General features: G+C 41.6%; 8 protein-coding genes across 16 annotated transcripts in view; 3 read left to right on the top strand and 5 right to left on the bottom strand.

Moving 5' to 3' along the window:
* The first annotated feature begins 27173 nt into the window (after nt 1–27173).
* Nucleotides 27174–47562, top strand: SPI1 (Spi-1 proto-oncogene). Its single transcript, XM_084286937.1, has 5 exons — nt 27174–27477; nt 33844–33937; nt 40997–41184; nt 45313–45469; nt 46145–47562. The coding sequence occupies exons 1-5, from the start codon at nt 27433–27435 to the stop codon at nt 46459–46461; spliced, it is 801 nt and encodes a 266-aa protein (XP_084143063.1). The 5' UTR covers nt 27174–27432; the 3' UTR covers nt 46462–47562.
* A 10352-nt stretch (nt 47563–57914) lies between these two features.
* On the top strand, nt 57915–119059 carry MYBPC3 (myosin binding protein C3; the record flags this gene model as incomplete). The annotated part of the gene is made up of 33 exons (XM_084287261.1): nt 57915–57939; nt 66498–66764; nt 68637–68674; nt 68777–68816; nt 68994–69080; nt 69225–69373; nt 70324–70441; nt 71214–71262; nt 72482–72526; nt 74862–74918; nt 79198–79221; nt 79976–80142; nt 80832–80964; nt 81663–81787; nt 82391–82496; nt 86337–86503; nt 86890–87055; nt 87999–88105; nt 88433–88462; nt 88621–88757; nt 90332–90409; nt 91664–91823; nt 93230–93334; nt 94994–95182; nt 97188–97322; nt 98546–98713; nt 100179–100267; nt 105256–105451; nt 109783–109922; nt 110440–110599; nt 111166–111302; nt 113627–113813; nt 118674–119059. 33 exons carry the CDS (start codon nt 57915–57917, stop codon nt 119057–119059), a joined length of 4167 nt encoding a protein of 1388 aa, XP_084143387.1.
* Nucleotides 119060–125635: 6576 nt separating this feature from the next.
* Nucleotides 125636–190841, bottom strand: MADD (MAP kinase activating death domain). Of its 5 annotated transcripts, XM_084287458.1 has the most exons (37): nt 190737–190841; nt 178841–179030; nt 174878–175492; nt 171904–172207; nt 171425–171556; nt 170108–170221; nt 169305–169385; nt 167476–167532; nt 166545–166723; nt 165828–166063; nt 165111–165267; nt 164004–164107; nt 162949–163142; nt 161999–162279; nt 161232–161371; nt 159904–160005; nt 158055–158114; nt 157492–157594; nt 156274–156460; nt 155945–156095; nt 155362–155568; nt 151015–151068; nt 147909–148006; nt 147473–147556; nt 145705–145863; nt 144871–144979; nt 144215–144277; nt 143725–143845; nt 142851–142956; nt 141632–141742; nt 140597–140704; nt 140348–140512; nt 138940–139012; nt 138451–138557; nt 133668–133737; nt 128796–128842; nt 125636–127135 (listed from the first exon to the last, which is right to left on the bottom strand). In XM_084287458.1, exons 2-37 carry the CDS (start codon nt 178900–178902, stop codon nt 127028–127030), a joined length of 5049 nt encoding a protein of 1682 aa, XP_084143584.1. In that variant the 5' UTR covers nt 178903–179030; nt 190737–190841; the 3' UTR covers nt 125636–127027. The 5 variants fall into 5 exon arrangements, with proteins under 5 accessions (XP_084143584.1, XP_084143580.1, XP_084143582.1 ...); XM_084287454.1 differs by lacking the exon at nt 151015–151068; XM_084287456.1 differs by lacking the exons at nt 144215–144277; nt 151015–151068.
* A 1613-nt stretch (nt 190842–192454) lies between these two features.
* NR1H3 (nuclear receptor subfamily 1 group H member 3) lies at nt 192455–222763 on the bottom strand. Of its 5 annotated transcripts, none has more exons than XM_084287846.1 (9): nt 222647–222763; nt 205587–205834; nt 202668–202934; nt 199570–199778; nt 199147–199326; nt 198655–198754; nt 196138–196251; nt 194779–194873; nt 192455–194383 (listed from the first exon to the last, which is right to left on the bottom strand). In XM_084287846.1, the coding sequence occupies exons 2-9, from the start codon at nt 205702–205704 to the stop codon at nt 194237–194239; spliced, it is 1230 nt and encodes a 409-aa protein (XP_084143972.1). In that variant the 5' UTR covers nt 205705–205834; nt 222647–222763; the 3' UTR covers nt 192455–194236. The 5 variants fall into 5 exon arrangements, with proteins under 5 accessions (XP_084143972.1, XP_084143976.1, XP_084143973.1 ...); XM_084287850.1 differs by having other exon boundaries at nt 205587–205812; nt 222647–222723; XM_084287847.1 differs by lacking the exon at nt 222647–222763 and adding an exon at nt 221533–221637.
* ACP2 (acid phosphatase 2, lysosomal) lies at nt 222677–232356 on the top strand. Its single transcript, XM_084287845.1, has 11 exons — nt 222677–222947; nt 223030–223125; nt 223198–223284; nt 224843–224995; nt 225333–225431; nt 225576–225665; nt 227706–227838; nt 227914–228002; nt 228626–228732; nt 228954–229129; nt 229208–232356. Exons 1-11 carry the CDS (start codon nt 222819–222821, stop codon nt 229342–229344), a joined length of 1296 nt encoding a protein of 431 aa, XP_084143971.1. The 5' UTR covers nt 222677–222818; the 3' UTR covers nt 229345–232356.
* A 1181-nt stretch (nt 232357–233537) lies between these two features.
* VPS51 (VPS51 subunit of GARP complex) lies at nt 233538–240442 on the bottom strand. Its single transcript, XM_084287207.1, has 10 exons — nt 240209–240442; nt 239405–239534; nt 239161–239307; nt 238448–238670; nt 237389–238130; nt 236616–236834; nt 235748–235969; nt 235170–235291; nt 234593–234680; nt 233538–234178 (listed from the first exon to the last, which is right to left on the bottom strand). The coding sequence occupies exons 1-10, from the start codon at nt 240422–240424 to the stop codon at nt 233918–233920; spliced, it is 2370 nt and encodes a 789-aa protein (XP_084143333.1). The 5' UTR covers nt 240425–240442; the 3' UTR covers nt 233538–233917.
* Nucleotides 240443–244603: 4161 nt separating this feature from the next.
* LOC311209748 (ciliary microtubule associated protein 1A-like) lies at nt 244604–248392 on the bottom strand (the record flags this gene model as incomplete). The annotated part of the gene is given in 7 exon segments (XM_084287260.1): nt 244604–244669; nt 244671–244687; nt 244861–245001; nt 245398–245523; nt 245702–245809; nt 247661–247814; nt 248309–248392. Coding segments are annotated over 7 exon segments (696 nt in total).
* Nucleotides 248393–252475: 4083 nt separating this feature from the next.
* LOC311209747 (inner centromere protein-like) overlaps nt 252476–263753 on the bottom strand; it is a gene marked incomplete at both ends in the record, with an annotated part of 19724 nt that continues 8446 nt past the window's right edge. Inside the window, 8 exons of the mRNA XM_084287259.1 lie at nt 252476–252690; nt 253453–253612; nt 254836–254949; nt 257719–257809; nt 258088–258260; nt 258675–258797; nt 259526–259646; nt 260481–260590. Of these exons, the coding sequence (XP_084143385.1) occupies nt 252476–252690; nt 253453–253612; nt 254836–254949; nt 257719–257809; nt 258088–258260; nt 258675–258797; nt 259526–259646; nt 260481–260590 (1107 nt within the window). The remainder of the gene's footprint in view (nt 252691–253452; nt 253613–254835; nt 254950–257718; nt 257810–258087; nt 258261–258674; nt 258798–259525; nt 259647–260480; nt 260591–263753) is intronic.

Genomic DNA, 263753 nt, shown 5'->3' with positions numbered 1-263753 from the left:
GATGGGGCATGGCCAAGCAGAGAGACAGGGAGAGACTGGGAATCTGGATAGGGCAGGAAGATTTTTTAAAGGTCTTCACATTAAGAGTGGTCAGGCACTGGAAGAGGTGGCCAGGGTTGCTGTGGTCTCTCTCGAGGATTTTCAAAGTTCAGCTGGACATGACCTTGAGCAACCTGATGTAAACGTGAAGCTAGCCCTGCTTTGTGTGGGACACTGGACCTACAGAGATCCTTTCCCAACCTCATGTTTTCAACAGTCCTCTGATTCAGAAAAAAAAAAAAAAAAAAAAAAACAAACAAACAGAATCAAGGGGTAACAAGTGGGAGAGCCCTTTGAGTGTGTGGAAGGACCTGTGAGGCCCTGAGGTCCCAGCAGCAGGCATTTTTGCCTGCTATTTGGTGGGAGCCGAATGCAATAATGCTACTGCCTGGAAGTCCTGCTCTGACTCATCCCAGGACACATTTCTGCAAGGCACAGCAGAAAAGGAGAAGTGACTGCTGAGCCCTGAATGGGGGGGAGGGGACCTGGCCCCATGGAAGCTCAGAACAGGGAATTTTAGTCTTACTCATCATATTATTTTTATGTTTGGTTTTTCAGACGTAAACCTCAGTGTTTCTGCCAGCATATTAACTCTGTGTGCACCACAAGTTTGTCCACTAGCCCGAGTGACTCCTGTAAGCCTGCTTCCACATACAGATGCACAACTTCCAGCTGGGAGCTCCATCTGACCCACTGCAGTTTACTATTGCTAGTAAGGAACAGAGGGAGTGACAGGTGAGGGCGACTTAACCTGGGCAGACTTCAGTGTTGTGTTGGAGAAAAAAAGGAAAAAGATGGGCCTGGTCTGGGTAAGATACAGCCAGAGCCAGATGAGTGAAACGTGGCAGATGTAGCAAAGAAGATTTATGGAAGTTCACTGAGATCCATCCTGAAACAGTACTCTAGGTAGTATTAACAAATGTAGGCGAGAAAAGGAAGGGATACCTTGTATACAGCAAATAGTGCTGGAATAGCAGAAGCTGGACTTCTAGCAGAAGAGCAGTATGGGTTGTGCCTTACTAAGGTTTCAGACTTAAATAATAAGGCTGCAATATCACCCTGCCAAGCAGGGTATCAGCATGTGTGTGTTACACGGTCTTTATCTTATATCTAGAAGTAGTTAATGCTGGGTTCTGACCAAGAGGAGGGGGTTCTTACCTTCTTCAATGTTCAGTAATGAAAATCGCTGCACCCTGATTTCTGCAATGTAACACACATTCTTCATGAATACAGGGTACAGCCCCAACCATGGCTCCTGCCCTTCAGTTGACAGAGGGGAGGCTGGAGCCCTGTGTAGGTGTTTCAGTATCAGTGTTTCAGATATACAAATGCGACATAACCAAGATTCACACTTTCATTCTCTGCATAGAGTGAGATGGACATCCCTCCCCAATGTGGTCTGTATTTTGAATTCCAGTGCCAAGATTCGCACTCTCAGCTATTGCAAGTAGTGAGACCTATGCTGTTACTCACCCTGAGTGCTGCCAGCTCCAGAGTGGACAGTGTCACATCCCCTTGAAATGGTGTAGCAATTGTTTGTCAGGGTTGTAAGATTTGTGCTTACATTCTATGATGTGGCATGCAGAACAGGTTAAATATCAGGGGTCTATAATGAAAAGATGCATGGAGTGCAAAAGGAAGCCCAAAGCAGAAATGGTGTGATTCTGGATAATACCCACCTCAAGCCAGCAGGGCCAGAATTAAATTATCCAACTTTTTAAAAGCAGGAGGATCCATCACTTGTATTCACCACTCAAATTCTAAGTCCAAGTATTCTTGTCCACTCCAGTTTTCTTCCTACGAGGAGCCCACAACTATACAATTGTTTATAGTCAGTGGTTTACAGTTTTCTTGCAGACTCTTGGTGAATTTACACAGTCTCCCTTTGGGTAAAATACAAAACTTCACAGTCGGCTGCTGCAAACAGTTCTCCAAGAAGATCAAGGAGAGCATCTCTTGCCGTGTTTGAATTTGACATGCTGCATTATGGAATACATTCTCAAAGGCGGAAGAAAACTTTAAGATCAGGGTTTTTCCATTTCTGTTTGTCTATAGTGACAGAGGCTGTATAAAGCTGGCAGTAAACTAGGTGCCACTGATAGCAAAGTTCATCTGGGGTACCTGAAAGTAGGTGGGGGAAGCCCTTTTTTTTTTTCTTCTCCAGCTGGCAAAGAAGCCCAGAACTGGTGCAATAGTGGGAGTGCCACAGGCAAGACTGAAATAGTAGCAGGCATTATTATGGAGGAGGATTCAGAACAAGAACAGCAAAGAGAATGGCCAGTGAAGCTCAGCTGGCGTTCATTGTCACACAGTCATCGGAGAAGCTTGAAGTAGTGTTTAAATAGAGCAACTTACATGCAACATCCAACGTAAGCAATCCAATACAAAGCAATGTTTTCCTGGTGCTATGGGTCAGTGATGAAATGTTGCACGGAAAAGTAAATTTAGATCTCAAGCGGAATGATTAGAATAAGGAACCAAGTAGCCTGGGGCAAGAAGGGCTATATAGGGATGGATTCAAAGTAAGTCTTAGCAGGAGACAATGAGGAGTCAACCATGGCATCTCAAAGATGAGGTCTAGGAAGCTGATCTTAAGGTAGTTTGCTGTGGACAGTATCAGATGCAATAGCAATAGAGAAAAGATAGCTGAGAAAAGTGATACAGTACTGCCAATTTTCTTATTTTTATTTTTTTTCCCTTCACACACTACATGTTTTGAATTTTATCTTTTGTTTTGTGTTCTCAGAAGCCATAACTCTTGGCACATTGAGAGTCCCTGTGGAACCTCAGTTTCTCTTTCTTTCATAAGCTTTCTGTCTTCATCTTAGGGCAGCTTGAAATATTTGAAAACATGGAACTGACAAAACCAAAAAATCTGAATAAAGAAAGAGATCTCCATATTAATACTGGAAGGATCTAAAGATGTTTCAATGAACCACAATTTTTATTTTCATCCTGTATGTTTGAGCTTCACAGATCTTGCACCATCAGAAGTGGGGTATGCTCTGGACAGTAAACAGCACAGCTTTTCCAGGACAAGCAGTCACATACACTGAGCAAATTTGTCTGCTGGCTGGCAGAGCCAGTGGCCCCACAAAGATCACAGATCCTGAGCGTGAAAGCTTTGAAAGCTTATCAACCTCCCTCATTTCTTGCTATTGCCATTCTTCTCGGCAGTCTGGGGCTTTGCTCCCCTAATGCTGGGCTTGTCCTACACAGCTGCCCACCCCTGATAACACAGCTGAGGAGCCCAGAGGAAGTTGTACAAGATGCTTTTGTCAACACTCCTTCCCACACAGACCATCTCCTGTCTCCTTTGTTACTGTAAATTGACATCAGAGCTGCTGAATCATGATATGGGAGTCACAAAAATGTTATTTATGCTGAAGAACCAAGGCCCACTCCCTCTCATTGTTTCCTGCTTGTGTCAAAATGGAGCCACTGATTTTTGTTCTAGCTACTCCTGTGCTGGTGCTCTGGGTGAAGCAAGATTTGATGCTGTCCTGTACTGGCCTGCTAAAAGACAGCCTTGCTGAGCAGACACTGTCTGGACAGTTCACTGTGAAAAGCCACTTGGAACCAGTGTCTAAGACATTTGCCTACAAGGTCAGAGCCCCAAGGGAATTTTTCAGATGATACACTGCACATTTGAAAAGCTGGCCTCCCACACAGAGGACTTACTTGCACTGCAAAAATGTTTTGTTAGGGTGCTTAGTTACAACAGGCTTTATTCCTAAGCTTATAGATGGAGATGAAGTGTGGTTTGCCTTTACAGTGCTGTAACTGGACTCCTAATGAACTGCTTTGAGAGGTTATGTAGAAAGGGAAGCATGGGCTAGGATTTGGAAAGCATTCGACAACACAGAAAGAAGAACATAGGCGAGAGCAGAGAGAGGCAGGGGGAGCCACGGCTATAGTCAGGGAGTCATTGATGGTCGGAGAGAAGTTACAGAGAAATATTCAGAATACGCAAAGAACAAGGCTAAGTTATGTCGAAGAGGAAGTCTGAGAGGCCTGGCAAAAGACAAGGAAAGAGATTATTATCAAGCTATCCAAAAACTTCAGCATTTTCTGCATATAAAGTCATAAACATATAACATTTTTATATGCAGATAAATGCTTTTTGGACTCATATTTCCATACCCCAGTGGGGTATAACTTCCCTACTTTAATACATAGACTCCCTATAGGATTGCTAAAGTATGTAGGGAAAACTTCCAGACTTTTACTGCCTAAGTAAATTTATCAAGAAAAGACACCTATGGATCTTTTGCATAAATTCAATTTAAAACTGTGACATCACTTTAAAAAATCTGGGAAAAATCACAGATGAAAAGAGCTAAAGTTGTAATCTCTTTCACTGGAATACTGCTCCTCTGCTATTCTTTTCCAAATTCTTATTTTACAACTAGCCAACAAAAAAGACAAAGCTGTAGTCAAAAAGAAAATGTGGAAAAGCAATAAAGATTTCAGTTCTTCATTAACTGACAGTCTTCCCTACTATGACTCACCCTAGGGTTATCAAAATATGTAATAAATTCAAAATAACAAACCACTCCAAAATTATGAAATGATGTTTTTGACACAACATTGATTCTCAACACATTACCAAATTGTTATTGCTGCTATTGTTGTTTTAGCAATGGTGAGAATAGCTTCAAGATGAAATGATACCTGTGCCAGAAAAATCTTGTAACCTAACTTGAAATCAAATGTCACAGGCAAATGACAGAAACTCTAGAAGAAATGACTGGAGACAAAAAGAAGATAAATTTTAAAAATACAGCTAGTCACTTATATTATCTGTGTGACCTAAGTCATGTGAAAAATGTCTTTGTTAACAACAAATTAAATAATCTCTTTTGTTCAGGCTGACTGTCATTGTTTGGCTCATAGCACACTAAAATACAGCACAGAATTAAAATACTTATTTATTACTAAATGGTTAGTTAAAACCAGACCTTAAACTCTTCATAAAATTTCTTATCCTGTGCTTTATTTGTCTTGCAGTTTCAAGCATATCCATCCCAGTTCTGTTGAGTAAATATTCTTTTGTGCCACTACAATACGAAGGTTATGGAACTGGGCTATAATGTCATAGTCTGTTGAACCTCCTTTGGGAGTCTTCAGCACATGCTTAGTAAAGACAACACTGCTTTTGGCACCGTATTTCCATTAAATGGAGGGGAGATTCAAGAAGGAGTGGGTGATTCATGTCCCCTAACTGATAAGAGATGAGTGACAGCATTGACAACCAAAGGAAATCTTTCCTTTTTTTTTTTTTTTTTTTCCCACAGACATGTATGGATTTTAAGCTCTGCAGTACAGTTTCAGCTGACTCCTTGCTTTGTGATAGTAGCATTTTGGGCTTATATTGCATTTTTTATCATCAGACCGCAAAACATTCACTTCTTCTTTAGAAACAGTATTTTATTTCAAAAAATGGCACTGAACACGTATTCCCACCACCACCATAACTGACAGGGAAAATAAAGGCACAGAGAATGCAAGTGTCCTGTTCATAAGCCGAGGAGCCAGTAAATTAATCCAGTATCCTAGATTACAAACAAGACCCCAAGGCAAAGGTAAAGGCAAAGCAAAACTTGGGGGTTTTGGATGCTGATTTTGGAAGCAGCAGATTAGTCACCTTTCATGTTTGGGAGGAGTTATTTATAGCTCTTTGTTTTCCACTTGGTTTGCTGTGGGACTCTGACAGAAAACACATGGTTTTCTGTGTTTGGCAGGATGAGGAAGATGACAGACTAGGTTTAAGAGCCAGACAAAACTACAGATCTCTTATTTTGCCAATGCAAAATAATAGTTTTCCAGCTAAGGGTCTTCAAAAAAAGGGGGGACAAGGGACAACCCACAATCCATCAAGTATCCTTAATAGTTTGCAATAGGATAAAAGTTTTAATTTTGGATAGAATATTTTCGGACACTGAATGGCCATTAGATTTATCCAGCTATATACGGAATATTTATTTTGGGTCTTATCATTGGAAATAATTTGAAATTGGTCAGTTTATCAGCAGGAAATCAGGATGACCCAAGTGCAGGCTTGCCACACAATCTCTACAATTTGAGCTTGTGTTTCATCAACCATGTAATACTCTCAATTCTTAAGGGACTATGAGGATAAGCAGATGGTCTACAAAGCAAAACTATAATATTTGAGGCTTGATGGGAGATCCGCACTTTGGCCAAGAGGCGTGTACAGTCTTGCCTGCTATTTATTTTCTCTAACATTTAAGACACACATCCACCATTCAACAAATTGGCTGCAAAACAGCTGTTCCTAGTCATCACCTGCCCACCCTAGGAACAACAAAAGAACAATCAGTATTTGGATAATACAGAACAAAGTAGTAGTTTGACAAGTTTCTCAAATACAGAGCATAGTTCTGTTCCTGTTGCATGATGGACACAAGAAAAGGTGAGGCAGGGACTGAGCTCTGAAAAGGCTTTTTCCCTGAGAGGCTGTTAAAGAAGCACAAAATCTGAAAATCACTCATATCTGACACGAAGGAGCTGAGCTGCTTTTTGCAAAGTCTTCTAAAGGGGGCTGGCCCTGCTAAGAGGAGAGGAGATGGTCTCAATGCACTAATGGTTCTTTCCATCCAAATTTCCTGTGTGTGTCACAGCTGCCGGTCTGTGCAGCTGTCTCAGTGCGTTGATTTTTTTTTTCTTTTTTCTTTTTGTCTACCCCATCTCATGCTTTTAAATGGCTTTTAATTTTATTTTGCAGATTAGGGAGATAAAGAGTAAGAAATACTACTTCAATTTCTGTAACACATTGAGCATGAAACCCTCAACAAGCAAATATCTGTTGTGTTGGTTAGTGATTAGGGAGATAAAGAGTAAGAAATACTACTTCAATTTCTGTAACACACTGAGCATGAAACTCTCAACAAGCAAATATCTGTTGTGTTGGTTAGTAATTCAACAGTAATTCAACAGTAAACACTAATGCATTCTTACTCAGGTAGACTTTTATCCTTGGGCTTTAAGTTTTCCTTTGTTTCCTGCTTGTTTTTCAGGCACATACGACCAGGGACTTATCTCCTGCCAAAGGCTTTAGAAGGCCTCGCTCTTCATGAACTGCAGTAAGCACCACTCTTCCTGCTGTAGAGATGACTTGCAGGAAGTGCACAAAAGAGTACAATCAGTTTTCCTACTTATCTGTAGGGTTCAACAAATTTCAGATCAAGAGGAGGATGATGTGACCTTTTAGTGATGGAGCCTTATGGGAGCTAGCACTACCCTCCAGTTACCATGACTATATCCCCCTGGGGCACCGGGTAGCACTGGTGTTAGTCATGGGTGCCTTCCAGCAGACCAAAGCAGGTGTTATTACCCCAATTCCTTCAGATTTCTCTCATTTCATTCAGTAGTTGTTAGTCATATTCACTGCTCATCACCTACAGGTGAAGGTAGCAGCTCAAGACAAAAAGAAAGGGCAGATGAAGAGCCCAGGCACAGCATGCCAAAGCTCACAGACAGCAGCATGCAGTGGTTTGGCACTGGTTTGTAGGAGCATTGCTCCATAATTGTCAGTCCTTGTGCTGTCCACCCATCTGGTGTTCATGTCATCTGCTTTTTCCCCTTCCATTCTATGGGCAAATAGACCTCAGCTGCTGAGTGTTGCTTCAATGTAAAATAACACGTGGTGCTTGTGGTGTGGGAAGGAAGCTGGCTGTGAGAGATAAAAGTTGAGGTTAGGAGCAGACCGACTGTTACGCTCCTGGGGCTTTGCTGCTCTTTGTATAACCTTGGTGTGGCTTAGTGATACAAATCAGCACTACCTATTCTGATAAAATCCATCCACCAGAGGCAAGAAGCAGCCCTACCTCCATTTCATTTTGGAGTTATTGCTGCCCTGGTATTCCAAAGGGTCTGGATGGGTCAAAGGTTAGTTTTCCATTGTATTACTTACAGAGAGTGACCAAGTTTGCGTAGGGCTTAGAGACTTAGGAAAGAAACTGGAGAAGAAATATATCAGAGGAGCTACAAGAAACAAAAGCCTTCTGGGAAATTCCAAGATTGCCACAGAATAGAAGTGTCACTGAGCATGTTTTTGCAAAACTACCATCTTCTCCTTCCTTCCCTCAAGGACTAGCGCAACTCACTTCGAAAGAGAAAGAATCAGACAGCAATGAGCAGTTCACCCAGCTGTCCTGCTCTGCAAAGCTCCACTGCTCTACTTCACCCAAACCAGTAGGCAGGCAGAAATGCAAAATCATGCCATTTGCGACATACAGAAACAAAGCTCCATGTTTGCATGGGTGGGGGAGAGATACAGTCAAGCTTATCACCAGCTACGACAAATGCAGGGTAGAAATGGTCTGGTTACTTTAACTTTTTCTTTTCCCCTCCAAGCAAGCCTTCTATGATTCTAATTGATTTTCTTCCTAGGAAATGTAAATCCTAAATGAAGCCCAGCTTCTTTGTGCATAGTCAAAAAGACTGAGACTGATATTTTTGAAGGCTAAAGACTGAAACTAATGGTTCTGGAAGATGCTGCAACAAAATCAATCTCTAACTCTTCAGTGGTAAATAATAAGAAAAATACAAAAGACTGGAAGGAGTGGAAAAAAAAAAAAAGAAGAAGAAAGAAAAAAACAACAGAGAATATCTGAGTTAATCTCCTCAAGGTGGTCTTTAACCAATTGTAAAAAAGATTTTCTACCTGATCTTCTGAAGCTTTATGCAGTACAGAAAGTTGGTATGTTCCTGAAGGTATAGAATAAGCAAGTGTGGGTTTATCAAGCACCTCTATGGCAGCTTCAGCCATTTCCTTAGCAATGCCCAGAACAGAACAAACATTGTCCTTGGGCAACCTTGTCCGATCATTCTGTCATCTGATTCAGACTCAAGCTGTCTGCTCGAAGGGAAAAATTACTGTAAACATCTGTATAATTGAAATCTGGGAACAAGAATAATTTTAAATAGGGCTAAAAGTGCTAAAATGTTCACAAAGAAGGGAAACAAATATCTGTTCTTCCTTTGAATTCAGCTCTATGCTGACCATAGCTCTAGCTCTGTCGCATAATTCCTGGCATAAGGAAATCACTCCCTCTCAGTAAATTTGGAGGAAACAGAATGGAATTGGTATGTAGAAACCCTCTGTCATTCAAAAGACATAATTTGCAGATTTTAGATACAGATTTTGTTAAGGTAAAGCCAAAGCATTTGCTTTAAGCAATAAAAAGGTAAAGAAAGAAATCAAAACAAATTGTTCTGAATTAAGAAATTTATGTCATAGAGTGGCTAGTGGAGAAATGATACTTTCTGTTGCTATGCATTTCTGATCCTTACCTGAGGATCATCTTCTATTGTCTCGGCAGCAACAGCTGAAAGAAAAGCTAGAGGAGCAAGCTCAGTGACTACCCAGGCAGAGTCATAGGCAGGAGAGATTATAGCAGCACGGCAGTCTGAAAAAGTTCTTTCTGAGGAAATATTAAGAAAGAACTGAAAGAAAGAGACTCAAATGTAACTAGCTTAGCCTCTTTCAGGGCAGATTTGGGTCTTAAAGAACACTGATTATGTCCACGTTTGAAAGACTGCTTTCCATTTTCAAAGCTTTACCCACATGACAAAGTTTAACACAAGTTACATGTATGCCTTCGTTCACTGAGGGAGATTTTTCTATCCTTAAAGGCAATTTTGTACCTGCTTAACTTGCAAAGTGTTGTGTTAAATCCAACCAATCAATGCTGTCTCTACTGAGAGGCCCCAAAAAAGTCTGACTACAGCAACCTCATAGCTTCCTAAACACTTAGAAGTCGCTAGTCCTGAACACTTTTCGAATACATTTGCATAAAATGTACCCATTACCTTCTATTTCTTGCCTCACACATTCGATTATTTTCATACTGCATATTAAACCACTAATAAGGTACACTAATAAGGTACAAATTTCAGACAGCATGATCTAGTCTAACAAGTCTTAAACAAACTTTGAGAGGACTAAAATCCACGGTGTCCCTCTTCATCTACATTGCATGTTAGTGTAATGAAAAATGAATGATAATTTGTGATTTTTTCCTCTCAGAACTTAAATTTTTATCTGCTGAAGTTAATAATACTCACTTTGGACAGGTCAAAAAGAGAAAAACAGTCTCCATAAATGTTAAGCTAGACTAGAAACAGGTTGAGATAAATACATGTATCAGGCCTCTGAAAAACATCTGGAAGAAAGCTGGGAGTTGTGGTCAAAGTTTAATTAAGTAACCGGCAAAGAACTGCTGGAATAGTTTATTTTTGAATGGTTCCTTTCCAGAATGGATATTCACATCAGCAGGCACAATAAGGATCTCCTCCATCCTCAGCACAGGCTATTTTTTTTTTACATTTACATGGAGCCCCAGAAGTCATGACATGGAGTCCCAGAAGTCCAATTTCAAGTGTATGCACAATATCCCCAAAGGGACAGAATTTGATGTAGACCCCAGATTTTAAGTGCGCTAGTTACTTTTCTGTGAGGATGCAGAGTAATAAGATACATCTTGGAGCTAAAGGATGTGCTAGTTTGCCCACATAAAAATAATTAATTAACACCTCCATGGATAATTTGTGACAAGTGTGTGTGAACTGGAAGATTTTACCAGACACAAAAAAAGTGGCCAGTAATACTTGCTAGGATAAGACATAATTTTTGTCTAGTTTGCCACCAAGAGAAAAAGATAACTATCCTAGTTATCAGGAGAAAAGAGCACAGCAGTATTATGTCCAGTAAATGTCATGATTTATGAATATTTGTAGAACTCTCAAAATAGCCAACAGACAGAATAACCATCAGGAAGAGAGATGTTAGATCAAAATGAAGAGAATATGGACGTATTAATATTGGAACTAAGCATGTTGCTAATCTCTGTGCACACTTGAAATGAAAATGCATTTCATGGCAGGAAAAAAAGAACAGTTATGAGCTTTAGAAAAATTCCGAAGCGTGTGCTGTTAAGAGAGTTAACGTAATGAGGGGAGTTACAAGACAAACTGAAGTTGCCCGCTGAATGACTGTGCAAAACGGAAACAATCTGTATACAATGAGTTACTTCAAAATGAACTATTATGATGTTTTCTCCTCAGATTAAGTATTTTCAAAAGTAAGCTGTGCTAAAAGTAAAAAAAAAAAAATCCATTCTAAAGCAATCTGGAGAGCAGAAATCTAGAAAGAAGAGTCCCCATAGAAACAGAAACAGATAAAATATTTAATTTATTTTTGCTAGAGCTGCATTTCCATTCACCATAGAATAAGATCAAATAAACTGTGGCAGACAAGAAAGACATTTGGGAGCTAACGCTAACAAAGAGATATAAGCATTTATCCACTCTGCTAAATAGGATATTTGTCTCTAACAAGAAAGTAAGCCTGCTTAAAGATCTGTGTGTAAGTTTGCTGCTTGAGTAAAACCAAGCCAACTTCCTAGGGATATTTCTCTAATGTTCTGATGACACTGCCTTCAAATCTACATTCACTTTCTGTGTAGGACTTTCAGCACTTCTGCAATATAGCTCTTAATATTTTTTGTCTTTCAGTATTGCTGAACACCAGGTTTTAGGAATCTGAACTTTCTTCTCTGTTTGGTTAGAATTGTGGGATTAACGGACTTTCTCTGGCTAAATTAAAAAAAAAAAAAAAAAAAAAAAAAAAGAGGGGAGGAAAGAAAGACAGAATAAAGAAAATAACAGGAAGGCTGGCAAATTCATTTTCACCCTAAATCATTTAAAAAATTTTCTTACTAAAATGGAAATCCTCCAATACTTAATTATGAATTGAATGAAACATTTCTTTCAAGTCAAAATTAAATATTTTTTCACTTCAAATTTTGTTAAATTTTGAAAGAACAACAAATTTCAGCTTTCAACAGCTTTAATCGTTTGACCTAAAGAATTCACAGGATTTAACAAGAATTTACAAATATTTTAGTTTCCAGGATCAGATCCCCAATTTCCCACTTACTGGACAAATTAAACATCTGGAAGAAAAGTAATGCCTAGATCTAGTTTCAATAGCTAGAATCATCTTCCATTCCTGACCCTCTTCTGCCACCCATTATTGCACTTATTTTGCACTTATTAATTCTTTAATTCAAAAATTCTGCTTTTTGATTCTAAAAGTCCCCACTAAAATTTGATTTTCCCATCAACCAGCACAAAAGCTTGCATTTTCAAGATCATTTTTAGAACACAAGCACAATAAAAAACCTTCTCAAATTTCAAAATCCTTTTGCGTATTGTATCTCATCTCTTCTGCCTGTTGTGGAATACCCTGTTCTTCTCTTTCAGCCTGTTCTAGTTCTGTATTCCATGTAGCACACCCAAGGAATGGTGTTTCCTACTCAGAGCAAGTCATCGTGCTCCTCCTTTATATATAGAAGGCCCGTCTATTCTCTGCAATGTTATGGTTCACTCCTTTCTTTGCAACCAAGAGAGTGAGAAACACTTTTTCATATTTAGTATGAAAAACATCTGAATCACAAGACGTACATACACATCTCCACCCTAAAACACCCTTTCTTCCAAGTTACCAAGGAAATGAGTACATAGTTAATCATGATGAACAAAACACGGTCCTCTCCATCTTCTCTATTTCTATCTTTGTCTGTCAGCCCTCCAGACCAGAAGCCTCTTACAGTGCTTCTGTACAAATGTTGGGGATGAAACAAAACAGTTCAGAAGAAATCTTCCCATTCTGGTAAGAGCATCCTACTGTACTACAGGGGATTTAAGTTGCGATGACTGACAAACACTGGACATGTTGATGACTGAGTTAAGCGATAGGCCTGAGAAACTGAAGCCGGGAACTGCAGAGGCACCCAGAGGTCAGCAGATTTCTCCTCTCTTTCTCTGTGTACCCTGCAGTGTTCTGTTAACATTTTGCAATAGGTTCAGCAGCTAAGTTTTTTGGGGTGGGTGTAAGAGCGCACCACTTCCTGTGGTGGCCGTTGTGCTTCCTGTTTTCTCAAGGCTGATGGAGACGAGCTGGCGGGGCTGCTGATTTTGAAACAGGGGCAGCTGCATGATTGTCTTGTGAGAGCTCAGAATGAATCACCATCCCATCCTTACAGAAAAATCCCGAATCTTTCCAGAGTTGGAACTCTACATCTGGTGGTGTTGGGCTACCTGCTCGAGCACTACAAAGAGGCTGGGGAATGCCCAGAGCGCCAAACAGTCAGAAGTCAAGAGCCAGACCACAGCTGGTCATGAGACTCATAGAAAAATCGTAAAAGTCTTGGAAAAGATTTTTTTTCTGTTCACTTTATCTTCCATTCTTAGAGAAACAGCCCATTCTCTATAATAAGAGCAAGATATATATATATATTTAATATGAAAAACATGAAGCATCATGGGGCTTTTAGAAAAACCACAAGTCAGTAACAGTGGATGGACAGGAAGGTTGCTACTGAAACACACAACTATCTTTACACAGACTTTTGACCAATAAACATTCAAACCATTGGAGGGTTCAAGGATACTAGATTCAGAAAAAAATAATCCTCTGATGTAGTATTTAGGATGCAGAATAAATCTGTCCTGTTATACCTTTCCTCAAGTGTTGTTATTAAAATTTTCATATCGATATGAGACATTCTGTACTCTAATTTAGAGAAGAGAAGAGAAGAGAAGAGAAGAGAAGAGAAGAGAAGAGAAGAGAAGAGAAGAGAAGAGAAGAGAAGAGAAGAGAAGAGAAGAGAAGAGAAGAGAAGAGAAGAGAAGTTAAACTCATACTGCACTGTGAGCTCCAGACTCACATTGGCCCCTAGATTGTCTAGAAATTTGAGGCTAACACCTGTTAGCTAACACATGCTAATAAATATGCTTGAGAAATCTTGCATAGACAAGGCGGTGTGCATTTTACCATGCACTAAACTCACTGAATTGAATATTAGGTTTTCCTCTATGCTTTAACTTATCCATCACAACACTAGACTTTTTTGTCAAACTAACACGACTTTAGTCCATTTCAATTGAGATCCAAGCTCCCCCTGCTCCAGACAGTTTCACAATTAACACCTCAAGTCACTGCTGTTGTCCTCACCACCATGCCCCAAAGCAGCCCAGGTCTACATTATGGAAATAATAACTATACAAAATGAAAAGGAGACAGTGAGAAAATCGGAGCCTAAAAGGCCTTTCTTAAGGCTGAAAGAAGCGGTGTCAGAAGGCAGGATGTGTGGGACCCTGCCAGGGAGCTATGTGTGGTCCTGACATTTGGGGCCAGACCAGAGAGGAACAGAGACTACTATTGAAAACAAATCGCCCTGTTACTCCTTGAGCTTACTGTAAATCTCTTGCCTCAAAGTGATATGTTCAATCCAGATGACTGCCAAATATTTAGGTTGTGCTGGATGCATTTAATACACATAATAGAGAATGCCCTTTGTATTCTACTGCCTACATGCTAACACCTCTGCTTTTAACTAGAGGTCTAGCTGGACCATACGCTACATCATCTAAAATATTCCCAAATCCTTGCACAACGTTTTCTACTTCCTGGATTTCTGTACCCTCCTGCTCTCACCTGGTCCTCTGTAATCTTAGACTGTATTTTACACAAATATTTAATGCAGATGAATGTCCCCTTGCTTTCTGAATTCTTGCCATGGGCCTGCTCTGAGTCTTTTCACAGAGAAGTGAATACGAAAGAGCTTGGGTTCCTCTCCCTGCACTGCATTTGTTTCACTTTCTCCTCTTTTCACTCACTGATTTAATCTGAAGGTCTCTGAGCTAAAGCGTGGGGTTTCTGAGATCCCAGTTCATAGGATAAAGACATTGGCTCTGCTGGAGAATGCAAGGAATTAGGACAAACTCTTAGATATCTTCCTTTTCTGGCTCAGTGGCTCTACCTTCATGTGCCTATTTCTTTATCCCCATTCTTTTCTGAAAATCTCATCAAGCTTGTTTAGCAGTATCTATACAGAGTTTTGCATCTGAAACACTAGGATAAGAAAGGGCACATCCCAATTTTCCTACACAGCACTGAGAAAAAGTCTTCAGAGAATCAGTCTATGATGCATTAAAAAATAACTTACTTTTCCTTCCTGGCTTTAAAACTAGAATTACTGCAGACCTCAATCACATAGATCTTTGAGTGTCTGGCATACTGCTGGTTTTGTAGAGCTATGGAGCTATGATTGCTCCTGCAGGGCAATTCCTTTTAACCTCAGCTGAGGTGTTCACAAACTGAAGAAGCAGTGTGGAGAGACAGGTCTCGGAACATGGGAGGAAATGCAATACTAAAAGATGTGGAGGGTGGTAAAATTGAAGACACACTAGTTTTGGACAACATGGTGAACGACACTAATTTTCGCAAAATGTACAACAGTGTTTACTGGAACTGAAACAGTTTTCTGCAACTCAACACAAGGGATGAAATCACATCACTTTGCAGTTACTAATGTCCAGCAGTGGCTCCAAAACGCCTTCATGAGGAAGCAGACCTTCACAGACCTGTGTGATAAGCCTGCCTTGTCCTTTGGAACCACATCCCATGAGCGACAGAGCCCATACTGACCATAGAGGCTGCTGTCTGGCTACCCAAGACTGCTGCGAGTCCGTGGCTAACCATCAAGTCAACTGCCAGACTGCTGGGTGGAGGCAGGGAGGGGGGTTGCAATGCTGTTATGAAAGTTGTTTATCCACTGATTATCAGCAGCACGAACGTACGTGAAATAACAGCAGGCTTTTACAGAAAGAGCCTCTGAATTGCATTATGGTTACAAATGATGCACTGTGTCCATGGTCTGACCTCTGGCAGAGGACAATGAATAAGTTAGCTAAAAGCAATCCTGATCCTCTCTTCTTCAAGGCTTGATAAATACAGACCGATGAACATCAACATGGACTGTACTAGCAAAGTGTGGGACGTGGGACTTCTAAGGAAATCATGCATATACAGTCTTGGGCAATCTGGCACCTTGTTCTTTCCCATGGAGATAGGCATCATCAGTGTCTGCTCTGGATCTGCAGTCTTGTCCTTTGACATAATACTAGTGTTTTCACTTCAGATGGTCAAGTGGTATGGGCATGAGTACAAGCTTGAGCCTGTAGCTATCAGTTAGATATATCTAAAGTCTGTTAAAGAGGAAAAGTTGCGGTGACAGAATTTCCCAGAATTTAACAAATTCATATCACTGTATAAAATAACATATTTGTGAGAAGTTGCAGGGCTGGATGACAACACAGAAGGAGGTAGTTAGGAATTCAGGGTCCAATTCTCATTTTGCAGATAACCTCTTTGCTCAGGACCAAGACCGTGTGTGAATATTAAATGTGTAAATTTAAAAATTTGGATAGAAAGGTAGGGAATATGGAAGAGGAAGACTTCGTGCTAATGCAGGAGACCTGTACAAGACCCTACTTGTGGTGCGTGTGTATGTGTGAGAGGCCTTACATTTTTTAATAGCTGGTGTTGAGCACAATGTGTGCCCTTTATCCTCATACAGCTGGAAGGAAAATAAAGAAAAATAGAACCTAATCCTAACAGCCACTTTGTTCCACAACAAAGCCAACATCTCACTGGTAAAAGGCATATAACACGTGAAGGAAGAAAGTAGCTTGGAGATCCATGCACACAAAAATTGAAGAATCAGAGACAGAAGAATTACATAGTCACTTTAAAACCACTTCAGATGTTTTCTTGATATTGATTCCAAGTAGATTCCACAACAACAAATTAGCAATTTCTGACTGCTAGGGAAATGACCAGTGGAGTCCTCACTACAGGCTCTAGAAAATGTCTCCCAAATCTGGCATTCAATCTGCATGTCAGGTCACAGAGTAATGTAATGCAAATGTAGTACTTCTAAGACAGGCTGAGAAAACAGTTTTAGCCTCATTGGAGTATGCTAAAATGCTTAAAAAAAAACAGAGGGAGGCCCTACTGGCTGACAGGATTTGTGAGAAGAATGCCCTAGGATCAAGACAAAATCTCTGGACAAGGTGTTTCTTTCTGCAGCATAATAGTGGATTCCTAATTTATGTTTTTTACTCCAGTTAAGCATCTTTTACCAGAGATGTTCCCAACAGTGGGTTTCCAGATACAGTGCTTTGGAGTCAAGATGAAAACTTTGTTCTTGTGTCTTTGAAAGCAGATCTTTTGCCTTTGATGGGACCCTTTAATGACCATAAAGGTGCTGAGGATCTGTTCACTAGTCTTGTCTCAGGAATCATGGTTTTATGACTAGCTACAATAGCCCCATCCAGTTTGATCTATGAATTGATCAGATCATGAGAATAAACAGAAAAATACTTAGGAAACTTTCTTTCCGTGATAGCAGAAACTAACTGGGAGTGTTCCCTCACTTATGCATGCTGCAAAAGAACTAAGTGTATTTGTTGGATCGAAAAGGAGTTACACAGTGTCTCTCCACACTTACACATGGTGGCCACGAGGAAAATGCTCGTCTTTTCTGACCTCATGCAAGATTGGGATGGGAAGAAATGGGGAATGTTCTCTGACAGAGATTCTAATGAAGAATACATATTGATTTGGCTATTCTTTCATTGTCACGAGATAACTTGTGAAGAGAAATAATTTTAGCCTTGTCTCTCTTGAAGATTTGATGTTCACATATTTCAGAGAGAGGAAAAAAAAGCACTGCAGAGCCCACTCATTGCTATTTGCTACATGTAAATGGCTCTTACAACAGAACTGAAAATACCTTGGTATATACAACTATCTCGGGCACTACAAACAAACGTACTAATAGGTTTGGTGCCAAAAAGTCAATGATAAAAGGTAATAAATGATTATTACAAATTTTGGGTACTTAGACAACCCTTTACAAATGTGATCAGCATTCTAGCTGCCAGGGAAGTCACAGGATTCATGTGTTCTGCAGCCGCCCTTTGCCGCCCACATGCAGGGGAGACTTGGCCAGTGTTGTGACCCATACTGCAACCATGTGAGTTTAATGGTACAACCAGGGCAGATTAAACACCACCTCAGTTTATCCTCAAGGATCATGCCCAATTCTTCTAGGGTATGCCCCTGGCAGCCTTGTTCAGAGGATTAGCAGAGCTATTGAAACACTTTGTGGCACCTTTGTTTGGTTTTCATTGTCATTCTCTATGTTCAGAGCAATGAACCTGCAAGAGGGTCTCTACCAGGTCCTTCTTGCAGGGAGCCAACTATAAAATGCAACACAAAATTAACCTGTGGAATCCCAAAGGTCTTTTCCTCTGCAATGTTTTCTTCTTCCTATATTCTTCTGACTAGATCTACAAAAAGTTAATGCATCTCAACTAAAACACAGTGAATCAAAGCCGCAACACAAAGTGAAGGAATCTCTAATCCAGCTAATTTTAATCATCAGCTTCTCTCACGTTATTTTCCTCTCTGCTTCCTGGGTTCAGCTATCCAGTTACACCCTCCCTCTGGTGCGGCATATCTTCTATTGCCTGGCTTAGCACTTGTAATAAGACCCAAGATATAACCTAACAGGAGGCTTGCCTTCTGGATAGAGAACCTCTGACCAGCTAGACCTCCTTCCCAATGTGAAAGCAGTCACCCTGTGCCCCCGTCCCCAGCTGAACTCTTCAAGAGCACATTCCCATAGTCCTAACACCCAATACAAGATGATTCAGTCAATAGTGCCTCAGATGATTTCCTGCTACTGGTAGTTTGAGGATGAGAAGCAATATTTCACTTTTCCTAGGTCAAGAGGAATAAAGTGAAATCCACAGCCTGAAGTGGATGGCAACAAGAGGAAACAAGCTTGAGAAGCTAACTCATCATACTGTGCAAAGGAGGAGTGAAATGGCAAAAGCTGTTCCAGTAAACTCCCATTTACTGGCATGTTATTGAGCAATAGCCTTGGTAACATGGTGCGTAATATTCATACTTAGATTTATACACAAATTCTCACATGTATGCGTAAAAATACACAGAAGTCCCTTAGAGCTGGGAGCCAATTTGCAGGTGGTGTTCAGAAAGGGATAAACATTGTTGGGCTCTCAGTTTGTGAGGTTATCGCTGTTCTTCACAGCACTATCACCAGCCACTTAGAGCCAAATCTATTTAAAAACAGTAAAGTCGGAGAAGTGAAGTTGCCTTTGGTTGTGCTTTTTTTTCTCTTTCCCGTTGTAGCTTCCTCTTTCTCTTCACCAGCTCAGCACTGCTGGCAGCTTTTTATAAACCACGATTCCTACTGCAGTCAGCTTGTTTGGAAACTACATGGTGAGCTCAGTCCAGCAGCTACTGCTGTGGGTTTCTGTTTAATTGCACACCAGATTTGCTTTAAATTCTGTACCCACCGCCATCATTTCCATTCCAAAGCACTCAAAGGGCTCTGCATATTCACAAATATTCAGTACAAAGCAGAATTTTGCTCTCAACATATACAGTTAAGTAGCATAAACTACAATGCATTCCCATAAACCAGTAGTAAAGAAATCCTCTGCAACCTCTGGAAGGTTAAACCATAGCAGGGCAGTCAGCAATGCAGTTATTCTAAATTGACAGTAATCTGCACTGTGCATATAAAGTGATATCACAAGCAGAACATTTGCTGTGAAGCAAAAGCAATACTGAGATCTTCATTTGTAGAGGAATTTTCTACGAGAACTCAGACATCTTTAACACCAGAGACAGGGTGGATGGGTGAGTAGAGTGCTGTCCAGAAACTTTATGGTTGCATTAAAAAAGAGTGAAAAAATCTTCTAGCCATAGGATCAAGGAGGAATTACTACGAAAGAAGTCAAAAGCAATCATGTGAAGGAATAGAAGAATGGGGAAACACTGAAGTTGGGAAAGTGAGTTGAATAACACCAGCACTCCTGAGGTCTTCATCCTCTACCTGCTGCACCAAAAGCAAATTTTGCCGTTGGTTTGGTGGAGAAAAATGTGGGTACTAACTTGGGACAGGTGCTTTTTACTTCTTCTCAAAACAGCGGAAATCTTACAGCCAGATAGGGACTGGGGAATGATGACAACAGCTTGGCTGGGGGCAAATGGTACTTATAAGAAAAGCTATACAAAGAAAATCAGTAGGTTCCTCTAGGTCACGGAGTTCATAAACTCTTTTACTTGCAGATCTCTAAAATGTTTCCATGTAGATGCAAACATACATTTTCAATTTAAGCCCACTGATAACTTTTTGTTATTTCTCTCTGGTCCTTCAAAAATATTTCATGGTCTTGCTGAGGCCTACAGACTATAAGCTGAAAAGTTACTAAATCATGACCGGAAAATATAGATCTAAATATGTTAGTTAAACTAAATTGTAGTATTACTGAATTGAACAAAACCAACATCGGTAATAATACGCCACAAGTATCAACTACATAAAATGTAGTCCCTCTCTTAAATAAACAATCCAGTATTTCAGTGGGAACAAGGTGACTGCAGAAGAGATGAAGCTCCATTTATCAGCAGAGCACTTCTGTCATCCGTTTTACCTGTATGTGTCCATGCTGTAAGTACCTGCACATAGGATTCCTAACAGAACTGTAACTATCTAAATCCATTGTGTTAGAAGTCAGCCATTAGTAAAAAAAACAAACTTTTTCAACAGATAAAGCCATTGGAAAGTCTGTCCTCTTCTCAGCTGGCAGGAATCCTGCAATGCGGGGACAGAGTCAGCTGAATTATAAATACTCAGCCATGACTCTGTTTTGGTGTCTACTCCTCTGTCTCCTACCATCTCCTACTCAGAAAAGAACCATTTCCCTTTTCTTAATGACCACTGAAATCATTTAGGGAATTTCCAGCACACGGTGTGCAGATTCTGATTCACTTTAACCCCAGAAAATGTTTAACTCCTTCTGGGAATTATTGTGAATTGATCCAGTTGTATACACTAAGATACCCCAAGTTCCTCTTTCCCTTTTTTTCCTTTCAGCCATACACAAGCATTTAACATCCAGAGCATTCTGCTGCTTTGCACTCCCACAATGCACATCTTGTTCTGGAACGAAATCTTCCTAGTCACGAGACTTTAGAGTCTCCACACGGTTACTTTGGACTGATCTGTGGAGGTCTCTTCCCCTGAAATGGGAAGATAGTTTCATTTTCTGACATGCAGCTACACTTCTTGGCATATTCTTCTGCAATATTCTTTAAAACGTTTCACTGCTTCCACTAGTATAACATGGCAAAACAAAACCTCTCATTTTTCCTTCCCTTCTACCTCCTCCTTTGAGCAAAGCTGTTCTTCCTACTCTCACTCTAATGCGGGTGTTGTCTCTGACACAATGCCAATCTACACAAGCAGGCTTTATCAAGGATGTGCAGCTTCCTCTTGCAGGACACCTGTAAGATCAAACTTTTTCACTTTCCTTTCATTGCTTAAACTCTCACCCACCAGTGGCCCGAATGATGGCAGTCTCTTTTCCCTGGGCTTTCTGTCTTCAGACTCATTTTTTCCTTTTCTCTCCTTCCTCTAGCATAAGAGGGAATACTGTTCAAATTCTCTCTTTCATATTTCTACACTAAAATCCTCTGAATTACCACATCAAAAACAAGTTTTGAAGTTCTTTTAAGACCCTTCACAAATCTGGTCCTCCCTAGTCTTTGTTCAATTACTGTACTGTTATGTAAAACTTCTGGCACAACAAGAAGCAGACTTAAATACAGTTCAGTACAGTTAAATACTGAACTGGAGTTACAGAAAACTATTTGCATTTAAAAAAAAAAAAAAAAAGCCAAGTTAGAAGACCAGTAGTTGCAGCTATGAGAACAATGGCAGGGAGGAAATACACTGTCAATCTAGATATTGTTAGCAGAACAACTTTATAAAAAATACAGTTGCAAAATACAGAGCAAAACATCTGCAACCAAACAACAAAAAAAAAGGTCAGCTCCTGCAGGCCTGCAGTCTTTACATGGCTGATGTAACCTTTGTCAAAGCAGTAAGCAAACTGTTGTTCCACCAAACTGAACAGCTTAAGATGGAGCTACTTACCTCTAAGCTGTTAACTTTTTCTACCTGAAGATTAGTGAAAAATGTCAGATTTTTACCTTACCCTGAAGATTTCAAGGCTGAAAAGTTCCACAGGAAAGAAAGCAAAACTGAAGACTAAATAATCTAACTGCATGTGTCTTAATTTCTTATAGTAAAAGTGGCTTAGCATTACAAAAATAAATTAATAAATAAATAAATACTTCAATCACAATTTTTCTCATCAGTAACTACTTTTGTAAGAAACATGTCTCTAGATAATATGCTACAGATTTTGTCATATACAAGTCATACATGCCTGTCCCAGTCATACAAGTGTCACATAAAGCTGTAGCATGGGGCTTGTATGCACAGTTCAGCTCTTACACAGCCAAATGCTTCCTGTGAGGATGTACCTAGAGCACTGGCTTCTTGTGCTTCAGTTCTTCTGTATATGCAAAATTTCGGACACAAAGTCCTTGTGAAAGTGATGGCAGAGAACAGGAAGTGCAGTTGTAATCCATCTACCTAAAGAATTGGGGATCTGTGAATTGTGCTCTTCTCTTTTGAATTCTGGAGATTACTCCCAGAGATACAAACCTAATGAGATGCAAGTGTGGAAAGCCATCTTCCTAGATCTTCCTAGATACAGCTGCATTCTCAAAACAGAACCATTAACTAAATATCCAAATCACATCTCACATAGCAGAGATATTTCTGATGCAGCTTGTGGAGGTCCCTTATGGCCCCCAGTGACAGAATCCTAATGGTGGGTCTAGATCAGCAATTTAGTCAAGACCATAAGTGCACTTCCAAAATGAATCTCCTGATCCTTTCCACTTAGTACATTTTTTTTTTAAATTTGCACCAGAGAGCACTTTGAGAGCTCACAAACTGGATTCATTCGTATGACAGTGAACTGGAAGATGCAGCTCAGGATTGCAACTACAAATGGGGGAGTTCAGTCCACGTAATCAGGCTGGAGCCAGTCTGAAGAGACGTCACCCCAAAGCAGATACAGGATGGTTGTTAAGTTTTCAGCAACTACAGATATGCCCTTATTGAGCCACATCACAGATGCACCTCATATTTATAGTTTAATTTTGACTAGTAAAGTATCTGATTCAGCAGGGGACTCAGGGAAACTGAGAGATTCATTTAAATGGAACCAAGAGATTAGACAGGAGGTTCAAGGCATAACTCTGCGAGGGGATATTAAACATTACAGCTTGCATCTTACTGATGCAACAGACTCTGGAATGTAGAGTAGATGGCATTAGGACACTGCTACATTTTAATTGTTTGAGATGACACAAATGTGTTGAGAGATTGGATGGCTATAAATGAGCTTGAACATGTGAATTGAAAATCTGCTGCCTTCAGAATGCAGAAGTGCAGAAGACCATTAAAAACTAACATCACATGTTTTACCTGTCTGAACATGCCTGAAAGCCAAAGCAAGTTTTCCTATGTAAAGAAAATGACCAAATGTGGCAGGGATGCCAACATCTTGAAGCTGTATGAATTGCCAATGGGATATTTTCTACTTTGCTGAATTCTGCTTTTTGAACATCTTAAAAGTTTCTAATAAAATGATAAATTAAGTGCTTTTCATTAGTGCAAGTGACTGTGTATCATAATATATTTCCTAAAAAATAAATAAATCAACCAACCAACCAAACACACAAGAAGAACTATGAAACTTTATGGATTAATACACACGCAATTATTCCTCTTTCTCTCAAAGAAAATGATTATCTTCACTCTGATTTGGATTTAGTCCAGTATACACTTGAAAGTCTTTGCCAACAGTGAAGTCAGTTAAGACTGTGATATTTTAATGACATTTTTATGACATTTCCCACTTGCAAAAGTGGACAGATGCAGTTACATACAGGAATTCATGAAAGCTCAACTGTCAAAAGCACTTTTTTGCCACTACAAACTGCATCAGTTATAGGGGAGGATGCCCATACAGCCAAGAAAAGTCTTTGTTCAACTGTATCCATCCTAATAAACCCACGGGTCTCAACAAAGGAACATCACAGAGAGATTGATCACATTGGAACAGGGAGCACATATTTCAGTGGAGTCTACATTCAGACTGTCAATGATCCAAAGGTGAAGCTCCACATGAGAAAAAGTGGTAACAAATTTTTCTCATCCAGCAATTTGTAGCAGACATTTTCTTGCTGCTACTCTTTCATAATGGAAAAATGCATCAAAGACTTCAGCTCAGTGTCTTCGTCTCAGTAATGGCATGTGTAATGAAGAGTTAAATGGAGAGGATTGTACTCCACAGCTCTAAATCCCAACACCTTCTACAGTCAGAGAGACTCAAAAGCTCTTTTAAGAGAAGGTGGCAAACCTTTCATGTTATCTGAATGGATATTCAGTCTTATAAGACTCACAAAGTACATCAACTCTAGATAAAACAAGTTCAATGGAGAACATAGCTCCGGGAAGAATATGGAAGATAGAAGGGAATCTCTTGTTTAGAGGTCTTGTCCTTACTGTTACAAGCAAACTCGGTAGCAGAATCTATGTAAACACCTGCTTCTGATTAAAAGGCTTCAGGATGAGTGATGTTGTATGTGGTTTTAGCAGGGAGAAAAATTACCTTCTGAGCACCAAGCAAGGTTTGAGGTAAAGGGACCTCTCTGTGATGTGGCTGCAAGTTGAAAACCTTTTGCTTTGGCAGCTTGCGGTTAGAAATAGCTTGAAGAATAAATAGGTAGAGATAGGAGAGGAACTGCTTCAAGAAGCTGCACACAGTGAGGTGATGCTGACAGGGAAAATATCTCAGATTAATATAAATATTAAGTGTTTTCAGAAACTTAATCTTTCAGCTCAGCAGTTTCATCTTTAGTCCTCCAAATTCCCATCATGGAGAAGGATCCCTACCCTAATTCAAAAGCCTTTTGAAGCAGTTGGCATCATATATCCCTAGAAATCAATTTTCTACCACACAATTGCTTGATAACTTCATCTGTTCTTCTGCATCTAAATCACCTAATAAATTGTTGCAAGGATCTGGGCCAAAAGCACTTCCTCTAGTAGGCCTTCCTTTAGGAGTGAGAAGATTCTGTGATGACAAACATAGGATAAAATACCAGTTATATCTGACAGTGAGAAAATCATCTATGTTGAATTTTAGCAAGATTGGTACTGGTGATGTTTCTAAATATCTATGATAGCGTAAATGAGCATTTTGTTTAACTTTTATCATTTCCATTTATGGAGATTCTTTCCTTCCTAGGAAGCTAATTCAACTTCTGGACTTCCTGCTCTTCCCCAAGCTTTATGGCCAATTGTTTTATTCTCATTCATTATACAGAGAATAAATTTGAAGATTTATATTGATAAGCTTCATATGTTTATGATCACTCATATGTTAGACATAGTTGTTAATGCTGATAATGTTGGTAATCTAGCTTTCCCTGAGTGCAGTAAGGCTGGTACAAAATATCTATCCTTATTAGGCAATTTCCTGTGCTAAGGGACAGTGCTGAAATATCCTCCAGTGTATTAAGCACAGTTACATTCCCCTTTAATAGAAGACCCTCTCTGTAAAACATTTTTAAACCTTCCAGTAACTGCTTAAGGTAACTTCCAGCATACTGAGAATCAGATTGCATATCATCTTTGTTCAGAACAGTCTTTTTAATACACATACAATTTCCACAGTTACTTTTATCACCTATTATCCAATGATCCACTTTAAGATTGTGTATGCCATTGTTCACTCTCTTCTGTTCTGTTTTCACCGAATTTTACCATCAGGATTGTACTTTGTCTTTTCTCCTGTTCCCCCACATGGATCTGATCACTCCCAGGCTTTTATCCAAAAGGAGACTGAAGAATCATCATTCAAGACAGAATTAGACTGTTCAGCAGCGTGCTTATTTCTAGCTTAATGTCAAGATTTACCAGTAAAATAAGAATGGAATGCCCATGGATCAACTGATGCTAGTGAAATTCAGTCTGGGGCTTCAAGAGTTAATCTTCCATCATGATTTTGATCTTATCCAATTGTTAATATGGTTTGCTTGTTGGGTTCCTTAGGGTGGGGAACGAGAGGAACTTGTGAGTGGCCTCTGGTTTTACCAGTGTATGAGGGAGGAAGTTTGTAGTGGCTGAAATTCCCCCTCACACATAGACCCAGGTGAGTGGTGAACAGGCTACTTTCAAAAGCAGAACCTGTGGCACATGGGCATAGATTGAAGGGGAACAACCCAGACAAAGGAACTTCACTTTTCCAAGATACTAGTAACTAAATGCAAAGCGAGAAGACATTTTGCAGAATGAGAGAGTTCTCCCCTTGCAGCAAGGGCCCACCCTCTGCATCCTGAACGGTGACCCACTCGCCTCTGACACTGCTCCTGCCCAAACCTTGGTAAAAAGGACACACGTTCAGTGCAGCCAAAGCAGTAGCAAGTATAAGTGGGATAAAGAGAGGGGAAAAAACATGGAAAGAACTGAAGCAAAATCTCTACATGAAGTTTCAGCATCTGACTGTTCAGATACAAGTTTACAAATCTCATTCTCTACTCACTGTTAAAGGTACTTTTCTGTGAGAAGTAAAGCCATTATTTGGGGCATGTAACACTTTCTCTTTCTCCTACTTGCTCTCTCCTTGCAGTACCTAGAAAAAAAGAGAAATCACAAGAAACAAATAAGAGGACTCAGTATCTTTCACTGAATAATTTTGTTCTCTACCCAAATTTATGAAAAAAGTCTCATGGGCTCGGTTTCTATAAAACGCTGGTTTTGTAGAATATAAAAAAAAAAAAAAGCAGTGTTTTGTAGAAACTTAAGACTGTACCTGCTACTGCCTACTTTTTTTTTTTTTCTTTCATTCTAAGTTTTGTCACATAATTCCAACACAGAAATGTTATTAAAGCAAGGCTATGCCACTGCACTGTCCTCACAGAAGTTGCCAGGCTTTATGATCGTTAAACGGGAGAGCAGCATTATGGTTCCTCCACAGTGGGAAACACATAGGCTTCCCCAGCTCACTCTGTACCCGTATGCTTGTTTATTGGTAGCAGGCACAGGCTCTGGGTTGCTGATTATACAGTAAGCACCTGCCCATGGCAGATCTGGCTCGGGGCAGACTTCCTGTTACAGTGCCGCAGCTCCCTGAAATGAGATTTATGCAAACTGGCTAAAAGCTGTGATGTCACAGCGCACTGATAGACCCAAGGGCTATCTCCCTTTTACAGACATTTGATAAAATCAGGAACTTCAAATACAACTCGGGAAGAAGTTCACCTCAGAACCTATTAGGGCAAACTATGAAAACTTGTTAGGGTCTTTCTCGTATCTTGAGATCCACCACTGCAAAGGGACTTCACGGAGTCCAAGGATCTCACTTCTGTTCTTTTTTTTCTTTTTTTTTCTTTGTTGTTGTTTTTTATTTTGTTTGTTTCATGTGATTTTTCAAGTCAGTTATTCTGGATGTTTGAAAACTGAATTAAGAAAAATTCACTCAGAAGTTGGCTGAATGTTGCAAGCTTGCAAAATGGAAGGATTTCCCCTCATTCCCCCTGTGAGTATATGGGCTTTATTCCTAATATGGATCACTGGGCTCAGTAGCAAAAGACAGAGTAAACCAGATTTTATTATTTGAGAATATCCTCCTTTGGTCTGTATTTGTTATGCCAGGAAGTTGGGCTCTGGTCAATATATAAAGCTAGGGACGACGTTACAATGAATGGGAAATTAACATTTCCTCCCTATACTTGTATCTGATCTTGATCTCCATTTGTTTTCACAGATTAAATGTGTGGTAGTTTTGTATGGTATGTGTATAGCAAGTCAGTAATTTTTTTTCTTCAGCGCCAGCTTTGTGGTAAAAGGCCGAGTCTTCCTTCAGATTGTAATTTTTAATAATCTGAAGACTGACATAGTTTACATATTTAACTTTCTACCAATCTGTGAGAGAAATGTTGCTGAATACTGGTTTTACATATCGCAAATTTTTGGACTGTGTGCTCTTTGTAATTATGGCATTTTAGTCTCTAGCTTCAGCTTCTTTTGAACTAAGTCTCTTGAATTACCACTTGCTCGAAAAAGCCATTGGTAAATGAGGGAAAAATCACACCGCTCTTAATTGGGTCTTTCAATATTTTCTGTTAGACACAAGTTCTTCTGTATGATTATGAGGCTGATTGCATCCTTTCTGTAACTCTGAGGTATTGTTACGCTACTCTTATGTATCCCATCATGAGTTCGGAGATAGTCTTTATGAAGAATGCAATGGCACTAACCTGTTGTTGAGAAGAAAAAAAAAAAAAAAAAAAAAAAAAGAAATTTCTAAGCAAAATGGGTAAAAGAGGCCCTAACAAGATTTTATAAAGTCTGTAGAAGCTGAAGAGATGTCAGATAAGGTGTTTTATGTGGCTGATGACTTATAGTACTTGGTATATGTGTCCAGAAAAGACAAAAAAAGACACTGCAGACCCAATAGTCCTTCTAACAAAATTCGTATCATGTTTTCTTTGTCCCATTCATGTCATGTTTTCATTGTCCCATCTACTGAAGGCTAAAGCCATGTTTCTTTATCTTCCCCTAAGAAAGATGGCCCTTTGAATTCTACTCCTGACTGGTATCCATACTGATTGAAAAAATACTTTTTCTTATTTTGGGGAGGTCCTTTATTCTAGCAGTTTATCAGTGGTGTCCCTGAAATCCACTATCTACCCAAAGCGAAGACCCTAAAATAACTTTTATTTATTTATTTATTTATTTGAACAAATCAAGTTGCCAGTGCATCTATTGTAAGTATGTCAGGATAGGAATCCAAAAAGAAATTGAGAAAATGAAAAAATAACACATCGATTTCTCAATATGTCACTTAGTGAGCTTAAAAAAATCCCCCCAAAACCACCCAAACCTTGTCCTCAACTACCCCAGAAACCAGCATCTCATTTTTGTTATTATTATTGTAGATTTACTGTCCACACATTCACTCATAGCTAACTTTTCTTTTATTTCAGTATTGAATTCTCATGCAGAAAATGAATAAATGGAGTTAAACTCTAACAGTCTCGCACACATGCTAATTTGTGTTGCAGTTAATATTCAGGCTGAGCTGTGTTCAGGTGAATGATACAAGAGGCAGTGAAAATGTGATTACATCTTACAGGAACACTTGGCAGGGCAATTTGGATTTGATTGCTGTGATTAATACGTTCAAAAATCAATACTTTTGTGTTTCGTGCTTTCAGAATTGTTTTAAGCGCACTTTGAACACTGCCAGTTTGAACCCCACATGGCATCACTACAAATGTCTGTGCCTCTTGGGACTTTTTCTGAGGGGAGGCATTCAACAGGGCTTCCTGTGAAGCAACACTTCCCTCCTCTGCCCCTCCCCTTTCAGTTGAGGGTGGGTCAGTAACTGCCTTCCTCTCGACTTTGGTAGGAAATTCTTACCCCTCACTTGGAAAATGCTGCTTAAAGGGTTTAGGAGTACTGCATCTTTCTCCAAAGACTCTGAATCTTAGCATGGAAGAGTTCTGTAACGTGGGCCCCAGCCTTCCAATGCATGAGAGAATGTAATTGTGCTACTGGGCAGAAAATTGATAAACCAAAAACATCTTTACATAAAGAGGGCCCCAGTTGTATATGAATCCCTAAGTAGCCACCTGTAGAAATCACATCTCTGAAGGGAGGTTTGAGACCAAAAAAGTCCCTCAGAAGTGCTCTGTTCCATATAACTGCTTTAGCACAGCGATCCAGTGAGGCTGGCCCAATGAGTGTGTGTTAGGATTTTTACTCATCTTTTCTAAAATAGTTATGCTGTAAATTTTTCCCAAGGAAATATGGTTAATCCTGGCCTTAAAACTGGTCTCAGAAGCACATCATTGGAAACTGTGGAGTATTTCTGAATCACATGCCGGTGAATAGTTATGTCAGGATAACAAAAAAAGATCAGCATTCAGTGAATTTATGATCACCTAGAATCATCTGACAAGGTCCTGGTAAACAACAAGAATGTTCAGGTAGTTATTCAGTTGAGTCCCTTGTATCACTCGTAACTGATGCCAACCAAGCTTTCTCCAAGTAGTTTTGTGGCTTTTCCCTTGGTTTTCAGAGCAAAGAAGGAAGATGGAAGCAACTCTCCATTTACCAAAGTCTGTGACAGACAGAATACTGTTTGTTGACATCTTTCTTGATGCTGGACTATGGTCTTAGGTAACTCACTGCACTTCAGGGCATACAGGAAAGAAGATCAACTTCAGATCAACTAACAAAGCTTTCTCTCAGTATTTACAGGAAAACACTTGATAGAACAAATGCCCATTGAGATCAGTTAAAAATGAAATCATAAAATAAGCCATTCTTTGCCTTTTGTCTGGGCAAACAAAACAGTTCAGTGCCATGGCAGTACTGTTCATAAGTAAGATGGTGAAATGTGTGGGTGGGTGGGTGGGGAGGTTCCAGAGAAGGACAGAATTAAGTGGTAATGATTGGTGCAAGAGGCACCAGCAGCACATGGCGAAACCTCTTCTTTCTAAATAGAGCAAAATGAGCTTTTAATAAATCTTAAAGAAAAAGAAAAAAAAGTTAGAGAGAGATTAAAACAGGTTCTTGGAAATAGTTTCTCGAATGAATAAAGGAAAGTATCGCACCTTCCCGTAAGATAAGGGTAATCAAGAAAAATATGATACACAACCTCAAATAACATTTAATATAAATCTTCCCATATTAGCTTCTGTACCCTCAAAGATCAGACACCAAGATGAAAAATGGTGCCACTCCAAGTCCTTTGTGGTGACGGATTGGTCCAGGTTGCATGAGTTAATACGGACAGACATATAAATAGTTATCCAATGGACCACTAAAAAATATATATATGTTAAAAAAATCCAGGAAGAAAATTCCTACAATCCATAAGAAAGAATTTTTAAGTTCCAGACTTTCAACACAGAGTATATAAAACTGATCAGTGTAAAAGCAGACTGTTTTTAATATGCTGAGTATCTGCAACTCTCTCTGCAGTCAGCAAGATCTGTAAATATTAAGGACATCACCTTTTTAAGAGTCTAACTATTTAACACACCTTCCTTTGGCTCTGGTCATTGAATGCATCTGAACCTTTACATCTGGACTTGAAAAACTAGCTACTGATAGTTGAAATACTTCATTCTTAGCTCTCAGACTGTGAAAGACTATTGATTGTTACTGGGTATGTTGGACTGAAATGTAGGAGTTTGAGAAATCTTAGGGAAGAAGATTAGGGAAATCTTAGGGAAGAAGATAGCTAAGGAAAAATGCAACTAGGCAAGTCAAGTGTTCTTTGCCATGCCTAAAATTCATACTATTTACCTATTTTTGGACTGTTGCTTGGCCTTCCTGCTAAGCTATGTCTTTGTAAACGTGTGACTGATAAAGCTTTTGTTATCAGCAGTGAAAATTTTATACCTAGCAATTTATGCTTAAACAGACTGCACACTGATTTCTTTGGAAGTTTTTTTTTTTTTAATTTTGGCTAAATATCTATGAGTTACAACTTTTGATGAATCTAGATATTGGAAAATTTGCATACTTTCAGTTGGTTTCTCATATTTGAGTTGAAAGGAAACAAAGATTTTTCTTTCAAATGATATATATTTATATGACTTTTTTAACCTAGATTTCTCCCACAGTACGTTGTGTATTTTCTATTTGGATGTTGAGGTCTCTCTGTTCACACAATATGATTGCTTTCCTCTGAGTTATGGCAAATTAACATTTCTGAATATGAAGGCTGATATAAAGGCAGAAACTTAATGCTGATATTCTTTAGACTGACACAATTTTAACAGAAAGTGTATATTTATGGAAATGGAGGCATAGGGTGAATTAATTTACAAAGATAATGAAAACTAGAAATTCCTTTCAGAACTTCATCCCCCTGTTTTGTCTATGAAGAAAGCAAAACACAGTCTCATTAGTTCTATTGGAATCATATTGATTTGGAGTGGGAGACTGGACCTATTACCTAGAGACCAGAAATAAAAGGAGTCTCTTCAATGTTATCCCCGCTGTGGATACAATTAAATCATGATTTACTCCCTTTACTTCAATTTTTCCTTACATTGTCTTTATTGTGGGCTATCATTTTCTCAAGATGTCCCCAAAACATCTATCTACCACTATAAATTATAGATTATATTGGAAGCTGACAAGTAAGCAATGGATTTGCTCACAAGGCTTTGAGCATTCAATGGATCTGATGACCACACAGGTTGTATTTTGGAAGTCATAATGTTTTAGGCAATCTTACCAGCACATTCTAATATGATACACTGATAAAGTACACAGCTGTCATTAGGAATCTAACAAGGTCCAAAGTACTGTCTAAAAGTATTTTCTATCCTTTTCTGTTCTAACATCTTAACCCTCCTGGAGCAACTCCCTATTTTTCTTGATCTGTTTTCCTCATAGAAATCATAGAAATCACATCCCTAGAAAATGGACAATTTTTTAATACAAAATTCCAGGAAAATGAAACAATGGAGTTAACTAGAAGAATTAAAGACCAAAAAAAAAAAAAAAAAGAGCTAATGAGAAATGGCAACTCTGATCTAGTTTTCACCAGAAAGAAATCTTTTCCTTTTACCAGCTGCTTATCTCTGTTTGGATTTTAATGGCAGCTGCTGCCACAGGTTTCATTTTATGAGCAATCTAAAGGAGCAAGAAAAAGAGAAGCTTGCCTGTGTTTTTGGCATGCTGTCACCATTGCCTAAGCTTACAAATGCTGGTGAATATATGAAGGAATAAACATATGCACATATATGTCTATCATGTGAGTTACCATATTGTTTTTAATTTGTCCTTTTCTTTAAAGTTAGTTATGCTAAAGACATTAACAGGAGAAAAAATGTTCTATTAGTACCTTGCAGAAATAGTCTCCTTTCAGAGCAAATAGCAAGAAGTTTTTTTTGAGTTCTACATTGCTGATGACATCACAGAACATTTTTCAAAGTGGATGAAATGATTGTAGTGAACTTAACTTGCTCTAATTCTTCATTCTGGAAAAAAAAAAAAAAAGAAAGAAAAAAAGTACATGTTAGATGAAGCAAAAGAATTGTGCACAAATAACAGACCACCTTTACTGAAACAACAGAAGAAGTGAAATAGTGTTCACATTGGACTACTCAGAGTGGTGAGGAAGACAAGCAGGGAAGTTGCCCTACATCACCTGTTAGAGAACTTGAATTCTGCACTGAAGTGTCTAATAGGTCACAACTCCATGTATACCCCACATTTAGACTTTCTAAGTCTTCTCTGTGCATAACAAACAGCCCTAAACAAATGATTTGAACCAGCAAATGTTTAGACCCAATCTTGGACAAAAACTGAGAAAGAAAACATTTTCATTTTCCTCTGTTGACATTGTTACCGTCCTACAAATTGTCACCATTTAGTGTCACCTCCTAGAAACGCTCCGAGTAAGATGCTTAGGCAAGTCAAGTTTCTGCTTTCTCTGTTGTGTACAAGACGAAAAAGAGTAAATGTCTGTCACTACCAAATTAAAGTTTTCTCTTCTGTGCTGTGCTTGTGTAGTGGTATTTTGGCTCAGGCCTCATGTCCCAGATAGCTGGACAGAAGGTTGGAAGGTGGGATATCAAGAACTTATAAAATGCCACAGGACAAATTCTGTTACACAGACAGCAGAAAGCTCTTACTGGCTGTAAAGAGATGGATTTCCCTCCCTTTTTATTATTATTATTTTATTTTTTTTTTGCAAAACAGTGTTTGGTGTTGAACGTTTTATTTCTGCTGGTTCAATAAGAACTTGAAGCCTCCCCTTCTTTCTCTAGGCAATATAAAACGTGTTGGCATCTCCTCTTCACTAACTGATATGAATAATTTTGAATGGATTTGTCTAAGCTAACAGTTCTAAACATTTCTCTTCTCATTACAGCCCTCTGAAGATATGGTACCCTATGAGTCAGACCTCTACCGACAGCCCCATGACTATTACCAGTATCTCAACAGTGATGGAGAGAGTCATGGTGGTAAGTTAAAAAATATCTCCTTGGAGCATAAAGTCTCATGGTAGACCACAGGAAAAAGATTTTAGGACATTCAGGAAAAGAACAAATATGCTGCTGTGATCTACAGTGTACAGGCACATACTTTCAGATCAGAAACCAACAACAATCTATTCTGCTTAATGGCACTGTTCCAATCCAGCAGCTGCAACACAGATTTCTCTGAAAGAGAATTTTAGAAAACACTGAATGATGTAAGGAGCTTCCAGGACACTCAGTGTATTACCAGGAACGTGGGACCTCATGATCTCTATCCTTCTTTATCTTCACTGTGTTTTAACTTTCCTCTACAGATCAAAACCACTCTGCTTGTTTCAGAAATCTCCAAGGACATGAAGTTGCAATACTGTACTTATCTTCTTGCATTCCTGTCTCCAATTCCTGTTTGACTTAGGTCCTAAATACTCTGTTAGTGCCTTCATTTTAATTCTGTTTTTCTGGCATTTGGCTTTGTTCAACTCCATGTATTTCTCTCTTTCTTTTGATCTCTTTTGCATGCTGCCACACATAGCTGAAACTTTCACTCTTCCTCCAGTACACACAAGTACTTCCTCTCTCTAAATCTACGTAAAACTTCCTTGTAGCTGTTTGTACATAAATCTAGCTTAAAGTAAAATAAATTATTGTTAACATTATACATGTGATTTAAAGGTTTGGTGTCTTCTATATTTTTACATCTTGTGGGGACTGGGCTCTAAATCAGTGTAGAAGGGATAGTCCAGCCCTGTGAATTTTGTCTCCTGTGCAAAACAATGGTCCAGCAACACCACCCTGGAAATATCAGGGTCAATATTGACTCAAGAAGGAAAAGCACCGTTCTACTGTATCACTTGTGGCAGTCCCTTCAGATCCTGGAGTTTCCCTAAAAGACTCCTATTGATATAGCAACTAGACCCATCACTACTCAATTTAAGACATCTAACAGCTTCACAGCATAGCACTGTTTTATCTGTGGCAACAGAAACTACCTGAAGGGACAGCAAGTTACAGAATAGGATTGTTCTGGGCATTTACCTGGAAAAGATTCCTACCTAAATTTGTTCAGTACAAAACACCAATGATATTCTTAAGGCCTGGAAACAAAGAACCGATTCATTTTTTATAAGTTATCTCATGGCCTTTGTCAAGTCACATTAATCAAACCCAGCAAATTCCACATGGAAATTCAGGGTTTTTACAATACAAACTGTACCTGTTTACACACCCATAAAATGAGGATAAAATTTATTATCTCAAAAGGCAATTGTGACCATTAAACAATAAATACAAAAGATGTCATGTAGGAAAAAGCACTGGGAAAGAACTTTTCTGTCATTAAATCTAGGTTACCTCAAGCAACAACACCCCTTTATCTTTCATAAACTTATCATCTCACCTGTTTTACTGCCCATTTTTCTGTTGGAAGGCTGTGTCTAAGCTACAGTGTTCAGCTCATTAGAATGCTTTTACTCATCATAATGAACACTACTATAACTCCAAGTCATCTATATGCATTATGGCCTATGTAGTACCAGTACTTGTCCAAAAGACTCCAAAAAAAAATGTTTAATGTTTTATCTGCTACAGTAAGTGGTTATGCAAGAGGCAACTTAATCCCAGCCTAAATATTTCAATCAATTTTTAATTTATGAAAGTGCCTGCAATGTAGTTGCTTATGTCCAAATATCTAATGTGCTCTATCCTCTCCTGAATTGCTCACAATCTAAGACAACAATGAGCAACCACAGCATACAGAGGGGAGTGAAACACACAAATTATCTCATTTTTCTTCTTTTCTGTAAACATTGACAAACCCAACTATAGCTTTTTTTTTTTTTTTTCTTTTAACATGACAAAAGTAGTAGGTCTTGAGAAAAGCCATACAGAAGTGCTGAAGTGCTGGAAAGGGATATTACAAATTACTAAATGTTCAGAATAGTGAGGATAAAAGTGTAATGATTAACAAACGATGGGGAAAATTAATAAATAAGGTGCTGCAGTGATAGTGTTGAAGTGAAAGAGGTGAGAACGTGATTAGGTAAGAAAAAGGAAGAAATAAATAAGACAGAATTGAGGAAAGAGTGTTCAGGTTGGGATACAGTGAGATTATTGGGAATATTTAAAATATAATTTTGCAGGTCTACTCAGTAACACTGTGAACCTCCAATAAAAACTACCAGATAAAACAAATAGATACTACAAGACGGAGTAATTCTTCTGACTGTGCAGATATGTGACTGCTAAAGAAACAAAGTCTTGCTCAAGACTCAGACTACCTTTCTCTCACTGTTAGCAAATAAATTTTGTGAAAGAGGTAGGGCAATAGGTTAATCTGTAGATCTATGCTACACACATTACTGTCACTTTTCTAGAAGATAATGCTGAAGACAACCCTTACGCCTTGTTTACTTGAGTTGGCAGCAAAGCGCACACAACACCAGTTTAGTATGTAGGAGATCATAGCCAGTAAGTCAACACTAAATCAGACACACAACAATACACCATAGAAAATCCCTATGTTCAATCACATCATGCATTGTTTACATTTATTTTACATAATGCAGTTTAATTATTTTGTAAATGCTGTAATAAACACAGGGACAGTCATACAAGGCAGAAACTACTTTGAGTGATTACGATTAGTCCATCACCCTACCCTGAGCTTGTAGGCTAGTAAGTCTGTGAATGTAATATAGTGTATTTTGTAACACTACTGCAATCTTAGTAATTACAAAATTCAAAATTTCAACTGCAGTTTTGTCTCTAAGTTCACTAAACGTCATTGGTTAAATAAAAATATTTTTTTGTATGAAACTGAATGTAGACCACTGCTCATTTCGCTGCTAGCCTCATGGAACTTACCAGATTTTGTAGGCTGGGATTTTATTTTCTTCCCACCTCCTGAAGTAATATGCTAATTTAAGAAACTCTGCTTTGAGATTTTTTTAGGATTTTAGCCCATGTAGCAGTGGAGGAAAGTCCAAACATGTGAACCTTAGTCGGAAATAATATAAGGCAAATAGAAAGAATTCCAGACTTCATTAAAAAAATCCCCTCACTTTGAAGCCATTCTCGTGACGTGCTGGGGCCTGACTCATGGATTTTCAAACATTTAGCATTATTAAAACCATGAAGTTTGTTAATTTGTAAAGTGAGAGCTAATGTGATTCTGTTGTCATTAGAGATTATCCTGCTGCATTGCCACGGCATTTCACTCAACAGAGGGCGGTTCTGCAGGGAGTCAAGACACGCGTTTTTCAGTGTCCTTCAATGTTTTTCTCATTTCCTCTGCTGCTTTTTTTTTTTTTTTTTTCTTGGCTTGTTTTTTTCAGACGAGTGAAACACAGTGGGAACATTTAAACTGTACATTGTGGTGATGTGTAAGAAACACTCTCCTAGCTCAAAATGAGTTGGAGTATCTGTGCGGCATAGAGCAGAACTGGCTGCTCAGAGACACTGATACTGCTCAGAGCTCGCAAGCAGAGCCATGTCAACAGAGTCGTCATCTTAGATCGGGCACAGGGCTGTGCTGACAGAGCTCTCGTGCTTCCGGTTCGAGAGCTGGCTCATGAATTTCTGCGAGGTTTTGCACTGCATGATGCAGATTTAGCCTGTTACTCCACTTTATAATAAATACTTTTCCCAAGCCCACTTCACCTTCTAGCTCCTGGTCCTGATGTTATTCATCTATTCAAATAGGAGCAATGCGATTTACATTGGGCACAGGATAACCCAGAAAGTTCAGTTCTGTTTCTTACTCATACAGCGCGAATCTACCTCCACAGCGAATATCAGCACAATGCCTTTAGGTCCAGTATTGCTTCCCAACATGGGAGGGAGTTTAGAACTCATGACTGTCCTTCCTCTAACCTTTCATTACATACAACACCAAAACAAACATGATCTCCATGTCTCTATAAGTGAGAATTTTTTTCACATCCTCTTTCACTTCACATGAAATTTCTCATAATGACTCCATTGTATACCTATAGCTTGGTTTTTAATGACATTTTCCTTGACCCAAAGAATAGACACTTTCCATTTCTAGAATCTTTCTCTCCTTTCTTTTTTCTTTGCTCCACCTTTATGTTTTTGTGAAAAGATCAGAATTACTGTGCATTGCTAACGTAACAGTAACAAGAACACAGAAGGAAATAGCTGCAGTGCAGCTGATATCTCTAATACCTGCAGATACTGATATCTAGAATTATTTAATCTTTTAATGTGCAATAACTTAGCCAAGAAGGGTAACTGCAAAGGACTCTGTGGACACAGAATTTGGAATTTCATTTTCAGTGCAACTAAAACAATTTTTTTTTTCCTAAGTATCACTGTGAAACTATCGATAACTAAAACAGAAATAAGGACTTTTGTCCAGTCACAATTTTGGGCACAAATTTGTGTTGAAGTAGTTTCTGACTTGGTAACTTATTAGTATTATGTGCTCACTGTAAGTCCTCAAATGTGTTATTCATAGTAGTGCTTTTATAGCAGGACATAATTCAATAAAAAATTATTTCAATAACGAGTAGGCTTAATGTTACATAGTGTTTAACACAAGTATGCATAAACACTGTTATACAGGTTAATTTATTTGCCATGAAAGTATAAGATAACAGTTCTGGAGGCAGCAGAAACCTTATTATAGGCTCCAATAGACTAAAAGTTATTTTGAAGTACAAAAACATCACTGCTGATAAAAGCATTTAAGAAGAATCAGAAAGGTACCACTTGGAGTTTGCACAGATACTCAGGGCTATGCATGTTGGAAATGTACTGTCTTGACTCCTGACCACCACAGCTACTCCTAGTAAGCCACTCCACACCTGAAGACCTACTGTTGACAGCCTCAGAGAGTTTTGCCTGGGCTTTGCCATCCTCATGATTACACACTGATCTCATTTGCTGTATTAGATCATCAAAGACAAGAGGTCTTCGACAGATATGTTCACATCTGACAGAGGACCTTCTGCACAAGGAGTAAAGCAAGGTTATTCTAAGGAACAGGAGTGTAGATTACTCCTGTAGTGTATTCTCAATAATTTATTATGTGGGTTACCAGAGATATATCGGGCCTCCATGGTTGGCTCTAAGTAGAGAATCTTCAGTAATTTAGCCCAGTAAAAATGTGAGTTAGGCTGTATCTGTCTTCCAACTAAACAAGTTTCAGACTTACTTGTCTGTAAAAAGTGCCCAAAGCCTCATACCAGGAGGATAACCTGTGATAACTTGTGCAGTCAGTGAGTGAAACACAGTGGGAACATTTAAACTGTACATTGTGGTGATGTATTTGATATATTTCTATATATTTCTACATATACGTTTCTACAGGCCTGAGCCATAAAGGTCTACAAGGGCTTACAGCTTCCCAAGTACAAGTATGTTGTAATGATATATGTACAAGTACAAGTATGTTGTAATGTTGTAAATGCAGATATGTAATAAACATATCACCAGGTTCCCTCCGAAAGAAGTCACATTCAAAGTCACTATCCTGGTTTTCAAATCCTCAGTGACACTACACCTAATTGCTTGAAACATAAGTGAGGGAGGATGAGGAGATAGAAGCTGAGAGAAAGAACAAAACCGGTACTGAGGAAATAATATTCTCAGGACATTAGATAATGTCATACACAATAGCATCATATTGCAGAAAGAGACAATTGCTCCTCTATTCCTTCAGTACAACTACCCTTGGAACAATATGTTCAGCTCTGTCCCTCATATTATCAGAACAACAGCTGGGAGGGAGCTTAGAGGAGTGCACAAGCATGATTAGGGGGCTGAATATACTGATTTATGTTGAAAGATTGAGAGCTAAATACATGCAGCTGGGCTAAGTGATAATTAGGAATAGATTGTAAGTGTACATGGTAACAACCTGAAAATAATGAAGGGTAGGAAAGAAATTATTTATAATAACACAAAGAAAGATAACTTGGAATAGTGAGATATAAATTAGAAATGTTACACTGAATCATCAAGACATTTTTGCTGAGAAATTAAAGTACAGAGGGCTAGTTCCAAGCTCAGTCAGAGCAGAGGACGTGATGTTGACTTTGATTTTAAAAAAAGAGCACAAACAAATACGTGCAAAATTGTAAATACGTGCAGCTACAGTATTTGAGGCAGAAATAGAGTTTGCAATGCTTCAAATTCCCTCTAGCAGATTTTAAATTCTGAGCAGCAAATTTGAACATTTTGAAAATTTTGGAGAGGCTTATATTGAGCTACAATCTCAAACTGAGAACTGTATAGAATTTAATCTAATCATAACAGTTAATAAATCAAGTAGCAGTATATTCATTATCTGAGTACTTTTTAAATTTTTGAAAAAGAAATTGTCACAGAAATTTCTAGCTTAATAGAGAGATTAAAAACCTAGAGAAAGGGGCTACGTTAGAATGTGCTTCATCAATTAGAATTCAATTAGAATTGCACAATACAGTACACAAAACTGTTTATTCTTTTATTCTCTGGTATTGCTACTGAAAAATATGGTGCATACCAACACATGATTACAGGAGATAAGTCCCATGCTTTTTCTGTAGCATTCCTGAAATTTTGCTAGCAGATGAAAATAAAGATTGAAGATTAGTGTAGAATGATATTCAGATCATCTTTATCAGCTCATTTCCATACCATGAAGAAAACTGTAATGACAATCCAACAATGTGTAAATCAGTATAATTTGTTGCCTCGAGAATGAAAATTTAAGATTGTTAGAGCCCCTTCTTGAGAAAGGTGCCAGCATTAATGTCTTTTTCATGTTCTGCTATATTATCATTGAAATCCATCACTCCACCTAGGAGCATTGTCCTAATTAAAGTGGCCTGAGCATTACTTTCCAACCACAGGCACCTAGGAGATTAGGAAGAGAAACATCACAGGAATCTATAGAGATTGTCACCAGAGACAGACAGGTCTACAGGGATGGCATGGAGTGGGCAGAAGGGACAGCGGTGGGAGTAGGGACAAGTGAAAGACAGGTAAATGCTATGTTTCTTACTTTTGTAATGACAGACAAGCTGCTGTTTTCTTTAGATCATTACTGGGAATATCATCCACACCACATGCACAGTGAGTTTGAGACCTTTGGAGACAACCACTTCACAGAACTGCAGAGTGTACAGCCTCCCCAGCTGCAGCAGCTCTACAGGCACATGGAGATTGAACAAATGCATGTCTTGGATTCTGCAATCCCAACTACACATATTGGACTCAACCATCAGGTACGGTTACCAACCCTTACACAGAATTTAGATGATAGTTAAGGGCAAGGAACAGAATGTGTCAGGGAATGCATACAAGAGATTGCTGAAACAAATTATGTGAATTTTTGCTGTCCAATACTTGATATAAAACTCCTCATTCTCAGGACAAATGTGGTTTAAGCTTTCTTTCAATCTGGATGATGAGAAGCCATGTTCCTCAAACAGTGCATAAAAAGATAGTTTCAAAATTGTGTTTAATTTGGAATGAAAATCAACTGCTTTGAAATCCTGCAGAGGAACTGGGCCTCAGAAGCTGTGCACTGCCATAGCAAAGGTGTCCATGCCTCCTGGGAAACATTCTGAGCCCCACTGTGGTAGGAATATTTTAAAAATTTCGAAGCATCCCTGGCAATTTTACCTGACCTGTGCAAAAAATAATAACAAAGAAAAGTCATTGGTGACATTACCACGGTGAAACACAATAAGGCCAACCTACCTCGTGTTTTTATCTGAAGGAAGCTAAATCATGACCTGAAGTACAGTATCTCGTCTCTTCTCAGATTTTACAAAAAGACAGTCATCTGCCCATGAAAAAAAATCATTCAAATGTGCAGCAGTCACCAAAGTGCCAGTGAACAATCACTAAAGCTGAAATTATAAGGAGTTCCAGGGTCCTGCCAAGACACTAGAACAAAGTGAGCATTGAGATCCTACAGACTATGCTCCATGTCATTACTGGGAGCAATCAGAAAGCTGGGATATTTTGTGTCAAGGAGTTTCCCAGGGCAGGCAAGATACAGATAACATGCTGAATACAAGACAGAGCGGGAATGAGATCAGAGACAGAATTGTTTGCTGATTACCCTGCTGTGTATAATGGTGCCATTGCTAAGATTTTGTGAGAAAAACGGCACGTATGTAATAGTTATGTTAGGTTTCTTGTTCAAAGCAAACTGAAATAGTACACAAATACTGTATTAATTAAAAAACAAGGGAAAAAAAAGAGTGATTAAGTTAACACTATCAACAGGAAACTGACTTACTGCAAGCCATCAAACTTCTTACCTACAACTCAAAAAAAAAAAAAATCAGGAATAGAATATAAGATGTAGTTACAAACAAAGAATTAGGAACAGAAAGTTACAAATATAAAAAAAACGCTTTATGGAACAGAAGCCTGTGGGAAGCTTCAAGTCGTTTCAGTTGCTCAGTGCAACTGCTAACACATAACAACCAACTGTGACACCCAACCAAAGGCAAAAAAGAAAAGTTAGGTCTGTTTTGAGTGTCTTTGGAAGCACCACCAAAAATCATTTTCATCTTTCATTTCCATCTTTCATTTCAGGAGTACAGGCACAGAATTAATTGTGTTGCAACTTTCAATAGAGTGTTGTGTTCTGTTTCCCCCACCCCATGCTAAGCTGCAGGAGATAGTCACCATTACCCTCCTCTTCCTTACCAGCTGGGGATCTTTTTTTTTTTTTTTTTTTTTAATTTAACCTACTGTAGCTCATGCAAGTGGTATTCAGCATGCCCTGAGGTTCAGACTCTGGTGTGTCTCAGCTGCAGTCCTAGGCAGCACATACTATTATTCAAGGCATTTCCACGGAAAGAGAAGCAGGAAGCAAAGTTTATTCCTCAGCTGAATTTGCCAGTTACTAACTGCACCCATGGCTGTCGTGCAATGTCATAGTTACAGTTTGCAAATAAAGGAGGAACACGAAGATACTTCTCCGATTTTCTGTTGATACCACATTATTTTGTGAAATCAAATTCAAAGCTCAAACTACTCTCGGACAACGGGACCTACAAACAGGTGGTCTCCTCAAGTACTAAATGAAGAAAAGGAAAGGCTGGAAAATTGTGAAGAGTTTTAGAAAGAGGAGAACCACAAGTGGATGCCACAGGCCTTGAGACAACACCAGAATATGGAAAGCAGCTAGCGGTTTAAGTTTTCTCTCTCTGAGTTGTATTAATGAGCTGTTTTCTTCAAATGCACTAGTGGGACCTCTTTAACTCTATATATTGACCTACATTGAGTTTCAGGTGTGTGTGTAAGCAAAAATACAGTGAATAGGGAAAGGAGGGGTGGTGCAGGGGAAGCTTAGGATAGTTCTCAGGTTAGTCTGAGCAACCTCCTTTGCTTTAGACCCTGTTCCTCCTGCACAGCATGTTCCCACCTTCCCCCTCCAGCCCCTGAGGAACTCACTCCCACTGCTCAACACACTCTAGCTTTCCGAAGCTTTTGCCTTTCCAGGTGCACCAAGTGTTTTTCCTCCCCTATAAGACACAGTTCCACCTTGTCATTCCCCTTCCCCCATGATGCTCTCTCCCTCCCCTCCCACCCCAGAGGCCACAGCTTTCTTAACTGTAAAAAAGCTAAAGGTGACTCTGTGGTGAGGGCTGAAGTTTCGCTCTTGGGGATGTGACAGGAAGCTTACACACACTCTTACCCAATCCTGGCCTTCCTGCCACGCTTGGCTCCAGCCAATCTGCCAACTCACTAACCGCCAGCTGCTGCACCCCAAAACCAGCGCTCGGCACGCTCCTTATTGGGACATTTTAAACTGGTGCAAAACTCATCTGAAAAGCACCACTCGGCCAAGCCTGACACGGGGTGGGTGGTGTGAGTCACGCACTGAACGCCCACTCCCTGCTTCAGCGCCCGAGCTGGTACAAAGGGAATCACGCTCAAAATGCCCGGTTTGGTGGAAGGAATGAAAAGCAACTCAAAAGGAGCTCACCTTTTGTAATCTGGCTCATTTCATGAGAAACACATTTTATTTTCTGCTGAATCTGGGGAATTTTTAAAACTTTTTTTTTAAATTTAGAAATTGAGTTCTTAATCCACACTCATCAGACTGATTTATTTCTCCTTCAGTAAGGAGCTGCAATAATTCTTGGCAACTGGTTTCGAACCCTAGCAAACTAGACAGCAACTGAGAATTTGCAGAGCTGAGGTATATTCCATACTGCTTGTGGCAAGACCTTTATATAAGGGCAAGGGAATTCAGCACAGAAAACAGCTTGCCAGCTTTGCAGATGAGAAATCCCCATCAATGAGGAATTTTCAGATAACCACGTAGGAAAAGAGAACATGATCCGATATGATATATCCCTAGCAGTAAGGCTATTCCTCTCTTTAAGGGGGAAATTCAGGACGAGAAGCTGACAAACCTGTGTAACCCTGGCCCCAGAGATGGATGCAGTCCTGCAGCGATGCAGTGTTGTCAGAAGGTACCATGTCTGAGAAAGGAAGAGAACAACAGAGCCAAAGGCAGTCAACGTGGCTATGCCAAGACAAAACTGATCAGATCTGCGAAATCTAAAAGCATGGTTCCAGAAAGGCCACGTTAGAAAAAAAGTTCCTTTCAAAAGCAGTTTTATACTAGGGATAAGCAGCACAGATCAGGAACTCATTAGGAAGAATGTTATCTTGGTTTATAACCACTACATAGAAGGAACACTGCGATGTTTCGAAAGCAGTTGAAGTATTTTCAAAGCAATTAGTACCAACAAAGCATTTTCTATACAGAAGGCTTGAGTATAAAACCTGGTTTTTGAAAAATGTTCACATAATTATCAATGTATTAGGCAGTGGCATCTGTTATATGAATATATCTTCAACCAAAAAACAAAACAACAACAAAAAACACACAACACAGTAGGTTCTTAGCCTGTTAGGAAACCTGGTAGTGTGTGTGTCTTCTTCCACCTTCTTAAGTAGGGTTCTCCCACTTAAGCAACACAGCTTTCTCTACCCCCAGCAAGAAGAAATGTGTCTAAATTAGAAAGAGAAGGTTACTGAACTGGGGAGATATGGGAGAAGGGGGACAGGATCACTTACATAGGATATAACCTATGGGAAAGTTCTGACTTTCACAATTTTGTTCCTCCTTCCCTCTTGTAAATACTTATTTGAGATGCATCTTTGCACATGTATAAGTGTTAACTGTTATGTGTTTTTTTTAGCTGCATAGTATTTATTTTAAATGTCAACGACTAAGCCACTCACTCTAAACAATCTTATATATCTTGTGCTTTCCCACCCTTCCTCTGCACCTCTCTCCATGATACCTCCTTTTTTCTCTTGATCTCCCACTCTCTATCACTACTTCCTCCCTCTGCTATTATTTTCTCCCGAAGGTTTCCTATTTGCCCCGCATGTGCCTACAGTACTCCTCTCCACCGCAGCCCAGTTCTGATGAGGAGGACATAGAGAGGCAGAGCCCCCCACTGGAGGTGTCAGATGGGGAGACCGATGGTGTGGACCCTGGGCCTGGAATTATGCATGGTGAAACAGGTCAGTGAAAACAGAGGGACTTTCCTGTGCTGTGTGCTGAGCAGCTGTTACATTACCATGACAATAAGGAATCAACTAGTAGAACTGCCGTGCTAGTATTTTATCCCACTGCCAAAGCTTCACTTTCCCTGACTCCTTGCACTCTCCTGTCTTCTGAAACTTTGGTGACCATAACCGTGTCTGTATCTCAAATACCATTTCTTCTTGTACTCCTACTTTCTACTGCCCTGCTTATTCAGGCTTCTTCACAGCTTTTGACATTTCTATTCTCACTTCCATTAGCAGATGGGAAAAACAAGGCAAGAAGCTCAAGGAACTGATTTTAAAAAATGCTGAGCTGTGTTTGCTCAGTACCTAAAAGTTTGGTTGTGTAACCTGCCCAAATTAGCTTCAGATTGGTTTCAAATTAACAATGTTTTTAATTATCTTCAAGTTAGAAAATTAATTTCAAAATTAATTTGAAATTCCTTATTCTCATTTTTTAATTCTTGGAACAGCAATCCATGTTACGTCCTCACGGGATAACTCTTTTTCTTGCCATAAAGGCTGCAAATTGAAGAAGCTATGTGACTGACAAGCTAGCTGAAATGGTTATATGAACTATATAATTTCTGTTTCATCAAGGACTACACAATAATACTAATGCTCCACTGCTTTTCTTCATTTTTCACACAGGCAGCAAGAAAAAGATACGTCTGTATCAGTTCCTTCTGGACCTTCTTCGCAGCGGAGACATGAAGGACAGCATCTGGTGGGTGGACAAGGAAAAAGGTACTTTCCAGTTCTCCTCCAAACACAAAGAAGCATTGGCGCACCGCTGGGGCATCCAGAAAGGCAATCGCAAGAAAATGACTTACCAGAAGATGGCACGGGCTTTGAGAAACTACGGCAAGACAGGGGAGGTCAAGAAGGTCAAGAAGAAGCTGACCTACCAGTTTAGTGGAGAGGTGATGGGAAGGGGGGTCACTGATAGGAAGCATTATCCTCATTGAGGCCATGGGACCCTAAGCAAGAAAAATATTAAGACCTCCAGGCTGGATACCAGCAGAGTAGATGGACGCATCTTTCTCTTTGCTTCCTGTGCCCCCTTCTCTGCCTTTAAAGGGCCTTTGCCGTCAGATGTTTCTGGTACGAATTCCCTTCTTCAGCATCTGAGAATCCTAAACGTGACAGAATTCTTTGCTTCCATCCTCCAAGTTGGACAGAGTTGGGAAATTTAAACAATGTACAAATACGTTATTGTCAGGAAAGATTTTTTGATTGTATTGTAACTAAAGAATACAGCTGATGAAGTTTTGCCTTCAAAGGTGGTGCTGTGTCATTCACAGTGACACTGCATTAGCTTACAGCTTTGAAACTAGCATTAATACAGGCTCTGCCGCAGCTCTCAAGGCTAGAGAGAAGTTTGCAGATCTTGGAATGATACTCATTCTTTTAAATAGTAATAACATGTACATATTTAATAAAATTTGATATAATGAAGTCCTAGTGTTTGCATAATAAATGATTACTTCACAAACAAATCTCACGTGCATTCAATTATGCAGATATAGCTCGCCTGTGGTATTTGAACAAAAGGCACGCTGGGCTACAGGGCTTTATCCATCTGTCCCTACTTTTACTTAGAAACATATCAATGTTGTCAAACTAAGTAACTGAGATACTCGGTGAAATACATTACTGTGAAGAGGCTATAGTAATAAAGTCAATTTTAAAATATATTTATATATCATCATTATTTTTTCCTGTGCCAAAGAAGCCCTGCCAATTGAATAACTTCTATTGCTTATCCCAAGAGTGCCACTTATAGCTCTATCCGGTGCAGAACATAACAATTAACCATGTTCTTCTGTGGTTTCACTCATTTTCCTGCTCCTGTTCTTTCCTGTTGCTTGCTTACCCCACAGTGGTATCTTGATTTTAGCTTATGAACCTTCCTGGGAAATAAGTTGCCTTTAATCGTGTTTTTGCAGAATTCTATTTCAACAGGTTTTTAAGCTTTTAATTGTGGAATTTAGTCCCTACTGTAAAACAATAGTAACTAATAACAACTGCATTGTAAAAATTACACTCAAAATGCAAAATAAAAGAGAATTCAACACCTGAGATACAATGGTAAAGTTACCCCATGCAATGGTAAAATTACCCCCATACCACAGGGTAAAGTTACCCCATGAAAACACTTAAGAAAACCTACATCAACCAACACTGAGAAAATCAGCATTTTAGCATTTATCATTAGTTAACATATCTTGACTGTGGTTAAGCACTCAGAAATCAGGAGATGTCATAAAGACTGAAATGAATGAAGCATTCTTTTGCCATTTCTACAACTATATTATAATAGTTTAGTTACACAGTTACAGTACTTCAAACAAAGCTACAAAATATTCACCCCAACTCCAGTACATACCTGAAGTATTGGAAAAATAATTCATGAGTTATTTATACTCAGAATCGCTGCATATATTTATAGCCTGTGACCATCACCAATAGAAAAAATGTATTTTGGGATGATATAACAAAAAACAGTAAACTAGGTGGGAGAAGTTAAATTCCGAAATAGATGAAGTGAAAAGCGAAAGGTCTAAAATAAAGAGGAGGGTTTTGTTTAACAATGTTAAGCAGCTGCAGAACTTGCAAAACACAACAATTTGGAAGACTCAACTGAAATTGGAGCTTTTCAGAACTTGCTCCTCGTTGAAACCAGAAATAGTTGAAAGTGATGAACTTCTTACAGACCTGGGTTGGGTAAGTTATACCTAAGCGTGGTCACTTTTATCTACACTAACAGTCTCAGTGTGGAAATGAAAAGGCTGGTGACATCACTGGGCTACAGTGAATCTTTGCAGCCAAAGAGAAAGACGCTCTTGCTTTAAAAAGTTCGTGGTGCAGCACTTCCCAAATCTTGTTCCCAGTTCATGAACACAACAAATATATCAGTCAGTGCCAGAGATCAACTGGGGGTGAAAAGCAAGTAAGGGCTTCAAGGACTATCACTATCAAAGGCAATAATAATAGAAAATTTATTTCCATTTTACAAAAAATCTTGAAGCCTAACTTTTCGTTACTGTTCTTTAGAGTCATGTATGTTCTCCTAGTCAAGTATTTTATATTAAATTAGGGTTAGGATATGTCAAAAGCTATGAAACAATTTAAGAAGAGATTTTGTTTCCAAAATTATATTGTAACAATTCACTTCCTACAGGACATAATGTAAAACTCATTAAATAAGACTTATACAAACTCAATCTGCATCCATATTGTAATTGTAGGATGGAAGCTCAAGACACTGTAGCTCTCAGAGGACTAGAGCAGCACTCGACACTGACATAATCAGGGTTTCTTCAGTCCTGAGCTAGAAACTCAGGACTTTTCTGCTTCATAGTTACGATGACTGTACACCATTGACTAGAAAGAGATAAAAGACATTTGCCCTTATCAGACTTGCAGATTTGATATTCAAGAAAACAGGAGGATTAATTCCTCTCTTCATAAAAATATCTAAATCAAAAACACAGCTGAAAAGCAGAACCGATCATTTTCTGACACTGTAGTTTGGAGGAGAAGGACCATTTCCTCTTGCAGGAAAACTCTGATAACTGAAAACTAGTAAGCTAATTGTGAAGATGTTTAGGAGAGCACTAAACATATTTCAAGCTTGTAAAAAGTCTTCTTAGATCTCAGAGACCAGGTTTTCTGTTTTTCTAGCATGTTTCACATAGAAAACAATTACATGTTGGAAAAAAAATGCAAAATTAAAATAATTGGAAAAGACAAGAAGCTTTAAATGAGTGATTTGAGGTCTGAGCATTAGTTTAAAATATTATTGTAGAACAGCTGGTTGTGCTTTAATTGAAAATTTTGCATTTTACACTGGTTCTGTCCACAAGTGACATGGAAATGGAGACTGAAGAATCCGAGGAAAAATATTTCTGGGGACATTATTATTTATAATTAAAATCTTTTTTAAAATAGTATTGAATATAGTTTAACAAGCAGGACTACAATTTTGTTTCTTTCCAAAGTTGAAATCTTTTTCTCTTCCTCTTGTTAATACTTTGAAATACTGTTTCTAAAAATATTCAATCCCCATCTGTTTCTGGTTATTTTTTTCATCTGTGGCATAAAGAGTCTGAATAATCATGTGTTGCAGCTGTGAAGGAGACCAAATGATGATGTTTCTTCACCACAGTACCGTTTGTATCTCATCCAATCAAACTGCTCTGGATAGCAGGCTAATCAAGCTGAATTAGCACCATTCGGTTGCATATGCAAACAAGGAGCTCTTTGGCTGTTTTAGAGGAAAATAAAAATAAATGTAACAAAATCACTGGTTCGGAAAATTTACATAGAAGCAAGCATACTTTTCTCTGAAAGTGCCCAACTGACAGACAGACAGAGGTGCTGGAAAAATGTAGATTGGGTCATTATCTGTACAGATGACCTACGATTAGCACAAATTTACTGGAATATTTTGCAGCCCACTGCTGTTAGAGATCAACAACCTTCTTTCATAGCAAGCATTCAAACTACAGCGAGATTTTCAATTTACATATGATCTTTGCAGCTTACTTTAAAGAAATCTAGCAGTTTTATTAGCTGCTGACTAATTAATTCTGGTGGAACAATATTATTCAGAAAGTTACTACTGAGCTAAATCCAAAATTCAGAACCTCCTACAATATTTTAGACTCCCTCCAACCATGTACCAGAGTTGTACAAGGTAAAAAATTTGCAATGTTTGTACTGAGGGATAATCTGCTTATGACAATAAACAGAGATACCATATCTTTTTTAGCTCTGTCCAGCCCAAGAGAGTTTTAGACATTTCTAGTTCTCAGCTGCTACTCAGCTACAGCAGGGAGAACTGCAGTTAAAGGTGCTATCATTTATTTTCCACCTGACAGTTCACATTTATCACATCCCACAGATTTCCTGAAAAATACATATATTCATATCCTAACACATTTACTGTTTTATTGTCTCCTCCTTTATTACCTTTTATCTTCATAGCCTCACTTCCAGACTCATATACTGCTAGAGACTTATAATCTGTGTTTGTCTTCATTTTCTATTTAAACAGGGTTTGTACTCTGTGCTTGCCAATTTTTTTCCTCTATAAACCTGCTGCTTCAGTTCAGTTTTATTACTTGCATTTCTTTTTCTTGCTCCCATCTTTCTACGATTTTCTTCCCTCGTTCAAATCTCACAACAAAAGCCAATTCACAATCAAGCTTAATTCATACTACAGTGCCAACCTCATAACAAATTTATATATCACATTACAACTCAGTTCAGTTTAGTACTCTGTTCCCCTAATTCACTCTCATTGCATATTATAAATTAACAGCAGAGACTTTACCACAGATAACAATACAATTAATCAGCATTTTTCTTTGACAAAGCCCAGAGCAGCATCTTCTCCATGGGAATCCCACTCAAGTATTCAAACTAGATGGCTTACTGGTATTAAGACTGGGATATCACATACACTGCAGCAATCTGGGCACAAATTTCCAAGAATTTGCATTTCTTTCTTATTTGTGTGTTCACTTGCTATCTTACCATCTTTCCTTGTTCTAAGCAATACTCAGATTCACATAATTTCACATATCCATATACCTAAACCACTAAAAATGTAAAGCTTTTAATAACCAAAGATACCGTAATGAACCCACCAATTTCATCCTACAATCAGGTAGACAAAGAGCTTTGCTCTTCGAGGTGATTTTAACATAGCTACAACTTCACTAAGTTTCACCTTTCCTCTCCAGCAAATGTTGCAATACAGTTATTCAGTTCAGCCTGGGTATTAGGGAGGTCTGTATACAACTAAAGTCATCAGAGTCCTATTCCAAGAGCTGGGGACTGCGAGCTTCCTCCAAAGAAGATGAAAACAGCAGTAGGCTGCAGATATCCTTTTTCACATTCTCCTTCCTAACTCATCCGTGTCTGCTTTAGCCCCATTTATTTCCCTCACAACATCTCACATCACCGCATGCAAGCACAGAGAAACTCAGGCTGGAAGGGACCTCTGGAGCCGACCTCATCCATGCCCCTACTCAGTTCAATAGGTTTCTCCGGACAACTTGCTTTTCATTCTGTTTCTTTCCATTCTCTCGGCTCCTACAGCCACATCCCCCTTCTTTATGCCTTCTGCCCCCCTCGGTGTTACTTTTTACTATTGGGGACCCAAAGCAGTACGTGAGAATGAGCAGAGCAGTCTATGGACAGAAGGAGAATGAGGATGTGGTAGAGCAGATAAGGTGTAGCAGGAGGTGGTGGAGGAGAAGGAAGGGTGGGAGGAGGTGCTGGGGAGACCAAGGTTATGCAAAGGATTGGGGAAGCGGCTTTGTGGTAGGAAGGAATGCAGTTTCTGTGCTTTAAGGGCTCCCTCCGAGCTTTTGTTTTAACTCCCCAGCAGCAGAGCAGCAGCGTTCTTCCTATGAGAAGCCCTTTGACCACTGGTGCCTTAGTGCAGAATGCTCTGATGCCTTTGTTTTATGCAAAGCAAAGAAAGTTTGGGTGCTGAGCTGGCCATTTGCTTATACAAATTAGTTTGGGTTTTTAAAGGTTTAACTAACTAATTTTCTGGGTTTTGAGTGTTTGCTTTAGAAATATAATTCTAGAATTCTTCTTCAGATGTGCCCTCTCCCACTTTCTCCTACCCACCAACACCGTACCCTGTTCCTTTCTCAGCCAGTCCCAGTTACTCTTCTTTCAGGTTTTCTCCTTCTCCAGCCCCAGTCACCAGATGCCTCCACATTTATTGGAGCCCAGTGGCTTTATTCTTAATGTCCAGCTAGTCTGGCCTCTTCCTCTGACCAACTTTTCTCACATGCGCCAGGGTCATCTTCTCATTATGCGAATGGTTCTCAGTTCCAATATATTTGTTCAGCCATTTATAGCTTTGCCATCCCACATCCTCTTACAGTTTCAGTCTGATCACCTATGGACTCCCAGTTCTCTTCCCTCCCCGTTTGTACACCAGCTTCCCATTCAATATTCCTGTCCTTTCAGGATCTACTTCAAATCCCTCCCACAACCTCCAGCCTCAATTTTCTTCTCCCCACCCATCCCCTTCATCACATGTTTTTATTTCCTTGTCCCACTCTATTTGGTCTTTCCCCTTCTCTCTCTGAAGGTCCAATCCTTTGCCCCCCATGTTTAGATCAGGCAGCTTTCCCCTCTGTTTTGCATGGGCTGTAGAAAGATGTTATCTGGAACAAAAGAAGTACCTTCTGGTTGCTCTTAGTTCAAGTATGTGGATTCAGCCCAAGACCCATAACACACCAGAGACAAATGCACAGAAAAATCTTCTGAACCCTACCTGGACCACAACTAATACAGTCAAAACTCTTTCAGAGGATAAAATCTAAGTCGTTCTCATTGAGCACGTGTAAACTGCATTTCTTTTCTATAATCTGAAAGTGGAGCAACTCCAGTTAATTAGCATGCAACCAGTCAGAAGTGCACCTCTGCAATGAAAGCCACTTAGCTGTCAAACCTCCAGAAAGATCCAAAACACGGGACATAAAGGGCAGGGATACAAAATGGTTGTGCAGAGGCAAGCTCAGATGAGCAGGGTCAGCGCTACCCACATCTAGCAAACCTCAGTAGACTCAAATTCTATCAGGGAGGTGAAGTGCCCTCGCCCAGCACGCCTCAAAGATCTGCGTGTCAAAGGCACAAAGGAAACACCCTGACTGGTTTCATGGGTCGCAGCACTTCAGTGAGTGGATTCTGCTGGAGCTGTGCTCTGCACGCAGCCAGCTCAGCTGCGCCTGCAAATCCACAACCCCTGGAGCTGCAAGTTAATTATACCTACCTTGTCCTCAGAAACTGCTGAGGTTGTATTTTCACAAAACAAAACTAAGATGGAGAGACAAATAAACAGAGACGGAGCAAGAAATCAAATGAAATGACAGAAGCTAAATGCAGAAAAAGACCCCAGAAGACAGGCAGTATATGTATTTTCTGCCTCAAGAGCTAGATTTGGGCAAAGTTGTAACAATCTAAAAAATAGTCTTTTAATGGGAAGTTGGTTAGTCTGAATAGCAGGAGGTGCTGCTAAATCTGTCTACAAATAACAAATCCTTGAGTGTTTTATATAAGCCATGCTGCCACTATCCAAAATCAGGAAGATGCATCACATGGTCTGTCAGTGCAGGCCATCTCTTACTGTCCTTTTTAAACTTGACTTTGAAATACATGAGTACAGCCACTGTCGGCAGCAGAGAACACCAATTTCAGACTTGCAAGCTAATTCCCCTGACAAGCAAGGACACCCTTTTCCCCCTTATTCACTTCTAATAGCAAAGCCCAAAAGACATCTATTATGCGTTGCTTCACTATGCCTCTACATCAGTTTCATTTGAATATAGGATGAAACTTCACGCACTTTCTAAAAAGTCGTCTAGTGTTGTGGTGTGCTGATAAGCAGCTATCATAATCCGCTACACAAATGCATCTATTTTGGGCCAGTGTCGCAACCGCTACCAAATATTTCATTTGCATAGCAGTTTTGTTATTAACAGCAGCTATATAAATAAATAAATAAATATAATGTAGAAAATGCTAGAAAAAATAAAGAATTATCGCTACAATGCTGCCACCTGGTAACCAGAAGTGTAATAGCAGGGAAGACATTTCTTTTGCCCTGCCTTGGACAACCTGACACTATTTTAAATAATATATTTAAAATCACAAAAATTGCAGATTTTTAACTGTGGAAGAGGATCATTTCCCTGTATCAGCTGAAATAATTCCCATGGCTCTGTTTCACTGTGGGGAAGAAGTAAGTCATACACTCCCAACATTAAACTCGATGTTGAACCCTGGAAAGTATCTATGGAGAATGACCAGCTAAGGGACTGACTCACTGCAGTACTCATTATACATTCCAGTTTTAAGGAAAGAAATATTCAGGATTAAGTCCATGTTTAAAAGTGTCTATGTCTTTCAGTACCATGCTGAATTAAAACTATACCACTAAATGTTTACAAAAAGAAACATACCTACAGTAAGAAAGATACGGAATAGATAACATGAAATCCTGATCACAGAGATCAAAATAAAATAATATGTCAGGTATTTTCAGAGGTAGAAAATCCATTAATGAAAAGGAAAATGTTGCAATCACACTAAATATGGAATATTTATTTAAACAGAGAAAAAAATATATTATGTTTGGGAAACATGAAAAGCATCAGGAAACAGTTCCCAGGCACTTATGAGAATCCATAGTACCTCACATCTAAAAAATTTCTAACTGGCTGTGGTAAGTAAGAGGTGTGACAAGAAAACAGTATGAGCCTATTTACACGATCCTACCAAGCAGCACTGGGATGAACTCCTGCATGTTCCGCTCCCAGCATTAGCAAACACAGTCCATTGCCTAGCATTCCTTTGTAATGCGCAGTGGGAATGCTACATCAGCTGGTTATATATTTGGTAGTGACCTAATATCCAATCATATTTTATTTTTCAGATCAGATTTTTTTTTTTTTCCAATTCCCTAGGAAACAACAGCTCATAGACAGCTTCTGGGATACTATCCACAAATAACATACCCTTACAAATTTTCGAGAATTATCTACCCTTAGAGATAAATTTCCAGAGAAACACACAAACGCAATTCTTCTGCCAGCCATACGATGGCAGGATTAACTCCCCATCTCCCTGGAGGAAGCAGGACCTTTCCATCACTGTCACAGTGGTGGATGTGAACACTTCCATACACACCGTCGTCAGACACACGCCTGAGAATTTTACAGACGAATATATAATGAAAAGAAAGCAGCAAATAAATAGCAATGTTTCCATACCTGGTGTCAGGTTTAAAAGTGTTTTAATATAGAATTACACAGCTGTATTTTTTGTTCTAAGAAAAGTGGAGGTGCTCTGATGAAAGTGTAGAAAACATTTGATACTCAGACATTGAAGGACAATTTCTATTCTCCCAGAACAATAGGATATTCTAATCAGAAGCTGAAAAATCCAAATTCAAAATGGAATTTCTATTTTTACAATGTTTACTTCAACAGTGAAATCACCATTATTGGAAAACGTTGAGTCCAAGGACTTAATAATGTCATTTCAGAAAGAAATGAGTATTTAGGTGACACAACACTATTAAGAGTTCCAAGAACTTAAAAGAAATATTGAAGATGTATTTAAGCCAATATCTGTTAGCATTCAGGAAGACATCTGTGTTAGATATGAATTATCCCACATTTAACTCCTCCAAGGCTCTCAGGTCTTGCTTTGAAGCACCTCTTACTGGACACTCGCAGAGAACAAATACAGCCCTAGAGGATATGATAAATACTACAGGACTGCATTTAAAGAGGTTCTAAATCAGTACACATTTCCTTTAAACCTATGCAAATTGGTTTATTTCCACTTACACTATTTTAGTTCATGTTAATAAAGGCCTATGACGCTAGCCGTAAAAAATGATGATGACTTGAACAGACTTCTGAATCCAGATCTAAGAAAACACTTCAGCATGCTGTGGTTTGTACCCTATCAACTACTTCAGAACATACCGTAGAGACTTTCAATAAAAATAACTCTTTGCTAATAGGTGAGGGAGAAAGGATGAAGTAGTGAAACTAACTTCTCGAAGCAAAGTGATTCCTGAGGAAGTGAAGCAGATTCTGATGGTGATTACAAGAGTTTCATGTTTTAAGTATTGCAGAAGTGACTTCTAGTCAGCTGATTTCCCCTGTAAACATTATTTCAGGGACACATGCCAGAGAGGCAAATAGGTTGAGAAGAAATGTGCATAATGTGGATAATCTGCATTTTTTTTTTCTTTCTCCATCTGTCAATCTATGTTAGTTCTGCCTCCTGTAGCCTCCCTTGTCTAAGGCTGCAAGGAGATAACCCTCTTTCCAGAAGGGATTTTGATGTTGTTCCAATGTGTGTTGGGATCAGCCCTGGAGAGAATAACAGATTAATGGCAGTTCTTTAATAGAGAGAAATATTTAAGTAAAGAATAATGATCTTCACTAGTCGAGTGGCTGATTTTTCATACTGTGGGACTTCAAAAGACTTCAAGCCAAAGCTGACAGTTTAGACGTCCTGATTCCCAGTGAAATGCCACGGGATAGTATATCAAAAATGTATCATGCTAATTTCTGCTCCATTAGAAACAGAGGCAATGGGAGATGTATATAGGTCACATCGTGATCAAAACCATGAGAGGAATAGCAGCATTCTTGGTTTTTTTTATTTGTCAGCCTACCCAGAGAGTCAGATGTGAGGGACAGATAGGAAATAGAGTGAATGATGTGCTGCATGCACATCTGTCTTTTCTGAAATCCCTACCAAAAGCTGAGATCCTTTAGACTGAGATTTTTACAAGTTAGTACAAGTGGAAAACTAAAAACCAAGTATTTTTTAAATTCTTTTTTTTTTTTTTCAATACTAGTGGCTGCTAAAATATGCTAAATATTTGGCCTACAGACTTTCTCTGACAAAGCTTGAAATTAAAAATGAGACAGGCAAAAGTTACAGAAAATGGATGCACCACCAAGTTGATAATGCAATGACTGGAGAATGAAATGGCAATGTGAGAGCTATTTCCTGGTGAGATTTCCCCCAGATCTGTTTTCCTGTTGTTTTGCTTTTGCCAACAAAATTAAAACTTTTAGAGGTATCTAAAAGAACCCTGGAACCATATTTAAAATGGTGCTTTAAAAAAAAAAAAAAAAAAAGGTTGCTAGTTTTCAAGTAATGTATGCTGCAGATCAAGTGGGTGGATGGGGAGGCAGGACTGAAACTATTTAAGTAGTGTCACGCTTTATAGTTGTGACTGCAAAGGTCAGTAAAGTGTCTGAAAAAGAAAGTTATTTCAAGAAGTTTTGCATTTAATTCTACAAGCAGTTTTCAGCAGAGGAGAAAACTGAAAAAGAAAAAAAGCTCTGTGAGGGTCTGTCTGTTTCTGACAGGATTATAACAATAGCAAAGTAGCAAGAATGCAAGCAGATACATACTTGTAGTAAACCCGGAACAAACATACAGGATATGTAATTATCAGATCCAGTTCACAGAATGTGCTATAAGCATGGCAGTGTAGGAATCCTTAATGCAATACATATGTGAGGCTGGAAAATGTACTGTATGCATATGCAACATCCAATTGTGCTCCGGTTTGCACCAACAGCTCAGCAGTAGCCACTATTGGATGGTTTGAGCTCTCCGGCTCCTGGAACTTGGCTATATTTATCCTGGCTGATGTAGCCTGTCAAGTGCGTCCTGCTGTTGATAAGGTGCCGTAGTTGACAACAGAGGGGGCTCAAGGGGGAGGAGCAGGATGGGGGCTTCCACCAAGAGTTTCTTTAGGGGGTCTCAAAAGCCCTGGAGACTCATTCCTGTTTAGCTCGGACCCTGCTTCCTAGATACAGCTGGGAGCTTCATCAGAAACAAAGTGAAGATGCCAGAGCCTGTAAAGAAAACAGGTAAGGATCATAACTGCCAAACAAAGGCTGAGAATGGCTTGACAGATAAAAATGTGAGTAGCTTTCATATGCCAGAAAAAAAATAGATGCCTCAGGGAAAAAAAAGGAGAGGAAAAAGAGATGGTGTTTTATAAATGTGATCTTGCAGAGAAATCAGTGACAGGAATATCTCAAGAGACTTTGGATGAGGAAAGAATAGAGGTTTAATTCTTAGATTCCTTTCTTATCTCATTTCTTCTCACAGTCACATTCAGGGCTGTGAAAAAAAAGCTTGGAATCTCTCTCTTGGGCAGTTGGGCAGTGTAAAGTCTCCCAAGTTGTTTTGGTGGTGGGTTTTTTTTGTTTGTTTGTTTGGGTTTTTTTGTTTGGTTGGTTGTTTTTTGATCCTAATACTTTTCAGGAAGTGTAAGTGGCAAACTTTGATGTTATTTGCTGGTAGTAAAATCTCTGTGAGAATGAAAGTAAACGGCACATGGTTCAGAGCTTACTCTTTCTAGTTCTCTCATCCAGTGACAGTAGAGCTCTAGGAAAAAAAAGGAGACACCATACTATAAAGAATATATGCATATTTCCTTTCATTCACCCTCCTCCATCCTCTCCTGTAGAGCCACAAGATCCTATAATAACACGCAGTTCTCAGAGTTAGTCAATAACAACTGCTGATACTTATTAAAGTAGGCCTTTGTACTTTAAACAGGCATCAGTCGCTGGTTAGCCTGGTCAATGGGAAAATCTGCTGTGCTCAACACTACCAAAGAGCCTACAGCTGTTAAGGAGAACTTTCATTTTGGCCAAAATATTTGGAATCAGACACTGCAAGAGACAGAAAACAAATCCAACCTCTATCTCACATTAAGAACTGCAAAGCACTTAAGGATGATTAGCTTCAAGAACCTTCTTTATACAGTAACTCTGAAGTGACAGGGTTGGCACCAATACCTCGATTTTATCACTTGATGTTCTTCAAGCTGCAATTCTGAAATCTGATGGAAGTAGAATCTTATATAAAAATAAGTATAAACCAGACCTTGTAATTGTAGAGAAAACCCTGAAAATGTAAGTTGTAAAGGTTCAGCAATCACCAAAAAAGATGTTCATAATCGTATTCTATTTTTAAAGTCACTTGATTTTTGAGATTCATTGAAATGTCTAATGCTTGTGATTGGCAATGCTAGCAAAAATAAGTATGACAGAGTAGGGAAAATTTGCCAGTGTGATCTCCTAGGCATTGTGACTTGATTTGTTATGGTTTAACTTCCTTTAAATTAACATTTTCAACCTCTGGGCGTAAGAGGCAACTTCTCTGACTGTGAAGACATCCAGCTCTGCTAGCTAATGGTGAAGATAAATTCTGTTCCAGTTTATTTCTCCAGAGGAAAGAAATCTAACAGGTGTCTAACAACACTAGTCCTACGCAATTCCTATGAACAAACCAGCCCAAACACTGTGATTATCGCAGCAGGGGGAGGAAAAGCTCTTATTACCCACTCCAACTGAGACAGAACCAGTCACATGCCCCATAACTTGGGAGGGATCTTCTCTTTCTCCTAAGAGCCATTAATCCCTCTGGTTTTCTATTTCACTTTGTTTATACAATTCAAGTCACTTCACGACAGGATAATATTCAGCATAATCCCAGGAGGACTGAATAAGCACCTTATAGTCCATACCTGGACAAGTCATGATTTCTGCCTTTCACATGCCATATAGTTAGAATACTGAAGAATGCTGAGAGATCTTCAGTCATTATTACTGAAATTAGGGCACCCTGTGTATAGGTAAGCAAAAATGCTTCATGCCAGAGAATGATCAGAGATATTCTGCTGTTGTAACAAACCTTTCAACATGTATAAAAAACTAAATAAACTAAAGCTGTGAAATAGACTTCCCAACACTCATCCTTTTACTTTAAATTGTCCAGCTGAAACCCTTCAGGATGAGGCTCTGTCCCATTTCTCTACACAACACCAAAAGTACTGGCATGGCTTTCCAGAAAGTTGATACATTCCTGAAGACCAACAGCGTTTAGAAAATCTGCAGCAATTCATTTTTAGAGCAAACTATCAAACATTGAAAAACATTATCTTTTGCAGACTTCCACAGCAGAAGCATTATATTCTTTTCTTTGTGTCTTACACATTTCACAGTTGACCTCTCCTCAAAGATTGGCTTTTAAAAAAGCTTTAATCTATTTTTGTTGTTTTTGTGAAAACTCAAGAAGGTTAAAAACACCAACCATTTCCTTAACATTATTTTGTGACATTAAAAGGAAACAGCTGACCTTTTAACACCAAATTTAGTAGATAAATGGGACTTAATGGGAAATGTATGCATTACTAAATCTGGAAAAGGAGAAGTCTGCCATTACTCACCTTCTCTGAAAATCAGTACATTTTTTTTCATGTATTTTATACATTCAGGAGTCTGGATTTTGCAGTTCAGATTTGGTATTTTTATCAAGGGTTTATATATAGTTTGGCTATAAGTACAGAGAAATTTTTGACATTTCATAATAATAAGCAATTTTGCATATTGAAGGATAGCCTCTAGAATTTTAGCTGGAATATAAGCGCCTCGTTTTACGTTTGTAAGCACCTAGCACAGTAAAGTACTGCTCAGTGTTAAAATACTGGTCCATGATAATGAACTTCTGTGCACTACAGGAATATAAAAATCCATAATAACAAATTTATAGATATATTTTCCTTTTTTCTTTTCTTTTTTTTTTTTTTTTGGGGTAATTGAAGATTCAAAGTAAGCTGAATATTATCCCCATTTTACAGCAAGTATGATGGGTGCATAGAGAGAGAGGTGACTGGTTAGTGAAACTATTCCTTGCCTGTTGCTCATGTTACAGGAATTTACAATCTCAGCTGCTGAAGTAGGCAAGGAATGATAAGATTGAGTAGCTCAACAGCTTTTGGATCAAGGAATGATTAAGCTTGTAATTGCAAGAAGCCACTTAGGTCCTGAATGAGGAATGCACAGAATCTTTATATAGTTCCTCACCAAGGAATTTACAAGCTCCATTACTGAAGTCTATTTATCCATAGTTTGGCTTTTCACTCGATGGAAGAGCAAATGGTAGAAGAAAAGAACTTAATGCCAAGTATAAGTACTAAAACAAAGACAAATTTTCAACATGAAGCCTTAACAAATTAAGGAACTACAAAAGCTAATGCTACTTTTTTAATTTTTAATTCAATATGGCGCCCACGTACATATTTGAATACCAAATACACAGAACGTGAAGTAAGCTGACTTGGCTCTGTGGAAGAAAACTGCTGACTATTTTTTCTAAGTTATACTCATCACAAGTTTCTGGTGGAGCTTGTAGGATGCACATTCAAGAAGATTGATTAGATTCTCCTAAAACACTTATACCTTTTACAGTTTTTACTTCAGAAAAGTACAAATAACATTTGAAATGCTTATTCTAACACACATTGTCCTTAAGTGCTTATCTCTCTCTCCTTTAAGGACTTATCACAAATAATGCGTGATGAAGAGCTAAAGTCAGAGCCACTGCTCTGAAAAGCGAGATGAAATTTAAAAACAAAAACCACAACGGGATGGCTCTCCTCTATCACTCTATCTAGTTAAAACCACCATTGTGGAATCAACACCTCTTTGATTTCAGGTACTTCACATATACTTTGAATTCAGTGATTTTAGGGGAACTTTTCCGTATAATGCTTATGATTCTTAACAAGCCAAATCACTTACAGGATGTGGCTAGGAAGTGAAATGATTCCAGTTAATTAAACATTATTTTAATACATATCTTCTTTTTTTTTTCTGATAATCACCAAATAAGCATTTCTCCTCTAACATTTAACACTAGCTTTTATTCTTATTCGAGATACAACAGTACTTAGTTGCTATTTATTAGCTATTCGATGCTGCACAAAGAAACAGTAAAATAGTCCCTGCCTCTAAAGAGTTACAAAAGAAAAGTCCAGTAAATGGACAGACAACTCAACAAGAGAGCAAAGAAAGCAATGGTTAGTCCAATAGGTAAGAGCTTAGACATTTTGTTGTGTTTTTGTTTTGTTTGTTTGTTTTGTTTTGTTTTTTGCATAGGATAATATGAAAAAGCTTTGTAGCAGAACAGTAAACTAGGTTGGTGTAGGCATTAGAAGATTAATTCAAAGTAGGTCAGAAAGTAAGGGGAAAGCATAAAGGCGCTCAGATGAAGATTTAACAAATGGCAGCTGTTGGAAAGCAGAATACTAATTTCATAATTTTACTTAGGAGAAAAGCAAAGGTAGTTGGTTTTGGGACTTAAATGATATAATTCTAGTTTAATTTGACCAAAAGCATATATATTTTGTATTTCTTCAACCTGATGATTGAAAGACTTATTAATAAATTATTATCAAAATGCAATCTGATTGTGGAGCTCCAAATAGAGAGTTTTTTATTACTATTTAATGAAGTTGTAACTCATGTAACATATATAACTGTCTAGCTGATGTTTCCTGAGACATCTTCAGTTGTTACAAGAGTCTTAGAGGAGTGCTATCAGATCCAAGTTTAAGTAGGGACAAAATTAGGCACAGAAAGTTTTCTGCAAGCCTACTTCAGACCACATGGAGCCCGCTTCCCGTTTTGTCACAGGTAGAAATTTGCTCTTTTACATTACTCAGAAGTTATGTGAGGTTCTTATGGGTGCTGGAAGTGGTAGGAAAGTCTAGGACATGAGAAGTGGGTGCTGAAAAATGGGTTAGGATAAAGTGGCTCTAGACTCAATTCCTTTTATTAGCTCCACATCCCTCTTCTCACCCCATGTTAACTCCCCAAAGCAATTCCAGCTCCTTTCCCCCAACAAACACACACAGCACACTTATCATTCAGCTTCCCTTCAACAACAATTCCTGTCATCACCAGCACTGATAATTCATATATATGTGCCTCTTCCCCTTCCCCCAAATTGTACACGTTGTTAGCATTACTGACTGCTTTCTCTTCCTTTTTGCTGGGTGGGTTAGACTTTAATGGCAAGCAGAGAGTTAAAAAAATGGGAGGCAGAGGACATGGGCTAGTTCGTCATCAGGTACTCCAGCCCAGTGGCTCCTCTGCTCACATTTGACTGGAATCTGGATAAACATGTGAAAGTGCCTGAGGTCTGTCAGTGCCTGACAGGCACAAGAGGTGTAGCCATTCCACAACATCACATGAGAGGTGTCACAGTTGCTGGGTTTTCCACAGCCTGATGGTGGTGGTAGCATCAAAGAGCATTTTGAGTAAGGGAGGGATACATGAAACTCAGAGGGACATAGCTGGGTAGAAGCCAAATCAAGCGTTGAAGTGAGAGAGATCTCTAAGTGGGGAATGTGTTTCTGACAAAAGCAGGCAAAATCGAGGCTCTCAGAATGGACAATAAGTTTTGAATGGTGATATTTTGGGACATTCCTGTTGAGGAAATAGTTGGATTAGATTGGCATAACGATATGAAAAAAAATAAATCTGGTGAACTTGGATACATTTGTTACCTAAAGTAGGAGCCACAATGAAGGAGAAGAGACTGTGAGCAGCTGACCTCTAACTTCTCTTTCTTTTGTTAAGCTGCCCACTTTTCCCCCACAAGGGAAAATGACAGGATTCTCATCGAATGCTTGTTCAGCAATCACTCTTCTGCAACAAAGAAATTTCTTATAAAAACTCCAGCTGTACATCCCCACTTCTCCTTTGCATGCAAATATGAACAGTGGAAGATAAAAGGGAATATAAATGGATATACAAAGAGACATCACTTTGAACACTGTCATCCATTGACTCTGAAACTCTGGTGCAAGACAATGACTCTCAGAATCTCCTTGCCTGTGAAAAAGTGGGTTCTCAGGAATGGTTCTTGCAGGTCTTTTATTCTCATGGAAATTTTGGCCTGTTCCAATCACACGTTTTAATGGAAATATTCACAAACATTTTAAGTAGAAATTGAAATAAATGACTCTTTTGGCAGGAAAGGGAGAGAGGAAAAAAGAAAAGACAGGGAGACTTACTTGTAAACTTCTACATATGTATTTAGTTTTTCCACAAGTCAGAAATATGATGTGGTGGTGGAGATTTCTCACTGTGAATGTAGTTCTGTCCAACAATCTGTTTTTGTTGAGTCATCTAAAGTAAATGTAAGAAACCTTACCACTTAACAGGGTGTACAGCAGATCACAGCGTTATTTCTGAATACACGTCTTGAAACACTGACATTCAGAGGACGGAACCTTTGCAGGTGACATTACTGTTAAGTAATTAGTGTATTTATAGACTATTTTGTGCTTAAATAGAAGAGTGATGATGGTAGTACTCAGAGAAAAAGCATGCTCACTTTCCACCACATCTCTACAGTCACAGGGAGAGGAGCCAGCTGGTAGGTATTTCAGGAGTGGATTCAAGAAGCGACGTGGCCCCACACTCTGTGGTAGCCTGGCCAACTCTAATTATCTTTTGAATTCTTTACATTAAAGTTGCTGTCTACAGTAACTCTCATGCAACTAGTCACAACGATACACTACATCAAGGATACCCTGGTGTGTTACATACTGAAGTGCAATACTGTACCAAAAGATGTGCAGCTGATAACAAGCATTTGACTACTACACTAAAGTACAGAGCATTATATTCTATAAAAATACCATATTCTGTGTAAGAACAATTATATCACTTACAGCCCTAAGGTTAGAAAAAAAAAAAAAAAAAAAGAAAGAAACCATAAAAACATCCAAGCACATTCCAGTACCAGAGGAAATTTCATACACATGTAGAAGACGACAAAAGGAGCTCATTGAAGGCTGCTTAGTGCAAAACAAATTTGTTTTCTCACCAAATTATAAAATGTGAGGGGAAAAAAAATAAAATAGGAATTTATATAAAAAAGAGAGGCAAAATGCAATACATCCTAAATTACAGAATTATTTGTAAGTCACTTTATTTGATGCTTGAGCAAATTGAATTTGATGCTTTGTAAAACAGTACAAGAAGAGAGTCCTGTTTCATTTTACAGTCCAAAGGCCATCAGACAAGATCTTTGCAGGTGTAACTCCACTGTGGTCTAGTTATGCAGTCTGAGCACATGGCACAGGAATGGAGATTTAGTGCAGATGGCATTATTAGTACTATAGCATTTATGGTAGCTCAAGCACCTGTTTGAACAGGAGTATGAGCTATTTCTTTTAGTGTTTCCTTCCATACCACGTTCCCTTCATTTTTATAAAGAAGAAACAAAAGCTTATGCTAATTATAACCATTGTTCTGGTGTTTAGGAAAGTTGCTGTTGTTGTCCAAGTAGACAAGCCACGGATACTTTGCAGCAAAGGTGACTGATGTAATCAAATGTGACAGAATTACGAGTATTATATAAAAGTATGGTTATAAAAGGGCAAGTCAATAATAAGACGACATAATGACACACAAAAAACATTTAATGTATGAATCAGAATGTAAATTACTGGTATTTTTATACACGAGCATGGCTCAGGGCAATTAGCAGAAAGGTAACAGATTCAATTAAGACCAAAACACGAAGATGAAAAACTTGTTTCAAAATAAAGTTAAAAGATAAAAATAAATAATTCAGAGCAAAGGAAATGGTAAAGCAAGCAGTCTCATTAAAATCTAATCTTGAGAAAGTTTAAGATACCCATAGGCTGAAAGCACAATACATGGCTTGCTTTCCAAATTCACATCTGTTGTGCTACTTTGATTACACATGAGCCAAAACAGGTCATTTGGTTTATACTTGTTCATCCCATATATTGAGAATTTAATTATTTCTCATCATTAGGATCATAAGTGCTCTTTAACATATAGAGGAAATATTTTGATCCATCTTGTAATTCATTAGAAAACTAGCTGTCGTAGGTAAGCACTTATTAATACTATTATTAATTATTAATACTAAACTTGCTATGTTCAGAATAATGATTTGAATGCAAACAACACTTGATAGTATTTTAGGTGGGATATAATTACAAAGGCCATCATAGGAACATGCATCCCTTTCCACTATAGCCTTGACTGGTCAAAACAGAAGGACTGAAGATGAACCATTAATTTATTATGGTATATTAGGACACAGGCTGCTGAAGTAACTGTAGTTTTGTTGGAGGAACAGATCCTGCTCCTTTTTAATACCAGCATTAAGCAACTGTTAGGATAGAATTAAGAAGGAATTCCTATTTCTAAACAAAACTGCATAGCAAATTAAGGCAGAAAGCTTTATATGTGAGAATATAAATCATACCAATTTGTCATAGATCAAAACACTCACGAAAAATCAGAGCTCAGTACAGGAGAAAGGAAGAGGAAGATGGACAGTGAGACAAGTTTGCTATCCCGTACATTTTATCTCATGACAATATGGAGAAGACATCTCAGTCAGAAACAGAACTTGGTAAAAACAAAGACAATTCCACAACTTCTCTGTGGAAAGTGTAATTTATATCTTGCATGGGCAGATGGGAGAGAAAGGAGACAGCTGTTGCAGCCACAACAGCTGACTACACCAGATATCCCACAACTGCAAAACAGATTTTACTGAGTCCTCTCTCTTTTTTTAGTTTCTGCATTTACCAAGAAGCCGAAGACAACAGAGGTGACAGCCGGAAGTACAGCTGTGTTTGAAGCAGAGACAGAAAAAGCTGGCGTCAAGGTGAAGTGGCAGCGAGCCGGCACAGAAATTACTGACAGTGAGAAATATGTCATCAAGGCAGAAGGAAACAAGCATTCACTGACAATCAATAATGTAGTAAAAGAAGATGATGTGACATATGCTGTAATAGCTGGAAGTTCCAAGGTCAAATTTGAACTCAAGGTCAAAGAGCCAGGTACAGTGTTTCCTAAGTAATTCTAATTTCAACAGTATTTTCAATCCTGTGTTCAAAATTCATGAATGAGACCCACGGAAATTAGCCTAATTTGAAACTGTAAAATTTCTTTACTGGTAATATATCTGTTTTGCCATATGATTTGAAACTGCAGTAAGATTTATAAAAAATGCTCTTTAATATTAACCTGAGGGACACATTTCCCGTGGGTAAGATCCCTATTTCCAGACGACAGAAGTCCACACAGCGGCGAACACAGAGGAAATCTCAATGTACTTCTTTAGAATTCACAGTCAAGCTTTTCTCTATAACCATTAGTGAAGTTGAAAAGGAAAGGAAAGCAAAGCTAGTCTAACCTGGACTCACCTTGCATCTTAGGCCTGGTATTTAAAAAAATAATACATTTTTGTATTTAAATGGAAATTTAACAATTGACAAAAATTTCCAAGTTATGCTGTTATGTTTTTTAGGAGTTCATATGTTCCTACAAAACGTCTCAAAATCACCTGCTAACAAAAGCTCATCTTTCTTGAGGAACTTGAATACAAACAATAACCTTCGTATTATTTGTGTATCACCTATCATTACTATCTGTGCGGGCATTAAAGCAACAGCTAGATGGGAAATGGATGGAGACACCTTCCCCAGGCTTTCTTGGGAAAAACATTTTGACCTTCCTGATCCCTTTTTTTTTTTTTCCTCCAAAAGCTTTGGTCCCCATTCAGCACTTTTTGTATTTTAATATTTGATATTTTCCCTTTTTAGAGTTGAAATTTATTTGGACTAGATCCAATGGGATACTTTCTAACAATAAATGTTAAAATCATACTGTTTTCTCTTAAGACATAAATACATTTTAGGGTAAACGGCATAAATTTTTTGAGAGTGGGGTTGATTCATGATATGTTCACAGGTACTGTCTCGTTTTTCAGATCTTACAAAGGCTACACTGGCAAAGTATAACTGGATTACCCATAATTATTATCACAAACAAGAATCTTTTCAGCTTTTTATTATCAAAACAATAGAAACTGTCTCCTTGCCTACCCAGACACAGCCACTTCCCTTTGTTACAGAGAAGCCACACAAATTACTCACCTCATGGCACAACACGTCCAGAAATCTCTAGTGGAAAAGACACTGCAATAGCTGGGAAACAGCATGTGGGACTTGACTGTGAAGTAGGCAAGGCCCTTTGGAAGTATCTCTGCTACCTAAGGAGAAAAAAAAAAAAAAAAATGTCAGCAGCTGATCTGCTTCAAGAAATTTTACCTCCCTCCTTCTGGTTCAGTTGCTCACTCCTATTCCCTTTTCATACGTTTCTATCTTCTCTATTGTGCCAAATTAATTTGTCTGAATTTGTCTGTGAAGCCATGGTTTAATTGAGAGGGCATAAACTTCCACAAGCCAGGGGAGCAAATGATAGTGAAATTTAAAAAATACTTTCTCCATACTGATTGCTAGTAATGTCTAGCATTTCTCCCAAACCACACACAGCTGCAGTGTTTAGAACATTACATTCCAACCACAAAGTTAAACAAAATCTCATGAAAAAGCAAATTGTTTTAAAAAATCATAACTGCATCATTTTCACTACTTTTCCTACTTTTTTTTTTATCTAACTGAGGTTAACAGCTAATAACAGTGCTTTCATCAACCAAGATTTTACACATCAAAAACACAGAATTTGAAATTTCAGGCATCAGCTCCTTCCTAGCCCAGAAAAGAGCCCTGTCATCCAGTAGTCCCTTTCTCCTTACAGCACGTCTTCTAAATACTAGAAAACCACAGCTGATTTTTTTTGCATTTCCTAAATATATCAAAGCTGTAGAAACACAGCTTTCTCTAATCTTGGTTTACATGCATTTCCAGAAAAGAGTGAGACGGTCACTCCTGCGGAAGCTGCTCCTGCCCCAGCTGCCTCAGAGCTGCCTGCTCCGCCAGCAGAAAGCAGCCAAAACACAGAAGGTAATAAAGAACTGCTGCTCTTAGTAAGTCTGGTACATTAACAGAAGGGAAAAACTGGAACAGTGAACCTTTACAGTAAACAAGGTAGAGACAGTAGCTGAAAGGTGACTGCTGGTGATAAATGACAGAGAATAAAGAATAGTCTTGGAGACAGGAGAAACATACTGCGATATTTTGAAATGACTTAACAAATTTATTGCATAGGCTGTAAGAGAAGCTGATGCAGAAAGTCCTAACTAGAAGTTCTTGTGTTTGATTCAGTTCCCTCTGCTGGAACTCAACCAGAAGAGCCTGCAGACCCTATCGGGCTCTTTGTGACACGACCTCAGGATGGAGAAGTTACTGTTGGTGGGTACAAAATCTGAGTCAAGCGGTGTTCGTAGACTGCACCTGCTGCCTGACTGTGCTCTCCACATACAGGAGGGCAGCAGTCATCTAACAGATATATTAAACGCTACTCATAATCCTATTTTAACCTACTTGCCTTACAAGGTGGAAATATCACGTTCACTGCCAAAGTTGCAGGTGAGAGCCTGCTGAAGAAACCATCGGTGAAATGGTTCAAAGGAAAGTGGATGGACCTAGCAAGCAAAGTGGGGCAGCACCTCCAGCTGCATGACAGTTATGATCGAAACAACAAGGTACAACTGGCAGAGTAAGATTCCCAGTCTTTTAGATTCTAATCTTTAATCTGGGGAAAATATAAGCGAATATAGAAATGTTTTGAGGTACCAAAGCTATATACTATGTAATACTTATGCAGACACACTTATGTTTTGACCATGCAGACGAGACGAGCACTACATACAGAATCTTGTACATCTTGTTTATGATGAAATGAGAAAATATCTGGTGGACTGGGGAAGCAGTTTTACACCACCTACTGCAGAATGTTCTACCTTCCTCCCAAGTAATAGATACTGGTTATATTTAAGAGAAAACAAAGTCAGGCAGATAGTAACATATCATCTATTTTCTTTTTATATAGATCAAGTGTTCAGCTATTAGTGTTGGAATTTACTGTTCTCTTGCATTGACTAGACTAGACTACTCTAAATATCTCAATAAGATCCATTTCTAGCACAAAAGTGTCCAAGGATACACAAACAGGAACACAAGAGATTCTGTACCATGACTTCTCATCCCATGTGGGATATGAAGCACTAACACCCTCTTCTGGATGGAACAGAACTGACTTGCTCATGAGTGAATCAGCCACTCCCATTGCTTAATCCTAGGTAGAGGCTATGTTTGTTTAATGGAAGATCTACATGTATTCCTGTTTCCAATGAACATTCAGTTACTATATGTGATGACTATATACACCCATACATCAGTACAGTTTCCTAATATAACACTGAATGCTTTGGTAGACCTGTACTGATCATACCCTTTAGCTGTTCCCACTGAATTGGGGATATGCAATTTTGATGACAGTAATGAGTTATATGTTCAGAAGATTCTTAATTCTAAAAGGAAACAGAACTGTCATCTCTCGTCTTTTTCTTTATGCCTTAATACGCTGCATTCTAAATCTCTCTCAGCATTTAATTTTCTAACTTACAAAGTGTATCACTGGTCTCTGTTCTAGGTGTACACCTTTGAACTGGAAATCATAGAAGCAAATATGACCTTTGCAGGCGGGTACAGATGTGAGGTGTCTACTAAGGACAAGTTTGATAGTTCTAATTTCAACCTGACAGTCAATGGTAAAATGAACTACTGCCACCTTGCTTCTTCCTGTTTTGTTTTGTTTTGTTTTCTTCCTATACATATGCCCGCCGATTCTTTCTGGTACACAGCAGCTACTAGACAAGGATAGATCTGAAGTATACACCTGCAGAGCTACAGGTGCACTTAGAGAAGCCTGCAGATGAAGATTGGGAAGAGTTGGCAGAGATAGAGAACATTAGAAGAAAACAGTTGGATGTCATTCAAGTCAGAATTGTGATGCTCTTTAAGACAGCACACAGAAAGATACAGAGCAGCCCAACTGTTCTCTGGCTTTATTCTCACTTCAGAAGTTTAGAACAGAGTAATCAGGTTCTGTCTACGCAACATCCTAGGTGGAGTTCCTGTACATTACTATGTATTTCCGAGAATTTACCTTTGTCAAAGGACTGATTGCAATTCAGAATGAATAACATTAGACAGTTGTTACCCAGTGGTTTTCTCATTATGGTTTCAATATACCCTGTGAAGCCAGTATCGAAACTAAAATTTACCAGCAGAGGAATTAAAAAGAAGAGATAAGACAATTTGTCATGATGAAGCTTGAGACTAAACTAAGTTATACATCAAACACTGGATGTTGAAAGCCAGTTAGTGAGGGTTACCTATTTAAAGATACTGCTTCAATCCTCCAATATGTGATTGATTACAATTTACAACATAAGAACATAAGCTTTATAAATAGCACTGTAGTTTTGCATTATTTTGATGTGCCACCTCATTCTTGTTTGTCGCTCTTTGTCACATCAGAAGCGCCACTAAGTGGAGACTTGGATATTCGTGCTGCCTTCCGACGCACGTGAGTAAGCACAGTAGAAACTTATGTAGATCAAATTATACTTCCACGCAGAATTCATTACTTTCCTAGTAAAAGCAAAGGCATGGTACCAACAAGTACAGAGACAGGGATGTCTACTAAGAAAATATTTCTACCATTAAAATACTAAATAACATCTAGGAATCATCTAAGAGAATTTTGACTTTGTACTAGCATAACAATCATGCTTGTCTTCAATTATGCAATTTATAATGTATATCTTTTTATGAAGAACTTCAGCATTTTTTTTCCAATGCTGTAGAGCACTCCAGATGTAAACCAACAGAGAGGGAAAAGATTCTGTGTAGTGCTTAGCCTTGATTTAGTGTGGCTTGAGGAGCTACATGCATCTTAAGACAAACATTTGCTAAACAAATTCCAAAACTGGAATTTGATGTGAGCCCTGTAAGTAGCATAACACCAATAACATTAATGCATTTTGACTGTATTTGTTTTCATGTTTTATATTAATTGAAAGAAGACAATGGTACTGTAAATGTCTGTGTAAAAACCCTAATATATGCAGGTCCTAGAAGACTGCAAGGTGTTGCATTGGTGCTGAATAGACTATTCTCACCAGCTCCGTAATATCATTTGAATTTATACATGACATCATTGAATAAGATTTTCCTTCTGTTAGTAAAATTTGCAAATTTGTAACATCTTTTTTATTTCAACATTAATATCTGTTTTTTATTGTTAAATATCTTTTTTCACTTTAAGTAAATCAGTTTCTGTTTTAATTTCTATATATTTTTGTAGTTATTAGATCAAGAACATTCCAACAGGCATCAATTTCTCTAACATAAGAGAAAATTTTGCTCTGTAAACTGCTTGAATTTTTCCATACAAGTGCTATTTCTGTATGAGATTTGGATTTTGCATTCTATCATAAAGAAGTCTTGAAGAACTTATTTACAGTCAAATCCATCTGTAACTAGCTGACCAGCCTGCTCTGGTGCCTAAAAAAGGACATTCGGTGCCTAGTTGCATTGTGTTATTTCACTGCAGTGGAATTAGGCTCCAAGGGGTTCTCTTCTTGCTAGCGGAATTAAAAGAATTATTTTACAATCAATTGAGAGTAAGAGCAATGTTAGCAGCTTCAGGCTGTTCAGATTTTCAGCTCTTTCTATAAGAAAGAAGCCAGATTTTGAAATGAACTGTTTAAATCTGAAGCTCTGTGTCTGATACCCTCACTCAGGAGCCTGGCAGGAGGGGGGAGACGGATGACTTCAGCCTTTCTCAGGTAGTCTCTGCCTGTGTCAGCAGACAAATTCAAGTCTAACAATGAACTGTCTCTCTCTGATCAGGAAAACAAAATAAAATAAAAAACAGACAGAATTAGCTCCACTTTCTATTATAAACATTTGAATTCCTAATAAATCATGGTTTATAGTAGTGCTTATACAAGATTAGAATGTATACCAGTAAGTAGTAATATGTCTAAGATATTGAAAAGAGTAGTTTGATAGTTCAGTGAGAGGCAGATTCATCTACACAAAAGGCTTGTGTTTGGAGAGAACTATCTTCACACAAACTTCAAATTATATGCATGTCTGCCCCTCTGTTTTATACTCTTTCTTCTATACTGAGCACATCTTGACTAAAACTGTCACTTCTCTCACAGAAGTTTTTCAACACACATGCGTATGAAAATCTGTAATTTCCTGCCACACTCTTAATCCTATTATCATTAACTTTCCCGTCACATCCCTTTTGCTCCCAATGTCTTCTACCATAATTAAAATAGGAAGTCTGAGATTAGATTTAACTCTATGCATGTTAAAGCAATTATTAAGGTCTTACTCTGCAGAAAAGCCAAACGCTGATTGGTGGGCTTTCCTAAAAATCTGTTTGTAATTACCACCTGGGAAGCAGTAATGTGACTAATTCCCCTTCCAGCTGTAGATTCTGGTTTTCTGAATATTTGACCACAAGAAGCCCTTTTCAAAGTTAGTATTATAATAGTAATCTCTATATATGACGCCTGTAGCCATTGAAAATCTTCTTAAAGCAAGGATAAAGAGGCCAAAAATACACTTTCTTGCTTGAGCATCATACCAAGAAAATAATCCATTCCAGTACTGTACTACCTTGAAAGTAATCACAAAAGTAAATATGGTTCTTTCTTAATAAGCAGATCTCTTCTCAAAACTTATTCAAAATAGTACTGAGTCAAAATAAAAATGGTTTTGAATTGTTATTTTTTTCTCACCAACCTTGCAAGTACCAAAAGTCTGGACTTGTTTCCCTTCCATTTTTATGACCAGTACTGGCAAAATGCCCATCCTTTATCTGTTAAAGCTGTTTTCTTACGTATTTTTATATTTGTTCCTGCCGTATCAAATTATCCTTACATTCTGGTTATACTCCTACAGACAGACTGACTGAAGGAACTAGCACTCTGTGTTGTCAGAGACAGCATTTTGGGCTACTGCTACCCCTGGTACATGTGAAAATAGTAATTTCTGTGTATGAAACAGTGATGGAGGATAAGGTGTTGCTGCTGGAGGAATCTAAATGCTGTTTGTTGGTATTACCTGATTCTTACTCTCAATACCACAGAGGTGTAAAGGAGCCTCTGAACATCGATGATGGGAGACCAACTGAGGTGAAGAAAATTCATTTTGACTTTCTAAACCCTGCCTGAATGCACAAAAAGACATTAAGACTTTTTTTTTTTTTTTTTTTTTTTTAATTGAATGATAACTAATCAGGAAATAGATTTAATTCCCAGTCAGTTCAGTACTTCCAAAACACATCTCCAGAATGATTTTTTTTTTTTAAGGAACTAAGCCCAAATAAGTGGTTTTAGAGACTTTGTGTTCAGTTTTCATAGTAGATCTGTACTTCAAACATTCAGAATCACAGCTAAAACACGTTTGACTCAGAACACCAAAAATAACATGGTGTACTCCATCTGAGTTTAGCATATGACAAACATCATTACATATCAAAAAATTCCTGCTGGTTGCTTCTCGTTCTCATCAATCAATTCATCAGGTTCTGTGTCAAATCACAGGATTCCTCCTTTTGCTCACCCAAGCACCAGCAATGTGATACTCGTTTCATGATAATGAGCTCTGGAATTGCAAAGAGCCTTAAAAAAATTGCAGCTGGGTATACTAGATAAAATACCAGGAAAGAAAACAAAAACAAAAACAAAGAAGTGATTTTGGACTTCAGGAAGTCCAAAAAAGGTTGGTTTAGTACTGCCCCCACTACAACCTATATCCATACTCCTGAAACTACAGCTTCCTAAAAGCACTAAAGATTCTAAATGAGAGCTTCTGCAACATCTACATGATAACCACTATATTCCAAATCAATATGACCACCAAGTTAATAACCTCTACAGCTTTCTTCTTAATCAGTACAGAAAAAATACAAGTTCATTAAACAAATTCCTTAATCTAGATCAATAATGAAAAAGAGCCTAATTAGATCACGTCCCATGTCAGAGCACACTGTCATTCTAAACCCATCCACTACTCCACTGCAGAAATCTATCACCTATGTCATGATATAGTTTCATTTCCATTTCCTTCTAAAGCTAATTACATTTTTCTGTTACTACACAGTACTGAGGGACATGACGAAGCTGGAGAGTTGAATTTTAGTGCCCTACTGAAAAAGAGGTGAGTAAAAATCCACTAATCTTAGAGGAATAAAATTACCTTCTGTAGAATAAGTCTGGAAACACTAGAACTAGAGCAAGTAGGAGGTTAGTAAGTTCAGAATCCTTGCAATTTTTCTAAAGCAGCTCTGAATGGAAAAAGGATAACAAGTACTTATAGCGACTTCCCCAAATAGTCAAGACTTCCTGCATTCTTGCTGGGTTTATAGTGGAGCAAGTAAATACATATTTTATTTATTTATTTTTATTTTCCCAAGAAAGAAAAGACCGGGACCAGTGCAATTAGTTGCTTACTTTTCACTAAAGAAAATAAATAAATTACAATACTTGTCTATAATGCTGTTTACTAAGAAATTTTATCCTAAGTTTTCACAACACACGGCATGAGAGAACTGGGAAGAGAAGCATTTTTATTAGATATCCAAACATTACTATTATTATTGTTACAGTATACAACTATATGTACTATAGATTTTTTTTTTACAATAATAGAGATTCTGTGTTGTATAAATATTATATAACATATTTTAATGCTTTTACTCTAAGTCTTATTTCTTGCTTTTACTTGCACTTTTTTTTTTTTTTTTGGTGGAATTTCTTCTTCCCATTGTCTGTCCTTGACACATCTGTTTCATAATCTCTCTACATATGTTTTTTTTCTTTTTACTACCATTGTAATCTGGATATTTTGGATTCCACTGTTGACAACAGAGAGTAAGGTTTCTACTTCATTTGATTACAAATGCATGGGTCAGACTGAATATCAGAACCATTTGGTTTGAAATAATGCATGCATTTTTATCTTACATGTAGAGCATGACAAAAAATTATATAGTATGAAAGAAAATTATCAACTGCCAATTTCTGAGATGGAAATGTTTTTAAACAGTTAGAAATTAAGGACAAACTATCCAATACAAATCAATGTGTTTTTTTTTTCTGCATGTCCTTTGTTTTTCACCATTGCTTTCTTTTATTAGTGGCTTTAAATAGTGCTTGAATCATCAAATTTTCTCAATAATCTGTTGGTTTAAATTCCTATTGTTGAAGGAAGTAGAAATGGGAACCTCTTCTTTGATCACAGATCATTTGCATTATTTGTATGCTGGTGCCTATCAAGTATGCTTTCAAGGTTTGTTCCATACACCCTTAATCATGTTTAGCAAACATATTACCAACATCACCTATTCCGTAAATGTACAGACTTCCCTGTTGCAAAATATTTAATTTCGGGTGAGGTTTCCGTTGATCGTTATCATCCCATCACTCTGAGCATGCTTCTGATTACTGCCCATGGTCACTCATTTTTTGTCTCCTGAAGTTACTATAAACAATCATCACTAGACTCACATTCTAATCTCTGTAAGCAAAAAAATAATTAAAAAATTTAAAGTTTTTTTTTCTTTTAAAATTTTTCATAAATGGAGGCCAAGGAAGGTAAAAACACTTGCTTAATTTTGTGCACTGCTAGAAGCCTTTTCTTAGAGGCATGGAAGTGAGATTTTTTCTTCTGTTTCAGAACTCAGTTCAACCTGAACTCAGAATTCAGAATTCAGTTCAAACTTTAACTTTCAATACCATTTTGTTATGTACATGTGACTTACAAGCTTTTTCCTGTGACTTCAGCATGGATTGAAGACCACGCCTATACTAATGAGAACTGGAAGGCATAAAAACTTACTGTGGAATTAAAGCATTTCTCATTAGAATAGGACAGAAAAAAAGGACCTCATGCTGAGGAACTCTCAAGAGCTATGTAGATTCAAACAGAATGGGAGATTATTCTTTCACCACTTTTGCTTTGTCCCACCTAATTTACAAGTGCCCTCAATCCAGAGATAATGAACATTCCCGCTGTAATAGAAACACCTTCATTTAATACTGTATCTCCTATTGCTGTAATTTAATTAACTGGTGTTGACATACAGATGTCATGGGCCAAGGAGAGGTCATTGGGAAGAGGAAGGGAACAGCTGTCACAGAACTATTACATGGGAAAGTTAGCGGAGACCTTGAAGGAGGTGACAGCTGACAGGGCCCAATCAGTTGACAGTAATGGGATAGGAAGGAACCATCTCTGGGATGTACAAAACTATTTTTAACCCCTCCACACATGTTTAAAACATATCAGATGCATATTCCATTTACAGCAGATTCACTAAGCTGCATCTTAATGCCCCCAAGTGCATATTTAACCTATGAGGTGATCACGCTGGATAAGGATCCCCAGCGTCACGGAGAGTAGTGTAAGGGTGGGAGAAACTCCATGAGTCCAAGCTCTCATACGTTGCTTAGTTCCTGTTGGCAGTGGAAGAGTACAGTCTCACTGTGGCTTTATGTAATCAAAACGAATGTTTTAGCAAATATAACATGGTGAAAAGGACTAATGCGATGGGGAAACTTTTTCTTAGAGGCATAGTAAGCTTTTCTTCTGTTTCAGAACTGAATTCAACACTGTAAGAACGATAACCTTTAACTTTTAGTACCATTTTGTTATGTACACATGACTTAAAGCTTTTTCCCGTAACTAGAAAATACCAGTACGTAGGAGGAAGAAACTACATTTTGAGCATAAGGGCTCAAATTTATTTTATTTCTGCTTGCATGGAAACAGCATTGAAACAGCACTGAAATGGTATTGCCAGATCTAAAAATGGGATGACACTGACTAATGGAAAAGCTAAAACAAAAATTCAGGAAGTCTTCTCAATTGTGAGATATAATAGGCTGTGGAATTGCTTCCAAATTGGAAGATTTAACTCATGATGTATTTAAAAATAGCTCACACAAAACACTTTAGAAAATATCATGAATAATGATACCCACAAATTTTCAGGTAAAGGGGTATATATAGATGAGCACATAAGTAGGCAGATAGACGGAGAGACCACCAATATTTATATAAGGACTGAGGGAAAATGAGAATATCTGAACCTGTTACGCCTTTCTTATCTCCTATGATTTTATATTTTCTTTTGAGATACAATTTGCCCTGCAGAACGTTAATTGTGCTACTACAGATTTTACTGGAAATATTATATATTCTTACTTTTATGTACATATATATCTATTCCAATTCATATGTATTTGGAAATATTCTAATGTTCATTGGTATGATCAGAGCAACTTGCCCAAAAACTGGTTATATTAAAAGATCTTGGTCTATCTGACAACTCAGTTGACAAATCAGTTCATTTGTCCTGCCTTCTGCCTTGCAGAATGACAGACTATGTGTATTCCTGAACTAAATGTTAGATAGAGAAGAGCAATTTGGACTAAATTTGTGGGTAATGTTGATGCACTGCTATGACAAAGCAAATACTCAGTAGACTGCACTTACTGCAAAGAGTCCAAACTTCAGATACACCTATCAATCCAGTGAGTGCTAGTGAATGAGGGCTTAGTGCTTAGTGAGTGCTATGCCACTCCAAAGATAGGAGATATTGCATGCCGTATTTCAACTTGCATTCACTGGGGTTTTCCTCCTCTTCAAGAGCTACGATGCTGGAAATCCAGAGTACTTTAATAAATATAACTCTCGTTATAAACAAGGCCTTTAGGGGAAATCACAGGAGTGCTACAAATATTTGGTTACACCTGCTGTCTAGACTGACTACTGTCATGCTTTTTTAAGTAACAGTATTTCTCACAGACTAATGGGACTGTTCTTTTCCTGAAAAAAAAAATGAAAACACACACTATAACCCTCCACTCTTCTTCGCACTGCCTGCTGCATAAGTGATCTCTGTATTGGGGTTTCCCACTGTACACGACTTCATTATATGAGAGTGTTCTGCTGCACTGGAAGTTTGCTTGGTCTTGGTAATAACAGAAACAGTAACCACAGGAAGTTTAGGTAAACTACAGAAAGTTTTAAGAAAATGTTACTTCTTTTATCCTTACTGTTTATCAAAATGCAAGCAGTGACAGGCAACAACTCCAAGAAGACGGGGCTAAGTAAAGCTACTTATTTCCCTGTAAATCCATCTGTCATAATTAGGAACAAGTAGAAGTCATTGCACTTATCATTTAGATTGCCGAATGGAACTGTACAAACTGTGTGAGATTGATTTTACTAGGGAACAGCATTTTTCTTAAGCCTATTTCAGAGCTTTTGCACGAGTTCCTTCATTTCCCTGCTACTGAAGCTCAGGCTTATTCTGCTAAAGGTGAAGATGACATTCATGGCTCTCTTGTATTAACACATGATGCCCTCTTTCTTGCCTATTGGGATGCTGCATGCTTTTCCAAACGCTTCTGTGCATCGTTCTTGAGTTCAGCAGCTTCTTGCGCTCTGTAAATCGGTAAGATTACACCAATTTCTTTCTCAATTTGTGAACTTTTAACTTAAAACATGATGATGGGAAGAGAATGCCTTTCCCAAAGCCAGACACCTGAATTTTCGCTTGGTTTTGCTAAAGCAAACATTAGTTCTTCTGAAATAACTAGATCTCTGGTTAAACCATAAAATAAGTCATTCATTGTAAATATTGTCTCATTTGCTAATACTCATCAGTGTAAGTGCCTTTATGTTTCATAGATGACTAAAGCCAACAACTGCCTTTATAAATGATGATACATATTTTAGTAATCTGTGATTCATTTGAGCATGCAGGGAAAATGTCCTGAGTAGAAAAGGAATCATTCCTTGTTAACATAATACAACTACCTTGTTTTTAAAGTATTCTCAAGATATCAGTTCTGTTCCTTGCTTTGCCATGTTTTGCATATGATCATCACAGGACAGTACATCCCCCTGCGTTTAGATTTGTTATTGTCCCCTATTGTTAAGGGAAGTTACAATTTTGTAGCTTTGGCTATGAGATAGTAAATCCTTTAGAACAGTGTTTGGATTTTAATCATCGTATATATAAATTTGAGTAAAACTACTCTGCTGTTTAATTTCATTATTTTGGGCAATAATATAGTAAAAAGTTAGACTGCTAAATTCTTTATTAATAAATGCTTTCATCAAAACTATACATAGCTTGCCAAGTCTATGGCTGTTTTAAAATTCTCTCAGTAGTGGCATTCAGATATTCTAATATCTTCCTGCAGAGGTGATGGAAAAACTGAATCACAACCTGATGTAGATGTCTGGGAAATCCTGAGGAAAGCTCCGCCTTCTGAATATGAGAAAATCGCTTTTCAGTATGGTATCACAGATTTGCGTGGGATGCTGAAACGCCTCAAACGCATAAAGAAGGAAGAGAAAAAAAGTACAGGTTGGAAAGCTCTATTTCTTCCAAATACATTTGTGTGTATATTCTTGTTTGGGAGTTCTTCAAATGTTGATATCAACTGGACAGCAGCCAGACACAAGAGCATGGGAAGTATGAGTGTGATACGGTTTCCTTTTCCAATTTTTGCATGATATTTACATTTCATTTCCATTATAAAGGTTTCTTAAAAACACTTCAAGCATGATGCATTTGGGATTCTTGAGCCTCTTTTAGTCCTGTCAAGTATAAATTACCTACTTTTAACTAATTTGTATTAAAAGTCAGAAGCAGAGAAGATAAATTGCCTTTCATTAGTACTGAGAAGATAAATATAATTTTCCTGTGGTCACACTTAGCTGTAACTGTATTTAGGATGTGTTGAAGTACATATTTATGTCTGATTTAGAATATTCTACTTCGCTCATTTTAGTTAATATCACAAGCCTTTCATTCTATGTTAATGAATAACATAAGACAGCATGGGATGAAGAACAGACAAAAAGAAATGGTAAAAATGCAAACAGGGATGGAGAAAGTGGACAAGGTTTAAAATGGCATTAAACAAGAGGAAAAGGAATGAAGACTTATTTTCTTGACAGAGAATGTCAAGAAAAAGAAAAAAAAAAAGGAAAGAAAGAAAACAAAAAGAATAAAATTAAGATACTCTTTTTACAACTCATTCTTCGTCACAGCATTCCTCAAGAAATTGGATCCAGCTTACCAAGTGGACAAGGGACAAAAGATTAAATTAATGGTTGAAGTCGCCAATCCAGATGCTGACGTGAAATGGCTGAAGAACGGACAGGAGATCCAAGTGAGCGGCAGGTAAACTAGAAGTATGAGAAATTAAACACAGAACGGCCTGAAGCATGGACAAAGTAGAAAAGCTAGCTATACTTAGAAAGAAACAAATAAAATAGGGAGAAATAGGAACCATGAAAGAATCTACATAGCACATTGAGTTGTGGCCAGTTTACTGTTCTCATGGCTGTTTCTTTTTCTTCCCTGTGCTCTGTATATCTACATGTGGAATGGGATGCTCACACCTACCTTCTTAGCAAGTAAGTCCTCTGATTATGCTCTGTTTATGTATATATCCAGGGTTCAAAATTCTTTCTTACATGGGATATACTTTGCTGCAGCGTGCTTGTAAAACCAAAATTTCATTGTAAAACCAAAATTTCAGTGATTTGGTGCTGGAACCTTTAAGAGGAATTGTAATGGTAAGTAGTCAGGCTTGTGTCTGTGTTAGAAAAGCATCTACAGTCACCAGCATCCCAACACCATCCACAGGGGTTTGTATGCCTCAGTTTAGTATGAAGAGATCTCCATAATCCCCTGTGCTTGTTTTCAAAACACTGTTTCTGCCCACTGTGCTAGAACAGCAATTCAAGGGTTGAATCTTAAAAAAATGTGCCACTGATGTCAGAAAAGAAGTGGGGAGCTTTCTTCTCTGCCTGGCAGGGGAAGACTGGGTCCAAAGGAGGGAGTCTCAGATAATTACACTTAGATTCTCTTTTCAGATATATTTTTGAAGCTGTTGGGAATAAAAGAATCCTGACCATAAACCACTGCTCTCTGGCTGACGATGCAGCATATGAATGTGTGGTAGGTGAGGAGAAGAGCTTCACAGAATTATTTGTAAAAGGTGAGCAATGGCAGCAAGATCTACCCCCTAACATTTAGCATCAAATTAGTTAAATCCTTATTTAATCTCAAATTAGTTATCTCAACGCAAATTCTCCAACATATGAACAAAATCTGAGATCTATCAAAGTAGGTATTTTTCTTACAGTTAAAGGAAGACAGATTTTCCCTATAGCTGCAACTGAGAAAGCACAGGAAAACAGCTCAGTAATAGTTATTAATTCTCATTTGGAAAGTGCTGTGTTTCCCAGCAATAGGGCTAGAAACTTACTTTAGAAATTAGATTCTGTTCAAGATAAATACGTACCTCAAGCTTTACAAGCAGATCAAGTAGTACAGAAAAATAATGTCTCTGTCTGAGAATTTTGGAACATATATGAAAACCGATTAATCTTATGTTTGTATTCTGTCTCATGAAGTAAATACCGAAAGGTCATCTGATAACATTGGTAATATGATCCAGCATAGTAAATCTTAAGTTCCAACTCATAGAGCATCACCATGTATTTTGTCAGGGGCTCCTCCTGTAGAGTGCTGACTGAGACCTACTGCTGACATTCAGTCTTTCAGAATATTGTTTCAATAAAGGCCTCTTCATTTCCAGAGCCTCCAATCCTGATCACTCACCCACTGGAGGACCAGATGGTGATGGTTGGAGAAAGAGTGGAGTTTGAGTGTGAAGTGTCTGAGGAAGGAGCTACTGTAAAATGGTAAGGGAATAGAAAAGGAAATAAACAAACAAACAAAAAACAGCAAATAAGAAACAGGCCATATTCCTCCATGGGACATTCTAGAACCAGTGTTTGTGGAGAAGAGCTGTGGACTAAAAAGGATGAAGGCATCCTACATCAGTGCTTTCAGAAAAAAAGTATTTATCCTCCTTCTATATATCAAATATTGAGTAGAAACTGAGAGGCCAGAACATTACAGAAACCAGATGCAATGTAGATATTTTATAAGTGTCTCTAGGATTTCTTGTTCTGCGGCTACAGGATGCCACTGACTCTACTGAGCCGTTAACATTAAAGTTTTCTAAATGCTTGACAGCAACGTGTAACTATTACATTGACTAATCAGATCCACATTGTGATGAGCTCCACTCTTCTCAATTGCAGTGAGATTTTCTTTTCCTTAAGCAAAAAGTCAGCCTCTGCTGAGACAGAGGGAAGGCCATTGACTTATTTTAACATACGTGCTGTGGTGATCCTGCAAAGCCAGTCATTATGTATATGCAGCTAGTGGGATTAAGATGACAAACATTGTGCCCATAGAGCCCATTTTGTTGGGCATTCCAGCTGAGGGGAAGCTGGAAGGTTCACACTGCCTGGGCAGGCACAGCAGGCAGTGCTCACATACCAGGCCTTAGGCACACTGTTCTCACTTCATTTCTCTACCAGATGAAATTCTCTTGTGCTTGTTAACAGCTTCAGGCACATGGTTATCAACTGATCCCACAATGCCCATTACATTCTTGGAAAGTGCTATCACTCATCTGCTCTCCCAAAGGAAGGAACTGAGAATTTAAATAGAGCCCAAGAGCTGGTAGAGCATATGCATTACACTATTAAAACCACATGCACGGGCACACACATGCTATTGTTCAGGAACTGCTTACAGATGCCTGGTCACAAGAGATGGGGACAACCATATCTGTCCCTCTCAGGGCACATTGCAGCTGCCACACTTTGATCCTATGCCTTTGAACGACTCCCATACATCTTGCAGAGCTGTTATCTGTGGGATGGGCATTTGCTGTGACAAGGGCAAAACGGCAGCTGTCTCTGCCTGAAATGCAGCAAGTGGTCAGAGAAACTCTTCAATGCATAGCAACAGAAAACTGAGCAGCTAGATATTTACACTACACACATCTACAAAACATAACTGTTTTTATGGGAGACTCAGTCAGTGCTCTTTGGCAACAGAGGCACAGGAAAGAAATGTCCAGGAAAAACATGAAATATGGTATGGAGAAACAGTTCTGGTTTTATGTCCTTTAGGTGAAATGCTCTACAGTTTAAGCTAAGTAACAGGCACTAGCTAAAGGCACCTGTTACAGATCTTGCACCCTTTAAACCTAGGAGATGAAGTCACAAGCACATGAAAAGAAGCAAATATGTGACTTGCACAAGCCAGATAAGGCCTCCAGCCTCCTGAGCGTGACCATCGGACTAGGGCTTGGAGAATTCATCATGTGGGTCTCTACGTAGTTATCAGGAAAGACTGTCCTCTCAATCACCTAGAAAGATCTCGTGTTATCCTTACACAGTACTAAGGAATAGTCATTTCTAAGCTTCAGATGGCCTTGGAAATAATACAATTATTGAAGAAAAAGATTTAATAAAATATGTAGTTTTGACTTGGTTTTTCCATCTCTGAATGCTGGATGTATCATCCAAATGATACAGTTCCAGACAACTTCAAATGAAAACAAACTATAGCAATGTAACAGTAAATCCATGTGTCCCCACTATTACGCAGTTCCTATGTCACTGATATTTGTGAGTTTGGATCAGATGACCTAGATTGGTCCTTAATCTAACACTTCTAGGGTTCTATAAAATCCTCTTCTTACAATTTAGTGTCAGTTGATGTTTCTGCTTCACTGCTCTAGTTACCAAGGGAGGGGCTATAATATTACTTTACATAAAAAGTTTTTCCCTTTTTGCCACAGTAGTACAGTATTTTAAGTGAGGCGATGCCTGGGAGGTCTCTTTTGCAGTTTATAATTTTATCATTACCCTATTTGTCAGTACACCCATCTGCAAACACTCTGCTCATACTCATCAGCAAACTGATAGTCACTAAATCAAACAAAAGATAAATATACTATTCCTTTTAAGCAGGTTTTAAGACACTGCTCATTGCAAATAGTCTATTTTCATTATTTAGACAAGACTTCAAGAGATCTCTTTCTTAACCACGGGCTGAAGAGAATATTGAAATATCGTTGACAATCCATATCTCAAAATACATCACCAAAATAAATTAGAAGTTCATCTTTGGAACAGTAGCCATGGCATGTGTATGTGCCTGTTTTTGTCACAGCAGCATGTTGAATTTCTAGATTATAGCCCATTTGCAGCAATTCAACAAAGGTTTGCGCATTGCATTGTAGCAGTTGCTCCAGAACTAAGTGCATACACGAGAGCATCAGCTAGGAGAACATCTTGCACCTGACATCAGACTCCTGCCACTCAGCAAGCAGAGGAAACATTATCCTGGCGTACCACTAAGCATTGTGTTTCATGTGGTGTTGCAAGCGTTCTGCTTCCTCCCTCACTATTGTTGTAGCCCTGTGATTTGGACGCTAGGCCAGGGTTTTTCTAATCCCACTGTAAATTCCAATAAGCTGTACTCTAAAGAACAGTTAGGAGGGGATAAACTGTAGGTATTTTGAAATGAACTTGCAGCAGGTACATCTAAATCACAAACTAGGATGCGTGTCTCTGCTTAAAGCTTTAATCTGTGATTTACATCAGCAGACTCTGACATAGGCAAAGGGTTTCTTTGCATGTATCTACTCTGAGATTAGAAATAGAGCATTCTAATGAGTCCCTAAACAGCACTGCCATTTCCTAGCCTGTAAGGCCCTTGGTTAAGTTGCATAGTCACCAGCAACAAACAAGGGAAACAACATTAGATAGAAAGCAACCTCTTACTTTTCTAGAAGCATTCAATTTTTTCTACTTTTTTTCACATGAATATCAAATAGAAAAAATAAAAAAAAATTTACAAACTGCAGTGGTATTCAGATAATATAAATACATTCTAATGATAAAAAATATAACAGGCTACGAAAGGAGGTCAAGCTGAAGAAATTCTAAGTTATTTTCTTGGATCTTGTTTATGTTCTTTAGGATTAGGGACAGGAAAGCTATAAAAAGTCTTACATATTTTTGTGTGACCTTGACTAAACAGCTTGAATCCTCTCTGCTCGCTTCCTTTCATGATGATTGGAAATTACAATAATTAAATTTCCTCTCAGGCTGCATGGTGAAGCTTAATTTAGTAATGTCTTAAATATACCATGGCATCCTTGAATAGAAAGGACTAAAAAATCCAAAATACATTTTCATTTAAATCCATTCTAAATTTTTCTTCTTTTACTGATGCCCACAAACCATGCAATTATAATGACTGCAATTCAAGTCAGGAAAATTAAGACTTTTAAGTCATCATTCATCAAGTCCTTATTACCTTATGGCAAGATAGTACCTTCACTGCTGGTATTTCTTTGTCCCTGTATCTTCTACAATATGTATTATAGTGTCATGTGTATCTACAGTATATAAGTAATAACAATAAAGAAAATCCTTGTAAAAGAACAACCTTGAACCAAAAGTGAAATATGCAGTAAAAATTAGTGGTCAAGCTAGTAAGATTCAGGTCCCTAGCAGTTCTGGTTCTGCTAGCATTTGTGAAATAGTCTCGCTTTTGTTAACTTGAAATGCTACTAAGATTGGAGTTGTGTCCTTCAATCTCTAGTAACACTGAGCTGACTCTTACTTACCTCTTCCACCCATGAAAAATAACATCATTTGGCATTGCAGGGAGAAGGATGGAGTTGAGCTGACACGGGAAGAAACATTCAAATACCGATTTAAGAAAGATGGAAAAAAGCAGTATCTAATTATTAATGAGTCAACCAAGGAGGACAGTGGACACTATACCGTGAAAACCAATGGTGGGGTATCAGTCGCTGAACTAATTGTACAAGGTAAGCATAGGTAATGAAAAAGGAGAATCTGAAAACATGAAAACAGGCTGAAGGTAACCTTCTCCGGGATAGTGCGGAGGGATAGTGCATCATCCTTGTGCCAGGGAAAAAGAATATTTCATAGGTGGCATTAGGTTTGATAACAGAGGCCTCAAGGAGAACTCAGACCTGTGTGCCGGATGTAATGGATACCCTGATAGTAACAGGGGCTTAGCTATCAGTCTTATTAAAGCCCTGCATGCTGTGGATTTTCCTTCATATTTCACCTTTCCACAAACAGCTTGCTCAGCCCTAGCCTTTTCTACTCAGTAAAGCCACGCCAAGTGTTTATTAACAGATCTATTCTGATTTGTCGATTTGTGTACTGACTATTCTCGCAATATCAGAGAAAAAGCTGGAAGTTTATCAGAGCATTGCGGACCTGACAGTGAAGGCACGTGACCAGGCTGTCTTCAAGTGTGAAGTTTCTGATGAAAATGTGAAAGGAATCTGGTTGAAAAATGGCAAGGAGGTGGTACCAGATGAAAGAATAAAGATCTCCCACATTGGCAGGTTAGTCTTGTTTCCGAAAGCATGTACAAGTTTGGATATTACGTTACAACCCACAGGAATTATTATCTCAGGGGGACAGGAATATAAAGCAAGACTTTGTCCTGGCTCCAGCTAAAATGAGAAAGTTAAAATCTTCTCATCCACAATCAGCACATAGTCACAGGCTTGCTTTGGTATGTGATCTGGCCTTTTGCATGTATGGAATCAGTGGAGCATCAGCAGAATTTGTTTTCAGTTTTCATTTGGATTTCATGTTTTGCTGGTATTCAAAATATCTAGAAAACATGTTTTTGGTAACTTTAAAATTAACGGTAGTGTTGAGACAGATTAATATAGCATTTATGTATAAGACCCTTCAGAAAAACTACTGATTCGTATATAAATATTAACCATTGCACCAATCCATGCTCAAGTTTCTTAATACCCTAACTCTTACTGGCAATCAAGACCAGGAAACGTCCTAAGATACATGAGTACTACATGTTAGGTAAATTCTTCCTTGGTACTCCCTTTCTCTACGCTGTTTTGAATTTACAGTAATAAAGCGATGGAAGATCAATGTTTATCTTGTTTTTTACACAGCTTACTGTATTTACAGTCTGATCAAATTAAGTATGTCAGCAGTGCTACAATTGTCCTTTTTAAGGGTAAATGACCAGACTAACAGAAGCAGAGAAACAGCTTCCTCTCTTCAGAGTAGACTACACATTAACCTTGACAAGAAAAATCCACTCACAGACATCATGCTGAGATGGATTTACTCAAATGCTGGAAGCAGAGCAGCCTATAGCCCTAGAGGATGTTGACTTGATGTTAGGGAAAGCGGAGAATAAATAGTGCTGTTTGTTAAAATCCTATAGCCTGCACCTCATCTCTTGAAATAGCCTTGTTTCTCCTGGAATGGTAAGGTAAGGGAGTGGACCATATTTGTTCATGTTTCCAGAATCCATAAGCTCACTATTGAGGACGTTACGCCAGGTGACGAGGCTGACTATTCATTCATCCCTCAGGGATTTGCTTACAACCTTTCTGCCAAGCTTCAGTTTTTGGGTAAGTTGTATTAGAATATACAATGGGATTTCCACAGGGATAAAAGGATGGAACTAATCCTGGTCATACCAGGAAAGACTATGGAGAATCTCTTTCCAGATACCTCAAGACGGGTGCATTACGTTGCTTTTGCCCGTTATTTTGCTATTATTGCTACATCGTTTTACAGAGCCTGTTTTCCAGTTTATTGCATTAATCTACAGATGTACACTCCTTAAGAGGATTTAATGATTAATAAGTTTTAGATTACTTTTTGAATGCAAATTATATGAAATTTTGGTTTTCAGATCTATTTATCCTAACTCTCCCCACCTCTTTTTTTTCCAGAGGTCAAGATTGATTTTGTACCAAGAGAAGGTAAGAATATTCATTATTTATATGCAAGTAAACATGTTTTCAATAGCAAAGGAAACTGTATCTTCATTTTTAATGAGGAGTTGACATAAGTAGTCACCTCTTTTTCATACAGAACACTCAAACCATATTTTAAACTTATTTCTTTGCCTTTGCTATAGAGCCTCCCAAAATCCACCTTGACTGTCTGGGCCAGTCCCCTGACACTATTGTCGTGGTGGCTGGGAACAAACTGAGATTGGATGTTCCCATATCAGGAGATCCAACACCCACTGTCATCTGGCAGAAAGTGAACAAGGTAATGTGTAATCTGACACAATAGCTGAGGCAAGAATGTCACACCAGTAAATTTATTTTATTTCTCAAATCTGTCTGTGATTAAAAATTCTTATTTAAAATTATTTTTAATTATTTTTAAATTGTAAAGTATTTTTTAATTATTTATTTTTTAACTCAAGAAGAAAAATTAAATAGCTGCAATGTAGTTCACTGGGATTTATCTGTTTTTGTAGGAGTCACCTTGAACTGTGTTTTTTCTATGAACTTGCCTTTTGAACTTGAGCTTTTATGAATGTGACTTTTTTTTTCCTTCCAAAGGTAGGGACTGTATCTATATGAGTAGACATACATGCATGCAGGTGGTCGGATACCATCTAAGTTTATTCTTCTGATACCTCAGAGAAAAAGAAATTGATGATCAGTCACCCCCATGATCTCACTTGATAGTATGGACAAGTTCTGGAGGTGGCAGTTTCTTTTTACCATCTTTCTCAATAATTCTTCTACAGTTTGTGAAGAAGATGTGTTCTCAGCAGATCAGTGGGGTAAAGCTGTATTTGGTATAATGAAAAGAGAGGACACTAGCTATTTGCCTAATCAGAGCACTTGCAAAACATCAAAGAAAAAAATTAGAACCTAGACACAAAAGTGTCTAAGCGAGCTTCCTTCCTGGCTATCTCTGAACATCCACACCCCTCACCATCTGTGTGCTCTTGAGCTATAACGAGCACAAAACAGACATAATTTGCATAAGATTCTACAGCATCATTACACTTTCCATAGGTAGCACAAAAGTAAGTAGATATAGAGAAAATAATATTGCCAATTATATTCATTTTCCCAGACTCATTTCTTCACAACTTTGCAGCATTCTTTGTTCAGGTGGACATATTTAGTAACATTTAGGATTTCTTTCTGCAATGCAGAATTAGTATGGAACCTAACAAAACAGCCATTCATCTCTTCTTAAGGAACCAGAAGCAGTTTTTCTGACCGTCTCATACAAACATTTCAAACCCTACAACTTATTATTTCCAAGGTTTGAGGTCTCAACATGAGTAAAAGGAAACAAGTTTGATTTGAAGGATGCATAGCATATACTAACTACTGAAATCCAAAATAAACAATACCAAAGCTTCAGAATACGTTGCTTTCTGTATGTTACAGATCTGACTATGTTTCTGACCATTAAAACATTTATATTGACTTACTATCCCATCGTTACAGAAAAAGGTAAACCTTATTTATGTAGCTATACAAAATAATTGTTACCACAGGATGCACACAGACTCGGAAGCAGTTGCTGTTCTACTGCAGGAATGCATCTTTGTTTATGAAGCTGTAGATTCAGTTTTGCTGACTTATCCTTCCTTTAATTCACTACAGTCCGATACATCTATTTCCATTTCTGCTTTTTACTTTCATATCTGTTGTTTCCTTCCCAGCACTTTTTGCTCTCACTTTGCTCTTCACTTTTCTCACACCTCCATGTTCAAGCACCCCAGCCCACCTATGGACTCTTCTGACTTGCAGAAACAGCTTTAGTGTTCTGCTCAGAAAATTCAGCTTTCTGTGGTTTCTTTGTTTATCTAGAAAACTGATCTGTTTCGAAGCAATGATGACTCCATGACTCCCTCAGAAAACAGCAGTGATTTAAACACTGATAGTAAGGTAAGTTCCTTATTATTTTTGCGGACACATAAATATGCTTAGTGTTTTCCATTTAAATGGTCCTATTCAGACAAAAATAAAATTCAAGTCAGTAGATTTTAAAACTGGTGAAGCAAATAGCACAGCAAGCCCAACATCCTGCCTCACAACAGCGATTACCAATGACTTTGAACAGGCAAAACAGATCTGGAGAGTGAATTTCAAGTAAGGTATTGGTCAAGGAAATCTCTTTCTAATCACCGTTACATGGTGGCTGGATTACAAGCAATCAAAGAAGCTGTTTAAAACTCACTTCGATGTATTTATGAACGTTTATCCCCCACCTTTTTTTTGTTGTTGTTGTTTCCCCCACTAAACTCTAAGCTTCAATAATATCTAGAGGAAGAAAACTAAGACAAAATCTTACAAGACACAAAGAAAGATGAGAATGAGTCAAAAGAGTAAGCAAAGTATGTACAAAACAGTCAAAAGAAGACTTATTTTCCAACAACTTTCCTTTTTTTGTAATAGACAACTTTTTGATTTTGGTAGATACAAAAGATTTTACATTTGCTATGCAACAATACACCTTTCTCAGGGCACCTTTCTCAGGGTTAGGATTCTGCTGTGCTAGTCAGTGGACGGGCACAAATGCTTTGTAATGCTTCTTCCAAGTCTGAAGATATGTGGGCACATAAAGAGTAGAGCACGTTACAAATGCACAGCAAAGTTCCTGTGGTTATGTTTAGACCTCACAGTCAAGAGAAGAGTAGAAAGTTATCCCATATCACATTCTTGAGTGACAGAAATCACACTGATGCCATTAACAAAGGAATACAGTACCTTTTTTAGAAGGAAATTGATCAAATCTGTTATCTGATGCCAGATATTGTTGAACAGAAGTGTTTGCCCTAGTATTTGAATTGAATTTGTAACCCCCTTTGAATTTACAATCTACACAACTGTTATCCATGAAACTTTACATTGATACTTGTAGTTATCCCAATTAGGAATCTGTAGTACCGGGTGTGTGAAACTAGCAATGAATCATAACAACCTGGGGACTTTCAGAACCAATTTTTCTCTAAATTACTTGCTTTATGCATGCCATTTAGTCGGTATTTTCTCTTTTCTCCATCCAAATGTGGAGAAAAAAATATTCATAGCTTTTGAATAATATTGATAATATTCAAAATGAAGCTTTCCATACAGGCTCATTAGGCTGTCTCTGGCACAACTCGCATTGACTTTTCCTGTTACTTTCAATGCCCACAGCTTCTGTTTGAGTCTGAAGGCAGAGTTCGCGTGGAGAAGCATGAAGACCACTGTGTCTTCATCATTGAAGGAGCTGAAAAGGAGGATGAGGGAGTATACAGAGTTATAGTTAAGAATCCAGTGGGCGAAGACAAGGCTGATATCACAGTCAAAGTTATTGGTAAGTGAAGGAAGGAAATAACCAGAGCATGAAAGTGTATTGAGTTCACTGAAACTCACTCAACTCTGAAATTGATGCAGGTTCCGAGTTTAAGCTTTAAAAATAGACAGAAAATGATCATAAAGGCAGGAATACTTTCAATTACAAAATTTGGCAGAAGTATTTTTCATAGGTAGTTGCCTGCCTTGTGAAAAGGAAAGCGAACAACTAACATTTTATAGATGACATTCCCTTCTAAGGAACACCCTTCAGGCTAGTATGAGATGAGAAAAACTTCCTGTCATTTTTTTGTGTTTTCCATTTTTAAACAAAGATGACTTCCTTCTGTACATAGTAAGCGGCTAATGGCATAAAGAGAGGCAGCGTATCAGATACAAGATAGACTGACACTGTGAGTCACAGAAGAGCTGGAGGAAATATGCTTTTGAGTCAGTAATTTTTATCAATTTTCTCATGTTTAACTTGTTTTTACCCTACCATGTATATGACAAATGCTCAGGTTATAAGCAAATTTTGAATTGATAAACTGGAATTATTTTCATCTGCAGTATTTAAAGTTAGAATTAACTGCTTTTCATCTTTTATATCTCCAAAATAACAAAATATATGAGACACGCAGCTGTTATACTCTAGACAAAGTTTATTCTAGACAGAGTAAGAAACCCTGGAGCAAGTCTATTGTTACAGGATTGAGAACAAACTACTACTAGGTTTGGATTGCTGGTTCTCATTTGAGTGGAGGACTGGTGAAGCTGTTTGCTAAAACACCTAGCAGAGTTCTGTCCAGTGGTTTGAGGTAAAAGAGCCAACAAATGAGCAATTTTATTTCTTTATGAACAAAATAAAGGCAGGAGGCATCCTCTGTCTACAAGAGATTTCGCTACATACCAGAGAAGGAAATACCAATGCTGCTTCCCACTAAGAAGTGGGTTCTGTCTGTTTTCTTTTTCCTGGTTCATAGCATAAATCTATGTCAGTCGTAGATGACTAGATGCAATTTATCACAGCTAGCACACAGCTGATTACCCAAAACCTTGCGTTTTGCAAAAACGTGATGATGTCTGGAAAGAACAAGATAGCTGAATAATTAAACAGTATTTAAAAGAAAACCAAACTAACCTGGAAGCATCAAAAAGTAGAATTCACTCTGGATTAAGACCATGCATTCTATGTTGTATCTACTGTTGTAATCTGACAAATTTCTATCATGGCCTTTATAAGTCCATGATAAATACTACTACTACTACTAGGAAATTCCTCAGGATGTCTGATTTTTTTTTTTAAGATTTATGTATATGTATGATATACAGAAAAAAAAAAAAAAAAATTAAAGAAAATTATTTCATTGATTTGTGGACAATAAGTGTAACAGTAACAACCCCCATTCGTTTTCACGTTTTCTTCAGATGTTCCTGACCCTCCAGAAGCTCCCAAGATCAGCAACATTGGAGAAGATTACTGCACTGTGCAATGGCAACCACCTAAATACGATGGTGGGCAACCAGTGCTTGGTAAGAAGTGCTGAAAAACAAAGTTGCCAGCAGCATCACCTATATTATTGCTGCTCCTTTACAACGATGCCAAAGGATTTCATAAGTGTATTCACTCTAGGAAGGCTGACCCTCAGACATTAAAGTAGCAAATTTTCAAATAAGTCAATTCTGGCCCTTCAATATTAGGGAGAGGGTGCCCCCTGCCTGTGCTATTTGAATCCAAGAAATATTTCAGCAAGTTAGCAAAGCAGAAGATGCTAAAACTAGGTATTCCCATTCAAGACAGAAATTTTAGGTCAGTATACATGCCTTTGACCTTGCTTAGGAATAACAAAACAGAGCCGTGGTCATGTCAGACATCAACTCCAGACCTCTGCAATCTCAAGCACTCATGCAATACATTTTATTTCTTTTTAGAAAGCTAGTTCATAATTCTCCTTCACATACAACCACACACCATGAGTCACAAAACATATTTCAAACTCTTTAATGACTTTAAAATCTGCACTAAAACTTGAGGCCAAAATAATCACGTGATACAGGGAACAAGCTGAAGCAAGCAAGAGTATCACCCATACCATGGTAAGTTCTCTGCAGAGCACGGTGTTTGTCAGATAGAACTCCCTGTGACCCTCAGAAGGAAAAGGAAGTAAGGCAGGATCTCAGCTAATTTTAGAAAAAAAAAATCCTCTAGACACCAAATCTAGGAATTTGTTTAATAAAGATCATTGGAATTTCAGTTTCTTTTTAAAAAATACACTGAAACCTCCATGGAAGTCCCATGGAGGTGCCAGAGTTAGAAATGTTCTACAATTCGTTTAATCCCTTGTACAATACTTGGAAGAGGGGAGTTTGTATTTGCTTTTGAATATTTTGACCGCATTCACTCATGCCTCATTTAATTCAATAGAAGTTACCTATGGAGGTATAAAAAAGGTACTACTGGGCCAGTCTGTTGTTTGAGAGGAAACAAGCAAGAATTCAAAGTATTTGGTGCAAAGATACATAGCAATAGCTGTCATGTTACCACAACCAACCCCCCTGCCCTTGACTGGGCAAAGCCCATGACTTTGGTTTGTATAGTTGTCAGGATATACATTTCATAAAGTTATTTGGTTTGTTTTCACTGTCAAAGGAATGATTTTGTTAACGTTCCACCAGCAACTCTTAGCACTACCTGAGGAAGTAGTCTCATGCAATTAGCATAATTAGCAATTAGCATAAGACTGTGCTAATGATTGAGCTAGGCTAAAATACCTGAATGAAAGCCAAGAAGCAGCACCATCCATTAAAAAAAAGTTGCAGTAGCAAATTCAAAGACCAGAGAAAAAGATGTGTGCATTCTTGTCTGTCTTTATACCGTTACAGATATAGGCATTCTACCACAGCCTTTATTATTTGTATCTAGCAGATATAAAAAAGAAACTCACACCCCACCTTCACTGTTACGCACCTTTTATGGGGCTCAATAAGTATAATTGTTTGGGTAAGAGTGTCAGATAGAAAGTAATACAAGAGGAGAGTTGTGGAAAATACGGAAGCCTCACAGAACTCAGACGCAGTAATTTTGGATCACATTTGGCTCTTTATGTCATAGAGAAAAAGGTGCTTTTCTTGTTTCCTGCATGTGAAATCATAATTTGCAGTTCCTTTACGTCATAAGAGATATCCTTCCAGGCTATATTTTAGAGAGAAAGAAGAAGAAGAGCTACCGATGGATGAGACTGAACTTTGACCTTTTAAAAGAGCTAACCTATGAAGCCAAGCGAATGATTGAAGGAGTCGTTTACGAGATGAGGATTTATGCTGTGAATTCTATTGGCATGTCCCGGCCAAGCCCTGCCTCACAACCCTTCATGCCAATTGGTGAGTTCTACCCCACTCCGTATTGTTTCTAGCACATAACCAAGAACAGGACAATTTTCACCTCTTCAACTGTCCTTATGCCCAAAAAGAACATGTTAGGAAAGGTTATACTATATTTAATCAGCCTTTTCCTTTCTCATCTCGTCATCTTCCTCTTCTCTGTCTCTCATTCCCCTTCCTGCGAAGCACAGAGGTTCCAGTTTCATGAAATTGCTGATGAATTTTTAGTTGTTATAATTAGAAGTGTGAGAGTCAAGCTGGATCTGGAAAGGAGGAGAACTAATTGACAGAAATTTCCCTGTCCCTCTCAGTTTCCCCCATTGCCTTATGGGTGCAAATATCACTGTATCCCACCAAGCACTCCATTAATCCTGGCCTCTCCACAGCTAAAAGGATAGCTGATTAAAAAAATATTTAAGGAATGATTTCCTATAAATAATCCTTCCCATCACAGCAGTACAGTATCTCCTGCAGTCTCTGAGCTGGAGCAGAGAGTCCTCAGGAAGCCTGTCTGCTAAGAGCTTTGGAACAAGGAGCCACAAAATTACAATTAGTTGGAGATTAATATGACTAGAGTTGCTACATCTACAAGTATCAGTGAAGGGGGACAACCTGCTGAAGGAGATAACGTAAAAGCAGATGATGCAGTGAAGGGGTCAGAAGGAGCGGATGAACTGAAAGAAGGGTCTCTTAATTGTGGATTTCAAACACAAAACAGCTGGTCTGCAGCAAAAGAGGGCAAACAAAAACCATCAGGCGGAGCTACGGAAAAAAAAGGTCCAAGGGATTTTTTCTTGATTAAGGATAATGTTCTCACTTACTGCTTAAGAGGTTTGGGGTTTTGTTCGCGTACTGTGTGATTGTGTATGCTCCCAACTGCTTTTGTCTCATTTGCAGTTCACTGTTCTTGATTCCATTTGAATATGAAAAATTTTGACATAGCTATAGAAAGGAAAGTGGATGATGTATTTTTTGTAATAACATCAGGAACTAAGATCAATTTCAATCAGTTCCATAATTTATAAAGCTGTATTTAACTTACTTTATATATTACATATTAGAAATATTTCATATGTAAAATCTCTTAATTATATTCAAAAGCTATCCAGTTTAGAATATAAATATATACACATACAGAGTATATCAAACATATATTTCTTTAACATTATTGCTTTTATGTTACGCATAATATTACATTCCAGTAATTCCAAATGTAATTTTGAACATGTTATCTTTTCTATTTTACAGTAGCATTTATGCGTATTCACAATTTGGGATTTTTCAGTTAAGGCTTTTCTTGTTTGTTTCCTTTTTGATTAGTAGACAGGAGTTGTGCTTAAGAAGACTGAATCTAGCTAATGGTCTTCCTGAACTACGGATTTAAAAAGAGCCATGAGACTTCTGTTCTGAAAAGATATGAAATAGCTATATGTAACTGAAGTGAAAATTTTTCAGCCCCAAAATATTTCTCTCTGATATGTCTCCATTACAAATGAGCCAAATAGAATTAGTGTTTCAGTAAACGGAGTCAAAACTTGTAGACATTTTCTTCACTGTTTGAGGAAAACGCATTACATCAAATTTAGCCACTAACGATTTTGTCTATCTACAAACAGGGTGTAAATACAGCATACAAATTGTATGTATTTTTTATTTTAAAATTTTTCTGCAGACTTCTGCTGTCTCACTCGCCTACAACTTCTTTTTTCATTGGCTTTTACATATTAAGGGAGCATATGTGAATAGGAACTACTGTCTTACCCTCTTATCTTCCACCCACCTCCCTCAAACCCCCTAATACAGGAATCTTCTGGCACACATCTATTAAAATGAAGTACCAGGTATTACATTTTACAACTGAACTTCAGCTAAATCCATTTTATTAAAACTGACAATGATATATAATTCTATATCTAATATAAATACTAATCACAAATTCTACAGCCTTTGAATTCTCAGTTATACTGCCGTTTCTCAGAATTTACTTCTCCATATTTCCTTACAGCTCCTCCAAGTGAACCAACCCACTTTACAGTGGAAGATGTCTCTGACAGCACCGTTGCCTTGAAGTGGAGACCCCCTGAACGGATCGGAGCCGGGGGATTAGATGGCTACATTGTGGAATACTGCAAAGAGGGATGTAAGTAAGCACAAGTACTAGGCAGCAGCAACTGAACATTATTATAATACTACAGTTGCAACAGTTTCACTGAAATATCACAATAAATAACCATATCCAGTATCTCTAAATTTGAACTCCAATCTATGACTAACATCCTTGCCATCCATCACCAGCTTTACTCCGACATGACAGTCAAACCATGACAGTCACGTCAACCATAACCTCATATTCACAATCATAAATGTCAATAGAGGAAAGTATTAAAAAATACCAGTGCTGTTCTATAGTCACTGTTACACTTTTGTAGTATTCAAAAATTGTGTATTCTCTAAAAACCAATATAATACCATGACTGTAAGAATATCAGTCAAAGTTGCAAGTAACTGCTACCTCATCTCATTTAATGCTCGTGGTCTCATAGTAAGAATAGCTGCGCCATATCTACAACATTTGACTTACTGTGATGCTTATTGTTTTTGTATATGATGCAAATGTTATTGTATATAACTTTTATGTTATAAAATCAAATAATCATTTCAGCCATGGGATTTTCTCTGACGCTAAACTTGTCATATGACCTAGACTAGGGTTTTTACAGGGTATAATTTATCCAGAACTCATTTCTAGTCTTTAGTGACATTGTCATGAAATTACTAGAACCCCTAAGTCACTGTCACAGAAGAATAATTTTATCAGTAGTACTTCTGTGCTGTTAGAGTAACTAAGGAGGCACTAGGAACTCTGTTCTACCACATCAAACAAGAAAGTAAGAATAAATTCCAAAAGTTATGAGCTCTATTACTGTTTTCAGTATATACGGCTCTCACCATTCTGTCTGGATACCCACAGAAGATACATTTCAAGAAAAAAATGAAATTGAGGCTTTGCTTTCTAGCTAAAAATGCTTCCACAATCCCCCCCCCAATCTTTTGCTACAGAAAATAAATGTAGAGAAGCGCCAGCGGTCTAAGCTCCATAAAACAGAATGTCAAAGAAAGCACCCAAAGATGATTCCTGTACCCCTAACTATTTTGAGTAAAAAGTGTATGCATTCCTGAAGTGCATGTGTAAATACATCTTCTAGATCAAGAGTTCTTTCCCAGATTAGTTTATTCCATTTTAAGCATGGTATTGCACGTTACATTCATTTTACCTTAATACAAATTAACTTTCAATTGTAGACAAGGCAACAGTTTGGAAAAATAAGATCTTATTACAATATGAAAATCCTGTACTTGCAGCTACAGAATGGATTCCAGCTCTTCCCGGCCTAACCGAGCGTACTTCTGCACTGATTAAAGACCTGGTGACAGGGGACAAACTTCATTTCCGTATAAAGGCTATAAACTTGGCTGGTGAGAGCGCAGCAGCAATAATCAAGGAGCCCATTACTGTTCAAGAGATCCTGCGTGAGTACCTAGATTGAATAAATCTCACTCATCTATTTCCTCTGGTCAAATATCTAATCGTGTACACAGTGCAGAAAAGATCTGGAACTGACAAGCCCGTGCCTTCTTCTGAGGGTAACATCCAAACAGCTCTTTCTGTCTGACTACAAGACAAATATCTTCTGAGAACATTACCTTACTGTCTGGGTCTTTTCTTTCTAAAGTGTAGCTTTTAAAACAAAATCCTACTTTGTCCTTTCAAACTATGTGTGTTTCACCTCATACCAATAATGGCATTGCCTGCATTTAAGTGGCACATTTTTAAATATTTAGGGCTCTGCTGGAAAAGCTGTTATACTACTGCAAAATGACTGCATGGACCGGGGCAAGAGACCTCTTAACATAAAAGCAGTCATCTGCACCTGATTGTCCTAGATTATTTATTAACACTCTGTTTATCACCCAATAGCAGTAGATTATAATTCATTTGGCTGGTCTCCAAAAGATAACATGAGCTGCTAACAGTGTATCCCTCAACCTTTACTCGCACAAAGTGTCTGCCAGAGTCTCACTAACAGTAAAACAACTCAGTGTAAATGAGAGTTGTAATGCATCTCAAAATCAAATGGATATGATGACATATACCCTAACTGTAGGTTAATAAATTCTTTCTATAAATGACTGTGACAAGAGCAAGGGACATGGGGAGAACATAGAAAGCTTTCCAGTGAGGTAGCGGAAAGCAGGGAATGGAAGAAAGAACGAGAGCTAAGGTCCTAAGGTTAGTGAAAAGTAAGCTGCTGCCCTGTTACTCCACTCCTTCAATTTCAAAACAGAACTATAATGGAATGACTATAGAGAGGTACAGGAAATTCATTGATTGCTCTACTTTCTAAGTCCACAAACATCCCCAAATGACAACTTGCAAAAAGCTGTAGTAACAACAGAGCAATAGATTAATCATTGTCTGTAGTTGCTCTTTCACTCCAAGAGTCCTGTCCGCAGTCCTGTTTTGGGATAGGATACCCAACCTGCCCAACGGGGCTTTGAGCAACCTCATTTAGGGGCAGGTGTCCTGGCCCATGGCAGTAGGGTTGGAACTGGCTGAAATTTAAGGTCCCTTCTAACCAAAACCATTCTGTGATTCTACTGAACTGAACTCCAAAGAAACGAAGCCCACACAGACGGCTTATATCCAACAGAAGTCAGCCAAGTCTACCATTCTGAATGCAACACAGTTTCAGAAGTCCTGCTGTCAATGCAACCTGTGCATTGCTACCAGAATTGTATCTGGTAGCCAAATGCATTTGAAAGTTCTCAGAGCATAATCTGCTCCACAACTGTATAAACAGTTTTTGCACAATTTTCTTAGGCTTACATGTATCCAAGCCCCTCCTCTTTAGAGTTTTGCCTTATTTGTTCTGTAAGTAATATTTCAAGTAATCTAAAGCCCGAGATTTAACATATTACTAATGCTTAACTGCAGAGCGCCCTAAAATCTGGCTGCCACGCCATCTCAGACAGACTCTGGTGAAGAAAGTGGGTGAGACAATCAATATTGTGATCCCTTTTCAGGTAAGTACTGGCTTCTAGTTTGTCATAGCTATTTATCATTATCATAAAGTAGTTTCCGTTATGTGAGTTCCTGCGGCTTCACTCATTGAAAAGTATTAAACAAAATATGGCTGGTGATTAAAAAAAATAATCTCCCAAACATTAGAAACAAAACAAAAAACTCTGGTTTCAGTCAGTTTTTCTTACTGTCCCAGTTTCTTCCAAAAGAAGAAACCTCCTTTTGGTGAAGAAGGTAACTGCTCTAACTCTATAGCCTTTTCTTGTTAATTGACCATAGGATGCATCTTACACGCAAAAAAATACACACACACTCAAAAAAATAAAAATAAAAAATGCAAGCAACTACACTTCTGAAGCCAGGGTATATTATATTACTGGGCCATTTCTTAGACAAAAGTGTGTAAATTCATTTCTGTAAGTCTGATTACAGAAAATCGAGTTTGTATGCAAATAGAATACAACAACTAGCCATATACAGAATCTGTGTGTACAATAAGAATACCTTAGGTTTTCTTAATAATAAGGTATTAATATACATGAGCTCAAGGTGTTAAAAATAAAAAAAAAAAAAGGCATAGCATGGCAAGTATTGTCAAGAGTAGCTACATGTTGTTACGGCAGGCACAAAATTGCCGATATATTCACACAGGCTGACCTAGGACAAGCCTACCCAGCTACCCTGTCTGTTTTTTCTACAGCTGTATAAGCAATTTTAATGGCTATTCATAAAACACCACGTGCATTTTTTTGGGTGCTATAGTCTCAATAAAGCACAAGAATTAATGTACGAAAGTAAAAGGTCTACTGACTGAGACACGGGAACAGAAATTATAAACCGCAGATAAACTGCAGTTCAGAGAGCAATCCACTGTAATAGTCAATGTATCATTTAGTCTATTCCTCAGTCATAATTTGAAAAAAAAAAAATTTCTTTGCTGTCCACGATGGATCTTTATGATAATTTAATCACTATTATTATCAAAGAGTTTTGAAATTCTGTTGTAAAAAGTGCTAGAGGTATGCAAAAGATTTCTTCAGCAAGGAAGACATACATTCACATTACATTCATTTGTTTGGAAAGTATCAGCAGAGAAAAAAAGATATATATGACCAAAATCTATATAAAATATCACAAGTATTTTGCTTTGTGGTTACTGGGTTACATGAGGAGTTGCTTTTGCACAGAGATATATCTAATCAGTAAACAGTTGCAAACCAGCACATGGAGTAACTGCTTTGAATTGCATGCTTGCACTGCTTTGACATTATCATGTTTATTTTTTCCTTTCATGTTAGTTACCTCCAAAATTGCTAAAACGTCCCCTTCACTGAGGTTTAGCCACATGCAAAGTTCAACATTTTACATATATTTTTCAGTTACATAAATATTTTGGAATTTATGAAAAATAATTAAACTGGTATTTTTGCTGCCTTAATGTCTGAGCTGAAGTCTGAACTTACACAAAATTGACAAGCTGTTCCCTAAACAGAGGAAGTGATACAGTTTATGGGTTTATCCATTTGTGTCTGATGTCCCCTATACCTGGAACTTCCTAGCATAACAACCCTCTCGCTTAGGACAGCCTCATTGCAATAGGAACTGACAGTTCTTTGCCCTCCTTCCCTAAACTGGCCCAGCTGACATGTCCTCAATTCCCTGGGCCAGAGAAAGCACACGCTGCAACTAATCCAGGGCTTCATTTACCTTGACTGATCATTCAGCTGTTGCCAAACAAAATACATAAAGACAAAGTCTTCCCTGACTTTTCCTCAGTGGGGACACTGAGCTTTCTGTTCACCACCCTGTCATCAGTTTTCACAAAGCTGTAATACATTAATCTGAAGAGATTTCTAGTCCGCTGCCAGACTTAGCTGAAATAATCCAAGTAATTCAAAAATTATTTCAGTGTCTGATTGACAGACAAATCATGCAGTGGTATAAACTTCTGTCTCCTAAAAAGGTAAGACTAACAAAAAATTCTAACACCTATTCATCAACACTAAATTTTTAGCCAGAGAGCAAAACCAGAGGATTTTAATTCAAGAACAACTGAAATAAATTTGTAGCTCTTCTTAAGCAATTCTTAATATCTTAAAAGCTTCTTAAGAGTACTTAAAACTGAGCATCTTTCAAAAAAAAAAAAAAAAAGCAATGCAAAAAGAACATTTGTCTCTATTTTGAAAAAAGTTTTAGTTCCTGACCATTTTTACCGAGGAAAAAGGCCCTAAATAGATATTATTGCAACCTTTAAATTGCAAAGAGGATATAGTAGTAAATACAGAAATACCAGAATTGCTCTGAAACCACGAGGCACTGAACACAAGCAGGAAGAATACTATCTAGCCAAAGAGTAGCTTAGTCTTCTATTATTTACAATTTTTGTGCAACCTGTCAAAATTTTCTGGCTTCTGTGGTCACTACTTTGTCATTTAAAACTGAGTTTCTATTACATATTTTGCCAAGATATCACGAGCTAAACTCTATTTGCAAACCTATTCAAATCTTTAGATAAGAATGTGCAGAGAAAGACATGTACAACATTATTATTTATCAATGTATTTTTCTGTTGAGTGCATTAGAAAGGTGGGAGTTATTACATGCTGCTAGTGGGTAAGAGTCACAGTATTACTCAGCAATATCCTTGTCTATCATGTATGTGTAAATATAAATATCTAAAAGCACATAAATTTGCCATTCCCTTACAGTAAACTCCCTGAGGATACTTTGGTGTGCTATTTACCAACTCTGTCACTCGCTGCTCTCTCTCATGTTACCTATTACACATTACAGAAATCCAATCCTCTGTGATGTGTATCAGGAACGTGCTTTCTATCTGTTTATGCTTCTCACAGCCTATAAATATAAGACTATATGAAAACCAACACTGTGAACACTTGTAATCTTTCATTGCCACTCACAGCACCTCAAAAAGACCTATAATGAAAGCATCTGATCAACCACACTAGAGCAACAGTAGTTGCACAGCTTGATTTACAGGCAATACATTTCTTACAATAAAATAATGAAAAAGGATACTTCGTAATGTTATCATTTCTCATGACCATTTTTACCGAGAAATTTAGTGCCAGATCCTCTGTTCTCCTTATAATATCAATCAAGAACTATTCGATCTTGTAATCGGTCTGAGATATTGCCAAGTATTTATCAAATTAGAAATTTAAACAAACAAAAACCCTCTCTTCCATATAGTTATACCACTGTAAGTAGACTTTCTACTTTGAAAGCATTCTCCTAGTCAATGAGTTAAAAACATTCCTCATATCATTTTAAAGTATATGCTGAACCTAAAATAAATTACTTGTCAGTGTCACCAATAATCAGACATGGCTAGGAAAACAAACAGACATATCCTTTTCATTGTTCAAGAATTTCTACTATAGCTACCAGCTGAAGAAGAGAAGCCACCTCACAGGTTTTTTTTAAGAGTGTTCTAAGTGAAGGGTAAAGGTACACCAGAACAGGACAGAACAGCCTTACACCTAATATTTCAGAGCTACAGGCCAGATGGAAATATAATCCCTGACAGAAAACAGCAAGAAAACCAGTTAGTAAATGGGGAAAACGGAAGATCAAAAACCATTCAAGGTTTACTATTAACCCCGATGCAAAACGAATCACGATACAGCATCAGATGATTCAGACTCCAGAGAAGAGACTGTTCATTAAGGAACAGCATTTTGTAGGTGGTTTAGAATCCCTCCAAGTGCTATTTTGGACAGATCTCTGGTTTTGGCTTGTTTTGTTTTTTATTTCATATGAAAGAAGGGTGTTTTTTTTTTCCTAATACTACTGAAAAATTAAATGATGTCGCAAAGTCTTTCTGAGCAAGTAGCAGACAAGCCTAGAACAAAGGGGCAGCAGCAAAACAAACGGATTTATTTTTAAAGACACAGTCTTTCAAAGTATGTTCCAAGCACCCAGTGAACTGAAGAGACTTCTAAAGGTGCTTTCTCTTCTTGTTTTCTAGAGATGGTGACAAATACATGTCCTAACCTCAGTGCTTTGGGCTTCAGTTACAGGGCAGCCTAACCTGATCCAACTGCTTGCTTGGATGGTCTCACTTTCTCTCCCCAACCATTTGAGCTACTTCTGGCATTTGTAGCCCTGTGCTGCACCATTTCACCATGCCAATCTGGCAAAAAAAATTAAAAAAATATATATTTTATATATATATATATATATATATATATATATAAATGTTTTCTCCTAGATTGGCCATAAATACAGTTAATAAATACCCTATGCCCCATTTCTGTTTTATTGGGATTCTTGTTGTGGAAACATACTACAGAAGTAGCACTCAAAACTTCAGAAGAACTGACTACTATCTACCAGTTTTCCCAGAAGTGGCTGACTGACAGTGCTGTAAACCACAGATAGCTCTCTGATTACACAACACCATCTTTCATAGGTATGGCAACACTGTCTGTCTATACTGACAGCCAGAAAAAGAATTTTGCTACGCAATTATACGGTAAGTTTCACACCCCAAGACTTCAAAATTATAGCAATGTTTTGAAAGATATTGAAAATGCCAGGGGATAAAGAATCAAATGTTTTATGGGAGAGTGAGGAAAGGAGCAAACAACTAATTAACTCCTCAAATATTAAAGACTTCCATTCCTTAACAATCATCAGGGTGAGACAGATCAACTGTTGGCTTCAGAGATGCCTGGGAAAGAATACAAAAACCAGCACAAGTTTTTTTTTTTTCTGGGTGTGCTCTCAATATGATTTCAATCTCCTCTCTAAATACGTGGCATCCTCAGGTCACTGTGTCACTAAACCCCACAGATGAGAGCAGATATTTGTATGCAAGAAAACAGAAACTAGAAAGTGTTTAGAGACTCTAGTATCTCAGCTTTGCATATTAAGTTAGGCTTCCTAAACTTACAGAACACTAAAAAACAGAAAAGTGAAAAATGACAACCTATTATAGTCTAAAAATATCCTTTTTTCTCTTCAGGGGAAACCTAGACCCAAAATAACGTGGACAAAAGATGGTCAAAGTCTAGACGCCAAAGATGTGGGCATTCGGAACAGCAACACGGACACAATCCTTTTCATCAGAAAGGCAGAGCTTCACCACTCAGGAGCATATGAAATCACTCTTCAAATAGAAAACATGACTGATAAAGTTGCAATAACAATACAAATCATAGGTAAGCACATGACATCACCAGAATTAAGCATATCATACAAATTAGTTGCCATACTGGTGCAATCCAAAGAACCGTCTACCTCAGGACCCCTTCTCTGACAGTGGTTGACAGCAGGTGGCTGCAACAAAGCTCAGAGCAGGGCCAGCATGTCACTTGGTTTTCCTACATTTTTCCAGCTTGGAATGATCTGTGTCCTAGAGACTTCCTGCCTGAGGGAGGATTATCTCCAAGAGCTCCTCAGGGAAATTTTCTTACATGATTTTAGCCAGTCAGCTTTTGAATCTGTGTCTAGTTTCAGAATCCAAATATGCTTTTGTACGGAATTTCACAATTTAAGCGCATGTACACCTACCTGGTTTGGTTCAGTTCGAGTCTCTCTTCTGAAAATCGCATCTGACATCCACAGTTTTGTAAGAGAAAGACCACAAAAAATCATTTAATCACCTTTTCCATGCTACTCATTTGCGTTGTGTAAGCAACCCTTTAAAACAAAAATCTGTTGTGTAGATGCATCTGTAGGTAAGTTAGCAGAAAGAATACTTGTAAAACTAGCCAGATACTGTGGAGGGTTATAACAGTAGGACAACTTGACAATAATTAACAAATAGCTAAAGTCATAACATCCATCTATTATTACATTATAACACTTTGCTTGCTGCAGTTACCATTTTTCATACCCACATAGATATTCATACATAGTATCCAAAATTCTTAACTTCAAATCAGAATAATTGATTTCTACAGAATGAAGATACACATCTAGAAATAGATCAAGATTTTTTTTTGTAAGTGTGATTCGAGATAAGATCAGATACATTTCCACATTGTCATAGGCAATGTTGTTCCTTTGACAATGCAGGTTACCATTCCCTCCTCAGAAACAGGGAAGAAAAAGAAAGAGGGCTCCACTTGAAGTTGGTAGCAGTTAAGCAACACAGAAGGCAGCAACTTTTTCTCTGACAGATTAGTGTAAACTAAAGAAAGGAAGAGAACAATAAATGGAACAAGAGCAATGCATTCTATGTTCCTTATTTAATTCCATGCTTGAAGCTAGTTGGCTTCAATACTTAGCAGTTTGGAAGAAGACAAAAAGGATTACAGCTAATTACAGTCTTTGATTCCAAAATGTGTCAGTGAAAAGAAAATTATGTCATGCTTTGACACAGAAAGTAACAGTTCACCTATTAACAGTCAAAGACTAGATTATTACTGTTTTACATATCCTTCTTTATGGAATTAAATTAAAAGCAATCTGTAATTGCATTCCTTTGATCATTTGTCATTTTTTTGGCTTTGATTAATTTACAGCTTAGCTACAGGAAGAGGAGACAGTTTTCATTCAGATATCCAGAATTATCCCTAGCTGTCGCTCACTTTTTCACAATACCATCCAAGCCTAATAATCATCTCCCCAGTAGACCCTGCAATTGTGAGCAACAACTTAGCATACCAAAAAGGAGAACTAACATCTCCAAATTAAAACAGATTGCCTAAACAAAATTGGTATAAATGTGAAAAGAAGGAAAAAAAATAAAATTATTATAGTATTATACTATCTTTTCCACATATCTTAACAGATACAGCATTCTGTACTTCTTTGTGGGGTTGCTCTTTTACTAGTTATTAGAGAGAAATGTTATTAGCAGGCAAGCTAACAAGCACTGAAACAAAAAGCCAGATATAGAAGTGTAAGTACTGCTTATGCTATGATCTATTGTTCATAACAATTGTGCATACATATTAAAAAGATGGGTCAGAAAATCAATTAGTCTGGACATTTTTTCAGACAAAGAAGCAGATTTGCGTGCTCATTAACAGTGCAAATTGTGAAAGGATTTGGAAACTCTTCAAGGACTCCAAAGCTGATTTGTGTCCTGTCTCTTAGGCAGCATAGTCAAAATCAGCAGTATCAGGTAACATGGATCCAAAAATCCCACCATGAACTTTCCACTTCTACAGGAAAAAAAATATATATATTCCCTGCTACCATTTTGGTCACATTACTTGGGATGTAATACATCCAAGTAGAAGGGTTCAACAGCATAGCTGCTGGAGTTATTGCTTGGTGTCAACCCACACCTAGATTTTTGACTGTCTTCTGAAAAAAATCAGACCAACTGACGAGGCATACTTGTGGCAAAGTGCATACAACAGTTTTTGTGAGAATCTTTTGAACTTTTTATACAGGTTAAAGAGGTTAGCAGACCCTTCAAAATAGTAGTTTTTTGTTGCCAGGTTCCCTCTCCATTGGTTTTCAAACCAATCCAATGATAGCAACATGTTAGTCTGCTTGTGTCAGATTTCTAACAGAGTTCCTTCTTTCAAAATGAGTTATATTCCACACAGAAGACCACGTTATTGCAGATTTAATTTCAGTTCAGAAATTACTTTTATGTATGAAACAAGAACTTCAATACCTGCTGTGGTACTCCATAGCTGTCCTTGTTTATAGGTTGCAGGATTATTATAGTGTGTAGGATTGGAAAATATCACCCAGTTATTGAGTTGAGTTCCCTGCAACTGTTGCCACCAGAGAACTAGCTTAAAGGCATCTGCAGAGAATTTAAACATCACGGACCTCAAACTACTTACAGTGGTCCTTCACCATCAGGAATTCACATGCATGAAAAGTTCACTACGGGGACAGTAAGGAGGAATTTGGAGTTAATGAAGTAGTTCAAGGGTTAGGAAAATTCTGGATTTTAGCAGTGTTACATAAAATTGCATCTCTTTAATAAGTTATATTAAAGGATATCTGACTAGAACTAGATGACAGTTTTTATTAGTATCCCATTTCTTTTCTCTGTGCTGTGTCCTATGAGTAAACTAGAAATTCTGCTGTGCAGAAAAATTAAATGATATTAACAGATTCTCAACGCATTCTAAAACTTGACCAGAAGGTTGTCAAGTTTTATCTTAGGTACAAGCTATCATCCTGGCTTTCATCCCAGCATCAAAATCCTGCCAAGCACATTTCTTCAGAAAGCTTTGTTTTGCTTTCCTTGTTCATTTTAAAATACGCATGACAACGCTCTAGTATATGGATTTCAAAAAGGTATAGAGAGCCACTGGTAATCACACCAAAGAGAGTTTTAACGTATTTTCTTCAGAAAATCTTACATTATGTGCTGCTATTAAACAAGTCCAGCAGTCTTACCTGCATGAAACCCCCAGAAGACAGACAGATATTGTCAGTACAGGACTAGATTCAATATTCTAAACACTTCTCTTTGTTGAAACCACTTCACCCTACTTAGCTTGCCAGCAAGTTGTCTGGAACCCTCTCCCTCTGCAGCTTTGGGAAACAGAGGTGACAGCCACAGTGACTGCTGACAGAAATGAGCAGAGGTGAGCATTCTTCTCAATCTGACAGTGTCAGGAGACCTGCCTGCATACCACAGCATTCCCCCAGCTTCACACAGGAATTGCCAGCGAGCAGGCAGGCATAATATCAACGGTGGCAGTGTTTAGTCTGGTAAGACCCCTCAGCTGCACATCTCTGGAGAAGAACAAAAACAAATTAGTAGCAATTTTATAAGGAAAAGAATATCTAGGACAGTCATTCTGCCATTTCTCAACAGGTTCTCTTGTATTGTTCATGCAGTGCCTCATCAGTAGTACACAGCAACAGAGCACTTTCTTTCAAAAAGGGTATCTGTTTATTGCCCCTAAATGCTATGATCAACTCCAAAACATCAGTTGGTGAATCTTAAGGATTTTAAGGCCTTTCATCTAGCTTTCAGTGATGGCTCAGAAAAGGTCATTTAAAAGCTGGGCAAGACACAAGGCTTGCAGTTTTATTTCTCCAAACATAATGTAGACCTGTTCTTTTTTAATGCTATCTGTTTTCCAATCAAAAGCCACAAACGAATTGTCCAGACAGTCCCAAATGACTGCCCTTCCTTTGTTAAGAGGAATATAGACCCGGGTCTTTTGTTGTTACTACTCTCAGTGAACCTAGATGACCACTAAATTGCACTTTTAGGTTAAAAAACAAGTAATAAAACTGTAGTAAAGAGAGTGATCACGCCCATCCAAACACCACAAACTTCTTTTTCTATTGTTATAAAGAGTTTGTCTCATTCCTATGTCCACTGTGTTGTCTATACATTTCTCAGCATGCTTCAGACCTCCTAGAATACTAGTAAGAAGGACATTTGAAAACTTCCCACTTTAGCAGATTACAGTTTCAACTTCACATAAATGAAGTGTATTGCTAAGGAACAATTACAGATTGCTCTCCAGTTCTATTTTTCCCCTGCATGAAAGGAAATGACAACACTGTCCGTTCTTGAACCAGAAGCAAAGGTTTGTTTATGTCTCCTCTGCAGACAAGCCTGGCCCTCCTCAGAATATAAAGCTTACAGATGTTTGGGGATTTAATGTTGCCCTGGAGTGGACACCCCCACAAGATGATGGCAATGCACAGATCTTGGGCTACACAGTCCAGAAAGCTGACAAAAAGACAATGGTAAGAAATTGCACCGCAACTGCTTACTCTGGGAACACAGAGATTGAAGGAAAACTGCTAAATTCATGACCCTTCTTTAGAAGGGACAGATAACTCTGTTTAGAAGGTGGAATTATACTTTCTGCCTTGAATTATATTTTTGACAAATGCAGGGAGAAACTGAAGGGGAGGAAGAAACTCAGCTGCTGGCAGTCCTGTATGTCAGTGAAAGTGGAAAAATGTCTCTTCTCAGGGAAGGCCCCATCAAGTTGTCATGGCCTGAGGAGACACTTTGCATCAAGTTCCCCAAATGAGTAGAGTTGAAATGTAAAGAGGTTTTCTTTTTCCTCAAAATGCAGGTATATATACAACTACAACATCAGCCAGAAAACAGATGAGCAGGAAGGAACACAGTGTTCATTTCCCAAACTACTGTTAAATACTTGTCTACCCATCGTTACCTTGCAGTAAGAAGGATCTCTCCATAGCATGTCTCACCTCTTATAACATCTTTCTAAACCGTGTGGTCTCGTTACAGGAATGGTATACCGTTTTTGATCGCTACCGTCGCACAAACTGTGTAGTGTCAGAACTCATTATGGGAAATGAGTATTTTTTTCGAGTCTTCAGTGAAAATTTGTGTGGATTGAGTGAAACTGCTGCAACCACTAAAAATCCTGCCTATATCCAAAAAACAGGTAATATTTATTATTCAAAACAAAGATTGTAAAAGCTTTTAAAAGCAAAGATTCTCTGATTCTATTACTAAATGGAAAATACAATGTTACTAGATGCACTACCAGAAGTGTTTTCATTACTTAGTAGCTAGCACGTATGAGGTATTTTGGCATCAACAACCCTGACCAGGTAGGGTTTCTGTACTAACATGAACATCTCTTAAAAAATATTTAAACATACTGTCTTCCTAAACTATATTATTTTAAGAATATAATTCAACTAGGAGATTATACTTGCATTCTAGGGTTAAAAGTGCAAGATCTCTGTGGTGACGACTTCCCCCTGCAGTCACGGTTTTCACATTTTTAACAAAAGCAGAAATCCAATCATAGCCAGAACCTTTTATTTTAACTAAAGCATTAAATGTACTTAAAGTTAACTACATTTAAAGATTTATTACATCACTAATGTCAGAGCTTTCAAGCTTCCCTAAATCAAACAGGCAAATAAAAAAGGCAACTGGGTGGTACAGAAGTCATCAGAACTGCAAACACAGTTCTTACTATTCTGTTTCTTTGAATTGCAGGCACCACTTACAAGCCGCCTTGTTACAAAGAACATGACTTCTCTGAACCTCCTAAATTCACTCATCCTTTAGTAAACCGGTCTGTGATTGCAGGATACAACACCACGCTCAGCTGTGCTGTGAGAGGAATCCCCAAGGTACAAGATACATCAACTGTCACTGATATTGTTTCACCAGGCTAAGAAGCTGCTTTTGGATTTCATGCCAGTTAGCATAGTTAAAGTAACTATATTAAGAAAATGTAAATGTCCCTGAATTATCACCCCTAGAGATAGCATTTGTGTGGTTGTGTGCAGAACCATAACAGGGGGATGCTCCACAGGAGTATCTTTATATCTTCTTCTTAGGTTATCATCTGTTTTCTCTCAACGAGTTCACCAAACACAGTGAGCTAGAGAGGGCAATACAGGCAGAATGGGAAGAACAAGTAGGGGGGGCAACACACCAAGGGAGACAGAGGAAAAGACAGAGAAGGAGTCACAGCTTATGCAAAGCCTGCCATTTACAGTATGTATATAAAATCTACTCTCTAAGGATGATAAAAAAAATTAAATATATATATGTATGTATGCATCTTGCCACAACGTATATTTTTTTCTCTCTAGTCTTCCAAGAAAACAGCAGTTAATGTAACACTGTCCTATTAACCTAAGTAATGCAGAGGATCACCAGTTTTTCTGTTGTATCAATACACCCACATCACGTTTTGAGAGTCTGATGAGTTATTTTGTAAAATTACCCAGGAGGTGTAAAGTGGGTTTTTTTTGGGGGGGTGGGGGAAGGGAGAGGGGTCTTTTTTGTTTTTTGCTTTTGTTTTGAATCTCAGAGGAATATTTTCTCACTCATATCTGTTGAAACCTCTGCAGACGGCACAGAAAGATGTACTTTTTGTTTGTTAGAGTCAGCAACAAGCAGTAAGCACTGTATGAGCTAGGTGCTAAATTTAGGTTTCTCAAAAACGGGAAATAGACTTTTCGTCTGCAGTGAAGGAATTTACCGTATTATGACATAATCTTGTCATAAATCTAAATAACAAAAAATGCAGTGCACTTTTCCTTCCCCCTTCTGGTTGCTTATTTCCACCTCCTCTCCCTTCCTCATGCCAGCACAAGGATTTCACAGCTATACAGCAAAACATGTAAGATCGCAGCTTGTTCAATTTAACTTAGGAAAAAAAAAGAAAAAGAAAAAAAAGATTAACACAATCATTTGCTCAGTTCACTGGATGAAGGAGCTCCAGACAAAAATCAAATATAAAAAAGCACAGCCACATAAATAGCTGCAAAATAACAAGAACAGTATAGAAGAAGAAACATGAGCAAGTATGGGCAAAATCCATCTTCCAGTAGCTGCCTTATCTTAGATTAATCATGAAATTACAGCGTTAGGAATGATGTTCCCTCTTGCTTAGCTGACCTGTTTGATTGCCTATATGCACTTCATTACGTGTGCATAGTTTTAAGTAAGATTGTAAGAAAAAGTTCATGTTTTACAGCTGTTCAGTACAGTACTCTGAGGCTTTTAAACATAAGGTTGCTAACTCTTCTTGCCACACTAGCCCAAAATACAAATAGTCCTCATCCTTCATAGCTCATAGTCTTGAAGCAGCTTTTCCAGATACATTTTTGTATTTGCATTGCCCAAATTAATCATAACAAAAAAAAACCTCTGTACCTAACATAAAACTCATTAGTAGGACATTTTCACAGAGTAGCTTATGTTGGTAGACCTTTCCAATCTTGAGTGCAGATTAAGTCTACCTGTATCTGTATGGCACAGTATGACCTGTATGGCATGACAGTCACCACTTCAGCAGACAGATTTGTGCCCTGCTAGCAGTGCTGAAATAAAAGACATATGCCCAGAAAGATAGAAATGGTATAGAAAAGGATGAAAAACATTTGAGTCAGGGAAAAATAATAATTAAAAAAACAACTAGTATCTTTAAATAAAATTTTGAACGCTAAAATTGCTAATGGTGTGCTAAATGACTTGGAAAACCTTTTCCCAGAGCAAACCAAGGCATCCCAAATTGGACACATTCTAACAATTGTGCTCTGATAGTCTATGCAGTTAAGTTCTCGTTATGTAAGATACCTGAAGCATTCAAATATATTTTAATATGCATAATAAAATAATCCCTGAAGGAATGAATTTGTAGCTAGTGAAGGGTTATAAAAATTGCAATAAGATAGGGTACAGAGCTACATGTTCTACATGTTATTAGAGAGTTAAAGAAAATACTGAACACTTGGATCGTTAGTTGCATGAGTCTGAATGAGCAGAATATTGCTCATTCAGAAGATAATTCCTTGAAATTTCCTTGAAAAATAATTAACATTGCCATGTAATATACAGTCCTCGTAACGCATAGACCTTTTGTGGTTAAATTAAAGTTGCTATACCATAAGTCTTTCATTTTCTGCTTTCTATTTTAATTTTTTTCTTGTGTGTTCTTCAGCCGAAGATATACTGGTACAAAAACAAAGTGGATCTCTCTGGGGACGCCAAATACCGCATGTTCAGTAAACAGGGTGTGTTGACCCTGGAGATCCGGAAACCCACTCCATTTGATGGTGGCTTTTACACCTGTAAAGCTGTTAATGAGTGTGGTGAAGCTGAAATAGAGTGCAAACTGGATGTCAGAGGTAATCACATGAGCATTATGCATAACACTAATACTGCAGTGAAGTAACAACAATAATGGGCATCTAAAAAATATATATATTCCCCTTTATCTAACACTTTTTTTCTTTATTTCCATCTGCTAACTACACAGAAAAGCAAGGTTGTATTTTTCATGTTAAGCTGTTACAACAGAATCAGATTACTTGCTAGGTAATATAGAAATTAAGGTAGGTAATGTGTGTCTGACTTGGTATTGCTAAAGAAGGTATTTACCACTGGAACAGAGGTCTACCTAAAACACAGAATTGTGAGTAATGTAACACGGGTAATCCTTTGAGGTATACATATACTTTGTGCTTGAAAGTTTTTAATTCCTTTCAATGACTCCAGTCACTAGCTGTTAGACACATGTAAGAGATACTACCTGCTACATCGCAAACAATTTTCAGGTGGACACTGATAATTTGTTATCGAAAAGGACAGGAAAAAATGTCACATGTTTACACAACTGTAAAGGATATTGACTAAACATTTTCAGCAAAGCCACTACAAATGTATCTATTTGTCAATATAAACTTGTATGGCAACACTTTCAATGTTCATCAAAACCAGGAAAAGTTGTGAAAGTGACCTGTAGAACAGACACTGGCAGAGATCTGTCTTCAGTACAGCAAGCCTGAAGATATTTCTACACAGGGTTTGATATTTCACTCAGCGCTAAATCAGGGATTAGCACACAGCACACCCTGATATCCTTGCTCATTTGGGTCCTGGAAGCAAGCAAGGCAGCTCTGATGAACTTGGTCTAAGAACTCTGAAAAGCCTACCTAATGTATATGTAGCACCTTCTTGAGTCACGTACCCTACTTTCAGTACAACAGCTACCACAAGTACTTCTGTTCAGTGCAATACTGTACATCGTGGACATGGCTCAAAACTTATTTTTATCATCTTCTGAAGCTTGCTTCAACATTAAATCTCCTTAGTATCAGCAGAGATCAAAACAACCATGACAAAAATTCCATATTTCCCCTTCAGCAATTTAAAATTTGCGTCCTTTACTGTCTGGTAACATAATTTTACATATTTCTTCATCTTCCAGTACCTCAGTAAGACTCTGAATCTAAATTCATCTGCAAGCCAAGGTATGACTCAGAATAATTCATCTGGATACAGGAACAATGGATGTCTGGTTAAATATATTTTTAAACAATCTTTAGTTATGCATGTTATAGACTTCATGGAATTTTGATAGTCTGAGGGGGGGTGCATATTCTGATTTCTGTCTGCTTTTAATAATTATCCTGTGATCACATTCTTGCAAGACTGTTTGATTTGAAGTCAGTATTTCACAGGTCTCAATCTTCAATACACTGTACATTGTGTATAAATCCGTAAGATTAAGAGTACTTTATTTTATTTCTTAACTCATTATAAGCACTCCATATAGAAGGCATGCTATTTATTAATATAGAGCTAAGTAGTATCAACAATTTCTGCGCATTGATCATAGTTAAAATTACACTGCATCTATTTTGAGACTTTTTAAAAATGGAAGTGCTATAAGTTAGTTGATTCGTGTATTCAACACTAAATCCTTTCTCCCATTCTGTCTCAGCATCAGAGTGGAATTTGAAGACAAGAAAAATGAAGAAATTAATGAAGGATAATTTCAGTTACACTAAAGAATCCTGATCACCTTAAAAGTGATTTGATACATGTGTATTGGGAGGTAGGGGTGTATTGCAGTGCCCTGCTTACTCAGCATATTTTCAGACGATTCTTCCCTCCTTTCATATATCTATTTTAGTTTCACTGTCCCTGTTTGCATGTGAAGATAGTCAGGGAAAGAATGATAAAAAATTTCCCCATTACATACATAAGATGTCTGAAAAAACAAGTACTAAAATTACAAGTGAAACAAATTCCTAATGTCTGAGACTAGCATAAATTCCCCACTTTTGCATTTTTTTTCTCAGACTTCTGAGATGCTTCATAAGAAACAAGTAGCTCAGAATAATGAAATACTAATGGATTATCTCTAATATTGAATCACCTTTCGTCATGTCAATCTCTGCACAACAGAAAGTAATTTTCATTCCTCCTGCTTTTACCAGTAATGCTCGAAGTACCCACTTCTACGCTCTTGAGCAGACTTTTATAGAACCACGTCTGAAACACACCATTTGAAAATCTATGGGTTAGGCTACTATTGTGCTTTATATAGAGAATAGATTATTTGATGATCTTGAGGTCTCTTCCAACCTATAAATTCTGTGATTATTACCCACTACTGTTTTTCTAGTTTTTGAAAAGACACCTGCATAGACTTCCAGTTATTTGATGTTTCTGCAAACAATAGATATCACAATAATGTACAGAGATAATTTCGTACATCAAATGAAATGATGAAAGATGTAGAGGAAGATTATTTGCACAAATATATATATATAAAAGCATGTAATAAATGCAATGAACTTACTGTCATCAATTATTACTGAAGGCTTTTGAAAGTCTATCTATATATGGTATGTATATCTTCTCACCTACCATTTTGAATAGAATTTGTGGGTTGAGGTTTTTCTGGATCTCCAGTAGTCTCTGGCTGGAAAGTATTTTTTCATGAAATCACAGTACAAGAGAAAGTGGGAAGATTAAATTAATCCAGGAAGCATTATGCTTTTGAAAACACAACACAAAGAACAGAAGTAACACTACTCCCCTACCTCCAACATGCCAATAGAGAAGGAAAAGTGTGTCCGACACAGCATGTTAGTTGCACTACACAAGCAATTATGCCTTCATAATAAAAACACTTATTTAATTAGATGTGTATTTTGGTTATTTTATTACAGTATCAGAACAAAGAAAGATAGTCTACTGAAACCAAAGTTAACTTGCACAAGGTCAACATTTTTCTGCTATACATTGTTATTATTTGACAAATAAATAAAAATGATGGAAAAAAAACAAGTGAGTTTACACTGTTTTGTTCTTTCTTCTTCTAAGCAACACTATTATTTTAAAAATAAGACACATATCACATGTAAAAGTCAGCGATGTGTTCTGTATTACAAATAACTTTATTACCTATTAGCAGAATGCTAAGTGGTCTTAAAGGATCAACCCAACAACTGTGGGATCTGTCTATTGAAAAGCAGAGACTGAATTGCAAGAGCTTAGATTACAAAGGACAGTTTATCCTGAAGAGAATCAGGTGCTATACCAAATGCATTCTATTATCAGAAAGGTGTTTCACACAGAGAGTACTTTCATGCTGTAATAGGGTACAAGATTGCAAGAGTACAAAAGTGAATCAAAAGTCACTACGAAAATTGATTTTTCCACTTGATCTTTAGCTATTCAACGTGAGCATAATGCTTTTAGGAAGAGCAGTATTTTCACAAGTGAACATTTATTTCCACCGTGAAAAGAAGTGTACTACAAATTTATGCTTTCAAAATGTCAATCATTTTTCATGAAATTTTGTTTGAATGGTCTTCAAATACAAAATTCTACCACATATAAATAAACACAAGTCCAAATCTAAAGTTACAAAAGAAGTAGTGCACTCAAGTTAATTTAAAAAAAATGATTTCTAAAAATGTGAATCCTAAAAAATGAAAATTCAAGTCACTCCTCACACAGTGAAAATTGGAAGAGGGAGAAGCTGTGCATGCAAGATCAGAACTTCCTAGCAAAAGTTCTAGAAGAATCTTTAGAAATTTGTGGGTGTTTATTACTTTTTTCCAGTCACCTAGTATTGCAGTTTATTTGTTCTATTACTGATCTTTACTACATATTTAATTAATTGATCATTAACTTCATGTTGTTAATAAATATATAAATTACTTTCATCCCAATCTAATTAAAGCTACATAGACCAAGCAGCTTCTGCCAAACGTAGCTGGTTAAGGACAATAAAAGTATTTCAATTTTTCCCTATCACACCTGTAAGGCAACTTGACAAATTATGGTTTTAATTAATACTTTCTTGTGGGGGATCTCCTCTGCTACAAAATCAGATGGAATTATGGTCTCTGAATGTAATAGCAAATATTCACACCTTCAGTTGTTATGTACCGTTAGAAGGGCTGAGGAAGGCATTTCCTTTTTTTTTTTCCCCTTTTATTTTTTGCAAATTAGCAAGGTATAACCAAGTGTAAAAACATTATCAACAAAGACCACAGAATTAAAAAAAAAAAAAAAAATCTACTAACTGCTGTTGTCTAAATGTTACATCTAAATCTGATAAGGAAATACTGTCCTGGCCAAGGGAAGTTTCGCTCAGTAGCCTTTACAGAAGCCATAAAATGGAATTAAAGTGTCAATGCAAGCAAACCTTACCAGAACTCCTCATTTTCTTAAGTGCAATCTGTTTTGTTTTTGTTTTTACAAGTGCAGATCTTGACTGTTATTCTACAAGAGAAAAAATAAAAGTAAAATAAGTTAATGGCTGACCATCGCTTCATAAAAGTACAATAAAAGGAAAAATAGCATATAAAATCCAGGAGAAAGAAAAAAAATCAAAATCCAAAGTGTACCATACTTAACTAAACAAAAAATAAAATAAAATAAAATAAAATAAAATAAAATAAAATAAAATAAAATAAAATAAAATAAAATAAAATAAAATAAAATAAAATAAAATAAAATAAATCCTTCAAGTGCAATTCTAAAATTGAGTAAACTTCTCAGCAATGAAGATTTGGCTCTTCTATGACTACACCACATATTTTCTTACTAATTAATCCAATTTTAAAGCACTACCCAAATCTTACTGAAACAGTATAAAACTGAGTTCCTCTTCAGGCCACTCACAAGCTTAACTTCATGTCTGCGATTTTTTTAATGCATTTTAATTCTCCCTTAAACGCTAGCACCTGACGGTCGGGCAGTGACAGAACCCCATTTTGACAAGTATCCCTCAGCGCCTTTCTGGGGACGGCTGACCGGGCTCTCTTACCACCACCGGCGGGATGCCAGGGGACTCCCGCCCCATGTGGCAGCCACCCCGCTCCCGGGGCAGCCTGGTTTGTCCCCATCAGGACATGGGGACACGTACGTGGAGGGGAAAGGGGGAAAATCTCCACGATCCGTCGCCGCCGGGGCCGGTCCCGCCGCCGCGAAATGGCGGCGCACCAGCCCTCTCCCTTCCCGCGCTGCGCTGAGGCGAGGCGCAGGGCCCGCGGCCGGGGCCCGCCCGTTGCCTTCCGAAGCTCGAAGCAGGCTGAGCGTAGAAGTGCTGCTGCCTTCCTCACGCTGAGGTGGCAGTACTAAAGGAAATCGTGTGTTTTTTTTGCAAATAAAAACATGTTTAGTTCATGAGTAGTATCTCTCATGTCCTTAATGCAGTCAGCACTTGACAATGTAAATGCCAATGTGCACACATGACAGGGAAAGAGAGAAACGTACGCACAACCGTACTGAGATCAGAAGATTACCAGGTGGATTTATCACCTTAAAATTAGATCAGTTCTGTCATAGGGATGGGGAATATTTCCTTAATGTTGCTTTTTTGACAGAAGAGAGCCTAGTTTTTGTCATGCTTGGGGAGCAAAAGCAGGTTCAGTGTGACTACACTCCTGTCATAAATCACACACACAGCATGGTGTGTGTGTGATTTATGGTGATTTTAAATGGATTTTCACATGGTGATTTTAAATGGATTTTCACATGGTGATTTTAAATGGATTTTAAATAAGTTTCCAGCAGGCCTCTCATGGTCTGAGAGAATATTACTTAGGTTTGTAAAGTCTGAACAAAATCATTGCAAATTGAGTGTGGAGGATGAAGGTAAAGGTTGCTAGATTTCATCCCATCCCAATAGAATATTTAAAATGGCATAAAGTGCCTTACTGGCCTCAAGTGTATCTTCCTGGTCCCTCTACAAGAAGGGATAAACATTCTCTGGAACCACACCAACAGCATGAATAAGAACAGGTACAGGAGTTGGCCCATTAGTACCTCAACACTTCTGTTTCTAACCAATTAAAAATAAATAAATAAATAAATAAATAAAAAGCCAAACTGGGCTGCCAGCTTGGCTGGTGTTTAATACTGCTACTCTGCAAAAGGCAACAGGAGTCTTTACTGTTTTTTTTTGTTTTGTTTTGTTTTTTCCCTAAGCTTATTATAAGAAATTATTTTAAAAAATTAAATTTGACTCATTGAAGATTACAGTGAAATGTCAAGAGGTTCCCATTAATTATTGTAATAAAGCTTTTCTATGCAGGGCAAGGCAAAATTTAAGATGGTTTCAGCACACCACATCTGCAGGTATCGTTCTTTCTAAGAAAGGATTATTGTGCTAGCTATTCCAAGGGAGATATATAATTGAATAAAATGAATACAAACACAAGAAAAGACTAAATCACGAGCATTTGTTTCTATAACTTAATCATTCGAGGGTCATTCAAATGAGAGCTATAAGATGTTGATAAGATGGCAAAAGATGTTTTTGGAAGCTAGAGAAGTCATTTATGTTGCCTTTATCATAGAGTTTCTTTGAAATAAAATCCTTATACATGTTTAGGAGAGACTTTTGTCACTACCACATCTTAGAGCAGGTTTAGAAATAAAACCATTCCTGTCTCCTTACAAATGAATTTTCTAAGAACACTCTGCTGAGATTAAAAATAGCCCTACTGATACCTTTCAAGTGCCCCTCAACCACAGAACTCTATATTAGGGCAACAAAGGCTGACGGCAAGATATCCTTCACTTGTCTTTGAGCAGGGTCCATACAGCAGTCTGCACAAGTAATGTATCTTAAAACAGGTTGAACTGGTGAAGGTTTAAAAGAAACAGATAAGAACAGCTTCATTCTTGAGGTCCTTATATGGAAAAAATAGTCTAGCATCTGCTTCTTGTGCCAGACAGAAGTGTTGACAACAAGTAGCCACAAAAACACAGATAACTATCCAACTAGCTATGAACACATTTCAGGTTTAATTCTGTATTGGGACAACATTACAGAAGATGAATGATACAAAAAAAAAAAAAAAGTAATCCATATAAAACATGTTGATGGGAAAAATTATGGAAATTTATATGCATAAATGTTGGAAAAAAATAAGTGGTAAGTGTGCCTCCTTTTTTTCCTTCACCATGGAAAACCACCTGACTTTTACTTTATATTCATTATGGTGTATAAAACAGGTATTAGGAAAATCATACGTAGTTGTAACTGTTTTACTTGGAAGTATGGACTGTGGGACCCAAATACATTAGGTCAGGATGTAGATGAAAGTAATTTAACCTTTATGAAGGTTGCATTTGCTTCGTATCTGTCATAATGACAGATAATTGCTCCAGTAAACCAGGTCTATTCCAGGAAAGCATGATCACAAAAAAGATGAATTACTAGCGTAACTCTCAAATATGGCTTTGTTGTTTACCACTAGTTTTCATAAACAAAAATCCGAAGCAAAAAAAAAAAAAAAAAAAAAAAAAAAGTGAAGAATCCAGGATTTTCTTCTACTTTGGGTCGTATATACATTACCTCTTTTTTTTTTTTTTTTTTTTTAAAAAAAAAAAAAAGTAGATTTTGACCAGATAAAAGTCTTCAAAAATTTCAGAATGCATGACACTTCTCTCCTCATCACTGAAAACATGTTAACTTATTTTTTTAGGTTACAAGTCTGTTTTAGACCCATTTATTTCTAATATCAGATGAAATGGTCGAACAGTTTCCAAGACGTATATGGAAAAGCTGCTGCTGGGTGCTATAGGTGATCAGCAGAAAATCTTTTCTGTTCCCTCAATAGCACTCTTTAGCACTCCACTGCAAACAGTTTCATTTTAATGCAAAAGGAGTAAGAGCAGACTGAGGCTGAGGGATGACAGATGATGAAAGGAGGGTGGCAGAGAGCTTGGTAAGAGGAAAAAGATTGAGTGGAAGTTGGAAGAGGACAGAGAAAGATGAGCAAGAGAGCATAGGCCCGGACTGCTTGTGCAGAGGCTGGAACATGATTTACATACTATGATGGTGAAGAATGGATGAAAAAACACTAAACAGAGAGAGACATCTGAGGAGAAACTGAGGTGTGGAACTGAGAATGAGTGGCTGAAGTGAGTCTAGGCCAAGAAATTAGGTGTGGGGAAATAGCAAGGAATCCAAGAAAGGAAACTGTAAGAAAAGCAGGGAAACTGTAAGAAAAGGGAAGGAGAGACCGCTCTGACACCCAGAATGCTGTGGATAAAGATAGGTGCTCACTGGCATTATTGAGGGAAACTGAAAAGACAGAAAAGAGTGGAAGAAAAGGAACGGAAATACAGAACCAGAGTTTTCATCTACTTAAAGGAAGCAACTGTTTAGAGCTTTACTTGGTGTTTTTCAGGCCACCGTTTGTTCCTTTTTACGTACTGCTATTTTAGGAGAAGGGGATTTCTATTTCTATATAGGTTCCTAAACCACGTTTATCACTATAGTAACTTGTAAATAGAAGCAACACTACTTGCCCTTGGTTGTTGTATATGTGGTTCTTTCTTTGTAGGACTGATTTCTGGAAGAAAATTTGTCAGTGCTACAACTGCTACTTCTCAGAAGTTTCAAAGCTTTGCACACATGCAACCAGAAAACTACCTTATTACAATTATTATAATTACAATTATACTAGGCAAACCTAAACAGAAAATCAACTTACGATTATACTATGCTTGGTGTAACTGTTGAGCTGGTTTTTATCATATCTGAGCACAGAATCTGCCTGAAACAGGTCCTCTGTTGTACTCACGTGTACTCAAACCTCATTCATCACAAGCATCAAGCTTTCAAACCTTTGGATACAGCGCTGGAAAGAGCAATCATATACTACTATTATTTAAAGCATCAGCATGTTTCTGCTATTTTATTTCTACTATTTTATTGAATATCAGCACTAGGAACAGCTTTAGGAACTCAAAGCTCTAGCTCACACTGAACATCTTATAAGAGCGTTATAAGACAGGGCTGCACAAAAAGTCATTGCAGCTAGCAGAGGCAAAATAACCCCACTCAGCTGTTTAGAAATGTCTTGGCCTTGTGAGAAGCAAGGCTGGCTAAATTGTAAATTCTGGAAGAGTGAGAAGCTTTTTGGCATTGCCTTGTGTGGCAAGGTCCTTTGCATAAAGTGGCTGCTTCTTGCTTCTACTCCCACATCTTTAGGAGCTAGGAGATGTTTTTCACCAGAACTTTGCTTGTCTAAGAGCAGTGACTTGGAGTTCCTAAATACCACTGCTGCAGTGCAGAAGCCATTTTTCTCACAGAAGCAGGAACTCATTTCACAGGCAACTTCTTCTAACTTCAATCCATTTGGCAATCAAGGGGAAGTGGGATCTAAATATTGCTCTCTTTGTGAGAATTAGATATTAGATGATCTTTAAGGTCTCTTCCTACCCAAACTCTATGCTCTATGAAGCTGAGCTTCTATTTTCATTTAGTTCTGAATTCAGTGGTCAGAGCAGTCTATGCCTGACCCAGTGGCTGGTTTGCTTCCATTCCTTACAAGCAATATTAGCAATTGCTTCCTTATTGGCAGTACACTCAGTGGGAACCAAAAGCCCTTGTCTGGCATAAGTAGCATGGCTCTAGAAATATTTTTATCTTTAGTATATTTATAATATAAAGGCTCCAAAGATGGCTTAGAATCATAGCCACATTTTCCCATCCACTCTGATCACTAAGAATTTTAGTTGTAAAACAAATTCTTCATAATTTCCATCTTCTAGCTATTTAGCTTTTGGGTGCCCAGGAGAACAGCTTATATTTTATCCTACAAGCTCTTCTGTGGTGAAAGTGTCGAAGTAGGATTGCCAGGTGTATCTGAAGCTAGAAATCAGGGTGTAGGAAGTTTTTACAATAGATTTCTTGAAGCAATGAACCCTTTCCTCAATGTTCAACTTCACAATTTTTACCACCACTGTGACACTGACCGATACTAAAACCTTTAATCTTTTAAAATGTAGGTCTACTCATGTTAGAAATCAACACTGCATTTACAAACAAAAACAAAGGTACCTTCTTTTTGGAACACCACAGTGAAGATCTGCAATCCCAAAGAAAGATAATTAGGAACTCCAGCTCCACTTTGAAAAACTGCCAGGAAGACCAGTCACAAACATTAATATTTGCAGGGAATGGTTACTGGTCATTTTGAAAACCAACTTCCACGAACAAAGAATTGTAACAGAGAAAGAAATTTGTTCAGGACAAGCAACTGCCTTAAGGTTTAAGGCAAGTTCATCAATCTTTGTCACATAATTAACGTATTTGCTATTTGTGTAAGGGCCTTGGAAATATCACAAGTGTTAAAATAAAAAGGTTGTCAGCTTAAAATATTGTAACACTAAATCAGGGGCTCCTCCTAGTGGTAAAACCGGTAGCTTAAGCCATTTTGTTCCATTAGTATTCTTGCACTATTTGTTATTACCAATATTCAGTATTCCATTCAATTTTGGAAGGCTTAGAAGCCTCTAAGTGCTTATGGCTGCTAAGGAATTCTTACCTAAGGATCAAAATAAGTAGGACATGACAAAACACATGGAAATTGCTGTAATTATTCTTTTCCTACAAAGAAAAGTTTACATACCTTTCAACATTTTGGAGTGATGAAGCTAAGGTGGAAAGGGTAGAAGACTGCGTTCTGAAAGACTTACACTCTTAGGCCAGTTTTAAATGTAACCTCCAGAGCTGTATTAGATTTCCAGGGAACCACAATGAGTATTTAGCAGTGAAAACACTGTACGGCATGCCTTTATCTCAGATGAATGTGCTACATTCCCTCAGTTAGCAGAATAGAACACCTGCCAAGCACAATTACACATCATCAAGTTCCAGAAAGATTTCATACATTTCAAGAATTTCTTTAGTTGCTCTCACCTGAAGGCCAAAAGCCCCACGTCAGCCCATTTGCAGAGTTACTGATTCTTGCCTGTGAACAGCAACGTCTGCAACTTTAGCCACAGCCATTCTGTAACAAAAATGCTGTTGAAAGGGACAGGAGGCGATTTTTCTTGTAAGGCCCATTTAAGCCTTACTTGGGACTTAAGTTTTTCATGAGTCTATAATGCATAGCTCTAAAAGATTATACTTCATGGTTTTCAGTCACACAGAAATACATCCACACAAAGACAGCTCTTAGAGGGAAAAAAGGGTGCTGTAGATAACAATTAAATGCACATCATCAATTGTTATTTAAAACCTTAATCTTCTCTTTATAGCGAGATTGAGTATGTCAATAGGCCTGTTAACATAATATTTAAAATTTAAAAATTAATATTGTTTGCCTAAGTGGGACCCAGCATTGCAGTTAGTGGAACATTTATGCAGTCTAACATGATTTAAGTCTTAACTGAAGGATTTCAACCTGTAGTACGGTAATATAAAGAATACAACATTTGCTAAAAATTCCAGTATTGCCATAAGAAAACTTAAAGTCTCAAAAGATCAAAGAAAATAAAAAAGCTAAATTCAAGGTTTGTTAGTTTTCGTTTTCTTACTAGCAAAGTGTAAATGATTTTTCATACTTGCTATTTGCACGTCCACAACCAATATATCAATAATTCAGACGTGTATGTTATTCCTATGTTTTTCACTTTTTTTAAAATACATATTACATGGATGTTACGAAAGAAGAAAACAACAACAAAAATACAAGTTTCAACTACTGATGTGGAAAGAAATGTAATTTTCCATATATGGTTTGCTCTTTTTCATTATTTCACGTATGTGTATGTTGTGTTTTGTATATAGCTACATTAATTTCAGAGTAAGCTGCACGAACAGAAAAGTTAAAGCACAGAAGGATAAAAACAAGTTGCTGGTTGAATGACATTTTATTTTCACATTCAGACAGCTGTACAGTTTCTATAAATAGATGTGGTACTGTAATATTTACATCTTTTCCTCACGCATTACTAGTTTATTCCATTCAAAACAGTAGAGACCCTGACCAAGCCAAAACAGGGTTATATCTGGGTTCATTTACTCAGAATCCTACATCAAAACATACAATACACCAGTATGCATCAGAGCATTTTTCCAGGTATTTTACATGTAACATTATTTGCTCCAGACAGTCCCTCCTCGCAGCATCCTAAGAGCTTTCCATACAAGTGCAGTACATTTCAATAACAAAATCAGGATGCAAGAAACATTCATATTCAGTCTACTTAAAATAAGGAATGTGATGGATAATTTTAACTGAAGGGGTTTCATTACGCATTAACCCAGTATTTGCGAGATTCCTTGATATGCAAGTAGAGATTGAAAAAAAAAGCAATAGCTTAAAAATTTTGGAGACCAGATAATCCTTTGAGCTTCTGAGTATGTTCTGTACATTGCTATAGAAACATCTTGTATAGAATACAGTTACGAACCCAGAATTACATTGGTTTGACATGTGCTTCTGCCAATAATGTTTCCAAATTTTACATTTCCATTTTCTGCCCTCTGTGATTAACTGCTTTCAGTAGTGCTATATGTATCTATTAACTATACTGCTGAGATGTCTACAGATACTATCTAAACTCCGATTTGAAAAACCACATAATTCATGGGGTGCCAGGGTTTTTCACAATATACTACCTTCAGAGTTTCTTTCTTTCTGTCTCTCTCTCTTTTTCCCACTTGAGAAGCAGTCACCTCCACAGACAGAGCAATTTAATAGCCAAACTTCAATTGTCACGTGATATTTTCAGACTACAGTAGCTAAAGTGTTCATCTCTACCAAAAGGGTTTGAAGAACTGTGTGACAAGAACTCCATGTCGGTGGGTAAAAATGAACAACACAGAAGGAAAACAATAAAAACATTACATTTAAACAACATGCAGGACCAGACTGCTTCCACTGTGCACAATGAGAGAATCTGAAAGCAGAAGCCTGCAGTTGTAAAGTGATAAATTTGGAACAAGTACCACTAGAAACAAAAAAACAACTGAACTCAGGCTATGTTAGCCACCTTAAGAAAAAAGAAATTCCAAGGAACGGCCAGAGTAGGTCACTCACAGCTGGATGCTGATGCTCAAAATTGTCTGATGAACAGCTCATATAAAAACTCCGTTAAAGATGAATTCAGAAGGAGACTGAGCAATGAAGTCTTAGATTTTTCTACGGGAAAAGACTTGCAGGGTCATACATAAATAATCAAGTTCTCATAGCAGACAGCAAAGTGAGATCCAGTAACTGCAGTAAAAATGGGAATACTGCAGCACGTCAGTGTGCCGAAGGGTAGGTACTTCCCAATATCATGATCAACTGGAAACTGGCCGAGGTGGTTTGCTTTTGTTTTCTGCCTCTTTCCCACGAATGGCAGCCACATAAGAGAAGAGACACAGCACGGAGTAGCAGATCTCATGAGCCTACGAGGTTAGAAATGGAGATAACAAAATTCAGATGATTTAGCATTTTATAAAATCCACTGCATATTTTGTATTCTGTTGTATGCCTTCATGGGACAAATACTCTTGCTACATAAAAAATTTGGAATAAGTGTCTGATGCTATTTTCTAACTGAAATAGAGAAGACAAGCCTTATAACAAACAAAACACCTTGGGGATAAAAGTGTTAGTTGCTTGATAGTGTGACTACTCATAATTTTTAAGACTAGTACGCTAAGTAAGAAGGTTGGACAGTGCTTTAGCAAAAACATCCTACATAATTGCTTTTGGCCTGTTGCATGAAGTTAAAATCATTTTTCTTGGAGGGGTTGAAAGAATTAACAAAAAACACCTGTAAAACTAAACATCCAATACTATACCTTGACTCAATGAGATGGAAGGATTCTTCCTTATTCACAATGGTAATCTTTTTATGCTCAAAAGTACAAGGACTGGTAATCCCTGTTATCTGTTAACCAAAGCTAGTGAATCCATGGCTAACAAAAGTTGGGATTTTTTTAAATTTATATATATATATATGTGTGTGTGTGTGTGTGTGTGTGTATATATATATATATATATATATAAACAATACCCAACATTGCATGTTTCATACAAAAAATACCAAACATATTTGTCACTGTCTTAGAGCAGAGGCTTTCACAAACCATTAGAAAGATTTACAAATAATGTTTTTAAATGATTACGTGTACTATTACTTAATAGAAAATCCTTGTCTAGCATGCAACTGGCAGCACAATTCAGTGAAGGTAAGACTAACTCAGTCTATAACCAAGTTTTAATACTGGCTATTCTGATGATCTGAAAAGTTCTTGTCCTGTATACCGAGGCTTATATTTATCATCTTTGTTATACGTGTATGACAGCATGCTTTGTTGTATTGTAGGACAAGCTAAAACGCTTCTGTAAATTATCATTCATTTTCATTGAAATGGCTTGTTAAAAAATATAGCTATCTGCTTCTTAAGTTACATATATTCTAGGAATGTTGTTTATAACACATTTCTTGCTTCTTCAAGTATCTTACTTCTTTTCCCCTTAAAGGACTGTCAGCTTCCATGTAATTACCAAATGTATACACCATACTTCAGAGAAAATAACTGAAGAAATGTCAGTTACGATGATAATCATTGGTGTCTCTTTCTTCCTCCTAAGTACATAAAAGCCTGATTATTATCTCTTGTCTCACTGCTCACTTTCGTGAAGAGAATGGAATTATTCACAAACTCAGATAGCAACCACTTTATGCCCAGAAATTAGTTTCCTTTTCCATCTGATCTGTGGATTATGGATTGTGTTCTGCACTGTCTTCAGTTTAACAGTTTCAATAGCATATTGTGCTGAAGTTAAAGATGCAAGCTAGCTGGTTTGGCTTATCTATTTAATGAAAGAGACCACACTTTCTACATTACCTGCGAGATTCTCTGGTGTCATAGGAACAAGAATCAACAAGTTTCACAAGGGTTTTAATTAAGGGAAGGCTTTAATTAAGAGAAGCTTGTACTTCACTGCAGTGTTAGCATTGCAAATCCTGCAATCTCAATGCATTTCTTTTCTCCATGTGACAATATAAAGATATATCCTCTAAAGAACTACCAGAAGGCATCACAGTTGACTCACCATTGGCGTCTTGTACTTGTGGCTCACCACTTCTTTAGTTTCAGGAACTAAAACCGGACGGGCAAGAGACAAAACAAAAAGTTCAAAAAACGAGAGGAAAAAGGGAAAGAAATAGCACAATGTTCCCATAGGAAAGGGAAGGGATGCACACAGACAGCAGGTGCAGGAACAGGGCATCTCACTATCCCTCACTTCTAGATACTTTTTTTTCCTCTTTTCTTACATTACACATCCTTGACGATAGTGGTAATGTCATAATGAATTACTCAGGTTGGCAAAATATTTCATTGTCTCTGTTTGGAAAATCACAATAGATATTTGATGGTTCTTAAAGACTCTGGCTTTTCTAATAATATTCATTCCTGCTAGCCAGCAACATTAATGGCAAAATATCATTAATGCTTAGTGCAATGAAACAAACCAACAATTCCACAGGAGTTTGTCAGTACTTGATTCCCAAAGATTTTACCCTTTAGATGTTTGAAACCTTCCCTGCTGACTGAATAACAAATCTCAAAAGAGCTGTTGGACACTCTGGTAGTAACCTAGTGAAATCCAGAGGGTTAAAAAAAAAAAAAAAAAAAGGAAATTAGGGAGTTGTTTTTTTTCTAAACTGGAAGACTGTTTCCCATCTGTCTTTCAAGAGTTTCTCAAAATAGTCTTTTTCCTGTTTAGGAGGTGTGTGTTTGTTCCTTTTAACTTGACATACTCACTGAAAATGTTCTTTGCTTTTGAACAAATTGCCTTAAAGTAAAACATGGATTTCAGTTACATATCCTCATAAAATACCAGGCTTTACTTGTTTTCCAGATTTTATACAAAAAGAGGATTAGGGCACTGATGAAAAATCTATTATCCTGAAAATTTCATGTTGCTCCCTTGCACTGCCTCAAACTAACAGTAAGAAAGAACATAATAAAGCTAAAGAAAAAGTTGCGCTTTGCTCTCACTGTGGAATGCATAAAGTGAGCTGTAACCATCCCATCAGCGTGCACTGCATCCGAACTGCGCCTTTAACCTCACACTTGGTCTACAAATATTGTTGTGAACAGATACCATGGGAAATCACCAGGAGAGAACAAAGACCACATTAAGAACATACAAATGGCAAATTTTAAATGTTAAGATCAGCATAATAACAAGACCAACTCTGAATACTTCCCTTCCAGAATAGCTGAAATTTGCCATGGGATTTCTGTATCACAACAAAAAAAATTTAGAAGCAGTAGTATAGAAATTATGCAAAACCAAACCATACCAGGTTCATAGAGGAAGGGTAAGTGATTTATTACACACTGTACTAATGACGAGAAAAGAAACAGAGGCAGATGAGTTCAGTATGAGTAACTGGGAAAAATCCACAACAGAGCCTATCCATGCAGATGTCATCTTTTCAACTATATGACACAGCTAAATGTTGGAGAGGGAGACGGATCACGCTCTAGAGGGCCAAAAGTAGGCAGTGCAGACTGGGTTTGGAAAGGTACTCGAAGTACAAACCAGTGCCTACCAATTCTAGTATGCCATGGTATTGTCATTCCTGAAAAAAAATCTAGTGAAAACTACAGAATATGATTTTAAGAAGTAATATAATATTTGTTTGATTTTTCAGTTCTGTTTTCTCGGACAGATGGCTGTTACATTAATGACCGAAAAACGGGAAGTGCACACCCAGGCTGCACTGCCCCAGTGATACCAGTAACTAGAGTTGGGAAGATAAGGAGGTGCACATCCAAGCTACCTTACCCGTTGGCACCAGATGTTCCAAATTAACTCCATGTCACCAGGGGGTAAAGGTGGGAGTGAGGCTGGTGCACAGCCAAATAGGGTAGGATTTTTACAGCTGTGTAAGTCTCACTGCCCACTGGATAACATATAACTGTTCATATATTCTTCAAAAAGCAGGAAGGGAAATCTGTAAGGACCTTGGGCCACAAGGGAAGGAGAGAAGGGAAACTGTAAAGTCTCGTATCATAACTGATAACAGGAAGAGAGGGAACAGGAGAGCACCTAGGCAAGGTACCATCTTCCTCACTTTGCAGTCAGTAAATTGCCTTTTTCTTTAAGTACAGTACTCCTTCACAGTCCTTTCAGTGTGAAAAATTCTCCTGAGAGGACTGGGTTAGGAAGAATAAAAAAGTGGGCTTGGATTTACACCCACAGAAGTCAAAGCACTACCACTGCAGAATACAGAAGGGAAAAAAAAAAAAAAAAAAAAAAAAAGAAAGGCAACCCCACCCAAAACTCAAATTAAGAGATTAGCAGAAGTACTTTTCTTCTAACATTAAAACTTAATCCTAATGCTGTTAACCTAAGTGGATGAAGGGAGTATATTATTAAGCACCATCCTGCAGCCTTTGGTCCTGTGAATGAAAATATGGCACTACCATAGAATGAGTTCAGGGGACATCACTTTACCTGCTGGAGATTGAAGGTTTTCATAGTAGCCGCGATGAAGGGGCCACAAGAAAGTAAAGCACAAGTACACAGCAGTAACTCAAATTCCAGAGGGAAGAACCTCACATTTCCTCACCTACTTTAAATCTCCATTTCCAGTTGTGGGCAACAATTCCTGAACTTCTCCTTGCACCCTGCTCTGAAATCATTGTTCCAATTTTCATGCTGTGATATAAACCCAGTGTTACACCAACTGACCTTTCATTTCCTGACATTGTTACAGTTGGAGCACTTACGCTTCACAGAATAACATAAAATCCTGTACTGAAGTATTTCCCATCAGACTGGAGTACCTGTTTAGCACACTCCACATTTCTAAGAGGAGGCACTACTTCAGTATACTCTATAGTGAAATCACATTGCAAGGTTCACAATGTTTAAACACAGCTTTATAACTTCATTTTTAAGAAGGCCATGCAACCTTTTGGTGAACACTATCGATTCACTTCTAAATTAAAATGTTGATTTCTTTTGAACAGATAAGTCTTCTCATCTTTTAACAATCAAAAGAGCAGCCCTCAGATAAACACTCTATTCTGTACTACAAGAGAGCTTGGCTTTTCTGCAACATCTGTCTTCCTTTCTTCTTTTTGTTTATGGATGGCCAAATTGTAAATCTCATTTAGTATCTTTAAAATGGTTCTTGTCTCTGACCTCTATTTTGGGAGTAGGGTATTTTTACTTTATAAGTTATTTAATTTTTCAGCTTTTGGTTGTAGCATTCAGCTCCCAATTTCGTTTCTCTTACTTCTGAAAAATACCCTTCCATAAGTTCCTTATCATACATCTCGATTTTACAGTAGCTCCTTAATTACAAATTTTTCTGTAAAACAACTTTTCTTTTTCTTCCTTACAGTTATTATTTAGTAGCTAAAAGTTGTATCACAGAGTCATCAACAGAAGTTGATTGGGAATACCTAAAACAAACACTGTCTTCTTGAGCAATTTAAATACATTTTAAAGAACACCTAGAGTTAAGAGAGAACTTTGGGTCTCCAAAAATGACCCAAGATTCATTCCTGATCCAATCTCTTCTCTTGGAAAGGCTGAAGCCATGGTTTGAGCTAATTTTTTGGCTTCTGAACTCTCATATTTGTAAAAGCCATCAATAAAGTTTTACCACCTTAAGCAGTTTCTATGGAAAGTAAAATCAATCATGTCCATCAGGGTAAAAACATGATACTAAAGCAATATGCAACCATATAATGCAGACATCATTGATCATTTAAACTATTAGAAAATTTTCTAGTGGTTAAGTTCATTAATCTGATCATTTGAACCATGCATATTTTCAGACAAGGGGAAAAACTGTTCACAGTTTGAAATCCCAAAATTCTGGGAGATTAAATTCATTTATGGAAAAAAACAAGCAAACAATAAATGTCAGAAAGGTTTTACAATTTGAATACCTTATAACTTTGTATCACCAAAAGGAGACAACACATTATTAAGGATGAAGAAATTAATTCCAGCACTCTCATACTAAATTTCTTTTACATCGTGAGAGAGAATCCATCAGTCAGAACCTTCTATTCACAGCACCAAAGAACAATCAGTCTTGGTAAACGGAGCTCCAAATATAGATTTTGATTAACAGCCAAAGTATGCTGATCTAGTAAGGAAGCAAAACTGTAAATTGTATCGGAGATGGGTGGAAGAATAAATCAATCCAGGTCTGGGGAGTATATCAAGAGAACAGTATGTACGGATAAATATTATGGAGAGCCGCATCTACAGTCACTCTTTCTTTTTTTTCAGACAACTATTTAAGTATAGACTGACTGACACTGAATAGAAACCCAGAACTTTCTCCAAACTAGACTGTAGGCAGATTATAGGTAACGGCAATAGCGCGCCTAAATAACACAAATTCTCTATTCTTCTTAATCTTTACCACTCTTTACTAGTTATGCTCTGAAACAAAAGCCACAGCCTAATGTGCAACCTTACAAAAGATGATCTACAACAAAAATTAAACTCCACACAAAGTGAAGAAGAAACTTGTAGCAATGCTTTTTTTTTTTTTTTTTTTTTTTTTGCAATGAAAGCACAGTATTGAGAAAGATCAACTGCAAGGCTTGCGCAGAAAAAGATGATTTCCCAGAATCATAAAAAGGAACATACCAAAGAAAAATCTTAAACAGATCAAAGATAACTGCTGTTTTGTTTGCTTCACAAAACTCAGAACATCTTCTTTGTCTATTAACAAAGAATACCTAGGCCACAAATCTTAATATGATGAAAATGAACACGTAAATTTTTATGCTGTCACTCATCTCCCTGTTAGGCAACTTCTGAGTGCAATCTACATTCTTCTTCTATCTTTGAAACTGCAGTGTAACTCTGAATCTGAAGATTGGAAATTTGAGTTACTGCCATGTGAGTACAGACCTAATATCAAAATAATGTAATTACCAAATTCCTCCAGGACAAAGACTCCTCGCACAGTATTGCACTTTTTAATGTGATTCAGCTCTATGAAAACCTACAAAAACAGGAGAAAAATAACACAAAATTAGTAAGTTTAAAAAAAAATAAAATAAAACCCAAAATTAAACAAAAACATCATCACAGCAGATACAACCTGAAGTGTTGTAGCATACACTACCAGTTCATTTACAGTTTAATATATAAATAAAGGGTGAAATAAATATTCAAAAGACAAACTTGCCACAATGCTAGAAATCAACAAATAACTTAAAAGTGCTAAGAAGCGAAGACAGCAGAAGATGAAGTACCTTCCGCTCCTTGCAGGAGGAGAAAGCATGGAAGAGAAACGAAGGAGTTAGTAACTCTGACATATCCAACAATGCTACCCCTTCAGGCACTCAAATGAGTTATTGCAAAAAAAGAATACCAACACACCTGAAATACAACAGAAGAGGGGGACGAGAAAAAAGCCAGCTCCCAAATTTGACATCATTTGTAGCCTCTGATCCATCCCAGTTTCTGCCCCTCCATGCATCCTCCTCCGGCACAGAGGGCAGGTTATGGACACTACACCTCCCACCCTGACACTGACCCTCCTAACCTATCCAGTAATCAAATTTAATCCAATGAGAAATTACTAATCTCCCTCCTCCCTGACAGCCTTGCACCATTCAAGATTTTACTGCTGTTTATGATATTTAACCTGCTTACTTGCTCTTGAAACTCTCCTTTAAAAGTCAACATCGGTGTTCTGCTTTAGGCAGCATGGGAGCATTCGGGCCCTTCTCTATCACATGCTCATTTCACAAATGGCCACTGTCAGCTGGGCAGTCACTTAGAAAACAAACCTGCTTTTAACTCTTTTTTTTTTTTTTCTTTTTTACAAACATGAACCCCAAAAGACAAAAAAAAAAAACAACAAAAAAAAAACTACACAACTAACTTTTCCAGCCTAGAACCTAAATGACAAGATTGCATGAATAAACAAGTTCTGAGCATATTAAGTTTATTTAAAATCCAGTATGTTTCACAACATAAAACAGTCCCTTCACGTATGCACAGTTCCAAAAGGATCAGCAAATACACAGACAAAAGAAGCTGTAGAAAGTGCCATAAAGAATCAAATCCACACATCAGATTCTAATACTTTTGCTTTTTCAAGGCAACAGAAACACCAAGACTAACATTGCCCTAACACTCAGAGTGAGTCTATTTCCAGTACCTTAAAGATGCACTTACAGGACTATATTACAATAGCCTGGACTGACACTTCCTACATGCTTATGAAGCCATAACCTTAGGACCTCATTAAAAAAATTACTAGGTACACTACATTGTCTTGGGAAAAAAGGAAAGGAAATCACTGCAATGCTTCCTAATCCAATAGTAACCAAATGCACGTAGCCCTAGACGATATACTACCCAGGAAAAGCAAAGGAAATCAACACCAGAAACCTCACCAGAAGCCTTTTTTTCTTTATTGAACAGACTTATTTGTATCAATAGAGGTCAGTAAACATGATCACCATATATTTGAGACAAGTCAGGTTATCAAGTCAGGTTTTCAAGTTATTTTTACTACCAGAGAGCTAACAAATAGTCCAAGGATGTTTTCTGATCTGTATCAAAAACTAAACTTCTGATGTACCTAAATAGAAAATCTTAAGCTTGCCTTCTATTTATATTCACACTCTCAAGGAAAGGAGAACTAATCCTATCTTTTTTTTCCCTTTGTCAGTTTTCACCATGTCTGTATCAGTTCAGTTGGTCAAAAACATTTTTTTTGAGGGATGGCAATAAAGAAAACCAGACAATAACAAAACACTTACTTTATTGTACTTAGTTTTCTCTTTCTGTAATATTTTCTGTGAAAAAGTTTTTGCTAGTAATCAAATTTCAAAAATTAAATAGAAAGGTTCAGGTGAAACACTGCTATTTAGTCTGGTAACAGTAAAGTTGGATGAAAGACTTGACTGCCCCAGATTGTCATAATGTGAGCATAACACTAAGTAGTGCAGCAAAAGGAGTTATGGGCCATATGAGAGTTTATTTGTCAAAATTATATTAAGTTACCAATTTTCAGAAGACATATCAGTTGACAGGCAATTTGTCACTACTTTAAGGGACAGAGATGCTCTTCTCTCAGTCAGAAAACAAAAAAGCGTGTAAATGAAAAAAGAGTTACTCACCCTGGGGAAAATGGTTCTTCAAGACAGAGCATTCAGTGTGGATCCTACTGTAAGTGGGCATATGCCTGCTACATATTAAACTTCCATTTATTTTTGACACAGACAAATTCTTAACTGGGACAATCACCCAATATTACAACTTGTAGATTTAAACTTGGAATTTTGTGAATAGCCTGCCAATGTCACAGGTACACCTGACTCCTCCTTATTAGGGAAAGACTTCCTCTGACCTGCAAGGCTCAGACAGACTTCAACATTTTTTTCTTCTTAAGCTTATTTACACTGCCAGTATGGTGAGACAATTTGCAAATGCCAAAGACAGCTATCATGCGTCAGTAGTAGGTTGGCCCACCATTCATCTAAAACATTTCCAGAGGAATTCATATGAAACAGTGATAACGTACACAACCTACAGATCAAGAGCCTTAAAAAATAGTTTCACGAAATCCAACACCATTCTAACACTGAAACCAACTGTATTATTTCTATGACTTCCAACCAAGAGGAGCAACAGAAAACCCTTCTTTTTCCAAGATGTCTTGCCAAAAAAGAGTACTTGGAAAGAAGGCTGAAATCAGGGTCTGGATATGGAGTAAAGAACTAAGACAAAGAGAAAGTTGTGTCTGATGAGGTCCTGTAGCCATTGCTTGGTCAGTTTCAACAGTTTTCAACAAAGAAATTGGCTATAGGTTCCTGGTTTTAATCATATATGTGCATACTCTGAAATTAACTGCCTTAAGGAGCAATCCATTTAATTTATATGAGAAATGAAAAGGACAGTTTATCTAAAACAGCAGATTTTTTATTAAATCAATCTGATTGACGAGTATTAGAATAAGAATGCAAGCATCCTTCAGCTCCAAAGATGATGGAATTGAAAAGGATATTTTTGTATGGTACAACTAGTAGGAGTACTTTACATAAATGCTGCAGTTGTGTATTCTTTACAGACCCTCAACTGGCAGATTTTTTATGTCTATCTAGACATTATTTTGATATGGAGGAAAACCAGGATGCATCTTACATACTCAATTCCCTTGCCCACTGACAATGTAAATCTAACAGACTCAGGAGTTCAACATATTCAATATCCATACTAAATAACGAGAACTCATCTGGCTGCAGCCTCATTGGAAAGTGGAGGAAGAGAAGGAATAATTTTACAGGTGGGGAAGACAGCTGGCATATTTCCTGGGTCTTATCTGTCAATTTGCACAGACCATCCTTCAGAAAAGATGTACTAATTTTCATCACTGACAGCAAATTAGAACACTGTCAGCAAGGACATGATAAAGCTACTACTCTAGGAGTACTGCTGGTAACACAGGACTCAGTGACTGTAATGCTAAATTCAACCATTAATGGTCCCTTCAGTCCCATAGTAAGAATCAGCACTAGGGTTCCCTAAGGCTTCTTTCAAAATGTCATTCCAGTCTCTCAGTAAAAAAATAAAAAATAAAAAAATAAAGCCATAGAGGCAGACTGTTTCATCACAGAGCAGGTTTGCAATACTACAACAGTAGGTCAGCTGTAGTCCAAGTTCTACCCTGGTAATAGGAAGAAAATTTAAGGAGGCTCACAACACTCCAGTCCTTATACTGCCATATATGAACATGACGATGCCGTGATCTTGAGAGAAGTATTAAATAAAGATTTTGAGATGGACGTGCACTTCCAGTGGGATCTACACTGATGTTTACTCAAAGAAGAACAAAGCTTGTGTGGAGAGAAAAGTCTAGTCAAGAGGAAAGGAAAGGAAAAAGCACTCCACAGAGGACTGACAGAAGCTTTTATTACTTACACACACACACACGCACTCTTTTTCTCCTAAAAGAGGATTCTACCGTCTAGCACAGCATGCATTTAATATCATATGCAAAACAAAAAAACACAAAGCAAAATAAAAAACAAGGATCAAAGGAAGCAACAGAAACTACATCCACAAAAATGAAGAAATGGCAATTCTAGTTGTGTTTCCTCTATGCCTAGAAGATCTGCTCTTTGGAGGGAAAAAAGAATCAATAATTCATTCTTATTTTTGTGAATTACAGCAAGAGCTACTTTCTTGTTCTATTCTCATACTAAATTCTACAGATTCCTCATTTTTTAAAACATGACAGACTACATATAATGTAAGTCACCTTTTGCATCTGCAGTATTCAAACACTGTATCTCTAAGGCTGACAGTTTACACCACCAGGATATGTTCACAATGTGAGCATTATGGCAGTTTAGATTACCAGTGATCAATTTTTCTCTCCCTTGATATGCCGCTACCATTTGCTTTGTGCTTACACAATTCTGACCACCAGAAACAAGAAGTTGAAACTTATATCAACTTTTTTTTTTTTCCAGTTCATTACAGTTCTCATGAGGATCTCATTTCAGTGTGTTTTTACATATATGTAAAATGTGCATGTGTGCTTTTGTGTAAATATACACATCTACTTTTTATTCCCATCAACATCCATCACACTATCCTTTGTTCTTCCTGATACCATGGCAAGAGGAAACACAGATGTAGGTGTGCTGCAAAAAGCTTCATGCTCACATAGTCATCTTATGTATTTCCCTCATACCTGACTGTGCATAAATTTCAGGTTAATTCCTTCCAGTGTGACCTGCAGAAGACCTCCTTCACCAGTTTTCATATCCTGCACAGGAAACTCACCACCCAACTCAGGGCCTGTGATACGTTAAGAAAGAAAAAGAAACACAAACAAACAAACACACACACACAACAGAGAGAGGGTATGGGAAAAGGGGAAGAAAAGAAGAAACAGAAAGCAGTCAGCCAAGTCGTGATATGTTCAAGTATTTTCAAGTTCTGATTTGACTGGTAGTTACTCCTCTTTAAATATGACACTATACAGATGTTTTGCTTTTGCTTGGATACAGAGTGAGATATATGGGGGCAAGCTAATGGTAACATTCTGTGCTGTGTACACACCGTACAAAGCTGTTCTCAAATTTCCAACTAAAGGCCCTTATATTTAAAGAAATTACTAACAAAGCCTAGATGATTGCAGATTAAGCAACAAATATTCCCAACAAGTAAGATCTTGTACCTGGTTTAATGCTTTGCTGTCTTGCTGCTGCTCGCTCCATGCTGTCTTTTACACAGTAGTACAGTTCCCGACACTAACATATAAAAGAGTAAAACAGCATTATTTTCCCACATTACAAGGGAAGCAAATAGCAAGATTCTACAAAAAAAAATAAAAACAAGCCTCATGTGGTACACAACAACAAAACCCTGTAAAAATTCAACCACAGCTAATTACTTGATTGTATTTATATATTATTATTACTTTTTTAAGTTGACAGAGAAACTACTTCATAGCTAAATTGCCCAAGCTACAGTTCATGCCATGGCACATGGTCATGGAAAATATAACCAATATAACCAAGTTTACTCGTTTTCCTAATGCAGAAAAAGCTTAAAAACAGTATCACAATCCCTCCCTTTCTCTCGTTGATTCAGAAATCAATGTTACCGGTCATGCTCATTTAAATTATCTATTTGTTATTTATGTCAAATAGAAAAATATGGCTTAAGGAAATTATCTAATTCTAACTCCCCTCTCTAATATCAAATAATAGTTAAGCCATAATCTCAGAGTAAAATTTAGGAGAAATTTCTATCCAAGGCCCAAAATTAATACAGTTAGCTTACTGAGTAACTTCTGTAGTGTACTGATTTTGTCATTCTCTTTGTATTTATGCCTGCATTACGATTACCTGGTCCATGTAAAATTATTTTTTTGAAGTAGAAATCTAATTCCTTTGCCTCAGAAATAATAGCTTTTCAACATATCACTTGCAGTTGCAAATCTTTCTTGCTGATCATTGTTCAGGCGTTACTGGAGTTTAAGAGTGGCTGGATTTTTTGTAATAGGTTTAAAGCTATTTCTTTATATTTGCAAATAATTCTAAGGAGAAGAAAATGGCCTTCAAATCAGTGGAGAAAGTAGACATGCATGAAATCAGCAAAATCATACATGGGCCAAGGAAAAAAAAAATCATCTGTTTTGTCAGTTTGGATTTTCCGTTAAAATCAACGCAATTAAATCCATTACTAAGGTAAAGTATTATTTAGCTTTACGCCATGAATCTACCACAATATTTTGAATATCTTTGTAAGCCTCCATGCTCACTCAATATTTGGTAATTGAAGTGTTTTCCCTCATGGATCGGAATTCAATCAGACACTAGACTCTCTCTGTATTCTTCAAACCAAAAAAAAAAAATCAAGTAAAAGCTACCCTTTTTTAAAATTACATCCTGCTGTACTACTGCCTCCAGGTAAATGACGAAGCATAATGCCAACTTCAGGTATCAATGCTGTTAACAGCCACTGCAGTTTAATAATCAGTACTGGAGAGGGAATACAATTATTTGATTAAAACATGGAATATGACATACCGATATATTTGTTCTGCACTGACTTATCTCATTATTAAATAAAATGTGTACCTTCTTTGTGTAGAACTTGTTCAGTTGCGTCTCCTGACCATTCCTCCGCCAGAGGCACAGCACTTTTGTTTTGGGACAGTAAGTCATGTTTATGAGTTTCTCATACCACCAACGTTCATACACAGTTCCAATGTTGCTTCTCAGCACAATGCAATCATCACACACCTGGGAGCACAAGATGTTAGATGAGATTTCTAATACTATTTACTGAATGCTACTAGTTGCATTATTATTTGTTCTTGTCTCTACCTCCATGAAAAATATGTCTCCTGTTGTGTCTGTCCCAGCATGGACTACAAAAGTCTGCTTCTTGATGTGGCGGCTGCCGCTGGGTCTCACAGGGAGTTCCCGTCCATTCTAGATAAGAAAAAATGCCATCGTGAATGAACTTTGAAAACAATTTTATTGAAAAATGTCCAGTAGGTGACACTAGAAGCATTTTCAACAAACAATAGAAAAAAAAAGTTTTTAATACAGCTGATCAGAGGCAATTTTGGGCAAAGCCTTAGGCAAGATACTGCACTAAATTCAATTTCAAAAAAAGTTACTATGAGAGTTATCACAGCATAGGAAAACCTTCAAGCCAGTACCACACTCAGTATGTGCTAGTGTGTTGTTTGGGTGCCAACTACTGTTAATATTGCAGTAAAATGGTCTGTTTCTTCCTCCAATTAACTATAAGAGAATTACATATCCTTTCTGTACAGAAAAAAAAAGTTCCAGTTGTAGAAGTGCTCTGGAAAATCAGCTCTCAGAAGGCTTATTGTGCATCTTCCCTGGTGAAAGCTGTGTTCAAAGCTCTCTAGTTTTATTAACTTAACTCTTAGCCTATATTCTTAATGAGCAACATAGAATGTAAAGTTTACTCTGCATTGTAGCTGACAATGTGAATAGTTTTGAATAGAAACTGATCCAGACAAACCTTACGACCTGGTGACCCATGGAAAACTAAACACTTGCTACAGTTTTAGTAAGAACAAAGGTTCCCCTCAATAAAAGTGATATTAAGAAAACATTAGGGTTGCAAAGAACTCTAGTACTGAAATCTCATGTTTATACATATTTATATCATAGTTCCACTTGATTACTGCATATAAGATTACAAATAGGGTCATATCATCATAGTCTTTATGCTGTACTTATAAAGGCAGTTTTTAATAATCCAGTTTGGTTTTAATACTTCTATCTTAGTATTGCAGAGCATTTATAGAAGAATTTTGAGGTATCTTTTTCCCCTTATACTGGAACTCCCACAGATACATCACTCATCACTGTATTACCTACCAGATTGGCAAGCTTGTCTAGAATATCATTTATTTGCTGGCTGTGCACCAATCCAATATGTGATTTTCCCATTAGACGACGCACCTTTTTCCTAATATCATTCTTATTCACCTGGAAAGCACATATAAAGACAGTTACTTTTCTGTAATCACAGACAACTCCTCACGTCTCCCAAATTCAACATATTTTGGTTTCCATTGCTAAGACTACTCATTGCAGCTCAACCATGCTAGGTTCTCTTTAACCCAGCAGTACCAGCAGAAGTTGCACGTGCCCAGCGACTGGGAAAAGTGGTGTAAGTAGTACTGTGCTAAACAGATTTCCTGCCTACTCCTGCACAACAAAGCAGCAATTCCATTATCCCCCACTTCCAACTATTGATATTCCAAATACACTCAAATGCCATCTTAAAACTTACCTTCACATTCCCATTTATATCAGGAAAAAATCAATACCTTGCTTCTCTTTCCCCACCCAAAAATTTAGATAAAGTAAGTTTTCAAACTATCACCTGCGTACACCTAGTTTAACTGTCAGGCTGTTGCACAGCATAGTGCATCAAAACTGTTACAGGACTGTCCTGGTAACATGATGTACTACAGGCGGTTCCAAACACAATAAAAATTTTAGAAGATTGATTTTCCAATGATTTTTGATGGAGAATTTGCATTATCTAAGAACTAACACAAACTAAAAGAAAGATATTATTAGTAGCCACCTACAGTATTAAGGTCCACTGAATGAGAAAAAAAAAAAAAAAAAAAAGGTTGCTTAAGTCATTGCAAATTATATGTTGAGATGCATATTGATGTGCATATTTGCAACCTGCCCATACCCTCCTTTCACCTCTGACTTCCCTAAGAAGATCTGGAATTTGCAGTTCTAAGGGAATCTGATTAGATGATGCTCTCTACCTATAACTCATGCCCTTGATTGTAAGAATGTCCTCTTAAAGGACATTCTTAAAGGTAGGGCTAAAAAGTTTCTATCTTGAATAGAAGTGTATGTGCATACTCATTGCATAGAACTACTTAAACTCAAACGATGAAACTCAAAGAATCTCCACGTTCTGAAATAATTTCTTCATTAAGATCAGATGTTTTATAATATTATTTTTTACTATACTGTTCTGATCTCTGAAAAGAGATGTATGGTTTCCAAACACCACCAACAAAACATACTGCTTAAATATGAGGAGTGTTCTATTAAAAAAAGTTACCTTTATCATAAGCATATAAGCAATCATATTATGTAGCAGCGTAGCCAACAAGCGGTCCTCATCATCCTCCAAACGCTTTCGATCATGTTCTCCCAGGGAAAGATACCTGCAAGAAGAGCTAGAGCTGAAGTAGGCTCACAGGCACTCTTCATCCAACTCACTACAGCACTGGCAGAGAACAGAACACTATTTGTAAAAAGTGCATGGTAAATAAAACCTCCAAATACACTAAGTCAAATGGCCATTTTCCATTAAATTGCTGTGATCACTTTAAACATTGCCATTATCATCTAGTGCAAGTAACTAATATATGCTCAGTGGTAAAGTTCTCAGTGGTCTACTGGACTTACCCATATTCTCTTTTCCACAATTGTAGCTTCATGAGAACTGCTATAAGAAGAACATTCAACTCAAACAACAGCTACCCCCTTTAGAGCTTTACTTCTGCCTTGCAGCTCCATTTAACTCATGAAGGAAGCGTGCAGGCACTCTCTTTTTCTAGTAAGATAGATTTTAAACTGTTTATTTTTCCAAAAACTAGCACCCCGCACACTGGTATCTTTATTCCAGAATACAATCCAAATAAATCCTATGCTTTATTAGTGATCCGGCCTATTCCATCTATTCATAGTGTGATCACGATTACATGACCTATTTCCCTGGAAATACCACCTCTCCATGAGCATTAAGAAAAACTTATCAAACCTGAACACAGTATTTCAGTAGCAGGAGATGCTGACCAGCAGAGACAAAAGCCTCCCTTTGGAATTGTCAGTTACAGTAACAAGGTTTACAAAGTGGCAATAGCATTTGCAACAGAACTTAAATTATATTCTTTTTACTGCTTAAGCCCCAGGTCTACTGAGAACTTCACCTGTCAATCATCTCCTGGGGTCCCTGGTCCATCCCCATTCCTTCTCTCTCTAACATCACAGCATCCAAAAAAGCATCTTCCCAGAACTGCATCTGGTCCCACAAAGTTGAGCGCTCTTTACCTATGCAACGCATACAAAAATTGGGCATTTATTCCAGTCAAATACTTTAAGATCAGTTTTATTTCCTTCCCACACCTTGAAAATACTATAAGCCAGCACACAAAAAAATCTATTATTAAAATAAAAAAGTAACTTTTAAATCACAAGCAATATCACAACTGAAGTGTACAGTAGAAGAAAAGACATCTCTCATTCTAATTCACAGCATAATTTTTTGAAAACCTTAAAGAAAAGAACCTCTTATCCCTGTTCTTTAAGGAGAATGTTTTCTTCCATATATTGTTAGCACTGCCTGAAAGCGACAGGAATATCTCACACAAACACAGATCACAGCAAACACACAGAGAAGTGGAAAGATGAGATTATTACTCATAGAGAAGGTTTCCATTGCAGCATCCTCTAACTGGTCCCAGACAGATCCTTTATCCCTACCTGCACCATTCCATGCAGGTAGGAACAATAAATGGAAAGGATGAAAAACAGAGGAAGAGAGAGCTCTTGATTAACAGCAAGTCCAGATATACATTAAAAAAAAAAAAAAAAAAAAAAAAAAAAAAAAACATAAGAAGCCAATACACTGCTAATTTAAGGTCATGCTCAAAAGCCATGAGTTTAGTAGCCCTCTATTTGAAGACTTAAACTGAACGGTCTTTTGTAAAAGCTCAGCAATACTCAGCAATACTCAGAAAAAAATAATTTCAGCCTTATGTGCATAACTAAGATCTTTCTTCCCTCCTTCAAACAGTTTAAAGAACTAACTCTTATTCAAGAACAAGTGCATGGAATAAGCTACATTTTATGCAAACTAGTCCAGTCACCCATCTTCTCTTATTCCATCTCCCCAGCAAATCCTTTGCTTTACCCTGAATGGCCTGATGTACCCTCCTATTTTATCAGCATGGACAAACAGGAGGTGGTTAAAATGGTCTCTGGTAACACGTAAATTCCAGTCTGAGCCAGACATGACTCCCCTTGAACTTCAGTCTAAACAATCCCCTTGCCCTCCCTCCCCCAAAATAGTTTACCCAAAAGTCCTTCATAGAGATAGACACGCTGGTTCCCATCCTCTTGAACTCTCCCTGGAGTACTGCCTTTGTTATCCTTTATGCTCTGCTTCAGGTTATGAGACTTTGCCTGAAAATGATACAAGAGGTGTCAGACAATTTAATTCTTCAACCTGTAGGGGTGTTTCTTGCAGTCCATTGCAAGTTTACTTAACAGATAGGGTTTGAAAGTTATATTTCGTAAACACTTCTCCCACAAATGTTGATAAAACAAAAAAAATTACTCTGTTAAAAAAATAATGAATTGAATTTTACTGCACACATATCTTCCAGTTAGAAGAGGATATTTAAATGCTATGACTACACTTCAGATAGTTTTAAAGCATTGTTTAAAAACCAAAACAAAACAAAACAAAAAAAACAGAAGAGCTGCTAAACCTATGACGATGGGTCATCACTTTCCTGTATCAAAGAGCTGCCAAGATTCTACCAAGCAGGGGATCATTTCCTTTTAGTTAAGTAAATTCAAACAGTATCACCTGAAGCTGTTTCATTTCTGAAGGGTAATTAAATGACAGTTGGGTTGAGAGTAATATTGAATGAGGGTGGTAGAGCCTGTAACACGGCGTGAGATGTGAACTGACTATTCTCAAAGAGCCACATATTGCACAGGGTATGAAGAAAGGTACGTGGATCCATACAAAAAGTAATTAATTCTTTAATATCTTGTTATTGTAAATCATTGTTGATTAACCCTTAGAACAGAATCAAAGAACCTCTTTCACACATTCACTAACATCAACATGATTACTGTACAAAAATTAAAATAAAAAGGAAGGTATGCAGCATCCTTACAAAAATAGAGCTAGTAGCAGAATTTGTCTCAATTTCACTGTCTGACACAGTGCCCCTGGATCCTGTCAGATTGCCACCATTTTCCACACTTGGGCCATCACCAGCATTGCTGCTCAAGTCACTGTCAGCTCCTAATGTCTCTCCAGAGCTGTTACTAACCTGTGGAGAAAAATAAAGCTGTTATCTTCACAGACAAGACACTGTGGAGAGAAAAGTTTTAAAATGTTTCCTCTTAAGGCATAAAATAATAAGCTGTGCAACCAAAGGCCACATTTGCCTTTTCTCTTTCAGTGATACTATTCTTGCACAAAATCCCCATAAAAAAATGGGGATATACTCAATACAACCTTCAGAAAAAATACAGAACTGTTTAGTTTGGAAGCAACCCATTAGGATTCTCTATAGTCCAGCCCCCTTGCTCAAGCAGGGTCAGCTAGTGTATGTTGTTGAGAACCATGTCCAAACAAGTTGTGAAAATTTCCACACACAGCAATTCTATAACCTCTTTGGACATGCTGTTCCAGTGTTTGACTGCCCTGAGAATAAAATAAGTAAGTGTCTTCTTGTGTTCAGATGGAATTTTCTGTGCTTTGACTTTTGTGTTGATTGCCTCTTGTCCTGACAGCAGGTACTACTACTAAGAAGAGTTTGGCTCCCTTATCTTCATTCCCTCCTGTATGGTATTTATACACATCAGTAAGATTCCCCCTGAGCCTTCTCTTCTCCAGGCTGAAGAGTCCCAATTCTCTCAGCTTGTCTGTGTTACGGAAAATGGTGTCAAGGGCTTTACTAAAGTTGTAGTAAACACATCCACTCCTCTCCTCTCATACATCAAGCTAGCTATCTCATTGTCTGAAGTTATCAGCTTGGTTAAATGTGATTGCCTCTTTGTAAATCCACATTGACTTCTCCCAATCACTTTTTCTTTCGTGTATTTGGAAATGTTTTACAGGAGATTTTCTCCATCAACTTCTCTCTTTGCTCTCTTCCAGTCTTCAAGAACCTCTCTCAATCACCATAACTGTTCAGAGACGATCAAATGTGGCCTTGCAGCAGCATCAGCCAGCTCCTTCAACACTCGTAGCTGCAATCCATTAGACCACATGGACATACGTCAATCCAGTTTGTTGAAGTGCTCTCTAGCCTGGTCCTCCTCGACCAACAGTAAATCTTCCTTGCTCCAGACGTTTCCTCTGATACCATGGGCTGGGAATTCCTGATGGTCAGTTTTACCAGTAAAGATTTGTCTTGGCTTTCCTAACTCTACCCCTGCCAGATGGTACAGCAAGTGTACTGTACAGGTGATCAGTAGAGCTGTACTGGAAGCAAGCAGACATTTTCATATGGTTCAAACACTTAAAGGTAATACGTCAGAGGTTTTTTCTTGCTTTTAATGCACCAAACCATCTGCATTTTTTGCTCTCAGGTTACATTCCTTTATAGATGGTTTATACACAACTAAGCCATATTTATAAAAGGATTGCAAACCACTAGTTCCACAAATACACCAATATGTACGAATATGTACCAGCAACAAGCATCACATATGATGAATACAATCTGCTAATAAAATGGTATGTATATCCTGGCAGACACACATGCTTGCTACACAGTCAGAGGCTCTGGAGAGAGAACACATCATAGGCACGCTACTATGGGTGAGAGATAGTATGCAGGCATACTGTACACAAAATGTAGGCATGAAATGCCCTACCCCGCTTTACCAGGAAATGAATTACATCAAGTTTTCACTTTGGACATATCCTACCACTGTGCTAACTTCAGAATCCTGGCTGGTACTTCGGACCATAACTGCTGGTCCTCCACTGGGAAGAGAGTCGAAATCACTCTTCTGCAATCAAACATACAGAGGACAGGAAGCAAAGTCACATCAGTTTAGTTTTTATCATCATGAGAACCCCACTTCCCATTCCCTTGGGATCTTAAATCACATGCCTTATACTTCATTGGTTCATGAAGCCAACCAAATAAGATACTACTGTCTGCAAGTCAGAAAGGCCTTGGGGTCCTACAATTGAGGAGCTAGCAAATATCAGTACCCTAAAGAAAGTGGGGTAAAGGGGAGGGAATTACTAGATGAGCCTATCAAGTATTCTCAAAATCTAGTTTTCCCATAGTTATGCAGCCAACAGAAGAATCTTCCATCTTACCACATGAATAAAGCAAGTGTAGGAGCAACTCACCTGAGAACCTGAGGCCAAACTAAGGCCACTGTCTGCACTGATCTGGGATTTTTTCTCATCTGTTTCTCCCAAATCAAAATGTTTCACACCTTCTGGCCCTGAGTAAAGGGAAAAATAAACCATTATTGTATCAAGAAAAAACAGTACATCAGAAGGCAGATGACAGACTGAAAGCAGGAACAGTACCAAGAAAACAAACTTGCTTTCTTGTTCCTTGTTTTTTATTCCTTGGTACTGTAAACAACAAGGCCAGCAGGACACATCTGCCATTCTTCAAATGTTAGTTTGAATTTCAAGTATTCAAAAGGCATAGCCCAACAGTGACTATCACTAAACAGTACCTTTGTTAGCCATTCAATAGAGAAAAGAGGACAGACAAAGGTCAAGTAAGCTTCCAGTTACAGTAACACATGCAGAGCAGTTGCCATTCAACTCTAGGAAGCCACTTCCTTTATTCCTGGCAAAAATAAGGGATACCTAATTGCTTGGAGTCATTATCCTTTTTAAAACAGCTAATTTGCTCAATGTCTTACAGTGCGTTTGTTGCTCTGAGGTTGCCCACAGCAACTATCTCGGCAGTAATCAGGCAACACTCTACAAGAAATAATCAGTGATTATCAGTGTCACACTAGTAAGAATATCAAGGAAGAAGCTTGTATGATGCTGTACTTTGTAACGTTTGCCAATTATACAACAAATGGCTCTCCAGAGTTGGCAATCACACAGGTCAGTAGTGAGAGAAGGAAACAGCAAGCCTTTAGTCATGCATTTGTTAACCTGCTCAATTGAAAATAAAAGAAAAAAAAAAAAAAAAGAAAAAAAAAAGAGAAAAAACTTTATGTTCAACTTCCCATGCAGTTCTAGAACCATATCATCTATTGTCCTCTGATGGGATGGCAGAAGGAAAAGAGAATGATGGACAGGTAGAGCCTGAAAAGAAATTTGGATAAGCACTGCATGAAGTAAGTAATGAGGCAGGAAAAGAATGCGTTATAGACTGTACACAGATTATCACTACTCTCAGAAAGGGGAAGAGACTGAATGCAACACTTCTGCCATATCCATATCTGCCAACTATTCAGTAACAGGAAGGCATGATCCGCAGCTGGAATAGTTGTATTAGATACCCATGACTCTATCCAGTATCTCTAAGCAAACAATGCCACAGTCTCTTATAACCACTAATCACAACAACCTGGGAATTATGAACATGTTTGTGTTATGTGTAATATTAGAGAGGGCAAGACAGCGAAAAGGAAAGAAAAAGGGAAGGGAGGCGAGAGAGGGAGAGAGAGAGAGAAGGATAATATACAAAGATTTGTGGGAGTGAGCTTGAGATGGTATGTAAACTCATGAATAGCAAAGCCGTAGGCGGGCTGTGCAGACCATACTAGCTTCCTAATCAACCACAAATTTTCCACGTGAAATGTTTTACAGAAAGTCAATTCCTCATTTATTATAGTAGTCTACCTATAGAACCATATGCCCTAGTTACTGTAAGTCAAATTGTAAGACCAATGTCAAACTATAAACAAAGTTATGAAAACTAAAAATATCCTTTATAAAATTTGTGATCTTATTTTCCACTGAAATATATATTGCTCACTTCTAACAGCCACTTTTTATAGTCCTGAATAATGCCGCAGCAAAAACTTTAGCATCTCATTAGTACAGCAAGAATACTAAACTTCAGTTGCACGCTTTAAGCAATTTAAAGAGTTCCCTGTCCCAGCACAATTCAGATATATTTCCAGCAGTTTGATTTTTAACACAAGTGAAGCTGACTGATGCAGTTTAGGTGTTTGACAATTGTGAGCAATAATGGTAATTGAGTTTCAGAAGTACAATAACCACAATCATATTGTTGTAACTGTCACTTTACAGGCACTTAGGAACCTCCCCTCCCCTTTTTAAAAGATTGTATATCCATTAGACATTTTTTAAAAACATCTTCCAGTGCAGGCACCTAACTGAAAGGCCTGGTTTGGGAGAGTAGGTGCGTGCATGTGCTGTGTGTCTGTCACACACTCTCCCACCTCAGCAGAAAGCAACTCAGATCTTAAATGCAGTTTGCTGTACTGCAGAGGTATCCCCACTTGCTTCAGAAGCTCCATGCACTTAACTGAAGTATTTAACTGGGGAGCCTGAAAGGAAGGTACCAAATCCAGGCCCAGCCAGAATGGCAGGAATTATCACCCGTTCAGCTTAGCTGTTAGTTCTCCCCAAACTTCAGTCTGCAAAAAGGGACATTGGGTCTGCAAAGTAGAAATTACACTCATGGTTAGGAAACACCTACTACATCATGGTTTTTATAAACGACCTGTTGTCCTTATGTCATATGTCCCTTTTTATAACAGTGATAACCAAACCAGAAAAATCTGGTACTACAACTGCAGATAACACACATGCATATTTCAACAGATAAGATTTGTGTCAATTTAGACTTCTATTTAGACTCTACAAACAGACTCAGGTCGTTTCACTCCTCCCTTAATATGGGATATAAAAACCAAAATCTGGTTGATTCCTTATTATGAGGCTGCTCTCTGACAGCCTTCACTAAATACAGTTTTTCACATCCACCTTCTCTCTCGCCCTCTGAAGTGCTTTTTGTTGCACACTGACTGTGGTCAGAAACTGTTCATGGTTGAATGCCAAATAACAACAGTTGCCATTCCAAGACTTGAAAGAACATTGACTTTTTCATTCCAATAACATTCAACCTATATATTCATGTCAAAGACTTGTTAAGCAAAAGTGGTCTTTAACTTGTAAGAAAGGAGATGGAACACCTTCAAATTCTATCTATTTCTGATATGGTGACGATGCAGAGTATCTGCTTCTCCTTCTTTGTAGAAGGTAACATTCAGGGGAAGAAAAAAACAAAGGAAGAAATAAAAAAGGACAAAAGACATTTGAACACAATTTCCCCAGGGCAAACTGATCTGTTTGGACTCCTCTATAAAACAGGATTTCCTGATAAACCTTTGTTCTTATGGGCATAAAAACTTATGTGCCATAGATGCGAGCTCACTCTGCACCTGGGGAGTTGGCAGTTATGGGGAGGCTGGGAAAATCAGTTTTCTATGTTTTATTATTTCCTTACTCGTTTTTTCCAAAGATTTTTGCTTTTTCACTTCCTGGTGCTTGTTCCACAATTCTACCCAAGATGCATTGAAAGCAGGAGAGAAAGAGAAAGAGTCAGCGGCTAGTCAGACAGGTGAAAATGGGGAAAAAAAATGAAACAAAAAACCCACCCCCTTCATATAAAAAAAATAAAATATGAGAACTACTGAGTGAAGAGTTAGTTAACACACTTTACAAGAAATCAAAGTCAGGATTTGAGCACTGTATCATCTCTCATTTACAGAATTCACGTTAGAGATGACTTCATACAGTTAACCAACTAAGCAAAAAGCAGCTATTACGAACATATATAATGCAATTCATCACCATTCCTGAGAAAGGCCTTTAAGACTGTCAGATATTTCATCCTCCAAAACATGTGCACCACAATAGCTCTGATTAACATAAATGTTTTCATGTTTCTAGTTTGTATCATTGAAAGGAAAGGCACAAAAATAGCAGCAGCAATTATAAGATAACCTAAACTGTAGGTTAACACAATATTTAACCAAAATAATCTTTTGAAAATTATCACAAAGTTTACAAGTTACTTTTGACCTCACGGTATTCTCAATAAATGCTTGGCTCTGCCTTATCAACTAGTACCTACACACCAAAAAAAAATGAACTTCTTTTCATCCATTTGTTCCTATCAGGGTATGAAGAAAGGAAAACGGAGAAGAAAAATGCACAAAATATTAATCATGCTTAATGCCAACTTCCAAAAGCCTACTGAAGTCCTAACACCCTAAGCTAAGGGATTCCATAACAAGAAAAAATGCAGAGACAAAGGAAAAAAATATCTGGAGTCTGTATGCACTTTCTTCATTTGAAGCTTATATATAAGAAGAATTATTGATGAGACACTTGCACATTTCTAGCATTCTCACTTCTCAACCCTCAGAAATGCACTTAGCTTTTCCGCTTAGTAGCGCCAGATCATTCCAAGTGCTGACCCGCTGGAGAAAGGAAACATTACAAGCCAACATGCTGAACTAAGTCTCAATGCAGGGGACTGTCCCCTCTCACTTGAATGGTTAAAGCTGAGAATGCTACAGAGGTAGATATGCCAAGAAAAGTAGCTAAGGCAAAGGAAATGAAAAAGCAGCATGATGTTCTATTGCTCTTCAAGGAAAATTCCTGAGGAACTAAAAGGCCACTGAAAGTGTGTCAGGAATCCATCCCGTCCCACAGATGGCAGAAATTAAAGACAGGCTCTAAAAAAAAAAAAAAAATCTGTTAAGCAATCTATCTACTAAAAATAATAAAAAATGGACTGTTTTACAGCTGTGGAGAAAGACTCCAAACTATTATCATTAAATGTATCAGGAGCAAGAAAAGTTTAGCAAGGAAGAAGAACTAGAAAGATGGCTGTTGGCCTGATTTCTAAGTCTGCTTCATGATTTACAGATATTCCTTCAACTTTCATAAGCACGTGGTAGATGAAAAAGATAAAACTGCCTATGGATCCAAACAGCATCCTGTAGGCCTACCTAGCTGACCACACACTGACATATAACAATCTATTCAGAAGTCGTACCAAATCTATTTGTAAAAAGGCTCTTGAATTCTCAGCCTATATGGTTCTATACTAAAAACCAGCAGGCTGAAAGTTACAATACCTGTCATTAAATCACTTTTAGTTGATGTGTCTGTTAATTGATCATTACAGTTACTCAAGTTTAGCCTATGCCATAGGAACATTTGAGAGCCTACAGTATATCCTAGCACATTAAAAACAGCCTAGATTTTACTCTCATCTTCTCTGTGAAAGAGGAAAAGAACAATCTGGACAGCAGGTCCAGAAAGGATTTGATGCAAACAACGTAGGTAGTGCAATCTTTTCTGTTTCAAAAAACTGATTCTGTTTCAAAAAACAAAAAAATATAGAGTGATCTGCGAGCATTAAACAATTACTAAAAGAGTAGTAATGGAGACTTCAGTAAATACTGAAATTTTCATCAAGATTTACTACAACGAATCAGTAAAACCAAAGAAATGACTGACATAAGGTGGGAAACTATTAGCTATCAATTTTAAGGCCACTAGTATCCAAATAAAAAGGTCAACGCTACATTAATAACCAAGGACCCTGGAAGCAAGCAAATAACTGATGAGCTTTTTGGAAAGAAAGGATCAGGAAGCACTGTCTTCACAACAAATTTCCCAGCTATGCAATAGAAAAATATCTGTCATTGTTCACCTTAGAAATACGAATATTGCATACGAACAGACTTCCCTGTTATAAGGAATTATCTTACATACTTCAGATGTACATAAGTGGTCGACAACTTTCTGAAAGATGAACAAGAAAAGGAGCTCAAGCAGGAACACATCCACCCTAAACTTCTGAAAACGTGGTGAAGCTCCTGACCATGGTTCCTCTAGTACAAGAATACCACAAACATTCAGCTACTGTACCTCTAGATCCCAGAGATCCAGTTTAATTACCACATTAATACATACTGCAGGCATGGCTATTGCACACAATGTTGTACAAGATTTTACTCCTTCATGTTGATTACTTACATTGCTATTTCCTCTGTCAGACTTGGTCAAAAGGGTAGCAGCTGAATTTGTATTTTGTCCATAGAACACCAACAAGTTCACTGAGATTTCCATTTACATATCTGCAACCTGAGGCTGTAAGTACCTTCCAGATTTCATTGAATCAATGAATTGCTTAGGTTGGAAGGAGCCTCTGGAGATCATCTAGTTGAACCTCCCCACTCCAAGCAGGTTTCATATGAGCAGGCTGCTCAGGACCACATCCCAGTCAGGTTTTGAATATCTACACAGATAGAGCACCCACAGCCTCTCTGGGCAACCTGTTCCAATGTCATCTCATCTTCACTTTAAAAAAAAAAAAAAACAACATTTTTTCCTCAAGTTGTTTAAATGAAGTTCCTTAAAAATACTTTGTTATTTCAGCAACATATAAATGTTTACCAAATGCTTCTTCCCTAAAGAAGTTAGTCTGGCATAGGAAAGCCTGCATTTCGCTCCAGAAGGAATTCAGTCTAGCCATGACTAACTCTGCTCCTGAATATCCAAAGCATTATCTTATATGAAAGCTTTATTTTTAGTTCTGTCAGCAGCATACCTCCTTTCTTCTCTTCTATGGAAAAGAAAAACACTTAAGTACCCCAAAGCAAGCTAAACTGAAATGCTGGAAATTTGAATCTCGTAGCTCCTTGGGAGATTTCCAGATAGAATGTAAGATCAGCTTCTGAGCATTTACCTCGACAGATTACCTCTTGAAACAAGAAAGCAAAGAAAATCAGAGGTGATTGCTATCAGCTCTGAAGGACTTAACACCACTCAGCCTGCAGCTATTATTATTGACTGCAGCCTGCAGTCAGTATAAGAATGTCTGCACCCTTTCAGCCACGTAACTACCCAGTACACTCATTCCTGTTGCTTTATGCCACATACTGGAGGTACAGCCTCACAGCAGCACACTGCTTTCAGAAGACTAATATTTCATGCTATGATTTCATTAAAAAGTTCTTTTAAACAGGCTAGAAGAAGCAATGGCTGAAATTTAACACAGAATATTTGTGGAGCTGATGAAATATTTTCCTCATATGCTGATTGTACATCTATCTTGCTAACAATCCACAGCAGGTTGGATCTAACCTAAATATTTTTTCTTTTTTCTATTTAATCTATAAAGCCCTTTTAATGTAAAACAATCTAATGTTTGTCTTTTTTTCCCAGACATGGACAAAAGCCATTCCGGCTATGAAATAAGAGTGGGAAAATTTCTAGAGACCAGCCTAGCAGACACTGTAAAGAAGGACATGAATTCCATTTGCTGTTGCATAGAAGGAAGATCCATCAGTACTGCTTACTGAAACTATAACACCACAATTTAAACCTTTTGTCAGTTCTTATTACTAACAGTTAGCAGATCCTTGGTCCCACTTCTATCAATCTATATAATTCAGATGTAGTAAGCAATGATTTAAAAAATGTTTGTTTCATGTAGTCCCTTCCATGGTTGCCCTTTCCAAAGTCCTGCTGGCCCTGTTTCTCTTGACATTTCCTGTTACTTGAAAACATCAATCACAGCAAAAAATGAAAGTTGACTGAAGTGTAATGATATTCAGAAAAAAATAAGATTAGAAAGCTTCTCGGAGAAAACTGTCCTGGACAGTTTAACCAAGAGCAAGTGAAAACACTTATGATTGTTCCTTGGGATCCAAGGTGTAAATGAGGCATGTTACAGCAGCAAATGTATTGTGTTAAAATGGAGACAATGCAAATAGAACCTAATGCCAAAACAGAAGCCCCTCCCACACCTCACATGTATCTCAATACACACCAATGGAAGCGATAAAATTTTCTTCCTTTAGACTCCTTGTGTCGAACTCCCTTGGCCCTTTGCCTGCAGGGCCCAGTCCCTTTGACATCAACTGAGGTACTGGCAGCTGCATCGCAGGTTTCAGCTCCACTCTTGGAGATGATGCAGGATCCTTGCCAACTGGAGTGACAGATCCATCTGTTGGACTTCGTTTTCTCTTTTCTGGTTCTTTAGAGAGAAAGAACAAAGAGTTGCCAAAAGAAAAAAGAACAAAGAAAAAAGACATAAGGAAAAAGGAAATGAAAGCAGCAGACCTCTTCTATCATTCTTTGAGACTTCATCTAATCATATGTCCCCAAAGGCAGTTTGGATTATTTTTCTGCATCAAACTGCATGATTTGAATTACAGTTAAACCTTCAGAAGAGAATACTTAAATTATAATTAGGTTCCCAGTAAAGAACCTTCTGCAATTCTGCACAAACAATTCCAACAGCCGATTAAGCTTATAGTGAAAATTTCATATCCAAACGATATGAAATCCAGACTTCAAGAGCATACAGTGATAAAAGAGTCACTGCGTAAAGCAGCAAACACTTTTCTTACCTTTGTTGTAATAGTGAGTATGTGCTATTTCTAGAAGGCCAAAAACACTGGCCATGCCTCCCAGGCCAGCATTTGCATATGACTGCTCCAGGCTCAACACAGTACACTTCAACAAGTCCAGCATGCCTTTATAAACTTTGCGGCTGATCTCCTGCAATGAAAATCCCATTAGTGTCAATATTTCAGAAGTAAGAAAGTAATTCGAGAACATAATATTCTAAAATTGCTGTAATATCAGCCTGTAGAAAGTAATTTGATAACAAAAATCTTCTATGAATTGAACCTAAGCATTCACTAGGTATGAAGACCCTGCTGAGTTCAGCACTGACCACATCCTGTATGACATCCTGCCGCGCATCTTCTTCTGACTGGATCGTGCGATTTAGCTTGCTTAGTACAAAGACTCGGAGCTGCTCACTCTCCAGCAGGCGACGGACTCTTTTCATGTTCAGCCAGCCGACACCTTGCCCGTCGAGAACATTGTGTACCACCTCCTTCAGGAACTGCTGGTTCTCACTGATGGATTTTTAGAAAGGAAACAAGAAGGCAAGAGTTAATGTTCTGCTTACCTTAGCTTGCATGGGTATAGAGGTCTGGCCAGGACAAACCCATAGATGCATTTCCAAAACTAAAATTACAAGAAAACCTCAAATCTTGCTAGATTTGCTGCTAACCACTGCTCACAGCCCAAGCTGTGTTCTAAGGTGTAGCATTAAACATTTTTGTTTGTCCCTTATTTCCTGTAATAAGCTGTAATCAGCTTTTTCTCTAGTCCCACTACCTACCACTCTACTGTCCACTTTCATAGCACTCCTTAGAATCCATCGGAAGTCTCTATGCCACAACATTCTTCCCTTGGCTGCCTTGTCCCACCTGTAGACTTTCTTTGCATTCATAGCACTAGTGCTGCAGCCCTAGCATGCATACTGTTTCAGCTCATTTTGCTACAGGGGAGGGAATGGTAAAAAGGGAACACCTGTGCAGCCTGCTGTATCCCCAGTCTGAGCCACGCTTTTTGTCCTTAGTTATCTCCTATCCCCTTAGCTCAAAGTAAATTTTACTCTACACACAGCTGCTATGCAAGAAGGGAGGAGAATGAGAAAGCACAGGTCAGAAAATGTTTACTTCAGCATTCCAAGTCCATTTCCAAGCTTGAAAAAAGTTCATGATTTCTGATGAACTCATGTAATCAAACTGCTTCACATGACTCAGCTGATCCCCCGCTTGGCACACTAAACTGCTGGCTAGACTAGCCTGATCAGATTAGACTTGACTACAAAGAATAAATACTGTGTAAAGCAGGGTCTTTCATGACCTGGAATATTTTGGATCTCAGACAGGAAGAGGAAACATTTTGAAGGACAGAAAAACACAAATATGTGCTATTAACTGAAAGGCCGTCTGTACCAAATCTTCTCAATGTGTGCAAGCTTGGGGCCATAGAGAAGTACTATGCTATTTTCAACAGCTAGACTTCTAAGGGAATGTTTGACAAGTAAGACACCACTAACACCACTCTATGCTCAGAAAGCAATTAAAAATATTACCTGGAATTGCTACTTCGTCCCTGAGGCGATGGAGATTCTCTCTTCACTGTTGGGCTGTGCTTAATGACTGAAGACTTTTGATCTACCAGGGCTCGTCTGTTTCCTAAACAGGAGAGGAAAAAGGATGAGAAGAAGGGGGTGGGAGGAAAACAGTCTGCTCCCAGGACAGTAACAAGCAATACTATGGTCGGCTAACACACCTATTCAGGTTACAAGTAACAAACTTCAAACAAAATGGAAACTCCAAAAAAGCAGCAGCATATATCATATTCTAGCATCACACATCGGCAGAAAACAGTAATGGGAGTAATGCGGAGAGAAAAAGAGAAGATGGTAATGGGAGCAGAAGGTGAAAGGCAGGAAAAATTTGGCTGCTCTGCATGCAGTTGGACAACAAGAACCATCTTCAAATTAGTCACTGTATGTAAAAGCATAATGCATCGGGGGTGACTAGTATAGATTAGGTGATACTGGTTACCCAATGAGAAAGGGAGCCCAAAGTCAGGCATAGGGAATGCTGGAAATTGTTACATCATGCACAGCTCATGCTGTAGGGAACCCACCTTCATTGCTTACTGGGCCAGCTTCAGTAATAATCTCCATTATAGTATTTAACCCAAATACTGGGACACAAAATATACAATTAGTAGTGTACTACAATATCTATGCTCCCCACCATCAGCATCAAAAAAAAAAAAATAAATAAAAATAAAAATAAACTACCAGCTTTTTCCCAGCCCTCCCTCAAAACAAAACCCAAATGACGCTAGAGCGGGAAGGATGCTTGAAAGCCCAAGACAAGGGCCAGCGTAATTAATCTAACAGATAGTGCTTGACTTGAAATTTGGCATCGTGGAACCACTGTACTGCATCTTCATGGATACTATTGCACATATCGAATTTCAAGGGCACTATCAAAAACATCTGCATCACTGAAGAAAAACAATGTAAATGGATGTGCATGAAATAAAAACTAAAAAGGAAGATGGAGAGTGATCAAATAGCAGCAATGAGATGGAGTCCCAGCATCATTTCCCATTACAGTTACAAACACAGAGTACCACACACACTTGGTAAGAACGGGTTAACGCAGCAATTTTATACCTGTACAACAGAGACAAAAACATTTAAAAAACAGAGAAGTGCCCAGTGGAAATCCCAATGAGCCAGCATGCACACACAAATGAACACGAACACACACGCACACACACTGGCACATGCACAGAACGAACTGAGCTACTCCATGAATATCAGACCCTCGTATGCACACAGTAACACTGAAGGCCCTGCACAATTACAACCGTCAAGAAAAGAACACCAAAGTGCAGAAGATGAGGCGCAAAGCACGAACATGGAATGGCAAACCCCATCACTGTTTTCTTCCAATGTATGGAATTAATCGTTAAGTTTACCCATGGAAATAACCCTGATATGAAGCATGTTTCGTATCCTGCACAATTGGACATGAAAATGTAACCAACTGGTAAAAGGTTGTCAAAAACAGCTGCGCAGAATCTCTGCTAGTGTTTTCACCATACCAGTCCTGTTCCTCCTCATTTTACACACAGGGAATGATTACTTGTCTCAAAAACAAAGTCCAAAGCAGAAACACAAAAACAGCTTTTGGCCTTTGTTTCTACAAGGTCAAAGGTCAGCAAAACATCATACCAACCTTCATCCACATCCCTTCCCACTTCCAGATTAAAGTAATCTTTACCGATGAAAATGATGAGGAGGAAAAAATAAATAAAATCAACATATTAAAACAAAAGCAGCAACTTCTAATTAGATAGAGTAACTCAAAAAATTTTATGAAAAGAAACCTTCCCTGATTTAGCAACTATTATCACATCCAGTGCAAGGATGACCAGGCTGTCTAATTTGAATGTAAGAGGGTCATTTCTCTAGTCCCTGGTTCAGTCATGCTATCTAACAAGAGATGTCCCAATTGGAAGATTGTGCACCTAAGTTAAAGATGGATCTTTACTCTCAATGAGCTGAAGCATGTTTATAATTTGAGGCTGATTGGAAAATTTCCATATAGTGAATTGAAAGGAACCCAAGTTACCGAGGGTTAATCATGAAGACAGTGGCAGTACAACAGTAGAACCTACCTCTTAGTTCCCATTCTATACACTAAGGACTTAAAAATAATACAAAATAAAACGCAAAAAAAAACCAACATTCACAGCATACCCATTAACACAGGGTAGACTAGCTATTTTCCCAACCCAACACAGTCCGGTTGTTGGGAGGAAGTCTGACTGAGAAATATCAAGACAAATTATTGTCTTGATAACTAACCCAAACTACCAAAAGGCTTCACCACCAGAATTCCTTTTAGGGATAACACCTCAGACTGCCCAGTAACAAGAATAGTAAAGGCTGTAAGGCAAAGGGAAAAATGGTTACCTTTCAAGCTGGGAAAGGGGGTATTCTTGTCTCTCCCAACTTTGGTTGGCAGGGCTAAGTTGGACAGACTGAAACTTGTGCTGTGGTTTCTATACAAGCTGCCTATGACAAAATGGAAAAAACAACAACAGAAAACACAATTAAATGCCTAATACTCATTGCACACATCCAGCTTCCTGTAATTCACCTTCTTATTCAAGATCCATAATGATGGGAGTACTTTTTTTTTAATCCAACAACATTACAAGCATCATACCGTTTTATTTACAATACACCCGCATCTGTAATCAGATTATTCTTAATTGTATAAAACATAATTCTTGGCTCTCATCTTACAATCACTGCCGTTGTGCCTTTGAGTCTTAAATGTACCACCAATATACACTTATCTCCCTGCACTTACACAGGTAACTTCACATCAACTGTGTCTTCTAGTTTGAGACTCCTCTTAGGAGTAAATAAATGGCAGGGGTCACATGAGAAAACAGGATGATGAAAGATCTCTAAAATACATAAGCTTGAAGTGAGAACTGTGCAGAGAGCCTTATGCAACTCTCTAAATGTGACACAAAGGATTGCTTTAAAATAGCAGCTTTCAATTTACGAGGAGAAAACAAGAGCTTTTCATAGCACCAGCATATTTTTAATAGCATTAAGAAAACAAAAATGCACTGTCATCTGTTTAAGATTCCCATATAGCAAACCTCAAATAGTTCATTTTAAATGTCAGTGTACTATTCCAATTTGCTTTCTTTTGTTTCCCCTCAGCCTTATCTTAGTAACAATCTTTTTAGCAGAAACATCCAATATACTTTCCCCACTGCTACAAACTTCTTGCCCTGCTCCCTACAGCAGCAGAAGATTCAACCGGCTATATCTTCTCTCACACATTAAAATAATTTAGATTAGTTTTCCATACCTGTGGGTTTTATTATTAAAATACAATCGAAAATAGTCAAGAATTTAATTTAGCACCTAAACACAAGACATGGTAGCATGGAAAGCATACTACTGGTAAGACTTTTGTATCAATTTCATAAAATTACTCTTTTTTGTTTAATTTAACTGACATTTGCTGATTTGTGCCCTGAAGTGTCATATAACTCAACAGCCTAATGACATAACCAAAGTCCTTCTTACTGAAAAATATCTAACACGGTAGTTATCAGCAACGTAAGTAAAAAAGTTCCTATGGTTCCCAGCACGGCTTCTGAAGTCCTGCTAACAATTTGACAACCAAGTTATCCTCTTGACTAGTCATCCCTCTACTCCATCTCCCTGTAAACTCTAATAAATAATAGCAGTTTAATGAATGCATTAGTACATACTTGCAAAAGACATGATGCCCCCAAAACCTTCACTGCTGTTGTTAGAGACAGTAGAGTTTGGGGAGCTGGCCCTGGAGTCCGAATCTGCATCAGAATCATTGGCCAGTTTTAAACTGTTTGGACGGAGTAGCTTCTGAGACCTTTGAAGAAATAAATACAAATGCTATTAGCTTTTTCTCCACCCAAAACCTTGTAGAATTATGAGAGGTCAATGCTGGTCTTGTTCCTTGACTGTTTTCACCACACTACCTTTACCTTGTGGGGAAAATTAAGGAAGAAAAAAGTGAGGGAAGCATCTTTACAATCAAGCTTTCATTACCTTTCAGGACATGTTGAAAATTTGTTGGCAGAACTGCATTGGTGGATTTGTGCGTGAAAAAGTTGTGCTTTGAAAGCAACAACAAGAAAACCCAATGTCTTCAAACACAGTAGTAACAAAGCCCCTCACATTTCACCGCCAAATACAAAGCTTCACAACCAAATTCCCTCAAAGGTTTCCAGGAATCAGTAGGTGATATACTAGAATGTTTCTAAGAAGAACTGGTAATTCTGTTAGCTCCTACTATTTAAATAAAAGCAAATACCTGAGGGAACTGAGCAAGTGCCTTTACTCAAACCAGAATGGTTTGCAGAATTGGAACATTAAATAGAGATGACCAATGCTACATTTCAGCTGCAAAAGACATTGGAATGAATGTTAAACTACATGAAACAGATGGAAACCCCAACAGAGCTGTGCAGAAGGGCAGGAGATGGGGAGGACTCACCTGCTTCCATTAAGATTCTGGTTAAATCTTGGGGTGTAGCTCTCTTCCTGCTCATCATCTTCATCCTCTGTAGGAAAACCATACTGTGGCTCAAAGTATGGATTGTCATACTCCCGTTTCCTCACCACCCCTTCTGAGGAGGTCATGCTGACAGCTGGGCTGTCACTCTCGCGACGATCCAAGCTCATCTTGGGAAAGCTTGTTTGCAGTGGCAAGGAAGGGAGATGGTTTGAAAACCCAGCAGCCAGCTTCTCTTCCATCTCTGCTGAATCTGCAGACTCCTGTGGACCAGTCAAATCATAGATTTGTTTGAGAATTTGTATTACGTACAACTGAAGGGTGGGACAAGGACAGCTATTTCAAACTGGGAAGTCTGTAGGGTCCTTGCAGATCCTGGCTCTCCACCCAAATCCCACTATTAGTCCCTCTGACCTAGGATTTTAGAAATACCGCAGTATTTGTGCATTGTTCTAGGGACTTTCTCCCCTGTAAAACAGATCTTACTGTTAAGTGTTAGCTTAACTTACTGTTAAGTGACAGCTCCAACATCTCTGTTGTCCTACTTTGACGTTATGGAATCAACTCCCACATTTCCCAAATAACCACAGATTCACGAGTTTCCCCACCCCATTCCCTGTTCTTCCAATGCGTTAGATTTTTCCATACTGATTAAAAGACATTCCTGCAGCCACACCCTGGACCACCACCCTCTGTTAATAGTGTTTTTCAATACATGGGAGCTTGTAAGCACAGGAATGATCTGTCCCAGTGTAGGAAGCTACCAGTAAACTCCACCTTGCTCAAAGTCCAGAAAGAGCATGCAATTTAATCTGTGTGTAGTTTCACAGTTCCATTAGCTTTTGCCCTTCTCAAAACGAACTACATGAATTCTCCCTCTCTTTATATCTTAATAACACCAATCTTGGGGCTGAACTAGTCTCAGTACACACATGATTCACTCCGTGGATGACAGTGCTGGGGCTGCTACTGGCTGTAGTACTGGAACTTGAACGAGGCTGGTTGTTCTCTTGGGAGTTCTCACTGTCCATGGCTTGTTCATCCAGATCCCCTGAGTATTCTTGAAAATCATCAAATTCCACTTCACTAGCATCACCGAGGGCTGCATGTGTCAGGGGGTCAACATCTGTAAACACATCATTTTGCATTAAAGAACACTGCCTTCCTCAGCCTTTTGCTCATCTAAATAAAGATCACTGGCAGATGGAGACTGCTGATCAGTAGAATACAGAATCATGTAAGAAGCTTCGTTGTGAAGGGGTTTTGCAGGTCATCTATTCCAAATCCCTACTCAAAGCAGGACTAACTTCAAAATTAGAGCAGATTGCTCAGGTCTTGTCCCACCTAGTTATGTAAGACTCAAAGGCTTGAAACTCCACTTTGACCCTCGGAACCTGTTTAACCGTGCTCACTATGGAGAGCTTTGCCTTGGGTCCAGGCAGAACTTAGGATTGTTATCTCTTGCCCTTGGGATATAGGAAATGCATCAGCATTCCTGTATTTGGTTTATTGAAAAGAGTAATCATTTCCCAGTCTCGAAAGAGACACTGATGCTGCAGGCTCCATATAAACCACAGAGAATGTATTGTCCTGTCCCCACGAGAACAGAATGACTCATTAAAGTCAGCACTAGAATCAAAAGCAGGGGCAGGAGAAAATTCATAAGCTGCTGCCCATATTGCATCTTATCTACTGGCAGGTTGTTTCCAAATCAAGAGAGACAGTTTTGTTCAGCAGCACATATTTCTGTTCTTCTTCCTCCCAGTGTCATTTGGAGGGCACTGTACATGAGCAGAAACAAGGTCTTTCTTCAGCCTACCACTGGAAATTGAAGGTGTATGCTCTTTTTCCTCAGAGCAACATTACAATGGAACAAAACTTTGCTCTGATTAAGGGATTTAGGAGAGTCATTTCCCCCCTCAGTGCAGATGAATGAGGAAGAGGAGCCTATGTGGACACTGTGAAAATGAAGCTCAAAGTTACTCACTTGGAGTATCGCCATTAATGTCACATTTCATCATCTCACTGACAAAGTCACCAAGGGAGGAATAGGAGGAACTTGAGTCGTCATAGTCAACACTGTCACTGCCACTGCCACAACAGGTAAAAAAGAGAGATGAGTGGTAGCAGCATAGCAACAGCAGGGCCCAGTATTTCAAAGATGAGCATCAGCACACACCGTTTTCAAGGACATCTTAGAAATCTTGTGATATTACAGTTTCCACACAAACAAAAAAAAAAAGATTCCTGGCAAGAGTGAGGGGCCGGCTTCATGAAAAGTCAGAGCAAATGAAATTCATTTTGAGATAGGTAACAAGACAATACGGTATAGCATTTACAGGCTCTCAGCAAAGTTAACAAGGTCAACCACAGGTGGACAGGAAGTAGTATATGAATTCTCTGTGTGTGCCAGAGGGGTGGAAGAAGCTTCAAGAGAAGTAGAGATCAAAGGAAAAGCATTCTCTTTTAATACTAATGATAAATCCCACTGTGAGGACCACTGGTGCTATGTAGAACATAAAAGATAAGCAATTCCAAGCCTGAGAGCCTCATAGGCTAAAAGAAAAGAAGGATAATAAAACTAGATGAAAAATTCTGGAAAACTTGGTCAAAAACACATTAACAAAAAATTATTCTAACTTTACTGAACACACAAGGAGGTCTCAGGCAGTGGGTAGTACTGGCAAGCTCTGCATAACCATGTGCTGATTAGAGATTTGAAAGAATGGTAGGATGGGTGGGAGTAGTTATAGTACTGCAACACAAATAACCTGAGAGAGAACAGCATGGAAGAAAAAAGCATAAGGGTGGGAAGAAATACCAAATGACAAGTAGCAAAAGAAAACAGCAAAGTACAAATAGAGAATCATGTTAAGCGAAGGCTTGAGAAAACACAAGCAAAGGGATAAGCTGCTGCTATGATGATGACAGTGCAGCAAGACAATTTACTTCAATGTCAGTGTTCTGACCAGACAGAAGAAAAAAACATCAGCATGGAAGGCTAGAGGAAAAAGCTGCAAACAAGAAGTTGGAGGAAAGGCCCAGAATAATTTGAAGTAACTATCATGTGGCTAGAGTTTTGTTCTCCACCAACCTGTCATCAGTGTGGTCAGAGTCTGTTTCTTTCTCTACTGGTACATTCAGTGCCTCAGCCAGTTGTGAATTACTGTCATAGACACGATAGTGGATGGGCTGCAGCTGGTGGGCATACCACTTAGGTTTGTCACCAATCAGTGCTGGATCAAACATGTCTGCACAAAAGGGAAAAAAAGAAAAAAAAAAAAAAAAAACAACACAAGGAGAGTTAATTGAACTCATTTATTTATGTTGAAGGCTTCATTCACAGTGAGGCTGTTCCTTACTAAGTCTTACACAAAGAGAGAGGCAGACTTCTTCTCTGTAAGCAAACAATTAACTGGAAAAACAAGGGGCAAACAGCAGTGCTAATTTGGTAGAAACCCATCAATATATATAAATAGACATATGTAAATATAAATAGAAAAATGTTCCTTCAACTGGATTTCCCCACCCAGCAGGAATGCTGCACTGGAACAGGCTCCCCAGGGAAGTGGTCATGGCACCAAGCCTACCGGTGTTCAAAAAGCATTTGGACAACGCTCTCAAACATACGGTTTGATATGATCCTGTGCAGAACCAGGAGTTGGACTCAACCCTTGTGGGTACCTTTCAACTTGGGATATTCTACGATTCTATGAATAGTATGGCATCAAGCTAAGTTCATCCCTAGAATCTCTCTACATTTTAAGAGACAAGACATCAAAAGTGCAGGAAACTTAAGACCAAAACTTACTGTTATGAATCCTTTGAAAAGCGTAGTTAGTAGGGTTGAGTGACCATTCTCCAAAATACTCTACTGCCTGTGTCCTGGAAAGCTTATCTGCAAAAGGCGTTTGCTTTGGCCTAGAGGCAAGAAAGGAGTTTGCCTGGAAGGCCACCACTGGTCGTGGAAAAAGACGAAGAGTGCGAGTATGCATCTGGAAACCCTGCAAAACATTTGGTGAGTTGAAGAATCTCACCATAGCAACCCTAAAAAGAAGCAGAGAATATGTATCAGATAAAAAAGACACAACCTTTAAAATGTATGCATTAGGCAATGTTTCAAACCTTCAGAGAATGGTAACCTAATGCAAAAAGCTGTCTTAGAAAACTTCTTAAAATTAAAAAAAAAAAAAGCACACACACAAGAAATCACTTGGTTTTAATTCACCACCTTGAAACCAAGACCCCCCCAAGGAGAGACGTTGCTCTTGGATCCGCTAGCTTAAGTTATGACTAAGTTTCCAGATTTTTTTTTCCCTCAAGACATATAGTTTTATTCATGCACTTAACGGATCTGATACAAATGCTGTAATTCCTTCTATTTTTATTTTTTTCTATGTAGACTAGAACCTGTGGTAGAACCTGGAAGACCCTGCTTCCATCACAGGACTTACTTACAGCAGCATTTGTGCTGCCTTTAAGTGCAAACTTTAAGAAGACTCAACACTACCTTCCTGTTCAGCCTCACCTGGTAGCCACATCCACAGAGTCCACATCATTTCCATAGATCAGAGGGTTAAATTCCGTGGAGGGGGTAGACTGCAAATCATTCTGCGGTCTTCCCAGCAGGAGTGGCACCTCCTGCCCTTCGTGGAACTTCTCTAGGTTAAGAATGGGCTGAGTATTCAGACTCATGCTGGCCAGTGCCTAACAAAGGACAACATGATGCACACATTCAGCAATAAATTATTCAAGGAACAAGAGTGAGATCAGAGCTACTCTGCCTCTAAGCAATCACACCGATTATGCATGCTCCATTAGTTTGTCTTAAACTCCTTCTTCGACACTGAGTCAAGAAGTATCTCCAGGCCCTCCTTTATGTGGACAGTCCAAATGAGCTCCTCAATGACAGAACAGTCTTGGAGCTACCTAAGGGTTAGCATGGCAGTCTGTCATTCATGATGCGGGAACAGACAATCCAAATCTGACCACTGCCTGTATGGCACTGTACAATACATCTGAGAGTGATTCCCACGTGTAATTTGAATACACACTGGGACCTGGAGGCCTTGAAACTTGCCTTGCAACTTGGCCATTCAGCCAGTGAGTTTGGTATCCTACAACAGTGCAGACACCTCTTACAGAGGCATCTGCCTGCACCTATCCCTGAAAACCTACACTTCTCATCTGAATGACGTCTTCATCTCTCCATAAAGCCACCATCCTCTTCAACCCTCATAACATCCTCAGTAAAATGCACTGGAGCAGCATGACTGGCAAGTCGGTCCTTAACACCCAGATCCAACCTAAATTGGACCTCCCTCATTTCTCCCATTTGCCCACTGAGTCTTCACTGTTTTATTTCAAAAATAAACAATCATATAAAATAAAGTACAATCAAAACACCAAAGGAAAAGGGTAAAATGGAAAATCGAGGGGAAAAGAATAAAATAAAGAACCTTGTTGTCAGGAGTGAGCAGCTGTTGCTGAGTGATTGCAGTCATGCTAACCAGACACTGGAGGCATGATGGAAGATCATATGATAACACCAGCAGCCCATCAGAGCCAAGACGAACACATGACCACAGAGAAACAGATGGAGGGGGAAACAAAACAAAAATAAAATCTATTACTACCAAATATCACAAATAAGAGGAAATAAAAAGGACCACAAAATAGGCACGTGGAGAGAGGTCCAACTGCACCACCCCCAAACATCCACATTTGGCTACAGTTCCTCTGGAAAGTGGAAAGGTTCCTGTCCTTATTGGTACAGCAAATTACTTTCCACTGCAGTTTAAAATCGGGTATCTCAAATTTTATTCATTAACACTAAGACCCAAAAGTAAACAAGGGCGTTAACCTTAGTGACATGGGCCACAATTTAATCTTCTCTACTTTGTAAAGCAATCAGTAGCCCTCCTGTTCTGCCAATAGTCAACTGCTGATGATAATGGACACAGGAATATATAGGGATGTACAGAATTTTGGTGAATACTCTGCCAATTTTAAATAGAAAGTGTTCACGGAAATTGCAATTTGTTCTTCTGATATTCAAATTTGCTGTAGTAAGACAGTTTTGCTGAATAGTGCCTGAAATTGCAAGGGGGTGAGGCAGAAGTAAGGGGAAGGTGGATCTAACAAAACTCCAAGCAACACATTGCTTCCATCAGTGCCGACAGCAGGTACTGGGGTATCACAGAGGTCACACACTTTGCTCTCCAGGTCTACAAGGAGAGAGAGAGCAGACCTCATCAGGTCAGTAATACACTTTACCTTTAGATACTGCATGCAGCGTGCATAAGGAAAACAGAAATAAAGAGATAAAACCTGCTTGACATGATCAGCAAGGCTGACCCAAGCTGATTAATGGCTTAGCAGGACCTGAGAGAAGAGACAGACCTCACACAGATCTGTGAATGAAGGGGAAACAAAGATGATCATTGCTAGATGGATTGGGTCAGAGTTTAAGCCTGTGTGGCAAATGTAAAGGAGGAATCTGGAACTTTCTGCACCAAGCAGAAAAAAAGTTAGCCCCAAACAACAGCGAGAAACAAAAACCATCTACTGCATCCAAGAGCATTTTGAATTATCTTTCACTAGGCTAAGAAATTAACTGCAGTCATAGGCCTTAGTGATCACTTGCTTTTCCAAATTAGCTCTCTGCTTTAAGAGAGAAAAGCCAGCAGCTAGATAGCTAACCCTTAACATCTGTATCAATTAACACCACTTTTAAAGCTTAACATGTTGCTCATTTCTAACATAGGGGATATTCTATCTGGACACCCATATGTAAGTGGTGCCTTAAATACCTTGACAGAAAATCCCTAGTCCCGTGCTTCCCGACAAAAGTGGAAGCAGTGGAGACAGTAGAAGATAAATAGGCAATAAAAATGAGCATGAAATTCCTTGGAAAAACTAAAGATCTCAAATGAGATAAAAGTCTCAGATTTAGGGTTGTCAGAGGAAGGCAATGTTAGAAAATCACAGAGGTGCTCAGGGGGCTCAGAAGAAAACATCCCAGTAACTTCTTCCCCTATTGATTAGCCCACCTCCACATCCAGAGCAGACCTTGCCATGACTGGCCAAGGGGCACCTTCTTGAACAAGCTTACTCTAGCATCCTCATATTCACATCCATCTGATGTGCCAGGATACACACCTGCTTTTAACACCTTTTGCTTTACATTTGCTGACTGCATTCTTGTCCAGCACAGCAAAAGAGCTGTGCAAGACTACATCTGCTAAGCTCTACCGAACCTGAGTCCTTCTCCCAAAATGCTTATTACCTGTTTCAGATGCTTTTTCAGCTCTGATGCTTCTGGTTCTGGTAGTGCTGGCAAAGATTCTGCATTTGTAGGAACAATCACCTGGAATAAAGCACAAACAACAAACTAAAAGTTACCCAGCTGTAGCCATTTCAAAACCAGAATCCCCTACATCACATCTCCACTGCTCCTGAGACTGGATAAAAGTCATAATATCAAATTTAAAAAAAAAAAAAAAAAAAACTCAATCAATACTTTGATTTTCACTTCTTTATGACTGTGTAAATAGTATTTACACAGGAGAGGATTTCGCAAACAAGAGAGGATTTACTCTGTCAAAAACCACAAAAAAGGAAAGTTTGAATGAACCTATACTCATCCTTCAGAATTTCCATTAAGTGTAAGATGTTAAACACATTTCCCTTGAAATAGCCTTGCTCATGCCACAATAGAAAGCAAGATATGTGGCCCCATTTGAATTGTGACAACCAGTGCTGCTGGAAGGCTCTTATCAGACCTAGATTCTTACCTAGGGCTATAGCAGACAGGGTCAAGCTACCCAGTGAGACAGCTTTATCATTTATTGAGGATTTATCTTCCTATAAAACAGCCAGACGGATTAACTGAAAAAGAATGCCTTATGAATAAAAGAAATGGGGACTTTGAGACAAGGAAACAGAATCCTGAAACTTAGGACAGTAGTAGCAGGGACAGACTGAGGCCAGCCTATAAGCATAGAAATTCTTAAACTCTCAGTGTGCACATTGATGAAAGTGCACAGTTCCCTGGAAACAAAGCCAAAAGTCTTTATGGGCATCACTTACCTTATTGGTATCCAGGTCAATAAGCCATACATCATCAGGCATTTTAAAATCCAGTTTGTAAAGGAAGAAACTTGCTGGAACACCAATGATGTAAGGTGTAGGGGCTAGAAGCAACTGAGAGAGACAGACATCTTAAAAACGACAAGATCTGAATTTGTTATCACCATATTCTTTCTTTTTTTTTTTTTTTTTAAATAAATAACAATACAGTAGGTTTGCATCAGAAGAGAAAACATGCAAGGCTTTGATAAATAAGTCACTAACTCCACACAACAGAAGCATTTTAAAACAAACAAACGAACAAAACCAATCCTGCTCCAAGAGCTTCAATTCTCATCAAGAAGAAAATCAGTGCTTTTTTCTGCCAGGGATGTACTTTTATATGGCTGCATGGCTCTAAGGGAAAAAAAATAGCTCAACTAATAGCTTGCTATGTCATGGACCAAGAAAAAAAGATGTTCAGAATAAAAGCTTAACTGGAGAAGCAGAAAGCAGCAAGTAAATACACCCTCAGCTCAAACCAAGACTGTGCTGTTGAGAAGATGTCATCAGGCTTAAAGGGCTTTACCATCTCTAGGAAGCCTAAGAAATAGGTTTTCCACATGTTTGTGTAAAAAGCATCCAACAAGAAATTCTTGTTGTTTCTGAGCATCAGCAGAGGGAAAAGGTTTAAATCAATAAGCCACGTAGCAGCTTGAGATCCGCTGTTTGGGAGGCAAAGTTATCCTTTAAATCTAGAACACCTGGTTACCTGCATGGGGAAAAACAAACCTGCAGCATCATTTGCAGGATAGCACTGAATTAATAATATGGCCTCAATTCTATCTTTCCAAGAAAAATAATGAGCTCCTGCAGAGCTGACTGTTATGAAACCCAGGCTTCCAAATGAAGTAACTTGACATTTCATATTTCTGAGGAAAATAAACTGCAGGCAGTAGTTTCTAAACTCTGAATCAATAGGCCTAAAGATTCCATAACTACTATGGACCCTCCCCAACAAACCTTAATACTCAGTTGGGAGGGCAAGGAGGGGAAAAGTAAATTCTTGCCATAATATTGTAGATGTGTGGCCTTTCGGTCCATTGCTTGTAAGGTACCGCTTTGAATCACATTATTCACTATGCAGGCTTTGCGAATGTTCTACATAAAAGGTGTTACCTACAATTTAAATAGTCAGTGGTGCTCAAAAAACATCCTTTGCAAGGCAGTGTTACAGCCCCTGAGAAAGCGTGAGGAAGGAAACAAGGGCTGCTTCTGTATGTTTCAGACATCACGGAAACATCCTTTGCAAAAGACTAATGAAGGCAAAATACGTACCTGTTCTGCAGAGGCCATGCAGGTGGGAAGCAGAGGGATCACTGGAAACATGTACTCTAAGGGGTAGATCATAGCCACAAAGGCCATCACAGACATGGAGAGAGCGTTATAATCTCGGGACTGCAATACAACCTGCAACCACAGGAACTCCCATTAGCACTGCAGCAACCCTTCTCTTCTGGTACTCCCCCCAGAGCCATACAAATATCACAGCCTGCAGGACTCTGTTTTAACAGCTGTGAACTGGATGACCCTTCAACTCATCTGTCTGAAAGCAAACTTCAGAAGCTTCCTACAACAAGATCAAAACTTTTCAGAACAGGACCCTGAGAAGGAGCTATTCCTTCCCGCCTCCAGACAAACTGATCCCAAAGAATGCAGCAGACGGCCGTTCCACACACCCAGCCTACCCTGGCTGTGGAGAAGGCAGAGCTTCCTAAGCTCTACGTTGGTCCAAAGACCAACTCTTCCCTTCCTACCTTGTGCTCCAGAAGGATGCAGGTCAGCACCTGCAGACAGGCATCCACTCCCAGCAACTCCAAAGGCAGATGCAATGGAAAATCCACCAAGGTGAAGCGGGATGGATCAGGAAGAGCAAAAGTCAAAGCTGGCTGCAACTCATGCGGCAAGACTTCCACATCCACCCGCTTCTGACCAGCGACGGGCATCGGCGAACGCAGCAGCCTGTATATCCAGGCCTCAATCTCACGCAAGTCGTGCAGCAACGCGCTGGACTTCTCCTCCACAAGGAGCGAGCCTGTGAAAATCCGCCACATTGTGTCCCTGCACATGGGGAACAAGAAGATTAACACTCCACAGCTTCATGTGACAGCCATTCCTCCTCAGGGTTGCATGCCTCTTTTGAGGAAAAGGGAAGAGTCACAAAGAATTAAAAGATGCAGCTAACACGTTTGGCCACTCAAGGGAAGGGAAGACAGGGGTTTAACCTTGCTGAAACAACAACTGGGAGGAAGTACAGATCTTTAAGAGGCAGAAGTCAACACAAGTATGTCACGTTGGTCCAGGAGGTCATGCATTCATTTAAATGATCTGGTAAGGTCCAGATCTCTGAAGACACATCCTGCATTGCCCTGGGGCTTAAAATTCAGCCTGCAACTGGGATACTCTCACATCTTGTCCAGCCCAGTTGACTGTAGGATTGCGTCTAGCAGTTCTACAGACTTTTTCAAGAATATGAAATAATAACTTGAGATAATAAAAATATGCCACACCAAGATCTCGTAGGTGTTTTGGCATCATTAAATATTTTTACATCCTCTCTTAAACTGCATTTTATCATCCTGACAAGCTGAACGACCCACAGCAGAAGTGGCTGCATTTCTGCCGAGAATATAAATTTCTAAAAGCTGTCTGGGAAGCAGATAGGTACCTTAGCAAAACAAGCAGGCATTTTTCTATGCATTAAGCTAGCAAACTGCAAACTTCTAGCTCAGAGGCAGGCTGGCCAAAAACATGTACAGCATTGCTCAAGCCTTCAGTGCTTCAAAACTTGAAACTGGATCAGACAAGTGAAGCAAAGTGGATAGTCCATTTGATCCCTTAATGCTGTAGCACAGCATGCATGATGGCTGTGAACTTGTTATAGCCACTGGGCACAAATTTCAGGTTGATAAATATTTTTGGTTACTGTAATAGGTCTGTTAGAATGGTATAGCTCAAATTAGAGCTCAAATAGCTCAATTTAAAAAAAAAAAAAAAAAAAAAGGATGACACTGGAGACCTCTTATCTCTTAAAGAACAAAAATTACATAATTTTGGAGGGGTCAAAACAAGAGCAATTTGAGATTACGCTGACTGATATACCCCTCAGGAACTGTGATGCTTCGCATCCTCTGCTCCTCCCTCAGCCACTTGTAATGCACAGGACATTAAGTTGTTAACAGGCACACTCAACCTTTCGCAAGCTGTAAGCTGGCATTTTTATTCTGCCACCACTTCAAAACCACTCTACTTTTCCAGGTCACAGCTTGCAAACCACACGGTAATTCAAACCAGTAGCTTTACTCGTCCCCCTGATGGATGCTTGGCCTCCTCCTCTTGCCTTCCTCATCTGTCACTGAGTTCTTCTCCTCTTAACTCTAAGAAGTACGGTCAACAACAGCACATTTTTAAAATACTACATGCCACTCAAACACTGGAATGCATCAGCTCTCCTTTCAAAATTCAGTTGAGTTCACAGAGTTGAAGAAAGTCATGAAATTTAGCTCTTTTCTGCCTCGGAAACGATCAGACTAAACCAAGTGATGAAATAAGCTTCCTTAAAGCATACTTCCATTAAAAAAAATATTCTTTGTTCTGAGAGAAACATTTTTTCCTCACCATCAGTGGATTCAGGTGATAAATCTGTTAATGCAGGAATTGACACAAGCCCAGCACAATCTCCTAGAGCTGTTCTGAGGCAGGAACCCACCAAGTAGGTCACCACTCTGAACAGGGGCAGACTTCCTCTTTCATAACAAGCATACAAAGATGCAAGTGTCAGATGTCCTGTCAATTTTTGCTTTTGAGAAGATTAAGCTGGAGTGTAACAAGCTACAAACTCACATTACGAGCTATCTCACAGCTCAATCCCTCCTGATAATAAGATAATCCCCTCTTTCTCCAGAGATTCATTTTATATTTGCTCTTATTAGTTCATGTATTGGAAAGGGAAAAAAATCTTCCTGGCACGTAGGCGTCAGGCACAATAAACAAATATAGATCCATAACTGATACACATACAGACCTTGGTCCTTCTGTACCCTACAGTGCAACAGCTTTTGTTACATACCCAGCATTACAATAGCAGATATGTAAGATTACCACATTACATAAAAAAGATACCAAGATCCTATTTAATTTGCTGTTGCAAACCTCCATTCCCATTTGCTTCATAGTCAGCTCCTTCGTTTCCTACCTCTCCTCTCTCCCCTCTTCAGACCTCGTACTTTGATCTCCTTGAGCCATTCCTGCTGCTCTAGTCTTCTCTCTCCCACGCTGAAGTTCAGATTGTGTTTAACGAGCTTATGAAAAATACTTTCATCATTTCCCTCTGGCCCCAAGTTGAAATTCTCCCTGCCATTTCTCAACTGTTTCTAATCTGCCAGAGAACCACCAGCCCTGACACGCACTGCCACGGAGCTTATGCACCAAAGCAACAATCGCAGCATCAGTGCTCAGCTTCACAAAGATCATGTTCAGTCAGTTGTTAGCAGTGCCTCCACAGGCATATCAAAAATTAATATCATACCAGGAGACAGAACCAGATAGAGAAGTTTTACACAAATCATCACAAAAATTTCCTTTTCCTAGTGTGATTCTGGGTTAAAACAGCAGAAAGATCAGCCACCAGTTTCTGCAGCTACACCTATGGAGACAATTTGCCATGACAGTTTGCCAATTGGAAAAAAAAAAAGCAGTGGGAGAAAAAAGTTTTCTCCCCCCTCAACATACCTCTGCACTCCACGAGGAATCCCCAACTTCTTGCCCAACAATCTTTCACTACAGCAGTCCACGAGTCTCTTGAGGGTGTACAAACATTCACGGAAGGTGGAAAAGAAGGGATAGTGACTAAGGATGCACAGAGAAGTCAGGGTGCTGTTCCGAGAGCGATGGCTGCCTTTGGCCAGCCGCTTGCTGCGTGGTGATCGATTCACATCTGGGGTAGACTCTGTACTTGGGACCTGCAGCGAAGAACCACTCTCTGAACTCTCAGTGCCCGCATCCTCTTGGGGTGCAGGCACATCCCCAGATTTGGTGATTTTCTGTCCCTCCCGAGCTCGGTGTCCTCCCGTGCCTTCTCCCTTCTCCTTAGGTACTCGCTTCTGGAAGGAGCGGTAGAAGTTGACACAGATTCCATAGCGAATGACTCCTGTATCCTTGTCTGTGAGGGTGAAGACGAAAGAAGTGTCATCACGGAAGCTCATGCGTTTCTGCCGCACACTCAGGCATCCTTCTGGCTGGCAAAAGAACACAACGTCGGGCGGCAGAGGAAAGTCCACGTGGTCTTCTAGAGGATAACGTCGGAGCAGCTCAGGAGTCTGAGCAACACTATCACTGCTTGGCTGCCTACAAAAACAAACACACACAAAAAAAAAAAAAAACAACACATGCTTACTTAATGCTGCTAAAATCTTTGGTATCTCCCTAATGACATGTCAGGGGCCTGCAAGTTCAGCTTCATCTTTGGTTGTCCTCAACCCTAATACCCAGGGGAAGAGCAGCACCTCAATCGCTAGCCACAGTTCTCAGTCACTAGCACAAGCCCAGGAACTGCAAAAAGCTTAAATAAAAGTCTACACCATCATTACCAAGGCCCAACAAGGAGCCCCTCTATTCAAATTTGACTCAGAAAAATGAGTTTCAAGAGCATGATATCCCCAGGGGAATAACATATTGCTATGTTTCCCTGACTTTGATTTCCAAAATGAGTTTAACTGCATGGGTCTCTGGGGAATACTCAGGTAGAAAAGACACTGCTCAGCAGATGAACAAAATGAAAAAGTTAAGAGAAAGCCCTCTACCAGGGCCTTGTGCACCTATTGCATGTCCATGGAATTTATGTAGACCTATAATGAAGACATACTGACAACATTTGGACTGTTCCTAGAGAGGTTTCTACGAAAATAATAATTTTTAATATCCTGCCAAGGCAAATAAAGGGGGGCCGTGGTATAGGTTAAAACGTTATGTCAGTCTTGAAAGCAACACCACAATTTTGCCAGGCAGGCAGCAGCTGTGACAGAAGTATAACACAGCTAACAATACTGTGAAATGATGTATAACATATAATAAGTTTTAACAAGTCCAGCAGAAATGCATTGTAACCACAGGCTGAAAAGTAGAGGAAAAAACAAGAATGGTAACGCTTCTCCTGTATAAGTGTGGGAAGAGGATGAAAACAAACAAAAACAGCAAAAATAAAGCTGCCTTTAGTCAGATCAACAGTCAACTGACCAAGTGATCCAAGTAATACAAAAAAATATTTGAGTTTATTTGGTGAAGCACATTACAATCTGTTGTTGATTTTATTAACCCTAAATGACATTGGCTTCCATTAAGTTAGCAACAGTTTTTGACAAGTTCCATGAACGCAAAACCTCATCCTGTAAAATTCTTATTAAAAGGTTTTAACAAACGTGTGTGTTTGTTTTTTTTTGTGCTTTTTTTTTTTAGTTGGATTTAGAGTGTAAGCTACTACAAAAGCTGTGTAGTCGTATGCAGGCCTACTTAATACCATGTCTCACCAATCTTTGTACAGCAAATCACTAATGGAACACAAAGACAAGCAACACTATCTATACCTGATTCCTCACCGAAGGAACAGCTTGTTTCAAGGCATTAACTAATCTTCCTACCACCACTTTCCCATGAAAGTTACCCAAATAACTGCCAGAGAAATAATATTGTGAAAACCAGAAAGCAAGGGAAGAAAAATATTCCCAAAACAATCTCTTTCTGGCTTGACCCCTTTGCTATAAAGTCTGTCCTCTTGCCATTTTCTACAGTAATTAGGATTTAGTAAGCACAATACTAAATGGGATGCAGGAGCCCTGGCTCTACCATCACTCTCTTGAGGGACCTCATGCGAGACATTTTCTCACCTTAATACTTTAGATTTGCCCATTTCAAAATAGAGATGAAACTTATTCGTCTCTTATCTAAGAACTGCTGGATTTAAAACCAAAACAAGCAAAAAAATAAAAAAGCACCACCAAAACAAAACAAAACAAACAAACAAACAAAAAAACAGACAAATAGCAATAGAATGTTTTTAATTTACAAAAGAAAATCACTGGCATAAATAGTTCTGCTGAACATAGTTCTTCCAAACAAAAAACTTTATTAAACTAAAAATAAACATGCTTTAGTAAGACATAAATTGGTAACAAAATCTATACTGTCTGAATGGTTAAGTACTGAAATATTGTAAAAAAAACAAGAGCCCTAAAATCTTTTGTGTATCAGTATCCACTAATGCATCATCTGTTAAGAAAAACGTCAAATAATATTGGTACTGTTTAAAAAGTCTACTTGGAAATAAACGGTTATAAAAAGTCATCAACAAAGTACCAGTTAATATATCCTAAGGTCATGTCTTTGCAATACTATGAGCTACAGACAGAAAGACAGAGTCTTCTCAGACACTTAGAAGAATTCTCTCTAATAAAAAGGAGTACTTCCAGAAGACATTGGCACTTGTGCGCTGTGGATAACAAGATGTGATGGTAAAGCCACACGGAGCTCCTAAGGAACCTGCAGTGGAAGTTACTTCAGTCAACTGCATCTCTTACCAGAGGCACTTGTTGAAGTGCCTAATAAGACAACAGACCTCTAAGCAGTAGCAATCTAGCTATTGTTGCCTAGCGAAAAACAGAATTGATGCTAGCAAGTCCTTAAGTGAGGACATCAGACACTGTGAGCATCACTGGAGGAGGCAGTTAACATTTCTTCCCTCTTCTTTACCTAGTTACGTTCCACCTCTCACAGAAAAATCATGGTTGTTTCTACAGACAATAAGAAATAATTAAACTATTGAATTATTCTGTCCAGAAAACACAATAATAAAACAATTACTACTTAGGAAATTACTTCATTTCCTCCACTTAGCCTATTTCAATATTGCACTCAAAGCATTTTTGAAAAGAAAGTAGGAGGTAAAGCAACAGGCTGATGCACATAAAATGCTGATATTTAGAAACAAAAGTACAAACATTTCAGAACACACCATTAAAGAAACTGGCAGAAAGTTACCACATGAACTCTGAACAGAGAAAAAGAACATTTGCTGAGCATCTGTGTATTAGATATAGGGTATATGAAATGTGGGCTTGATGTGTGTGCTGTTTAAGTAGACAAACATAACATGTTATTTATTGATGACTAAGACACACAAAAAAAAAAGGAATAAAATATTAAAAGGATTCATGTAGTTCCTAATAGGACAAATGAGTATTAGGAGGAAACGTGGCCAAGTAAGGTAAGTTTCAGACTCGTTTTAAAACTGGGTTTACAGACTACAGTCCAAAAGCTAGAGAAGTAAACCCAACCAGCATTTTACTTCCGTGTGGCTTTCAGTGTTTTCAGTTTGTGAATCACCCTGTCCTGATGTCAGTGGAAGCAAAGCTGTTCAGACTCACAAGCTATCAGTCATACATAAACCGGCTACTCTTAGTCACTCTTTGCAGACCCTTGTAAAGGTCTAAAGACCACAAATAAAAAGCCTCTGACTGCAGCAGTATCTTTCAGAAAGTGGGCTAGGCAAGTACATGCCCCCTTTTTGCACACATTCCAGTCAACTCTTCTTCAGCACAAAGCATGGCCTCATCACTAGATGCCTGGCTATTTGTTGTGCTGCCCCCACCCCACCACCTCTACTGCCTACAGAAAAGCACAGCTGAGAATCTTCTCCCTTACCTGGCTCCAATGATAACAAGGTAGTCAAGTAACCGAGGGCAGCTTTTCTTTTTCTGCACCATTGTCCTTGACCCCCTCCCTATGTCATCTCAGTGAGTTCCTGTTCATGGATCCAGCAATCGGTTGTCCAGTCAGCCGTGACCAAGTGCCCTGGGGAGCAATTCGCTTGGAAATGTCTGGCCAGTTCAACCTACGATCAAGAAAAGCAAAAGTGTCAAAGGCACAATCAGGAATACCAATTACACATATGTATTAATTACATTCCCCCAAAGCCTGTGTTCTGGGTAGCTACCGCCATCCCCAGACCTCCCTCTCTTCACGAGTATAAATACACAAAATGAGATTTACTTCCACTTCACCTGTTTTGAATTGCTCATATCAATAATGCATAGGCTCAGAAAGTCCTAACCCCAAGCTGGGGCATCCTTTCTGAACCTGCACAGACATCAGAATGAGCAGCTCTCCTTAACGAGCTGGGAGAAATCTCTACCAAGGCCTGACTCTCAGCATAGCAACAAGATGCAGTTTACGGAGGGAAGCTCAATTACAGCACGAGTTGCTAATGGGAAGACAGGAAATAAAGAGTAAACAGAGAGTTATTCTCAGCACCAGCTGATACTTTGCTTAAGGTGGAAGTAGGAGGTGCTTTCCAGAGGACACAGAGGCACCAGAAAGTGAGACTGCAGTTAGAGCAAGATGACGAAGAAAAGGCACGATCCAGAGTGTCCACCACATGCAGAAACACAGCAGGGACTGAATGAGGCATTTCCTCTCAGGTGTGATGGAAAGCAAAAATATAAAAAGGAACCCAGGGTGGTTTTGTTGCTTTATTATTATTAATAAATAATAGTAATACAGGAAGTGTTTACATGTAGCCACAAAAGCAAAGCAAGATGAACCACACAATAAACAAGAAGATCACAAGAATGACCACAGACAAGCAAAGAAGCCTGTCACTGGCAAAGAGCCATTCATAAAATGGTTTGAGGCAACACTGTCGTCTAGGCAAAACCCTGGGATTCCCATGTGCTTGGGAAAGCAGCCTTAAATGGCAGCTAAACACAACTGAAGCAAAAACTGCCACCTGCACTTTAGGTGTCTGGTAAGCAACGTAGCTAAAGAAGGGGTAATATCAAGAGAAGCCCAGCTGGATGTACTGCACCTCACCCTCCCAAACCCAATGATCTCCACGGCCTCAAACGACCGCGATCCCACCACTTTTTCCTGTGACGATACAGACCTGCATGCTGCAGCTTGCAAGAGCAGAAACACTCCTTGTAAATCATACTCAAGTTTTTTTTCACTGACTTTATTCCATTTCCTTGATCTTGTACATCTCATCTTGTACAGATGCTCAAACTGTACAAGTTAACAGAGCAGCCCACTAAAAGCATTAATAAAGCTATTTTATGTTTAAAAAGAACAAACAGATTGCCTTCTGGTGTGTATTGATAACAAGGTTTCTATTTTGATTTATCTTTACCTCCTAGAGCTAACACAGAATACAGAGAATTATGACTGTACTAAAACCTTTCAGGTCTGCAACATAACACTTAGATTTTATTTGTATAAAAGTATAACAAATTTTCTGAAAACCTGAGTAAATTTAGGTAATTTTCTTGATGTTTCTCTCATTACTTCACAACCAAAAGCTAGGTAAAGGTACTGTAACCATCAGTGTCTCATAACCTCATTCAAAGCCTAGCAACACATCAGCTTTTTTTCCAGCGCTTCGTATTTCATGCACAGTTGTGGAAGTTCATTCATTATCCCTCCAAATAGCATTAAGAATAATACAAAAAATCTACGAACAGGTAAGATTTCCTGAAAATGAAATGCATACTAGAAAGCATTAATTATGGAGTAAAAAAAAATGAAAAGAAATCTTACACATCCCCTCCACTCCCAAATATTTTTTAAGACTTCATGGTCAGGTTTCAGTAGATCCTTAATTACAGTTGGGGTAAGGTCTGTAAATGACAGCGATATGAAACGCCTTCTGCAATATTTTTTATAAATTATCTTCTCTGAACAACAGACACAGGAAGCAAAGCTCCTGTTTATTCATTTTAATGGTAACACTGAAAGCATTGCAGAATCTGTCCTGCGACAGCTCTTGATCCAACACATACTGCGAGTATCTTGCAGTACACAAACTTGAGAGGAACAAGATGAAATTGGGATGATCATATGGTTATTTTGCCTTCAGCTTTGAATGACAACAGAGTAAGTGAGAGGCTACAAGAACAGAAGAACAGAACTTTAGCTTACCCCTCAGTGACCTGTCCATATCCTGTGTTTTTTCTTCAGTTGTGTAGCCTGGAAAACATTTCTTATGATTGCAATTCGTAAGAGCACAAAGAGGATACCTCATCTGGAAGATGAAGTTTTGGTGAATTGGAGCAAGAGCTAGAAGAATCAGAATGAAGTTCAGGTATTTTACGCCTTCCTCTATTCAATCTCTTCTTCACAGATTTAGTATTTAGAAGGGTGATAACAACTAAAGAGCATTAGATCAGCATTTGCTGGAACTCACCTTCCTGCTCCTGGTTGCCACTGGACACCAGGGTTAACTTGCAGGAGCCAACACAAACAGGCTCCACAGTCCTGCCTCGCTCCCTGCAGCTGCCCAAAGCTCGCTTTCAGGCCACACTTTGTGCTGGTACAAGAGCTTGTGCAGTGACATGATGAATCAGATCAGGGAACTGATAAGGACTAAAATTAACACCCTTCTTTCTTTCTTCTTCCTTTCCCATGCCACTTTAGTTTTTACTGGGTTATTTCTATGACTAGATTCACCAAGTGGCCACACAAGTGCTCGTGAAGGCACAAGGAAGAGGTAGGAGTGGGTAGCTCAGGGATCATGAACTACTACTGAGCTCACTTCTCTGCAGGCAATGAGGAGGTGAAGTAGCTTCTTCCTCAGGAATTTGCTATCATCCTTCCTCTAGCTTTTACAAACTGAGTACATTAGAACAAAATGAGACCAAAGATTGAGGAAGATCTCAGTTGCTTCTCTCGCTTCTTCATGTTACTTCATGTTACCACTGGGACCTGAGAGTTACCTCTGTTACTGTTACCTCTGAACTGAGAGTATCTTGGTAGTATCTTGGTACAGGTTTTGACATCGATGGCCTGCTCTCCCTCTCAAGCTCCTTGAACTTTAGGTTGCTTTTTCTGAACATGTCTTCTGCAGCGTGTTCTCTTTGTACGAATATCTTGGATGCTGCCCTTCGAAGGCTGCACTGTCAAGCAGCATTTGAGAAGAAACTGCCTGTAACTGCGGCTCCAGGAAGGGGAAAGAAGAAGCGAAGGCCACCAGACGCATACTGCACAAACACATCGTGCTTCAGAGATCAGCACTGTTTAAGCAAGCACTCAGAGGGACAATAAACAGGTTGGTGAGAATGAGCACTACCCACGCACCACAGCAGCTATCAGCAACCCTCGTGAGCTGGTACAAACTGACACAGTAGCCCAGACACAAAGACACAGGCCAGAGCCAGCACTAACCCATGGTTTTCCACTAACTGAGGCAAAAAGTGTTCAAAACAACACTTCTATTATTGGTGCTAAACTACTCTTCAAAATTCCCCAAACACCCACGTTTCGGTTGTGGCAGAACTTCTACAGGACAAGCTGTGTGGTATCCTGCAAGCTACAGTCCTCCCAGAAATAAAAATCTCTGTGAACACAGCAGGGAAAGCACCACACCACAGGACGGATATAGTAACAGGACAGAACTGCAGAAGCCTCCTTATCAGTTTAGAGGCATCCGTGTCAGACCGATACCCCGGCATTAGTCCCCCGTGTACATGAACGGTGCGGCACCCGCCTCATCCACACCTCGGAGTCTCCAGCCTTTGCTAAAACGTCTTTTCTTTCTAGATGCACAGCTAGAGGAACAAAGTCATTTAGTCAAAGATAACTTGAACTCCAGCTCTGACAGACCAGCCTTACACTCACCTCTATGATAGCCAGCATGCATTTAAACAGCTCCTTTGCTCCAAGGGATGATACAAAGACAGCAGCAGATTATTTTCCAACAGGCAGATGCTAAGCCCTCCTGCCTGGTGCTTCCTCACCAGTTTAGGATGGGAGCAGAATGAGGTCTGTCCTTCCCTTATCTCTGGCTTTTATCTGACACAAGAAACATACTCAATTACAAGTACATGGATCTTAGAATATAAATTGGGGTCAGACAATTCAATTTAGTAAATGCATAAGTAAAGAGCATACAGAGGGGCGTTGATATCTAAGAGAAAAAGGAGGAAGCTCATGAAGAAGACAGCAAGAATTACAGGACAGAAGCCATATGAATTCTGGTTCACTGAAGCCTCATCTTGCAAAAGACCAGATTTCCAACCATGTCCAGAAGGAACACTTTTCAGTTCTAAAATATCATCGGAACATCTTGAATTTCTATTTATATTCAGCCAAGACAGTGTGTACTCAGCTCAGATCTATAGCCAACCTTACCGAGTTGTTTACTGAGAAATCAAGACATTACACATGAATTGAACTGAACTGAAAGCTGAAGCAAACACAGATATGGCCAGAAGCTTCAATGCCCCCTTTTTGGTTGACTTATGTTTCATTTTCTCATGTTACACACCTTGAGTACACTGAGGGAGCTACTTCCAGCCGTGACCTGTTTTAGCACATCCTACTTGTGCTTGTATTAAGCTTTTAAAGAAGCAGACAAGCAGTCCCCGTTTTGTATTAGCCATTTTATACCTTTGCTGCTTAACAGCTATATTCAACACCGCTGTAGTTTTATACTCAAAACTATGCAACATCCTTCGGAAGCCCATTGTGCTGTTTCTCCCCTATCCAGGCACTATGGTGGCTCCATGAGCACAACGAACACAGACAGGAGTGCACGTGGCTTGAGAACACCCCCTCCTCCCGAGCCTGATGGAAGAGCTTGACAGAAGATGGAACAATTTCTGAAGTCAGACCTGGATGGACTTGCTGTACTGGTGCAGCTGCTTCGCTTGTGCTACCTTGCCAAGAAAGCAGTGCATGCCAATGCTGTGACTCCCCAACAGATACTAGCACTGACACAACTTGGGGAGAAAAAAAAAAGGTATTTTCAAAGCATTGCAGACATACCTAAGGCAGACAACGGCACACTCATCTAGCATAGGTAGCCTACAATGTAGGTGTGGCTCCATGAAACGCAGCGGTTCCAGGTATCAGAACCCCAGCAGGGAACGGGACTGCAGGGTGGTTCTGAAAGCATCCTCCCCAGGGCACAGGCATCACTGGGGTTAGTAAGAGCTCTTACAGATAAAACAGCAGATGAATCCCAACTGCTTCCACTTCTCACACGTACATAAACGGTTGAGAGACAGGATGTGCCAAGCTAGATTAAAGAAAATTATAGTATCAAGTGTGAAAACAGGTTTTGGTGGTACAAAAAGATGTCCTTAGAAGCCCTTCTGATGAATGTGAGTAACCCAAAGACCTCTTTCTCCTACTGAAGGATGATATTACCTCGCTGCGTCCTGCACACATGCCTGACACTACCGACACAGCCAAACATCTTCAGCCTGCACATCGGTTTCTAGCAAAATGGAGGTGGCTTGCACAGCCAAAAATAGGCCTAATGTGACCAGAGTGGTTTCACAAGCAGAAGCAGCACACAGCACAGCCAGGAGCCTTCTCACAGCACCACACGACCGAAGCTGGGCTGGTTCAGGGTCTCAGTTGCCATGGTAACAGATTTTGGTGTCCTTGTCATATGCTGGCCCTCCAGCTGCCTCCCTCCTCGCTTCGCCCCGGTTCAGCCAAGTGTCTGTGTGAAGCAGCCGGCTACTGTACACGCGAGGCCACGCCACACATGCACGGGCTGTGAGCAGAGCCACGGGTAATCTGATTCAGATCAATCTCCATAGCAACCCAGCCTGCAGTCCCCAGATCCCGGCTGCTGGCCCTATTTATAGAGCAGCGGCCGCGCTCCACCGCCACGGCTCCCAGTGCTGCCGCTGCCACCGGCGGCACAAGAACCGCCTTGGGGTGCCCTCAGATGTGCCCCAGCAGCTGCAGGCCCCTGAGCTGGATGGCAGACTGGTGTCTGCAACGCATTAAGAGCCTCCCAGGCGGTCGGGTTCTCCGTGTGCGTGAGCACGGAGCATCAGCAGTGGTTACTGCTCACCTAACGTGAGGCCCTGCCGTGGCTGATGAAATCCTCTCATCTAGGTACTCACACGATGCTGCCACGGATGGCTGCTGCTGCCGGTTCCTTACTCATGTGCAGAAAGGACGTGCAAAGTGTGCCAGCACGACCAGGCAATCCTAACGGGAACTGGCAGGTGGCAGAAAACACAAAGGAATTGTCCCAGCAGTCCCCATCCCAGAGGCGCAGCTGTACCCAGTGGCAGCTACTTGAAAAGCAGGGGGCTCAGGTGTCCAACTGCTGTTTCCGAAAAGAAAAAGGAAAGAAAGAAAATACAAGACCAAGGCCTTGCTTTAGCCATGAGAAACCAGAAGGTGAGGATGAGCGGCACGCGAACACTGTGATCCATTTTATTCTACTGCACTCTTGGGGAAAGGCATCAGTGATACACTAATGCGGGAGAAGCACATGCTTTTACTTTTCTCCAGCTGCTAACAGAAAGGAAATGTCCGATTGTAGCCGCAGCCCTGCCTTCATTTTAAGCACTTCAGTTTAGGTTACAGACCCTATTCGCTTCTCCTCCCTTACTGCCCGAAACAACCCTTTCATACCCGCCCTGCAGATCACGACTAACTGTCCTTGTGCAGAACACAAATTCTGGCATAAAAACCCTCTCGTAACCCAGCCAGCCCTCTGTACAACAGCACTATCACAAAATACAAGAGCCGCCCCCGTTATTTCTACCTTCAGCCTTTCATCAGCCCTCAAGTCTCCACTAGCATCTGCTCAAACACTTTGCAAGAACAAAAAAAAAAAAAAAAAAAAAAGAGAAAAAGCCAACCCAAAACTACAGAATGCCCCTGAAATAAATTGGCTTCACCTTCTGCAGCCACTACGGGATTCTCATTCTTTTCCAAACTGGAATGGCTTCCAGCTTGAGTTTTGAGCTGGGAAACCTCCTCAGGGCACTGGAAGTGGGTGCAGACCCCCGCCCGCCCTCGCCCCTCCATCCAGCTCAGCGTGTGACGAGCCGGCCACGGTTCCCGTAACGCGGCCACCTGCAGGTTTTTTCCACAATCCCAACACTGCAAACGCACGGCCATAAAAAATTAACCAGAAGACAACAAAGCACACAGCATCTGAATTGAGGAAATTGCTGGACACAACTGCTAAATTATTCAGAGTCTCGCTCTTGCCCTGGGGCCTCCCCCAGGCATGGGAAGCGGCGCTGGGAGCGCCCAGAAGAGCCTCCTGCAAGAGGCAGCAGAGCTGCGGGGCCAGAAGCAGCGAGGAGCACACCGGCATGCAGGGTTCGAGCTGTGACACTACCCACTGAGCAGGTGACATCTCTGGGGATGCCACCACCACCAGGCACGGGAATTCAGTCCTTTCCTGGACATGGGCCGTGACGGCACAAGTGATGGGCATCCCCAGATCCTGACAATAATTCAAGGGGCAAACTCACAGCCAGCACAGAAACACCGAAACGTTGCTCAGGATAATGAGAACTGGAAAATAAGCAGAAGCATTTGAAATAATTGAGTTACTCGGCTGCTCTCAGAGCCACAGAAGTGGCGCCCAGAAGCTCCTCCTGTCTCTTCTGTCTTATCTGAGAAACGCTCAGTCTGTCTCCCTCCATGTGCCACCCACCTTAATTACTCCTTCCGCCTCCGTGCCTTCCCCTCCTTTTCACAAACACTGGGACAGAGCTAAAATTCCTACTCTAAACTGAACCTACTATTAATCTGCGTGACAAGCGACAGCACCAGCTGGTCCAAACTGCAGGGAAAGCAAAGAGAAAAGCCCGCTCCCTCCTCGCCAGAGCTGTGGCAGGTGGGAAGCACAACGCCTGCTGGCTGCATTTGACGACTGACACGAGAGCAAAGGGAGAAAGGAGATGGTGCGGAGGACAGAAGACAAACGCCCCAAGCACCAGCCCCAGCAGAGCAGGGTTCAACCACTATCAAGAGGAAACAGATGCAAACGCTGCAGCAGAGCAGCTCGGTGTTCGTGCGTGAAGCAATTCTGGTGAGTACCAGGGAGGATCGTTATCACCATCCCCCCTCCTCTTATCTGATGAGCTGCACCAAGGCGAAGGAGGCAGAGCTTCCCAGCCTGTGCCACAGGACACGGAGCAACCAGCACAGAGTTCGGCAAGCAGAGACATGGGGGAGCTGGTGTCAAAGCTGCACGTAAGGTGGAGAACGGCCACTTGATACCAGCAGTGGGAAATTCGGCTAGACTGGACGGGAAGCAGGATGCTCTGCTGTTGCTGAACTCGCAGACACGACAAAGAAAGTGCAGAGATTAAGAGAAAATCGTAAGACTCTGCTCATAAGACAACGCCGAGTTCTGAAGGCCACCAGAAAGATACCATCAGCCCAGCTATCTCTGTCCTGTGTGTACTAAAAACAAGGCTGATTTCCTGATCCTCACAAACACCACTGAGAGCGAGTGTTCAGAAATTAAGTCTTAAACAAACCAGAAAAGGCAGATCGTGACAAACATCACAGGACAGATCCAAGGCTAGGTGATGACCAGCTCTTTTTTGGGGACTGCCCCAGATGGAAAACCACAAGACTTTGTTCCTCCCTGCGACACTGAGGTGTTATTTCTTGTACTGATGTGGAAGAACACCAGTCTCTCACTTGACACAGCATCTCACAACCCGCTGGCCTCTGGGCCCCAAAAGGGAGCCACCCCATTTGGGTGCCCTCGGCAACAAGGAAACGCCGAGCTCCTGGCAGTGCGTGGGTCGTGTCTGCAGTGCTGCGGGGTTTGTGGGTTTAGCAGCTATCCTAGTGCCAAGAAACAAACGTGGAGCACATCTCTCGATTATCAACAGTAACTGTCATGTGGTCGTGACAGATCTAAAGGCCTCCAGTGACAGAGAACCTGATCTCTCTAAAATTAGTTTCTATCTCAGCCAGCAGAGCGCAGACTAGCTGAATTGCACAGGGCCTGTTACAGATGGCAGTAACTTTGAGCAGCAGGTCATCATAACAGGCTTTCATAGCTCCTGAGGTACAGAAGGAAAAGCCACAAACCCTTCCAGGATCAAACAAATACCACAATTACTCCACAGATTAGCAGATTATCCCATTAAAAATGCTCCCTTCCAACCAGTGCCTCACGCTACTTATTTTTATTCCACTTCTTCTCTCGGTAGGTCGCTGACGATGCTTTTCCTTCACAAGAATTTATACCTTGAGGTAGATGGAGATTGTTTAAGCAGTGGAAATGGCATTAATCTTACATATTAAGCTTTCCTTCCTGTTTCTAAATGCTTTCTTACACACTAGTATCGCATTCTGGTTGCTAAATCCTTTCCTCACTCCTACAAATCCCCACGCAGGAGCTGCAGTCTGTATTTCCTACCTTTGCGTTGAATAATGATGTCAAAGCCCTTCTACTAAGGGGCTCAGAAACGTAACGCAGTACACCTTAAACGTCACCACAGCAAGGCCAGAGGACATCTGCAGGAATTAATCCAGGCTCTAACATATGCACGGCGGAAAGTAACGCTCGGCTCTGCACCTAGCTGTGACAGAAAAGTGTCAGCTTCCATCTTGTGGGCAGGTTGGCGCTACCCACCTAGTTAAAACACCACAGCGTGGAGCGATAACGTGACTAAATGTAATGTCAGATGACTAAATTTTGCATCATTCGCTATCTGTACTCAGGCACTAAATCTCAAACAGCATTATTCCCCCCAAAATAAAGCAATTCCCCTAACAGATTTTTTTTTCCTGCTATTTCTCCCCAGACATATTACCTTAGGCACTGTACATTAAGACCTGTGAGATTTCTTCTCCCTGAATTCCACAGTACTTGTGACTTCCTAGTTTAATACCAGAAATTTTCATTAATATGTGTTTTTTTTTTCAACTGACTCATTGCAAAAGATATTAAACAGACCAGACGGAATACCTCTGCAAAGATATTTTCTAACACATCCCACTACACCCGACTTGATGATTCAGTAAGGTGAGGGAATGAGCGATAAATTAGGAGCCTCTGTACCCCTCTCCCCGATCCAGATCAAATCAAAGCCAATGTTAACTTAACGCTGACATCCTGTAATTAGCTACCGTGGCTAGGTGGGCACAGCTCACTGTTAAAAGTCTCTGAAACTTCCATTTCTCATCTCCAACAACCTTTTGAAGCAGACTGAAGTTGGACTTCATCATAGACACAGCCTGTCTGCATGCAAAGGAACTACAGGATGGTACCAAGGTTGAAGAAGAGGTTTCCCCAGTAGAATATCTACGTACATTTCTTCTGTAAAAGCTTTAAACTAGAGGACCTATCTTTCTGCCACTTGCTACACAGCCTTTAGTTCACCACCATTCCTAATTTTACCACATAACACATGCATCATCAAAACATTTCCTGGCCACGTTACGCATCTTGTATAGAAATCATTCTTTCGGCTGGGACATGATTTCCCTTTTCCTTTTAGTCCATCCAGTAAAACTAGAACTGCTTTAAAAGTAGTAACAGTATGGAGAGCAATGCAAACTCACAGCTTGGAAGAGGAAGATGTTAATGTGGTAGAATCGCAAACGGCCAGACTTTCAGTACATCCACAGCACTGCTAGAGGTGCGTACAAGATCTGCTCGTGCAGACAAGATGTGTTATTTTCCAACCAAAAGCGTGCTGGAGACTTTCTAACGATTTTCCATTTTATTAAGCACACAGTAAGATGCATAAGGAGCATATAATTCATCATAGGGTGTATTAAACTGGGTCCAAAAGCTATAACATTTCTAATAATATGACAGTAAAGCAGAAGGACAATTTTATAGCCGGAACGATCGATCTGTTCCAGAGTTACGCAACACGCTATCAGATGATGGCAAGCTTGGATCTTGCAAAAACTGCATTTTCACCACTCCGGCTGTCTTGGACGCTCTTTCTGATGTGTCAGTGCTGCAGATTTTCATTAGTGCTGAAAACAGCCAGCACGTCTTGTGCCTGCCCAAAATAGTACCCAAGGTTCGAGCAGCAGAAAGGCCAAAAACAGAGGCGCCTCCCAAATAATCAGTGTTTGGATGACATTGGCTCGGTTACATGACCCTCAGGACACCACAACACATCCTCCCTCCCTCGCTCCTGCCCGGCGGTGCCCAGCTTTTGGCAGATAAGCGATGCTGCAAGGCGCAGAGCAAGGACACGGGCGAGCACGCCAGCCCAGAGGCTGACCGCGGAGAAAATGGCTGGCCTGCCGGGGAAAGCAGGGCGTGCGGCCAGCTTCACAGCCACCTCTCCACCACGGGCACCCAGGGGCTCGGTGTGGTACCCGGGGGGAAAGGGGAAAGAGGAATCGCTTCCCTGTGGCGCTTATCGTTCCTCCCAGCGCCTCGTTACCGTGACTGCACACCGCCAGGAAGGCAGCGCTCTGCCTCAGGAGGCGAGCCACCGAGCAAAGCGGCCATTTCCAAGCGGGATTAGACATTATTTCCCCAGAAATTGCCTAACGCCGAGCGGATTTCCTACCCCCATTGTCTGGAGGCGCAGCAGGACGCGCTGCCCTCAAGCCGAGGGGCACGGAGGCGCCTTCCCAGCGGCGTTACCGCAGCCATCTCCTCCTCAGCGCCTCCCTCCCACCTGCCCCTGCCCTTCCCGGCCGGGAAGGACCCAAACCTGCTGCCGGCACCGGCTCGGCCCCGGGAGAGGTGCAGGCGGCCCCCGCGGTGCCCCGGAGCCGCGGGCGGCCCCTCAGCGCCGCGCCGAGATCACCTCACGGCCCCCGCCGCGCCTCCCGCGCTCACCTGCGCCGCCACAGCCACAGCCACGGCCACAGCCTCCACCGCCGCCCCCCGGCCGCTCTGCGCCGCCCGGGCAGTTCCGCATCGAGCCCCGGGAGCCGCGGGGAGGGACGGGGGGAAGGAGGGAGGCAGGGCAGGGCGGAGCGGAGCCGCACACCGGCCGCGGGGGGGCGGCAGGTGCCGCCCGCAGCAGGGCGCAGCCGCGGGGCGGAGCGCGGGAAGGCGCTGAGGGGAGGCTGAGGGGCCGGGCGCTGAGGGCAGGTGGGGAAGGGAGACCCCAAAATGCCGGCCTTGGCGCCCCTACAGGCAGCCCCCAGGTGAAAGCTCGTAGCAGGCGAGGCCCGGGGCTGCCGGCCTCACGGGGTTGTGACAAGATCGAGGTGGGGCTTCAAGGACTTCTTCCAAGCGCTCACACGCTGCATCACCACCTCCCTTTAACAGCAAACGAACAAAATCCTAAACGCAACCACTACCGCCACTGGCATCCCAGTGGTTTAAAAAACTACAATAAAGTGCAAAATGGTTAACAAAAAACAATTTTTGTTTTTTGTTTTGTTTTGTTTTTACACAGAGCACAAAACATCTGCGCTCTCCCCTCATAGAGGAATTGGGATTTCAGAAATCAGCCCATCTGCTCCTGCTGCCCCCATCCATTTGAGCCAATTGTGCAAACAGCTTCCTTCCTTCCTTCCCTCTCTCCCTCCCTGTCACACACCAGTGACACTACCAGCACCCCACAACCTCTCCAGCAGCCAAATTAACAAAGCAAACCTGAAACAGGTCAGGGACAGAGACTGAGAGCAGTAGGTAGCATTTGGCAAATATTAAAGCACCGCTGAGCTCAAGGCAAGTTTTTCCCTCACACTTGCTTATTTCACCTCCTCAGGCTAATGTGGGAAGTGGCTGTAAAACTAAAAACCAATTCTGTACTCATTTGCACTAAGAAAAATAAAGAATGTAAACTAAGGACTTACCTTTGCTTACAGGATCCTGCACAAAAGCATAGAGAAGCCAGAGTCAAGGAAATTCACTGTTTTCACAGCTGCCATCAACAGCAGCATTACTGGTTGTAACTTGAAAATCCTTCATGCTTCTATGCAGCTTTTATCTTCAGATTAATAAAAAATGAGATGGCAGATAGCTGCTCAAGCTGCAGCTTCAAAGCAGTGCCTGTTACTGGGCAGCGGCTTCACTGCCATTGCCTCTTCTGGCTGTTGACAGCCTCGTTTGTCAGCAAATCCTTGCAGCAGGGCCCAGCTGTCCTCTAATCCATGCAGGGCTGGCTTGAGCTCTTGAGGTCTGCTCATTACGCCCCACCTCACACCCTGCTGAGTCTCCTGTGGCTAGTTAATAGTTAGGACCCATATTTCAATTTTGTTGAGCTTGGCTATGCAGAAAGTGGAGTGGAGCACGTGGAATAAAAGGCTCAAATTCTGAGTGTAGCTCAAATTAAGGTAAAATACGTATGGATAATCAATAGCCTCACAACATTTGCTTAAATTCACTCATTTGCCAGCTACAGCACAAAGGGTACATTGTGGGCTAAAATCTCACACTAGAGGTTAAAGGAAACTGCCTGGGTTTGCGCTGTTATTTTTATTTTGCTATTTCCTGCTTCTCCCCAACCTATATTCTCACTTTCTTATAAATTTAGAGTTTGTTACATCAAAAACATTCCGCCTTCCTCCAGTCTAATGAAGGAACAACAGAGAACGCCAAAATCCCGTATTAGGCTTTATTCTTTTATATAAACATTAACATTTCTCAAACAGATTAGTTAAAAATACAGATTTTAACAAGAATTTTTGCAATTGCAATGAGTTATAAAAAACAACAGATTATTTTACAGATTGTTACAAGTGCTTTACAAAGGTGCAGAGTGAAGGCCAGTGGCAGGGGACCAACCTCAAGTGCAAAATGGACACAATACCCTCACCACGGGCATAGCGCTCAGATACACAGCCAAAAAACAAACAAACAAACAAAAAACAACGAGCCATTGTGAACCTAGGCTCTTGGGATGCTCACCGGGCAAGCAAACAGACCCCTATGACAGAGAAGGCTCATGAGACTAAGCTACCAGGATACTTCAGGTTACATCTCTGAGATCTGCCATAAGATGTTATTTCTTGGAAAATAAGGAACAGGTTTTGGAACAGTGTATTTCTCTTCTGTCAGACAAAATATTGCTGTAAATCCTAGAATACTTGAGGATGTGGATACTTAAGAATGTAGGGCATAAATCCAGCGTGGATCTCACTGTGCCCAAAGCGAAAAAAGATACAAGACCCAAGTGTCCTTCTAAAGCAGTTGGCACTCCTCACACAGCAGGAACCTCCATATCCCATGACAATCACTAGAACCTTGAGCAAGTACCTTGGAAAGACTTTGGCATAAGGAAGAAGATGCAAGCGGATCTGGTAACACTCAATGTTCCTGCAACCCACGATCTGAGTTGTGCAGCCCATAGCTTACGCAATGCCCACATATTTCACTAAATGCAGCATGTCCTCTTCTCCTTGGCAAATACATCTTCACACTCACCTTGGAACACATGCCACATGCTCCAAATTCTTGGAAGTTTCTGAGATCCTTCCACCACACCTACCTTGTCTAGGTACCAGTCCTTCCCACCTTCCTCTCTTCTCTTCCACTCCTAAAGATCAAAATCTATGCCCTGATTTATTTTGAACTAAAGTTTTCCAGGTGTTAGCAAATCAAAGGTAAACTGTTTGAGAACCATCATGAGATAAAATTGCAATATATTATGTTAAAAAAAGTCCACTGCTTTATGCCTGACGTCTTCCTGATGTACAAATGTTCCCTACCCAGAGGACCTCCCTGTTAGACAAAGGGCATCACACATTAGAGGAATCCTCTTTCCAAAGAAGGGTCAGAATGAAAGGGGCAACTCTAGAGATGAAGTCTCATAATAAAGAAATAACAGCTACTTCTCTTGGAATCTTTGTAAAGGGCAGTACGTACAAGAGATTTTATTTATCGGAAACCCAGTGAAACCCCTAGAACATCCACATTGACTTCCCTGAGCTCCTCAGATCCAGGTACACTGGGGACCCTGCAGAAGCCTTTTGAGCTGGGTTACTCTCAACAGAGATGGTTTGGCAAGTTCCTGCAAATTCATTTTCATAATCAACAAGAGAGGAAAGGATCAATGGGCCAATCCCCAGGACATGCTTAGAAAAGAGAAAGAGACTCTGAAGAAAGAGGTGTATGTGCGTGGGGAGGGTCTTCATTTCTACCGTTTTCAGATGTTTCATGCTACTCATTTGGGGCATGGGCACTACATCAAAACCAACCCCCCCATCTGATCTACCCCAGCTGCCTCCTGCATAATCTCGTGATAACACTGCAACCCCAGGCTCATCACTCCCTGCACTGCCTAGCCCAGAGTTCAGTGCTTTGGAGAGGGGAGGCTGGCTTCTTGTTAGCAAAGGCTGGGACATGGCGTTATGTCGGCATATCAGTGCCCTGGGAGCATGCAGTCACTCATGCACATCCCAGATTTCTGAGAGCAGGGGAGGGAGTTTCTTGTCCTGCAGCCGAAGGGCAAACACCTGTTCAGAGTGGACGTTACTTAGTGTCCGAAGACTGACCAGCTTCATTAACATCCGTGGAAACATCAGGTGGTCCTGCAGGGTCAGAGGAATTGGCAGCTGTTAGTAAATACAGACTAAAACTTTAAAAAGAAAAAAAAAAAAAAAAAAAAACAAACAGATGATGCATTGTAAACACAATTCCAATTTCCTCTAGAACTGGCATCCTCCAGCATGCGGCAGTGTAGAGGAACACAAATACTACACCGTGTCCCAAAACATGCTTGCTAACTATGGAACATGATACAGGACAGCAGGCTGTGACAGCTCACAAATCCTCCATTTACGGCTGCCACCACACAGCCACAGAGGGGAACAGCATGAGAGTACAGGCAGTAACAGATCTGCTACAGACATCACTGCAGGGACTGTGCCTGCATAAACCCACAATCAGTTTGCATCATCACCAAGGACGTTGGTGAGACACTTACGTTTGGTCTGTTGATGCAGATGTAAGAATGAAGGGCTTCCACATAGGTGTGCTGCAGTCTCTCCACCAGGGACTGGTCCTGCACATTCGGTCGGTCTGCCAAAAAGCAGGTTAGAAGTAAGCAGGTTGCTACAGGCAGCATCACTGGACTTGACCCTAACTGTAGTATGGTTTCTCCCCAAAACCTCATCGAGAATTCACCCAGCACAGCTGGGAGTCATCCATGACTGCAGCAGCTGTGCCAGTTTTCTGTTACTGTTCCTTCTCAATCATACCTAATGCACATGGGGAGTCAGATCTGACTCCTCTAAAGGTGAAAGGTTACAGAGACCAAACACCACTAAATAGATGTGTTTGGCATAGATGTGTTTGGTGAGGGGCCTGGAGAACAAGTCCTACGAGGAGCGGCTGAGGGAGCTGGGCTTGTTCAGCCTGGAGAAGAGGAGGCTCAGGGGTGACCTTATCGCTCTTTTTAGGTACCTCAAGGGAGGCTGTAGCGAGGTGGGGGTTGGCCTGTTCTCCCACGTGCCTGGTGACAGGACGAGGGGGAATGGGCTTAAGTTGAGCCAGGGGAGTTTTAGGTTAGATGTTAGGAAGAACTTCTTCACTGAAAGGGTTGTGAGGCACTGGAACAGGCTGCCCAGGGAAGTGGTGGAGTCACCATCCCTGGAAGTCTTCAAAAGACGTTTAGATGTAGAGCTTAGGGATATGGTTTAGTGGAGGGCTGTTAGCGTTAGGTTGGAGGTTGGACTCGATGACCTTGAGGTCTCTTCCAACCTAGAAAAATTCTGTGAAATTCTGTGATTCTGGCATCACGTTTCAGTCCCAGTGAAGATGAGAAGCTGCAGTTATTAAAAGGGAATGGCAGAGTTTCTCCAGCAGATGAGAAAGTCCGATAACAGGAACAAAGACATAATTTTGATCTTACAGGTTACAAGTCAGAAAACAGAAGCAAAGAGTAGAGGCGATTTCTTTGCAGAGCCCTTTCCTGACCCAGAGTTATACTGGTCTCTGATCAAGAGCATCTTTACTTGACCACTAGATGTCGCTCATGCAGCGCGACCTGCCTCAAACCAGAGACCTGCCAAGCACCTTAAGGGGACAGTAAAATAGCAATTTCTAAATGAGGAAGATTAATATTGGCCGATTTTGCTATATGCTTTTTCATCAGCAGGGAATCTGATTTTGTCTGGAGGTAGCACTGGAAGATTCGGTGTATAATGAATACCCTCAGCAGAAATAACACTGCTTTATCACAAGACCCTCTATTACTCCTCTGCTGTTCATTACCTTCCTTAATTCTATTTTCTTTACCCTGCAACTTAGTGCTGCAGGCTTTCAGACCTGCCTGGCATTTTACCTGCAGAGAAAATGTTGATGGCGATTAAAAGTGCATATTCAGCATCGTTGAGTTGTAGCTCATTCATTCCCTTTGAGAATTCAAAGATGGGGTTAATGAACTCAAACTGCAGACCTACAACAAAAAGAAGAGGGTAAGTGTCAACAATGGCAACTATCTCCTCTATCTCCCTCTCCCTCTTACAGGATAAGCTGTCAGAAACACACTCAGTATGCCAGGGAGCAGGGAAGGCAGGTAGGCAGGCAAATACCCTTATATTATATCCCAAGTATGGTTGAAAACACCCTTCACATTGTACCACCAGTGAACACCAACAACAGCAGGTGAGGAGTCAGGCCCTAACCTTAACTTCTTAGTTTCCTTGAGCCTTATGTGTCCCTCAACACATTAGTAGGCAATATCTATATCTAAAGAAAAACGTCATCAGTTCTCAGGTAAATCCATCACAAAGGCAGAAACCCACAATCACAAAATCTACACTTTCCACTCTCAAACCACCATCTCTTTCAAGCCTGGCAGCCTTCCTGCTTCCACAGAAGCTTTCATCCCATGCTGCTGATTCATCTGTAGTCGTTCTGAGCCAAAAAAAAAAGAAAGAAATACAGTTCCAAGAGGTCTGAACCATTTCAATTCATTTCAAAGTGAGAGATGAGGAGGAGCCTGATAGGATAGCTTTCTATCACCTTGCTCCATCTCTGGAAGCGTTCAAGGCCAGGTTGGACGGGGCTTTGACCAACCTGGTCTAGCAGAAGATCTTCCTGTCCATGGCAGAGGGGTTGGAACCAGATGATCTTTAAATTATCTTCCAATCCAAACCACTCTATGATTTTTTCAATAAACACAGCCTGGCAGAAGTGCAATGATACTTCTGTCACAACACAGAGGACACCGTCACATCAAGTCTCCATGTGCTACATGCTACACAAACACGCTAAAATCTTAAAGCCCAAAATAGCATCTAAGTTTCTCATTTCCTGTAGTACAACTGCATCAGAGCAAAGAAGAGCAAGATGGAGGAAACCTCTCTGGCTGCCTGCTTTTTGCCTTCCTAATAATCTGAAGAAAAGGCTAACAGTGAGAGCATCAAGGAACAATAGTGTTTATTAAAACCTGGAAAAAAAAAAAAAGAAAAAAAAGTTCAGCTCCCTAGAGTTCTGAACCCTTGTTATGAGAAACAGCATCACAACTTCAAAGTGAAGTTAGGTGGCATGCTGAGGCAGTAAGCTCCTAGAAGGCCATCAGGGGCCTGGAGGGCTGGAGCACCCTGAACTTGGCCCATGCAAGGTACAAAGAATCCATGGTTTGCAATGAGCCTTTGAGTCACGCAATGAAAGCATCACCTGGCAGGGCAAGATGATGAGAAGTGGAGGAGAGAAGGAAGAACAGCACGTACCTGAAAAGCCACCCTACAATTCAATTACCAGTGAGCAAGACCAAAGACAGTTCTGAACAGAAACCATGACAGTAAGACTTAAAGGGCTGAGGCCTAACTCTTCTAGACTAGTCCTTACTGACACTGCAAGAGAACTTGGACAACCTGACACTGCTCCCCTATTTCATATGGTCTCTCAGCAAACCATGTGCATGGTAAGGCTTAGAAAACCTTACCAAGCAAGAGTCGTATCACTGAGTGAGATTAAACTGCTGAGAAGGGCCACTATCAGGAATTCCTGGCTATACAAGGATGGGAAAGTAATGAAGGACACCTTGAATACAAGATGTTAAGTAGCTACACAAGAAACCCCAAAAATCACATGAAGAACAGCCAAAATCTCCTTTTCAGAAATGCTGAAGATACGCACTTCCTTTCACTTAATTTGAAATCACAAATATTCAATGCTCCTGGAAAAACACAATTCAGAAGTCACGTCACCGCTGATCATCACATACCAAGCCAGTGACACGTCTGCAGCATTCTGCAGGGATCTCCAACACACATTATAGACTTCATAACAACTTGAACATACTCACACTAACGTCATCACTCAAAGCAAGGCTCTACATTGCCAAGTGATACAGTGCAAAGGGGAAAAGTCTGGGGTTTGATTTGCTGTGATCTGATAGAGCCCTAAGAACACATCCATGTCAGCTCTTTACCAGTAAGTTTGCACCAGCTGCCAGCCCTAGGTGCATGCCACCCTCACACAGTGAGCTAAGGGGAGCATCCACACCAGAAGTGGGGTACCCCAGAAAGTGAACTCAACCTTGGTTCCCCCAGCAAACAGGGCTAAGCTCGAGTGCATGCTACAAGACTGCAGACATCCACACAGCAAGACTGTCACGCTGTAAGTGTCCGAATTTTCCAAAGCAAGTTCACACCTAAAAAAAAAGACATTAACTGAAGCAATATCACATGTTAAAAGCAAAGAACGTTTGTGGGGACATTGGTCTAGCCCTGTTCTAAACTCCCCACCTAAGTCCAAGGCCCCAGATACCATTTCCACCAGCTCATATTGAAAAGGAAAAGATGAAACAACACAAGACAGAGAAGGAAGAAACACCTGTCTAATGCACCACCTGCTTTGGCGAAGTCATCCCGATTATAGCTCAGGTCCTTAAGAAAAGTGATGCTCTCAATCTCTGGATTGTAGCGTCGAGACGTCTCCAATAACATCACCTGAAACCAGAGATCAGGGATAGATACACTTGACTTGAATACAAGAAAGAACATTGCAACATTGATAATTTAATGATGGTTAGAGCATCACCAAAGGGAAAAATATATATAAAAACTACACTTCTCCAAGAGTGCTTCAAAATTCCAGTGTAAATTCTACTGCATCCTTTGCACTGTTTCCTTCTGGGAAGGGAATTACTTGCTTTCCACTACCAAGGCTCTCGCCTCATTCTCCTCCATGGCCCTTTGCCAGGAGAGCCTGGCACTGCAGTAACAGCCCCATAGCTGTTAAATAGGTCTTTCAATCTAGGGTGTAAAATCAGTTCTGCATGTGGGTGCTCCAAACTCTTTCTTCTCTTCTACTACGCATTGTGGTGGAGCCAAACTCTCACCTCTATCGTAGATGTCTTCAATAAAGCGATCTGATCTTCCCTGGTGAGCTCCAGGAAGCCGGGCAGTTGCTTGGCAAAGTCCACAATCTCTTGCACAGAGATAATTGCAAGTTCTGTAAAGTGAGCAAAACGCTGCTGCCTCGCTTCACGGTTATTAGGGTCAGGAACTTGGGGCCATGGCTGTGGGGATGGAAAGAGACAGTGTGTATATGTGAAAGATGGAGAGAGAGCAGAAGGATGAGAAGATAAAGTGAACAGAGAAAAAGAGACACATTGGACTATTAGCCTTTGCTATTCACAGAATGTTAGCCCACAGATACAATGCCTCAAACATTTAAATTCCCCCAAAATGCTTCACCCACAACCTCAACTCCCCCCACTTCCACTTTTTCTTATCACGGTTCCACTGGTAAGAGTTATTACCGTCACTTTGAGCCTGTCTGTGAACGAGCGCTGGTTGCACTGCTGCTGAGCGGCCACGAGCTTCTCTATCATGCTTAACTGTTCTGGCGTCAGTTTGTGGGAAGGGCTTGGTGGGTGTGGAGGGTTTGGACGCACCACGACTGTCCGAGCCTGATCGTCCTCCTGTTTCTTCAGCTTCTTCAGCCGGATTTGCTCTTCAGACAGAACATCTAAAATAGAAATGGCCAGAGATCAACCTTGACACAGGGGAATGCCAAAAACTGCACAGAGGGTAGCATGCAGTGGATGGAGAGGCAGAGATTACAGCTGCTTGCATCTGGCTTATCAGAGTGTACATAATATAGACAGCAGGCAGTGATACCTATAATTTGTTTCTCCCTCTTTTTTCCACTTTAAGTTGTTCCATTGCTTTTCTTTTAATCATACTGCACTGCAAAACATTCACAAAGGACAGTGAACACATGAAGCTCCCTTCGTGCTGCCCTGCAGAAGTCAGAAACACATCAGTGGCTTTTCCCCTTGAGCGATTCCCCAGAATATCATATTGTAACATATTCCAAGAGGTGATTTCTCCATGTCATGATGTGTCCATTATATTGTTATATTATCCTGTTGTTTTGTCTTTTCCTCACATTGCTAAATTAAGAGTTTGTGGCATTTCATCTTCCTCTTAAGACGTCAAAGTCAGTACTGGATGGAGATCGAGCATGAAAGGACAATTCTCTACATAGCCCATCTGCAGCAGACTGTAGAGCAGTAACATGCAGCAAGATGAGTAATTAAAGGACAGCTTTACATAAATCCTGCTGAGGAGGAATGCAAGTCTTTCTGGAGCAGGGCTGGAAGCCTTCTTCAGTCATGAACTCAAAGGGTGATGCCATTTAGATTTAACGTGGGGAATAAAACAAGCCAGAGGCATGTGTTATGAAATATCCTACTGAATCAACGGTTCATTAGTTAATTTAAATAGAAAGACCTGTTCGAGGCCTGTAACTAAGTTAACTGAAGAACTTACTGGTTTGAACACAGGTAAGGTTGGTTGTGTCTTTAGGTCAAAGCTGTAAAAACTATCTGCAAGCTGTATCCAAGCAAAAGGAGACTATCAGACATACTTGGATTCAGGGATTATCTTCAAGAAGGTCACCCCCATGAGCTACTGATCAATGAACAAAACGCAGAAAATGGATTGACTGGAAATTAAACTTCAAAAACAGAGGAAAAAAAGCTCGACCTTGCAAAAAAGAATTTAAGAGGTGCTGAAAAAGCCTTTGGCCATTTTTTATGTAGCGGTAACAAGGAAACATAGGTGCTCCCCAAGAAGGCAGTTCCCAAAGCAGAACAAGTATACACTTGCACTTCTCAGAAGAATTGCATTAAACATGAAGGCAAGAAGTAGACGGCTATTATGAAAATGTGTTCTGAGGGGCACAACACACAGGATTGGAAGGAAAGCCAAAGAACATATAACATTCAAGCTGAGATGAACCTTTATCCCAAACTTCCAACAGCAAGGGTGCACATGCATGCATGCGCAAACCAGAATTCTAACGGCAAAGGCATTCAATCCAGTAGCCATATTAAAGGTGACCTGCAAGATTGGAGAATGCCAGTCACAGTAGGAGTTTGAAAAGGGAAGTCATTGATTCAGGCAATTGCAATCTTAGGTCTCAGATGCATGAAGAATTTACATCCAAGTTACAAGTTACTAAATATTGGAGAACCCTGAAAACTGCCTATGTTAAAGCTCCTACACCATGCTAAATTCAAAATTATCTGAGTTACTCAGTTTTCTATTAAGATGATATTTAACCTCATGGTGCACACTGTTACAAGAAAGATAAATAGTCTGTGAATAACTTCAGTCTGAGAATTAGAAGAATGTTTCCATCAATTAGAGGGAAGTTCTGAAATGACCTTCCAAGTGAAACAGTTGGAAAAAAAAACACTCCGTTTTTGTCAAGATTAGCAAGGCAAATTTCCAGTGAGGATTCGTGTTGACAAGAATTGCCAAGCAGTTGATAATAGCAACCCAAAGATTCCTCTTGGCATAATTTCTCTGAGCTGAAGCATATCCTCTGTCCTCACCATAAGACAACAAGTAAACAGCAAACCATGTAGAGGCTCTCTAATATCTACCTGCAACCAAAGAGTAACACAGTGGACAGACAGCCTCACTACATCACTTTTCAAATACATCTGTTTTGTAGCTCTCAAAAGCAAGGGGAAATGGTGCAAAGGCAGTATATATAGAGCTGAAGCAAACCACTGTGGCAAAGATATAGATTACATATGTTAGGCGTGCTGTGTTTCAACTTGAAAAAAATGAAAAGCACATTTCCTTGCTGCAAGTTAACGGGGCTTATTCTTATTGCACAAATGTATTTTGAAGATGTTTCTGAAATACTTTGCGTTCCTCACTGCTCTGAGTACTGGATGTCAGAAAAGGAGACTTCACACAGAATTAACTGAGCACTCATTTGGCCAGTCTTGGCCAGAAGGATGAAATCTAGGTGCCATGGCAGAGGATTGCTGTTCCTGATATGCAAGCAGGAGTACTCTTGAATATTCAGCAAATAGCAGCCTAATGACTCCTGTGAGAAAAATAACTGAGCTCGCTAAAGGCCTCAACAAGGTTGGGTCTGCACAAACACAGCTGCAGCACTCTGGTGCTGCCCTTGACTTCTGTCACAAGGCGCATAGGGAAAACGCCTTCTGGCATTCAAAGAGCACAGTGACAAACCTCACAGTGCAGACCACGAGCCAGACAGAAGCCCAAGTTTACTGTGACAGTCGACAACATACTGAAGAATGTGTAAATCTTAGTTGTGAGTCTTTCCCTTGATGCCATTCTCCATGAATTCTTACCAAACAGTGTGTTCAGGAAACAAAGCGGGGCTCATCAGCACATCAGCATTGTTTCACCAACAGACACCTCTCCACGTAACGCCGACTAAGCCCTCAGTGACTTCCCAAATACAATCCAGCATGCTGAGCAACCCCCCAGCACTCACACCACCTCCTTATTACGCCACCCGTTGGCCCCCAGCCCACTCCCACAGCACCACGGTGCGCCCAGCAGCACCCCTGGGTGCACTCACACTGCTCCCGCATGCCCGCCTCCTGGCACTTGCGCAGCCGGCACTCCTGGCACTTGCGGCGCATGTACATGTCCATCTCACACTTGCCGCCGTTCTTGCAGACGTACTGGGCACCCTTGATGACGCTGCGGCGGAAGAAGCCCTTGCAGCCTTCGCAGCTCAGCACGTTGTAGTGGAAGCCTGAAGCCTTGTCGCCACACACGCTGCACACTTCATTTCCCAGCATCTTTGGGGCTGGGCCCTTCTTCCGCTTCAAGGGGGGATTTTCTATCGAGAACAGCATCAAGAAGAAAAAAAAAAATCACACATGGCGTTTGCAACTGACTGTCCCATTCCTCACAGTTACTGATATCCTCATTCAAACCCACTACCTCCCAAACATATGGATGAAAAGATCAAGTCCTCCATTCCACAGCCTTTCCTTCTGGGCAAGTATATCTTCTAAAACAAGTCAAATACTGACATAATCCAAACAGTTTCATGCTAAATGTATAAGCAGATATAGCTTTGCGTTTGATCCACTTAAAAACAGGCAGAGAGAAAACTGGTTCAGGTCAGACATTCTTCTGCACTTCCCATCAGCAGGAATGACACTAAGCCACGTAAGAAATTGTGACAAAAAATCTGAGTGGAAATCCAAAATTGCACAGAAAATATTTTTTTTTCTTTTTTTTAAAATTCACCTTCAGTGTTCTAACTTCTATTCTCTGCCATTCTCATACACAAAGGTAAAGTAAAATGGTTCGGCAGTCAAACAGTCACAGAGAAACAGTACCTAAACTGCGGCACTACAAACAAAACAGACTGAGTAGGCAATCCCCATAACTAGAACACCTGGGGAAACCTTCAAGATAGAAAACGCCAGCTTCATGGAGTTAGCGGCAAGGAGCAGACAAGCACTGCATGAGCTCTGGGAACCTTTGGAACCCCACAGCCATAATTTCTTTTTCAAGACACCTCCTCCTGACTCCTACAACTAAAGCATTTCCACATTGACAGTTCATTTACTAAACGTGGTTACACCATTTGAAACACTGGGCCTTCGCTACTGTCTTGCATTTTAGATGGTCTTGTGCAGCAGCTCCCGGTTCTTCCCGCATCGTTCTTAGGGATCTGAATCTTGTCACCAACTGTACATTGTGAAAACATTTTTAAGACTGTCTCACTTAAGAGCACACTGTCTCTCTTAAGCATTCTACTCAAATGTTTGCTGAGGTTATTTGTGTATTCCCTCCCTATTAGCCATCTCTGTTTTCATTCCAATAATTCTAGCCACGTTGACATCTGGCACGTCTTCCTGCACAGCTCAGTGCGTATAATTCTTCTGTCAGATATTATAGATCCTTCCATGACAGATGTTCATAAAGATCACAAACAGCACGGTCTTGATAAGTCTCCAGATAAGTTTAGATATGCCTGGAAAGCCTTTATACTGCATTTATACTGCAGTCAATTTATAGGGTTTGGTTTGCAGGACAACGCTGCTGTGTTTCCTGATCAGCACCAAGCTTACAACAGCACGGTTCATTTTCATGCTTACGGTTTTAATGCTTCTCTCTATTCTCAGCTTTGGTTACTATTCTGCTCAGGTACCCCAAATAGTAAACAGCTAGGAAGTTTTAGATCAGTCTCAGCAATTATTATTAGTGTTCTTCACTCCATATTGGTTTTCAGTCTTAAGTATCTTGGTGTTGATTTTCAATCCCATTGACTTTACTAAGGTCTAGAGGTCATTCATTTTGGCCCGCACATCTCATTGCAGACTGGACAGCAGGAAAATGTCAGTGGAAAGGTTAAGTCTCTGATATTCACCTCTCTTGATTTACTGTACTTCTCTTCACACGATCAGTTACAAACAAGTTATGCAATGCCTATTATTTATCTCATATTACTTAGTCCCTTAATACATATGCATTAACTGGTGTGATAATTTTGCAGAAGGCTCGAATCCCATTCACGTTTCTGACAGACAGCAGAGTAACCCAATGACTTCCACAAGTTGCACCTGTTCAGTGCATACAGGATTTCTTCACTGTCTTTAAGGAGCTACATAAAGGCCTGATAACCATCCTTACGATTGTTTTATTGAGACAAATATGCTTATTCTTCCATCTAAAGAAACTATTTTCCAGTTTTAGCACTAGCCACTTTAGTTATACAGCTTGTTATTGCCATTTTGTGCAACCAAAGATCAAGATATATCAAGCTTAACCCCCCCCTCCGGTACCTTGGGCTCTCATTACAGTCCTCCTTCTTTAGTACATACACTATTTTATCATTTTTCTCACATTTTGTGATGTTTTTTCTTGCAACCTTTGTATTTTTTAAGTTTGAAGATATAGGATTCTGTGTGTCAGTGACAATTGTAACTGCAAAACTTCAGTTCTCTTTCCTGATACACTTTTAACTTCCATTCCTTGTGGCAGATTACTCTGTTTAATTCTGGTGCCTGTCTTTTTTTATGCCGTGTAGCTTCAAAACATCATGGCCTATTATGTCTCATTACTGTGAATACACACATTCAGGAGAAAAAAAGAATGTGTGGAGGAAAACTCTACTCTCCTGTTATATGAATCTGCAAGAACCTAGTACTTCATTGCATCACTAACCCTTGTAGGACTGTCACATACAGTAAAGCTTTGTTGTTCAGCAGCTTTTGATAAGGCAAACAAAAAGAACTCCATTTTACTGCCACGGACCTTGCCTCCAGGAGGTCAAATAAGCAAAGCATTCAACACGTTTATCAGCTGTATAAACCTGGTCATCTTCAACTACCAGTAAAGGATTCTAGTCTTAGACACTGGCTGCCTCAAGCGTAGCAGTAATCACCCTAAAATTTTGTTAAGTGTTAATTCTTTTTGCAGCTCAAAGAATGGAATTCACTTAGCTTGTGTGGACTGAATAAGAATTTTTCCATACCTGCATGCTCAGGGGGGTTCTCTGAGCCAGAGAAGAGTGAAAGCCCTTCCTCCTCCATCTCAAATACACTTGCCACCCTCTTCCCATGATCTTGTGTGCTGAGTTGAGTGGGACCCATGGAGGCCACACAGGAAGGGCTCGCTATAATCTCATTGCTGCAGCATGGTTACTGCAGAGCAAGAGGCAGCCGGCGTCTTCCTTCAACGTCTTCAGTTTCTTTCTGCTACTGCAAGTCAGAAAGGAAATACCTGTGAAGAAAAACAGATGCAAAAGAGGCAAGAGTTCAACTATTGAGGCTGTTAACTCCCCAAAGCTATTACAAACTGCATCACAAGCAAAATTAAGATTTTGTTTCCTTATTTATTAAAAAGGGACAATTAACTTTGTTTTATCAGTGTTTATTCCCTTGAAACACAACATTTTAACAAACTGTGGTAAAGGTACAAGGATTAACGCATTCAGACACAAAATTGCCTGTTTATTGCCAGAATATTTATCAAAGCAGGACACATCTCCATTACTGCTACCACCACCAGGGGAATTGAGCGCTGACCCCTCCCAAGTGTGTGAAAGGGAAATTCCAGACTTTACAACGGGTGGCCTTTGCTGAAGCTTCCAGTAACAAATGACCCGTTACTGCCAGTTGTGCTGGATTTTGTGTCACGCACTGCAGAACACAAAGAAAATTGTAAAAGACAATTTTGACGCAACGATTTAGCAAAGACTAATTTCCCTATTACTAGCAACAGCCAAAGGCTATGCCAAAGATCAATGATGCATCAAATATGAGGATTACAAATCCTTCCTGGACCTACAAAAAGAACTGAATAGCCAGCATCACACCTAAGGGAAACAACCCTTATGCCACCCCCAGGAAACAGACTCAGCACCAACCTTCTGAGGATCCAGCACTAACTTCACGCTACAGAACCTGAACCTGGAAAGCGAATCCAATCACTATTTTTCCCAAAAGCTCTACACCTGCACAGAAAAAGCCTTACCAGTTTGACTGCACAGACTTAGTGAAACTGATGTAAACTGCTAGTGTAAACACGCCTAATCTGACTAAGCATGCATTTAGATCAGTTGATCTCAATTCAGTGATTTATCAATGCAAGCTAAAGGGATTAACTGATTTAAAAAGCAACTGTGTTAAAGGCCTGTACCACTTTAACTTGACCAGTTGAGTTTGGGACCAGAGGACTGTGACTCTCTACAAGAGAGGAGGTGACAGAAGGCTGGGCAGCAGCCCAAATACAAACGCATCAGGTAGCCAGGGGCATGCTTCACACACCGCACTGCTGACTGGGAAAAGGCAGAGGACTGCTGTCCCCCGTCCCTTCTTCCCTCCTGTATGTTTGGACCAGACCACGAAGCTGCTCTCGGAATGCCAAAGACAAAGACAAAAGCAATAGTCCCACAAACCACCCCCTCCCAGGACTCCGAGAGCAACAGTCATCAAGTATAAATCCAGTCATACTGTCAAGCCTGCTGGACTCCTGCCATGTCCCATTACACGCCGGCAGATAATGAATGCAGGTCTAAAAAACCACAGGACATATTAATTTATGTGACCTTTATAAACACAGACTCAGACCGTATAAGGAATTCAAAGCTCTCTTCCCTTTGGTGCACGCAGCCCTGAATCACTGCCAAAACAGACCATCTATGATGAACGCAGTGGCAGCAAATACGAGACCCGAAGCCATAGGAAAAGTAAAAATCCTAATGTGGGAGACTGCTACATAACAGATCTGATTTGCCAACAATTCAAGAAGTCTCATAGTTCGCAAAGGAACAGAGTGGCCATCACAATCAACTTCAAAAAAAAACTCCACAGTAAATACTGCAGCCTTGTGGAGAGGCACAGAGCACCACTTGGAGAGAGGAACTTCAATGAAACAAACCCAAATGTGCCTTGTACTCCGAGTCCTGTGCAAGCTCCTCATTGATGCAGATTACCAGATGTCTCTGGGCACGTTTGGGCACGAAACAGTGAGCTAAGTGTACTGCCTAGATGCATCTCCACATTCCTTTAAACCACGCAAAAGATTCATTCAAACGGTAATTATTGTGAAGAATGAATCACTACCAGCAGCACTGCAGTGCTTTTTGAAGCAAAAGTTTGATCCTCCAGCTGAGGCATTGAGTGACTGAGCTCAGGTCCTGTTGCATCCCGGGCGTAAGCTGTGATGTATTCCGGAAGGTAAAAAGAGGAGGGCGCATCCTGATGGGATTCTGAAACTCTCATCCACGATTGACATGGCAGGAGTGAAACTTGCTGTCAGCAGGACATCTGGAGCCCAAAGGGGAGTTTCTAAAAACACACACACAACCACAAGACTGCAGACTTCCTGGCGATGTCTGACTAGTCTGCAGTTAGCACCAGGGAGGGGAGTATAAAGCTGCGTGCACACCCAGGACACGGCAAGGAGCAAGGCCTATCAGCCACTATCTTCGTGCTGCGAAACCAGCCCACATGCTCCTACCTCCTGCACCAGCTTCCCTAGCCCTCCCCCAGCGGAACAGGCCAGACAGGAGCAGGGCAGATGAGAAGCCTCTCCTACGAGACAGCATTTTTTAGTTTCGTAGCTGCAGTAACAGGCTGTGGAAAACTGACCGAACTGCAAACAGCAGCACGCTGGTGGGGCTAGGTAAAGAAAACAAAATCAGCATTTTCCACTCAGGCACACATATATATGAGAGGCTGTATGATTAGGCCAGCAAGTCAGTTTTCATAGAAATATACAAGAAGAGTTTCCAAATGACTAAAACCCTTGAGTTCTGTACTAACAGCCACGTTATTAGAGGTTCGTATCTCCCAATTTGCACCACCACTTCAACTTGAGATAAAGAAGGGTAATGCAAGCTTTAATTGCAAAAGGGAACAGAACCTTCCTGACATCATCTGCTGTGCTGCCTCCCACCGTCTGTCTCAGCTTTGTTAGTTTTAGAAGCCAGGACTGGCCAAGTGACAGAAGATGGGGCAATCGCTTCTCTCTAACATAGCATCCAGGGCAGAGAAACCTAGTGAACATACTCCAGCGAGGAAGCCCATACAGATGAAAGACTGATGGAAACAATTCTCTACCAGCCCTTGCCATTCACATCTCAAACAAGACACTAAACACCTCTGAAATGTGTTGCCACCAGGTTCTCCCTACTCCATTTCTTTCCTCTTTCTTCCTTTTCTGAGACAACTGAACAACTCTGAGACCAGTGGTTTCAACACCAGTGCTCCTGCAACAGAAAATTCTGTAACAAAGACCAGAGGTGGCAGCCCTGGCTCTTGCACTTCATGTTAACTGCCAGAAACCTTCATTACTTCCTCCAGCAACAGCCTTGTCTCAACCCATACGCTCAGCTGAAAGTCTTCTTCCAAGCCCAGCTAAAGCATTTATGCACTCTTCTGGAAGTCTTTGACCTGGCCTGTCATCAACAGCCACAAAGCTGCAGAATATGCCTCATTTCTGTCCCATAGTCATAGAGGGTAAATAAAGAATAAAAGGTAAAGGCTCTGAGCAGCACAGCACATGGGTAAAGAAACCAAGTGAGCCAGGTGCAGTTATTGCGACTCCTGCTAAAAACGTCTGTCCTCTCCTTGGCATTTATTGTCTAGTGCTTTCTGGGAGAAGTTTAAGAGCCAGGAAGCAGACCAGATGCAAATGCATCTCCAGAGAACCTGTACTGTGGAGCGCAGGAATAATGGGAGGAATAGCACAACAAGCCTTTTACCTCCAAGCACTGGAAGCTCCGATGAAACGGTAGCTTTTTAGGAAGTTTGCGCAAGCCTCTGGTATCTTTCAAAAGAAGAGTTACTGGTCAGAGTCCTGGTAAGTTACAAAATCCTACAGCCTTCTGCCAAGAAAAAAATAAATGGTTAGGTTTCAGTTCCAAAATGAATCACAAGTGCGCTCTCTGCAGCACGTCAGCATCAGCAGAAGAGACCTTGCATTTGTATTCCTGTGTTAACATGACTGTGCTCATGTGTCACACACCTGCGTGGCAGCAGGACTAGGTTTTTTTGGAGGGGGCCTAAAAAAGCAGGCTGTTGGTGAACTACTGTGTCTGATAGGAAGGTTTATCCTTCACAGGTACTTAAAACAGGGATCTAATTTGGCATTTGGGCTTCTAAATGCATTGTGACATGCAAGAGGAGTGCTGGCACCCATTCTGGAACTACCCCTGAGAGCTGGGTCGAAACAATGCTTAACGGTCTCTGCTGAAATCTAAATGCACAGTGTGTACACCACTGGTGCTATCTTTGGTACCAAAAGTTGGCTGCAGATATAAATGGCTGAGGGAAAAAAATAAACATGGTCGGACTGACATTTCACGGACCCTACAGCACTAGCAGGGAACAAAGCCCCCCAGGAGACACTGCTGTTCCAATTCTTTCATAAGGACTAACCTAACGCTCTTCCTATCCCTCCTCTGGTGTGGCAGCCAGAGAATTTTCACAGAATTCCCCAAAGAACACGGCAGTACCTTGCAGTTGGCCCAGAGAAACAAAAGAAGAAACATCCTAGCTCATTCCTCTGCAACATTGCATTTCTCAAGAAGTACCAACACAACTAAGAGGTCCATAGGAGGGTCAGAAGTACATATATAACAGGTTTTGCTTTGTAAAAAGTGGAAAGAGCCACTTGTACCTTTCAGAGCAGAAGAAGAAATCTATGCAAATCTGTCATGTTGAGAATAAAGTAAGAATCTGTGTGAAAAACATTAAAAATGAAAAAAAATTCAACTTGATTGTCAATGGGAGGGAGAAAACACGAAAATGCAAGGCATGTAAAGCAGCGCAACAGGATAGCATAAGGAGTAATTCTGAACATTATGTTTACAAATAAGGCAAAGAGCTGTACCGTGACTCTGAGGAAAAAGAAACTAGCTGGGCCCCAGCTGTAAGAGCCCTCTCCACAGAGAATTGCAGCGACCCCAGTTGAAATTGCATTATCCATTCTGATGCCACAGAAGCACAAAGACATCCACAGACTGGAAGGAGTCCACAAGCCACCATCAGTCTCGATGATCCTGGTAAGAAAGCTGCTGCCTCGTGATTGCTTCCATTCGCGACCAAGCTAAGCTTCAGCTGACTGCTACAAGTTGCCCAAGTGCGTCGCAGCTGCCTGTGAGCCTCACGAGCTGCTGCCACCTCTGGTCCTATCAGCTGCTCCTAACCGTGCAGCCTGCTCCACTTAGGTCTCCTGTCCCCAGTGATACAGTCTTATTCCCACCTCTGCCCCTCTGGCTCTGAGTCTGAGAGCCCCCATCCTCTTACCTTGGCTCTGACTCCTGCTGCTGACCAGCTTCCTTACTACCTGTGACTTTGCTGACGTGTGGCGTGAGCTTTGCTTACAGCATTTGTCTCCCTTTGAAGTGGTGCATCCCTGAATTCGCTTCAGTTCTCTCTGCAGCACCTGGCTCTCATGGTGAAGCCTTCCTCTGGGCTGTGCCTCCACCCCCGGCTTTAGTCTGGTCTCAGCACACAGCGAGATGTCTCCTAACCTGCTCAGCTATGGATGCTGTGGCAGTATTCAGAGGGCAACAGCCAAAGTGACTAACAACCAGACAGACTAAAATATTCCTGTGTGTCACTTGGTCGAAGGAGTACAGGGAAGAGAAGCAGGAAGGTCTAATGATGGTGTACAGCAGGACGGGAGGGATTATTCTGAAAGACAGATTCCACCTATTCCTCATAGGCTTGACAAGGAAGGGACAGTCAGGCTCTTACAGGCAAACCTCCTAACGCTGTTTTTAGCTCTCTGAGACTGGAGGGCAGACTTGCTAATTTTCCTTCCAAAATCAGACTTTTTATTACAACAATGCAAATATTTCTGCGGACGTTTATCAATCCATATCCAACGTGACTTAGATGCTCCTGCCGTACAGAATATGCCTCTATCAGCAAACGATTGCAGCAGCAGAAATTGGAAGCCAGTTCCACCCACCTCAGGGAAAAAAGAAAACGGGAGTGAAGCAAAAGAGAAATCTTTCTCCAGTGAAAATTGTTGGTTTTTTTTTTGTTTTGTTTTTGTTTTTTTGTTTGTTTTGTTGTTGTTGTTGTTGTTTTTGCAAATTGTTTAGAAAAGTGAATTAGGGTCCTAAGCCACAAATGTACAACCAAACAGAACACCCTAATTCGGAGCAGAATCAGTCCCAAGCACTTCTGCTCTGTTCTGCATCAAAAACCAAATTCACTGTGTCTTCACAACACAGCGTGTGTTTCTTTCCCACACAGGGCAATTTGGGAACAGAGCTTCACAAACTGTCCCTGAGAAGACGACAGAATGTGCTGACTGCAAGAACGCCCAAGAACTTACAAGTTCTGCAAAAGAGCTTCTCACCCCAACAGCAATCATTTTGCAAGAAGTCAGCTCTTCCGTTCACGCCTCATCCAGCAGGAGATGCTCCCTCCCCTCTCTCGTTACCTGTCTCTCATTATTCCTTGCCTGTCAAAGGCTGAGGTTTGGGTTTTGCCCTCGTCTTCACCTCTTGGTTTCTGCCTGATCAAAGCGTGCCGCGTCAACACAAGGAGCTAGGGGAAAAGAGTTACACCGTGTCTGCTTTCAGGGTGGGTAAGATCCTGAAGTGGGCCGTGCCTTTCTGCTTCCTCCCACCCCACAGCCAGATGCCCTTGATCCCGCAGCTGAGAGGAGAAGGGAGGTTACTGCCGTTCATTCACACCGAGCACAGGGAGCTCGCGCCTCTCTTCCTGTTTGCACCGAGGCAGCAGTCCCTGTGACAAAGGAAGAGAGTAAGAGGCAGAAAGGGAGAGAGAGGACAGATGCTGGTTAGAAAGGACAGACTCTTTCCTGGTTAATTACCTGGAAATGAATAACAAGTGCTATCAGGCCTGGTGTGTCCACCTTGCTGACATGAAATTCCCCTAAAGGCCATTGACACAAGTTTCCTTGAACTCTGGAAAACAGCACCAGCCAGGCCTGGGTAACAAAGCTCATCCCTTCCACTCCTCCCAGGCTTTCTACTGTCACCGCCACCTCAGCTTTCAAGCTTCTGGCTAACCTAGACTACAACCACCCCCAAATGGCAAAAACTAGAGCACGCACGGGGTTATGGCAAAGTGCCAAGCCATTTATCCCCAGCTCTGTGCAGCCAGGTGAGCTGGGGACTGGTGCCCCAACGCGAGGAGCGGGCAGAGCACTGCCACCTGGAGCACCATCGACTTGTGCAGCACCTGTGGGGGAGAACAGGAGCAGAACTTGCCGTTCGGGGCTGAACTGCAGTAATCCTCAGCATCTGGCTGCAAATCCAGCTCCAACAGTCAAATGACAGTTTGACGCCGCTATCAGCATCGACCTTCAGATGGCAGGAAGCACGACTGAGGCTTTGACAGAAGCTTCAAACAGGAAAAATCGCCTCTGCGCTCCTCCCAGGAGGATGGAACGCACGAAGCCGAGCAGCTGCCCCCTCCTGCTATCACGGGAGCAAAGGGCAGCTCCCTGCTGCTCCTCGGGAAGAAGGGCAAGGAGGGGATCCAGGCTGCAGCCCCGTCCGTACGAATGGTTGTTAGCACCAGCAGTAACAGCAAGTTCTCCCTATGGAAATTCTCTTTATAAGAGCAGCAGCGTTCTTCCACCAGTGCCACTCACAATTTCCCCATGCAAATTAAGCTAGCAGCAAGTCTTTTTTTTCCCTAAGCATATCTACACCGTGGCAATTTTGCTTTGTTTTTCTTCCTAGGACACATGCAACAGCTAGCATAATTCTTCTGTACTTTTACCCACATCACCAGACAAAATCAATAAATAAATGAAATCATACGTGGAAAGTATTCAAGCAGCCTAGGAAACTTCCTCCAATTAAATTATCTGCTAAGCAGCAAGACCCTGCTGTGGGAAACCAACACTGAGCTGTTTGCAGCTCGCTATTTCTGCTGCTGACCTGCTCTTACGCATCCCACGTGCAACAACAGTTCATCACATCCTACTGAAGGCTGGAAACGAGAACAGATTTCACCTCAGTTCCCTTCTAAATGCCACTGCATGGCAGCACAGAAAACACAACCGGAGTGTCTGCTGTCTCTGGACTCTCTCTCCAGCTTTATACAGCCGCCAGTACCTTGTTCTGCAATAGCTACCCCAAACCTAACAGCCAGCCACTCTTTAAAGTTTTCAAGTAACAGCTTCAAGATGTAGTTTCCTCAGCCTTGTCAGAGAACGTGGCCCAAAAAAAGACAGGAAATACCCAGCGTCATCTAGATCAGAGGTAATGGCAACAACTAGCTAGGTTCAAAAAGCCTGATCGTGGTTTTTTTTTGTTTGTTTTCTTAAATGGGGCTTGCACTGAAGTGAAAAAAATAAGAGTGAAAGAAATCTGTCTCTCCAGCCAGTGTGGAGCACTGCATTGGCACCATATTGCAGAGAGCAGAACAAAACTCTACCTCGGAGTCTTTATGACCCCCAACCCCACAGAGGTTAGACCTCTGCTACAGGGAACACAAGTCTGAGGGATTTGGGATGTTATCCCAATGCTGTCTCCAAACTGGAGAGAGATCAGAACTAAGAAATAAAATAACACAAGAACAAACAACAAGGATGACTACTTAAAGTAACAACCTGATAGAGGACGTCAGGGAAAAGGACTAAACCCGGTCCCCAGCCAGTAAGAGGATCAAAGAAATTATGGCTAGAGAAGTTGGCCTTTTTCTGCATGCAGAAAGCAATAATGATAAATAATAACAGAACATACTGCTTACCTGGTTGTTTCCTTAAAAATAATTTAATCTCTGCAAAACCCTATGAGGTCAGGGAATACCATCTGACTGCCCGTGCCTATTCTAACCAAATGCCTTTAGCAGCTAGCAGCATTAAAGGGAAACCTGCTCAGCTCGCCAGCTTGTCTCAGCCCATCTCTTCAAGCATCCTGAAGTGCTCTGAGCAGGAACATGGCCCAGTCCGCTGTCAGCACAGAACTGCTGCTAGAACAGATAACAGCAGTAAGAAACAGCAGCAACGTTTTACCAGCAAGACAAGAGGACGAAGGAGAAGTTCCCAAAGCTGTAAGATGAATCACAGCAAAGCCTGAAAGAAAACTTAAAAGCACTCAGCTCGCAGGCTCTTACCCAGCCCACACTCTCTTTGACACCGCTCTCCATCCTCTAGCAGATACGGAATAAAAGAACATGAGGCAAGAGAGGGAAGAAGGGAATAAGGGAGCGGGCTGTTAATGGCGCAGTTGTTTGTTCATCGTTCTGATTTCCTCCTTTCCTCCCACCCCAAGAGCACTTCCATCAGCACGCTGCACACCGCCGTAACCGGAACAGGAGTGTTTCTGGGAAACAGCCTTTTTATGGAGTATCTGTACAGCACTTAGTATCCAAGCACCATCCCACCTAAAAGCATCTATCAAAACAAATACTACCGCTCACAGGCAAAACAGAAATACAGTACTGGATTGCAAAACAGGCAGGAAAATCATTTAGATTCCCTTAAGGGCAGTAGGGGAAAAGCGGCGTTTCCCATTCATAGAAATCTCATCCCTAGATGTAGCACAGAGGGCAGGAAGAAACGACAGCGCTACAGAAATACCCATATAAAACAGATACTGGGACCGGGTCTAAATTGCTTCAAAGAAAGCTTGACCATTCCACATGTTGGCTTATTCCCCACTCATCCATTACCTGCCATGCGTTTTGGCAAGTTTTGCTACCACTGCTTTTGAGAAAAGGAGAGAGGAGAGGCAGGGCCTCCCACCCCACAGCAGATCTACGCACCCAAACCTACATCAGCAAGAAGACTGCAGCCGAGCAGGGAGAGAGAGGAGAAGTAGTGCCAAGAAACACAGTAAAGACTGGCATCGCAGCAGGGTGCAGGTCAGAAGAAAAGACCATTACGGGCTCTGTCATAAGGCAAACTTGCCCTGCTTTTGACTTTACTATTCCAGGCCCTGGTCTGCACGGGCTATTTTTGCTCTGGGGGTCATTTCTGCTGAACACTTCCAAGGTACGACATCAGCAGGATAAGGGAGGGAATTATTTTCCTTTTTAAATAAATCCAGAGAGTGAAAGCTACAAGGGAAGGGTTAAAGGCCTGAAAATGAGAGAAAGAGGATCCGTGTGACAGGAAGGGAGCATGTGAGAGGGCGTGTGACAGCCTGAGTGGCAGAATGTGTGTGTGTGTGTGTGTGTGTGGATCTCATTCCCTCCGAGGCTCTTGGCCAAATGTGGAGCTGAACTTTCTGCAGACTTTGTCCTGCCAAGTCATGTTCCCTTCTCACACGGCCTGACATCACCACAAATGCTCAGCTGGAAAACAGTCCAGAGCCGGACAGAGTCCGGGACTCAAACAGCAGCCAGTGAAATGGCCGCGCGGGCGGCACACCCACCGGCCGGCACAGCAGCCCCCGGTCCTGCAGGTGATCTCCATCCAGAAAGAGCCCTAACGAAGCACAAAAGGGCCGAGGTGCTAACAGCCCGATGCTTTTTTACAGCCCCAAACAGGTTGAAAAAAGCAGAACGTAACCATGAGATTGTCAGGGTTTGTCATAAGGAACATACTGCATGGAGCCCACTCCGTTCCCAGCTCCTGCGCAATGTTGCCACGAGGAGGAGGAGGAGGAGGAAGCCAATGGCAGAATTCACAAGCAACCCACGGAAAAAAACACAAGCCAGCGGTTCTGCCCAGCTTAATGCCCTGGCAGGGGCTGTATGAAGCAAGCAAGCAAACATTGCACAGGTCAGCGAGCTCCTACCACCCAGCCGGTCAGGAATAGCTGCAGAGCCAAGTTCAGTTCTGGAAAACGTGAGCACGTGTACGAGCAGGCAGCGGGGCTGAGCCAGCAGGTGGCCGGCCTTCTTCTTCTGCTCCTTGCACCAAGGAAGGAGGGTGGGGATGGCCGCTGATTCTGGGACACTGCAGAAGGCACCACCCAGAGCAAGTATCAGGCAGTACCAGTTGGAGTTGATACCGAAGTGAGGCAGGACAAAGTCTCCAGGCTCTCCTTGGTTTTACCTCTTCGTGCCCAAACTGCTGTTAGAAGAAGCATGATAGGAAAATAGTGCTGGTAATAGAGAGAAAAATCATGTTTTCTTCAGGAAAAGGCTTCTGCATTCACCACACCTGTGCTACTTGAAGAAAAACAAATAGCAACTTGGCAGCTTTCTACAGACCGAGGGAAAATTTTTCTTCAGTCCCACGTAACCCAGCAAGTTGATCCCCTTCTTCTCAGACACGCTTAGATAACAGGAGCTACACCGCATGACCTAAGCTCATCTGTATGTTACATTTGAAAAGACTCCTCACAACTCGAGTTCCCTCTTCCCTCACTAAAGGAATCCGACACCTTTCACCAGCGCAACTTCGCCTGCCCATGCGCTACACAGACCTTGAATCACAGCCCTAGGGCTTCCTGCCCACACCTGCTGATGCCCAGGAACGTTTCCCTCACCAACTGCAAACACAGAAGCCATCTGTCACATTTCTTCCTTGCCCTTCCACCGAGACCAGAAAACTGTTCCTCTCCCACAGAGGAAGGGGGAAGCAGTTGATGAGCAGAAGAGCAGAATGGCCAAGTCGATACTGGGAGGCAGGACGACAAATTCTCCTTCAGCTTCCCGAGCACGCAGCTGGGCGAGCTGCCCTGCCTCGGTGGCAGCACTCCTGCAAGCTGCAGCACGCTGGCGAGGGCTCCGTGTGTGGATGCAAGTCAAGGCAAGAGCCACCAGGGCAAGCCTCAAAGGCTCTTGCAGCGCAGCGTCAAGTGCCCACAAACATTCCCCGTGGGTGCTCAAGGAGCCACTACATGTGCGTTACCTGACAACGTGACAATGGAACAACGTCCAGGAAAAGTCACTGCCATAGCATGTGGAGTCCTTTGGGGACTGGCACATTTCTGCATGCATGGCCCTGGCAACCGAGACACACCACGGAGTTGTTTCAGAAGCCTACCTCTTTGCCCTCGTTTCATAAGGGCCCTAAATAGACTGCTTAAATTCCAAACATTTCTGTTTAAGTAGGAATTTACACGCACTTGTCCAAGCTTACACTCAGTAAATTTATTTTCTAAGACAATGAGAAATTATGATAAAGCCTAAAACAATCATTACAACAAAAGCAGGAATGCTCTCCAAGCAGAGAGAGCACACGGTTGCAGTGGAATGCTTAAAGAACGTGATTCCTAAACTTGAAGAAGTTCTTAAGGCCACCGAACCAGAGTCCACTGAAGTACCGATGGAAAGAGGACAGAAAGATTAGTTTCATCAATTCGATTATTAAATTAGTTCAGTTCACTGAACGCTGGGGGAGGGAAGCATAAAAGAGGGGGGAGATGTTTTCTCTCTTCTAATCTCTGAATAAAAACAACACAAGGGAGGATGAGTTATGCTCACTCTAAGATCTGGAAGGACACAATGACCAAAAACAACCAGTTCGTTTTGCTGAGTACAGATAACACTGCCTTGTTACACTAAAACAGTTTCAACAACAACACACTCCAGCAAGCATATTTTCTCTTCTGTATCGAGCCCTTGATTATAGTCTAGTTATAAAATATTTAGTTTTGCATGTTTTTAATTTGACCTTTTTATTCAAATGCAGTTTTGCACAAGTCATAAGGAAAGGAATTACTCATCCAGTAAATCCAAGTGACTATTTTCTAACGTAAACATTTACTGTGATATAATAGCATAACGCGGATGCATGTATACACTATCATCCTGCTTAGCAAGAAATATTAATAAATTAGCTTTGCCAATTAGAAGGTACCTTCCTTTTAGGAAAACACCAAATGCAAAACCAGGCTTACATGAATAACTTAAATCACCCACCGAGATTTGAAAGCAGCAAGTTGGAAGCCTGGCTTTAAACCACTCAGCCTTGTTTGTTTCACAGCTGGCCAAGAGGGCCCCTCTCCCCAGAGAGGGAATGGATGCCACTCCTCTGCCCCATTCATTTCAAGAAATTGTACAAGTTTATTTACCCATATATATTTCTAAACCTTTAAATAAACTACAGAACCTAATATGCCAGGGAACACCTACTCTCTTGTCAGTCACCTGCTTTAGCAACCAGTGCAATACTCACCGAACATCTTTTATTTACATCCCAGAGAGGTATAATTCAGCTTGGCTCTGCAGCATGGCTTTGAAAGCCTTTCAATCCTCCCATCCCAGTTCTCCCGCTTAATCCTACAGACAATGGCTTTGGTCTGATCAAAACAAGAATTAGATTTCTAATTCTCTAACATCGTTCTCTCCATTTCACCATCAACTTCACACTAATAAACACGTATTTCCCCCCCCCTTCCCTTAAACACAAAGGACAGGTTTTCACTCTGCCCTCCTATGTGCACTACCTGAATTAGCCTTTGCCCTCCCCAGATAAGACACTTAAAAGCTTGGCAGCATAGATTTCAACTCACGTTACGAAATGAGGCTGCTATCACCTTAACATTTTCTTTTGGACACTCCATAAAGCAAGTGATTTTACCTTACAGGAAATCTGGTTTTGAGATCTCCAGGTCTAAAACTGCAAGCCATGCTGGCTCCCAGGATGCCTCCTTGTTAGCGAGGACACCAGCGAGGAGTTCGTCCGTGCTCCAAAAATTGGAGAAAAAAGATATTTTGTCTTAAGCAGCAAGTCACAGATGGCCACCACCACACAGGGTGGCTAGAACTTTTAACAGAGAAATGAATGCCAGAACACGTAAAGCCTGATCTAATTTAACAATATCATACCCATCAGTCAAACCAAAGCTCGTTCCAGTACAGCTTGCCAGCTGCCGTAACTGCCGTGGAAATGCTGGGTCAAACATTGTACTTACATACGAGCAGAAGCAGAAGCATGACCAAGTTGAACCTGTTTGTGGCCTAGATGCAGAACTGTGCCTGACTGCAGGAAGCACTCCCCTGAATTCCCTCCCAAGATGAGGCTCCTTCCCACGGAGACGGTTTCCACAGCAAGGAGGATGCGATTCTGCCTTCCTGAATTATCATGCGGCGAGGAACACACAGTAACAACTCTGTAGCAGAGCAATTTTCCCCAGTGAAACAAAATATCCTCACATGTTAAGTTTCACCTCAATTCTGAAACAGTTGCTTTTCTCCAAGATTGTCAGATCTGCAGGTCTTATTGTTGGGGGTTACATCAATCTGACAAGTTTTCCTATTCGATATACAAAGACTCACAGAGCTGTGGCAACGAGACTTTGACAGCAGCTGCTTCCAGAGCAGCAAGCAGGATCGCCCTTTAACACGTTCAAGACAAGGCACCTTATATTCTATATTCTTCCCTGGGAACATGACTTCTGGAAAACAGCGACAGCTAAAGGCCTTAAAATCAAAGCTTGACATTTTGAAAAAAGTCCTTGCTGATAGCCAGATGCTCACATACCAGATCTAATTAGAAAAGATGCAACTTTTGTGGTCTGAGACCATCCCCACTTCTAAAGACCGGATCGCATGTTTAAAGACAGCAGAGCATTCATCCTTCTCTGTACCAAAGAATGAGCGCTCTGAGAGTCCTAAGGGCTATTCCTAGAGAAAGCACCCTTCCTGAAAAACTTCTCTGAACAGAGATAGCAGCGCTGGAAACGCCACTCTCCCTACAGGTGTGAGATGGGGATGAGGCAGCAAGCTGCACTTGCGCAGCAGTAACTGCTCCCCAGTGACAAGGGTAACCCAAGGCACACGGCCAGGATGCAACAAGTCAGTGATAAAGTTTCCTGTTTGTTAGTTTTTGCTTTTTTCTTTTTTTGGATTAGGCAATTTATATATAACTAGGCCCTGCTACAGTACTTCTGCTGCTGTTCTTCACTACACAAACAGCTGCGGGGTTCCTCGAGGAGCCACAGAGCTCCTGAGCAGCTCCACACTCTCCACACTCTGCCTCGGGTTTATTCTCCCAGCTATTTTGCTGGCCTCCTTCTGCAAAGAAGAACACACATGTGTAAACACAGGAGAAAGAAACGCTAAGCTCCACGCCAGATTTCGACAAGGGATTAGGCCGGGAAGCCGGGCAGCCTGCTCTCAGGCCTTGCAGCAGGAGGAACCTTCTGGTGAGCGAGTTGCAGGTGTGGTGGCAGAGAAGTGTGGCAAGGCCAAACTCCATCCTGCCCGGGCACAACGCGTACTGTCTCCAATGCCCTCTTCCCACAGCCCAAAGGAGGGAAGGCGGAGCTCAGCAACACACGGCTGGAATTCTCAAGCCAAATCCGCTCTCTTAATTAGAAGGGGAGACCACTGCTCGCTAGGGGAAGGAGCAAACAGCTTTTCCTTTTTCTGCCTGCCCTCATGTACAGTCTTCTCCCAGACACCCAGGGAGCAGCAGATGCTCCACGTTCCTCAGGACGAGCAGCAGAGCTCAGAGGCTTGTCTTCCCTGCAAACATAACCTGCAGTCATAGCCAGGAACTGGCTGACACACAGTGATCCAAACGGTTAGTCACAAATGTGAGTCAGGGCTGGAGACTCCCGCAGAAGCAGCTTTGCAGTGAGGAGCCCAATGGTGCCTTTAGGGGAAAAAAAAATAAATAAAAAAAGGCAGGGGGGTGGGAAATCTGTGGTGGAAAGTATCTCTCAGCAGCGATCCGAGGTTTGTTGTGCTGTAACGAAATACCTGTTGCTGCACATCTCCGGACCTCAGCACAACATGTGGCAATGAAACAACACACAGAGAAATCACCCCCAGCAGAAGCCCAGTTACCCTCTCATGGTGCTGTGTGAACCGATGGCCCTGCAGATGAGCCTGTGCCCCGGAACGCTCGTGATGCAGGCTGACAGGACGCGGCAGGTGAAGGGGACAGCAAAACGCTGAGCTGAGCAGCGCAGACAAGGACAGGCGACGAGCAGGCACAAAACAAGCAAACACCTCCCCATCCTGCACCCCGCAGCACCTCCAGCAGAGCTCGGGGCTCTCTGGGCACACAGCAACAGCCACAATCACCCGACCCTTCCCACCGCCTGCCCCATCCGCTCAGAGGGGGGAAACCTTTTCCAGCACTGTCCCAAAGTAGAGCCCTCTCTGCTCTGTGATCCCAGTGGGCGAGTGGCTCCTTCCTGCGCTGCCCGGGCCCCGTATCCTTCCAGCACCTTCCAGCGCCTCCCCAGCCCCGGGAGGAAAGTTACCGGTGCTGCTGGCCTGCCGCTCCGACCCGGCCGCCCACGCCACGCGTGTCTCGCCCCGCCTCGCCCCACTCCACCCAGCAGCCGCCCACTCTGGGAAGCAGGGGCTCGGTGCCCACCAGAGCAAGCCCCTGGTGCAAAATCCACCCTGAGTGCTGCTGGACGCCGGGAGCGAAACGAAAGCTGGGGTTTGTGCCAGCAAACAGCTGAACCGAAGTCGGTTCCACACGCGTGGCTCCGAGCTGAAGGCAAGGCGGTGGCTTGCAGCCACGCCACGCGCTCGTGTGGCCGATGGCTCAGGGCGGGCGAGACCTCGGAGACCTCGCTCAAGGACGAGCAGCCCCTTCTGTAAAAGGGGCCGGATTGCTCCTCGGCATGGTACGGGGCAGCGTGCGGTGACTGGTAATTGAGGCCGTGACCAATCCTTTTCTTTCCGCATCGGTCGGAGCTGGGAGAGCTGGCCCGACGTGCAAATTACCAGTTAGGGGCTGGGGTCAAGGCGAGCTCGCCCGGCACTGCCTTTACATCACAGCTCTGACCCAAACTTCTGCCTGACGCCTGCCCCGGCCCCAGCGGCGCTCGAAGCTCTGCTTCATCACCGATTTCCTGCCAGCTTTCTCAGATCAGAAAAGAGAAACAAAACCAATAAAAAATACCACAACCAAGTAGGTGGGCGCCTGCTGCGAACAACACCCGCTCCTCATCCGCGAATAACTTCTTACCGCACCTCCCGAGCCGGGCAGGAAGGCTAGCAAAACACACAGCAAGGCGACCCTTCCCAAGAAAGACGAAATATCCTCCGGTCCATGCAGCATCCAGGCGCAAGCGGATTAAACAAACCGTTCCGCCCAGCTGAACCTTGGCCGCTGCACGCAGCCCCCTTTATACCGCAAATAACACAGCACCCACGCAGCTCCGAAGGGATGGCAGCCGGGAGAGCCCCCCTCAGCCCACTTAGGGCACCGCGGTCGCCCCCTTACCTCACGCGGCCGCTGTGAGGGGCGCAGGGCCCTGCCCGCCGCCTCAGGGCCGCCACCGGCCCGGCCGGGCGCCGCCTCAGCCGGGCCCCGGGCAGGCGGCGCGCGCGCAGTGCTGGGGGGAGGCGGAGGCAGCGCCGGGCGGGCCCGGGGTGGACGGAGGGGGGGGAGCGCGATGGCGGCTGAGGCGCTGCGGGGCTGCGGGAGGGGGTGCTGCGGGTGCAGGGCGGGCGCCGCGCTGCTGCTGCTCCTGGCGCTGTGCCTGCAGCCCGCCCGGCCCCGCAGCCTCCGCTTCGTGACGCTGGTGAGGGGAGGGAGAGGGTGAGGAGGGGAGGGGAGGGGACGGGGAGCGGGGCTTGCGCTGACCGCCCGCCCGCCGCCCGCAGGTGTACCGGCACGGGGACCGCTCGCCCATCAAGGCCTACCCGCGGGACCCCTTCCAGGAGGCCGCCTGGCCGCAGGGCTTCGGGCAGCTGACGCAGGTGGGTGCGGGCAGCGCGAAGCGGGCCCGGGGAGGGGGAGCGGGGCTCAGGGTAACGCCGCTGCCGTTGCAGGTGGGGATGCGGCAGCAGTGGGAGCTGGGCCAGGCCCTGCGGCGGCGCTACCGAGGCTTCCTGGGCGCCGCGTACCGGCGGCAGGAGGTGAGTGCGTATTTCATCCGGCTCTGCCTCGGGTGGTCGGCCAAACGAGGCAAACTGAGAGCCCTGTAGGGTTGTCTGTCCTGTTTGCCCCCCTCTGTGGGCTCCCCAGGAAGTACACAGCTGGACGTGGTTCGGATCACACCCGCTCTTTGTCGTCTGCTGCTTCAACAAAACTTCCAGTGTCAGCTCAAACGTGGATCCTTTAACCCTCCTCAGTAGTTCCTTTCCAAACGTACTTCGCTCTTACAAAGCTTTTGCCAGCTGAAGCTGTTTCTCTTCCCTTGGCTGAGAAGGAAAAACAAACCGTGGCATATGCAAACAGGAACAGTTCCGCTAACCAAGCCCATACCAGCTTGAGTTGAGCAAGCTCTCTTATGAGAAGCGTTGCCTCTGGTTGACACTGTGTGACCATCTGTCACCTGACTCAGCGACAAGCTGGAGCCGTGGCAAAAGGTGCTGAAGAAAGCAAATATGCCCAGGGCTTAACTGTTGTTTTTTTTTTTTTACGACACTTGTAAAATTAGATGCTTATCTTTTAAAATAGTTCCTTTTTTCAGAGCTTGCCTAGGATGAAGGCAATCCTGTCTAGCATGTACAGGATCAGTTGTTTTCAGGCCGCAGTTGGAAGGTAAAAGTGGGTAGGAATTGTCAGACTTATTTGCCATGACTGGTAAGTTTTGAGATATGGGGGATGCTATACAGGGTGAGCATATGTGGCGGTTTTTTAGCATTTAAAACCCCAAGCTTGACATTCTATTTGATTCCTCTGGTTTTCAGTTCTTGTTTCAGATCCAGTATGCTGGGGTTAAGGGCATTCTTTCACACGTGTTCCTGCTCTTTTGCACTAATTTTCTCCCAATCTCCTCCCAGTGATTTTAGCACACAGATACCGGAACAGCAAAGTTTTGCCATTTTGACCTTCTGAACTCTTTAGTATTTTCCCTTTTCTTTCCTTTCTGGCTCAGATCTCTCTCTCTGAGCTCTGGAATGGTAAGTCTTGGCCCATTAATCCCAAGAGCCCACACTGATCAAATGATATCTCAGCTCTCCCCTTCTCTTTCTTAGACCACAGATTATTATTAATTATTTCTCAGATGGCAAAGCTGAGGCTTGGAGAAGCCGGGTTTCTGCAGGAGCAGCAGCTTGTTCCTGGAACAGAGAACTGGACACAGCAGTTTGCCCCAGTCCTGCTCTGTAAATACAGCGCATTTCCTATCTGTGCCCATCGTTATCTACATCTCTGTCTTGCTCTTCTCTGACTCGTTTATTTTCAGACTCCCTTCTTCCTATCTGTAACATCCACACAGTGCTTCTCACTATTTCACTTACCCAGAACAGACTGCTGTAGCATTGCACAGCGAAGCATCTTTCACATCCACCCTTAAAGTTTCGTCCAGGTTGACGCCAGCAGGCCCCGTCACTTCAGTTCCTGTTATCCTGTTGTCCACAAGCAGCTGCAGGGCACGTGGCGATGTTCCTCAGCACGTGCGTTGTCCTGCGTCCCAGCGGCACCGCTTACAGTGGCGTTACTAACGGTGCGCTGTCCCTGTCCTGGCAGATCTTCATCCGCAGCACAGATTACGATCGGACGTTGATGAGTGCGGAGGCCAATCTGGCAGGCCTGTATCCCCCAGAGAGACAACAGATGTTCAACCCTAACATTTCCTGGCAGCCGATCCCTGTACACACAGTGCCAGAGTCCGGGGAAAGGGTAAGTTAGTCCCGAGGATACATCCTGACTACCCAAGTGGCATGTTGTGCTGACCTCTCCAAAAGTCTTTACTTCAGGCTCGATTCAGATTGTTTTGAGCTTCTCCTGGGATCTGCCTTGCAAAGATTCATTTGTTCTCTGAATGAGATGAGAACTGAGGGGCTGTGTTTGTTCACTCAATATATTAGCTGCACCAGGCCACACACAGGCTGGCTGGAGCATGTTAGAGGGCAGAACTCGAAGCTGTAGATGGTCAGGGTTTCATTACCATTCTGTATGTTTTAAATCCTGTACATATGGAATTCCCAGTGACTTACCTGCTCTCATCTCTGCCCAGCTACTGAAGTTCCCATTGAACCCCTGCCCACGGTACGAACAACTACAGAACGAAACACGGCACTCGGCAGAATACGTAAATAAGACCAGAGACAATTTGGTAAGTGATGGTGTGAGATAAAGCGGCCCTGTAGTTAAAATACCGCTTCTACATAATCAGAGCTCTGACAATATCATGTAGTGCATATCATGCAGCACGAAACTGGAAAATTGAAGGCCTCTCTCCTTCTGTTCATACCTACAGCAATTCCTGCAGATGGTGGCAAATGAGACTGGGATTCGGGATGTCTCTCTGGAGACTGTCTGGAGTGTGTATGACACACTGTTCTGCGAAGTAAGTTTCCGCATAAATGCGCATGGATTTGCACTTTGCTATGTAAACCTCCTGCTTTGTAGCTTAAATATCATGCCAAAGCCAGGAAAAAAGGCCACCAGCACAATAAATACCTCATTTAAAAGACACTAGAAAATGACCTCAACCTGAAATCTTCTGATGTTCGTGGACAATTCTGAATTAAGTAAGGTAGAAATGAGATCTCTGGAAGCTGAAGGAGTGCTAACTTTATGATTTAAATTGGGTGTTTTAAATTTGGACTGTTCCTGATTCTGCTTCTGTTAATTTGGATCGGTCACTTCTTTGCTTCTGTTAATGCCCTCTCTAAAGAAGTGCTCCACTGTGTTAAGTTGGGTTCACCAACATTTGTTTTTTGACCCATTATGAGGTCCTGTGAAAAAGACTCTAGAGACAGACGTTACTGTTTTACTATCTGGGGTGAAGCACAAAATTCAAATGGAATTTTCTTGAAAGCACCTCTCCTGGAAGCTTGAAAATAAAAATCGATTTAGCAGTGCTAATGCCAAAGTAAAGGTCGTGCATCCAGGAGACTTACGGTTGTGGCACAGGTTTGTGTACAACCATATAGCACAATGAAAAAAAATAAAGTGATCTTTAAATATCAGACTGGTAAGTGATAGAACAAAATGTAAACCCTGACACTGACGTGCTGCTTTTGACACTCTGTTGGTCCTATGGAGATGCAAGGGTAGTGAGATTGCTGGCAATGGTACAGTAATGCAGTATATACTACATTAGGGATGCAAAGCATAAATCTGCATGGCATTACACTTTGCTACATAAAGTAGTTGCCTGAGTTGCTGCAACCTGAGAATATTCTAGCCCAGAGCTGCATTGCACTGTGTAAATTTGCCCTTTGTATCACAAAGCCAATCTCCTATCTTGTAACAGTGACAGTGAAGCAAGTTCTGTCAGTAACAAAAACTCCTAGTCAAAGAGATCAAGAATTTCAAAACTGCGCTTTCAAGACTCACTTAAAGAGCTTCAAATTGGGCCCGGAAGCCCAGCTGACAACCATCATATCCCTGAGAACCTGGCTGACAGCTCACTGTCCCAAAATGAAACTACAACATAGTAAGGAAGGGGAGAGTTACTGTAAAAACTATACCCTCAGCCTGACTAATGGCTGTGGCCACTTTGAGCTTCCTCCTTTTTTCTCACTTTTACAAGCAGTGCCCTGAAGAGGAATGTTTTTTCTCACCTGAGCCAGCAGGTTCGCTCTACCATCTGGATTGGAAAAAAAAGAAAAAAAAAGAAAAAAGGTCCAAGAAATACCTGAACTTTCCAGCTACTCTCTTTGTAAATTAATGAAAACCTAACTAAATACCTAGGTTGCTGATGGGAATTTGTGTGAACTGCTGAGGCAGAATGGGCCCTTAAGGATATTCAAACTCGTCTTCTGGCAGTTTAACAAGATGTGGCATACAAAATTGCTCCATCCGAGCAATGCCAGGGAACCACAACTTTTGTTTGTCTGCCAGTATAACTAATCCTTTCTTGTAAAGGGTTGGCTGCAAAGCAAATTCTTCTCTTGGTTCCCAGTTCTGTGTGTTCTAGGTTTGATTACCGGGCTCTGTCAGTGGTGCATCCCACTACTACATCTGCTAACACTAAGTGCTTGCTAACTTTTCCAACATCTTTCAGTGGCCCACAGAGCCTCCTGGGGAATTGTGCTGCAGGTAAACCAGAAACCAAATGCCCCAAGATTACTTTACTGTCCTAACGCTCTAACCCTGCGCTCCAGGTGTGCATTCACAGAAAAGTAGCTCCTAGATTCTAGTCTTGATGCTTCTCACAATTAGTTTCTGAAACAACATTTAAAAGGAATGACATGAACTACGTGTATTCTCTGTATGCAGCACGACAGGGTGAGGACAGAATCCTAACTAGACAAGGGTCCTACTTAAACAATACAAAAAATCATCAGCAGTAAATCAACTCCAGACACCCTGACTCCCATTCTCTGATTAGATTGTGGTCCGTGCTACCTCCAGATGACTATTCTCTTTCTCTTCCTAGCAAGCACACCAAATGGATTTGCCATCATGGGTTACGCCAGATGTCATGTCCCAGTTGAAGCAACTGAAAGACTTTGGCTTTGAATTTCTGTTTGGAATCCACCACCGGGTAGAAAAAGCTCGTTTGCAAGGCGGTGAGTGCAGTAGGGAAGGAGCTTTGTGTTGCTCTGCCTAGATTTTGAATCTTACTAGCTGTTCCCTTTCCCCAGGGGTCCTGCTGGATCACATTAGGAAAAACCTAACCAAAGCAGCAAATGCCTCTGCTCACCAGCACCTGAAACTTCTTGCCTATTCAGCGGTAAGTCAGAGGTTGGGTATGAACTTTGCTCCATCTCCTCCTCCTCACACTTGGGGTCGGGGCTTGCTAATGGTTTTTACCCTTTCTGGCTTCTCTCCAGTCTGTGCAGTGAGCAGGAGATGCATCTTTGCCTCTGGCTGGGTGGGATATGCAATACCTGGCATCGTTCCTCTTGGGCCCCCGAGGAAAATTCCCAAGCTACACTTAGTTCCTGGTATAGCTTAGGCTCATGGATAAGACTGGCAGTCTTTGGGGAGCCACTGCTGTATTTATTTGGTGGATGGGTTGCTGCTACTCCAACGTGATGTTTCAGCAGTACAGCTAAAGAGAGTCACCCCCCTTTCCAGCAGCCTGCTGGATGAAAGTCAAGCATCTCCCAGATTGCTCCCTAGAGATTAATCCTTAAAAGAACGATGCAGGATAGATACGGCTGTGTTTCACCTCCTCCCCTTCTCTGGCACCATCACAGATCACCTTTCCAACTACTGCTCCTTTCCCTTCTTTCAATGGAAGTTACAAAGGTGGCTTCCCTTCTGCACTGCCCTGCCCATTGCTGGTATGGTCTGAGCTGCCCTGCCACATTCATGAGGGTGACTGATTTGGTTTTTTTCCCTCTTTCTCAGCATGACACCACACTTGTGGCACTGCAGATGGCTCTAGATGTCTACAACAAGATTCAAGCACCATACGCCTCATGTCATTTATTTGAGCTGTACCAAGAGGATGATGGGTGAGGGCTGCAGTAAAGATGTCTGCTGTGATTTCACCTCAAGGGTTAGATACCTAGGCTAGGTGCAATCTAGGGGGATGCAAGCTTGCTCCTAGTGGCAGACTCTTAGGAGGAAAACTGTGACCAGACTGAAGGAAATGGTGTGCACTCTAAGATTGTTTTTTGGGAAGGGGTGACTTGAACTGGGGGAAAAAAAAAATCTAGCTGTGTTTTGTTTTCAGTGACTTCTCTGTGGAGATGTTTTTCCGGAATGAGAGCGGGAAGGAACCTTTCCCACTGACAATCCCTGGCTGTCAGCACAGATGTCCCCTGCATAAATTCTTGGAACTCACAGATCCTGTTGTGCCTCAAAACTGGGAGCAAGAATGTCAGGTAGCAAGCAGCATGCAAGAGACAGGTGAGCCCAGACTGGAGCAGAACGTGGCAGAAGGGGAAAGCTTAGAATTACTGTGACCACTTATTTTCTCCCTTGCAGGACTGTTTGTGGGTCTGGCCGTGTGTGGATCCGTTCTCCTTCTCCTTATAATCCTCCTCTTGATTGTACTTCTTCGCGTACAGTCTCAGCCCCCTGGCTACCGGCACGTTTCCAATGAGGGAGAAGAGCAGGCCTGACAGTTGCTTCAACTGCTTCCCAGGCAGTAGCGGGGAGCAGCGTTGCCCATAAGGATGATCGGGCACCTTCAGTAACTGAGCATTCTTCTGCTTTGGCCATTGCTTCCCAGAACGAAGCTGAACTGTGATTTTTTTTGGACATTTTCTAAAGGTGATGACCCAGAGAGGGGACTGACCTACCCTAATGGAAGTGACGCATTTTACTTCTGAGAAGCCAGGGTACTGTGTGGTGCCTCCAGCCCTCATACAGTCAGCCTGGGATTCTCACCAAGGCCAGTTGGAGCAGCAGGCTCCTTGTGAAGAATTTTCCTCCTTTCAGTGATTGTAAATGTTACCACTCACCCTTCCTGTGGCAGGGGGACTTGGGCCTCCAGAAGGTGCCACGTGGAGCATAATTAAGAATTACATCTCTCTTCGGGTTCAACTTGCTTTGTGTGCTTTTCTCTCAAGTCCTTGGACTCATGGTGGTGAGAAGGCTGGGCTTGGAGCAGAAGGTCCAGCTTCCCCATGATGCACAGACACTCATCTGCTGACCATGCAGAAGGAGCTGCTGCAGAGATGGCAGGTGGTGAAAAGCATTTCTTGAGGCTGCTGCTAAGTAGTGGTTCATGGTCTCCTTTTCTCCTCATCAAAGTGTAGTTCAAGAGAGAACTGGCCTGTAATCAGGACAGGACTGCAAACCTGGCAGTGGTTTCTAGCATTCATCTCAAAGTAGGTTACATATGATCCACAGACTAAAGAGCTTCGTAAAGGAGATGAATTCCTGTAGTCACAATGCACCCCATTTCTTGTGCAATGGTGGCTCTAGAAAGGAGGAAGTCCTTGTAGATAGGAAACGTTTTCTATGTTTCTAAAGATTCTTTCTAAAGAATTCTAAAGTTTCTTTTCTAAAGATTCAGTCTTTGAATTTGCCCTCTGCACTTCAAGTACCTACTACAGGGGAGTATCCTGTACTGCAGGCGGTCCAGATTTCAGCTGGAGCCCAAGGAACATGCTTTACTGGCAGAAAGTTTTTATGCTATAATTAAAGAAATGTAGCAGAGCTGTTTACCTAAGACTAGACTGAATGCCAACTTCCAGACTTTTGGTTTTTGTTTGTTTTTTTTTTCCCATCCTCCCTACTGCACAGCCTTACCCAGAAAAAAAATGCAGGAAAAAAAAACAAAAAAAACATTAAGGATCAGACTTTGCAGGTAAACGTGGGCCCCTTCATCTGCCACTCTTTAGCATTTTATCCGAAATGTGATTCTTTCTCCCAGCAAGCTGGATGGAAGCCACAATCCTCTCACCTGTCCCCATGATACCGAGTTGACAGGACAAACGGTCTCTTCCTTGATAGAACCATCAGATCAGATTTGAAGTCCTTCGTTAGACGATAGGTGAAACCTTATTATGTTTGGCTGGATAGCAGGGAGTTTAGAAACTTTGTATTACTTAGTCAGCTTCATCTGTATGAAAATAGAGACTTGTATCTTCCTCAAAGTGAGGGCAAGATGACCCAAGCCTGCAGGATGTGTCAGCAGATTAGGTGAGAAAGTCATGCTGTGCAGGTGTGCTTGGGTGTGTAACCGACTACACTCAGTGTGCTGGCCTAAGTAGAGAGAACACCATCAGAGAGAAGGACAGGGCCTGAGCATGCACAAGGACTGGGTTCAAGCAGGGAACAGAGTGAGGAAGTATACTGATGACCACCAGAGACCCCCAAAGAGACCATGAGTGGAAACAAATGTGGATGTGTCAGAGAACTTGAAAGAGCTTAATGAGTTATGGGAAATAGTATGACTATGTTATTAATTGGAAACCTAAAGAATGGTTGTAACTGTATATAACCTCTGAAATGTGAACAATTTGGAACACACACTAGGTGGAGCAATCCTCTCTGTGTCCTGTGCCACAGGTAAAGAATGCCTGCTTCCTAAAACTCCAAATTGAGTCTTAGAGAGTTTCTTTGACTGACTTTCACGCTATCACCCAAGGACAGGGCCCAGCTCCACACCCCCTGTAGGGGACACAGGGTTGGCATCTCCCCAGGCTGAGGCCAGAAACACGGCTGCTGCTGCTCTGCCTCATCTCTTGTCATAGCTGTGCCTCAGTGCCACAGCCCAGGCTGCAGCATGCTGACAGTTCCGGAAAGTTCCTCTGGAGTCGGGGCTGGAGGGTTGCCCCCTGCCCCTCTCAGCTCCCTGCCCTGTCCCTGGGCTCTCCAGGAGCCACGGACCCCAGCCTTGGCGCGGGTTCCTCCCCAGGGCGCGGGGGGCCGCCCCCTTCCCTCAGCTCGCCTCAGCCCGCGCCCTGCTCTGGCCTGGCCGTTAGCAGCCGCCATGGCAGCAGCAGCAGCGCCTGGGAGCGTTGGGAAGCCGGCTGGAACCGGCTGGAACCAGCTGGAACCGGCTGGAACCAGCACCAGGCTGCCCGGCTGCGTCCTCCATCTTGTCTCGCTCTGTGCCCAGTGCCCGGGCGTTGTGCTTGTCTCCGCTCACAGCCTTCGCTTCTTTGGCTCGCCTGTCCTCCTGTGCCCTCGGCAGGACTGAGGCATTCCCCCTCGGCTTTCACAGCCTCCTCCTGCCCAACACGCCCGTGCTGGCAAGAGATTTCCTGAGCTCTTGTCCTGGAATCACTCAGAGATTCCCGTGCCCTTGGGCTCAGCCGGGTCCAGATCTGGAAACGGGGGGTGGTGGCCTTTGTTCGGCTGTGCCAAAATGCCAGCCGAGTGCTCCTGGGACTAGTTTGGGTGGTTATTTGCCAAGTTTGAGGAAGAACGTGCGGGGAAGAAGAGCGGGAATGGCGGCACCAAGGACTTTGGTTCTTCAGCTGCTTCTCTGTTAAATGTGGCAGCTCCCAGCAGTGTCTCTGTGTGGAAGAACGATGGGGGAACTGACAGACTGCTTTGAGTTCAGAAGCGGACGACTTCTGATGAAAGGCCACTGGAACATCCTGGTCTTCATGAGGGTGGCCATCTCAGTTTGCTTTAGCTGTTGTAAATAAAGATCTGGTTTTACAATTTTTTGCCCATGTGTTGTGTTTTTTTATTTCTCCTCCAGCTCTGGGCCTTGCCCTGGCCTCCTGCCTCAGGCTGCTTCATCCTGTTTCTCCTGGCTGCTTCCCATGCCCTTCTTGTGCCTGTTGACATGAGGTGCTAGCATGGGGCTGGAACAGCAGCTTCCATGTGTCAGCACTGCCAGGCAGTGATTTCCATCACGAGGATTTATCCGTCTATGGAATCTCTTATCAGGAAGCAACACCTAACCATGCTTAACCCTCTGAAACTTACAACTGCAACATTTGGAAGTTCTTGGAAAACTTGAGAATGTATAATCTGCACGCATGCTGGAAAATAGCCTCCCTCACCAGTAAATATTCTGAGAAAGTGCCTTACCTGAGACAATTTACAAGTACGATTTCAAAGCGGGTATGCAGGGTAGTAACAGCAATAGCAACACAGTAGTTGGAATGATGATAGGGTGTGCATTCAAATCTATAACAGTATTGCCACTCGGACATGAAGATATTCCCTTGAAGGTACCCTGCTGCCCAGGCCTTCAACATTATCTTCAACATTATTACCACATTTGGTTATTTGAGTGACTCCTTTATATTGGTTCCAGTGCCCTCCCATAGTCCTAATACTGCAATTTTTTTGCTGACACGCAAAAGTTAGAGAAAACAGCATCCACCCTCCTTCCCCCCAATGCTGAATCAACAAAATACTTGCAGGTGCCTTGATTGAAGTTCTAACAAAGCAAGAATTTGAATTAAGCTGTGAGCTGTTTTAAATATAGTTTTTCAGCGCCATCTAAAGGTGAACTAACGTTGTGAATTTGTAACTTCCAGTTGCTCTGCCTGCAGTCAATAGCAATGGGAGATGTTTGCTCCCGAAGAGTTGGTAACATCGAGGTCTCAGGTTGTGCTTTGTATCTTTTGGTGCTTTACCAAAAGCTCAGTATCAAGATCTTACTGTTACAGCGAGGCAGAGAGACAAAAAGTTCTCATTTTGGTTGCTTTGGCCTCTCCGTTAGGGACCACGGTGTCTGCAACACTCCCTCAGCCTCCTGATCTCTTCCAGCAGGAGTATCAGTCCATCCATCACTGTCCAGCTTATTTAGGGAGTTTATGGTAACCAAGCTTTTCAATTTAGTTTCCCCAGAGATGTCCCCACCCCACCATCCTCCAGCTGTCCAGGCACAGGGACAAGGCACAGCTCACATGCATTTTATTTATTGTCCTCAACCATGACACAGGGGCTGCACCCGGCATGCCCCAGGCATCGGGGGAAGTCACCAAGGTAGTGGAACGACGTGGCATGGCACTGGGGTGGCAGGTACAACACGGGATTGGCATCACCGGGACGTGGGGGGGACAATGTGGGGTGTCACCAGGACTGGTGGGGGGACATGGGATGTCCTCATGTGTTGCTGCATGTGTGGGAACACATGGTGTGCCCCAGGACCCATGACACAGCCCTCCCAAAGACATCCCCAACTCCACTGCACCCCACAGCAACACAGATGTCCCGTATCCCAATGCCCCCTACAATCCTTCACATCCCCACGTGTCCCCCCGGCATCTTCAGGTCCTACCCGCGCTCGCAGATGAGCTCGACGACGCTGTGCTCCATGGGGACAGGGTCGAGGCAGCGGTGGGCAGCGCTGGCGGCCACCTCGTCCAGCAGCCCCTGCACCACACGCTCGTCAGCGGCGAAGCGCCAGAGGTAGAGCTGCAGGTAGTGGCCATCCACCTGCACCTGCTGCAGCCCGAAGCGCCCCAACGTCCGCAGCCGCACGCACTCCAGCAGCGTCTTCAGGCTGATCTTGATGATCCCCGTCAGCACCGACACCTGGGATGTAGGGATAGCAGGGACAAGTGGCATGATGGGGACGGGGACAGCCAGCGCAAGATGGCTCGTGTCCGCACAGGGATGTGGAGAAATTAGGGACACCTCTCTAGGGTCATCAGCACTTATGACACCCTCATCCTTATCCTAACATGTGTTAGGACATGGGGACATGTCACACTGTGGTTACAGAGACCTCAAGCCACATCAGTGTGGGGACACAGGAACACTGACACTCACCCCTGCCATCTGCCCCAAGGACCAACGCCCCTTGTCTTAGCCATCAGCCCCTGAGGAACCCCCAAACCAAAGCACTGGGGACACGGGGACACGAGGGACACGTGACAGGTGGGAAGATGGACAGCTTAGGGGCCTCGGGGACACCTGAGGGACACTGGGACATCCCTACGGCCTCACCTTGTTGAATTCAACAGGGCTGAAGATGTCGATGCGTTCGGAGAAGAGCTTCTGGATGTTGCTGAGCAGGTGGGTGTCCATCGGGGCACTGGGGACAACGAAAGCAGGACAATCAGGAGGGCAGGGGACTGGCAGGGGAGGAGGGAGGGCACGGGGACAGTCAGGGGACACGGTGACAGATGGGATGGGAGGGCTGTATGGGGACACAATGGCAGGAGAACATGGGGATGAGCGGGGGATGTGGGGAGAGTCACAGCACAGGGACTTAAGGTACATGGGGATCATCAAGAGATATTGGCATCCGGAGACACGAGGACAGTAGGGGAAGATGGGAATAATCAGGGGATACTGGGATGGTTTGGGGACACAGGGACTGCCAAAGGATGTGGGGACCATGGGTGGATACTGGGACAATTTGGGATATGAAGATTGTCACAGGGACACGGGGACTGTAGGGGAACATTGGGATCATTTGGAGCCATGAGGACAGCCAGGAGGACGTGGGGCTGGTCACGAATGTGGGGACAACGGGGTGACCCCGGGCTGATAGGGAGGTGACCCCGGTGACAGGGCTGACCTGGGGGTGTAGCTGGGTGCGTAGCGCCCAGGCGCCCGCGAGCTGCTGTAGACGGAGAAGGCGCGCCGGCTCGAGTCGCTGCTCTGCGCCCGCCGCACGCCCTCCTCGAAGAGCTGCCCCACCTGCAGCATCGTACCGTGCTCAGTGCCAGCATCCCCCAAACCCACCCCAAATACCCCCCTGGGGACTCCCAAAACAAGCCAGGATCCCTCAAAACCCTCTGAGATCTCCCAGTCCTTTTGAGATCCTCTCAGACCCCTCTGGTCTCTCCCTAAAATCCTTATGGACACCTCAGGGAGTCTCCTCGTGACCCTTCAGAGACTTCAGCCCCCCTGCAAGGGACCCTCTGGGACTCCAAAACCCTCTCAGGAACCCTCTGAGACCCCTGAGGGTGCTTTAGGGAACCCCACAGGGACCACCTGCAACATCCTAAAATTCTCAATGACTTTATAAAGGACAGCAGGCATGATTTCTGGCCCCTTCAGGGATCCCCAGGAACCCTCTGGAACATCTGGGACCCCTCTACGGGTCTCCAGCCCCCACCCCAAGCCCCTACAGGGGCCCGGTGCTGCCCCAACCTGGACGTCGATGGCAGTGATGTCCTCGACCACGCGCTTCATGACGGCGCGGACGTTGCGGGGCTCGACGGTGCCCAACCAGTCGCGCGTCTCCACGCTCTTCCGCAGCATCTGCGCCACCGCCGCCCCCTGCACCTGCACGTAGTGGTCGAGCAGCCGCTGCGCCGCCCCCCGAGCCTCCGCGCACAGCGCCGGGCCTGGCGTCACCGCTGGCCCCGTGTCCTGGGGGCACAAAAGGACATGGGGACACTCCACACGCAGCCTCGGCCCCGTGTTCTCGGGGTTCGGGGACATGGGGACACAGGGAGATGGCTCCTTGGTGGCACAGGGATGTGAGGACATCTAGAGGCCTCCCCCAGTGCCCCCATGCACAGCACCATCCGTTGTGAGGGTACACAGAGACATCGGGGGGCACATGGGATGCTCTGGGCTGTCCCAAAGTGCTGCATCCCTATTGTCCTCATGTCATTGTAGCATTTGGAGGGGCTCAGGGACGTGCCAGCGCCTCCTGGGGACGTTTTGTGGAGCTCCCACCCCTTAGGGACGCTGGGGGACACTGGGACAGGCAGGGACCCTTCTGCCTCCATGCATACTGCTGTTCTTGGGGCCACATTCTGGACAGACATGGGGCCACAGCGGGACACAGGGAGGGGCTTGGGGACATTCAAGATCCCTTTGGGGACATTTCAGGGTCCCTCGTGGACATTTGGGGGCACACAAAGTTCGAAGGAAGATCCCCATGCTTCCACACACACTCCCACGTTCTGGACAGACACCAGGACTCGGGGCCGCTCTGTGGCACCTCGGGGACATTCAGGGCCCCCTCTGAGCCATTTTGGGGCCAACAAAGGCGGGTTTTGGGGCTCACCTCAGGAGGAAACTGCTCGTCGGTAAGGGTGAGGATGTAGCTGATGGTGGTGGCCTCGTAGTCGAGGCAGAGGCGGGCGAGGAGCAGCAGCAGTGCCGGGGGTGCTGCGGGGGCTCCCCTCTCCGTGGGGCTGTCGGCAAAGCCCCGGGCGGTGCGGCAGAGCCAGCGCACGAAGGCCACCACCAGCCCTTCGCGCACCGCCTCTACGCAGAACTCCCCCTGTGGCCAAAAGCAGAGGGTTACATCCATCCCAAAATACCAAACCGCCACCCCTGCCTGCTTAAAAGCTGCCACTGCACCGTAAAAGCCTCAGCTGCACCCCAAAGAACTGCTGCTGGGCACCGCTGTCGCACCCATGTCACCGTGTAGAACAGCCCCGTGACCAAACCTGGGGGGTTATGTCCCAAAAATACCACCCTGGGTCTCCCAAAAACCTCCTCTGTATCCCCAAAACTGCCCCTAGAGCCTGATATTTTCCCCACGGCCCCCAGCAGCCCCTCATACTCCACTGCCATGCACAACGGAAAGCACAACTGCCCCGTGCGACCCCAAAACAAACCCAGTTCCACCAAGCTGTGGTGTACAACCCCAAAACCACCTCAACAACCCCTGCAGGGACTGCCAATCTGCCCCATGCAACCTGCAAAGTAAACCCACGCTTATTTTAAGCCCATGCAACCTCCACCCTGCCCAGCGCAGCCCCCAGCCACCCCCAGGTCACCCCAGCGACCCCCATACTCCCCCCAAAGCTCCCCCCACTGCCCCCAGCCCACCTTGAAGTAGGGCAAGCTGGCGAAGGCCACGTCCTTGGCGGTGAAGAGCTGCACGTAGGCCAGGACGGCCTTGAGCTGGCCGAGAACAGAGGAGGACAGCGTGGCCAGGAGGTCGGGGAGCCCGGGCCCCTCTTTGCCGGGGGGCCGGGGGGCTGCCAGCGCCTGGCGCACGTCACCCAGGCACCCCAGGAAGAAGGTCTGCAGCGCCCGCAGGTAGCGGGCCACCCGCTCACCCGCTGCCCGGGCCACCAGCGCGGCGCCTGCTTCGGCCCCAGCCGTGGGCAGCAGCTCGAGGAGGGCGCGGAGGCGGCGGTGGAAGCGGTCGAGCGCCCGCACCAGCAGCGAGGTGTCGCCCAGGCCCCGCTCCAGCGCCAGGCGCCGCTCCAGCAGCTCGAAGTAGCGGGCGGTGAGGGCGGCGGCGAAAGCCTCCAGGCGGCCTTCTCCCACCCCCGGGCAGCCCTCGAAGAGGCTGCGGTACGAGGCTGCGAGCAGGCACAGGTTGCCCACAAAGGCCGAGCTGCCGCGGTCAACGAAGTCCAGGATGTCGGAGGCCGGGGGAGGAGTGGCGGCGGCGCCGGAGGGATCGGCTGGGGGCAGCTCAGCCTCCAGCGCCGCCAGCTCGGTCTCCAGGCGAGCACCGGCATGGCTCAGGAACTCCTCGCACAGCTCCTCGGGCGGCTCCTCCAGCTGCAGCAGCATCTCCACACATTCTGTGAGCTCCTTGGGGTCCAAGGTGTCATCCCTAGAGAGATGGGGGGGGTTAGCTGGGTGCTATGAGGTTCTGAGGTTAATAGCGGCACAGCAAAACAGGAAAAAACAATAAAGGTCATCAGTAGGCTTCAGAGTTAACGATAATTATTGAAAAACGAAGGAGAAATGAGGACTTCATAGCATCAGCATGTTCCAGAGTTACCAGTGGAATAAAGTTGTGAGGGGAACTGCTATAATTACCCCCAAAAGGAACACCCTCTGTTCTCCAGACCCGCCACCAGTAGGCTCCAGAGTGAACGCCCCCACAACCCCACCTCCTGCTGGCAGCGGGCTGCGGGGTGACCGTACCGGAGGCGTGCCCGCAGGCGCTGGGCCAGCTCGGCCATGATGGCGTGGCTCTCGTCCTCGATGGCACGGAAGGAAGGCAGGTGGCGGTAGTGGCGCAGCACGGCCCGGGCGCGGGCGTAGCAGTGCAGGGCCCGCGCAGGGTCTGCCCCCGGTGCCGCCCAGCGCCGCAGCCGCCCCGGCACCTCCACGAGGGACTGCAGCTTCCGCAGGAGCGCCTGCACGCCTGGAGGGGCCGCGATGTCAGGAAGGAGTCGGGCGTGGGGGAAAGGATCAGGCACCAAGGTGGGGCGAGCAAGGACCAACGGGAAGGGCTACGGATGAGGCAGGGCCTGATCGGCCCCCTCTGGGATCCCATTCTCCTTCCCCCCATCTGACTCTCGGCCCCCTTCCCCGTCATCTGCCTCCTCTGCTCCCCCCACACCATTATCTGCCCACCCCACAAAGCCCAGGTCTGCCCCCAGATGGGCTCCCCCAATTCCCCCCAGCCTCCCCCAGTCTACACTCTGAACCACAAGAACCCTACACCCCAACATCTGTCTCCTCACCCCCTCATATTTACCCCTAAAAGGCCAAAATCTAATCCCCAGGCCCCTCCAAACCCCAGATCTGACCCCCAACCCCACAATCTGCCCTCCCCGAGTCCCCCAACCCCACAATCTGTCCCCAAACCCCACACATCTGCCCTCCTGGGCTCCATCCCTCCCTCCCCGTACCAGCCAGCTGGGCGCCCCGGCGGTGACGGTCCTGCAGCGCCGCGCTGACACGGGCGCTGGAGGTGCTGATGGCTGCCATGTTGGCAGCCAGATCGTCCATCTCTGCCTCCATGCGGCGGAAATCGACCTTCATCTTTCGGATAGTGTCTGGGGGGAGGGAAAAAAATGAGACCCATGGGTCCCTGAGCCACTTGGGATCCCTCCAGTTTCCCCCCAAATGCCTGTGTCCCCCCCGAGAGCCCACCTGTGGCAGAAATGAACTTGTTATAGTTCTCGTAGAGCAGCGTCTGCATGTCGCTGTCGAGAGCGCGGATCTCCCGCCCCAGCGCAGCTTCGCGGGCCAACAACTGCCCCAGGGGGCACTCGCTGCGCACCTGGAAAGGGGAAATCATGATAGAACCGCACCATGGCCCTATGGCACCCCAACAACTCTCCTGCAGCCGGAACAACCCCCTCCCAGGCCCCTACATCCCTCCACAGTGGTTCTGGACTCCTGAGCTGCCCCCTAATTGCATGGTAGAGCCCTCCAGCTGTCTCCCCCAGCCCGACGTGCTGCTCAGGGAGGCCTGCCTGCCACACAACCACTTAAATGGCACCCTGGCATTGGGAGAAGGAACCCTAAGAGCTTCCAGCTGCACGCCAGGGCCCTGCTGGGATCCACGACGGCCCCCAATAGCCCTGTATGGCCCCTACACAGGGGACATACAGGATCCCAAAGAGCGCCTAGGGAGGGAGATCTGTTGGGTACCCAGAGAACCCCTCTGTGGGGATCTAAAGGGGGTTGGAAGGTCTGTCAGGGACCCAGCACAGCCTGACGGTGGGGTTAATGGGGTCCCCACAGGGCTCTGGGGGCGGGGGTACAGATTGCACAGCACCCCTTGCCCCGTAAAGGGCGGTGGCTGCGAGATCCCCATAGGAACCCCTTGGGATCCCCATAGGAACCCTTTGGGGTCCCCATAAGAACGCCTTGGGGTCCCCCCAGGCGGGCACCCAAACCTCAGGGGGTCCCCGGGGTGGGGGTGCGGGTCACGGCGGGGTCAAAGGTCACCTTCGCGAGGAAAACTTCCGAGTCAAAGTGAGGCCCGTTGATGTCAATGGGGTCCGGGGCGGCCTCCGCTGCCTCGGCGGCGGGCAGCCCGTAGTAGCGCTGCAGCGGGCCATGAGGCCGGCGCCACGAGGGGCCGGTGCCGCTGCCAGAGCCGGTGTCGGTCTCGGTCCCGGTGTCGGTCCCGGTGTCGGTCCCCGCCGCCTCCCCGTCCGCCATCACGCCGCCACTTCCGTGCCAGCGCCTGACTTCCTGCCCAGCCCCCGGCATCACTTCCGGGCGGGGCCGTCACCATGGTTACCGGCCCCCGGCCCCTCCCCAATCCCAGCCCTACCAGGCCGCACGGCGCCGCCTCACGGGCCCGCTGCGAATAAAGCGCATAAAGCACATAAAGCACAAGTCAGTAAAGGAAATAAAGCACATAAAGCACATGGCCTCGGTCAGTAAAGGAAATAAAGCACATAAAGCGGGTGGCCTCAGTCAGTAAATAAAGCACATAAAGCCCATGGCGTCCGTCAATAACGTAAATACAGCACATAAAGCAATGGCGTCAGCCGTGTTCATGACTTGTGGAAAACGGACTCCACAATCAGAAAGATTGTAAATTAGCTATGTTTATTCAGTGCTGCACAGCACGGGGGGTAGTCCCGCCAAAGTCGTGTGCACCTGATGCGGCAACTTGCCTTGGTTATAAGCAGAAAAGAGTTACATATGCATGGAGTTTCACACTACGCCTATACATATTCATAACATGCCCCTGCTTCATATTAAAATTAGCGCCAAGGAGTCATTTCCATAAACTGCTCCCATCTGCGCTTGCGCAGTGTATGCTGGTGGTGGTCTTTCGGGGTTATAGGGATGAAGATTGATGACTCTTCCTTGTCACCGCTCCTTGACCTCTTGTCTCTGCGCAGACTCAGTTGCTCCTTGGCTCTTGTCCATCCGCAGGACCAGTTTCTTAAAACAGGCTCACACTCTTATTAGGAGACTGACCTTGGTAAAGGGGCCCAAGGCTTCTTGCTTTAATTAATTCGAGCATCCTAGTTTCATGCTGTCTATCACTCTATCTCTACTTGATAATATTCCCCTAACATCCTCTCTCAGTTCCTCCTTTTCTAAAAGTTAGTAAATTATTTCCTAAAAGGTTAGTGATTTATTGTATTCTCCTAACTCCCTCTCTCATTCAGGCTCCAACATGGCTACGTACCACACAACCACTCAGCCAGACATAACTGTATTTTTAGTAGTCTTGGAGGAAAACGTCCCATGGTAGGAGAATTTATGGGGGCTGGCAACTCCAATTGTGCCTCTTCCAGTGGAGCGTGAATGTGCAGCAGCTTGGAGGTGTCCTTTCCTTTGCTTGCTTCCTAGCTTTCGTGGGCCACAGTCCCACCAAAAGCCGAGCCCCTGCTTACACCTGCCGAGGGACCAAACCGCCCATGGCAGGCAGCTGCGGTCCTGGTCCTCGATACTTTGTGGAACCTGCCATCACCAGGACTGGGAAGTATGTGCCTCCAGGCACCCAGATCTGGGGACTTCCCAAAATAAACACAACTGTCACACCCGGACCAAGTGAGTACCGGTTCTCCAGCTCTTCATCCCAACAAGACCACAACACTGGGCAGAAAAATCCCCCTTGAGAAAAATCTTACTCAGGACTCCATCGCCCACTCTCTCTTCCAACTCCTCTTGCAGGCCCTGGCACCTACACCTTACCCAGGCTGATGGGACCCAGCACAGCCTACACAACTGCCAGCACAATCGCTTCGATGCAGACCTCTCTAGCGTGAGCAATGCTTCCCTTCTTTTCCGCATTGCCTAGTAAACCTCAGGTGTTCTTCTCGTGCCACAAGGACTTCAAAGCCCACTGCATCCTTGCTTAGCACAGGCTTCTGTACACCAGGAGCAAAGCCAGTGAATCCACTGAGGCATACTCCGAGTCCGGGTGATGGAAGCTCCACAAGGTATCGAGGAGCAGGACCAGAGCTACTTATCACAGCCAGCTTGGACAGTGTAGGGATGGAACAGTAGCTTCCAAGCTCAAATCCCAAACCTCCCCACAGACATAAGGTATTTAGGCACAGACATGACAAGAGATGATGCAGAAATACAGTGGCTGTGTTTCTGCCCTCAGCCTAGGGAGATGCCAAGCCTTTGTTCCCAGAGGGTCAATCAAAGCAGTCTGTTAATTCCCCCATCATTCTTCCACACAGAGACACTGCTGGGAGCTGCCACATTTAACAGAGAAGCAGCTGAAGAACCAAAGTCCTTGGTGCCGCCATTCCCGCTCTTCTTCCCCGCACGTTCTTCCTCAAACTTGGCAAATAACCACCCAAACTAGTCCCAGGAGCACTCGGCTGGCATTTTGGCACAGCTGGACAAAGGCCACCACCCCCCGTTTCCAGATCTGGACCCGGCTGAGCCCAAGGGCATGGGAATCTCTGAGTGATTCCAGGACAAGACCTCAGGAAATCTCTTGCCAGCACGGGCGTGTTGGGCAGGAGGAGGCTGTGAAAGCCGAGGGGGAATGCCTCAGTCCTGCCGAGGGCACAGGAGGACAGGCGAGCCAAAGAAGTGAAGTCTGTGAGCGGTGACAAGCACAACGCCCGGGCACTGGGCACAGAGCGAGACAAGATGGAGGACGCAGCCGGGCAGCCTGGTGCTGGTTGCAGCCGGTTCCAGCTGGTTCCAGCCGGTTCCAGCCGGCTTCCCAACGCTCCCAGGCGCTGCTGCTGCCATGGCGGCTGCTAACGGCCAGGCCAGAGCAGGGCGCGGGCTGAGGCGAGCTGAGGGAAGGGAGCGGCCCCCTGCGCCCTGGGGAGGAACCTGCGCCAAGGCTGGGGTCCATGGCTCCTGGAGAGCCCAGGGACAGGGCAGGGAGCAGCTGAGAGGGGCAGGGGACAGCCCTCCAGCCCCGACTCCAGAGGAACTTTCCAGAACTGTCAGAACTGTGGCACTGAGGCACAGCCATGACAAGAGATGAGGCAGAGCAGCAGCGGCCGTGTTTCTGGCCTCAGCCTGGGGAGATGCCAACCCTGTGTCCCCTACAGGGGGTGTGGAGCTGGGCCCTGTCCTTGGGTGATAGCGTGAAAGTCAGTCAAAGAAACTCTCTAAGTCTCAATTTGGATTTTTCGAAGGCAGGCATTCTTTATTTGCAGCACTGGGTGCACAGCAGATTGCTCCGCCTAATGTGTGTGCCAAATTGTTCACGCTACTGGGGTAATACACATTTGTAAGCACTGAATAAATTTCCAATAAATATAGTATTCATACTATTTCCTGTGAATCAATAAAACCTTTCAAGTTTTCTGGTACCCTGCACACTGCTTTTCCTTGTCCACAGGGGGAGATAGGAGCAGGGGTTGCACCCCTAAGGATGAAGGGTGGTAAATCCTTTCTCCTGCTCTAGAAACTCCTTCCAGCCTAGCGCCGAAAGGCTCCTCGGGCACCCAGGAACTAATCCTTGATCCTCAAATCTGGCCCTGCAGCTCTGAAAGCTGCCTCCCCCTGCGGGAGGAGCCCGACTTCACCTTTCTTAGCCTTGGAAGGAAAATTTGATGAGGATGCGCTTTGCTGCTGCTGCGGCTGCTCACAGTCACAGGGCACAGAGAGCTGCTGCAGGCAGGCAGAGCTCGCGACAGACACTGACTCCAGGGGGGCAGCTGCCAGCTTTTATGGGGGGGGCACGGCATCATCATGGAAACGTATTATGAGAGCATAGAGGCTTTGGGAGCCTGGGGGATGGCATGTGGGCTGTTACCTCCTTGTGCCTTGCCCAGCTGGAATTCCTGCTTCTTTTTGTGGAGTTTTCTTTCATTTGGGGTCTTGGCTGTGGCATTTAGGCATTTAGAGCATATATTTATTTACGTATTTAGGTATTTAGGAATATTTAGAATAGCAACGGCCATGTTTCTGGCCTCAGCCTGGGAAGATGCCAACGTTGTGCCCCCCAGAGCGGGACAGGTCTTGGGGACAGGTCTCTGTCTCCAGGCTGCTCTGCTGTGGGGTGCAAGTGGGTAGGGAAGGCCCTGAGTGCTGTCACGGCGCAGCGTTGAGCTCTGATGGTTCTTTGTGGGGCTGGCATCCCTCCTCAGCCAGGAGCTCCGTAGCCTGCAGCTGAGGCATGCTCCTGGGGCAGGGTAAAGGGAGCAATCGGGATACAAGCCCCATTGGGTTGAAGGCGATCAGGTGAAAAGGTGCTGGCAGAGCTGGCTAGACAGCCGGACAGCTGACAGACGTGCCCTCTGCATTGCAGGGCTCTCCTCTGGCGATTCTTTTGCTGCGGCCTTAATCTTACAGAGAGAAAAGGAACATTCTTCACTCACACCCCTCTTCCCTTCCTTCCCGTTCCCCTCCTCACAGCTCAAGAACAAACAGGGTCTTTGGGGGAATCTTTTTTTATTCCACTATGAGCAGGGTGGTGTAGATGGAGTGCCAGATTCCAAAAGTGGTTTCAGGTGCCTGGGGCTTGATCAGCGTCACCTGGAAGGGGAAAAGATTAAGAAAAAAAAGAAAAGGGGTTTCATTAAGGGCGCTCGGCATTTCTCATCCGCAGCGAGAAGCCTGCTTGTTCTGCAAAGCCCCAGCTGCAGGGGGAGATGCTTGAGGGCTGCTTGTTGCAAAACAGGGCAGGAGAGGCGAGCAGGCTGCCCTACCTTTCCTGAGCGGTAGTCTGTGGGCCCAGGCTCGACAGTTCTGTCCCCTCCAAGTTTGGTTTGGGCTCCCGTGGTGTAGATGGGAGCCCTTCTTTTGTAGGTATCCACCTCGATCTTTGGGAATGCGGCGGGACCTGGAGTCTGCAAGAGAGACAGGGACCGTGTTGGGCACAAATCTGCAGATTGCTCCTTCCCGAGTCCCCTCGAGGGCTACATGCCAGTGGCTCAACAGAGGATGGGTGCGGGGGGCCTGGGGCAACATCAGCAGTGGCCCAGTCTGTTCCCCTCCAAAGAGGGGCATTCTCCAGAGTGGCAGGCAGGTGACCATTAGGTCTGATGAGCTCTTGTTCATCCAACCTGCCAGAGCAGGAACACGAGGCGCTTGCAGGTGTGGGCAGAGCCTCCCTGCGCTCCCTTCTCCTGCTGGAGCGCTGGGAGAGCTCTGTGGCCCCACGAGCACAGCATGTGGCTTTGCTCCTGGTGTGGGGAAGGCAGCCGAGGTTCACTAGGCAGTGCAGAAAAGAAGGGAAGCATCGCTCTCCTTCGAGAGGTCCACATTGAAGCGCTCGTGCTTGCTCTTCCATTTCATGGAGTAGCATGGGCTGGCAGTTGTGCAGGCTGTGTTGGGTCCCATCAGCCTGGGTAAGGTGTAGGTGCCAGGGCCTGCACGAGGAGTTGGAAGAGAGGGTGGGCGATGGAGTCCCGAGTGAGAAGCTGCTGCTTCTGGCCCCACAGGTCGGGGGGAGGCTTTGGAAGCAGGCCCCTTGCCAAGGCTGAGCAGCAGGCTGTCCCTGGAGCTCGCTCAGGCTGCAATTATTTGCCTTGCTTAGGGTTGCCTTGCCTGGAGGTTGGTCTGCTCTGAAGGCCTCGTGCCAGAAGGCCATGGACTGCACAAGCGCGCACTTAAAGACGTGCTTGTTGGATGCCTCGGTGTGGTAATCACCTGGGGCTGAGGGGGAGAGAAGAAAATCAGTCAAGTGCCGGTCTTTTTCTGCAGCCACAGAGGCAACATCCTGTGAAGGGGCTCTTCAGCAGGGCTGTGAAATTCCTGGCTCTCTGGCAGCTCCTCCTGTGCTGTGCTGGAGGGCACAGGCAGCACCAACGGGGAATTTCCTGCTCCCCGCAGCTTTCTCCTGCCTTGCTTCACACTTGTTCTCCAGCTAGACCAGGGCCACAGTGAGGTGTTGGCGTCTTGGGATGAAGAGCTGGAGAACTGTTCTTTGCCAAGCAGGCCAAGGCCTTTGTGCCTCACTGCTTCTGGCCTCGTCCCACTGGAATTCCTGCTGCTTCTTCTGGAGTTGTCTGCCATTTGGGGTGTTGGCTGTGGTATTTAGGCACAGCCATGACAAGAGATGAGGCAGAGCAGCAGCGGCTGTGTGTCTGGCCTCAGCCTGGGGAGATGCCAACCCTGTGCCCCCCAGAGGAGGGTGTGGAGCTGGGCTCTGTCTCTATCTCCAGGCTGCTGTGCTGTGGGGTGTGAGAGGGTAGGGAAGGCCTAGCAGAACTCGGTAGCATGGTTTAGTGGTGAACCTGTCAGGACTTGCTTAAAGGTGGGAGTAAAAGGTCTTTTCCTATCCTGAATGACTTTATGATTCAGTGTAATGCAAATTTTTGTTCTGAGAATACTGGAGAGACAAGTCCACTTCTGAAACCTCTGTGCAGAGCAATGACTGATCTACAGCTTCAGAGCTCGGACAGCTCTGCTCACATCCCTGTATTTCAGTTCATGGAAGAAGCACCGTTTCTCCGGAAAACAGGGAAATTGGGCTCTGAGGCAGCAGGTTCTCTAGAGTTTAAAGAGAACAACAGAGTGAATTCATCTTGGCTTTTAGCCATGATAGCATATGCACAAAAATAAATAAATAAATAAAATAAAAATGGATAAAAGAACTCTAAAACCCAGTCTTTATTTACATCAGCTAAGGAAAACTGAGATGGCCACCCTCATGAAGACCAGGATGTTCCAGTGGCCTTTCATCAGAAGTCGTCCGCTTCTGAACTCAAAGCAGTCTGTCAATTCCCCCATCGTTCTTCCACACAGAGACACTGCTGGGAGCTGCCACATTTAACAGAGAAGCAGCTGAAGAACCAAAGTCCTTGGTGCCGCCATTCCCGCTCTTCTTCCCCGCACGTTCTTCCTCAGACGTGGCAAATAACCACCCAAACTAGTCCCAGGAGCACTCGGCTGGCATTTTGGCACAGCCGAACAAAGGCCACCAACCCCGTTTCCAGCTCTGGACCCGGCTGAGCCCAAGGGCACGGGAATCTCTGAGTGATTCCAGGACAAGACCTCAGGAAATCTCTTGCCAGCACGGGCGTGTTGGGCAGGAGGAGGCTGTGAAAGCCGAGGGGGAATGCCTCAGTCCTGCCGAGGGCACAGGAGGACAGGCAAGGCAAAGAAGCGAAGGCTGTGAGCGGTGACAAGCACAACGCCCAGGCACTGGGCACAGAGTGAGACAAGATGGAGGACGCAGCCGGGCAGCCTGGTGCTGGTTGCAGCCGGTTCCAGCCGGTTGCAGCCGGTTCCAGCCGGCTTCCCAACGCTCCCAGGCGCTGCTGCTGCCATGGCGGCTGCTAACGGCCAGGCCAGAGCAGGGCGCGGGCTGAGGCGAGCTGAGGGAAGGGGGCGGCCCCCCGCGCCCTGGGGAGGAACCTGCACCAAGGCTCGGCTCCGTGGCTCCTGGAGAGCCCAGGGACAGGGCAGGGAGGAGCTGAGAGGGGCAGGGGCAGCCCTCCAGCCCCGACTCCAGAGGAACTTTCCGGAACTGTCAGAACTGTGGCACTGAGGCACAGCCGTGACAAGAGATGAGGCAGAGCAGCAGCGGCCGTGTTTCTGGCCTCAGCCTGGGGAGATGCCCAGGGCTGGTGAACTGGGCCATGGTCGGGCCCCATGGACGATGAGGTCTCCACATCCCCACAAAGGCTCCATCCATGCTGGCAGGTGTCTCCAAAGCCTAAAGGCAGAAGAGCAGAAGAGTTATGGATGGGCTGCCCTGACAGAGCCTGGAGTTCAGCTCTGCCCCTCGCTTTCTGCTGCTGAAGCTCCACTTGGTGCACAGGACTGAAACGCAGCCCCACTTCTCAACCGTCCCCTCTGTGCCTCGGTACTTCAGAGGAAACACAGCTACTGCTGCTTCTTTCACCAGCACTCCCACATCTGAATCTCCAGTCCCAAAATCCAGCTCTGAAAGCTGCCTCCCCCTGCGGGAGGAGCCCGACTTCACCTTTCTTAGCCTTGGAAGGAAAATTCAATGAGGATGAGTTTGAGTGCTGCGGCTGCTCACAGTCACAGGGCACAGAGAGCTGCTGCGGGCAGGCAGAGCTCGTGACAGACACTGACTGGAGGGGTCAGCTGCCAGCTTTTGTAGGGGTCATGGCATCGTCATGGAAATGCATTATGACAGCATAGAGGCTTTGGGAGCCTGGGGGACAGCATCTGGGCTGTTACCTCCTTGTCTTGGTCTGGAGCTGTGGTCTCTGAAATATATGGATCATGCCCCCCAGCTAGTAAAAACCTGTAGCGCACTGTCATACTTTTGGCTGAGCTTGGGTTAATTGCCTTTGTAGAGCCTCATATGATGCTTTTTTTTTTTTTTTTCCACTTTTAATGAAAATAGTGGTGAGACTACACCAATGGTTTTAGTTGTTTTCAGAGCGGTGCTTATCTTGAGCCAAGGACTTGTCTGCTTCTTATGCTGCCCTGACAGTGAGGATGCCACTTGCCAAGGCGATCGGTGCCGGGGCAGATGTGTTCTGCAGTGGAGCGGGGGATTGGACAGGCAGGGCTGATTTTTCCAGCACCGAGCCCACTTGAGGGAGCCACCAGGACCTAGCAGCCCTCATGAGGGAGGTGAACGAGGCAAGAAGGAGGCGTAGGCCGAGCCAGCAGCGCCCCCTCCCAGGCTGTTCAAAAGCTGCTCCAGGAAGTCTGTACACACCCAGACTGCCTGCCTGCTCAAAACTGCATCACTTCAGGTCTCTGGGTGCAGAGAGTGCCTGAGCCTGTTGCTACCACCTGCGGGGGCAGAGACTGTGTATGCGAGGTGTGAGCAGGTGGACGACTTGGTCCGCCTCGTGGCAGAACTCAAGGAGGAGGTTGAGAGGTTGAGGGATATCAGGGAGTGTGAGCGGAAGATAGACTTGTGGAGCAACTCCCTGTGCGGCCTGAAGCTGGCTGTTGGCTGTACTAGTGCCAGAGATCCCTGAGATCTGCAACCCAGCAGCGTGCTTTTTCAGTGATCCTGAAAAGCTGTTGAAAAGCCCTGGTTCATGTGTCATGTACTACTGAGCCCTGGTAAGAAATAGCAGAGGCCCTCTCCTCTTCACCGTCCCCTCAGTTATTCTAAGCAAAGCTGAACCGCAACAGCTTATCTCAGAGGAGGTGGCTGCTTTTTCTCTGTACTTGAAACATGGAAGTAGTCCCACTCTGCCTACCTTAAAGGATGAGTCTTAAGCAAAAATCTCAGGTATTTTTGTTGAAATTGGTGGCATATGAATAAAAATGGATCAAGAATAGTCCTAGGAGTGTTTGCATTGGGTCTTGTTAAGGTCAGAATCTGTCTCGTCATTGCAAAGATAATGATGGCAAAAGTCAGTTTTGGATTTTTACCCATTGTTGCTCAGCAACATAATTGGAAATTACATTTCTCTTTGTCAAGAACGCACCTTCTCAACCTCTTTTTTGGCTTTTTGAAGTGCCAGTATTCCTTGTTCACTAACCCCAATTAGTGTTAGATATGTTTAAGAGACCATTAACACCCACCCCACCCATCCCTTTGGGGTCTTGGCAGTAACTATCAGCAAAGTGGTTGGTACTGGGAAAGATTCCAGTATCTCAAGAATACTTACAGTGCTTAAGCCCTAGGAGTTTTAGGCTGTCATCGCCTGTCCCTCAGTTCTGTGGTGGAGAGCACCACTTGCTCTTCCTGCATTACACCTGTGCAAGCCTCTGATGAAGTTACCTACCTGCTGTTTGTCAGCAGCTCCTCAGAGAAGACTGTTCAGTGTGGGCCATTGCTTCCCGAATATGTTAAGTGAGTATCCTGAAGCCAGAGGGATTGGCACAGCAGCCTGGTTGTTAGAGCCAGAATAATTTCTTGGTACCCACTGGTAATAGTTCTTGGAGGTCCTGTGTTTGTACAGACCTGCAGAGCTCTGCTGTCTTCCCAATCCTGCTCTTCTCGAGTGCTCTGAGCCAGAGCAGTGTGCTGGAAAAGGCACCACCGCTGGATTACCGCTGGCTCCCAACCTACAGGTACCTGTGGCAACGCAGGCCTTCTGCACAGGTGGTGTCTGAAAAGCCTCAGGTGCAAAAGTTTTGCTCATTGAGCCAAAAGCAAGAACAACACACCCCTTAGCGTTCTCATCAAGAAACACTTATTTACTGAAATTTAGACCACAACCAGGACACTCACAAGGGAGGCCCAGCTCAGGGTCAGGTGTGAGCCTAGAGTCAGACTGTACCAGAAAACATAGGCGCTTAGAGCTCAGGGAAGGGTGCCTGGGTAATCAGGAGTTGTAACCAAGAAAAATGAAAATCCAGAGCCAAAATAGCTTTCTTGAAATCTTGAGGTTGTTTCTCTTGAATTTCTGCTTGTGTTTTTTGTTTTTAGCACTCTGTATACTGTGGCTGAAGTTCCTGCTCCATCTGGTAGTAGCTATTGTGAATATTTTTAAGTTATACAGCGATATAAGTGAATTACAGGGATGTAGGTCAGTTCAAGATGCACTCAAGTCAGGTATTCCTTAGGAAAGGTTTATGGGAACACATCATCATGCAAAATGTCTCTTTACCAGTTTCTGGGAACAAAAGAACAGCAAACTAGTTGGCAAGTTCTGCAGGCCTACCAAAGCATGAGTATTTTTTACCACATGAGGAATTTCTTCATAGACAAAACACTTCTGGCTTAAGGAAACAGTGTAAAATGTGACCCGTGAGGGCAGGTTCCAAAATACCGTACTTCTTTATTTAATAAAAAGCTACGATGAGTCCAGAGGAAAATCCAGAGATGATTTAACTCACTTTTATCAAATTAGCAAGCATTCAGACAGCATTCAACATCAGTGTTTTTGCCATTTCAGCAAGCCCTTTCATCTAAGATAATAGTACAAAACTACAGAGCATCTACCAAGTACAATCATCTCACATACATAACGCCGATCAAGAGCATAACATCTGCAATTGATGTGTTTCAGTATAAAAACCCACATCATTTCAAAATACATTTGCTTGAAAAAAGTTAAGTATGTGCACGAGGAAAGGTGCAATTCTCCTTAGATGCCGTACAGTCGCCACACGGTTTTTTTAAATTGCCGAGAAGTATGTACACTGTGTTCCTCAGTCTGCTGAGTGAAACCGCAGCCATGAACACTCACCTATGTTTAAAACACATCAAGCTCCAAGAAAAAGATGATTCTGAGGTAAGAACCATATAGGTCACCTTCTTTACAGAAGACAGACTTTCACAGCTACCTGCAGAAACTAATGTAACTGTTGCCTTGAAGTTTTCCTTGAAGTTTTTTCTAACAAGTGCTGCTCTACGAAGACCTCTGTTCTCCCTGTAAGGGAGCTTGTTACAGAGAAAACACAAATGCCTGTGCCATTTGTGAATTAGGTGTAGAAAGCCTAAACCAGAAAGTGATCTTGGAGCTGAAGTTCTGAATTGATATTCTTTCTTGTGAGGAAATTTTTAATAAGTCCTGTTGAACCTGTTACTGAACCTGAAGTGTAAAACAATAGCCTAAAAATAAAACCAGCTTTAATGCTGAATAAATGAAATAACCAAAGGGAGAAAGGAGCAAGACAAGGATTAAAAAAACCACCATCCTTTCAATCCAGTCTCTGCCACAAACATGGTAATTAAATTAGACAAACAAAATTATATCAGAACCTTTGTATAATTTACCTGAAGGAAGCCTAGAACTATAAAGCCTGCTTATGCTACTCTGGGTATTCCTAGAGACGTGATTAACACTAGGGTCACATCTATGTCCAACAACTGAAAAAAGGTCGATCAAGTCCTCAGGATGTTTCCATCCCAGCTGCGGTAACATCACCATCAATATCGCTTATGCACAGAAGTGCACTCGTGTTGGAATAAAGCGTGCTACTGAGAACTGAAATACCCAAATTATTTTGCAATTTGCAGGCAACGAAGCCCACACCTGCTAATATCTTTATTCTTGAGAACATCAGTAGTGCGTATTTGGACTTTTCTCAAGATGCATGCAGAGGTCATCCTGCTGTACAACCTTTGTTCACTATGTGCAGCAGTGGTTGCATACTGTGGCGCGCTCGCCAGAAAAGAGGAGCCTCACGTTGCTTTAGATGATGCATCCTCCTGACGTATAGGTCTAAATCTTTGCCAACTTAAAGCTAAGAGTAAAAAAAAGAAAAAAAAATGCATCTTTCAGAAGCAAGGCCTCCCAAAAGTCTGCAACTTTGCTCAACAGTGAGAAAATAAACCCCAAAAATGGAAAATGCAAGAGACCCAGTAAGAGCTGACATTTAATCCAAAGATAATACCTAAAGATTTCGGGATACTGAATACTACCTCTCACCTTGAGAGGCAGAAACGTATGCCCATTGCTCCACAGGAGACAGCCACTGCTCACCTCAGTACTTTTTCAGGCTATATGGCAGACCAAGAACCGATTTGGAACCTGTGAAGGGCGGGGAATTCCACACAGCCGAGCTCGTGCGCTTGAAGTAGCGTGGTTTGCTTTTGTAAAAGATGTCCTCCAACTTGGGGCTTACAATTCTCCCGAAGAGCGCATCGATGTTGGGAGGGTTGTAGTACTGCCGGATTACTGCTTGGTTAAGCTGATTCCCTGGAGAAACAAAAGTTAGCGCTCTTTATTTATTTATTTTTAACTGAAATTGCTGTGCAGGCTGGTTGTATGCAGCACACGCTGGCTCCCTTCATCTCTAATCACACAAATATTGCAACAGGAGAAACTCTTGTAGTTCTATGACATTTTAAAGCTCCCTATTAATGCTTAGAGCTTCAGCATAGATCCCTTCCTTGGTGGGTAAGTATTGCACGAACTGAATTCTGCCCAAGAACTAGAATATATTTGCGAGAAGCGAGGTTTCTCTGCTTCTCTTCCTACAGGTAAGATTAGTTTCAACACAAACTTTTAGCTCCCCTTGGGTAGGTGGAATATGAAACAATAATGGAAGCGAGTACTTCAGAACCAGGACAATAGCCTGCTGCAACCTGGCCTATAACATCTGGCGATATTTTTATTATTTATTTTTTTAAGCCAATGGTTGTCGAGCACACTTTGAGGCCTAGTTCAGAATTCCTCCATTCCCAATGGCAAAATGACACTTGGAGCAGTTAGGGTGGTTTTAAAAAGTTTTAAAAAGTGTTTTTCCCCAGTGTTGTCCCATGAAGCTCCCAGCTGGTAAAAGAGCCCTCGACTCCACACTCCAGCCACATCACTGCACTGGTTAGGATTTTTAACTGTACAAGGTGCGTGTAGGAGAAATCGGGCAGAATCTTACACCAGGTCTTATTATGCATCAGAACAAAGCTGCAGGAGGGATAGGCTGGGGGCACGGAGGATATTTTAACCCACTACACATACCACTGGCCCAGGCAGGGATGGGCTTGCGAGGCTGGCTTTCGTCATCAGTAGAGTCATCGCTGTTCAGATCCATGCCATAATTATTGGGATTTATCTTGGGGGGCTTTGGATCTTTCTGGAACTGCGGAGTCATCTGGTATGAATTGCAGACAGGTGAATTCTAGAAGATGAACATATTGGCACGTGTTAGATGCAATAGCACTGTTACGCTTCCAAGTTGTTCCATGACACTTACAGATTAGAATACCTCAGTATTCCACCTCTTGCTGTCTCACAGTTGCAAAACTTAACATTTGGTGCTTTTCAAGCTTTGGTCAAAGAACTTGACCCAAGTTCTACAGTTCTGACCCAAATACAACTTTGCACTGTCTTCTCCTGTTTGCTTAGGCTGCTTAATCAGCTATGGATGACACAGACAAACCAGCAGTACGCGTACCTAGTGTAGATTCAGCACTTCCATTCGTTATAAGCACACATTAAATAGATTTGTTACATCCTCAAAGCTGGTGCTGAGTAATGCCCTTTAAATATTTTGCAACCAAGCTCCTAGGGTTATTTAATAATTTTAAACTGAATATTACCTTGCAGAGAAAATGCATATAGAACAAACTGCACTGTAATTTTGATGTGAACAGTAAGACCGCTTAAAATGCAAGTCATGAGGGAAAACAAACAAACAAAGAAAAACTTAAAACTGCAGATTTCACCAACCATAAGGTGTAAGTCAGTCCTTAATTAGAGGGACAAGTATCTCTGAAGAGTTGAGAACAGTTTTGCTTTTGTCATGGCGTCGTACACATTAAAGTTATCTCATAGTTTGCTGGTTTTGCATTTAAAGATTGAAATATGTAGCTTTACAGGGAGATAAAGATTCATATATTTGTCTTTGATATTCAAGCACTACATTCACCTCCAGCATCATCTTAAATTCCATCAGCTGTGCAGCACAGCTGCAATCCTGTTCATACCAGACTCTGCTGCCACCCCGTGGCTGCTTCCAACTTTGAGTTTCAATACCACTATTTCAGCGTACCTGCTGCCAGCAAGGTTCGCTCACTATTTACACAGGTGGAGTTCAGAGGGGGCAAGGCAACTTTGACTTTAACCACTGCCTTATCCTGACAACTAGAAAACACTGACAAATACTTGCTGCTTCCTTTCCCTTCTTTTCACTCCCCAGAAATCATTTAAGTACTCCAGACCACCAGGAGTCAACTTCAGATACCCGTGGAAAAAAAAAAATTACAGAATCCCTTTTTTACTGAAAGGGAATAAAAAAGCAGACGGTAATACTGCCCACAGTTATTACAGCACGCCAGTGCTGGAATCAAAGTTCTCCGATGTAATCTCTTGAAGAAATTTCACCAGAGGGAGCAGAGTTACCTCTTTTTTTTCTGGGTGCTGTGTTTGGGCTACATCTTTAGCCTTTTGTTCCTCTGGTAGTTTCTTCTGTTCTTGCTCCTGCCTCTTCGTCTCTGCTAGCAACTGCTCCTCCTGCTGGCAAGCCGATGTCACAAATGAATTAAGTTTACCTTACAAACTAAACTATGCTGTTAATCCAGGGTTTAACATTTTTTTATACACAAAAGAAATCTAAACATCTAATTACAAGTTTTCGTTGCTAGTGGTGCTTTCTATAAGGAGCACTCTGAACGCAGCACAGACACTAAACAATTCTGATGTAATGTTTTGAGCTTTCCTCACCAAGTGGCACAACCTGACCTTCCTATTTAAGGACATGATAACGTGATGACCTCCTGCCTTGAAAAACTTGCTGCTGGCTTCTTCAGGACACACACGTCAGGTAGCAGCTGACCTCTGAGATGGACAAGTCCGTGCTACTGACTTACTATATCTTAGCCTCTCTTCAGACTAATAAGCGTACAAATACAGTATTTGTAGAGCCCAAGTCATCCTATTCTACAGCAACCATCCAGAACAAGCCAAAAGAATCTGCCCCTAGGCATGCTTACTCTTTCCCTCTGGATGCAAATAAACCAAGAGACTGCTAAGTCAAATGGCACACATCTGAAGTTGATAAATCCCACCCAGTCTTAGCAGCAGGACAAGTTATACACGGGTCGGGCACCTGCTGTCAGTGTGCTAACACCACAGCTCTGCCAAGTAAAGACCTAGTGGACGAGTCCCCCTGGAACACTGTCCTTAGGGACAAAGGAGCTGAACAGAGCTGGCAACTTTAAGGGTGTTTTCCTTAGAGCACAAGAACTCTCCACCCCCTGTGTAAGAAAGCAGGCAGGTTGGGAAGAAAACCAGGATGGCTGAGCAAGGACCTGCGGGTCAGACTGAGGCAGAAGGAGATGCACAAGCAGCAGAAGCAGGGACATGTGGCCTGGGAAGAGTCACAGGAGAGGTTTCACTGGCCAGAAGACATAGGCCAAGGAGATTGCCCCCCCCCCCCCGATAAATGAGAAGGGAGAACTGGTAACAGACATGGAGAAGGCCGAGGGACTCAACTTCTTTGCCTCAGCCTTCACTGCCAGCCAGGCTTCCCACATCTCATTTCCCTAAACCCACAGATGAGGGCTGGGGGAGCAAAGTTCCCCCCACTGTAAACAAAGAGCAGAGGTTGGAGGCCACCTGATGGAACTGAACAGGTACAAATCTGTGGGGCCCGATGCCATGCATCCTAGGGTCATGAAGGAGTCAGCTAATACAGTTGCCAAGCCTCTCTCCATCATATTTGAGAAGTCCTGGCAGTCAGGTGAAGTCCTGGTGACTGGAAAACGGGAAATCACTGCCATTTTTAAACAGGGTAGAAAGGAAGACCTGGTGAACTACAGACCAGTGAGCCTCACCCCTGTGCCTGAGGAGATCATGGAACAGATGCTCCTGGAGGCAATGGTAAGGCACATGCAAGAAAAGGAGGTGATCCGAGACAGCCAGCATGGCTTCACCAAGGGCATTTGAAGGGCAGACTGCTCAGTGGATAAGGAACAGACTGGGTGGCTGCACCCAGAGAGCGGTGGTCAACAGCTCCACGTCCAGGTGCAGGCCAGTGATGAGTGGTGTCCCTCAGGGGCCTGTTTTGGGACCAGTGCTGTTTAATATCTTTGTCAGTGACACAGGCAATGGGATTAGGTGCACCCTCAGCAAGTTTGCAGATGACCCCAAGCTGAGTGGTGCAGCCAACACACCAGAAGGAAGGGGTGCCACCCAAAGGGATCTGGATGAGCCTGAGAAGAGGGCCCCTGTGAGCCTAACGAGGTTCAACAAGGCCAAGTGCAAGGTGCTGCACCTGGGTCGGGGCAATCCCAGACAGGAGCATAGGCTGGGAGAAGAACTCACTGAGAGCAGCCCTGCAGAGAAGGACCTGGGGGTTTAGGTGGATAAAAAGCTCGGCAGGAGCCAGCAGCGTGTGCCTGCAGCCCAGGCAGCCCTACATCCTGGGCTACATCAGCAGAGGGGTGGCAGCAGGGCAGGGAGGGGATTGTGCCCCTCTGCTTTGCCCTCCTGAGGCCCCACCTGGAGCCCTGCGTCCTGGTCTGGGGCTCCAGCACAAGGATGTGGGGCTGTAAGAGTGAGCCCAGAGGAGCCACAAAGATGCTCAGAGGGCTGGAGCACCTCTCCTATGGAGAAAGGCTGAGAAAGATGGGAACGTTCAGCCTGAAGAAGGCTCCAGGGAGACCTCATTGCAGCTTTTCAATACTTAAAGGGGGCTTATAAAAATGGAGAGCACCTTTTTGCTCAGTCGGATGATGGTAGGACAAGGGGGAATGGTTTTAAACTAAAAGGGGAGATTTAGATTAGAGGTTAGGAGGAAATTGTTCACTCAGAGTGTGGTAAGGCACTGGCACAGGCTGCTCAGGGAAGCTGTGGATGCCCCATCCCTGTTTAGTTAATCTACGCCAGAATGACCAGTGCAGAAAATAACCTTATAAAGTCTACAGCCTGTACTTGTGTTTCTGCCAAAAGTGGTATAAATATAAAATTGGGATGTTGCTTCTGAAAAATCTGGAATTGTTTTTTGACATCAGAGAAGTACAGATACATCCAGGCACAAAGAGAAAAGCCAAAGCCTTCAATTCAACAGGTGCATTATCTGTCTTTTCTTCTTGCTCTGCTGCCATCTAGACAGTGAGCACAGCTGCTGTCCATTCCAAAACAAACCGAGGACACACTTGACAGAAGTGCTTTAGCTGGCTCTAGTTCAGAAGCGCAATCGCTCGCTCATCAGGGTTCTTAGCAGCTTCAGAGCTCAGCTGCTTCAAACAAGAGGCCACTGAAGCCAGAGGCATGTCTACTTACTTTTTTCTTCTCCGTTTCCTTCTGGAGCTGTTCTTTAGCAGCCAGTACTTCCTTCTGGAGGCGAGCTGCCTTCTCTTGCTGTTCACGTTGCCTGAGAACCAAAGCAACGGACCGTTACGCTCAACATTGTACAGGGGTACCCTGCCATCCACAGAGCCTGCTGCAAATCCCAGCTTTTCAAGGCGCTCCCATCATACTTCCTGCACTGAGCTCCGAACTACTTCTTGGCAGCTCAGTACCCCCAACAGTCCAGAAGCACCTGGTACCAAACAGCTCTTTGGTGCTCAGACCTTTCACTAATGCCCTCTGTTCCTGCTTCTTTTCAAAGTCCCAGCACAGAATTTAATGCATAAGTGGATATTAGCTTACTTTTCTGCCTGGATCCTCTCCTGTTCCTTCCTCTTCTCCAGCTCTCTCTCGGCAGCCAGCTGTTTCTCTCTCTCCTGTTCTGCCTGCCTCTGCTCAGCAATCTTCCTGGCACGTTCCTGCTCCTCTTCCTTCTTCTTCTGCATTAGCTCTTTGTGCCGACGGTCCTCCTCCTCCTGGTAAGCAGAAGGGAACTACTTACACCCCACTGTACTGGAACAGGCTCCAGAACAAAGAATCAGGACCACCTTATCTGACCAGTAGCCACCACCATGTTCTTCATCTTTGAGACACAGGGTTAACTGAGAAATTTAACACTTGCTGATTCCTAACATAAGGCCTTCAGTAAGAATCTGTACGGAACTGTGGAAGAAATGCAGGTCACAAACACCACTAACAGCTCACAGGATAGCGCAAGAGGAAGCACAACACTGCAGACAGCTTTGAGGACAAAGAGCTTCTCCGCTACCCTCATTTTTACTCATTTGGGTCGTTAGTACTCCTGGCCGGATTCCTTGCTCACAAAGACCACGGCAGACCACAGCCATTCTAACTGCACGCAGGACAACGGGATGGGCTCCAGCACAAACCTGCAGCAGTGCTTTTTGTTTCCTGGCCTCTTCATCCTGCCTGCGCCGGGCCTCCGCTTCTTCCATTTTCTTGGCAGCTGCTTTCTTTTTGATCTTCTCTTCTGCCAGCCTTTCTTCCCGCACCTAAAACACGCACAGCTAGCTGAATACTTAAGTCTCAGATGGGACAGTGCTCTGTGAACATGAATTACCATGGCAGTAAGGCTTAAAGGTGCAAAACTCCCACCCTCTTATGAAGTGAAGATGTTTTTTTTGGCCACCAGGAATCAATGGGACCTGTGCTTTATTTTAAAAAGGAAACATTTAGGGAAATTACCTTCTTTTACATCTTCACAGGAATCTACGACTACTATTCTGGTACTTATACGTCTAATATCACAAGTCACGAGGACGTATTATAAGAAGCACAAAATAAATAAAGCAGATGGAAATACTGAAAGCAAAACAAATGATTGCTGCAGCCACATCTGCAAATTGTCTGAAAATCTCAGGCACAAGATAAGGTCTGGAGGAAGTATGTTTATTTTCACATCTTCATCCAGTAGTCAAATAAGAGAACGACTTTAAGTAGATAAAGCCAGACTAATGGTTTTATCTACTTGAAGTTGTTTCCCTACATGACTAGTAAAGCCCTAGCACAGCCCACTTAACTTCATAACTCTAGAAAATAAAGGTTTTCACCTGCCATTTGCTGTAACCAAGAGAAAGCTCAGAATCACTAAGCGCTATGTTTCTGGAAGTGTCTTCATTCAAATGTTCTCCAGTTCATTCTCTGAATTTCAGCAGCCTCAATTCCTCTTTCTGGAAGGCACACTGACATAGCATCACTGTTCAAGCAGAATGGTCCTTACCTTCTCAGTCTTCTCATCAAGTAGAGCCAGCTTCTGCTCAATGCGCCTTTTCCTCTCCTCCTCCATTTGCTCTGCTCGTTCCCGAGCTTGCAGCACTTTACGGAGGCGCTCTTCACGCTTCCTGTAGGACACAGCCCAACGTTAGCGGTGTCAGCTAGCTGGATGAGTTTCTTATGTAGAGTTTGTAACTCAAATATAAGGCAACAGAGACAGTTCTTGGGCAGCACAATATTCAATGTACCGGTGCCCTGGTTTTGGCTAGGATAGAGTTAATTTTCCTCCTAGTAGCTGGTAGGGTGCTATGTTCTGGATTTAGGATAAAAATGACACCCTGATGTTTTAATTGCTGCAGAGCAGTGCTTACACCAAGCCAAGGACTTTTCAGCTTCTTGCTCTGTCTTGCCAGCAGGCAGGCTGGGGGAGCAGCAGGAGCTGGGAGGGGACAGACCCAGGACAGCTGACCCAAAGTGGCCAAAGGGGTATTCCATCCCATCTAGGGTCATGCTGAACAATAGATAGGGGTGGCTAGCTGGGGTGGGGGGCCGGCTGCTCAGGGTTAGGTTGGGCATCGGTCAGCGGGTGGTGAGCAATTGCGTTGTGCATCACTTGTTTGTACACATTAGTAGTAGTAGTACTGTTATCGTTATCATCACGTGGTGCTTAGCTGCCGGCCAGGTTAAAGCGCAACAACCAGGTAAGCTGTTTAAACATTGGCAGTATCTTTAAGCTCCATCTGAAATACAGGACTTGAGGCAGAAAGCTGAAAAAGCAGTCAACTACAAAAGTTAACTTTTTAGTAGCATCTTAAACACTATGCAAACAAATACTGTCTTCACAGTGTACGCAGACAAGAATTTTTGCTGCGCATCTGGAATTTGCAAGACAAATAGCCTAGATACAGGGCCCTGCAGGACCAGAGAGAGCAGTTCAGAGAAGGCAGAAGGCTTATACTCACATCTTTGCCTCTTCTAGTCGCCGTTTCCTTTCTTCCTCCACTTTTTGTTTTCTCAGCTGTTCGGCCTCTTGCTTTTTCCTCAGAGTCTCTAGCTTCTGTCTCTCCTTTTCCTGAGATGGATTGAAACATGATTATACTCAGCTGACAGGGCTTCTTTCTACCTCAGCCTGCTCAGATTAATTAAGGACCCAGAGATAACACCATGGAACTGCAGCTGCAGCCACAACCAAGGGATGGTAAGAAGCCTGAAATAGAGCTCAGGTAACCTGTGATGTGGTCATGGATGTCTGGGAACTGATATGATGGACAATGAGGAAGTGGTATTAATCCTTGAAAGCAAGAAAAGAAGCTGAGTTGTTGGAACCGAAGCATCAGCTCCTAAAGTTCAGGCAGCTTCCACAGATTGCGGACAGAAAACACCGTGATTTATGTTGGTAAAAAGAACTAAAAAAGCAGTGCTAATGCTTGGCAATAACACTAACATCCTGCAGAGAGCGAAGAGGACAGATGGTGCTCTAGGAAACACATTGCTTGCTTCAGCTCAGAGCTCTCACAGTCTTCTTTGCTTCCCACAAAGATTTATCTCGTGGTAAACCACCACCATTTAGACAGAGTGCTTGCAGCTTGTTTCAAGCACACAGTTGGCCCCATATATCATCTACACAGAAATGCAGGGCGTTTTTCCCATTTCCCCAAACAATCCAGCTAACTCAGCCGAAGCCTGCTGTCAATTAGAAGAGCAAGATCCAACCATCATTACAGTCATGGCAAACACATTAAGATAAAGTAATTTAATGCCAGACTGCACACTGCAAATGCCTCGTTATGACAACTCTAGTCTCACTGCAAGCAAAGCCATTGATAAGCAGAGGGAAATACTCAGACTAATTACCTTATGCTGAGCTTCATGTTGTAAATGATTGGTAACTAATATCCAAACTAAGTTAGAGCTATCAATTATCTCTTTCTGCTCTCATTTTTCTTAGTTACGTTAGCCCCCAAATGGAAAAAGTCTTAAGGGGGAGGTTGCCCACAGTGGAACAAAACCTAATGCAATCACAGCAAAGGATCCACAGAGAAGAGACTTTTCTTATCACACCAGCTCCTTTGCCAATACAGACAGTAACGTCAGCAGGAATACCACTGAGATTAGAGGTTGAATACTTCACTACCTCTTAATGATAGGCTTCTCTTAGCTGCTGGAGTACAGCAAGACTCTGAGCACTGCAACCATGACAGCTTTAAGCAATACAAGTTCAGATATTAGATTCCCAAGATATAAGCTAGACGCAGGAAAAAGCTTCAGCAGTGTTCCCTCCTCTCCCTTCCCAGCTTTCTTGCAAGTGAAAACAAGCCCTAGGTCTACCTTATTTTGCAGGCAAGTTGTTGGGTATGAAAAGTACGAGCAATCTATGCTCGGCACGCTAGTTTCTAGCGCATCCCTAGGTACATCAGTGAAGCTACACCCCTGTCCCAGCATTACACTGTCAGAGCTGTATTCTGGAACAAACACTACAGCACGCTGATTGAAACCGGCTTTTCACAAACACTGACTTCTCTTCCAAGTCAAACAGCAAATCTAAATCTAGAGCTGGTATAGGAGAGGGGTGCCCACCTGGTGCAGGCATATTCCTACTGTAAGTCCAGCCTATGCAATTAAATGGACATTACTTATGACAAAATTGTTTTTCTCTGTGTTCTGATTGCATGGAACAACTCCTTTTGCAAATATAGAACCTCATACACCCCAAAAACCACTCTGCTTGGGTTCTTGTGATGCTGTAAACTTCACTGTAGTAATACCTAGGTAGAGGCATCTGCCTGCAGACACAAAGGCATGCCACCCATCTTCACTAAGAGCTGGCTGCAACAAGTACACTCCCCCTTGATAGTGGTGCTTATTAAATTTGGGGACTCAAATGCCTGTCTCATTGACACAGCGGTCTCCTATTAGACAAGCTCATGTTTCTTTCTGTAAGAGCCTCCAAAAGTCTGGTAAGTCTGATAAACCTCAGAATCCTAGAACATCCCAAGTTGGAAGGGACCCACCAGGATCATCGAGTCCAACTCCTAGGTTCCCAAAGGACCACCCCGAAAAAATACAAATAAAAAAAATCAGACCACGTCTGAAAGCACTGTCCAAAAGCTGCTTAAACTCCAGCAGCTCGGTGCTGTGACCACTGCCCTGGGGAGCCTGTCCCAGTGTCCAACCACCTTCTGGGTGAAGAACCTTTTCCTGATTTCCAGCCTGAACTGCCCCTGTCACAGCTCCATGCTGTTTCGCAGAGCACAGTGGGACAACTGACCAGCAAGCAATGCCCTTCTTGATGCACCCCAGGATACGGTTAGCTCTCTTGGCTGCCAGGACATGCTGCTTGCTCACGTTCAACTTGCTGTCAACCAAAAGCCCTAGATCCCTTTCTGCAGGGCTGTTCTCCAGCATCTCGTCCCCCAGTCTGTACAGATAGTCAGGGTTGCTCCTTCGCAGGTGCAGAATGAGGCACTTGTTCTTGTTAAACTTCATATCATTGGGGGATTGCCCAGCTCTCCAGTTTGTCCAGAGGCAAGGCCTCTCCACCCTCAATAGGGTCAACAGCTCTGCCCAATTTGGTATCATCTGTGAACTAGCTCAGAAACCTTAAAGGCCTTCATCCAAATCATTTATGAAAACATCAAAGAGGACTGGTCCTAAAACGGAGCTCTGGGGAACTCCACTAGTGACAGATTGCCAGCCTGATGTAACCCCATCTACAAGAACCCCTGGGCCTGACCCATCAGCCAATTGTTCACCCATCTTATTATGTTTTTATCTGACTGCATTCTGGTCCTTTTGTCCAGAAGGATACTATGAGAGACGGTATAAAAAGCTTTACTGAAACCCAGACAGATCACATCAGCTGGCTTCCTTTGGTCAACCTAGATGGGTGATCTTGTCATAAAAGGAAATTAAGTTTGTTAAACATGACCTTCCCCTTGTGAAGCCATGTTGGCTGCATTGTCCTTCAGGTGCTTTTCAATAACTCCCAAAATAATCCTCTCCATAGTTTTACCAGGCACTGAAGTGAGACTGACAGAACATCAGGAGCATGGATTTAAAAGGCATTTGCTAAGTTCTCACTCGTTAAAAAAAAGTCCTTTCTAGGAGTCTTTGGACATGGAGACTTGAGCTATACACACCCAAACTGCAGTATTCAAAATCCTCTTTGTTTTCATTTCCCAGTTATTTCCAGTTTTCCTTCCCTTGTTAGTTGCCAGTACCACAGGGGAATGCCA

This window comes from Netta rufina (assembly GCF_964035555.1).
Source record: "Netta rufina genome assembly, chromosome: 5".
Lineage (NCBI taxonomy): Eukaryota > Metazoa > Chordata > Aves > Anseriformes > Anatidae > Netta > Netta rufina.
This window is presented reverse-complemented; position numbering and strand designations above follow the sequence as displayed.

Coding starts and splice junctions, on each gene's coding strand:
- MADD (XM_084287458.1), bottom strand. CDS start 178,902: ATGGTGCAGAAAAAGAAAAGCTGCCCTCGGTTACTTGACTACCTTGTT. Junction 170,222..171,424: donor GCATGGCCTCTGCAGAACAG/GTACGTATTTTG, acceptor TGTCTCTCTCAG/TTGCTTCTAGCCCCTACACC. Junction 144,278..144,870: donor TCTCTATGAAGGACTTTTGG/GTAAACTATTTT, acceptor GGAATGGTGCAG/GTAGGGATAAAGGATCTGTC.
- NR1H3 (XM_084287846.1), bottom strand. CDS start 205,704: ATGGGTCCCACTCAACTCAGCACACAAGATCATGGGAAGAGGGTGGCA. Junction 199,779..202,667: donor GGCGGGCATGCGGGAGCAGT/GTGAGTGCACCC, acceptor TTTCTATTTTAG/ATGTTCTGTCTGAAGAGCAA. Junction 198,755..199,146: donor TGAAGACATCTACGATAGAG/GTGAGAGTTTGG, acceptor CTCTGGTTTCAG/GTGATGTTATTGGAGACGTC.
- SPI1 (XM_084286937.1), top strand. CDS start 27,433: ATGTTGCAAGCTTGCAAAATGGAAGGATTTCCCCTCATTCCCCCT. Junction 41,185..45,312: donor ATATTGGACTCAACCATCAG/GTACGGTTACCA, acceptor TTTCTCCCGAAG/GTTTCCTATTTGCCCCGCAT. Junction 45,470..46,144: donor AATTATGCATGGTGAAACAG/GTCAGTGAAAAC, acceptor TTTTTCACACAG/GCAGCAAGAAAAAGATACGT.
- ACP2 (XM_084287845.1), top strand. CDS start 222,819: ATGGCGGCTGAGGCGCTGCGGGGCTGCGGGAGGGGGTGCTGCGGGTGC. Junction 222,948..223,029: donor GCCTCCGCTTCGTGACGCTG/GTGAGGGGAGGG, acceptor CGCCGCCCGCAG/GTGTACCGGCACGGGGACCG. Junction 227,839..227,913: donor AAAAGCTCGTTTGCAAGGCG/GTGAGTGCAGTA, acceptor CCCTTTCCCCAG/GGGTCCTGCTGGATCACATT.
- VPS51 (XM_084287207.1), bottom strand. CDS start 240,424: ATGGCGGACGGGGAGGCGGCGGGGACCGACACCGGGACCGACACCGGG. Junction 239,308..239,404: donor CAAGTTCATTTCTGCCACAG/GTGGGCTCTCGG, acceptor CCCTCCCCCCAG/ACACTATCCGAAAGATGAAG. Junction 238,131..238,447: donor CGCCTGCGGGCACGCCTCCG/GTACGGTCACCC, acceptor CCATCTCTCTAG/GGATGACACCTTGGACCCCA.